General features: G+C 56.9%; 9 protein-coding genes, 1 long non-coding RNA gene and 1 gene segment (V, D, J or C); 4 read left to right on the top strand and 7 right to left on the bottom strand.

The window, feature by feature from the left end:
* The first annotated feature begins 913 nt into the window (after nucleotides 1-913).
* SUSD2 (sushi domain containing 2) lies at nucleotides 914-26,001 on the top strand. The gene is made up of 15 exons (XM_029049336.2): nucleotides 914-1,085; nucleotides 9,049-9,253; nucleotides 11,480-11,634; nucleotides 12,684-12,851; nucleotides 12,963-13,137; nucleotides 15,559-15,760; nucleotides 17,221-17,306; nucleotides 17,551-17,819; nucleotides 19,772-19,915; nucleotides 20,440-20,598; nucleotides 22,910-23,176; nucleotides 23,511-23,783; nucleotides 24,308-24,484; nucleotides 25,119-25,215; nucleotides 25,862-26,001. The coding sequence occupies exons 1-15, from the start codon at nucleotides 992-994 to the stop codon at nucleotides 25,917-25,919; spliced, it is 2,529 nt and encodes an 842-aa protein (XP_028905169.1). The 5' UTR covers nucleotides 914-991; the 3' UTR covers nucleotides 25,920-26,001.
* LOC114806118 lies at nucleotides 25,103-31,060 on the bottom strand. The gene is made up of 3 exons (XR_003754220.1): nucleotides 30,898-31,060; nucleotides 25,682-25,826; nucleotides 25,103-25,192 (listed from the first exon to the last, which is right to left on the bottom strand). It is a non-coding gene; the product is annotated as an uncharacterized LOC114806118 (long non-coding RNA).
* Nucleotides 31,061-40,564: 9,504 nt separating this feature from the next.
* Nucleotides 40,565-53,803, bottom strand: CCDC74B (coiled-coil domain containing 74B). 3 transcript variants are annotated; one of them, XM_029048718.2, is made up of 9 exons: nucleotides 53,714-53,803; nucleotides 51,103-51,241; nucleotides 50,207-50,251; nucleotides 49,184-49,243; nucleotides 43,665-43,863; nucleotides 41,868-42,057; nucleotides 41,667-41,749; nucleotides 41,461-41,517; nucleotides 40,565-40,809 (listed from the first exon to the last, which is right to left on the bottom strand). In XM_029048718.2, the coding sequence occupies exons 1-9, from the start codon at nucleotides 53,786-53,788 to the stop codon at nucleotides 40,671-40,673; spliced, it is 987 nt and encodes a 328-aa protein (XP_028904551.1). In that variant the 5' UTR covers nucleotides 53,789-53,803; the 3' UTR covers nucleotides 40,565-40,670. The 3 variants fall into 3 exon arrangements, with proteins under 3 accessions (XP_028904551.1, XP_028904550.1, XP_028904552.1); XM_029048717.1 differs by having other exon boundaries at nucleotides 51,103-51,354; nucleotides 53,714-53,774; XM_029048719.1 differs by lacking the exon at nucleotides 49,184-49,243 and having other exon boundaries at nucleotides 51,103-51,354; nucleotides 53,714-53,774.
* A 1,843-nt stretch (nucleotides 53,804-55,646) lies between these two features.
* SMPD4 (sphingomyelin phosphodiesterase 4) lies at nucleotides 55,647-86,769 on the bottom strand. 3 transcript variants are annotated; one of them, XM_029048999.2, is made up of 21 exons: nucleotides 86,617-86,769; nucleotides 84,682-84,803; nucleotides 83,713-83,787; nucleotides 82,673-82,759; nucleotides 81,597-81,739; nucleotides 80,947-81,022; nucleotides 80,072-80,180; nucleotides 79,863-79,915; nucleotides 79,254-79,405; nucleotides 77,253-77,385; nucleotides 75,452-75,523; nucleotides 71,919-72,008; nucleotides 66,737-66,882; nucleotides 65,989-66,079; nucleotides 64,051-64,151; nucleotides 63,011-63,174; nucleotides 61,982-62,187; nucleotides 61,185-61,418; nucleotides 60,093-60,224; nucleotides 58,559-58,687; nucleotides 55,647-57,337 (listed from the first exon to the last, which is right to left on the bottom strand). In XM_029048999.2, exons 3-21 carry the CDS (start codon nucleotides 83,749-83,751, stop codon nucleotides 57,011-57,013), a joined length of 2,484 nt encoding a protein of 827 aa, XP_028904832.1. In that variant the 5' UTR covers nucleotides 83,752-83,787; nucleotides 84,682-84,803; nucleotides 86,617-86,769; the 3' UTR covers nucleotides 55,647-57,010. The 3 variants fall into 3 exon arrangements, with proteins under 3 accessions (XP_028904832.1, XP_028904834.1, XP_028904835.1); XM_029049001.2 differs by lacking the exon at nucleotides 84,682-84,803; XM_029049002.2 differs by lacking the exon at nucleotides 71,919-72,008 and having other exon boundaries at nucleotides 86,617-86,768.
* Nucleotides 86,770-89,322: 2,553 nt separating this feature from the next.
* Nucleotides 89,323-95,741, top strand: LOC100092217 (zinc finger protein 92 homolog). 3 transcript variants are annotated; one of them, XM_029048995.2, is made up of 5 exons: nucleotides 89,323-89,389; nucleotides 89,914-90,045; nucleotides 91,629-91,755; nucleotides 93,547-93,660; nucleotides 94,376-95,741. In XM_029048995.2, exons 2-5 carry the CDS (start codon nucleotides 89,992-89,994, stop codon nucleotides 95,731-95,733), a joined length of 1,653 nt encoding a protein of 550 aa, XP_028904828.1. In that variant the 5' UTR covers nucleotides 89,323-89,389; nucleotides 89,914-89,991; the 3' UTR covers nucleotides 95,734-95,741. The 3 variants fall into 3 exon arrangements, with proteins under 3 accessions (XP_028904828.1, XP_028904830.1, XP_028904831.1); XM_029048997.2 differs by lacking the exon at nucleotides 89,323-89,389 and having other exon boundaries at nucleotides 89,771-90,045; nucleotides 94,379-95,741; XM_029048998.2 differs by lacking the exons at nucleotides 89,323-89,389; nucleotides 89,914-90,045 and having other exon boundaries at nucleotides 91,672-91,755; nucleotides 93,582-93,660.
* Nucleotides 95,742-100,312: 4,571 nt separating this feature from the next.
* On the bottom strand, nucleotides 100,313-104,655 carry LOC103169167 (immunoglobulin lambda-like polypeptide 1). The gene is made up of 3 exons (XM_007664254.3): nucleotides 103,899-104,655; nucleotides 102,128-102,255; nucleotides 100,313-100,801 (listed from the first exon to the last, which is right to left on the bottom strand). The coding sequence occupies exons 1-3, from the start codon at nucleotides 104,120-104,122 to the stop codon at nucleotides 100,470-100,472; spliced, it is 684 nt and encodes a 227-aa protein (XP_007662444.2). The 5' UTR covers nucleotides 104,123-104,655; the 3' UTR covers nucleotides 100,313-100,469.
* Nucleotides 104,656-113,299: 8,644 nt separating this feature from the next.
* Nucleotides 113,300-122,623, bottom strand: LOC100682077. The segment is given in 3 exon segments: nucleotides 113,300-113,817; nucleotides 119,635-119,690; nucleotides 122,499-122,623. Coding segments are annotated over 3 exon segments (522 nt in total).
* A 14,041-nt stretch (nucleotides 122,624-136,664) lies between these two features.
* On the top strand, nucleotides 136,665-175,774 carry PKD1 (polycystin 1, transient receptor potential channel interacting). The gene is made up of 47 exons (XM_039910078.1): nucleotides 136,665-136,923; nucleotides 139,104-139,279; nucleotides 141,283-141,371; nucleotides 142,123-142,194; nucleotides 142,811-142,980; nucleotides 145,156-145,836; nucleotides 146,029-146,212; nucleotides 148,205-148,419; nucleotides 149,050-149,168; nucleotides 149,258-149,420; nucleotides 149,884-150,116; nucleotides 150,356-151,084; nucleotides 151,196-151,327; nucleotides 152,165-152,340; nucleotides 152,594-152,727; nucleotides 152,948-156,591; nucleotides 156,704-156,853; nucleotides 157,992-158,135; nucleotides 159,420-159,699; nucleotides 161,272-161,485; nucleotides 162,627-162,786; nucleotides 163,678-163,854; nucleotides 164,344-164,488; nucleotides 165,048-165,668; nucleotides 165,871-166,027; nucleotides 166,219-166,471; nucleotides 166,575-166,770; nucleotides 166,889-167,059; nucleotides 167,255-167,398; nucleotides 167,706-167,916; nucleotides 168,614-168,740; nucleotides 168,883-168,999; nucleotides 169,562-169,614; nucleotides 170,063-170,274; nucleotides 170,492-170,597; nucleotides 170,725-170,840; nucleotides 171,534-171,736; nucleotides 172,044-172,238; nucleotides 172,346-172,485; nucleotides 172,714-172,826; nucleotides 172,929-173,088; nucleotides 173,189-173,314; nucleotides 173,413-173,587; nucleotides 173,781-174,068; nucleotides 174,193-174,327; nucleotides 174,548-174,829; nucleotides 175,280-175,774. Exons 1-47 carry the CDS (start codon nucleotides 136,665-136,667, stop codon nucleotides 175,772-175,774), a joined length of 13,242 nt encoding a protein of 4,413 aa, XP_039766012.1.
* Nucleotides 175,775-177,239: 1,465 nt separating this feature from the next.
* On the bottom strand, nucleotides 177,240-213,178 carry TSC2 (TSC complex subunit 2). 4 transcript variants are annotated; one of them, XM_029048895.2, is made up of 42 exons: nucleotides 213,093-213,178; nucleotides 212,205-212,370; nucleotides 211,432-211,518; nucleotides 209,911-210,021; nucleotides 209,533-209,677; nucleotides 208,105-208,222; nucleotides 207,367-207,415; nucleotides 206,953-207,078; nucleotides 206,175-206,248; nucleotides 205,957-206,083; nucleotides 205,220-205,363; nucleotides 204,227-204,364; nucleotides 203,878-203,981; nucleotides 203,519-203,600; nucleotides 202,299-202,454; nucleotides 202,069-202,185; nucleotides 201,301-201,423; nucleotides 201,086-201,192; nucleotides 200,181-200,331; nucleotides 199,271-199,393; nucleotides 198,455-198,589; nucleotides 197,407-197,596; nucleotides 196,375-196,468; nucleotides 194,135-194,237; nucleotides 193,748-193,842; nucleotides 191,877-192,008; nucleotides 188,819-188,980; nucleotides 188,488-188,637; nucleotides 188,214-188,329; nucleotides 187,498-187,680; nucleotides 186,784-186,999; nucleotides 183,231-183,299; nucleotides 182,006-182,169; nucleotides 180,845-181,371; nucleotides 180,203-180,278; nucleotides 179,757-179,843; nucleotides 179,280-179,466; nucleotides 178,947-179,086; nucleotides 178,697-178,775; nucleotides 178,492-178,583; nucleotides 177,975-178,073; nucleotides 177,240-177,674 (listed from the first exon to the last, which is right to left on the bottom strand). In XM_029048895.2, the coding sequence occupies exons 2-42, from the start codon at nucleotides 212,340-212,342 to the stop codon at nucleotides 177,504-177,506; spliced, it is 5,487 nt and encodes a 1,828-aa protein (XP_028904728.1). In that variant the 5' UTR covers nucleotides 212,343-212,370; nucleotides 213,093-213,178; the 3' UTR covers nucleotides 177,240-177,503. The 4 variants fall into 4 exon arrangements, with proteins under 4 accessions (XP_028904728.1, XP_028904729.1, XP_028904731.1 ...); XM_029048896.2 differs by having other exon boundaries at nucleotides 191,877-192,005; XM_029048898.2 differs by lacking the exon at nucleotides 183,231-183,299.
* Nucleotides 213,179-215,846: 2,668 nt separating this feature from the next.
* Nucleotides 215,847-225,905, top strand: NTHL1 (nth like DNA glycosylase 1). 2 transcript variants are annotated; one of them, XM_029049092.2, is made up of 6 exons: nucleotides 215,847-215,972; nucleotides 218,039-218,301; nucleotides 218,602-218,772; nucleotides 219,855-220,014; nucleotides 224,450-224,555; nucleotides 225,011-225,905. In XM_029049092.2, exons 1-6 carry the CDS (start codon nucleotides 215,885-215,887, stop codon nucleotides 225,132-225,134), a joined length of 912 nt encoding a protein of 303 aa, XP_028904925.1. In that variant the 5' UTR covers nucleotides 215,847-215,884; the 3' UTR covers nucleotides 225,135-225,905. The 2 variants fall into 2 exon arrangements, with proteins under 2 accessions (XP_028904925.1, XP_028904924.1); XM_029049091.2 differs by having other exon boundaries at nucleotides 217,958-218,301.
* A 358-nt stretch (nucleotides 225,906-226,263) lies between these two features.
* Nucleotides 226,264-267,973, bottom strand: SLC9A3R2 (SLC9A3 regulator 2). The gene is made up of 7 exons (XM_029049090.2): nucleotides 267,483-267,973; nucleotides 260,034-260,294; nucleotides 237,819-237,998; nucleotides 235,395-235,548; nucleotides 234,180-234,223; nucleotides 233,865-233,927; nucleotides 226,264-228,457 (listed from the first exon to the last, which is right to left on the bottom strand). The coding sequence occupies exons 1-7, from the start codon at nucleotides 267,690-267,692 to the stop codon at nucleotides 228,299-228,301; spliced, it is 1,071 nt and encodes a 356-aa protein (XP_028904923.1). The 5' UTR covers nucleotides 267,693-267,973; the 3' UTR covers nucleotides 226,264-228,298.
* Nucleotides 267,974-268,998: the final 1,025 nt, after the last annotated feature.

The raw sequence follows: 268,998 nt of genomic DNA, 5'->3' as shown, positions 1-268,998 counted from the left end.
CGTGACCCTACTCCTCAAGTACAGGGATCTAGACTCTAAGCTGGTTGGGGGCAGGGAATGTTTCTACCAACTCTGTTTCACTGTGCTCTTCCAAGTGCTTAGTAGAGTGCTCTGCAGAGAGGAAATGCTCAATAAATAACATTGAATGAAAGGAGTTTGCCTCTAGCAATGCGCTGCTTTAAGCATTTGGCAAGTGTTCTGCACACAGTAAGTGCTCAGTAAGTACCACTGATTGAAAACACATCAGAAGTCACAAGACACATTCCCACCCACAAGGGGCTAATGGGAGAGACAGATATGAAAGTATTTACAAGCCGTGGAATTGAGATATACATTGAATAATGATAATGTTGGTATTTTTTAGGCACTTACTATGTGCAGAGCACTGTTCTAAGCGCTGGGCTAGATAAAGGGTAATCAGGTTGTCCCACTTGAGGCTCTCAAGTCTTAATCCCCATTTTACAGATGAGGTAACTGAGGCACACAGAAGTTAAGTGATTTGCCCACAGTCACACAGCCAAGTGGCAGAGCCGGAATTCGATCCCTTGGGCAGGGATCGTCTCCATCCGTTGCCGAATTGTTCATTCCGAGCGCTTAGTCCAGTGCTCTGCACATAGTAAGCGCTCAGTAAATATGAGTGAATCTACCCCCAGCGGTTAGAACAGTGCTTGGCACAGAGTAAGCGCCTAACAAATACGACCATTCATTATTTTTATCTGTGGACCGTCAAAGGGCAGGGCCGGAGTCCCGAGAGCAGCCCGTGGCCCGTTCCCGGTGGCCGATGGCCAGAGCGATAAGGGGAAGGGCTGGGGCGGGCGTGGGGAGATGCCCGGGGGCAGGAGGTGGGAGCGGACGGGAGGAGGAGGAGGAGGAGGAGGAGGAGGAAGAGGAGGATTGGGGCGGGACCTCGGACAGCCGGTCCTTCCAGTCTCGTGCCTGTCCCGTCCAGAGGAGCCCGCAGAGTCCGCAGCCCCGGGACCCCCGGCCCATCATGGACCACCACTGGACGCTCCTCTGGACCCTCCCCTGGACCCTCCTCCTCCTCCTCCTCCCGCCCTGCCCCGGCAGGACTCCCCGGGCTGCAGGTAAAGCCGGACTCCTGGGGCTCCTGGAGGAGGAGGAGGCTCCAGGAGGACTGGGAAGAAGAAGAGGGCTGGGAGGGAGAGGGGAAAGGGGCAGGAGGGGAAAGGGGGAGACGGGAGAGGAGCTGTGGGCTGGGGATGTGTCTGTTTCTTATTGGATCGTCCTCTCCCAAGCGCTCGGTTAAGTGTTCTGCACAGTAAGTGCTCAGTAAGTACAATTGAATGAATGAAGAGGGGAGAGGAGGGAGGGAGGGGGGAAGGAACAGGAGGGCGAGGAAAGGGGAGGAGAGAAGGGGGAGAAGGGGGAAGAGTAAAGGAGGAGGGGGGAGGAGAAAAGAGGGAAGGGGAGGAGAAGAGGGGAGACGAGGAGAAAAAAAGGGGGAGGAGAAAAGGGAGAGGGGGAGAAGAAAAGGGGAGAAGAGGGGAGACGGGAAGAAAGGTGAGAAAAAGGGGAGGGGGAGAAAAAAGAGGGGTGGAGAAAAGGGGGAGGGGGGAGAAAAAAGAGGGGAGGGAAAAGGGGGAAGGGGAGAAAAAAGAGGGGGAGGAGAAAAGGAGGGGAGCGGGAGGAGAGTGTCTGGGACCAGAGCACTAGGAGCCACTGGGGTGTGCAGAAGACAGATTGGTAGGAGAGGAAAAACGGGGGGTCAGGGGGAGATCTCGTACCAGACAATAGTAACCATGATAACCTTAGCGTGGCTCAGTGGAAAAGAGCCTGGGCTTCGGAGTCAGAGGTCATGAATTCGATTCCCGACTCCGCCACTTGTCAGCTGTGTGACTGTGGGCAAGTCACTTAACTTCTCTGTGCTTCAGTTCCCTCATCTGTAAAATGGGGATTAAGACTGTGAGCCTCATGTGGGACAACCTGATGACCCTGTATCTCCCCCAGCGCTTAGAACAGTGCTCTGCACATAATAAGCGCTTAACAAATACCAACATTATTATTATCTGTTAAGTACCTACCAGGTGCCAAGTACTGTAGTAAGCACTGGGGTAGATACAGTACAACAGATGAGATACAGGTCCTGATCCGCAGGGAATTCTCAGTCTAAGGCCGGGAGAGAGACCGGGTAGAAAATCCCCATTTTATGGAGGAAACTGAGGCCCAGGGAAGCGAAGAGACTTGCCCGAGGTCACACAGCAGGCAAGTGGCAGAGCCAGCGTTCAAACCCGGGTCCTCCGACTTCAGTCCTGCTGGTGCCTGAGAGATACATTTGGAAAACCATTCAGGGAATTGGGGTTTGGGGGAAAGCAAAGCTGGCTGGCTTTCTAGAAACCTTAGGCTGTTCGGTGACTCCTTTGCCAAAGAAAGAAACTGCAATCAATCAATCTATCAATGGTATTTGTTGATCGCTTACTGTGTGCGGAGCACTGTACTAAGTGCTTGGGAGAAACACCTCACCACTGGCTTTAAAGCAGTCGATCCCCTTCCCTCCTGCTACTTCACCTCGCTACTGTCCTACTACAACCCAGCCCACACACCTAGATCCTCTGATGCCAACCTTCTTACTGTACTTGATGTCGTCTATCTTGCCGCCGACCTCTCGCCCACGTCCTGCCACTGGCCTGGAATGCCCTCCCTCCTCATGTGACAGACAATTCCTCTCCCCATCTTCAAAGCCTTATTGAAGGCACTTCTCCTCCAAGAGGCCTTCCCTGACTAAGCCCTCTTTTCCTTTTCTTCATTTCCCATCTGCATCACTCTGACTTGCTCCCTTTATTCATCCTCCCCACCCCCAGCCTCACAGTCCTTATGTTCATATCTGTAATTTATTTATTTCTATTAATGTCTTTCTCACCCTCTGGACTGTAAACTCGCTGTGGGCAGGGAAGGTGTCTGTTATATTGTTCTATTGTACTCTCCCAGGCTCTTAGTACAGTGCTCCACACACAGTAAGTGCTCAATAAATACGATTGACTGGCTGATTACAATAAAACAGAGTTAACAGACATGTTCCCTGCCCACAGCGAGCTTATAATCTAGAGAGGGAGACAGACCTTAATAGGAATAAGTGATTTATAATACTTAATTTAAAGATATGTATATCAGTGCTCCTCGCTGCTTAGAGGACCTGGGTTCTAATCCCAACTCTGCCACGTGTCTGCTGAGTGACCTTGGGCAAGTCACTTCACTTCTCTGGGCCTCAATTACCACAATTGTAAAATGGGAATTTTAAATCCTACTCCCTCCTACTGTGTTCCTCATATGGCACCCGGACTTTGTCCAACCTGATTAACTTTCATCTACCCTAGCACTTAGAACAGTTCTCGGTACAGAGTAAGCTCATACCAGCTACCATAAATATTATAAAAGCACTGCAATGGTCACGCGGACTAACCAGCAGGTTCGATATTCATTCATTCAATCGCATTTATTGAGCGCTTAGTATGTGCAAAGCACTGTACTAAGGGCTTGGAAGAGTGCAAAATAACAATAAACAGACACATTCCCTGCCCACCAGGACTTTGCCTCCAAGAGTAGAGTAGAAGAGGAGACTCTGGGGGTCCGAGGCTGCTGCTGAGCCAGAAGCCAGGGCTGGGGTCAGGGCTGGGGCCGGAGGCAGAGGTAGGGGTCGAGGGCGGGGGCGGGTTGAGCCGGCTTTGCGGCTGTGGAATGTGTGGCTCGTCTACCCTCTGGGCCCCCAGACTTTCATCCCAACGTGGGAAAAAGGCATGGGAACTGGCTGCTGGACAGCAAGCCTCCTGGGGCTTGGGAAGCTGGGTCCGCCCCAGGGAAACAGGACAGCGGGGAGGCCCTCCTTTCTCCCCCTCTCCCACCCTCTTCTTACACCTTCGCCTTCCTCTTTCACTCATTCATTCATTCAGTAGTATTTATCGAGCACTTATTGTGGGCAGAACACTGTATTGAGCACTTAAGAGTATGATACACAATAAACAGACACATTCCCTGCCCACAATGGGCTTACAATCTAGAGGGGGAGACAGTCATTAATAGAAATAAGTAAATGACAGATATGGATGTAAGTGCTGTGGAGGTGGGACGGGGGATGAACAAAGGGCGCGAGTCAAGGCATCGCAGAAGGGAGTGGGAGAAGAGAGAATGAGGGCTTAGTCAGGGAAGGCCTTTTGGAGGAGATGTATCTTCGGGAAGGCTTTGAAGATGGGGAGAATATTTGTCTCCCCCTTGGCTCCACTCTTTCTTCTCTTCTCTGTCCCCTTCCCTGCTCCTTCTCTCTTTCCTCCGTCTTTTTCCCTCTGTCCTCCTTCTTTCTTTTCTTCCCCAACTTGTCCCTCTCCTCAAACTTCCCCCCTCCATTTTCTTCCCTCTTCACCCTCCTTGGGAGATAATCTGACTGGAGCCTGGTCTGGTAGTTAATACCTTGATTTTACATAGCATTCATTTTCATTTTCACCCATTACTCAACACAATTCATGTCGTCTCCTCATCTATGAGTAGGGAGAGACAGACATTCTCCTCCCCATTTTACAGGTGAGAAAACTGAGGCAGTGAGATGTTAAGTGAGGTGGCCAAGCTTGTGCTAGACCCCAGACCTGTACCACTAGACCACATACCCTCTCTGGCTTGTGGCTGTGATAGATATTTCAGGACAGAGGCTGTTCTGGTCAGCAAAGCGTTAAATGTTTTGTCATCTGAGACTGGGCGAGAGAGCTTTGTGAACAAGGAATGTGCCTGTTGAATTGCTTTCTCCCAAGAACGTAGTACAGTGCACTGCACACAGTAACTGCTTAATAAATATAATGGATAGATTGGAGTCAGTCGTATTTATTGAGCACTTGGGAGAGTACAATTGAACATAACAGACACCTTCCCTGCCCACAAAGAGCTCTAAAGTCTAGAAGACGAGCAGGAGTCTTCCCCGTCCACTCCAATGAAACTACCTCCTCTAAGGTCACTTATGTCCTCCTTCTGAATAAATCCAGTGGCCTTTACTCCAACCTAATCCTCCTCGATCTCTCAGCTGCCTTCGACACCATGGACCACCCCCTCCTCCTAGAAACATTATCTAACCTTGCTTTCACCGACACCTGTCCTCTCCTGTTTCTCCTTCTATCTTCCTAACTACTCCCTCTCAGTCTCTTTCCCTAACTGTGGGAGTCTTTCAAGTCTCAGTTCTGGATCCCCTTCTATTTTCCATCTACACCCACTCCCTTGGAGAACTCACTCACTCCCATGGTTTCAACTAACATCTTTATGTGGGTGATTCCCTATTCCTAATTCCCTGATCCATTTCTGCAGCCCAGATCTTTCCTCCGAATTTTGCATTTCCTCCTGCCTTCGAGACATCTCTCGTGGTCAGAGAAACCATACCTTTCTCTCTGTCTCACCAGCCACCAACAACTTTATTCTGAACTCATCTCTCATTCAATCCACACATTCAGTCTTTCACCAAATTCTGTCATTTCTATCTTCACATCTCCAGAACGTGCCCCTTCCTCTCCAGCCAAACTGCTACCACGCTGGTCTGAGAACTAGCCGTGCTCTGCCTCGACTACTGCATCAGGCTTTTTATGACCTCCTTACTTCCAACTTCTCCCCCTCCAGTCCATACTGCACCCTGTTCTGCGTACCTCTTCCCACTCCTCAAGAACCTCCAGTGGTTGCCCATCTATCACCACATTGAACACAACCTCCTTTCCATTGGCTTCAATGCATTCAATCAGTTCTTCCTCGCCTATCTAACCTCTCTCCTCGTCAACGACAACCCAGCCCACCAACTCGGCTCTTCTAATACCGATCTTCATACTGTACTCTGCCAACTCTCATCCTCCTGGGTAGCCCTGGGCAAGGGAGGCCTCTCTGAATCTCTCAGATGTAACTGACACTCTCTGTCTCTTCTCGCCTGGTGGGAGCTGGGAGGGAGTGGGCTGGGAGGTGCTAGGTGCAGCAGTTAATCAACCGCTCGGGAAGAGTACAATATATAGTCTGTCAGCATCCAGTTTTCCCAGCTGGGCGGAGCCCTGAGCACTACCGGAATACGGGGGAAATGATTGAGGATACTGAGAAGCAGCATGGCCTAGTACAAACTGAGTCACAGAGAAGTTAAACGACTTGCCCGAGGTCACAACGCGGGGACGTGGAAGAGTCAGGATTTGAATCCAGGTGTCCTGATTCCCAGGCCTGTGCTGTAACCACTCTGCCACAGGCAAACACATCTCCCAGAAACCAGTGAACAGACAGACAACCCTGTGCCCCAACCCACCAAGTCCCAGGGGATGAGGCAAGTGAGGGGAAGAATGGCAGCAGCTAAGTGGAGCAGAAGCAGGGCTGGGAAGGAGGAATTTAGTTTGCTCTCCTATTTCTCCTCCCCCTAATCTACTTTAATTTCTGTCTCCCCCTGTAAAACTGTCAACTCCTTGTGGGCAGGGATCACCTCTACCAACTCTGTTGGGTTCTTTTGTTTTGTTTTGTTTTTATGGTATTTGTGAAGTGCTTACTGTGTGCCAGGCACCGTTCTAAGTGCTGGGGTAGATACAAAGTAATCGAGTTGGACACAGTCCCTGTCACACCTGGAGCTCGCAGACTTAATCCCCATTTTACAGATGAGGTAACCAAGGCCCAGAGAAGGTAAGTGTCTTGCCCAAGGTCACACAGCAGACGAACAGCAGAGCCGGGAATAGAATCCAGGTTCTTCTGACTCCCAAGCCGGTGTTCTATCCTCTAGGCCACGCTCTTTCTGTTGCACTGAACTTTCCCAAGCGCTTAGTACAGTGTTCTGCACACAGTAAATGCCATCGATGGTTTGATTGGAAATCTGCTGGCTGTGGGAAGTCTTTTCTCTAGGTTTCCACAGAGCTTCTTGGTGCGAAGCCCAGCTCCCCGGCCCCGGCTCAGGCCCATCTCCCTGGACTTGTGGTCCCCTCTGACTCCCATCACCCAAAAGTGTCAGATGCTTAGTGAGTCCGGGACCCATTTCCAGCTCCTCAACTCACCAGTCTGTCCTCCGTTTGCAGGAGTGGGGCCCCAGAGAGGTTCAGGTGACCAGACTAGTAGTAATAGCAATAGTATTCACTGAGCACCCACTGGATCCTTTGCACTGTACTAAGCACCTAGGAAGTGACAAGTGACATGTTCCCTACCCTTGAAGAGCTTCCACTCTCACAGGGGAGACTAACATAAAACAGTTACAAATCTTGCAGGCAGGGAACATACGTCCCAACTCTAGTATATTGGATTCTCTAGACTGAGCCCATTGTGGGGTAAGGATCGTCTCTATTTGTTGCTGAATTGTACTTTCCAAGTGCTTAGTACAGTGGCTCTGCACACAGTAAGCGCTCAATAAATACGATTGAATGAATGAATTCTCTGGAATACTGTACCCAGCCCATGCACTTCGCTCCTCTAATGTTAACTTTCTCACTATACCTCGATCTTGTCTATCTTTCCGTCCACCTCTCGCCCATATCCCGCCCCTACCCTGGAACACCCTCCCTCCTCAAATCTGACAATTACTCTCTCCTACTTCAAAGCCCTATTGCCCATCTCCTCCAAGAGGCCTTCCCAGACTAAACCTTTCTTTGCCCTTCTCCTTCCTCCTCTCCCTCTCCCTTCAGGTTCGCCCTGACTTGTACCCTTTATTCATCCCCCTTCCCAGCCCGACAGAACTTGTGTACGTATCTGTATTTTTTTTAATATTAATGTCTGTCTCCCCCTCTAGACTGTAATTTTACTGTGGGCAGCAAATGTGTCTGTTTACTGTTGTAGTGTATTCATTCATTCAGTCGTATTTATTGAGTGCTTATTGTGTGCAGAGCACTATACTAAGTGCTTGGAAAATACAGTACAGCAATAAAAAGAGACAATCCCTCCCCATAATGGGCTTACAATCTATGGGGAGTTACTCTCCCAAGTGCTTAGTACAGTGCTCTGCACACAGTAAGTACTCAATAAAATGATTGAATGAATGAGCTCCAATGGTGAAGATCCTTGAAGCTGATGGTGAGGAGTTTATGTTTGATGAGGAGAGACTCAGGCAGCCAGGGTGAGGAGGGAAGGTTTTAAGGAGAGGAGAAATGTGGGCGAAAGACACTTCAGGAAAGTGATCCAGGGAATCGAGAATGGAGGTGGGGGAGAGGCTGGAGACAGGGACCCTGGTGAGGAGGCTGATCCAGTAGTCTAGCTGTGCTGTGACCAGAGGTTTAGACCAGAGTGGTGGCACTTTGGGTGTCGAGGTGGGATGATATTATGCAGGAAGAACCCCCGGGATTAGATCAAACGTGAGAGCTGAGGGTCAGTGGGAAGTTGAGGATGAAGCTGAGGTCGGGGAGTGCCTGGGACAGAGAAGATGGCAGTGTAAGCTCACTGTGGGCAGGGAATGTGTCTGTGCAGCGTGGCTTAGTGGAAAGAGCACGGGTTTGGGAGTCAGAGGACGTTGGTTCTAACCCTGGCTGTGACCTTGGGCAAGCTACTTCACTTCTCTGTGCCTCAGTTACCTCACCTGTAAAATGGGGATTAAGACTGTGAGTCCCACGTGGGACAACTTGATTATGTTGTAACTACCCCAGTGCTTAGAACAGTGCTTGGCACATAGTAAGTGCTTAACAAATACCATTATTATTATTATATTGTACTCTTCCAAGTGTTTATTACAGTGCTCTGCACACAGTATGCACTCAGTAAATACAGTTGAATTGAATGAATTCAATGGGAACATCAGAGGAGGAGAGAGTCTCGAGGAAAAGATGTGTAGGGATGTGGCCTGGGGACGAGGAGCTGCCAGGCTGAGTAGGAGGTGGGTCAGCTGAGCAGTAAACAAGGTCGCAGGACGCGGACATCAGGCACAAGCATGGGAGAAATGTGAGCAAGGGCCAGTTGGGAAGTGGGGAAGAGATTGTCGGAAGTCCCCACTATTGCTTTGCCTTCAGGAGCCTGGCTGCAGGGGTCACAGAGGGTGGAAGGGTGGTGGGGTTAGCACCGGATTCAGGAAATTGTATCCAGAAGGCAGTGCTGTGGGTACAGCTGTGGACTGACTGGGTCTCCCTCCTCCAGATGCCCAAGGTTCCTGTGCCTCTCGCTGCGGGAACCTCGTGGGAAACTGCTCCTGCCATACCACCTGCTCGGGCCTGGGCACCTGCTGCGCTGACTTCCAGGAATTCTGCCTGCAAATCTCGCCTTACTCGGGCTCGGTGATGGGTGGCAAGGACTTCCAGGTCCTCCATGTGGCCGCCAACAGCTCGGCAGAAATCCGGTGCAGGTGAGCTTGGGGGTCCCAGGGTAGCCTCTCTTCCCCACCCACCCAGGATTCCACGGGCTCAGCCGCTGGCCTGCATCACCCTGGACAAGTCACTCACCTTTTCCAGGCCTCAGTTTCCAGGCCTGAGTGTGCTGCACTTTACTAATCCCTTGGGAGAGTACTGCAGGAGCAAGACACCCTGCCTTCAAGTAGCTTAGACCTGGCATCCACATTTCCGATGTGTTTCTTGGGCGGAGGAGTGGTTCTCTCATCCAGGATTGCTTTCTCCCTCACCCTGGTCGATACTCTGCCTTGTTCTCTACCCAGGTTATATGCTGCTGACCCCATGCCGACACGGTCTTCTCCTGGTTCTCCTCCTATCTCTCTGGCCGCTCCTTCTCGGTCTCATTTGCAAGCTCCTCCTCAGTCTCCCGCTCCCTAACTGTGGGAGTCCCTTAAGGCTCAGTTCCGGGTCCCCTTTTATTCTCCATCTACACCCACACCCTTGGAGAACTCATTTGCTCCCATGGCTTCAACTTCTACCTCTATGCGGATGATTCCCAAATCTACATTCCCAGCCCTGATCTCTTTCCTTCTCCGCAGTCTCGCATTTCCTCCTTCCTTCAGGACACCTCTACCTGGATTCCCACTCACACCTCAAACTTATCATGTCCAAATCCCCACAATCTTGGCATCATCCTTGACTCATCTCTTTTATTCAGCCCACATATTCAACTTGTCACCAAATCCTGTCGGTTCAACCTCCACAACGTTGCCAAAACCCACCCTTTCCTCTCCATCCACACTACTACCACATTAATGCAATCACTCATCCTATCCCACCTGGATTAATGCCTCAGCCTCCTTGCTGACCTCCCTGCCTCCTGTCTCTCCCCATTCTGGTCCACATCTCACTCTTCTGCTGAATTGTACTTTCCAAGGGCTTAGTACAGTGCTCTACACACAGTAAGTGCTCAATAAATACTACTGAATGAATGCCCAGATCATTTTTCTACAAAAACATTAAATCCACATTTCCCCACTCCTTTAAGACTCTCCAGTAGTTGCCCATCCACCTCTGCATCAAACAGGAACTCTTCACCACTGGCTTTAAGGCACTCAATCAGTTTAACCCATACTATCTTATCTCCCTGATTTTCTACTACAACCCAGCCCACACACTTTGCTCCTCTGACACCAACCTTCTCACTGGACGTCAAGCTCACCACCAAACCCTTGTCCCCATCTTTTTTCCGGGCTGGAACTCCCTCCCCCTTCTATTCAACGATCCACTACTCTCCCCACCTTCAAGACTTCAAAATCACATCTCCTCCAAGAAGCTTTCCCGGACTAAAGCCTTTATTTCCCCTACCTCCACCCCCCTATGGTCAACTGAGCATTTGACTGTGAATCCCTTAAGCAATTTGATTCTCCCCTCAGCCCCACAATACTTATGTAAACATTCTTATACTCTATCATTTCCCCTATCCCAAACCTATTTTAATGTCTTTCTCACCCTATACACTGTAAGCTCCTTGTGGGCGTGGATCACTTCTACCTATTCTATTGCACTGAATTCTTCCAAGCACTTAGTAAAGTGTTCTGCATGTAATAAGTGCTCAGTAAATACCATTGATTGATTGGTGGCTAAGGAGAAAAGAGTGGGACTGGTTCTGACACACTGGGAAACTTTCAGCTCCAGAGAAGTCAGGGCTATGAACGGCCAGCTCTAGAAGTGCCAGGGTTATGAACGACCAGCACCAGAGGGACCAGGGCTTTGAAAAGCCAACTCTAGAGGGGCACAGCTGTGGACAACCGGCTCCAGAGGTGACCTGGAATCGGACGGAAGGCTCCAGAGGAACCCAGACCTCTGTTGGCCGGCTCCACAGGGGCCCAGACCTCGGACAGGTGGCTCCAGGGGTTCCCAGGCCTTGGACTGCCGGCTCCGGAAGTGCCCGGGCCTCAGACAACTGGCTCTAGAGTGTCCCAGGCCTTGGTCAGCTGGCTCCAGAGGATCTCGGGCCTCAGATGGCGGCTCCAAGGTGCCGGGGCTGAGCCATGTTCAATAAATATGATGGATTTATTGAGAACGATCCAGGGAGAAAGTTTCAATCAGGGACATTTCTTTCTCTTGTCTGCACTCCTCTTGGCTGGGTGGTGGGACCCCCCCCCCCCGACCCAGCCTCCCATGTCTACCCAGGCCGTGGCCTTGGAGTGCATCTCCCACAGCCAGCTCTCTGCCCACAGGTTCAACCACGGGGAGGTGGAAACCCGGGGCTCCGTGGACAACGGCGGGAACATTCACTGCATCTCCCCACTGCTGTACGAGAGTGGCCGTATCCCATTCGATTTGTCGGTGGATGGGGGACAGACGTTCCCACGCTCGGGGACCTGGCTGGCAGGTGATCGGAACGTTGCGGGGACCCTTCCCCTTTTCTGTCGCCCTCGGGCTGGCCAGGGATGAGGATTTCAGTCTCCCTCCCCACTAGTCCTCACACTGGGGGCCGGACCTGATGGTTGCGCTTTGGAAAACAGCCAACCATTGCTTCTCAGTGAGGCCTAGCGGATGGCGCCTAGGGTTGGCAGTTGGGAGACCTGGGTTCTAATCCCAGCACTGCACCAGGCCTGCTGAGTGTCTTGTGGCCCCATCTCCTCCCAAAATGCCTCTCTCTGCCTCACCGGGATATTGTAAGGATAAAGTGTTCGGAGAGGCAGCATAGCCTAGTGGAAAGAGCCTGGGCCTGGGAGTCAGAGGACCTGGTTTCTAATCTCAGATCCACCATTTGTCTGCTGCTGTGAGACCTTGAGCAAGTCACCTCATTTCTCTGGGCTTCAGTTACCTCATCTGTCAAATGGGGATGAAAAGCTGTGAGCCCCATGTGGGATATGGTCTGTGTCCAAACTGCAGAGCTTGTATCTACCCCAGCAGTTAGTACAATGTTTGGCACCTAGTAAATGCCTAACAAATACGATTTTAAAAAAAGTGAGCTCACTGACAAGAAAGCTGAGAAGACACGCATGTTTGTCTGTCATGAAGGCCAATGGCTCCCTTGCCCATCTCTGCTCCAGCTCCTTGGCCAGGAAGTTATGGGGAAGGGGCAGGATTGGAGATCTGGGCCAGCTGCCCTTGTTTAGGCCCTGGGGGGGTTAGGGGAGGGTCCTTGATATGGCCAGACCCTTATCAATCAGTCAATCAATTGTACTTATTGGGTACTTACTAGGTGGAGAGCACTATACTAAGCACTTGGGAGAGTCCACTACAACAGAATCAGCAGATACATTCCCTGCCCACAATGAGCTTACGGTCTGTCCTCAGAACATGCCCATTGTAGACCCCAACCAGGCGTGAGAGAGAGGCGGAGGAGCGAGGTTTGGGTGGGAGGACTAGGAGGGACGGGTCTGGCTTTGTCTTTGAGTTCACCCACTGCTCTCCCTCCCCTGGGTCCTGCAGTTCACCCCAGCAAGGTGGCAGCGGAAGAAAAGAGTGAGCTGGTGAACGAGACCAAGTGGCAGTACTATGGCACTCCCGGGACGGGAGGCAAACTGACCCTGAATTGGGCACCTCAGGTCCTCCAAGCCCCCAAGGTCAATATTGAGCTCTGGGGCTACCAGGAGACAGGTGAGTTGGTCTGGCGGGCCGGGTGTAGTGGGCCTGGGGTCCCGGGGTTCCCCCGGCATGGGGCAGGGGCACTCTCTGGCACAGGAGACCAAGGCCCGCGTCTCCCCTCAGGGGCACCGTACTCCGAGGCCTGGGAGGCCCACTGGACCTACCTGTACGACGTGGCCCGGGAGCTACCCAACAGCGGCTCCTTCACCTTCACCCCGGTACCCGCCGCCACGCAGTACCAGAGTTGGGAGGTGGGAGCCCTGCGACTCTCAGCCAATGGACACTCTGCAGGACAGAAGTAAGGGGGCTAGGGGCCCACCCACCAGCCCGCGGGGATGTCGGCCCGAGTCGACACCGGTCCTCCAGGCCGTGCCGAATGGGGACCTGGGCCGCTGCAGAGGGATGTCCATCTCCCGGGTTGGGGGTCGGGTGTCTCCCAGTGGTCTGCTAGTCCGGAAAAACTACCTCCCCCAGGGAGGGCCCGAGTGCCGTGGTCCCGGTTAGACGGGGGAAGCAGCTCAGGCCAGTGGACAGAGCCCAGTGTTGGGAGTCAGGACAGCAGGGGCCAAATCCCGGCTCTGCACTTGGCTTCCCGTGGGTAAGCCACTTCACCTCTCTTGGCCTCAGGTTCCTCCACTGTAAAATGAGGGATAAGGCCCCCTGTCTATTAGACAGTCAACCTGATGGGGGACAGGGACTGAGTCTGATCAGGTTACCTAAAAGCACAGTGCTTGGTACACAGTAAGTGCTAGAGGAATACCACTTAGAAGGAAGAGAAGGATAGAGAAGCAGCAAGGCTTAGTGGAAAGAGCCCGGGCTTGGGAGTCAGAGGTCATGGGTTCGAAGTCACTTCCCTTCTCTGTGCCTCAGTTCCCTCATCTGTAAAACGGTGATTAACTGTGAGCCTCACGTGGGACAACCTGATTACCCTGTATCTCCCCCAGTGCTTAGAACAGTACTCTGCACATAGTAAGCACTTAACAAATACCAACATTAAGGAAGGCGATAGAGAGCCCCCTGGTCGGGGGAGGGCAGGTTGTTACCCCTTTCTGGAATGGCGAGACTCCCCATTCCCATCCAGAATGAAGCAGTGAGCATCTCCACCGGCCCCCTAACCTACCCTTCGACCTGTTTCCAGGTGCCCAGATGCCCTCTCATCTCCTCTAGACCGACTTTCATCCAGGCTGGCCTGGACACCTGACTGGCTGGGCTTTCTGGCTGCACCCGGCCTGAGCTAATCAAGGCCAGCGGGCAGAGACAGCCATCAGCGGCTTCCTCTCGGCCTGGCCAGGCCTACCTTGAGCTTCCTAGGGAAGAAGTGTGGCCTCGTGGATAGAGCAAGGGCCTGCGAGTCAGAAGGACCTGGGTTCTAATCTCAGCTCTGCCACTTGTCTGCTGTGTGACCTCGGGCAAATCACTTCTCTGGGCCTCGGTTACCTCATCTACAAAATGGGAGTTAAGACCGTGAGCCCCATGTGTATAAAATCTGATTGCATTGTATCTACCCCCGTGCTTAGAACAGTGCTTGACACATAGTAATTGTTTAACAAATACTATTATTATTACTATTAATAATAATTTCCCTTCTGGGATTCAACCCCTGGCAAGTCCAGCTCAACACAGAAGTGTTTATTGAGTGCTCGTTGTGTCCTGTACTGGACACCTCCTGAGTATACAACCCTGTACTGGGCGCCTCCTGCATGCAGAGCCCTGTACTAGGGACCTCCTGCTCCTTACAGTGCTTGGCACACAGTATGTGCTTAATTAATATCACAATTGTAATCATTGTTGAGCATCTCCTGTGGGCAGAAAGCTATCACTGGCACCCAGTGGGTACAGAGCGCTATCCTGGATGTTTGAAAGGGAATTGTGGAAACGGAGGCCCCAATTCCTGCTCTCTGGGGGCTCAGAGTCCACTGTGGGGAGGCAAGCCAACCCAAACCATACACCCGGAGGGCAATTGGAGAGGATGTGACACCCCATGGGGCAGTAAGGGTTTGGAAGAAGTCAGTCAGTCAATCTCATTTATTGAGTGTTTACTGAGTGTAAAGCACTGTACTAAGCGCTTGGGAGAGCACAGTAGACCAATAAAGTAGACACATTCCCTGCCCGCAATAAACTTACATTCTAGAGTGGGAGACAGACATTAATAGAAATAAATAAATGACAGATATGTACATAGTACTGTGGGGCCGGGAGGGGAGATGAATAAAGAGAGCAGTCAGGGTGACACAGAAGGGAGATGAAGAGAAGGAAAAGAGGGCTTAGTCAGGGAAGGCCCCTTGGAGGAGATGTGTCTTCAATAGGGCTTTGAGGAGGGGAGAGTAATTGTTTGCTAGATATGAGGAGGGAGGGCGTTCCAGGCCAGAGGCAGGATGAAGGCGAGGGGTCGGCGGCAAGAGACGAGATGGAGGTACAGTGACTAGATTGGCATTAAAGGAGTGAAGTGCATGGGCTGGGTTGTAGTAGGAAAATAGTGAGGTGAGTTAAGAAGGAGCTATTTTTAACCTTCCCGGCTCTAGATGTAAGATTGGGGCAGCCTGAGAGGTGGGATAGAGAGGGGGCCCCCATGGTCCCGGCTAACGCCTTCTTCGGGGCCCCCAGTGACCAGACTTGGTTGCCTCAGGTCCTAGGGAAGCCCGAGGAGGGAGGGACAGGACAGGGGGCTGGAGGCTGCACATGGCCCTCGCTGCCTGGGCTCTCCTTGTTCTCTCCCCAGGGACATCCACGCTGTGTGGAGCAATGAGCACGCACTGGCCTGGCACCTGGGGGAAGGCTTCCGGAGGGACTCCGCCGCCTGGGCCACTGACAAGTGCCTGGCATGGGACAAGGAAGAGGACCAGCTGCCCGACTTCCTGAAGGAAATCCCCGACTGCCCCTGCACCCTGGCTCAGGCCCGGGCCGACACCGGCCGCTTCCACGTGAGTGACCCTGCCCCCTTCCCCTCCCCGTGACAACAGATCAAGATGTGAGTCCAGGAATACAGAGGTCCCAGATGGGCCAGGGTGGCGAGCTGGGAGTGAGCTCCGGCCACAGGCTGCCGGGGGGAGGAGGGGAGAGGAAACAAGGAGAGGCAGAGGAATGGTGGACACTGCCCCAGACAGACTCCGAGGGGGTGAAGCAGGGGATGGAATCTTCCGGCAGGAATATCAGCCAAGCCTTCATCCTGAGCCCTTGGGATGGAGACCCTCTGTGAGGAATCGATCACGGCCCGGTGTTCCCGTGGGGACCTGCAGTGCAACAACGAACGAGGGCACAAGGTGCCGCCCCTGCATGTGGGAGTTTTATCATTCGTTCACTAATTCAGTAGTACTTATTGAGCACTTACTATGTGCAGAGCACTGTACTAAGTGCTTGAAGAGTACAATACAACAATAAACAGACATATTTCCTGCCCACAACGAGCTTACAGTCTAGAGGGGGTTTACATAGGCAGAACCCACTGTAGGCCAAAGGGACCCCAGCCTAGTGCTGAAGCCATACTTTCCTCAGCCGCCAAGATGGCCACCCATTTTCAAGATCGCCTCTGAGCCCGTCCACCCTGTGGCACCTCCCAGAGGCTTCTTCCCTCAGAAGCATCCCGTGGTGGTGGCCCAAGCCCAGTGGCAGAGGCAGGGCTGGAACCCCGTTCCCCTGACTCCCAGACCTGCCCTCTTCCCCCCATGCCAGCTACTGAATTGGCTCATCCCTGAGGCCCCAGAACAAGCCCAGTCCCCCAGCCCACAACTTGACCCCTGCCAACTGGCACTGGCTTGTGGCCTTGCCCACCTCTTCCTCAATCTGGGCAGACCCAGACAGCGGCCCTGATCTGGGAGAGAAACCTCTGAGGCCAGAGACCTTAAGGGCCCGAGATGCCCCTGCCAGGCCTGTAGGAAGGCCCTCGGGCCTGCCCCGGGGAAGCTGGCACCAGGAGAAGAGGGGTGGGGAGGAAGCCCCGGGACCTAGTGAGCAGCAGCATGGAATAATGGATAGAACATGGATTTGGGAGTCAGAAGATCATGGCTTCTAAACCCAGCTCTGCCATTTGTCCCTGTGTGACCTTGGGCAAGTCACTTCACTTCTCTGGGCCTCAACTACCTCATCTGTAAAATGGGGATTGAGACCCTGAGCCCCACCTGGGACAGGGACTGTGTCCAGCCCAATTTGCTTATACCCACCCCAGTGCTTAGAACAGTGCCTGACACATAGTAAGCGCTTAATACATGCCGCGATTATTACTGTTATTATTTTTAGTGCCGTTTGGGGGCCACCAGGGCAGCCACAGGGAGAGAGGGGAGCCGGGGGGCTGGGAGGCTGAGGGGGCAGGGCACCGGGAGACACGTCTGGCTGATCTCCCCTTATCCGGCGGAAACTCCCATCGCTGTATGATGGTCCTTTCCAGACGGACTATGGCTGTGACATCGAGAAGGGCAGCGTGTGCACCTACCATCCCGGGGCCGTGCACTGTGTGAGGGCTGTGCAAGCCAGGTGAGGGGGTGCGAGCCGGGGGCCAGAGTGTATGAGCTGGACCTGAAGCAGGCCCCCTCGGGGTGAGGGGTGCATAAGCCCGGGGTGGGGGTCCCCGCCTGCTCTCTGTTCTCTTCAGCCTCCCCAGAACGTCGACTCTTAGTCGATGGCCGATGGGATACGGCTGAAAGCGGGGATGTGGAGGGCTGGTCTGGGGTGGCCCCTCCGAGCGCTCGGGCCCCTCTCCCCTCCGCCGCCTCCCCAGCACCCGCTACGCCGCCGGCCAGCAGTGCTGCTACGACGCCTCGGGGACGCAGGTGCTGACGGGGGACTCGATCGGAGGAAGCACCCCCGACCGTGGCCACGACTGGGGCTCCCCACCTTTCCGGAAGCCCCCGCGGGTCCCCGGCCTGTCCCACTGGCTCTACGACGTCATCAGCTTCTACTACTGCTGCCTGTGGTCTCCCAACTGCGGCTATTACTTCAAGCACCGGCCTTCCAGCGACTGCCGGACCTACCGCCCCCCCCGAGCCGGTGAGAGCCAGCACCTCGACCTCCGCCTACCCCTTCGGAACCGGGGGTGTTCATCGCCGCATTGGCAGCTACATGCTCCTCACAGAATGGCCTGGAAGAAAGACCCCCAGGCCGGGGAGTCTGAGTCACTAGGTTCCAATCCTGACTCTGCCACCCTTTTTTTTTTTTAGTGGTATTTGTTAAGCACTTATTTTGTGTCAAGCACTGTTCTAAGCATTGAGGTAGATGCAATATAATCAGATTGGACACAATCCTTGTCCCACATGGGGCTCACGGTCTGAGTTGGGGGGAGGAGCATTTAATTCCCATTTTACAGATGAGGTAACGGAGGCAAGGAGAAGTGTAGTGACTTGCCCAAGGTCATGCAGTGAGCAGTTGGCAGAGCTGGGATTCAAACCCAGGTCCTTTGACTCCTAGGCCCATGCTGTCTTCCCTAGGCCAAACTGCTTCAGCTGGGTGACCTTGAGCGAGTCACTTAACTGTTCTGGGCCTCAATTTCTTTACCTGTGTATTGGGGATCCCATACCCATTCTCCCTCCTTCTTAGATTGTGAGCCCTGCGGGGGACAGGGACTGTGTCCAAACTGGTTACCTTGCATCTATCCCAGCACTTAGCACAGCGCTTGCTACATAGATACCACTTAACCCACTGCCCAGTGATCATTATTCTCATTTCTCTCAATCGATCAATCCATCGATAGTATTTCCTCTTTGGGGGCCAAAGTCCCATGTTCTGCAATGGGGTAAACAAAAGACAATCAGATGGGATAGAGTCGAATTTATTGAGTATCCACTGCCCTTGATACATGAAAACTGTCTACCCCATTTTGGGAAACTCCCCTTGTTGTGGCCTCCACTATTCTGGGAGAGGGCAAGGCTGACCAGCCTCAGATACAGAGGGCAGTTCTGGAGGTCGCCAAGTGCCAGGCAGCAGTTGCAGTGTAGCCTAATGGATAGAGCACGGGCCTGGGAATCAGAAGGACCTATGTTCTAATCCCAGTTCCACCACTCATCTGCAATGTGACCTTGGGCAAATCACTTGACTTCTCTGTACCTCAGTGATCTCATTTGTGAAATGGGGATTGAGACTGGGAGCCTTATGTGGGACAGGGAGTGTGTCCAACCTGATTAACTGTATCTACCCCAGTGCTTAGTACAGTTCCTGGCACATAGTTTGTCTTATTAGTGCTTAACAAATTCCTTTAAAGACAAAAAAAGGGCCGCCAGGATCTGGGACCTTATCTCCAGGCACGGGCTGGAGGGTAGCATGGTCACAGTCAGGGAGGGAGGTTAGAGGTCACTTTTTCTCTGGCATCTGAGAGTGCCATGCTATCCCCTGTTGACGAATGACTCCCTGTCAATCTCTAGTCTGTCTTATGTTCTCTCCAGGGAGAGGATTTTGTCATCTCCCTCCTCTCCCTCTTCATCCTCTCCTTTCATCTCTCTCTCTCTCTCTCTCTCCTTTCCCTCTCTGTTCCTGTCGATCCTCTCTCTCTCCTCTCTCATCTCTCTCATGCTCTCTCTCTCTCCCAGTACACCGTGCACCTTGACCTGTTCTCCAGACGTCGGGTCATGGTGATTGAGTCAGGGCACCCGGGAAGGACTGGAGCCTTTTCAGGGTAGCTCCTCCCGGGCTTCCCGGCCAGGTGAGGGGGGATGTTGTCCCCACTAACAGCCCCACTCCTAGCCCCTTAACACTAGGGGTCTCAGGGCTGAGGTCCATCCCTCCCTCCCAGCTGGGGTCTCTGCGCCTGGCCCCAATGCTATATCCCCAGCCTCCCTGCCCTCAGGTATAAAGATGCACAGCCATGCTCTGTATCTACTCCCCCCTACAAAGGCCATCAGGCCTGGGATTTTCTGGGTGGGTTTCCCCAACACTCCACACCCCTGCACCTGCTCTCTGCCTCTCCCCCTGCCACTGTGGAGTTGATATCTCGGATGCCTGTGTCTCAGCCTCGGGCTTTGGAGACCCGCACTTCCTGACCTTTGACGGGGCCAACTTCACTTTTAACGGACTGGGGGAGTACGTGCTGCTGGAGTCCAACCTGACCGGCCTAAGCGTGCAGGGCAGGACCTGGCCAGCCCAGATGCCTAATGGTCAGTGTGGGCCCATGGGTGGCTGGGTGGGGGAGGAGGGGGAAGAGGAAGAGAAGGAGAAAAAAGAGGGGGCAGAGGAATGAACTCACCACTGGCTTTGGGCTTGTTATGTCTCTGGGTTGTCTTTTGGGGGTTTGGGGTGATGCCTCTGGCTGGAAGGTTGCCCACCCATATCCTTACACAAGGTCAGGAACTTTGGGATCCAGGGGTCCAGAGTCTTGGGTCTGGGGCTGCGTGGAAGCCCACTCTGTGTCCGGGGAGACACAATCAGGCTCTCAGCTCTGGTCTCCCCCTTATACCTTGCCTGCCCCTACCCCCAACCCAAGGGCTGGTGAAGGGCCCAGAGACTCATTCCCAGGTCCACCCACCCTCAAAAGGTGTGGAGCTCAGGACAGACAGATGGGCAGGAAGAGACACAGGAAGAGAGAAAGGTGGGCAAGTGGAAAGACAGGAGGTTGGGCAGCAGACAGAAGAGAGGATAGATGGGCAGGTGGGCAGCCCCAGGTCCCGGTTTCTCCCTCCAGGATCCGAGGCGCAAGCAACAGGCCTCTCGTCGGTGGCCATGCAGGAGGGCAGCTCTGACGTGATTGAGGTCCGCCGTCTGGAGGGGACGGCGGGGCTGGAAGTGCTGCTGAACCAGGAGGTGCTGGACTTGTCGGAGCAGAGCTGGTTGGACCTGAAAGGTGAGCTGAGCCGGCCCGGTCCTCCTTTCTTCCCTCCCTGATTCCCTGAGCCCCATCCCTCGCCCTGCCTCAGGTCACCACTTTGCCAGGGAAGGCCAGATCTCCCCACCATCCGTGACTCACCTAGGGAGTGGGATTACTCCGGTTTGTAGAAACATTCCCCGCCGACTGTCCAAGTGGCAGCAGGAACAGTGGCGACGGTATTTACTGAGTGCCCACGGGGTGAAATGCACTGGACTGAGAACTTGGGCATGCAGGGACAGAGAGGTTCCCTACCGCCAGGGGCTGGAGGAAGCTGGAAACCATGGACCAGTCCCGCACAGCCCCGGTGCCCACCGTGGGGAACTCTGTCTAGAGGCGGGATGTCCCAATGTGGGGGTTTGGGATCAGAAATCAATCAGTGGTGTTTTCTGAGAGCTTACTGCATGTAGAGCACTGTATTGAGCTCATGGTAGAGAGCTGGCAGATACGTACCCTGCCCACAGCCGAATGGATCTGGGCTCTTCTCACCCCCGTCCATCTTTGGAGAGCACTAGTTGATCCAGCCAGGGTCACTGACTGGCTCTGAGCAGGGCTAGAGGATGGCTGGTAGGGCCTGTTTCAGTGGCCTACGCTTGGATTCAGGGCACCTGGGTTCTGGGCCTGCTCCACCATTTGCCTGTTGGGTGACTTTGGGCAAGTCATTTAAACTTCTCTGGGTCGGGGCCTCTCTTCCTCATATGTAAATTGGGGATTCAGTTAGAGAAGCAGCGTGGCCTAATGGGTGGAGCATGGACCTGGGAGTCAGGACCTAGGTTCTAATCCCGGTTCCACCATCTGTCTTCTGTATGAACTTGGGCAAGTCACTTCACTTCTCTGGGCCTCAGTTTATCTTATCTGTAATATGCGGATTAAGACTGTGAATTGTACATTCCAAGCGCTTAGTACAGTGCTCTGCACACCGTAAGTGCTCAATAAATGTGATCGAATGAATGAATGACCCCTACATGGGACAGGGACTGTGGCCAACCCATTTATCTCGTATCTACCCCAGTGCTTAGTGCAATGTCTGGCACATAGTAAGCACTTAACAAATACCATCATCATTATTATTATTAGTATTATACACTTCTTTGTGCCTAAGTTCCCTCAACCGCAAAACAAGGATTCAATACCTATTCTCTCTCTTACTTAGACTGTGAGCCTCATGTTGGCCCTGATTATCTCGTATCTTCCCCAGTGCTTAGTACAGTGCTTGGCACATAGCAAGCACTTAACAAATGCCACAACAATTATTAAAGCAATTCAAGCCAAGGGAATAATAATAATAATAATGTTGGTATTTGTTAAGCACTTACTATGTGCAGAGCACTGTTCTAAGTGCTGGGGGAGACACAGGGGAATCAGGTTGTCCCACTTGGGGCTCACAGTCTTAATCTCCATTTTACAGATGAGGTAACTGAGGCACAGAGAAGTTAAGTGACTTGCCCACAGTCACACAGCTGTGTGGGAACAACTGGGGGCTTAGAATAGTGCTTTTCTCGCTTACCCACCCACCCACCTTGCAGGGCAAAAATATCTATGCGAGCTTCACAATGGGTTGTACCCCTGACCACCTACTTGGAGATGTGGTTGACAGGCACCAGAGAGTGTGAATAAGACCATGCAGACCTTTAGCACAATAACCAATGCCTCCAATCAGGGTCACCATATCTGGAGGGCCTGGCGGGAGACTCAGTCGTAGAAAAACGACCCTATGTTTTGTAACCTAAAGTGACTCTGCATTCATCCTGGGCAAATTTGGCCTGCCTCTCTGAAACACAGAAGCAGCATGGCCCGGTGGATAGAACCCCGGCCTGGGAGTCAGAAGGACCTGGGTTTAAATCCTGGCTCCACCACTTGTCTGCAGTGTGACCTCGGCCAAGTCACTTAACTTCTTTGTGCCTCACTTACCTCATCTGTAAAATGGAGATTAAGACTGAGCCGTTTGTGGGACATGAACTTTGTTCAACCTGATTACTTTGTATCTACCCCAGCACTTAGCACAGTGCCTGACACATAGTAATGCTTAAGAAATACCATAAAAAACCCTCAGCCCAGAGGCTCAGCCCAGTAGGTCCCAGAAGCCTCTGGTTCACTAACCAGTGAGCACGGGTAGTGACTCCACCTAAGCTCACATCACCCCAGCTCATGGGAGACGTGGTTACCTCCCATTCCTGTCCCCACATTTTAGGGGAAAAAAAGGTCCAAATTATTTTTCTCTCTAAATTTTCCCGAGAAGGCAGAAGTGGGGTCTGGAGGGGCAGGTGCCAAGGGCTGGTCTGTGTCCCAGGTCTCTTCCTGTCGTCGTCGGCGGTCGGCAAGAGCATCAGGAACGTGTCGATGATGTTCTCCTCGGGAGCCGGGGTGGAGGTGCGGGGGCCGGGAAGCCCCTGGGGGCTCAACGTAGCTGTGCTGCTGCCGGAGAGCTTCTGGGATCACACCCGGGGGCTCTTCGGGAGGCTCAACGGGGCCCCGGGGGACGACGTCGCCTTCCGCAACGGAACAGCCCTGCCCTCTGACGCCGACCCTTGGCATCTGCTGGGCTTTGGTGCCGACTGTGAGTCTGCCCGGGGAGACTCGGGGCAGGAGGTGGGGGGGAGAGAAGGAGGAGGAAGAAAGGAAGAAGAGGAGAGGAGGAGAAGGATCAGGAGGAGAAGGATCAGGAAGAGTCAGTCAATTGATTGTATTTATTGAGTGCTTAATATTCATTCATTCAATCGTATTTATCGAGCACTTACTGTGTGCAAAGCACTGTACAAAGTGCTTGGGAGAGTGAAGTAGAGCAATATAACAGACACATTCTCTGTCCATAATGACCTTAGTCTAGAAGAGGAGGAGGAGCTGCCCCAGCTCCTTCCCACTACCTCCCGGTCGGTCTACCCCATGCCCAGGGGCTGTCCGCAACGAGACCTCCCTCTTTACATATGACTCCCGGCGCCTGGTGGACACTTTCCTCCTGGGCCCGAAGCACAACTCGTCCTTTCTGCCGGTGCTCGTCCCCCGCCCCGACCCCAATGACCCCCTGACCACCGAGGCGGCGGCCCTCTGCAGGGAAGATCCTTTCTGCACCTTCGACGCCCTGGCCACCCGCAGCCTCACCCTGGCCAATGCCACCAGGACGGCCCATCTGTGGCACCGGCAGCTGGTGGACAGCCTGCGGCCAGGTTAGCCCGGCGGGCTGCTGGCGTGGGCTGGGGGGTGGGAAGAGGGTCTGTTCTGGGGGCCCTATCTCTCAATAGGGCAGATGAGAGCCTGGGTAGGGCTGGGTGGATATGTGCTTACTCGAATAGCACTGTGCGTGTGCATGAATGTGTGTAGGCAGATGTGTTGAAGAGAAATATTGATGCAAATGTGTGCATTTGTGTAAGGTCTCCCATATGTTTCATGTGTGCGCAGGTGTGTAAACAAACATGTCTGAGAGTAGGCGCGTACCCACTTGAGAGTGCATGTACTCGGGGGTGCAAGTGTGTATCTAAAGGAGGAAAATGGGGCTAATGGCTGCCAGCTGGGCAGCATTCACAAAGAGCCAATGTCCCGAGGGAGTCCAGCGGGTGCGGGGGAAAGGGGAGGGACCGAAGTGGTCCCAAGCAACTGACCCCTCAACTTCCTCCACCCCAATCCCTCTGGCACCGTAGTCACACTGGACCGTCCGGCCCTAACCTCTGTCTCTTTTCTCCCTCCCCTTCAGTGGTCTCCTGTGGCCGGCCCCTGCCACCAAGCAATGGAGACAAGTCTGGGACCAACTACCTGGCCGGCTCCACTGTGCGCTTTAGCTGCCACCAGGGTTATGTCCTGGCGGGGTCCGGGGAGCGGACCTGCCAACCCGACGGGACCTGGTCAGGGACCCCGGCCCAGTGTGGGGCAGGTAGGTGTACAGGGCCACGGGATGGCGGTGGGGTGAGGGGGAGATGATACCAGCCTCTTCTCTACCCAAGGCCCACTCCCTTGCCCATTTCTACTGTGGGAGAGGCCTTGGGCCCTGTTCCTTTCTACCCATCTCCTCTGGGCCTCCCCACCTTAGAGAGCTGCCCCCAAGATGGTGCCCATAAGCCAACCCCCTTGCTCCCTGTTGTATCACTTCCCCAGGGAAAGGGCTACAAGGCCCCCACCTCACCCTCCAATCCTTACAGACCCTCTGAGCAGGGAACCTACCCTCCTCCCGTGCGTGCCCCTCCCCCCGGCCCCCGACAGGTCGGGGGCACAGCCCCGGGCCTTGGACCCCGGCACAAACAGCTCCCGAATTTGCCAGAATCCAGGCCAGCTGGGCCAGGTCACAAGACTCCCGCTCTGCCCTTTACCCTCCTTTGGCTGATGGGAGGAGGGGCAACACTGCTCTGCCCTTTATACTCCTGTGGCTGATGCAGTGGGAGGGATGATGGCGGTGGAATCCCGGGGGGGGCAGAGGGCAGGGACTAGGGGTGGAAAGCAGAGGACCCCCAGTCCCACCCCTGGAGTCTCCTCACCCCTCCAACCTCTGTCCTCACGGGTTGTCATTGCAGGCCAGAACCAGGCCGTGCTGCTGGGGGTCATCTTTGGTCTTCTGGGTGCTGGGGCTGTGGTTGCCCTGAGCTTCCTGTTGTTTAAGAAAAGATGCAGGTGAGACGCTCACCCTGCAGCCCACAGGGGGAAATGAGGGGTGGTGGGTGAGTTTTGGGAGGGGAGGACAAAGGAATCATGTAGGGCAGCAAGCGGACAAGTGACTGACCATGAACCTGGCTCCTGGACCAGTATGGGGGCCGCTGGGCCTGGCCGACTCGGGCCCTGACACCATCCATCCGCCACCTTCTGCGGGGCCGCCGGCCACCTCCGGGGTACCCCAACCCCAGCCAGGCCTCGTCCAGAGGGCCAGCCCCTCCCAGGACCCTCAGCGCCTAGTATACCGGCACTGGCCACTCCCCGGAGGTCAGCGCCAAGCCAGACTCTCCACCACCTCAGGGTTCACTGGCCTGTTCATTCAATCTTATTTATTGAGCACTTACTGTGTACAAAGCACTGTACTAAGCGCTTGGGAGAATAAAATATAACAATAAACAGACACATTCCCTGCCCACAACAAACTTACAGTCAAGAGTTCCAGGTGGTTGACGGCTCCGTTGAGCAGGCATCTGAGGTCCAGCGTCTTGCCCTGGGTGTTGGCTGGCACGGTTCTATAGGGCTGGGTTGGGTGGGTTCATCAGCACTCCCTGCTGCATCCCTAGGGGAGGGGCCTGAGGGAGACCCCCCCCCCGCCAAATCTCTTCAGGCCTGGAGCACTTGGAGGCATCCTCTGGGGTGCCCCTGGCAACCTGTCCTCAGCCTGAGCCCCCGAGCAGGCCTCCGTTCCCTCACCCACTTACGGCTTGAAGCAGTGCAGCCTAGTGGAAAAAACCTGGGCCTGGAAGTCGGAGGACCTGCGCTCTAATCCCACCTCTGCCACTTGCCTGCACGTGTGAACTTGGGTGAGTCACTTCACGTCTCTGGGCCTCTGTTTTCTCCTCTGTATAATGGGGATTTAATTTCTGTTCTCCCTCCTATTTAGACTTTGAGCCCCATGGGGGACAGGGACTGTATCCGACCTGCTTAACTTGTATCTACCCCAACACTTAGCACAGTGCTCGGCACAGAACAAGCATTTAACAGATCCCATTATGATTATTATTGCTATTATTACCGTTATCATTACTATTATTGACCTGCAGTGGTCTAGAGGGCTGAGCGCGTCCCAGCTGCTGCCATGGGGATGGGCTAAGCTTTCATCCACTCTTTCTCTTTCCCCCTTGACCAGGCCGGCCTTTCCCAGGGCTACAGCGACAACTTTGGAGGATCCCAGGTTTCGGGCCTAGGCCCTGCCATGGTGTTCACGGTGACAACAGGACAAGAAACTGTGAAAATCCAGAGGAAAGAAAGCCCCTGGGGGGGGATGAGGAGGAGCAGAGGAACTCTGGCAGGGCTGTCCCTTCTCCATCTTCGGCTCCTGGCCCCCGACCCGGGACCTCTTCTGCTCAGACTCGGCCATGATTCACGGACTAAGAAGCCAGGGTGGGGTGCTCCTCGAGCCCATCCGTTGCTGACTGGTTCTGGACTGGGCTCTTGGTGATTCTTAGGCAGCTGCTGAGATAGGAATCTGGGGCCCGCTGGTCCCTCATTTCTCCCCCTACCTCTGCAGGACCCAGCAGGGGTGGGGATTGCGGAGGGGAGGTGACAGGGCAAGGGAGCTGGCTGGGGATGGGCCATCGGCAGCCAGTTTCTACTGGACCCTGAGTTGCCACCCCCAGGCAGGCCACGTGTCCGGTTCTCAGCCCTTCGGCGTGGGCCTGGGGGCTGTCAGAGTCCCTCGGAGAGCCTCTCCCTCCATATTCGCCCTCCTGGAAAGGGGGGCAACTCCAACTGCCCCTCCTACCCCATCCCCAGGCCCCTCAACCCATCTGGCCAACCCCTTCCTGTTGCCCCCCACCTCCCTTTCTCTGGTTCCAACCCAGAAAACAGTGCGTCCTTCCGGTGGCTGGGGGAGGGGGGTGGGGGAGGGAATGGGGTTGACCAGGACATAATGCCTCCTATCCACCTCCCCATCCCCGCAAGACCATCAGGACTCAGTCCAGGATGGTACTCGGGTCCCTGCTCCCTCAGTAAAGCCATCTGGCCCTGTCCGGCCAGACCTGGTCTCTACGCCTTGATGGGCAGCTGGGCCCTTTCTCAGCACGTGATTTTCTGTGGCTCCTGCAAGCTGTGTAGCTAAGGGCATCCACCCCTGGCCTCGGCTGCCCTAAAGCTGCCATGGACAACCAGGGTGATGGGCAGGATATGTCTGGGGGTCCCCCATTTGGGAATTTCACTAAGCACAGTGGGGACGAGAGCAAAGGTAAAGTAGGGGTCTCCCAGAATTCTGGAAGGAAACTGGTCCCTGAGGAGAGGGCCTTGGAGAGCCTCCCCTCACCCCAGCAGAGTCAGTGGGCAGAGATCTGGGCAAACAGATTAATGTGTGTGAACGCCAAGGGTGGCAGTCTTCCCAGGAGCCTTGGATCCAGCCCAGCTGATCCTCAGGGGACTCTTCTCCTCAGGGGACAATTTCCTTCCAGCTTTCGGGGAGGCCCGCCCCGCACCTCACTTTTGCTCTCGGCCCCATTGTGGTTGGTGAAATGCCCAAATGGGACACCCACATGTCCCATCCCCCTACCCCTGCCACAGAGTCCAGTCAATTCAAGTCTCTGTAGCAGGAGTCCTGGGAATCATGGTATGTCCTGAGCAACCCTAAGGTCCAAGGCACCATATGAGGGCGGTTAGGAAAGGGCCACAAGACTCAGTCTGTGATCGCATGGAGCTTCCTGTTTAACAGGGGAGAAAGTCTAAGCAGAAGAACTGTCAGGAAAAAAATCATCCTCTCTTACAGTCCTTTTCTCCATCCCCAGCCCCAGTCCCCCGACGTGGCCTAAGGGTGATTGAACCTGGAGGAGAGCAGACAGAGAGTAAACAGAGAAGCGATATTTATGGGTAATAGAGTAGAGGAAAATTTCCCAAGGCAGGCCAGAGAAATGAGCTCATTCCATCAATGGAATTTACTGAGCACTTACTGTGTGCAGAGCACTGTACAAAGCATTTGGGAGAGGTCAAAAAATAGAATTCAAAGGAAGGATCCCTACCCTCAAGGAGCTTACAATTTAGCCCAAGTCCATCCCTCTCATTAATAGTAATAATAATAGTAATAATAGTATTTGTTAAGCACTTACTGTGTGCCAGGCACTGTACTAAGTGCTGGGGTGAATACAAACAAATCAGGTTTGACATAGTCTCTGTCCCACATAGGGCTCACAGTCTCAATCCCCATTTTACAGATGAGGTAACAGAGGCACAGAAAAGTAAAGTAATTTACCCAAGGTCACACAGCAGACAAGTGGTGGAGTCAGGATTAGAACCCAGGACCTTCCGACAACCAGGTCCATGATCTATCCACTACACCGTGCTGCTCATTAGGAACCATTCCCACTCCCTACCCTTCCCCTTGACCCCTCCCTCTTCCCCTCTTTTCCTCAACGCTTCACCTTTTCAATGCTCTGCTCTACCAGACCCATTTCCTACCCCAAATTCTCTCTACCTTAGCAACCAATAGAGAAGAGCCCAGGCAGGCCAGGAGGACAGGGAGAGCTCATGGGGCCTAACACCACTGCCCTGCCCTGGGCAAGGGAAAGCTCAGAGACTCAGGCTCGCTCACTTTTACTGAGCCCCACAAGTAGCCCAAACCGGGGAGAAGGTGTCTTCATTCCAACCCCCAGGTGCAGTTGGGAGAACAGCTGGAGAGGAGAAGCCCCCCACACAAATGACCCAGGGCAGCAGGGTGATCCCAGGCTGTGGGGGCTCTTTCTCTATTCCCAGACGATTCCACGTACCCCCTCTACCCCACTAGTCCCCTTCCCCCACCCAACTTTTCCTTCAACTCTTCCATTTGTGAGCTGCCAATCAATCCATCAACTGTAGCTTTTGAGCACTTACTGTGTGCAGAGCACTGTACTAAGTGCTTGGGACAGTCCAACACAACAGTATAACAGTTGCATTCCCAGCCCACAGTGAGCTTACAGTCCAGGGGATGAGTTTATAGTCTAGAGGGAAGATTCCATTCCAGGACCGAAGGAGGAGGACTGCAAGCTCAGTGTGGGTAGGGAATGTGTCTGTTTATTGTTATAATGTACTCTCCCAAGAGCTTAGTACAGTGCTCTGCACACAGTAAGCCCTCAATAAATGCAACTGAATGAATGAAGTGGTGGAAGAGGATTGTGTATCAGGGGATGGGGCCACTGTCCCTGCTAGAGTGGTCCCAGCTGCCCCTTTCCCTGGAGGGACTCTGCCCCTGTCCGATCCTGGATGAGGCCTTGCCAGGGCTGGGTTTCTGAGCCACACCCTCACGGCAACGCCCCCCCCCCCCTTTTCTTAACGCCCCTCTCCATCTAGGTCTCCAACTTCCTTGAGCCTGTCTCCCACCCCCCCAGGGCAGAGGGCTTAAAACCTCAGACAGGTGAAACCAATGTCCAGGGCAAACGCTCCTCTTTCCTTCCTTCCACCAACCACCTTCTCCCCACCCCTCCCCCTGTGCTCTGCCCAAGGCTGTGCCCCTAACCAGTGGCTCCTGCCTCCTTCTTCCTTGCCAGGACCACCCCCTCACCTGTCAAGGCTGGAGAATCGACCAATTGGCAGGGACAAGATGTGCCTGCATCCTTGCTCCCAGAACAATTTGCTCTCTTCCTCTTGGCACTGTTCTCGATAACCATTCTAATCAATAGCACTGCTAAAACTCAGAGACCACAAAGACCTCTCATCTTTTGACGCCATCCAATTTTCTCAACTCATCAAGCTCCATAAAGCCTCCATACCCACACTACCTTCCCTTGATGACTAAACTGACGCTCTCAACACCACCTTCTCTACTGACCTCGACTCACTTTCTCCCCTATCCCTTCGTTGATCTTGTACCAGTAACACAGCCCTGGATCACCTCTCTAGCCTTCCTCCTTTGCTCTTGTGCACGAGTTGCAGAGTGCTGCTGGCGGAAATCTAGATATCAGGCTTATTTCTTCCACTTGAACTTTATCCTTGCTTGTTTTAATTTTGCCCTCTCTTCTGCCTTGCAAAATTATTTCTCCATCCTTATTGACGCCCATGCCCAATGCCCTCTCCAGTTGTTCCAGACATTTAGCTCCCTCCTCAAACCCCCTGTACCCCCTTCTCCCTCATCCCTCGCCCCTAATGACCTGGCCACCTACTTTATTGAGACAATTGATGCTATCAAGTGTAATTTCCCTAAAATCTCCCTGGTTCTCCCAAATCCCTCCCCGCTTCTGCCCCTTCTTCATCTCTCCCATCTTTCCCAGAAATATCTCTAGAGGAGGTCCCTTGCCTTCTCTCAACATCCAAACATCACCTGTCGCATGGGGACGGATTCGAGGATCGGCGCAGCGAGAGGAAGAGACCAAGGTAAAAAAGGATGATCCTTGCAAGATTTATTCTGCATGGCGAATTGAATTTACCTCTTGGGAGGAATACACTCATGTTAGTTATTCACATAGGGCAAACTGAACTTTCCTCTCAGGAGGAATACAGTCATGTATTAGTCATCTGTGGTGAAGCACCTAACTCCTGACCATGAACGCTTCCCACCGGGGAGGAATTCGATTATGTGTTACTCACACGTGGCGAAGCATCTACCGTCCACTCACGAACACTTCCCACTTGGGAAGAATACATTTGTGCTCTACACGCACGAGGTCAAGCACCCCAATTTCCAACCCCACGAGCATTCAGCAGGACACTCACCTTTCCTAGGGCTCTGCAGCAGACATCCCAGACATCCTACACCCTGGGCAGGTGTGACACCTAGTCGGCTGCTGCAAGTCTAGATCTGCTGCCCGGATCGTTGGAGACGATAGGTATTAACAACTGTACTTCCCAGCCATTCGGACTTCTACTTTCTGTTTGTCCAATTTCCATTCCCCACCCTTCCGCCCCTCCCCACCCCCATAATTTATTTTGTTGGCACTGGAGCAAAGGACACATTCTGTATTCCTGGGCTGGGATGTCTAGAGGTTACGGGTCCAGGGGCGGTGTTTCACCCAGGCTTCAGAGTTCCATTTTGTTAGCTCTAGTAGTCATAAGATAGCACTTGGCCCTGAAATGGTGGGTGCCCCAGTTAACCTTGGAGCACCACCCCCTCCACCTGTACATACAGCCCCATTCCTACTCACTTAATCAAAACACTTGTCCCTCTGTTTTTCCCACCCTAACTGCCACCTTCAACTGTTCATTCTCCAAAGGCTGTTCATTCTCAATGGCTTCTACCCCATTGCTCTCGAAGACACCCATGTCTCCCCTCTCCTAAAAATAATTATCTCTTGACCCCAGGACTCCATACAATTATGGTCCCATCTCCTTCCTATCATTTTTCTCCTAACTCCTTAAACGAGTTTCTCAAGTTCCTCTCTTCCACTTCTCTCCTTGCCCCCCTCTATTCTATTCTGGCTTTCATCCCTTTCACACCACAGAACGCCCTCTCAAAGGTCACAAATCATCCTCTTGCCAAATCCAAAGGCCTCTACCCCATCTTAATCCTCCTAGACTTCTCAGTTGCCTTTTGACACTGTAGACCATCTTCCTCTCCTGAAAACAATCTCCCAACTCGACTTCACTGACATTGTCCTCTCCTGTTTCTCCTCCTATCTCTCTGGCCGTTCTTCCTCAGTCTCTTTGACAGGCTCCCCTTCTTACTCCCACCTCCTCACTGAGGGAGTCCCTCAGGGTTCAGTGCTGGATCCACTTCTATTCTCCATCTACATCCACTCCCTTGGAGAACACATTCGCTCACACGGCTTCAACCACCACCTCTATGCAGATAATAGCCAAATTCCCATATCCCATACACAAAGCTTTATTGAAGGCACATCTCCAAGAGACCTTCCCAGACTGAATCAAGGAGAATTTTGTGGGGAGATGAGCTGTATGGAATCACCAGATTATCAACTCCTCGAGGGCAGGACCCAAGTGTGCTGCTCCGTCACATGCGAGTAATGCATCAGTGCATTCCTCCCAAAAAAGGAAAGCTTAATTTTCTGTGCCCAAATTAATTACACAATTATTTTCCGCTCAAAAAAGAAGTTCAATTCTCCACATGGAATAAATTTTGTATGGCTCAGCTTTTGACTCCTGTCTCTTTGACTCTCACAGCCTTGTTTCTCAAACACGTCCCTGGGCGACAGGTGACAGGAGAGTAACTGTCTTTAGGATTAGAAGAGAGAGGTGGTTCCAGGCCAGTGGCAGGATGTGGGCAAGAGTTCGGCAGTGAGATAGATGAGCTCGAGGGAAAGTGTGTAGGTTGGCATTAGAGAAGCTCAGGGTGAGGTCTGGATTGCAGAAGGAGAGTAGAGAGGTAAGTTGGAAGGGGAAAAGTAATTGAGGGCTTTAAAGCAAATGGTAAGGAGTTTCTACTTGATGGTTAACCACTGGAGGTTCTTGAGGAGTGGAGAAATATGGACTGAACGCTTTTACAGAAAATGGATCCGGGCAGCAGAGTCAAGTAATGACTGGAGTGCGGAGAGACAGAGAGTCGTGAGGTCAGCAAGGAGGCTGATGCAGTAATCAAGGAGAGATAGGATAAGCGTGAGGGTTGACAAGGAGCAGTTTGGATGGAGAGGAATAGGTGGATTTTAGCGATGTTTTGTGAAGGCTCAAACAACAACATTCAATAATAGACTGAATGTGTGTTGAATGAGAGAGAGGAGTCAAGGATAATGCCAAGTTTACAGGCTTGTGAGATGGGAAGAATGGTGGTGCTGTCTACAGTGAAAGGAGAATCAGGGGAAGGACAAGGTTTGGGTGGGAAGAAAAGGATTTCTGTTTTATATGTGTTAAGTTTGAAGTGACGGTGTGACATCCAAGTGGCAGTGTTGCTTAGTGGGAAAAGCAAGGGTTTGGGAGTCAGAGGACGTGGGTTCTAATCCCGACTCTGCCTCTTGTCTGCTACTGTAACCTAGAGCAAGTCACTTAACTTCTCTGTGCCTCAGTTACTTCATCTGTAAAATGGGGATTAAAGGTGTGACCCCCACTTGGGACTACCTGATTACCTTGTATCTACCGCAGAGCTTAGAACAGTGCTTGGAACATAGTAAGCACTTAAATGCCATACTTATCATTATTATTATTACTACTAGATGAAGATTAGAACCCACATCCTCTGACTCCCAGGTCCGGGCTCTTTCTACTAGACCATGATAGTAATTAATAATAACTATGGTATTTGTTAAGGGCTTACTGAGTGCCAAGCACTCTTCTAAGCGCTGCCATCATGTGCAACCTTGGGTCAGCTCTACAAATCCTTCTGCAGGGATTCTGATGGCTTCAACTTGGCTCCTGTATGCCCCTTCTATTCCATCAGCTCTGTTAGGGGTTTTTTTGTTTGTTTAGAAAAGGCATTCATTAAGCACTTATTATGTGTCAAGCAGTGTTCAAAGCACTGGGCTAGGCACAAATCAGTCAGGTCAGACCCAGTCCCCTGTCCCTGTCATAGTCTAAGTAGGAGGCAGAACAGGTATTGAATCCCAATTTTACAGTTGAGGAAACTGAGGCCCTGAGAAATGAAGTGACTTGCCCGGGGATACCCAGATGACAAGTGGCAGAATCAGGATTAGAACCCAGGGATGCTGTCTCCCAGGCCGAGACGGTGTTGCAGGGAAGGCGATTAGGCTGGAGAACTGAGTGGTTAGTCAGGGAAGGCTTCTTGGAGAAAATATTTTAGAAGGGTTTGAAGATGGGGAGACTGGTGGTCTCTATTTATATATATTAATGTCCCTCTCCCCCTCTAGGCCGTAAACTTCTTGTGGGCAGGAAATTTGTCTAGCAACTCTGTGATATTATATTCTCCCAAGTACACCGTAAGTGCTCAACAAATGTCACTGATTGATTGAGGGGTCTATCAGATGTGAATGGGGAGGGAGTTCCAGGCTGGAAAGAGGAGAAAAGCAAGGAGGGCTATTTCATTGTGGCTGCCAACGAGGTATAAAGCTTCATATTGAGGAGGAAGATTGAGAAACAGAAGCCGTGCGGTCTAGTTGGGAAGACCTTGCGTTAACAACTTGTTAAACTTAATGCCCTTCGGACTAGTGCTTCCTGCAATCCCAACCTGACAGAAATTAAGGACCGTGCAGAGACACACCCTAAGGGCCCCAGGTGAGACACTTTCTAAGAACGGAATACAATGGACCTCTAACTGATAGATTAGGATAATTAGGGGGAAGAAGCTCGATGTAACGGTCGATGTAACCCATGATCTCCGACTCCCAAACCCAGACTCCAGCAAACTACGCTGCTTCCCATCCATTGCGCTCGATGTTTTTTCTATATGTTAATATGTGTTTTCTTTCTGTGACGCTGAATGTTGTGGTTTGTTCCGTCTGTAAAGCTGAGTCAAGAACCCCCTTGTCCCTATTATTATTATTGTTATTGTAGTATTTGATGAGCACTTATGTGCTTGGCACTGTACTTAGCGCTGGGGAGGACACAAGCAAATTGGACTGGACGTAGTCTGCTGTCCCGCATAGGGCATAATCCCCATTTTACAGATGAGGTAATTGAGGCCCAGAGAAGTGAAGTGACTTGTCCAAGGCCACACAGCAGACAAGTGGAGGAGTAGGGATTAGAACCCATGACATTCTGACTCCCATGCCCGGGCTCCAGCCACTAGGCCATGTTGGGATGTAACGTAAGCGGTGTCAGAAGTGGGATTCTGTGCCTCGGACTTTGCGAATTAATAGACTCGCGATCTTTCTCTCTCTTTGGAGGATTCCTCTCGCACTTTGGATTTTATCCTCCAGTTTCGTCCTACTCTCATTTGTCATCGTACTGTGTGCTTTTACTGAATGTCTTGGGTTATTTGATGGAAATGGAGACCCTCTCGGGAGAGTGCTCATAAAGAAAAATGGGTAAATGGGCAAGGAGTATGGGGAGACCAGAAATGCAGAGCTGGAAGCGTGACAGAGGGTGGACAAGAATAAGTCTGGAAAGGGAAAGGAGGCCGCCAACAGCCTCCTTTTGTTCTCCTTATCCACGGAAACCTTAAGGGAGTCCGTGGTCAGAGCCATGACTGAGGTTCATCCAGAAGACCAGAGGTCCCCATATAGTGTCTGGTTTACTTGGAGGACTTAATAGGAACTAGTCATTCATTCATTCGATCGAATTTATTGAGCACTTACTGTGTGCAGAGCACTGTTGAAAGTACAATTCAGCAATAGAGAGAGACAATCCCTGCCCACAACGGGTTCACAGTCTTGAAGGAGGAAGACAGACATTCAAACATGTAAACAGGCATCAATAGTATCAATATAAATAAATAGAATTGTAGATGTATACACAGTAAAACAGGCATTAATATGAATACATAGAATTATAAATACATATATTCAAGTGCTGTGGGTCAAGTAAAACAGGCAATAATATAAGTAAATAGAATTATATATACATACATATATAAGTACTATGGGTCAAGGAAAACATTAATATAAATAGAATTATATATACATATATATACAAGTACTGTGGGTCAAGTAAAGCAGACATTAATATAAATACATAGAATTATATATACATATATACAAGTGCTGTGGGTAGGGGAGTAGAGCAAAAGGAGAGAGTCGGGGCGAGGAGAGGGGAGGGGAAACTGAGAAAAGGGGGCTTATTCTGGGAATGCCTCTTGGAGGAGGCCTTCAGTAGGGTTTTGAAGGGGGGAAGTGGGATTGTTTGACTCTCAAACTGTGGGCTTTACATAATAAACTCAAGACCGGAAAAGGGACTTGGGAGAAGTAGCGACCGAGGCCAATAATAATAATAATAATAATAATAATAACGGTATTTATTAAGCTCTTACTATGTGCCAAGCACTGTTCTAAGTGCTAGGGTAGATACACGGTAATCAGGTTGTCCCATGTGGGGCTCACAGTCTTAATCCCTGTTTTACAGATGTGGTAACAGACACAGAGAAGGTAAGTGACTGGCCCAAAGTCACACAGCTAAGTGGCAGAGGTGGGATTAGAACTCAGAACCTCTGACTCCCAAGCCCGGGCTCTTTCCCCTAAACCATGTTGCTTCTCATTTGGTGAACATGCCAGTGTTTAGGTGATGAGGAAGTTAGGGGTCAGGTGATGTGTGCGGGGAAAGCAGAATAGCTTAGTGCATAGAGGCAGAAGGATCTGGATTCTAATCCCAGCTCCACCATTTTTCTGCTGTGTGTCCTTGGGCAAGCCACTTAACATCTCTGTGCCTCAGTTATCATCTGTAAAATAGGGGTTAGCAGGTACATGATTACAAGGGACATGGACTGTGCCCAGCCTGATTAGCGGGTATCTCCCCCAGTGCTTAGTACAGTGGTTGGCACATTCATTCATTCATTCAATCGTATTTATTGAGCGCTTACTATGTGCAGAGCACTGTACTAAGCACTTGGAATGTACAATTTGGCAACAGATAGAGACAATCCCTACCCAATACCGGGCTCGCAGTCTAAATGGGGAAGACAGACAGCAAAGCAAAAGAGAACAAAACAAAACCAGTAGTCTGGCGTAGATATCATCAAGATAAATAGAATCATAGGTAAACATACATCATTAACAAAATAAATGGAGTAATAAATACATACAAATATGCACAGTGCTGTGGGGAGGGGAAGAGCAGAGTGCAGGAGAAGGGGGAATGGGGAGGGAAGGAGGAGCAGAGGGAAAGGGGGCTCAGTCTGGGAAGGCCTCCTGGAGGAGGTGAGCTTTCAGTAGGACTTGAAGAGGAGAAGAAAATTGGTTTGGCGACTAACTTGCCAGTTAATTGCAAAACTTGTTCGTTTGGCACATAGTAAGCGCTTAACAGATACCATAAAAAAAGTTGGTGGGTCTCATTCACTCATTCATTAATTTAATCTTATTTATTGAGCGCTTGTTATGTACAAAGCACTGTACTAAGCGCTTGGGAGAGTACAAAATAACAAGAACAGACACATTCCTACCCACGACGAGCTCACAGTCTAGAGCGGGAGATAGACAATATAAGTAAATAGCTAAATAAAATAAAATAAAAATAAATGGTGGCGATGGGGTTTCAGAAGGGCCTTGAGGATGGGGAGAGTAGTGGGCTGACTGATGTGAAGGGAGAGGGAATTTCAGGCGAGAGGGAGGGAGTAGGAGGCCGGCTGCATGAGAAAAAAGGAAACGAGGCTCAGCGAGGAAGCTGTTTTGGGAGGATGGAGATGGAGACTAGGAAGCCTTCTTCCCACCCTAACCACCATCTTCAAGTATTCGTTCTCCACTGGCTTTTTCCCCTCTGCTTTCGAATATGCTCATGTCTAACCTAGCTTTACCTCATCTGTAAAATGGAGATTAACTGTGAGCCCCACGTCACTGCTGTAGGTGAGGAATGTGTCCGTTTGTTGTTACACTGTACTCTCTCGAGCGCTTAGTACAGTGCTCTGCACGGAGAAAGCGCTCAATAAACACGATCGATTGACTGATTGACTGAATGACCTCAGCTGTGCCCATCCTCATTAGTTTTTAATCAACCCCAGCTCAGTACAGTGCCTGGCACATAGTAAGTGCCAAACGGGTCCTGTAAAATAAAAAAGTTGGAGGGGCTTTTGGGGGAGATGGGGTTTCAGAAGAGCTTTGAGGATGGGGAGAGCAGTGGATTGACTGATGTGAAAGGGGAGGGAGTTCTAGGCATGAGGGAAGGAGGAAGGAGGAGGCCGGCTGCATGAGAGAAAAGGAAAAGATCATCAGGGAGGAGGCTGGCTTGGGAGCAGTGAAGGGTGTGAGCTGGGGCAGAGAGAGAGAAGAGCAAAGATATTTAGAGGAGAGGACCTGATTGAGCGTCTCCTAGTCGATGGGCAGTAGCTGGCACCGCGCTCAGAACAGTGCTTGGCACATAGTAAGAGCTCAACAAGCACCATCATTATTATTATTGAGGGACGGGGAAGCCGGGCTCTCCTGGGCTCCTGACCCTTAGAAGCAGCACGACCTGCCACCTAAATCACGGTCCGAGGTGGGACCGGGACGGAGCGGGTGGCGTTATCTTTGACTCATCTCTCTCATTCAGCCCACTTGTTCAATCTCTCACTGAATCCTATCAGTTCAGTCTTCCCAATTTGGCTAAAATCCAGCCTTTCCTCTCCATCCAAATTGCAACCACGTTAATCCCCGTATTTATGCTATTCTGACTTGACTACTACCCTGTGGGAAAATACATCCCAAGTAATGAGTCAGGTTAGGCCAGCCCTTTATTCATTCTGTTGCAACAAAAGGTCAGTGGCCATTTGTGGCCAAAGACGAAGAAGGGAGGATGAGCCCATCTTTATATTTCCCGCTGGTCCCTCTTCCCTGGGGGACACAGCACCAAGCCCCTCCCTCTAGTTCGACCCCTCCCCTCAAATCCTATTTGTTCGTGTCCTAGATTGGTTTGTCACATGCCGCTCCGCCCCTGTTTGTTATTGTCTTCATTATCCCCTCATTATGCGCCAACCTCTTCGTTATCGGCTGTGGGTCAGCCAGAGGATACTCTGTGGCCGAAGAAGTTTTCAGCAAGAGTAAGTGTTGCGTTTCAAGGCTAAGGGTGGTGGTCAGTGATGGTGTGCTGCTAGGGTTGCTGATAATTTAGGTCTCAAGGCTACGGGCGCCGGTCGGTGATTGGTAGCTGCTAAGGTTGCTGATAAGGTGGATCCTGGCCTTGCCGGTCGCCGTTTTCCTGGGCAGGAACTCAATACAAACTAATCAGTATACATATTCAGTGGCAGTCAGAGGTCATGGGTTCGAATCCCGACTCTCCCACTTGTCAGCTGACTGTGGGCAGGACACTTCACTTCTCTAGATTTTTATTACCCTATTTATTTTGTTAATGAGGTGTACCACCCTTTGATTCTATTTATGGTGATTAAGTTGTCTTGTTTTTTAATAATGTTGGTATTTGTTAAACGCTTACTATGTGCAGAGCACTGTTCTAAGCGCTGTGGTAGACACAGGGGAATCAGGTTATGCCACATGGGGCTCACAGTCTTAATCCCCATTTTACAGATGAGGTAACTGAGGCACAGAGAAGTTAAATGACTTGGCCCACAGTCACACAGCTGACAAGTGGTTTTTGTCCGGCTGTCTCCCCCGATTAGACTGTAAACCCGTCAATGGGCAGAAATTGTCTCTATCTGTTGCCGAATTGTCCATTCCAAGCGCTTAGTACAGTGCTCTGCACATAGTAAGTGCTCAATAAATACTATTGAATTGAATATACAGGATTAAGGCTTTACCACAGCGTCAAGCTCTTCGCTGACCTCCCTGCCTCCTGACTCTACCCACTCCAGTCCATACTTAACTCTGGTGCTCAGATAAAGTTTTCCACAAAACCGTTCAGTCCATGTTTTCCCTCTCCTCAAGAACCTCCTGTGGTTGCCCACCCACCTGTGCATCTAACAGAAACTCCTTACCAATGGCTTTAAAGCACTCAATCAATCCCCTTTCTCCCCCTCTACTCTCCCCAGGCACACATTTATCTCCCTGATCTCCTAATGTAATCAAGCCCAGACACTTCATGGCTCAGTGGAAAGAGCCCTGGCTGGGGAGTCAGAGGTCATGGGTTTGAATCCCGGCTCTGCCACTTAGCTGTGTGACTGTGGGCAAGTCACTTCACTTCTCTGGGCCTCAGTTACCTCATGTGTAAAATGGGGATTAACTGTGAGTCTCACATGTATCTACCCCAGCACTTAGATAGTGCTCTGCACATAGTAAGCGCTTAACAAATACCAACATTATTATTATTATTATTGTTCATCGATTTAGAAGAAGAAAATAAACTTGGGTCGACTCAGATCTCTTGGATTCCCTGGAACATAGTGCAGGGCTCTGTACAGAGTAAGCAATCAGTACTGCTGGTTGGTTAAATCGAGATAAAACTAGAGACGAGGGGTGATGTTTATTTTCACAATCTCTTCAGATGGTCGGGATGTACTACTTTTATAATTGGCTTTCATCTGTGAAGGGACAAGACCGACAAAAGCTCTTCCCGTTGACTGACAGAATTGCTTGAAGTGAAGCAAAAAAATCAAAATACTGATGGGCTAAAGGAAAATCTCCTTCAGGTTTGGGACACTGGGCAGAATCCTATTAAGCTCAATAATGCAGTAGGGGTGGAATAACCTTAAGGTAAAACAGGGAGAAGTTTTGCTCTCCTACAAGTAGTCTCACGATTCTTTTAAGCACTTGATAGTCACCCCACCATCAGCTCCACAAGCACTTATGTCCATATCCGTAATTTAGTGTCTGTCCCCACCTCTAGACTCGAAGCTCCTTGTGGGCAGGGAAAGTGTCTACCAACTCTGCTGTACTGGACTCTCCCAGGAAGTTGGTACTGTGCTCTGCCCACAGAAAGCGCTCCGTTAATCCCAGTGATTGATTGATTTCCTCAGCAACAGGGATGAACTGACTCTACCTTGAAGGTATTTAATGTGTTGGGGTGGTGGGAAGGGTGGAGGATGGTTGAGGGAAAATAATTTGGAATGCGCCTGGCCCTAAGCAGCAACGTTAAAGCACTGTCCGGTGGAGGCGACTTCTTTGGATCGCTTGCGTTCGCTTCTGTCTTTCGGCAAATCCGTTTCTCAGGGTCTGCTTGAGGGCCGGCAACACTGCTCTCTCAGCCATGGGGAGCGGAGTCAGGATCAGGCTAGGTGGCAAGGAAAACAGGACTGAGGCTCTGGTAGTTCCTGGGGGCATGTCTGGGGGAGCGCCACAACCCCGGGACTAGAAGAAGAGGACGGGTGGATGAGGATGTCTGACTCCTATGGCCCCTAAGCTCGTTGTGGGCAGGGAAAATGTCTGTTCATTGCTATAGTGTACTCTCCCAAGCGTTTAGTACAGTGCTTTGCACACAGCAAGAGCTCAATAAATGTGATTGAATGAATGAACTTCCGGCTGCCCTCTCCGTGGCAGGGGTGATGGTTAGTGGAACCATGAAAATGGAGTGGCTCCATGGAGCTGGGGGTCTGGTACCATGGAGCAGGGAGAGAGGTACGGCTCCATAGAGCAGGGGGACTGATGCCATGGAAACGGGATGGCCTCACGGAGCAGGGAGACCAGTACCATGAGAATGAGTAGCTCTGTGGGAGCAAAGCACTTCAGGGAAGATCTCCACAACTGCGTTTACCATGCTGCATCGAGCCCACTGCACTCAGGCAGGACTGTGCTTTGGAGGGGAGGGGCTATTATGTGCTGTCCCCCCAATTCAGCCTATTTCTTGGGCTTGGTCTCAGGCCTGGCCTAGTTACCATTTGCTCAGTAGGCACTGGCCTCTCCCGTGGGGAATGAGGTCACTTACCACTTCTTATGGGTGTTCTTCACCGGCACTTTGGGAAACTGGGTACCTTCTGGATCCCTGAACGAAGAGAACACCCACCAACACGACATCAGTTAATGTTCAAAAAGGAAAAACACTTTCCTTAGATTGACTGACTGACTGAGGGGCTGGGGGCTGCGGGGGGAGGCTCCTCGCATCCCCCACTTGATGGGACTGGAACCACTTACTTGGTACGACTGGATAACAGAAGGGGGTTGGCTATCCGCTTGTCACCACAGACCTCGTCCAGGAGGGATTTCAAGTGCTGCAGCTGGAGGATAAGGGGGAACGTTAAATTCAGGTTAAATCAACCCTAGAGAAGGTCAGACCTCTGGTCTCAGGACCCCAACCGAGCTCCGGCCCAGGGGAGGGGGCAGCCAGACACCCACCTCTTGGGCCTGCAGGTGGTTGGCGTTCCACAGCTGGTGGATGGCCACCTCGCACTGCTGCATGGTGGACAGCCTCTGCAGGTGGGAGGGGAGGCCCAGGGAGGGAGAAGCCCCTGCAGAAGGCTTGAATTTGGGTTGACTTAGCAGGATGGACGAGATTGTCAGATTCGGGCTTTTCATTTCTTCCTCCCTGAAAGAGCAATCATCATTATTTTATTTTGTTAATGAATTGTACATCGCCTTGATTCTATTTAGTTGCCATTGTTTTTACGAGATGTTCTTCCCCTTGACGCTGTTTAGTGCCATTGTTCTTGTCTGTCCGTCTCCCCCGATTAGACTGTAAGCCCGTCAAACGGCAGGGACTGTCTCTATCTGTTGCCGACTTGTTCATCCCAAGTGCTTAGTACAGTGCTCTGCACATAGTAAGTGCTCAATAAATATTATTGAATTCTATTATTATTGTATTGTAATAATATTGTATTCTTATTACAATAATACTGTATTATTACAATAATAGAAATAATAATAATAATAGGTTCATGCCCATTTTATAGATGAGGAAACTGAGGCACAGAGAAGTTAAGTGACTTGCCTCAGGTCACACGGTAGGCAAAGTGGTGGAGAACCCAGGTCCCCCATCTCCCAAACCCAGGCTCTTTCCACCAGGCACCCCTGCTCCTCTAAGGCCTGTCCCCTCGTAGTTCCCATCTGAGACCTGGCTCTGATGATGACAGCATTTGTTAAGCGCTTACTATGTGCCAAGCACTGTTCTAAACGCTGGGGAAGATACAAGGTAATGAGGTTGTTCCACGTGGGGCTCACAGTCTTAATCCCCATTTTACAGATGAGGTCACTGAGGCACAGAGAAGTGAAGTGACTTGCCCAAAGTCACACAGCTGACCAGCGGCGGAGCCGGGATTTGAACCCACGACCTCTGACTCCAAAGCTTGTGCTCTTTCCACTATGCCATGCTGCTCCTCTGGTAATCACATGAGTGATTCAGTGGAAAGAATCAGGGGAGCCAGATCCTCCACCCAGCTCAGCCACCAGCCTGCAGTGTGGCCTTGCATAAGCCACCTAACTTCTCTGGGCCTCAGTTTCCCCCTTGTAAAATAGGGGTGAAACACCTGCTCTCACTCCCCTTTAGTCTGTGAGCCCCATGTGGAACAAGGACTGTGGGCAACCTCATGATCTTGAAACTAAGTGCTTAGTATAGGGCTTGACCAGTAATAAGTGGGTAACAAATGTCACAACTGCTATTAAGATGATGATTATTCTTATTATCATTCTTCTTATTGTTACCCCAGCCCTTGACACATAGTAAGCAAATAAAATACCACAATAAAAAAAATTAAAATTACGACTTTTCTCATCGTTCCCCCTTCAGAAGGGGGTGCTTGTAAGGAGGGAAGGAGAGAGAAAGAAACAATACATTGACTAGGTGAAATAAAAAGCCAGACTGATCCCCATCCCAGCTGGGGAGCGTATGCATGAATGGCAGCAGGGGTTCCCTGAGGATGTGTGTTTTTGGCTGGCAATGTCGTTTTGGAAGCAGGGAACGCTCATCCGATAACACGTGCCTCTCTGGAATCGGCAAACCGCGTGCTGGGAGAATGAGCTCACCTGGAGTCAAAATGGGCGAGCGCTTCGGCAGAATGCTTTGAGGAATGTAGAGCCCCCCCCACCCCCGCCCTCCCCTACCACCCGAGTCGGGGGTGTCCCGAGGATTTAGCGTTCCCCGTCCCGTCCGGCCTCGAGGAGCCCTCGGCCCGGAACCTGGGCCCCTCTGGCTCCTACCGGACCGGCCTGGCCTCCGTCGCTTTTTCCGCCTTGACGTGCCGGAGCGGTCTTGGACCCTGAGCCTCTTCCTCCTCCTCCTCCTCCTCCTCCTCCTCCTCCGCCACCACCCCTGGATTCGGCTTCACGCTGTCTTTGCTCTTCGGGTCTGTCTTCTTGGGGCCGTTGGCCTGTTTGGTTTTCGGCAGAAGTGTGGGACCTGCGAGCCCGGACAGTCGGTGTTCTTTCAGATAGAATGCTAGAGGAAAGAGGCTCCGGACTGGACCTCGCAGAAACCACTCCCCAGCAAACGAGAGGGAACAGAAGGAAAGGGAAGAAACAAATCTACTAGTTGAGCACGGGGCGTTACACTCGGAGTGGTGGAGAAGCAGTGAGGCCCAGTGGAAAGAGCCCAGGTCTGGGAGATAGAGGACTGGATTCTCATCTCTGCTGACCTCAGGAGCCTCATCTATAAAATGGGGATTAAGACCGTGAGCCCCATGTGGAACAGGGATTGAGTCCAACTTGATTAGCTTGTATCTATCCCAGTGCTTAGCATGGTGCCTGGCACACTGCAAGCACTTAATCAGTACCATTTTTTAAAAAAGGGTGTTACTCTCATTAGGTGCTCATTTGATCAATCCTCCTTCTCCTCCTCCTCCTCCCCCTTCTGCCCCCCAAATTCCATGAGGCCTAGTGGGAAGAACCAAGGGCTGGGAGTTGGAGGACCTGGGTCCTAATCCCAGCTCCGTCACTTGTCTGCTGCAGGACCTTGGTTGAGTCACTTCACTTCTCTGGGCCTCAGTTCCCTCTTCTGCAAAATGGGGATTAAGACTGTGAGTCCAGTGTGGGACAGGGACTGAGCCCAATCTGATTAGTTTGTACCTAACCCAATCCTTAGTACAGTGCCTCGCATATAGTAAGAATTTAACAAATTCCATAAAAAACCCCCAGCTCCTCTGCTTACTTGCTGTGACACCTGGGCAAGTTAGTCAACCTCTCTGAGCCCCAGTTTTCTCCTACCCAGAATGGAGATAGAATACCTCCCTCCTCAACTGTGAGCTCTAGGTGAGACAGGTTCTATGTCCGACTAGATGACCCCAAACCTACCCTAATGCTTAGCACAGTGCTTGGTGTATAAGGAGGGCTTCGGGCTCAACAAATATAATCACCATTATTGCAGCAGAGAAGGCTGAGCAACTGAGCTGCACTTCTCTTACTAGAGGAAACTCTCCCCGAGGATGAAGGTTCTTCAGTCACTCGATCAATTGATGGTATTTATTGAGCGTTTACTATCTGCAGAACCCTGGTCTAAGCACTTGGGAGAGGACGACATAACAGAGATGGTAGACGCATTCCCTGCCCACAGCAAACTCACAGTCCAGAGAGGGAGACAGACAATAGAAATAAATAAATTACGGGTATGTGCGTAAGTGGCGTGGGGCTAGTGGCGGGGAGTGCGGTCGGGGAGAATAAACAGTGCCAAACCGAAGGCAATGCAGAAGGGAGTAGGAGAAGAGAGAAAGAGGGCTTAGTCAGGGAAGGCTTTTTGGAGGAGACATGCCTTCAAAAAGGCTTTGAAGGTCGGGGAGAGTGACTGTCTGATATGAAGAGGGAGGGCATTCCAGGCCAGGGGCAGGAAACGGGCGAGAGATCGGTGATGAGATGGATGAGATCGAGGTACAGTGAGATGGTTGGCATTAGAGGAGCAAAGTGTGTGGGCTGGGTTGCGGTAGGAGAGCAGCGAGGTAAGGTAGGAGGGAGCAAAGTGATTGACTGATTTAAAGCCGACGGTAAGGAGTTTCTGTCCGATGTGGAGGTGGAGTTTCTTGAGGACGGGGAAAATATGGCCTGAATGTTTCTGTAGAAAAACGATCCGGGCAGCAGAGTGAAACCTGGACTGGAGTGGGGAGAGACAGGAGGCTGGGAGTTTGTGACAGGCCCAAGGCCTGAATCCTATTTTTGGCTTGGCCAACTCATTGTTAGCTCGAAGCAGGGCCTCAAATCTCCTCCAAGGTTGGCAGATAATAATGATAATAATACCTAAGATATTTAAGGGCTTCCTATGTGCCAGGCACTGTATTAAGTGCTGGGGTAGATACAGTAAATGCGATTGAATGAATGAATGAATATAAGATAATCAGGTTGGACACAGTCCCCGTCCCACATGGGACTCATGGTCTCGATTCCACTTTTACTGATGAAGTAACTGAGGCACAGAGAAGTGAAGTGACTTGCCCAAGGTCACAGAGCAGACTAGTGGTGGAGCTGGGATTAGAACCCATGATCTCTGACTCCTTTGCTCTCTCCACTAGGCCAAACTGCTTCTGCAGATGTGGCTGGTAATCTCTGGGTGCAGCTGCAGACTAGTGCAGCTGGGATTCGAACCCCTGACCTCTGACTCCCAAGCCTGGGCTCTTTCCACTGAGCCACGCTGCTTCTCTTCCCACCCCAGCGCTTAGTACAGTGCCTGGTGCATAGTAAACCTTTAACAAATATCACAGTTATTATTGTTATTAGCTAGACGAGTCCTCTGTCAACTGGTCTAACACTCTCCTCTACCCAGAGTGTGGGATGCCCACTCTGTGTTGGCACCTCTGGGAAGATGGCACGCCCTGTCGGATGTTATATGTACATATGTAGACCCGAGCTGGAAGACTTTAAGTAGCTCTGGGAGAATAGCCACGACCCATATTCACGCACAATACTCCATAAGATGAGTTCAGTCTGTTTTTTCCTCTTCATGATATTCACTGGGCTTGTGTGTGAGTGGGACCAAATAAAGAAATCAAGATTCCGATTTTTAAAACGTATCTCGGTTCATTCTACCTAGCCCCTGGCTCGCACCCCCAGGGGTAAAAGGGATTCCGAAACTCAGGTCTTATCGACCGGCGACAGAAGTCAGAGAGGAGGCCGATGCAGTAATCAAGACGGGAGGAGATGAGCCCTTGGATTGAATGTGGTAGCAGTTTGGATGGAAAGAGAGGATTTGAATGATGCGGTAATGGTTGAACGGGCAGGATCTGGTGACAGATTGAATATGTGGGTTGAGTGAGAGAGATGAGTCAAGGATAACACCCAGGCCTTGTGAGACAGGGAGGATAGCGATGCTGACTACAGGGATGGGAAAGTCAGGGGGAGGACAGGGTTTGGGTGGGAAGATAAGAAGTTCTGTTTTGAAGATGTTAAGTTTGAGGTATCGGCAGGACATCCGAGTAGAGATGTCCCGAAGGCAGGAGGGAAGGCGAGATTGCAGAGGAGATTTGGGAATCCTCCGCATACAGGTGGGAGTTGAAGCCATGAGTGACTAAATTCTCCAAGGGAGTGGGTGGAGATGGAGAAGAGAAGGGGACCCGGAACTGAGCCTTGAGGTCCTCCCACAGTTAGGAGATGGGAGGCAGAAGGGGAGCCCACAAAAGAGATTTGAGAAGAAGCAACCAGAGACATAGGAGGACAGTCGGGAGAGGACAGTATCAGTGAAGTTAAGGTTGGATAATGTGTGATCTTGGGCAAATCACCTCACCTCTCTGCTCTGCACATAGTAAGAACTCAATAAATACGATTGCTTGATAGACTGATTCATTCATTCATTCTCTGGGCCTCAGTTACCTCACCTGCAAAATGAGGATAAAGACTATGAACTCCATAGACTGTGTCCAACCTGATTAGTTTGCATCTACCCCAGGGCTTAGTACAGTGTCTGCTACATAGTAAGTGCTTAACAAACATCATTAAAAAAGACAGAGAGGTGAGGTGATGAGATGAAGCAGAGGGAAAGGGGCCACTGAGCTGGGAATCCCATCCCCTGGACACCCCACCAGCTGTCCTGGATGGGCAGGGACCTGTCCCCATCAGTAGGTGGTCCCCCAGGAGATTCTGCACTGACAGGAAAGTTAACCTTTGTCCTTTTTTTATGGTATTTGTTAAGCACTTACCATGTATCAAGCACTGTTCTAAGCACTGGGGTAGGTATATATTTATCAGGTTGGGCACCGTCCCTTATCCCACATGTGGCTCACAGTCTAAGTAGGATTTAATCCCCATTTAGCAGTTGAGGGAGCTGAGGGCCCAGAGAAGTCAATGCAATTCTGTTGCCAAATTAATAATAATAATAATAATAATGTTGGTATTTGTTAAGCGCTTACTATGTGCAGAGCACTGTTCTAAGCGCTGGGGTAGACACAGGGAAATCAGCTTGTCCCACGTGGGGCTCACAGTCTTCATCCCCATTTTACAGCTGAGGGAACTGAGGCACAGAGAAGTTAAGTGACTTGCCCACAGTTACACAGCTGACAAGTGGAAGAACTGGGATTTGAACTCATGACCTCTGACCGCTTAGTACAGTGCTCTGCACATAGTAAGCGCTCAATAAATACCATTGAATGAATGAATACTACTACTACTACCACTAATAATAATAACAATAAAAATAGTACTTGTTAAGTGCTATGTGCCAAGCACTGTTCTAAGCACTAGGATAGATAGAAGATAATCAGGTTGGACACAGTCCCTGTCCCACATGGGGCTCACAGTCTTAATCCGCATTTTACAAATGAAGTAACTGAGTCCCAGAGAAGAAAAATAGGCTTGCCCAAGGCCACTCAGCAGACAGGTGGTAGAGCCGGGATGAGAACCCAGGCCCTCCGACTCCCAGGCCCGGGCCCTAACTGCTTCCCGCTGTCAGGCGGGAGAGCTGTTGCCCACCGGCTCACCTTCTGCTGAGCCACTTAGGCGGCCTTACCAGGGATCACGGAGCCAGGAAAGGTGCCAGGCGCGGGTCTGACCGATGGGAGGCTTCCGCTTCCCCAACTGGTGGATCAGTGTGATCCACTTCCCCATCAGCTGGGTGGCAGTGGGGGGGAGAGAGCAGAGGATGCCAACCCAGTCTCACCTCCACCCAAGCCCCGGTATGGGTGTGGGGGAGAATACAGGATGTTCTTTTGCTCCCTGTAGCACCAAACTGAAAATATTTTACTACCCATGCTCAAAAAAATCATCACTACATTCCTTCAGTGGTAATAATGGCATTTAAGTGCTTCCTATGTGCCAAACACTATCAGTCAATCAGTGTGTGCAGAGCACTATAATAAGCACTTAGAGTATACTATAAAAGCATTGGTAGACAGGTTCCCTGTCCTCCATGAGTTTATTAATAATAATAGTTATAATTATTATGGCATTTAAGAGCTTACTATGTACCAGGAACTATACTAAGCGCTGAGGTTGAAACAGGTAAAATGGGGGTTGGACACAGTCCCTGTCCCACGTGGGGCTCACAGTCACAATCCCCATTTTACAGATAAGGTCCAGAGAAGTGAAGTAACTTGCCCTAGATCATACCACAGACAAGTGTTGGAGCCAGGAATAGAAGCCATGACCGTGTGACTCCCAGACCCAAGGCTCTTTCCACTAGGCAACACTGCTCTCAAGCTCCTTTAGTCTACTCAGAACAAAGTTTATTTTCTCCCTTCTTGTCCCTCACTGGGGTCCCCTCTCTGGAAAGGAATTAACTCCCCCCACCCCCCGATCCGGGCACTCACCCGCCGAACTCGGCTTGCAGTTGACCCTGGCCGAAGGCATGCTGGACCCAGAAATGCTCCGATGAGAGAAAATCAGGAGTAATAGCCCAGCTGGGCTCCTGGGGCTCCCAGGACTTCCAGGAGTGGAAGCGCTGTACACACTGTCCACCCCCGGGAACCCCAAAACACCACGCTATTTCCTTCCTCTGACCGTTTCACCAAGCGTTCAGGACAGTGCCTTAGATGGTATAGCTGCCCAGGAAGGACTCTGCCCATCTCAGGACCCCGTTCAGTGGTATTTATTGAGCGCTTCCTCTGTGCAGAGCACTGTACTAAGCCCTTGGGGGAGTACAATCTAACAGAATTGGCAGATATGCCCACAATAAATTTATGGTCTAGAAGGGAGTTTACAGTCGACCACTGATTGACTGACAGATTGGAAGATGGTAGAGAGGCGCATTCATTCATTCAATCCTTCATTCACTCGTAGTTATTGAACGCTTACTGTGTGCAGAGCACTGTACTAAGCACTTGGGAGAGTACAATAAAGACAGACAATCCCAGTCCACAGAGAGCTGAGGGCAGGGATAGATAGGCATCAATACAAGAGACATCAATATAAATAAATAAAATGACAGACATATATATAAGTGCTATGAGGCGGGGAGGGGGCGAAGAGCAAAGGGAGCGAGTCAGGATGACATGGAAGGGAGTGGGAGATGACGAATATTAGGGCTTATTTTGGGAAGGCCTCTTGGAGTAGATGTGCCCTAGAGACATATCACTTGACTCTATGGCGAGGCAGGGTGAGGATGGGGTGAAAAGGCTGCCTTTAATTCCAGACTGGAGTGAATCTCCTGTGAAAACTCCCCCTCTAGACTGTAAGCTCGTTGTGGTCAGGGAATGTGCCTCCCAAGTGCTCAGGATAGTGCTCTGTACACAGTAATTGCTCAATAAATATGATTGATTGATGGGTGAAAATGAGCATCATTCAGATGGCTAATAGCCACCCAGTTGCTCTGCCAACAGAAAATCACATCTTACCCTTTTTCTGCAGCTTCTGATTCATTATGAGCCTGTAATGAAGATCTGAAATCAAACAAAAATATTATTACTTTATCAGTCACTCAATTGTATTTATTGAGTGCTTGCTGTGTACAGAGCACCGTACTAGGCACTTAGGAGAGCACAATATAGCAATATAACATCACATTCCCTGCCACAACGAGCTTAATAATTATTAATAATTATGGTACTTGTTAAGATCTATGTGCCACACAATGTTCTAAGCACTGGTAGATACAAGTCAATCAGGTTGGGCACAGTCCCTGTCCCATCTGGGGTTCACATTCTTAATCCGTTTTACAGATTAGGGAACTGAGGTACAGAGAAGTGAAGTGACTTGCCCTTCGTCCCACAGCAGACATCAGTTGTGTATAGAGCACAGATTTGGGAGTCAGAAGGCCGTGGGTTCTAATCCTGGCTTCACCACTTGTCTGCTGGGTGACTCTGGGCAAGTCACTTCACTTCTCCAAGCCTCAGTTCCCTCACCTGTAAAATGGGGATCAAGACAGTGAGCCCCACATGGGACAGGGACTGTGTCCAACCCGCTTTGCTTGTATCCACCCCAGCGCTTAGTACAGTTCCTGGCCCACAGTAAGGTTTAAGAAATACCACAGTTATGACAATTATTGTTAGGTGGTGAAGCTGGGATTAGAACGCTTGGAAGAACCAAGTGAATTGTTGCTCTTTTAGTTAGCCGTCCTCCCTTTAGACAAGGCGATCAACTTAAAATGGGGTCAAGGGCGGGGTATCCTCCAAACACCCCAACCCTCAGAAGCGACGGCCTGAGCTTCCTTCCTGAAAACCCTGGGGTATTTCTGGTCCGGGGGGAAGCCCCCATAATAGGCCAGAGACAGCCGCTGGGAAGGACACCTTACCTTTGTTTTCCCTTTTGAGATATTCAATTTCTTCGTGGAGTTTGACCAGGGTTTCAGAGTGCTGCTGCTGCAGAAACTGAAGGCTCTTCTCCAGATTCATGATCCTTTTTTGAGGTTCTCGGATCTGGAATTGAGGACACTGGAGGGGAGAGAGAAACGTAGTCTGGTCCTGAGGCTCTGAGGTATCGGGTGGCTTTCGCGATGAGCTGTCGGCTAAGTCCCGCCAAGATCCTTGATCAGAACTGTTCACATCTGACGATCCGAGGCACCCGAGGGAGAATGGAGAGGAAATTAGACAGAAATCCTCTGGTTTATTCACCTTGAGCTCATTCAACCTCATCTTTTCTGCCCCCCAAACTTTCTCTTGAAAGAAACCCTAGTAATAATACTTGTTAAGCGCTTACTATGTGCCAACCACTGTTCTAAGCGCTGGTGTAGATGACCCAGGCTAATCAGGTTGGTCGCATCCCTGTCTCACATGGGGCTCACACTCTAAATCCCCAATTTACAGATGAGGTAACTGAGGCTCAGAGAAGTTAGGTGACTTGCCCAAGGTCACACAGCAGGAAGGGGCAGAGTCTGGAGATGTGGTGATGGGTGGTAGTTGAAGCCATGAGGGCAGATGAGCTCAAAGAGGAAGTTGGAGGTGAGGAAATGGGGGAAGCACGTTTGCCCTTGGAATAATAAAAATAATAACTAAGGCATTCTGTGATTGTCTACAGTATACTAAACCCTGGGGTTAGTCTAAGATAAGCAGGTCGGGCAAGATCCCTGCCCAAACAGGGCTCAGCAGTAAGGGGGAGAATCAACACTTAATCCCCCATTTTCCTGATGAGGAAACCGAGGGCCTGAGAAGCAAAGAGACTCACTCAGGGTTACCCTGCAGGCAAGTGGCATTGCTGGGATGAGAACCCAGGTCTTCCGATTCCCAGGCATGGGCTATTTCCTCTGGACCAGGCAGCCCCCCACCAGCCCCTGCTTCAAAGACTCTGGGCAGGAAGGGAATGAAGAGATGGCTGGATGGGGCGACGGGGCCTAGAAAGGGAAGTTCTTTTAGGACAAGAGACTGGGGAGGAGTCCTGGTGACAGCGATTGGTTCTCTCTGGTCCGTGCTGGGTGCCTATCACTGGTATTTACTGAGCATTTACTGTGTGCTGAGCACTGTATTAAGTGCTTGGGAGAGTACGTCGCAAAGATGTAACTGACACATTCCCTGCCCATAATGAGATTACAGTCTAGGGGAGGGAGACAGACATTGATATACACAAATAAATGATGGATATGGACATAAGCACTGTGGGGCTGGGGGAGGAGGCGTGACTAAAGGGAGCAAGTCAGGATGATGCAGAAGGGAGTGGGAGAAGAGGAAATGAGGAGTTAGTCAGGGAAGGCCTCTTGGAGGGAGACAATGGGAGGGTTCGGGGTTGGGAAGATAAAGCAGATTAGGGATAGGGGAAAGAGTAAACCAGAAGCAGCATGGTCTTGTGGAAAGAGCACGGGCCTGGAAGGCAGAGGATGTGGGTTCTAATCGCTCTCCCACATCTCTGCTATGTAACTTTGGGCAAGTCGCTTCACCTCTCTGTGCCTCGGTTACCTTATCTGTAAAATGGGGGTGAAGACTGTGAGCCCCACGTGGGACAGGGACTGTGTCCAAATTGATGACCTTGTAGCTACTCCAGCGCTTAGAACAGTGCTTGGCAGATAGTAAGCGCTTAACGAATACTATAATTATTATTATTCAAGTTTTAGTAGAGGAGTGGGGAGATGTCTGTAATATGCCAAATTGTACATTCCAAGAGCTTAGTACAGTGCTCTGTACATAGTAAGCACTCAATAAATACTATTGAATGAATGAATGATGTTGGGGAGGAATGATGGCCGTAGCAGAGCGAAGTATGGACTGAAGAAGGGAAGGGTATGGGGCTTTCTGTGTGCCGAGTACTGTATTAAGCGCTTGGGAGAGTACATCACAAAGATATAACTGTCACATTCCCTGCCCATAACGAGATTACAGTCGGGGAGGGGGGAGGGACTAGTGGATACAGCCCGGGCCTGCGTGTCAGAAGGTCATGGGTTCTAATTCCGACTTCGCCATTGTCTGCTGTGTGACCTTGGGCAAGTCACCTCACTTCTCTGGGGCTCAGTTCGCTCATCTGCAAAATGGGGATGGAGACAGTGAGCCCCAGGTGGGAGAGGGACTGGGTCCAATACCGTTTGCAGAGAAGACTGGGTCCAATCCCAGAGAAGCAGTGTGGCTTAGTGGAAAGGGCACGGGGTAGGGAGTCAGAGGTCATGGGTTCAAATCCCGGCTCTGCCGCTTGTCAGCTGTGTGACTTTGGGCAAGTCACTTCACTTCTCTGGGCCTTAGTTCCCTCATCTGCAAAATGGGGATGAAGACTGTGAGTCCCATGTGGGACAAACTGATCACCTTGTATCTACGTAGCCCAGCGCTTAGGACAGTGCTTGGCACGTAGTAAGCGCTTAACAAATGCCAACATTATTATTATTATTTGCTTGTATTCCACCCCAGCGTTAAGTCTAGTGCCTGGCACAGAGTGAGGGCTTAACAAAAACCATAATCGCTCTTATTCAGGGAGCGGGCGGCGCTCACCTCCGTCCGCCATCCCCGCGGTCTCTGGTTCCGCGGGCCCGGCTCGGCGGGCGGCCTCGGCGGCCCCGTTTCCATGGAAACGGGGATGCGTCGGCGTCCCCATGGAAACACATCTGCGTCCCCATGGGAACGGCGGCCAGGACGTCACTTCCGGGATGGAGGCGAGCGAGGAGGAGCTCATTCGGCACGGGGAGGGAAGGGGCAAAGGATGGCGACGGGGGCGCGGTCCTGTGGGGAAAAGTGCAGGGTTTTCGACCTACTCTTTCTTAAAATATATGAGGAAGAGAGGGGCCTAGCTGGAGGCAAGCTTCGAGTCGAAATCTTTCTTTCGCAGGGATCGAAAGGTTGAAATCCCCCCCGCGTCGCTCCGCAGGTGGAATGACCCGGAGCGGTCCAAGTGCCGGCGGCCGCCGGGGGGGCAGCCGGGCCCAACTCTGCTTCTCAGGGCGCATCCATGTTGGCTGCGGTGGTGCTCAGTCTGTGCAGAGCACAGGGCTCCCAGGCTTAATAATGTTGGTATTTGTTAAGCGCTTACTATGTGCCGAGCACTGTTCTAAGCGCTGGGGTAGACACAGGGGAATCAGGTTGTCCCATGTGGGGTTCACAGTCTTAATCCCCATTTTACAGATGAGGGAACTGAGGCACCGAGAAGTTAAGTGACTTGCCCAAAGTCACACAGCTGACACGTGGCCGAGCTGGGATTCGAACCCATGACCTCTGACTCCAAAGCCCAGGCTCTTTCCACTGAGCCACGCTGCTTCTCTTCATCCCCATTTTACAGATGATGGAACTGAGGCCCAGAGAAATTAAGTGACTTGCCCACAAGACACAGCTGACAAGTGACAGAGCTGGGATTGGAACCCATGACTTCTGACTCCCAAGCCCGGGCTCTTTCCACTGAGCTATGCTGCTTCTCATTTATTATTGTTTTGTACTCTCCCAAGCACTTAGTACAGTAGTCTGCATACAGTAAGTGTTCAGTAAATACAACTGAATGAACATCTCCCCCTCTAGAATGTGAACTCATTGTGGGCAGAGAATGTGTCTGTTGTTATATTGTACTCTCCCAAGCGTTTAGTACAGTGCTTTGGACATAGTACAATAAATATGACTGACTGGCTAAGCTTGTTGTGGACAGGGAACTTGTCCAATAATTCATTGTACTCTCCCAAGTGCTTAGTAAAGTGCTCTGCTCATAGTAAACGCTCAACAGATACCATTGATTGAATACAGTTGGTAGACCGGCCTCTGCCCTGAGAAGCATCTTGGCTTCCTGGAAAGAGCCTGGACCTGAGAGTCCGAGGATCTGGGTTCTAATCCTGACTCCACCATTAACTAGCCGTGACCTTGGGCAAGTCACAACTCTGTGCCTCAGTTACTTAATCTGTAAAAATGAGAATTAAGACTGTGAGCCCCACTTGGGACAGGGACTGTGTCCAACCTAACTTGTATCTACTCCAGTGCTTGGAACAGTGCTTGGCATAGGGTAAGTGCTTAATAAGTGCCATTTTTTTTTATTGCTGTTGTCACCTTGTGCTCAAAAAAAACAACCTACCAATTGACAGTCGACAGACACGGCAGGCACAGATCAATTAGTCTAGACTGTAAGACCTTTGTGGGCAGGGAATGTGATTCTTTATTGCTGTATTGTACTCTCCCAGGCACTAAGCGGCATGGCTTAGTGGAAAGGGCACAAGTTTGGGAGTCAGAGGTCCTGGATTCTCATCCCGGTCCCGCCACTTATCAGCTGTGTGCCCTTAGGCAAGTCACACTTCACCTCTCTGTGCCTCGGTTACCTCATCCGGAAAATGGGGATTAAGACTGTGAGCCCCACGTGGGCCAACCTTCTACCTGTTCTTAGAACAGTGCTTGGCACAGAGTAACTGCCTAGCAAATGCCATCATCACCATCAAGTCACAGCCCAGAACGCCTGTACTTTTACAAGAGTCAAACATTTTAATGTACACCAGTTTCTAGAAAAACCTGTAACAAAAAAAAAAAGTCTGGGTGACAGCTGATTCACGGTCAGATCTGTTTGATTGATATTTTAAAAAATAATTCAAGTACGTGGTATTATCCACAAAAATACAAAACGGGCATCTTAACCTTGAGATTCTGTTGACAAAGTTAGGTGGCTGGATCAGAAGCTAGTTGTGTTTTCCTGAATTTCAGCAACAAAAGCAGAGCCTACCATTCATCCCTCTTGTGTAATCATTGATTTTTGGGGGGTGGAATACACTCCCTCCTCCACTCCTTCCCCACAAAAACAGCACAGAAATCAATTAGTAGGTTTGCACTGGAAAAATGACTTTCTGGGCGGAGCGACTGCTAGAGTGAAGGTAGGAAAGGAAAAGACGGCAGGGAAAACCTGCATTCTTAATCCGGCAGGAGAGTTACGGAATTCTCCAAATACGGCAGTTTAGCTTTCCAAGTGATTCACTTTGGTGCCTGGAGCCAGTGGGACCCAACGATCGCTCGTTCTTAGAAGGAGGAGTAGGGCACGGCCCAACGCCCAGCCAGGAGCCATTCGTTCAGCCTTTGGTGGGTCGGACCCGAGACCCATTTCTCCACCAGGACTCGGGCTCCCTGGCTGGGGATGGGTTCGAGTTGAGGGAACCGGGAGTGAAGGAGAAGACGGGGAGAAGGGGACACTTCTCCCCACCGGAGTCAAACAGGGAGAAGCTGGCGGGTGGACTGAGGAGGAAGGTCAGCAGCCCGGTCGCTCTTTGAGTCCAAAATGCGGCCATCCCCTTTGCCAGACTCCAGTTTGTTCTTGGTAAATGTTGTTCTTGGCCTGGTCTTTCCTGTTGCTGCTTCTTCAACTCAGCCCAACTTTCAACTTTGGCACTGCTCTGGGACTCCGTTATCACGCGCCTCCATGGCAGAAATAAAACTGCCGATCTTTCTTCCCCCATCAAGGACTCATTCAAGCTTAGCTCGCTTGAGCCTGCTCTGACTTCTCCTGTCCGGTCTTGCTTGTCTGGACAACCTCTTTGTATTAAAGGCCTTAGTGGGTCTGGATTTCTCCTCTCATGGGCTCCACTCGATTCCTAGGATTCCACTCGTGTTGAAAAAAAATAATCACTTAAATAACACTGATGGTATCTGGTCAGTTTTCATGGTAGCCTCTGCAGCCGCCCCCCAAGCCCTTACTTATAAAATATCTCGTGGAAAAAAATAAAATACTTTGGAAATTTAGTACTGGCCCAGTTGCAGTACTCTTTCCAAAGGGGGCATAGTGGTGGAATTTGGGGTGCTGTGTGTCTCTGAAGCGCCGGGTCGGAAGGTGGGACCGCTTCAGTCTTGATGAGTTCTCCATCTCTCTGTGAAGAAAGCCATTATGACGGCATAAAGGAGGTACCCCAAGGTCAGGAGAAAGGTGCAGGCCAGAGGGCCGATGCAGAACAGCGACATCCCAAAGGCGACGAGGAACAGGGAGAGCAGAGTCCGGTAGCTAGCCAGGAACCTCAAGCTGACCCTCGGGCCCGCCGCCACCCTCGTCCGATGCCGTCCCGCTGGGCTGATCCTCGTTCGCTCCTCCCCGAACGGGTCGGTGAGGTGATAGCGGCACAGGCTGCCGAGGAAATCTTCCCGGGAGCAGAGGCTTTCCATCAGGCCGGCAAACTTAACGGAGAAAGCATTTCGATTAGTTTTTTCCATGTTAACAGCCCCCGGCCCCCGCGCATCATCCTCGCCGAGGATGCGGCAGGAAGCCAGGCCACGACTAAATGTTGTACGTTTTATAAATGTCTAAAAATATTCAATGCGACAGATCGTTTTCTCAAGTGCTTCAAGATCCGTCCCTCACCCTCACACTATCCATTTTTATTAATCCATTTTATTATTTTGTTAATGAATTGTACATCGCCTTGATTCTATTTAGTTGCCATTGTTTTTACGAGATGTTTTTCCCCTTGGCTCTATTTATTGCCATTGTTCTTGTCTGTCTCTCCGGATGAGACTGTAAGACCGTCAAATGGCAGGGACTGTCTCTATCTGTTGCCGACTTGTTCATTCCAAGCGCTTAGTACAGTGCTCTGCACATAGTAAGCGCTCAATAAATACTATTGAATTGAATTAATCGACGCCATCTACTCTAGCAATACAAATCAGCTTGCTCTCTCCACTGATTCCTCCAAGACTTACTTGTCTGTCCCCACTCTTCTCCTTCCTGTTCATTTACTCAAAATTCATCACCTGGAATCCTCATTCTCCCAAATCTGGCTGCTCCTTCTTAGTCTCTATCACAGGCTTCTCCTCTGCCTCCCACCCTCTAACTGCGGGAGTCCCTCAAGGATCAGTTCTGGGTGCCCTTCTATTTTCCATCTCCACCCACTCTCCTGGAGAACTCATTCGCCCGATTAGACTGTGAGCCCGTCAATGGGCAGGGATTGTCTCTGTTGTCGAATTTTACATTCCAAGTGCTTAGTACAATGCTCTGCACATAGTAAGCGCTCAGTAAATACTATTGAATGAATGAATTCGCTCTCAAGGCTTCATTTTAAACCAGTTCCCGTCGGGACCGCTATCTACCGGGCACAGAAATTCGTGGGGCTCAGAAGACCAAAGAGAGCCTATGTAAACGGAAAAAAAAAATCTCCCTGAGCCTGAGGAGAGCAGAACCAGTAATAGTGATAACTGTTTTTTTTTTTTACACACTCCGTACCGGATAAATGCTGCTTAGCTGTGGGTCTTTAAGAAAGAAGCACCCCCCATCAACAGCCAACCCACCCTGGGCTGGTGGAAAAACGCTAATGCTATTATTCTTAAGCCTCCCAAAAAAGCTAGGGCTCCAGACGGTGGGGGATCGACTGTCCACTCCGTGCTCCCCTCCCGGGTACTCACCCTGCGATTGATTGCCGATGACACCTGGAAGAGCAGCCGCACCAGCGTGGCGTTCTCGTAACTCCTGATGGGCTGCAGCTCGGTGTCTCCTTGGTACTCGATCTCAAACCTGCGGAGGCCGTTGATGATCTAGGAGTGGGGAGATGACACATCCCGGACTCTGAGGCCAGTCGGCGGGTTCGGCCCTGTCGCTCACCAACTCCCTTTCCCCCTGTTTAGGGCACACCCCCCCACCAACCCCCCCCCCGAGGGGTTCATTCATTCACTCAATCGTATTTATTGAGCATTTACTGTGTGCAGATCACTGTACTAAGCGCTTAGGAGAGTACAATGTAACAGTAAACAGAAATATTTCCTGCCCTCAAGGAGTCTAGAGGGAGAGAGAGACATTAATAAATTAGAGATATGGACATGAGTGTGGCTCATTGGAAAGAGCCTGGGCTTCGGAGTCAGAGGTCATGGGTTCGACTCCTGGCCCTGCCACTTAACTTCTCTGTGCCTCAGTTCCCTCATCTGTAAAATGGGGATTAACTGTGAGCCTCATGTGGGACAACCTGATTACCCTGTATCTACCTCAGCGCTTAGAACAGTGCTCAGCACAGAGTAAGCGCTTAACAAATACCAACATTATTATTATTATTATGAGTGCTGTGGGGCTGGGCAGGGGTAAGACAGAGGGAGCAAGGCAATGCAGAAGGGAGTGGGAGAAGAGGAACGGAGAGCTTAGTCAGGGAAGGCCTCTTGGAAGAGATGCGCCTTCAATAAGGCCTTGAAGGTAAGGAGAGTGAGGGATCATCTGAGAGCCTGGTCCCCGTTGGCTCTCCTCTCTGCCTCAACTGGGATGCTGTGGTCAGGCCATAACCCTGCTCATGTATATAAGCACTTAAATACCATCATTATTATTATTTTTACTGTCACTGAATATGTATTCTGATTATTTGGGTTGAGTTCCACCCAGGAAAACAGCAACTGACAAGGCCAGGATCAACCTTATCAGCAACCTTAGCAACAACCAGTAGCCTTGAGACCAAAATTATCAGCAACCCTAGCAGCAATAAATTACTGACCGCCGCCAGTAACCTTGAAATCCAACACTATGCTTGCTGAAGACTTCTTGGGCCACAGAGTGTCTTCTGTATGACCCAGAGCCCATTATGAAGAAGCTTGGCATATAATGAGGGGATAATGAAGACAACAACAAACGGGGGCAGAGTGGCATGACTTGAGGGGAGGGGTCAGACTAGAGGGAGGGAGTTGGTGCTGGTCACCCAGGGAAGCGGGACCAGCAGGAAATATAAGGATGGGCTCATCCTCACTTTGTCTTTGGCTACCAAATGACCACTGACCTTTAGTTGCTACAAAATGAATGAAAAAGCTGGCCTAACCTGACTCATTGGGATATTTTCCATCAGTGCCTTCTACCCAGTAGCCCGCCGGGGACCCGTCCGCCTGCCTGCCTCCGCCCGGGGCCGCCGAGCCCGTAGGACGGAGCCGCTCCAACTGGCAGTGCCCGCGGGGCCCCTCGCCTGCTTACCTGGTACCTGCCCAGAGGAGTGAGAAGTAACCCGTTGTCGCTCATCACGCAGTCAGGGAGCTGCTTCTTTCCGTTTTCGGTCTGGGGCGTCCCCGTGCTCATCATCAGCTGGGTCAACTGAGCTTCGTTCAACTATTCAAAGACACCGAGACATCCTCATCTCCCCTTGCCCAGGCAGGGCGCGTGAGAAGCCGAGGGCCCCCTGGCCATGCCCATCCTCAACCTCCGCTGTTTCCTCTGCTTGTAAATTCATTTTAGCAGCCGGCTCCCCGCTACCCTGGAAGCCCCTCCAAGGCCAGAATCGTGTCTGTTAAATCTAGGATGCTCTCCCAACCGCTTAGTAAGTCCATTCTCGATAAATATTCCTGATGGCTAGAATGAGCCCAGATGCATCCTCCCTGCAGTGGGGAAAACTCCCACTGGATCCAACTACCCGCCCTCCCCCCATCCTTTTCCAGTGGAGTGAAGGCCAGGGCAAGGGGACAGTGGATTCCCCTCTGGCCTCCTGGAAAAAGCCTCCAGTGCCTGGCCCATAGTAAACGCTTAACAAATACCATAATTATTATTACTATTCAACCCCTTTCCCCTCAAGATCCCAGCTGCTCTGGCTCCTGCCCTCCCGCAGCCTACAGACCCAGCCTACAGACCCAGGGCTCTCCCCTCAGGACGGAAGGGTATTATTGCTTATGGTATCTGTTAAGCTCTTACTATGTGCAGGGAACTGTTTGAAGCGCTGGGGTAGATACAAGTTAATCAGGTTGGACAGTGCATCTCTCTGCAGACTCCTCGCTCTTCCTGGGCCCAACTCGGGGACCCAAGCAGGAAGAAAAGGGCCTTATTTCACTTCACTCTTCCGAGAAGACCGGCCTTCCCTCATCAGCAAAGGGTCTTCAACAGGACCAGAACTGGGGTGCATGGGAGAAGGCTGGGAGTGGAGCAACAAGTGCCCGCCAGGCTGGAGAGCCAGCTTTCATCCTGTGCTGCCCCTACGTTCTGGTTTCCTGCAGCCCACTACAGAGCGATGGAAGGGGAAGTCGGGGAGAAGGACAAGGAGGGCCGTCTCAGACGCGATCCAACGCGGAACCCCCGTACCCGAAATATCTGACACAGATACTCCAGTGCCTTCTCCAAGTACTCGTCGATCTTCTTGATGCTGTCTTGCCCCATCTCGTCGAGGTCGTTGGTCGTGAAGGAGCCGTTCACCTCCACCGAACCAAAGCGCAGCCACGAGAAGAAGGACTGGCTGGCCGCGTTCTCAGCCGAGTGGTCAGATATGGACCTGGCCGTCTGCTTGGCTTGGGCGATCATGTGGGCGAGCCGGAACACCTGGAGACCAAACAAGAACAGGGAGGCCGTGAGAGACCCGAAAGCGGGGCCGTTGAGAGGGAGCGTGACTGAAGCCGCCAGACGTGGGCCAACCCGAGCCGGGAAGCGTGCTCGGCATAAAAGCAGGCCCGGAGTGTCAATCGTGAGGAGGAGATGATGAGACCCCGATGCGCCAGAGAGCAGAAGCAACTTCTGGACTCTAAAGTTGAGGTAAAGATTCCCCCCTAGGGGCAGGGGTGGAATCGCTCCCAGCAAGCCCGACAGGATTTGTGGGTTGCCAGCTCCGGCTCCCAATCAGTTTCTAAAGCAGGCAAACCAGAGGCAACTTGGCACGGGCTCGATGCCTGCTGAGAGTAAGAGCTGAGGCATGCAGGTAGGATGGGGTAAAGAATTTGAGGGGGTCCTTGTCTCACCCCTCCCCGGAAGCATTTAGAGGTCCAGGGTGTCCCGAGCCTCCCCGAGGGACCTGATTGGACCTTCCTGCTCCCAGTAACTACATCCCACAAGATGACTCCGGGAGACGGGGGGAAAATCAGTTCCCGGGGAGAGTGTCTCCGACTGACCAGGTCCCTGACTTCCAGGCCGAACATCTGCTTGTACTGGCAATCCTGGCCCTCCAAGCTGGAAACCTGGCTCTTGACCTTGAACGAGGCGTCGGTGATTGCCGGCGGCCACGACGACAGGTAACTGCCGCCAAAACTGGGGGTCAAGAAGATTCGGTGTTGGCGGTGAGGGATGACCAGCTCAGGCTCCAGAAATAGCTGCTCTCCTAGGGCATGAGATTTCAGGATTCATTTCCTTTCTGGTTACTGGGCAGGAGGACACCATTTCACACGATCCCCATGTGGGACAGGGACTGAGGCCAACCTGATGATCTCACACAGTAAACGTTTAAATACCACAAACTGTAAGCTCGATATGGGTGGGGAGCATGCCCACTAATTCTGTTGTATTGTACTCTCCCAAGGGCTTTGTACAGCACTCTACACACAGTAAGCACTCAATAAATGCCATTGATTGATATATTTTAAAAAAATCAATAATGAGCTCCTAAAAGAAACCTAAGCCCTGGAGACTCACTTTTGCCAGGAGAGTCAGGTGCTCTGCACAGAGTCGGCGCTCAATAAATACCACTGATAGACTGATCGACTACCTGAGGGTTGAAAGGGTATTCCTCCCAATAAATTCCAAGCCATTCTCAGCTTAGATGGCACGTTCCAAGCTGTCAGGCAGCAGGCAAGTGGTGGAGCAGCATTAAAACCCAGGTCCTCCGATTCCCAGGCCCCACGTCTTCCCATTAGGCCACGCTGTTTCCTAAGTCTCGTTCAGGCCTTCCCGACACCGCCAGGCCACAGAAGAGGAGACGCGACTCGCTCTTGAGGGTGGGAGCTCCAAAGCAAACCACCACCTCATAAGCCCACTTCTGCCAACCACGGACCAAGGGCCACCCTGACTCTTTCTTTCCCTCTCCCGCCAGCCCAAACGAAAAGAAACTTCTCCCCGCAAAATCAAGGGAGTTTGCACCCTCCCCCCACCTCCTCCCCCCTGGCCATCCTTCCATCCCATTCCAGGAGGCAGAGCAGCCCAATTACCCTTCTGGATCATCTCTGCCAGGTTTGGCTGGGAGAACACCTTGGCGACGCGGAATACCATGAGGGCGTTCTTGGGGCTGACCAGGTCCGTCCGGAGGGCCCGGGTGAGGAAGCCGACGAACAGTTTGGTGTACATCAGCAGGTTCTCCTGCACGAAGGGAGCCCTGGGAAGGCAAGGAGGATGAAGACTTAAATGTGGCCATCGTTTTCGGATTTGGGGAAGGATTTGATTTGAGAATGAATTCAGCATCTGGGGAGGATGTTGCGGGCAGAAAATGGAAGATGTGGGGCTACGGTAGGCCTACACCTCGACCCTCTCCATTTTTGAAGCCCTACTAAAATCATACCTCCTTCAGGAAGCCCTCCCTCCCTAACCCCTCCATCCTCCCATCCTATTGGTCCTACCTTTGCATCATCTATGCGCTTGGAGCTGTACCCCTTAAGCGCTGATACCCCACCCCCAGTCCACTACTTTTGTCCATATCCTTACACTCTGCCTCCTCTTCTAACTAGATATATTCTAATGTCCGTGTCCCCTCTAGATTGTCTGCTCTGTCAGCGGGAAATGTGTCGACCATCTCTATTGTGAATGAACTCTCCCAAGCACCTAGTGCACAATAAGTGCTCAATAAAGACCATTTATTGATTGGAATTACCAGGGTACTGGGCAGGGGGATAAAGAGAACCAGAGTGAAGCTCTGACTGCCCCTCTAGACAACTGGGCTGGATTGGGAGGGAGGAGGTAGCGCAGAGGGAAATGGCCGGGGGGGGGGGATGTTCAACATAACCAGAAACGCAGCTGGACTCGGGCCCCTCTTTTCTACCCGTCCCCTTCAGATGCCACAGAACCAGGAAGCATCCAGCTCCCAGAGTGTCAGGCATCTGGCCTGGTCACGGAAGAATTTTCTGCCCTCTGCCACATTGCCCTCCAGCAATGACTGATACCACTGACGCCACAGATTGATGGATTGATCTGAAGCAGAGGGAAATCCATCCCCGCACAAGTCACGGGATCTCACGGAGCTTCCGGGAATGCTTACCATCTTTCTGAGACGCTGCGGGGCTGGGTTTCGGCCATCTGAAACTGCTTCTCGGGTGCGTACCTCCACGGCTGTAAGTAACTCAACCACATCTCCAGGACCTGGTGGGGAGGGAGACACTGTGGGAGAACCCACCGAATCCCGAAGCGCAAGGGACTCATCTGAGGGGGGTCTTTGGGACTACCGAGCGACCACTCCCCCGCCAAGGGGACACCGGGGGGGGGGGGGCAAGAACTCTGTTCCAGCTTGACTTTGTGACCCCAAGAAAGGCACTGAACTCCATGTACGCTGATCTGAAAGACTACCATCTTCCCTGGTAGGAGAAAGCTCTTTGTGGGTAGGGAATGGGTTTCCTTGCTTGTTTGCTTCTTCCCAAACACCTACTATGCGATGTGTCCAGAGGATGCTCAAAAGATACCATTTCTACTAATAATAATAATAACTGCAGTATTTGCTAAGTGCTGTGTTGTGTTAAGTGGTAGGTTACGTGCCAGGCACTGTACTAAGCACTGGGGTAGACACAAGATCATCAGGTCCAACATGGGGCTCATAGTCTAAGCAGAAGGGAGAGGGGGTACTGAATCCCCATTTTACAGATGAGGGCACTCGAGGTCCAGAAAAGTGAAATGACCTGCTCAAGGTCACACAGCAGGCAAGTGTCAGAGCCAGGATTAGGACGTAGGTCCTGACTCCCAGGGCCGGGCTCTTTCCACTAGGCCCCGTGGCTTCTGATGCTATGCCACTCTACTACTTCTATACTTCCTCAAGCGTCTAGTACAGTGCATTCGGCCCAACAAATTCCATTCTTGCTACTACTGTCGCTCTTCCCAAGCACCTAGCACAGTGTACTGCATTGAGTGAGAGCTCAATAAGTGCCATTATAACCTAGCAGGGCTGGGTTAAGCAAAGAGTCGCACTCCAATCCTCTTTGGGGTTATTTTCTTGCATTATTGCTCCTCCACGGCAGGGTGGTGGCAGGGGAGGTGAATTAGGGGTGAATCTGGCTCCAGCTCATACATCCTGAGGGCAGAAAGGGCCCAGAGGAAGGAAGAAGTAGACCAGGAAGTGGGGGAAGGGGAGTGTTCCAGCACCAAAATGGGATCAGTCTCCAGCTAAAGACCCTCCCCAGCCCCAGGCAATTATTCCACCTTTCGGTGCATCCTGACTGCAGAGAGAAAACCCATCTACCAAGGTATGGTTTCCTGGGCACCAGAAATTGGCACCCTTTTTTTTGGTATCTGTTAAGCATTTACTACATGCCAGGCACTGTACTAAGCGCTGGGGTAGACACAAGTTAATCAGGATGGACACAGTCCATGTACCACGTGGGGCTCACAATTTTAATCTCTATTTTACAGATGAGGGAACTGAGGCAAAGAAGTGAAGCGACTTGCTCAAGGACACCCAGCAGATAAATGGCAGAGCGGGGATTAGAACCCAGATCCTTCTGAGTCCTAGACCCGGCCCCTATCCGCTAGACCACACTGCTTCTCATTTAAGCATGTAAGGACTAACATTTAAGCTTGAGGCCCAATCTATTAGATGGGCCAACTTGGGCTACTTGTTACCTATTATTGCTTGATTTAATAATAAATCAAAATAATTGTGGTATTTAAGTGCTTACTATGTGCCAGACACTGTTCTAAGCGCTGGGGTAGATCATCAGGTCAGACATGGCCCCGACCCACATGGGGCTCCCGTCTAATGAGGAGGGAGACGAGGTATTGAATCCCCATTCTCCCGAAGAGAAAAAGGAGATCCAGAAACAACCCACCCATGGTCGCCCGGCAGTCGCTTGATCACCCAGGTCCTCTAACTCCCAGGCTCCTGCTCTACCCATTGGGCCACTCGCTGCTCTTCCCACTAGGCCCAGGCGGGGTCCCGGGGCTGGCTCTGGTGCCGGTTTAAGCGCGGCGGCGACGGTGGGGTGATACGTACGGCTCTGAAGGAGGCGTCTAGGGGCCAGTGTCCAAAGCAGTGCTGTAGGAAGATGTAGAGCTTCTGCTGGACAAATCGGGGAATTACCACTCTGCAACAAGATGGCAACAAACTCAAATCTCCATGAGCCACCCAGAGAGCAGGGGACCCGACCAACTCCCCGGCAGAAATGGGAGGCCCTTATCATATAAGAGCTATGAAAGCACATATGAAAACATATAAAATCCCATCTCCTCCAAAAGGCCTTCCCCTACTAAGCCCTCACTTCCTCTTCTCCCACTCCCTTCTGCGTCACCTTCAAACTTGGATTTCCTCCCTTTATTCACCCCATCCTCAGCGAGGATGGCTGGGGAAACTTTTCGGGCCTGGAAGGTTCCTCCAGCCATCCCTCCGAGGACACGGGGATGTCAGGGAGAGCAGTTCACCCTTCCTACCCTCCCAAGATCTTCTGCACCTGAGCCAGTCCCTCGAGCTGGCCCTGGCACCTCCGGGGAACCACCCGCCCCTCCGCCCCACTCCAGGCCTCACCCGGCCTCTATCCTCTTTTTGGGCGGGGGGGGCCCTCTAATGGCATTAGAATATGATGCTATGAATCGTGCTCTGTGGAGACAGCTCACGGTACTTGGTGAACACCCTGACAAAGCTCCAAACCATTTGTGTGTGTGGGAAAAATCTGACTCTCCTAAGAGTTCCCGCCCCTGTGATCCCCAGACGTTGGAGTTCCTGGCCTGGCAGGGAGTGGACTAACCGTTTGAATTCCTCCAAGGGGCTGGCTGTGTGGGAATGGGCAGTTGGAGGCGTCTGTTCAGCCTTCAGGCTGTTGGAGAAGGCGTGCAGGTGCTTCACAAACAGTCTCACCACCAGTACGTGCTCCTCCGTGGGTTTAAACGATTCCTAAGGTCAAAACAAGGGGGGGAAGGTGATGTTAACCTCTGTCGGAGAAGGGTGGGAGGAGGGTGGGATAAGTAAGTGCCGAGGGCCCAGGATGGGGGCTTGCTACCGTTTGGATCGCTTCACCCTCGGGGCCTCCCGTGGGCCACCCACTGCCCCCCTCCTGCTCGGCCCCACTCTGGGCATCTTTCTTCGCTGATTAACGTGGGCGACGGTGGGGCGGACGGTCTCCGTGCCAGGGTTCTTCAACAGATAATTGGCACTTGGCCGGTCTCCACCCGAACGTATTTACGTGCAAATTCACCAACATGTCTGCTGAGGGGACTTTAGTGTGACAGCCTCATGCCCAGAAGCCCTAAAAACACCCTCTGGGGAAATGGGAAAAGGATCTCACTGTGCCCACTCCCATCTCGTACCCAATGGTGGGACAGGCACGGAGCTGTCCCCAGGGTGGGATAACTACCCAGCCTCACCTCACACAGGGAGGGCGGGAAGGGGGCACAAATGATTGTATGATGGAGACGGGCAACACTGCCCCCGGCCCCCCTCCACACACATACACACTGCTCCCCTTAACCTTCCTTCTCTGGAAGGGGGCAAATCTGAAGTCCTCCAGCCACCTAGGGGTCAGGCCTTGGGCCTGGCCGGAGTCCTGCTGCTGCACTCGTGGAATGGGAGGGGAGAGGAAGATATTTAGAGCAGAACTTCCATTCTCCTCCTCCCCGCTTCCCGATCAGCTTGCTTGCCCTGGATCCCACAGCCCTCTGGGGCAGCCTGAATTAGCCCATCTCTAGACAAGGTCTTGAAGCTGGCGGAGAGGTTTCCTTCTTGGGCCAGCTAAGTCACATTCCTATTCCAATTTAAGCCTTTTTTTTTAAAAAAAAGTATCTGTAATAATAATAATGATAGTGGTATTTGTCAAGTGCTTACCATGTGCCAGGCACTGGACTAAGCACTGGGGTGGATACAAGCAAATCAAGTTGGACACAGTTCCCATCCCACATGGGGCTCACAGTCTTAATCCCCACTTTCCAGATGAGGGAACTGAGCCACAGAGGAGTGAAGTGACTTGCCCAAGGTCCCACAGTAGACAAGTGGTGGAGCCGGGATTAGAATCCAGGTCCTTCTGAGACCCCTAGGCCTGTTCTCCATCCTCTAGGCCACGCTGCTTCTCACATCCCAGGTCAGAATAAAACAATGCCTTGGGCCTTGGCCTGCGATAAGAGAATCTACCCCATCTTACAGAGAGCTGGGGGGGGCGGGGGGCCGACACGACATTATAAAACGTACGTTAATGTCATTTTCCTGACTTCTAATTTCCACCTCCTGTGGAGGTGAGAGTCCTGGGCAGAAGGACCCAAAAGGCATCTCTCCTGAGGCTTAGGTAGAAGGTAGAGCATCCTGGCCCTCACTCTCCGCCAAATGGGAATCATTCACCCCTCAGGGGAGGGTGGAAAGGGGGTTTGGAAAGGGGGCTTGAGGAGTCTCCCAAGTGCTTAGTACAGTAAGTGCTCAATAAATACGTTTGAATGAATGAATGAATGAATGAATGAGTCTCTGGAGGCTAAAGGTACTTGTTCGGAGACACAGGTGGAGAGGGGCAGCAAGGACTTTCCCTCCACTGTGAACCCCTGAGGCGGAGTTGGGGGCTCCCTTGGGAATCAGGAGGGGAGGACGGAGCCCACCAGACTAGCTGTGGGATGGGGAAACTGAGACCGGGAGGCTCATAGGAGTGAGGGCCGGGCCTGGGGCCCAGGTATTCTGCCTGGCCGAATCCGTCGGTGGACTGCCGACCGGCTGAGCAGCTGGGTGGGCCTTGGGACCCCCGGCCACCTCTCTGCTCACTCCAGCCCGCCCCCAGCCAGGAACACCCAGCCAATGGCCACTCCAAGGCTCCGCTCCTCTGCTTCACCCGGACCGGATCGCCCCACACTCCTGACCCGATGCCAAACCCAAGGCAGGCGGGAGGGAAAGGCCGAAAGAAGGCTCCTGTCAGATTCCGATGCCCCCGTATCTTAGAGGCGAATCTCGGCCTCGCGGGTTAAGCTCCAAGATGACCCCGACGCCATCCCCGCCCCCTTCCTGTCCAAGACCCGATGGGATGAAATTGATGCAATCGACCTTTTCCACTATGCTCCCCGCCTCCAGCTGGGTATGTACGAGAAGCAGGGCTCCATGTTCAGTCTTGGGGGCCCAGAACAAAGAGCCAGAGCTGAGCTCCGCAACTCCCAACCACTCCGTCCTGTCTTTGCCCAGGCAGTGGCCTAGACTCTCTGCCACATCAAGCTGCGGAGAAGCAGCGTACCCTCGTGGTCAGAGCACGGGGCCTGGCAGTGAGGACCTGGGTTCTAGTCCCGGCTCCACCGGATGTCTGCTGTCACAAGACACTTCTCTGGGACTCAGTTCCCTCATCTGTAAAATGGGGATTAAGACCGTGAGCCGCACGTGGATCACAGACTGTGTCCGACCTGATTACCTTGCATCTCCCCCATCACTTAGAACAGTGCTGATACACAGAAAGTGCTTATCAGATACCATTTAAAAAAATAAATAAAAGCCTCAAGGAAAGGAGCAAGAATGGGCGAGGAGCCCCACTTACATAAGCTTGTAATAGGCAGGGAACTAATTCTGTTGTAGTATACTCTCCCAAGAGCTTACTACAGTGTTCTGCACACAGTAGGCATCAAAATACGATCGTTAGATTGGCCACCATGTCCAGGTAGCTTTCCTGGATAACCTTCACCCATTCTGCGGCCCAGAGGTACACTCCACGACCCGGACCGCCAGACTCAATCGTAAAATCACCTCAACAAAGGCAAGTGGCGGTTGATCCTCTTTGCCTGATATGTCTAGGCACTTCATCCTGCCACCTTTGGGTCATTTGATATTTGTTCCACACACAACCCCACAGTACTTACACACATATCTTTAAATTATACATTATAAATTACTTATTTGTTCATATTAATGTCCATCTCCCCCTCTAAACCGTCAGCTTGCTATGGGCAGGGAAGGGGTCTGCTAATTCTGTCCAATTGTCCTCTCCCAAGCACTTAGCACAGTGCTCTGCACATAGTATGTGCTCAATAAACTGATCAAAGTGCCTCCCCTTCTAGTCCATAAACCCGAGGGCAGGGATGGTGCCTGTCCTCTGACCTGCACCCCAAGCCCTGAATTCTTGTTGATCTACAAACGTCTCCGTTGTAAAACACTCGGCAGAGTTTTCGATGCAAGGTTCTTAGTCGTCACTTCCAAAACACCTCATTTTATTTTTCCCCTTCCATTGTCATTGTCATTTCTGGGGTAAAAGTCTTTTCTGATCAAACTGGCCAGACCAATTTCTTGAGAATGTGCTTACATGGGAGTCCTTTACCTCAGAGACGCTAACCTGCTTCAGAACCTTCGATGGCTACCTGTCTCTAAGGCCCTCCCAACCACTCTCTCCCCCTCACTTTCCCCTCTCTTCGTTACCCACAAACTTTGTTCCTCTGAAGCCAACCTACTTACTGTTCCCCGTTCTTTCCTGTCTCTGACCCCTGGCTCGTGCCCTTTTTTTTTAAAACGGCATCTGTTAAGCACTTGCAATTTACTATGTGCCAAGCACTGAACTAAGCGCTGGGATAGACACAAGCTAATCAAGTTGGACCCAGTTCAAGTCCTATATGGGGCTACCAGTCTTCATCCCCATCTTACAGATGAGGTAACTGAGGCCCAGAGAAGTTACGTGACTTTCCAAGGTCTTGCAGCAGACCTGTTTTTAAGCGCCGGGTTAGATATAAGATAATCAAATTGTACACAATCCCTGTCCCATATGGTGTTCACAGTAAATTGGAGGGAGGAGGATTTAATCCCAACTTTACAGATAACTGAGGTACAGAAAAACGAAGTGACTTGCCCAGGGTCACAGAGGAAGCAATCAGCAGAGAGAGCAGGATTAGAACCCAGCTCCTCTGACTCAGGATCATGTTCTTTCTGCTAGACCACGCTGTTTTTCAAATCACCCACACACCCATCCATCTTTGCATTCTCTTCTTCATCCTATCAGTAAACTACATGACATCTGCCTCTCCCTGTGCCAGTCAGCTCCTTGAGGGCATGGAATGTCTCAGCTCATTCGATTGTACTCTCCCAAGTGCTCGGTACAGTGCTCTGCACCCAGTATATTGTAAGCTCCTTACGGACTGAGATCGTGTCTACCAACCCTATCGTAATTGCTCCGTAGATAATACCCTTGTATTTCAGGTACCCACGAGAGACTACCAATCACCTAGAGTCTCAGGGCTACCCTAAACTGCCCAGTAAGTAATGGATAAGCAGTAAAGCCCTCCACTCCGTGGATGCTTTCGTCACAGAAAAAAGTGTTGTGAGGTGCAGGCTTTATTGCCTGACAAAGTTCTCTCTCTCAGGGCAGGATGAGCTTTGGATTGATGGATTGATGAAGGAGATTCCAGTTATGCCCCAGGTCCCAATGCTACAATTCAGGACGTGCCAGGGGGACAGGAGCATTGGGGTCTGGAACAGCTCGGTCTCCGGCCAACCTCGACTCAGGATCAGGAAGCCTGGTTCCGGGTCTGAAAAGAGGCTCTGGGCATTGCATTGGGCAAAGAGTCGGGGGCTGTGAGTGACTGACTGGATGTTCTTTCTGACCCTCTTGCCATCCAACTCCAGTGTTGACAGCGAACCCCAGGCACCCCACCACTTGGTGTCCGGCCCCTTTATTCTACAGACGGAAGGCCACTTGGGGGGCACCTTCAATAAAGAGTACTTATTGAGCACTAACTCGGTGCCGAGCACTGTACCCAGCACTTCGGAGAGCGAGCCAGAGCGAGTAGGCACGATCCGACCTGCATTCTACCTGGAGTTCAACAGGTTTCCGGGTTTTTGTTCTGATTGGAATTGGTCTCCCGAATCATCTTGCACACCACACGTCGGCTCTCCGACCGCCCCTTTGCCGGGAGCACTGGTCAGCCCAGGCACTGGGCAGATCGAGTGGCATGGGGAGGACAAAAAAGGAAACAGAAACCAAACGGTGATAATACTTGATATGCTTGGAGGGCCTGGTAACTGGATTGGGCAGGAAGACTGTGGAAGGTGTTGGAGAGACTTAGTCGGTAGTGGAGAGCCTCCAGCTGAGAGACAACAAAAATAAAGAGGAGGGGAAAGAAATGGGGGAGAAAGACAGAGAGACAGAAAGAGATAAATGAGAGAGAGCAAGACAGAGCAGGAGAGAACATGCAAGCAAAAGAGGGAAGGGAGGGGAAGAAGAGAAAGAGACAGGGCACAGGTAGAGAGAGGGTGGAGAGGGGAAGAGAGGAAGGATGGAAAAAGTGAGCATAATCCAGGGAAAGAGAAAACAAAAACAAAAACCAAATCACAATCAGTGACAACGCATTCCAACGACAACCACAAACCCTCAGTAGCCTCATTCCCGAAAAAGAGAGTGCTCCCCCTGAAACTCTTCTAATCCCTGGTTTCCCTAAAAAATCAGCTTTAGATCCAATCAACCCAGTGGGATGTGGGAAAAGATGGCAGGTCATAGACTCTATTGCCAGAAGCGATAATGTTTTTGAACCCATTCCCTAAAGCCATTTGTTAAAGCCACGTTTGGAGAAGGACCCGGTCCCTGTTGACGGACGGAGGGAGAACATCTCGTGAGAGATTCCGCCCACGACCACAGAATTGAAAGTGCTAAGGCGGAATGACCGGTGAAAATTCAGGAAAGGTGAGCAGCCTCCTTTTTGGAAGGAAATCTGCCTTTTGAGATTAGAAACTGCTGAACAGGGACCAAAATGGTCCAGCAACCCAGCCTGGGAACTCCTGGAAAAAAGGAGGCCTGTAAATTCCCAAATTCTAGAACCTGGGAGTGGGAATCCTCTTCACGTATGGAACTAGAATGAAAATCGTGCCCGAGGCATGAAATCTTCCAAGTCCAAACTGTCCTGCCCAGAAACCGTGGCTTGGGAATTGACCAATAGAGAGATATCTTTCAGGGTTGCAGGAAACCGGAAAGTTTGGCTCAAGAGGCTGCTGCAACCCCCCCCCCCCCCCCCCACCCCCCCCCCCCGGAGGCAAAGGCAGGTGACATAAATCGTATGAATTACAATGGGCGTGTTCTACCGATCCCCCCACATGCCTCCCACGAGGCCAGTGGCACAAACACGCTGTCCTCTCCCACCTGGATTCTTCTCGCATTCGATTCATGGCTCTGCCCTCTCCAGGGAAGGCAAGGGTGGGGGGTTTGGGGGAGGGAGGAGTCACGGAGGGACAACTTCTGGCCTGGAGAGTTCGTGGGACACGGCCCCACTTAGCCAAGCGGGAACCGAAAAATCCCACCATCGTTCCCCACTCGATCCCAACGGCATCGCCCGCGGCAGCCCATGCTGAATGAACGTCAGAGCCCGGACGTGTCAGAGGGTTAAAGGAATGGAAAGCCAGGAGGGCGGCTGGGGTGGCTGCCCTGCTCGGGGTGGGGGAGACGAGGAGGGGCCGCAGGTAAAGCCGGTGAGAAGCAAGCGCAAATCGAAGCGCACGGGACGCGTGGTGCGGAGGGGCGCGGCCGGCTTACCACACTCCTACAGGCAAGGGAGGCAGGAGGGAAAGTATTTTCTTGGGAAAATACAACTTCCCCCGGCTAATTCCCCGAGGCCCAGGGGCATCACCTGGAAGGAGGGTGATGGTCCCAGCTGGAAAACACTGACCACGGCCTCCCGGCAGGCGCCCTTACCACCCGGAGGCCGGTGCGGCTAAATGCCCAGGAGACTTCTCGCTACCCCTTTGATCTCCTAAATCCCATTTCTTTTCCTTTTCATGCCGAGTCCATCCGAATGATCGTTCGTTAATTGTTGAATCTGTTAAGCGGTTCCTCTGCCCCGGCCACTGTACTGATCGCCGGGGTAGACTCTAAGGTCATCAGGTCGGACACAGTCTCTGGACCCACGCGGGGCTCACAGTCCAAGGAGGAGGGAGAATAGGTGGTGAATCCCCATTTTACAGATGAGGAAACTGAGGCCCCGGGAAGAGACTAGCCCAAGATCGTACAACAGGCAAGGGGACAAATCTGGGACTTGAACCCAAGTCCTCTGGCTCCCGGGCCTGGGATCTTCCCACTAGGCCACACTGCTGCTCGCCCTAAGCAGCGGTCTAGCCCCTTTCTACTTAAAACCAGTCTCCTGAACACTGGTGGCTCACATGACCCAAACCTTCTGAGAGATCCCCCTGGCTGGGGCAGAGGCCTCGAGGCCTTTCCTGCCATGTAGCATCGTCCCTCGGGGGCAGCACGTGCCCGTTCTATTTCCAGCGGTCCCTATGACCTAACTGGCCCCTGGGACGAAGTTGGGGTGGCAGTATGGAGGGACCAGAAAAGGGGAACCCCCTCTCATCCTCCGCCAACTTTGCCCAGTGGAGTCCGGTGCTCCCCTCACTGAGCGAGCAAGAGTTCCAGAGAGAAAACAATGGCCCTTGCCGGTCCCCGCGAGTAGAAGGAGGAGGAGCAGAAGCCGAGGGCAAAGCTGGAGCGAAACGCACATTCAGGCTGCAGAATGCAGCATGCGGCACATAGCATGCAGCACGCAGGCAAACTCCCCGAAGCAAGCTTCTCATCTGGCTGGGGGTCCGCCCAGCTGCTGGGAACTCCAGGGACCTCTGGCTGGCTCGATCACCACGAGTGGTGCGCTGCTTCGAGAATGTACTTCAGAACTCTACCCCCGACTCGAAACCCACCCGCCCGCCCTCCTCCGGATGCACGGGGAGAGGTATCTATCAGCAAAAAGCAGTCCGGGGGCTTTTCTACCCCAGTGCCTCTTCAGCAGGGATTTATTTTACACTCAATTTCACCCTCCTTCTCCCTGCCAGGCGTCTGAGGAGAGCTTCAGGGCCTTCCGCCAGCTCTCTTGGAGGCAACAGCTAGCAGTGAATGGCCAAAAGGGGAGCTGCAGAGGAACAGGGGGTAGAAGGTGGATATCCCAATGCCCCTAAACTCTGTGCCTGGATATTCGACAGCCGCCTGGATACTCATTTCACACCCCTCTGCCACAGACTCAGAACAGGCCACTTCACAGCCTGTTTCCAAAGGGGTCAACCGCTACCTTGGCAGAAAACGCCACTGCCCAAGCAGGAAGGAGCCTGGGGTAAAAAGAGTGATCTTTAATGATCCCTCACGCTCAAACCCTGGGTCTCCCCTGGCCCCCCGTGACCAGACAATGCACGGGCAGCTGGAGCACATAGGGGCACAAAACAACTTTTACCTGTACCCATGGATTTTATTCGCCAGACTCCAGGACAGGAAGCTGACTACAAGAGGGATGAAACCCACGGGGGTTTCTCCTAGTGGAATCATTGGAGCCGTTTGAAAGGTTCTGAGGCAGCCAGCCAGGGGATCGCGCAAGGGCTCCCAGCAGCTGGGCGAGTGAACAGGACCCCCGAGAAATAAGAACTAATTCTGTCTCCCTGCCACGGCTCAGGGGTGTGGAGGGGACCTTCGGCCCCTCCGTTTACAAGAACGGCCCCCACCCTTTGGCACAGACGGGGCCCATCTAGGCCGGGAGCCCCCGGATGCCCAAACGCAGAACGTTACCTTGGCGTGAGGAGACTGCATTTTCTGATACATCTCCAGAGAGTAGTGGTGCAGCCACATTTCCACGAAGACCTGCAAAAACACCGCCCCCGCTTTCTCAGTCCAAGAAACGGAGAAGCCGGCAACTGGTACCCTCACGCCCCCCCGGATAGTTCCTCGGTGGACAAGCAGGAGAAAGAACCCTGTCTGGTTCATCCAGGGGACCTGGGAAAATGGGATCTTCAAGATCCACAGGTGGGTTCCTTAATTCCACTCCATGGGGACCCGTTAAAGCTTCCAACTGAACTTGGATCTGTGACCTTTGGGCATTTGATATTCACCCCACTCTCAGCCCCACAGAACTTACAAAAATAGCTAGAAAGTATATATTATAAATTATATATTTATATTGTCTGCTTCCCCCTCTAGATTGTAAGCTCCTATTACTCTCCCGTTTCAAAGCCTTATTGAAGGTACATCTCCCCCAAGAAGCCTTCCCTGACTAAGCCCTCCTTTCCCTTTCTCCCTCTCCCTTCTACATTGCCCTGACTTGCTCCCTTCATTCATCCACCATTCCAGCCCCCAAAACACTTCTGTACATATCTATAACTTATTTATTAATATCTGCTGTGACCTTGGGCAAGTCAACACTTCTCTGAGACTCAGTTACCTCATCTGAAAATGGGGATTGAAAATGGGGACAGACTGTGAGTCCCACGTGGAAAGGGGATTGGGTCCAAACCGACTTGCTTCCCCAGAGCTTAGGAGAGTGCATGACAAATACTAAGTGCTTAATAAATATTATTATTATCATCTGTCTCCCCCTCTAGGTTGTAAACTTGTGGGCAGGGAATGCGTCTGTTATATTATACTGTCCCAAGCGCTTAATACAGTGCTCTGCACACAAAGCGCTCAATAAATACGATTGATGACTGCAACGTGATTTCCAACTCTGTTGCACTAAACTTCCCAACCACTTAGTTCAGTGCTCTGCACACAGGAAGCACCCAATAAATACCACTGACAATGGTGTACATTGGCTCCACTTCACCCTTGGGCTTGAAACAAGTGGGTTTAGGCGGGCTCAGCTGCCAAAGCCGTAGCATTTTGGAGCGTCCATCGGGAGTGAGGCACTGGACATGTCACAAGCGGGACTCTCTGTCCTGGAACACCACCGGTGCCAAGGGGTTTTACGCTCTTGCTTCACCTCAGGGTCCCAGATGGGATCTTTTTCTTAAGGGCTTGCTTCCCCTCCTTCCGCTGTCCCCCTGCCTTCTTCGGCCTGTGGATAGCAGGTCTGGCCGGGTCCAGAGGGAGGAGGAAAAGCCAGGGGAGTAACAAGAGGGTACTGCTGGCTGCCAGCCACCCGGTGGAGAGTCTCTTAAGGTGGAATGGATTTTGGTTTTGTGAGGGGTGGGGGATTTGCGGTATTTGTTAGGTGCTTACTGTCAAGCGCTGTTCTAAGCGCAGGGGGAGGCACAAGTCAATCAGGTCGGACACAGTCCCTGTCCCACACAGGGCTCGCAGTCTAAGGGGGAGGGAGAACCGGTGTCGAAACCCCATTTTACAGTTGGAAAAGACATTGAGGCGCAGGGAAGCGAAGTGACTTGCCTAAGGTCACCCAGCAGGCAAGCGGCAGAGCCGAGATGAGAACCCAGGTCCTCCGACTCGCGGGCCTGGGCTCTTTCCCCGAGGCCCCGCTGCTGCTCAAACTCCTGGGGTCCGGCAGGAACGGAGAGGGCAGAGAGGAGAGGCCCACCTCCCACGCATTCCCCTGGCCACCACCAAGGTAAGGCAGAAGGAAAGGAGACTCTCATCTCACCTGGAGCAGGGTCTCAGACCTCCAGATCTCCTGGGAGGCGGGATCAGCGTTTACCGACGGCTGGTGAGAAATATGGCGCTTCAGGAGGCTGGTGTGGTGCAGGCCGTAGGAACTGAATGGAATCGCCGGGGATCTGGCAAAGACCGAAGTCCACGCTGATGTGCGGCATCCCGTAAATCCCCCTGCTCCTAGCCGACGGTGCTGCAACTTCCCCCCCATCACCCTCCCTCTCTCTTTCCCATCCCCTCAAACGACAACCCTGGGGAACCCAGGGGTCGAGCTGAGGTCTGCTGGATCGGTTTGGCTCTCAAGACCCCCTAATAATAAAATTATGGTGCTTGCTAAGCGCTTACTCCATGCCAAGCACTGTTCTAAACTGTTAGTTTGGACACGGTCTCTATCCCACATGGGGCTCACACTCTTATCCCCGTTTTCCAGATGGGGAAACCGAGGCACACACAGCAGACACGTGGCGGAGGCAGGATTAGAACCCACGTTCTTCCGACTCCCAGGCCCATGTTCTAGCCACCAAGCAACAGTGCTTCTCTAACGGAAGTTTCCCTCAGCTTCTTGTTTCTAGACTTAAAGTCGGCGCCCTAAGAAGGACCAGGATTGCTTATGATCTGATCTTATATCCGGCCCAGTGCTTAGTACAGTGCTTGGCATGGAACAAGGGCTTAACAAACACCACAACCATTAGCACTGTTAAGGTCACATCTCCTCCAAGAGGCCTTCTCCGATTAAGCCTTCTTTTCCTCAGCTCGCTCTGCCTTCCGTGTCATCTGTGCATTAAGATCTGTGACTTTTGGGCATTTGATATTCGCCCCACCTGCAACCCCACAGCGCTTACGTATAAATCTTTAAATTATATATTATAAATTATTTATTCATATTATTTTGTGTCTTCCCCTCTAGACTGTAAGCTCGCTACAGGCAGGGAACGTGACTGCTAATTCTGTTGTACAGGACTCTCCCGAGTGCTTATTACAGTGCTCTACACATAGTAAGCGTTCAATAGATTCCACTGATTTTCGGCATTTATATCAAATAAATTTCTATTTTTATTATTTGCTGCCCAATAGAACAGTCCAGCAGAGCCAAAACCCAGCCTCCTCAACTAGCTCGCTGGACCCTTGAAATACCCCTCTTAGGGACAGACACGAATCAGCACCCCCATTTTACAGAGGAGGAAACTGACGCCCCAAGAAGTCAAATGACTCATCCAAGATCACCCAGCACGTTGGGGCCGGGGTTAGAACCCGGTTCTTCTAATAATTACAGTGGTATCCATCAGGGGCTTCTGTGAGGGGGAGGGGGCACTTGGACCATTTGCTAGATAGACGATCAGATGAGAGGCAGCCCCTGACCCCCCACGGGGTTTACGATCTAGTCAAGCGCTTAGTACAGTGCTCTGTACACAGTAAGCGCTCAATAAATACCATCGAGTGATTCCGATTGACACAGGGAGAGCGCTAGAGAGACCCGGTGTCTTTGGGTCTGGGAAGTTTACCCAGTGGGCCGCTTCCTTCCCAGCGCAATTCCCCAAGGCCGAGAGGTTTGGGTATGATGAGGCAGGGCCGACGCTAGAATGGACGGTGAATCTCGCCCTTTACCAGATGGCTCACATTTCCGGGGGTTCTAGGTAAATGCAGGCCAGTCAAGGAAGTTAATGACACCAAACAAAATATCTCTGAGGAAAAAAATCAGTCCTGCTGCGGGGAGTTGGGGTAGACCAAAGAAAAAAGGAAAAAAAACCCCAAAAACCACATACACCAAATGTTTCTGACTAAATTCCCAAACGACTGAGATCACAGCCCCCCGCCCCCACCACATCCTGCATCGCAAATTCCAAAGCGGGTGACTGGCATTTTGCTGGGGGTGGGTACCCGAAGTGACCCGAAGACAACCTCCGCTGTCTGTCCCTCGGGGTCACAAGTCCTGAATGCCAACGCCGACCTTGTCTCCAGCCTGCCCCAACCCAAGGGGCCTCGGAGGCCTTACCTGGGGGCCGGCGGGGGGATGGCACCCCCGGGGTTGGAGGAAGGCGGCGGGGGGACGTTGCCCTCCGTGGGCAGGAACCAGGTCAGGTAGCGGTCCACCAGGACGAAATAGGCGCAGTCGGAGGTGCGGACGTGATGGGACAAGGGAGCGCTCTGGAAGACAAAGCCAATCTGCAGCGGGCAGCGGCCCCAGGGGCGCGTGGTACCCGCCGTCCACGATCGCTGCGGTCAATCTCTTCCCGGGGGGCCGCCTCGTATGCCCCACGTATGCCCCACAGCGTGGGGCCAATGTCACTTTCGTTGTATTGTACTTTCCTAAGCAATCAGGACAGTGCTCTGTTCGCTGTAAGCACTTACTAAATATGACTGATGAGTGAATGAATGGCCAGTGGGTCCCGGGGGGCAGCCCTGGGGCTTCCATTTTTTTTTTAATGGAATTTATTAAGTGTTTACTATGTGCCAGGCACTGTTTTAAGTGCTGGGGTAGAGCTCCACACGCAAAATCCCAGTCCCCCCGAACCCCCCTGCCAACCCTCTCCCGACCAGATCACCCTTCTAGTCTCGGGCTTTGCCCAGATGAAGGGAGCAGGGAAATCTCAACCAGACATACCCTCTGGGTGATGAGGCTCAGTGCGAAGCAGAACATATAGTACTCGAACGGATATGAAATGAGTGTCAAGGACACAAAAGGGAAAAGACCGTGCTGAAACCCGAGTGGAAAAGAGGACCTTCAGTCACGACGCCCAAAGTGGAGACGACCCGAGCCTCGCCGCCCGCTTCTACCCTCTGCTTCTCAATTCCGCCTCTGGAAAAGGATACTCAGGGCCAAGTTCAGGCCCAGGCCGCCCGCCTGCGGGAACTGGATTTTGTTGTGGTACAGGGGACACTCTGGGAGGACACGCTCCTGAATCGAGACTCTCACAGGGCCCTGGAAATCAGGCCATCGGTTAGTGCTATTTACTGAGCGCTTACCGCGGGCAGAGCACTGAACTAAGCACTTGGGAAAGTTAAATACAGAATAAAATCAATAAATAAAAACAGAGCAGGAAATGAGGGAACAACTAACCCCATCGGTTCAGCTGCCAACAGCTGGCCACTGGCACAACTGCCTTGGCAAGGTGTAGGGCAGGAATCGGAAGAGGGCCGTCTCTCCCCAGCCCAGGGTTGCGGGCCGACGGGTGGAAAGGGCCACCTGCTCTCCCCCCTTCAAAGCCTTATCGAAGACCCATCTCCTCCAAGAAGGCTTCCCTGACCAAGCCCTCCTTTCCTCTTCTCCCACTCCCTTCTGCCTCTCTGTGACTTGCTCCATTCATTCATCCCCACTCCCAGACCTACGGCCCTTAGGTATATTAATGTGTCTCCCCCTCTAGACTTTGAGCTCATCGTGGACAAGGAATGCATCCATTTATTGTTCTACTGTATTCTCCCAAGCGCTTAGTACAGTGTTCTGCCCACAGTAAGTGCTCAATAAATGCGACTGAATTGAAAATGGAGGATGGTAGTTTGGAAAACACCCAACCAGGCTGCACTTCGCTTGGAGACTACGGCATCAACAGTGGGGATCTCAGCCCGAAAAGGCTCTGGGGAGGTGGCCCGTCCGGCCACCATGGTGCTCCATCCAGCCACCACCACCCCCCCAGCCTGGTCTGGCACCCGCCAGCAGCGGGAGAGACGCTCCCGAGGTGGTTACTCACGGGGAGGCAGGAGACGGGGAAGTCGTATCGATATTCCTCAGCTTGCAGTTTGTAGACCAGCTTCATCATGGGGCCGCTGAAAAACAGGCTCGGTGACTATCCCACGGGGCACCTGCCCCAAACCCAATGCGTTCATTTGCCCCTCGGGGCGGGGAATGGAAATCTTAACTCTGAGGAGAGACTGTTGGTTTTCTTTTGTTTACAGTATTTGTTCAGTGCTTACTATGTGCCGGCCCCGCTCGAAGGCCTGGGGTAGGTACAGTCCCAGTCTCACGTGGGGCTCAGTCTTAAATCCGTATTTGACAGATGAGGTAACTGAGGCACGGAGGAGTGCCTCAGGTCACCCAGCAGATGAGTGGCAGAGCTGGGATTAGATCCCAGGTCCTTCTGATTCCCAAGTCTGTGCTCTATCCACTAGGCCACGCTGCTTATAGTATAAGCGCGCGCATACACTCTCTCTCGCTGTCAGTCAGTTGTACTTAGAGTGCTTACTGTGTGCAGAGCACTGTACAACAGTATTGTTCAATAGAACAACGAACACGTTCCCTGCCCACAACGAGCTTACAGTCTAGAGTCTCCGAGAGACTCTCCATCCCTCCGCCAACTCCCCTCCCCCCGCGGTGGGCCCCACCGGCCACCGCCAAGCTGACCTCGGATCGAGGAACTCCACGGCGACGTTGAACTCGGCGGGGTTCACCCGTCCTTGCAGACAGCGGAGATTCCAGCCGAGGAGGACACCGTCCAGGCTGCCGAAGATGGTCTCCACCAGCCACGGGAAAATCGCGTGCAGCTCCTGCGGGTGGGAAGGGGGGGTGGCGGAGAGGAGTCACCCGGCGGGGGGTGCGGGTCAACGCTCCGGCCACGAGGCCGGGTCCAAGCGCGTGGGCGGCCCGGCCGGCGCTGAAGACCCCTGGGGCCTCCGTCCCACGGGGCGCCCCGAAGACAAGAGGTCTTCCCCTGCCCCCAACTTCACCCTGATCAAATGAACGTCCGACTCACCAAGAGGCCCCAGGGTTTCACCGCCAACCCGGGGGCCCCGCTCGGCCAATGGGGGCCCCGAAACTACCACCTTCAGTATTTCCAATGCCCAAAAGGGACTGGACTAAAGAGTAGGCAGGGGGTGGGGGTGTTTGGAATACCCCAGTCCAAAAAGACAGGGGGTTCCAGCATGCGGCAGGTATTGAGCTTCTTTCGAATGACAGGCACTTATCTCTCAAGGAAAATGGGCACAATTTGGTGAGAGTTTGGACAAGGGCAGGAGAGGCGAGGAGGCCAAAAAGACAAAATCGATCACAGCTTGCAAGGGGGAGGGGCAGAGAGGAGAGAGGCAGGACTGCCCAAAGAGCCAAGCGGGAGGAGGGGAGCTCAGAGAAGTCAGCAAAAGCACCAGGCAAGAACCGTGACGTAGATCAGGATGGCTCAATTAAACTAATAATAATAGTGATGATGGCATTTAAGCCCTTACTATGTGCCAGGTTTACTAAGCGCTGGGGTGGATAGGAGCAAATCGAGTTGGACACAGTCCCTGTCCCACGTGGGGCTCCCTGTCTCAATCCCCATTTTCGGGATGAGGTAACTGAGGCACAGAAAAGTGAAATGACTTGCCCAAGGTGACAGAGCAGACAAGCGACGGAGTCCCTGTTTTGATTTTCACCAACTCAACTTCATCCGGGGGCAGCCAGAGGACCCAAGGGATTGAGCGGAGCGAGACCAGTTGGACTGTTACCTTGGCTGGAAAATCATCAATGATTTTCACCAGATCGTGGCATCTCTGGCTGAAGGGCTTGTTCATGTGATCTGCCTTCAGGCTGGCCTGGAATAAGAAGAGATGACAATCCAAAACATCCTTTCTCTACACTGGAAGCTCTCTGTGGACAAGGATCGGGTCTACCGTCTCCGGGACTAGACTCTCTCCAGCAGCATGGCATAGTGGATAGAGGCTGTGACTGGAGTCAGAAGGATGCGGGTTTTAATCCACCGTGGTTTTAATCCACGCCACGATGATACCCAACCAGGCCTCCCCCCGCCATTTCAACGAGGCAGAAGGGTCAACGAGGTCGCAGAATTCTTCCCTCCGTCGGGAAAAGCTACTTTGGGAGGGCTCCGATCTGGGAAATATCCCTCCTCGCCCCCTCCTACCTCACCTCCCTTCTCTCTTTCTACTGCCCACCCCGCACGCTCCGCTCCTCTGCCGCTCACCTCCTCACCGTGCCCCGTTCTCACCTGTCCCGCCGTCGACCTCTGGCCCACGTCCTCCCGCTGTCCTGGAATGCCCTCCCTCCTCACCTCTGCATAACTCATTCTCTTCCCTTCTTCAAAGCCCCGAGAGCTCACCTCCTCCAAGAGGCCTTCCCAGACTGAGATTCCCCTTTCCTCTGTTCCCTCTCCGCCCTCCGCTCCCTCTCCCTTCTCCCCTTCACCTCCCCTCAGCTAAGCCCCCTTTCCCTCTGCTCCTCCCCTCACCCCCAGCACTGTGCTCATTTGTATAAATTTTTATTACCCTATTTATTTTAATGAGGTGTACATCCCCTCGATTCTATTTATCGTGACTATGTTGTCTTATTTTTGTCTGTCTGTCTCCCCCGATTAGACTGTGAGCCCGTCACTGGGCAGGGATTGTCTCTATCCTGTTGCCGAATTGTCCATTCCAAGCGCTTAGTACAGTGCTCTGCACATAGTAAGCGCTCAATAAATACTATTGAATGAATGAATAACCACTGACACGTCGCGCTCGCTCTAGAATCCACCCATGAGGTCGATACTTACCAGCAAAAAGCTAGGCTGCTGCAAGGGAGGAAAAGCCATGACTGTCTCAGGATAGATCACAGACTGGGCCAGTTTCTGGAAAAGGTTAGAGAGAAACAACAATACAAAAATCTCTAAACAAACGCTTCTGATATCATTAATAATAAGTGTTTCTTAAGCCCTTACTATGTGCCAAGCATTGTTCTAAGAGCTGGGGTAAAGACAAGATCTTCAGGTCCCACATGGGGCTCAGTGCCTAAGTAGGAGGGAGAACAGATTTTAAATCCCCATTTTGCAGATGAGGGAACTGAGGCAAAGAGAAATTAAGTGACTTGACCAGGGTCACGTGGCAGTTAAGTGGTGGAGAAGGGACTACAACCCACGTTCTCTGACTCCCAGGCCCGTGCTCTTTCCACTAGGCCATGCTGCTTCCCTATCAGTGCTAGAAGGTATTATTATTAATAATAATAATAATAAAGCCTTGAGGGACCAGCCCAAGGGGAGGGACCGTGGCTGTGGGTCCTGAGTCCTGGGTTCCAATCCCAGCCCACCGTGCGACTTGAGGGATTCGGCTCTACTACTTGTCTGCGTGTGGCCTTGGGCAAGTCACTTCACTTCTCTGCGCCTCAGTTGCCTCATCTGTACAGTGGGGACAAAGTGTGTGAGCCCCACGCGGGACAAGAACTGCGTCCAACCTGACTAGCTTGTATCCATCCCAGCGCTTAGTACAGTGCCTGGCATATGGTAAGCGCTTAACAGATATCAACTATTATGATGACTATTATTAATGATAATAATAAGCACTTATATCTGCCAAGCCCTGTTCTAAGCACCAGGACAGATACATGTTAATCAGGTTGGAGACCATCCCTGTCCCACATGGGGCTCGCGATCTAAGTAGGAGGGAAAAAGGATTTAATCTCCGTTGTTACAGATGAGGAAAACAAGGCACGGTGAACGGACTCGCCCAAGGTCACCGATAATACTCACTGGGTATCTACTGGGGGCACAGGATTAAGACCTCAGAAAACCGGCTCACGAGTCTTGGGTTCAACCCAGCCACCAGCTCTGGAGCAGGACTGTCTCTTCACAACTGCAAACTGCCCTGGGGCCTGAAAGAAGTTATAGTCATTTGGGAGACGCCCCCACAATCAGGGCTGCACCCCTCAACACCAACTCACCCCTCAAAAGTAGCGAGGGAGCCAAACTCAACCGCCACCCCCTCCCAAAAAGCAGTGAGGGACAAAGGAGAAGCAGCATGGCACGGGGTTAGAGCACGGGGTTGGGAGTCAGGAGGTCATGGGTTCTAATCCCAGCTCCGCCACTTTGCTGGGTGACCTTAGGCAAGCCACTTCACTTCTCTGGGCCTCAGTTGCCTCATCTGTAAAAGGGATATGAAGGCTGTGAGCCCCACGGGGGAGAACCTGATTACCTTGTATCTACCTCTGTGCTTAGAACAGTGTTTGGCACATAGTAAGCGCTTTACAAATACCATCCTTATTATGTGCCAGGTACTGTATTAAGCACAGGGGTGGAAACAAGCAAATCAGGATGGACAGAGCCCCTATCCCACGTGGGGCTCACTGTCTCCATCCCCATTTTAGAACAGTGCTTGGCACATAGTAAGCGCTTAATAAATACCGTGATTATTATTATTATTACAAGCAAATCAGGTTGGACACAGTTCCTGTCCCACGTCTGCATCCCTATTTTGGGGCAGTGCTTGGCACATAGTAAGGGCTTAATACCAACATCCTCATTTTCCAGATGAGGTCCCTGAGGCCCAGGGAAGTGAAGTGACTTGCCCAGGGCCCCAAAGCGGTCGAGTGGAGGAAACAGGATTAGAACCCAGGACCTTCTGGCTCCCAGGTGGAAATTTAGTGGGCGGCTGGCTTGGCCTCCTTCCCCTTCCCCAGCATGGCTTAGTAGCAAGAGCCCGGGCTGGGGGAGTCGGAAATCGTGAGTTCTAATCCTATCCTGGCCACTGATCAGCTGTGTGACCTTGGGCAAGTCACTTCACTCCTCAGGGCCTCAATGACCTCCTCTGTAAAATGGGGATGGAGACTGAGAGCCCCACGTGGGACAACCTCATTGCCTGTATCTCTCCCAGCGCTTAGAACAGTGCTTGGCACAGAGCAAGCGCTTAACAAATACCAACATTATTATTCTTCTTACTGCCTTGTATCTCCCCCAGCACTTAGAACAGTGCATGGCACAGAGCAAACGCATTTAACAAATACCAAAATTATTGCCTTGTATCTCCCCCAGCGCTTGGAACAGTGTATGGCACAGAGCAAACGCATTTAACAAATATCAAAATTATTATTATTGCCCTGTATCTCCCCCAGTGCTTAGAACCGTGCAGGGCACAGAGCAAACGCATTTAACAAATATCAAAATTATTATTATTGCCCTGTATCTCCCCCAGTGCTTAGAACCGTGCAGGGCACAGAGCAAACGCATTTAACAAATACCAAAATTATTATTATTGCCCTGTATCTCCCCCAGCGCTTACACCAGTGCATAGCACAGAGCAAAGGCGCTTATCAAATACCAAAATTACTATTATTATTGCCTTGTATCTCCCCTAGCGCTTAGAACAGTGCTTGGCACACAGTAAACGCTGAATAAATACTGTCATAATTAAATACCGTCCTAATTATTATTATTACTAGGCCCCGCTGCCTCGCGCGGCCTCACCTCTCACCTGCCGAGCGCGCGCACCCCCCTGCCCCCCGGGCGGTGACGTCATCACCTCGCGCCCCCCCCCTCCGACCAATCAGCGGTCGCGCCCCCTCACGGCGGGAAGAGAACCAGCGCTTTCTTCCCCCCCACCGCTGACGTCATCGCTCCGCGACCCCCACCGGCCAATCAGCGGCCGCCCCCCCTTCGCGGCGGGAGAAGAGAAGCAGCGCCTTCTCTTACCCCGGTCCAGTCGGGCGGGCCCCGCTCCCTCTCTCCCGAGGTGAAGCCGAAGGCTTTGCAGAAGGGAGGAAGAAGAAGAAGAAGCCACCGCCGCCGCTCCCGGGAGCAACCTGCGGCGGAGGAGCGGGAGGAAATCCCCGGCGCCGGGAAGGGGCGGGATGTGACAGCGGCGACGCCCCGCCCCTATGACGTCACCAAGGGGCGGGGCGCGGGTTAGGGCGCGCGCGCACCCTCCTTTGAGGCCCCGCCCCTACTGTGTCACGTGAGGGGGGCGGGATTTGAAGTGATGGACGGGACACGCAGCCTATAAGCGCCCGCTTAACGACGTCATAGGCGGGAAAAGCCGCTCTTCTCATCTGGCCACGCCCCCTTGTGACGTCATGTGAGGGGCGGGGGTTCGTGAGCGGGAGGCCCCGCCCCCACCCTCCTCAGGGCAGCCTGGCCTAGTCGTGCGATCGTACTTATTGAGCGCCTAATGGGTGCGAAGCACTGTCCTAAACGCTTGGATTGGTCAATTAGGCAACAGCAAGAGACCATCCCTGCCTAACACCGTCTATAAAGCCTCGTGGCAAGAGCAGGGGCAGCGTGGCTCAGGGGAAAGAGGCTGGGCTGGGGAGTCAGGGGTCATGGGTTCGAATCCCACCACTGTCAGATGTGTGACTTTGGGCCAGTCACTTCACTTCCCTGGGCCTCAGTTCCTTCATCGGTAAAAGGGGGATGAAGACTGGGAGCCCCACGGGGGACCACCTCATAATAATAATAATGTGGGTATTTGTTAAGCGCTTACTATGTGCAGAGCACTGCTCTAAGCGCTGGGGGAGAGACAGGGTCATCAGGTTGTCCCTCGTGGGGCTCCCAGTCTTCATCCCCAGTTTACAGATGGGGTAACTGAGGCCCAGAGAAGTGAAGTGACTCGCCCACAGTCACCCAGCTGACAAGTGGCAGAGCCGGAATTCGAACCCATGACCCCTGACTCCCAGGCTCTTTCCACTGAGCCACACTGCTTCGATGACCCTGTATCTACCCCAGTGCTTAGAACAGTGCTCGGCACATAGTAAACACTTAATAAATACCAACATTATTATTATAAAATGGGGATCAAGACTGTGAGTCACGTTGCTTCGATGACCCTGGATCTACCCCAGCGCTTAGAACAGTGCTCAGCACATAGTAAATGCTTAATAAATACCAACATTATTATTATAAAATGGGGATCAAGACTGTGAGTCACACTGCTTCGATGACCCTGTATCTACCCCAGTGCTTAGAACAGTGGTCGGCACATAGTAAACGCTTAATAAATACCAACATTATTATAAAGTGGGGATCAAGACTGTGAGCCCCGCACAGCCTGATCACCTTTTATCCACCCCCAGCGCTTAGAACAGTGCTTTATTGAGCACTTTACCATGTGCACATAGTAAGCACTCAACAAATGCCATTATTATTATTATTATTATGGGCTGGGGGGGTCAGAGGTTGTGGGTTCTAATTCTTCTACTCCGCTTCTCTGCTAACCTCCTCCCTGGGCCTCCTTCTCACCTGTCCCGTCGTCCACCCCCGGCCCACGTCCTACCGCTGTCCTGGAAGGCCCTCCCTCCTCACTTCACTTCTCTGTGCCTCAGTTCCCTCATCTGTCAAATGGGGATGAAGCCTGTGAGCTCCACCTGGGACAACCTGATCACCTTGTATCCCCCCAGTGCTTAGAACAGTGCTTGGCACATAGTAAGCGCTTAACAAATGCCATCATTATTATTACATCCGCCAAACTAACTCTCTTCCCCTCTTCAAAGCCCTACTGAGAGCTCACCTCCTCCAGGAGGCCTTCCCAGATTGAGCCCCCTTTTCCCTCTGCTCCTCCTCTCCTCCCCATTTCCCCTACTCGCCCCTCTGCTCTTCCCCCTTCCCCTCCCCACAGCACTGTGCATATTTCTATATATTATTCATTCCTCTATTTTATTAATTCATTCAATAGTATTTATTGAGCGCTTACTCTGTGCAGAGCACTGTACTAAGCGCTTGGAATGGACAATTCGGCAACAGATAGAGACCATCCCTGCCCATTGACGGGCTCACAGTCTAAACGGGGGAGACAGACAAAAACAAGACAACTTAATCGCAATAAATAGAATTAATGATGTGTAGGTAGCTATGATTCTATTTATCTTGATGGTATTGACGCCTGACCACTTGTTCTGTTGCCCGTCTCCCCCGTTTAATAATAATGTTGGTATTTGTTAAGCGCTTCCTATGTGTCCAGCACTGTTCTAAGCGCTGGGGGAGATCCAGGGTCACCAGGTTGTCCCCCGTAGGGCTCAGTCTTCATCCCCATTTTCCAGATGAGGTCACCGAGGCCCAGAGAAGTGAAGTGACTTGCCCAAGGTCACCCAGCTGACAGGTGGCTTTGGCGGGATTAGAACCCATGACCTCTGACTCCCCAGCCCGGGCTCTTGCCACTGAGCCACGCTGCGATTAGCCTGTGATCCCGTCGTTGGGCAGGGACGGGCTCTCTGTGGCCCAAATGTCCAGTCCAAGTCCAGCGCTCTGCACAGAGTAGGCGCTCAATAAGTAGGAGGGAGTGCAGGACTAGCTGGACGTCTGGGTGGTCCGCGCGTGCGCGTGTGGGGAGGGAGGGGGCGGGTCTGAATCCCCAGGGCCCCGGATGAGGGGCCGCCCCCGGCCCGGCCCCCGGCCCCAGGCCCCACCCCCCGCCGGGCCTAGTCTGTCCTGCTGGGGCCGGCGGGACGGCCAACCTCTCTCCGGACCGGGCCAGGTCCGCCTTCGGGAAGTGCCCACTGCCTCCTTCCTCCTCCTCCTTCTCCTCCTTCTCCTTCCAGGCCCCAGCCCGGCGGCCGGGGGATGGAGCCTGAGCTGGGATGCTCAGGGGGCCGGGGCATGGGACGGGGAGGGGCCAGGGGATGGGGCCTGGGGGGGCCAAGGGACGGGCCAGGGGATGGGGCCTGAGGGGGCCAGGAGTTAGGGCCTGGAGGATCCAGGGAATGGGACCCGATGGGGCCTGGGGGGGCCCGGGGATGGGGTCTGGGGGGCGCCAGGGGATGGAGCCAGAGGGGGCCAGGGGATGGGGCCTGGGGGGTCTGTAGGATGGAGCCTGGAGGGGCCAGGGGATGAGGCCTGAGAGGGCCGGGGGATGGGGCCTGGAGGGGCCAGGGGATGGAGCCTGGGGGTGGAAGGGCCGGACCGTCCCCAGAGGTGTGTGATCCACAGAGTAGAGACTATGGTTGGCGGGTGCCCCCTACTCAGGTCCACTGCTGCTGACCCGGTCCGTGTCTCCTACAGGAACGGACTCTGCAGACGAGGCGGCCTAATCCGGCCAACCCGTCCTAAGGGAGAGGACAGAGTCCCAGAGCGCAGACGATGGCTGAAGCCTCGTGGGGTCCCCACACCTCGGAGAAGAGAGGACTCTGGCAGGTGGGTCTCCCCAGCAGCATCACTCCTCTCCACTGGGTCAGGTCGATCCATCAGCAGTGTTTATTGAGCGCTTTACCGTGTGCAGAGCACTTTAGTAAGCACTTGGGAAAGCCCGGTACAATAGGGTTAGATGACCCGTTCTCCACCAAAAAGGAGCTTGGCTCTGTGACCTTTGGGCATTCGATATTCGCCTCACCCTCAGCCCCACAACACTCATGTACCTATCTGGACTGTAACCTCTTGGTGGTGGGGAACGTGTCTGTTTATTGTTGTGCTGTACTCTCTCAAGCGCTTAGTACAGTCCTCTGCGTACAGTAAGTGCTCAGTAAGTACAATTGAATGAATAAATGATATCTATAAATTATAGTAAATTCCTCATTTCTACTAATATCCGTCTCCCCCTCTGCACCATAATCTCAATGCGGACGGGGTGGCGTGTCTACCAACTCTGTTGTACTCTCCCAAGCGCTTAGTACAGTGCTCTGCACACATTGAGTGCTCAGTAAATACCACTGATGATGAGGAAGGAGCTTCCGGGAGAGGTCACTCCGGCACCTAGATGGTGGGAGTAAAAAGGCCGGGAGAAAGTCCCAAAGACCGGATCCTCTGAGCCGTTCTCTCCCCTGGCCCATGACCGTTTCCAAACTTTCCCTAATGCTTTAGTGACTTCTCTTCCTGGAGTCAGCCCCCAAGATAGTATAACAATATCTGTGGGATTGGTTAAACGCTTACTATGTACCAACCACTGAGTGCTGAGGTGGATACAAGATAATGAAATCGGCTCCAGTCCCCATCCTGCGTGGGGCTCCCAGTCTGAGACTGGAAGAAAGCGCTGGCGTTGTCTAAATACGATTGAATGAATCCCCATTTTACAGGCAAGAGAAGCAAGGTGGGTGATCCGTGGGAGGGAATGTGTCTGTTTATTGTTCTACTGTACTCTCCCCAGCGTTTAGTATAATGCTTTGCACTCAATGGAATGTCCTAATCCCAATCGTAATCCTAACTTTAAGGACGAGATTGTCTCTACCAACCCTGTTGGATTGTACTTTTCTAAGAGCTTAATCACCTCTCAGGGCGGCACCCGGAGAGTTTCCAGTCCTCTACCAGTCTCGACTGTGGGAAAGAGAATCAAGCAGAGGCCTGTCCATTCCATTCCTAGCTTGGGCAGTGGCTAGCGAGCGGCAGGCCATCTGCTGCAAATCAAAACTCCCCCATGCCGGGCAGCGGCGGCACAGGAGAGGGTCGAAGGCGGAGACCGAGGTTTTCTGCGCAGGAGGAGGCGGTGGTAAACCGCTTCCCTATTTTTCCCAAGAAAACTCTACGGATCCATTACCAGAACGATGGCAGACGGAGGTGGGGCGTTCTGGGAGAGGTGTGTCCGTGGCGTCGCTACGGATCGGACGCGACTCAGCCTGAGACGACAGTGAGACCTTAATACAGTACTCTGCGTACAGTATCACGCTCAATAAACACTATTAGTTGAAGGCACTTCGTCGTCATCTTCACCGATGATATCTGTTGAGCGCTTATCCTCTTCAGCGCTGTACTGAGCGCTTGTGTTCCCTGACCACGTGTCATTCCAGGTCCCCGTGACGTTCGAGGATGTGGCCGTCTTCTTGACTCGGGAAGAGTGGTGTCACCTTGACCTTCCCCAGAGGAGCCTCTACAAGGATGTCATGCTGGAGAACTATGACCATGTGGCCTCCCTGGGTAAATAATAATCATTATCATTAATATTATTATGGTATCTGATAAGAGCTTACTACCTGCCCGCCGCTATACTTACCCCTGGGGTGGATTCAAGCAAATCGAGTTGGACACTGTCCCCGTTCCTCATAGTGCTCATAGTCTTAATCCCCGTTATTCAGATGAGGGAACTGAGGCACAGAGCAGTTAAGGGGCTCACCCAGGGTCACACAGCAGACGAGTGGTGGAGCCGGGATTAGAACCCAGAACACGCGGAGCACATTTTTCTTTCGCCCAAGAATGAAGCGCTTAACGAATAACATGATTATTATTATTGATAACAGTTGAGGTATTTGTTGAGCACTTACTATAATAATAACAATTGGGATATTTATTGAGTGCTTTTATTATAATCACAACAACTGCGGGTCCTTGTTAAGGGCTTACGATAATGATAATTGGAATATATGTAAAGTGCTTAATATAATCGTAACAGTTGGGCTATTTGAATGCTTACTATAATAGTACTTGGGCTATTTGTTGAGGGCTTACTATAATAATTGTAGTGTTGAGAGCTTATTGTAATCATAACAATTGGAATATCTGTTGAGTGCTTATTATAATTATTATATTCATTTATCTAATAGTCTTTATAGAGCACACTTAACGGTGTGCAGAGCACTGGTCTAGTAATTAGAATAATGGTTTGTTTGTCCGGTGCTTACTATAATAATGATAACTGAGATACCGTAGTGCTTACTGTAAAATAGTAATGGTAGAATTAAATGCTTAATATAATAATCGTGATGTCAGTTTAGCTTTTGGTAGCAATATTATTTATTAATCGATGAGTTGTATTGATTTGAGAAGCAGCTCCGCCTAGTGAAAAGAGCTTGGCCCTGGGAGTCGGAGGACCCGGGTCCTAATCGCGGCTCCAGCTGGGTGACCTTGGGCAAGTCACTTTGCTTCTCTGGGCCTCTTGTTTCCTCCACTGCAAAATGGGAATTCGATTCCTGTGCTCCTTCCTACTTTGACTGTGAGCCCCATGTGGGATGTAGACGGAATCTGTCCCAGTGCTTAGAATGGTGTTTTTAAACATAAACAACCGTTGAACAAGTACCATAAAAAAAAATCCATCAATGGTATTTATTGAGCGTTTACTGTAGGCGGAGCACTGGGCTAAGTAGTTGGGAGAGTCTGTCAGCACAGAGTTGGCAGTCCCATTCCCTACAGTCTAGAGGGAATCAATGCTGTCGAGTACTTACCGTGTGCAGAGCATTGTACTGAGCACTTGGGAGAGGAAATCACAACAGAGATGGTAGACAAGTTCCCTGCCCGTATCTATAATTTATTTGTTTATATTAATATCTGCCTCCCCCTCTAGACTGGAAGCTCGTTGTGCTCAGGGAATGTCTGTTTATTGTTATATTCGACTCTTCTAAACACTTAGTACAGTGCTCCGCACACACGGCCTAGTGGATAGAGCACAGACCTGGGAGTCAGAAGATCAAGAGTTCTAATCTCGACTCCGCCACTTGTCTTCTGAGTGGCCTCAGGCGAGTCACTTCACTTCTCCGAGCCTCACTTACCTCATCTGTAAAATGGGGATTGAGACGGTGAGCCCCACGTGGGACGGGGACTGTGTCCAACCCGATTGGCTTGTATCACCCCAGCGCTTAGAACGGTGCCTGCCACATAGTAAGCGCTTAACAAATATCACAATTATCACAATAAGCGTTCGATAAATACGATCGACCGACTGACTGCCCACCCCGAGCTTCCAGTGTGCTGTAGCTTTTCCTTCTCCGTGAGCAGGCTTTCCCGTCTCCAAACCCACCGTGATTTTGCAGTTGGAGCGAGGGGTGGAACCGTGGGTGCTAAATACACGGGAAGCAGAGAAGAGGAGGAGCCCGACAGGCGCCAGACGAAGTGAGTTACAAACAAGAACTCTGAGCGAGGGCAGGAGCAGGGACTTTTCATGTGGGCGTTCGGTCCCGTCCAGGGGTTCTCCTCACGCCTCACATGCACACGCTCCGGCAAAACTGACCCTCTCCTCGTCCACTTTGGTCCAATTGCTTGCTTCTCTCCTTGTCCCCTCCTTTGGGCCCGCGGTCGGGGAGCCGAGGGGCGTGGCATAGTGGATAGAGCCCAGGCCTGGGAGTCAGGTCGTGGGTTCTGATCCCGGCTCTGCCACTTGTCTGCTGGGTGCCCTTGGGAGAGTCGCTTCACCTCACTGGGCCTCAGTGACCTCAACTGGAAAATGGGGATTGAGACTGTCACGTGGGACGGGGACTGCATCCAACCCGATATGCTTGTAACCGTCCCAGCTTAGTATGGTGCATAGTAAGCGCTTAAAAAGGAGCCCGATTATCAATCTCCACTATGGGCATAGGGGCATTGTTCTAAACTGGCAATTCTTGCTAAACCCAGCCTGCCTCGTTTCCGACATCTCACTGAGCTCCCGATCCAACTCCTCACTCTGCCCGGTCCCCTCAACCTGCCGCCATTTTGATTTCCAGGGGGGTCCCCTCAAACCGCTTCCTTGCCATCCTCTTGCAGCACCATCAGGCTCCCTCTTTCAGGCCTGTCCGAGCCCCCTAATTAGCCATTCGGTTCATTCTGATCCTTCCATCCTCCCATCCAGCAGGTTCCTCTGTCCCACCGCAAGCAGCCGGTGAAATCGAACCTCCTGCTTCTCTGTCGGCTCGAGAGACCGAGACCGGGATCGGCAGTCTGCCTCCACGGCGGGAAATGTCGCCGAGAGAGGCCCACGAGGTGATGTCAGGGAGACCCCAGTGGGACCCCGAGTGCCGAGGAGCCCGTGAGCGAGAGAGGAGGCCGGAGTGGTGGTGGAGAAGCCAGGAGAGAGCGGGGAGGTTTCGGATACAAGCGGCCGCCACCTCCGGGGAGCCCCGCCTGGCCGGGAACGGACCGGGGCCCCGCTCCGGAGAGAGTTCGGACCCGGCTTCCCGGTGGAGGCCGCCCCCGGCCGGGAACGCCATCGGCAGGCGCCCGGAGGGCGGCCCCGGGAAGCCCCACCTGTGCCGCGAGTGCGGGAAGGGGTTCAAATGGGCATCCAAACTGGTGGAGCACCGGCGACGACACACCGGCGAGAAGCCCTACTCCTGCCCGGCCTGCGGGAAGGCCTTCGGCAACAGCTCCAACCTCATCCGCCACCGGAGGATCCACACCGGCGAGAAGCCCTACGCCTGCCTGGCCTGCGGGAAGGCCTTCCGGAACAGCTCCAACCTGATCGAGCACCAGAGGGTCCACACCGGCGAGAAGTCCTTCGTGTGCCCCGACTGCGGGAAGACCTTCCGCTGGCGCTCCCACTTCGTCCACCACCAGAGGAGCCACCGCGGAGAGAAGCCCTACTCCTGCCCGGACTGCGGGAAGACCTTCAAGTGGACCTCCAAGCTCGTCGAGCATCAGAGGGTCCACACCGGCGAGAAGCCTTACGTCTGCCCCGGCTGCGGGCGAGCCTTCAACCACAGCTCCAACCTGATCCGCCACCAACGGATCCACGCCAAGGAGGGGACGTGGGAGGGGCCCGGGAGCTGGGGCGGCTGCGAGGACCTCGGCACCGAGGACGAGCCCCTCGCGGAGAACGGAGGGGGCCGGGTTTTCGGACAGCAGGGGCCGCGGCCCGGAGGGGAGGAGCCGCACGCGGGCCCTCGGTACGGGGAAGGCTTCGCCCTCGGCTCCGACCTCGTTTGCCACCAGAGGCTTCCCGTCAGGGGGAGGGAATGGCGCCGGGCGGAGGGCGGGAGAACTGCCGACGGGCACGCGGAACCCTCGAGTCCCAAGAGGTTCCCCGCCGGGGATCGGCTCCTCGGGTGGGACGCCCGTGGGAGAACCTGGAGGTGGAGCGTGGAATATCCGCAGGGCCACCCCGGAGGGGAGCCCTCCAGACGGAATGCAAAGAGCGGCCTGGCCTACGAGAAGCAGCGGGGCCCGGTCGATAGAGCCCGGGCCCAGGAGGCAGAAGGAGCCGGGTTCTAGTCCCACACCGCGGGACCTCGGGCGAGTCGCTGGACTTCTCCGGGCCTCGGTTCCCTCATCTCTAATACGGCGGTGGAGACCGTGAGCCCCCACGTGGGCCGGGGACCGCGTCCAACCCGATCTGCTTGTCTCCACCTCAGGGCTTGCCCCGACCCCTGGCACACAGCAAGCGTTTAACGTGTGCCACGGTTATTAAATGGAACGAAGCTGGGAGAGTCTTATCCGCGCTGTCGTCGGCCACGTTGTCGAATCCCCACACCAGAGTAAGATGCCGTGGTGGTGGAGAAAGGGAGAGGGTGGTATTGAGAGTGTCAATTTGGTCATCGAGGGAAAGTATTTGGGGTGTGGAGGCTAAGTAGGGCGTGATGAGTTGAGAAAATCGGATGGGGTCTAAAAATCAGCGGTCTCTGTAGGGGAACAGTACAGGTTTACGAGGAGAGGTGTGGAGGAGAGAAGGCAAGGAGCAGGTTGTGGTCACAGAGAGGGATATCAGAGTTGGTGAGTGGTTAGCGCTTAGTACAGTGTTGTTGCATACAGTAAGCAGCGTGGCTCATTGGCAAGAGCCCGGGCTTGGGCGTCAGAGGTCATGGATTTGAATCCCGGCTTTGCCACTTGTCAGTTGTGTGACTGTGGGCAAGTCACTTTACTTCTCCAGGCCTCAGTTCCCTCATCTGTAAAATGGGGATGAAGACGGTGAGCCTCATGTGGGACAATTTGACTACCCTGTATCTCCCCCAACCCTTAGCACAGTGCTCTGCACGTAGTAAGCGCTTAAATACCAACATTATTATTATTATTACTGTTAAGCGCTTAATAAATACGATTGAGCCAAGTGTTGGTCCAAGTTGGTGAGTGGGCAAGGTGGGGTGCAGCGGGAGGTCCAGTGGGGTAGAGGAGTGACAGAAGGTGGGCAGCGGGAGGGTCATCAGGGACATCTGTGTGGCTGTAGAAGGCCCCAAGGATGAATGTGGGCATGGAGAAAGGGAGAAGGAATGTGAGAAAGAGCTCACCTCCTCCGAGAGGCCTTCCCAGACTGAGCTTCCCCTTTTCCCTCTGCTCCCTCTCTGCCCCCTGCTTCACTTCCCCTCAACTAAGCCCCCTTTCCCCCCTTTCCCTCTGCTCCTCCCCATCTCCCTTCCCCTCCCCCAGCACTGTGCTCATTAATATATATTTTTATTACCCTATTTATTTTGTTAATGAGATGTCCACCCCCTTGATTCGATTTACTGAGATTAAGTTGTCTTGTTTTTGTCCGACTGTCTCCCCCGATTAATCATAATAATGTTGGTATTTGTTAAGTGCTTACTATGTGCAGAGCACTGTTCTAAGCGCTGGGGGAGATACAGGGTAATCAGGTCGTCCCACGTGAGGCTCATAGTTAATCTCCATTTTACAGATGAGGTAACTGAGGCACAGAGAAGTTAAGTGACTTGCCCACGGTCACACAGCTGACAAGTGGCAGAGCGGGGAGTCGAACTCATGACCCCTGACGCCGAAGCCCAGGTTCTTTACACTGAGCCACGCTGCTTCCCTAAGACTGTAAGCCCGTCAATGGGCAGGGATGGTCTCCATCTGTTGCCGAATTGTCCATTCCAAGCGCTTAGTCCAGTGCTCTGCACGTAGTAAGCGCTCAATAAATACGATTGAATGAATGAGAAAGGGTGAAAGAAATTGGAGGTGGCTGGACCCCTCGCCGCAGCCACCGGGGGGCGCGGTACGGCCGGTCCCGCGGCCTCATTCATTCAATCGTATTTATTGAGCGCTTACTACGTGCAGAGCACTGGACTAAGCGCTTGGAAAGGACCCCTCGGCAACAGATGGGACAAAACCCGCCCAACAACGGGTTCACAGTCAGCCTCGCCACCAGGGGGCGCTGTTCTCGTGGGCTCAGTTCCTCCCCGCAGCCACAAGGGGTCGCTGCGCGGCCGGTCCCGCGGGCTCCGTTCATCGCTGCAGCCACCAGGGGTCGCTGTGCGGGCCTCCGGCGCCACCACGTGGCGGCCTTTTCGGGGCAATAAAAAATAAATGTTGGTATTTGTTAAGCGCTTATTGGGTGCCGAGCACTGTTCTAAGCGCTGGGGGAGATACAGGGTCATCAGGTTGTCCCAGGTGGGGCTCACACACTTTTAATCCCCATTTTACAGATGAGGGAACTGAGGCACAGAGAAGTGAAGTGACTTGCCCATAGCCACACAGCTGCCAAGTGGCAGAGCTGGGAGTCGGACTCATGACCTCTGACTCCGAAGCCCAGGCTCTTTCCACTGAGCCACGCTGCTTCTCCACATGGCTCTGGAAATAGGGCAGCGGCAGGGAAATAAGGTGGAGGGGCGGCGATAGTAATAATAATGATAGTCTTTAAGCGCTTACTATGTGCCTAGCACTGGAGTAGCAGCGTGGCTTAGTGGAAAGAGCCTGGGCATGGGAGTCAGAGGTCGTGGGTTCTAATCCCAGCTCCACCACTTGTCTGCTGTGTGACCTTGGGCAAGTCACTTCTCTGGGCCTCAGTTACCTCATCTGGAAAAATGGGGATTAAAAAATGTGAGCCCCACGTGGGACAATCTGATTGCCCTGTGTCAACCCCAGCGCTTAGAACAGTGCTCTGCACATAGTAAGCGCTTAACAAATACCATCGTTAATATTATTATTACAAGATAATCAGGTTGTCCCCCATGGGGCTTCCAGTCTTCATCCCCATTTTCCAGATGAGGTCACTGACACCCAGAGAAGTGAAGTGACTCACCCAAAGTCACACAGCTAAGTGGCGGAGCCAGGATTAGAACCCTTGACCTCCAACTTCCGAGCTCTTTCCACTAAGCCACACTGCTTCTCCAGGGATAGTGTGGGACAGGAAAGACACTGGGGACCCCCAACTCCCAGGGGCAGTATTTTAATTTTTGGGGGGGGGGGGTATATGTTAAGCCCAAAAAACAAATGGAATTTGGAGCAAATTAAGCCAAAGCAAATTTGAAAGGCCAAATGACTCGATTTAGATTAGCCCATTTGGGGCACATAATGAGGAGGACTAATTCTCTGGAGAAGATACTAATGGTAGGAAAAGTCCAGGGAAAAGGTGGTGAGGGCAGACCGGCAGCTAGATGGACAGAGACCCTAACAACCGTAACGGAAGAACCGTTAGAAAGGTTGCGGGTTATGGCAGAGGATGGGACGTTCTGGAAAAAGTATATCCATGGAGTCACTTTGAATCGGAAATGACGAGATGGCACTTTATAGTAATAATACTAAGCACCCCAGCACTTACAACGGTGCCCGAATCAGAAGACACGGGTTCTAGTCCCAGGTCCACAATTAGCTACTGTGTGACCTCGGACGAGCCACCTCACCTTTCTGGACCTTGAGATCCTTGCTTTCCCTGCTGCTTGGACAGTGAATCCCCGGTGGGACGGAGACTGTCCAAACTGTTTATCTTCGATCTTCTCCAGCTCTTAGCCCAGTGCTTGGTGCATAATAAGTTCTTAACGAAGACCAAGATTATCATGCCATGATAGGAAAAGTGAGGGAATAATTAGGGAAGACGTTAATTTTTAGGAAGGCTTTTCCGCCCTCCATTCCATCCCCTTACCCTCCCCATCCCCCCCATTCCCTCTGCCAACAGCGGGGGTGAGGAAACAGGTGAGAGAAGCCCAGGAGCCCCTGCATGCCCTCCCGTCACCCCCAGCCCACCCTACACCTGCTCTTCCTTCTTGTCCCCCTCTCCAGAGGCCAGCCAGCTGGCTGGCTATTAATAGCCACTCAGCTTTCTGGTTTGGGTCGGGTGGGTGTGTGGGGTGGGAAACGAACAGTTTGGCAGGTGCATCTTAGATGGAAATTCCCTTTGAATTTTGGGTACTAGGGGTTCCAGCTCTCTCCTGGACAGTGGTCCTGACGGAGAGCCTAAACTGGGGCAGGGTGAGGGAGGGGAGGGGCCCAAAAGCCCCCAGATTGGGACTCGGGGCCCAGGATGCCGGGGTCCTAGAGGGCTGATTTAATCTGCCCTTGATTAACAGATGAGCCTCCCACTCCTTTTTTTTTTATCCCCAAATGGTGTTTGTTCAGCTCTCACTATGGGTCAAGCACTGTATTAAGCACTGGGGTGGGTGTAAGATAATCAACTCAGACATCGTCTCTTTCCCACATGGGATCCCCATGTGACAGATGAGGAAATTGAGGCCTACAGGCAAGCGGCGGATTTGGGATGAGAATCCAGGTCCTCTAGCTCCCAGGCCCCGGCTCTTTCCAATAGGATGTGCTGCTTCTTGCAGCTCGGGGCTCATCGCGTCTTCCTGCCTCCCAGCCTCCCCGCGCTAGGGCCAAATTCAGTCGCCGGCCCCCTAAGTCGGCCCACCGCTGGCCAGAGGGGCCGGCTTCCCGCTCTGTTCCCGTGGCCCGATCCGGGCCCTTCCATGCAGGGGCATAGCGAACGTTGGTCCTGACTGGTGACGCTGGGCAGAGACCGGACATGGTCACGGCCCGGGTGGTAGGGGTGGGGTATCCGGGGAGCTGGGGGTGAGGCCAGCCTGAGTTGGGGGCCGACTGGGTCATGGAATCGAGAGACCCTACAGAGATCATGGTGAGAACACGGTGGCTGAGAAATATATTTATTGTTGGGGAATCTGGGGGGGTCCGAAGGGGGAGGCCGGAGCGAGGGGGTGGCAGCTCCCCTAAGAGTGGAGGTGGATGGAAAAGGGAAGAATCTGGGGAGACCGGAGGGGGCCGGGGTTGGGGGGGTGGGGGCCGTGTCAGTGGGGTCGCTCAGCGCACTCGGAAGGGGACACGGATTTCTCGAAAACTTTCCCGTCGTGGGTGACCTGGCAGGTATAGCTGCCCCGCTCCCTCCACTGGGCCGGGCTCAGGGCCAGGAAGCTGCTGGCCGCGTAGCTGCCATCCCTCTGCCGGGAAGGGGCCGAGGTCTCCACACCCTCGGCCACGGCCACGCCGTCCGCCCTCCAGGCCACCGACAGGGAGCCCGGGTAAAAGCCGCCCATCAGACACACCAGGGTGGCCCCGTCGGTGTCCAGCTCCGCGGCAGACGGGGCGAAGACGGTCACGGTGGGAGACGTCTTGGGCTGCCCTGTGGGAGAGCGGGGTTGTGGGGGAGGAGGGTTCGAACGTCCGGGCTTCGACCGGAGTTGGAGGTGGGACAGAAAACTCAACGTCTTGAACCCGGTGGATGGCCCGCTTGAGGTAACGGTTCTGACCTTTCACCTCTGAGGGTCAGAAATTCTCACACTTGATCTGTTTCCTTCTGAGGGGTGGGTGGAATTTTCCCAACCTCTCAGTCCCAGGTGTATCTGCCATATTCAGCCGCGTTCCCAAAGTGCGTGCATCAAACTAGCACATCTCCCTGCCCACCCCCGACTTTCCGACCTGGGCCGCTCCGTCCTCAGTGGCAAACCTGGCTCCTGCTCCCGTCCCCAACTCACCCAAGCTGACCCCGCCATCCTTTGCCCCAAGCCGATCCACCAGGCGGTGACCCCGAGGACAGAGAGCCGAGGGGCCGGATGGGGTGATACTGAGGTAATAGAAGAGCTGTCCGGTCACCCCGCTCCTCCGGAGCGGCCCACTGCTCTGAGCTTTGTTGGGGGGCTTTCTCTGACCCCTTCTCCCGAACTGGACTTGGTCAGATTGGCTTCCTACACACCCCAGTTCCCGCTCCCAACTCCCGGCCCCTTCCATCTTCCGCCCCACTACTCGGCTTTGGTTCCGCAAGGCCTTGGTCTCTTCCTGACTTTCCAAAGGGTCCCCTCGAGACGGCAGGGTCTCCTGCCCCTTTCATCCTTGTCCGCAGCCAGACAAACCCCACCGAGAGCCCGTGGCCTAGTCGGGGCTCCGACATGAGCCCCTCGCCTCCGTCGTGGCCCCGTCATCTTCAAGACCGGGGTCAAACCGCTTCTCTGTGAGGTGACCCCGCTCCTGAATCTGGTCTGGAGTTGAGCCTTGAACTCCCAGCTCCTGAGGCAGGTGGGAAGCCTCAGGACCTTCCCCTTCCCCCCACCCTGGTCTGAGAGACCAGGCCGGGCCTGGCTTTTTCTCTCCTTCCCCAACCCCTTGGGGAGTGACCGGCATGGAGGGAGTAGCCGGGAGGTGTCCAAGAGGGTCAAAGATTCTTCCAGGGAGCTAATTTCTCGCCAGGGAAAGAAGTCCACTGGGAATAATTGGGCTGGGGTGGATGACAAGGGGCTGGTCTGATAGCACCCACAAAAGAACCCTTCTGTGCCCTCCCCCCAGTCTTCCCAGCTCCCTCCGCCCAGCATCTGAGTGATCCAGCGAGTGAGGTGCCCAGGGGGCCTTACCAGGGGATGGCAAAGGATGGAACTGAAAGAGGTGAAACCCCTAGTGAATGGAGGGACCAAGGTCCTGGGGGATAGGCCGGCGGGCCGGCGCCGAGTCTACTTACTGAGGACGGTGAGGTGGGTGCCGCTGCCGAAGATATACCACGACGATCCTTTCTCAGAGAAGAATATCCTTGGCCCGCACCTGCTTCCTCCCATGGCAGGGTCCAGCTGGCCCCGCTGGCCCATCAACCTGGACAGTCAAGGGGGACACAGGGGATTGCCGGTCCACCTGTGTGCCGCATTCACTTCTCGGGAGATGCGTTGGGGCAGCCCAGTGGCTGGGGGCTGGCTGGGAGTGGGGAAGTCGGGGATGTCAGGGGGGTGTAGGGGAAGTAGGCTGGCATAGTGGCTAGAGCCCAGGCCTTGGAGTCAGAAGGTCATGGGTTCTAATCCCGGCTCTGCCACTTGTCTGCTGTGTGGCCCTGGGCAAATCACTTCTCTTCTCTGGGCCTAGTACCCTCATCTGTAAAATGGGGATTGAGGCGGTGAGCCCCACGAGGGACAGGGACTGTGTCCAAGATGATTTGCTTGTGTCCACACCGGCGCTTAGTACAGTGCCTGACACATAATAAGCACTTAAGCACCACAATATAATTATTACTGTCAGCAGGGCCAGATTCTCCCTGCTCCGTGGACCCAGGGCTATTGGATACTGTGGGACCCTGTAGACAAGCCTTTTTCGTAATATAAAAGAGAAGCAGCCTGGCTTAGTGGAGAGAGCCTGGGCCTGGGTGTCAGGAGTACTTGGGTTCTAATCCCAGCTCTGCCGCTTGTCTACTGTGTGGCCTTGGGCAAGTCACTTCACTTCTCTGAGCCCCAGGTACCTCGTCTGTAAAATGGGGATGAAGATCGTGAGCCCCATATGGGACATGGACTGTGTCCAACCTGTCAGCTAGGATTTATCCCAGTGCTTAGTACAGCGCCTGGTACGTTGTCTTGTCCTATGCTGTTGAGTCATCTCCGACCCGTAGTGTCTGCATGGACACATCTTTCCCAGAACCCTCCCACCTCCGACTGCCACCGTTCTGATAGTGGATCCGTAAAGTTTTCTTGGTAAAAATATGGAAGCGGTTTACCACTGCCTCCTTCCACGCAGTAAACTCGAATCTCCGCCCTCGACTCTCTCCCGTGCCGCTGCCGTCCGGCACGGGGGAGTTTTTAGTTGTAGCAGATGGCCTGCCACTCGCCAGCCACTGGCCAAGCTATGAATGGAACGGACAAGCCTCTGCCCGACTCTCCCTCCCGTAGCCGAGACTGGTAGAGTACCGGAAACTCTCCAGCTGCCATCCTGAGAGGGTACATAGTAAAGGCTTAACAAACATCCTAAAAAAATGAATAAATGAGAAAAAGATCATAAACCAGGCCATCCAGTGTCAGAGACACTTTCCATCCAGCTCAGAACTCTGCCTCCAGCAGAGGCACCAGGATGCGTAGAGCATTCATGTAGCTGTGACCCTCCTGGTCATCTGTCCTCATGGACAGATTAGACTGTGAGCCCGTCAGTGGGCAGGGATTGTCTCTATCTGTTGCCGAATTGTCCATTCCAAGCGCTTAGTACAGTGCTCTGCACATAGTAAGCGTTCAATAAATACTATTGAATGAATGAATGACAGGCTGGCTGGATCTTTGACCCCCACAGTGACCCAGCATGGACCACCCGCCACCCCTGACTCTCCCCTCTTCGACCCTGACTCTGCCCCAGTGATGAGCACCGTGACCCCGCCTATGGATGTAGCCGAACTCCGCTGGAACCTCCTGATATTTCCTGCAGAAGGAAATGGCTGCCAGAATTCCCAGAATCCCAGAGCCTTGCCAGACCCCAGTCGCCCTCACCTGAGCCACAGCTTCCAGAGCACGGACGGGACCGATTCCTCCGGGTTTCCCAGCTGGGACTCCAAGACGTTGACCTCTTGGGTCTCCCTGTCTCCAGGGTTCCCGTCCGGTTGCGCGGCTGTGGTCACCGGTCCGGGCGGTGTGGATGATAGGCAGAGCCCAGCCCCGGTCAGCCCCAGAAAAAGGAGCAGCACGCCAAGCAGGGGCCCCGGAGTTGACCCCATGGGGCCCTGTGCCCGGGAGAAGGAGAATCCAGAGATGGGGCCCTAACGGAGTTTACCCCTGGAGCCGGGGCCGCTCGTCTGCCGTTGGGCCGCGACCTGTCCCCGGCCGTCTCCGGCCGCCTTCCCGAGGCCACCTCGGGCTGCCCCCGGCTTCCCAGGATCCTCTGCACAGGATCCAGCTGATCCCCATCCTTCCCCAGGGGCCGAGAAGGGCCGCCCGGCCCGTTCCCGGCCGTCAGGGCCTGTGGTGGGATGCTCCACCCCGAGGGCTCCTCTAGCCAACGTCTCCTCTGTGGTCTGCTTCCTGGGGTCAGCCGACCGCTCTGCCCACTTCCACCCCGGCCCCTCGGGACCACTCACACCTGCACCCCCAGAGGAGCCCAGTTGGAGCCTGGCAGAGCAGAGGCCGCCATCTCTCCAACTGTCACTCTCCCCGGGCCGTTGGAAGCGGGAGCCCAGAAAGGGGGTGAGCGGGCGCGGGGTGGGAGAGGAAGAGACACCTCAATAAACCCCACTAATAACTCCCGAGGGCCTGCCCTTCTCCCCCCAACAGTCTCCCCCAGGACAATCTCTCAGAACCACATCCTACCCTCCGTTCTGCTTTCTATCCTCTATCGGAACACCGCCTTCCAACAGCTAATCAGTCACCCGATGACATTTACTGAGTGCTTAGCCTGTGCGGGGCACTGTATGGAGCACTTGGCAACCCAACAAAGTTGGTGATTTCATTAAATGCGCATTGGAGTAAAGACAGGTGTCACCCTCTGAGAAGAGGGAAGGGGGTTTGCCCTGGCCCTGCCTCCTCGCACCCCTCAACAGAGAGCTGAGGGCTTGGTTCAGGGTGGGAGGAAGGGAGGGAAGAGGAGAGGGGTGGTCCCTGTCCAACTCCCACAGCTCTCCTCTCAGGGAGCTCTCGGCTCTGTCCTGCCTCGTTCCCGTTCATCCACAGAGAGAGACAGTCATTAATATAAACTTATTATTAATGACAATTAATCAGTGATATTTACTATGTGCCGAGCACCGTACTAAACGCTTGGGAGAGTACAGTACAACAGAATCACTGGGCATGTCCCTGTCCATAATGATTTTTCGATTGAGTGATTACTATGTGGAAAGCACTGTACTAAGCGCTCGGGAGAGTACAGTGCAACAGAATCAGTGGACGTGTCCCCATCCATAATGATTTTTATATTGAGTGTTCACCATGTGGAGAGCACTCTACTAAGCACTCGGGAGAGTACAGTAAAACAGAATTAGTCGACATGTCCCAGTCCATAATGGTATTTATAGAGTGTTTACTATGTGGAGAGCACTGTACTAAGCGCTCGGGAGAGTGCAGAACAGAAAATCATTTAGACTGTGAGCCCGTTGTTGGGCAGGGATTGTCTCTATCTGTTGCCAGACTGTACAGTCCAAGAGCTTAGTGGAGTGCTCTGCACACAGTAAGCGCTCAATAAATACAATTGAGTGAATGAATGAATTCGCGAACATGTTCCCTTTCCAAAATGAGTTTACAGTCTGCTGGCAGAAATCTAGATAGCAGGTCAACTTCGTCCACTTCAAATCGAAAATGCGGGCTTTAACTCTCCTGGCAAAATTCTCTCTCCATTCTTATTGACACCTGTGCCCATTGCCCTCGCCAGTTGTTCCGAACTTTCAACTCCCTCCTCAAACCCCCTGACCTCCCCCCTCCTCCATCCCTTGCCCCCAGTGACCTGGCCACCTACTTCATTAAGAAAATTGACACTATTAGGCAAAATCTCCCCTGCCCCAGTGGAGGTATCCCTATAGGATACCTAAGGAAGCGGTCATCGAGGCCCCCAGGAAGATCCCAATCCATTCTGCCAGTGGGGATCATTGTCACGATGACTGTAGAGGCCGGACCACCCGAGAGACGGAAGGCCGGCTGGGGCCCCGGTGGCCGAGGGGAAGGACGAGGCTTTAGTTTGGGTTGGTTCTGGTCCTTCGGCCCCCCTACAGAAGGGGCAACGTGGCCCTTAGAACAGTAAGCGCTAAACAAACACCACCATTAATATTATTATTATTCATTCATTCCATCAATCATATTAACAGAGAGCTTACTGTGTGCAGAGCACTGTACCAAGGGCTCGGGAGAGTACAGTACAATAAACAGATACATTCCCTGCCCACAACAAGCTTACAGTCTGGGGGCCGGGGGTGGGGGAAGACAGACATCGATACAAATCAATAAATGACAGATTTGGAGGTAAGCGGTGTGGGGCTGGGAGGGGGGAAGAATGAAGGGAGCGAGTCAGAGTGAGGCAGAAGGGAGTGGGAGAAGGGGGGCCTCAATCTGAGAAGACCTCTTGGAGGAGGTGTGCCTTCAGTGAGGTTTTGAAAAGGGGGAGAGGCATTGTCTGGGGAAGGGAGGGGAGGGACACATACTGAGCTCAGCTCTGCTCCTCACTGTACTTCATCCTGCTTTTCCCAGGCTTTTTCCTTGGGGACAGTGAGGCAGGAAAGGAGACCCTGAATACCAGCATCAGGCCCGGGAGTAAGTCAGCGGCTTCTCCTGATGGCTACCAGCGGCACCACCCCACTAGGGCTGGGCTTCCCCGCAGGCCTTTTCTCAGAAGCCCCCTTTATTTTTCGCCTTTATTTGGTAAGTGAACGGCATTGAATGGAGCACTGGGGTAGATATAAGCTAACCAGATTGGACACGGTCACAGTCTTAATCCCCATTTTACGGATGAGGCAACTGAGGCACGGAAGAGTGACTTGCCCAAGGTCACACAGCCGACACATGGTGGAGCTGGGATTAGAACCCAGGCCCTCTGGCTTCCAGGCCCGAGCTTTATCCACTAGGCCACGCTGCTTCCCTGCAAATCAGTCCATTATTCAATTATTCTGTTCTGGCAGCAGTAACTATCGATAGACATTACAGTGTCTTGGAGCCTGGGGCGACTCTGGGTCCCTCTTCTGCTTGGGGCAGGACTACAGCAACCGGCTCTGTGGCTACTCAGAGCTGTTGCACTTAAAAGTGTCACCGTCCCCAACTTTTAGGGGGACCTCTCTCCCAGCCCTTAGGATGGTGCTTGACACAGAATAAGCGTTTAACAGATACAATTCTTCTTATTAACCCTGAAATAAATTGCGGGTAGGGGAAAGTAGTCTCCCTTGAGCTAATTCCCGCTCTGCCGCTTGTCTGCTGGAGCGGAGGTGGAATTAGAACTCAGGCCCCCTCATTCCCAGTCCCGGGCTCTCCCCGCTAGGCCTCGCCGCTGGTGTCACCGATTCGGGTGGGGTGGGCGGCTGGCCGGACAGGGGAACGGGGCGGACAGCGGGGGTGAGGGGGGCTGAGTTCGACTGGACTGGGCAGGAGCATAAAGAGAGCTTTGTGTTTGTGTCTGGGCTTCTGCTTTTATTGGAAAAGCTCAGCTGTACAACTATTCAGGCTTCCATCAGAGGCAGAACTGTGGTAAAAAAGAGACTCAGCGAGAAGGAAGCTTATTCTTTAACCCTCTCCTGGGAACTTTGTTTTCCAAAAGTACCACCTCCGAATGTCGTTCTCCCGCTTTAAGCTGTAAACCTGATTTGGGCAGGGAATGTGTCTACTAATGGTAATAATGGGGGTGTTTGTTAAGCCCTCACTCTGTGCCAGGCACTGTACTAAGCATCGGGGTGGATACAAGCAAATCGGGTTGGACGTAGTCCCTGTCCCGCATGGGGCTCACGGCCCAAGTGATCAAATCGGAGTCTATTCTTCACTCCACTGCCCGGCTCATCTTCCTGCAGAAACGCTCTGGGCATGTCACTCCCCTTTTTAAACACCTCCAGTGGTTGCCTATCAACCACCGCTCCAAACAAAAACTCCTCACTCTAGGCTTCGAGGCTCTCCATGACCTTGCCCCTTCCTACCTCTCCTCCCTTCTCTCTTTCTACTGACCACCCCACACGCTCCGCTCCTCCGCCGCCCACCTCCTCACCGTCCCTCCGTCTCGCCTATCCCGCTGTCGACCCCCAGGCCACATCCTCCTGCGGTCCTGGAACGCCCTACCTCCTCACCTCAGACAATCTAATTCTCTTCCCCTCTTCAAATCCCTACTTAAAACTCACCTCCTCCAAGAGGCCTTCCCAGACTGAGCTCCCCCCTTTTTCCCTCTGCTCCCACTACCCCCCCTTCACCTCTCCGCAGCTAAACCCTCTTCTCCCCCCTTTCCCCCTCCTCCTCCCCTCTCCCATCCCACCCCCTCAGCACTGTACTCATCTGATCAACTGTATATATTTTCATTACCCTATTTATTTTGTTAATGAAATGTACATAGCCTTGATTCTATTTAGTTGCTATTGTTTTTACGAGATGTTCTTCCCCTTGTCTCTATTTATTGCCATTGTTCTCGTCTGTCCGTCTCCCCCGATTAGACTGTAAGCCCGTCAAACGGCAGGGACCGTCTCTATCTGTTGCCGACTTGTTCATTCCAAGCGCTTAGTCCAGTGCTCTGCACATAGTAAGCGCTCAATAAATACTATTGAATGAATGAATGAAATCGGAGTGGATTCGCTCAAATCCAAGGAAGCTTGTGGGTATATGGAAATTTGTTTGGGGTTAACTGAAGCTGACGTATTTATTAAAATAAGCGTCAAGTGTTGAGTTATAGGCTATCAACGTTACACCAAAGTTCCCGGGCCAACCATTTTTTGATGTTTTGAGATTTTCTGGTGTTTTTTGGCTGGGAGTCAGAAGGACCCAGGATCAAATCCCAGCTCCACCACTTGTCTGCTGCATCACCTTGAGCTAGTCACTTTGCTTTCCTGGGCCTCAGTTCCCTCGTCAGTAAAATGGAGATTAAGACCGTGAGCCCCATTTAGGGCCGGGACTGTGTCCAACCCGATTATCTTGTATCTACCCCAGGGCTTAGTTCAGCGCCTGGCACATAGTAAGCACTTAACAAAAGCCATAAAAAAAGGAACAGTGAATTACCCCCTGCTCCTCCAACTTTAACCTCGGTGGACTGGCTCTCTCAGATGCACGAGGGTTATACTTGCAATCCTGTGGTCTGAAACCCGAGTCCAAGAATTTTTGCAGAACTTGGAATCTCACGGTCTGTATCCACGGCTGTGTCTGCGCCCAGGATTCACTGACATACGTTTGCCATATGTGTGAGGACACAGATGGAGAATGAGTTTGGGGGTTTCCTCTGTGGACGCCTGTGGGATGGGAAACAGGGCACCAAATACCAGCCTGGAGCCTCTCGACTTCCAGCCCGGAGAGTGGTAGAGGAGGAGGAGGGGATGCCAAATGGCCTTGGTGGAAAGCAGGAGCAAGAATTACACACACCCACACAGTTTCTTCATAACTCGCTCACACAAAACTTCTCCATGACAGCCATTCCTGTCTCTGGAAGTTGCACTCACATAGACAGACTCACAACTTCTCCATGACATCCCCTCACAGTCTCTGGTATATTTACACACACGCACAGAGGCACTAACAACTCGCCATGACACTCGCGCCCAGGCTATGGGTCGAAGGACCCCGCCTAGATCTGCCCATCGGCGGGAACGGGCAGACGGCGGGGAGCCAAATAGAGGCAATGGAGCATTTCCTTTTCTGGTTTCTGCAATCAAGCAGGCCCGGCCTTGTTCTGCCAGAGCGGCAGGTGGCAACAGGAAGACCCTATTTGCCTAACGTCTTCCCATCCCTAGGGATTCTTGGAAGGAAACCCGACAGAACCCCAGTGGGCCACTGAGTGGAGGCCAACCACGCGTGACCCGTCACCCACCTGGAGGTTGAAGGAGATGCATGGAGAAAGAATTCCCCCGGCAAATGGTACAGGGGTTAGTACAGTGCTTGGCACATAAAATAAGACTGAATGCTCACCCTCTGGACCGTAAGCTCAATGCGGACAAGCGCGGCGCGGACAAGGGGAGAAGCGGCATGGCCCAGTGGCAAGAGCCCGGGCTTGGAAGTCAGAGGACGTGGGTTATAATCCCGGCTCAGCCACCTGTCTGCTGTGTGACCTTGGGCAAGTCATTTAACTCCTCTGTGCCTCACCTACTTCGTCTGTAAAATGGGGATTAGGACTGTGAGACTGGGAAGCTCTCTGTCCCAGCCCCCTAGAATTTATTAATGTTCATATCCGTCATTTATTTATATTGTCTGTCTCATTCATTCAATCGTATTTATTGAGCGCTTACTGTATGCAGAGCACTGTAGTAAGCATTTGGAAAGTCTCCTCCTCTAGACTGTAAATTTATTGAGGGCAAGGGAATGTGTCTGTTTATTGTTTTTGTACTTTCCCAAGTTCTTAGAATAGTGTTCTGCACACTGTGAGCCCATCATGGGGCAGGGATTTTCTCTATCTATTGCCAAATTGTCCATTCCGAGTGCTTAGTCCAGTGCTCTGCACAGGGTAAGAGCTCAATAAATACTATTGAAAGAATTGAATGAATGAATAAATATGATTGAATGAATGAATGGATGAAAGTGTCTGCCAATTCTGTTGTACTGGATTTTACCAAGCCCTTGGTACAGTGCTCAGTAAACGCCATTGATTGATTGACAGTGTGAGCTTCATAAATATTATTATCTGTATGCTTCTTCCCAGCACTTAGTTGTGCGATTACTTAGTACTTAGTAAATGCAATTACTCCTGGGGGGCTCACCGCGTTCCACACCAGAGACCCCCTCCAAAGTTCTTCAGGCAGCAGCAGCCCAGGGCTCCAGTCCAGGGTCACGCAGGCCGGGGGACCCCAAAGTAGTTGGGGACGCGGGGGGCTGCTTGGGTTTCCTCAAAACTTGTCCCACACCCCAAGACTCACCTAATTTAGGGCTGAACCTGTCCAAGTCAGGACTTCCACCAACTCGAACCGGTCAGACTTGTGGCCTCCTAATTTCCTCAGCTGCTTCTCAGGCTGCTTTGGGGTTTGTTTCCCAAAGGGGTGTCTCAGAAGCAACTTAGTAAGAGCTGTGGCCTCCCAATATTATTATTATTATTATATTTGTCAAGCATTTACTATGTGTCCAGCTTTAATTAAGTGCTGGCATAGGTACAAGCTAATCAGGTCTGACACAATCCCTGTCCCGCATACTCTAAGTAGGAAGGAGAACAGAAGCAGCATAGCCCCGGCCCTGCAGTCAGAAGGTCCTGGGTTCTAATCCTGGCTTCACCACTTGTCTGCTGTGTGACCTCAGGCAAGTCACTTCACTTCTCTGGGCCTCAGGGACCTCATCTGTAAAAGGGGGATGAAGACTGGGAGCCCCACGTGGGACAGGGACTGCGTCCAACCTGATTAGCCTGTATCTACCCCAGCACTCAGAACAGCGCTTGACACAAAGTGAGCGCTTAAATACCACTGTTATTATTATTTTAAAACCATATTTTACAGATGAGGTAACTGAGAGCCAAAGAAGTTAAGTGACTTGCCAATCAGGCAATCTGGCAAAGCCTGGATTAGAGCCCAGATCCTCCGAATCCTAGGCCCGTGCTGTTTCATTCACTCAGTCGTATTTATTGAGCACTTACTATGTGCAGAGCACTGTACTAAGTGCTTGGAATGTACAATTCGGCCACAGATAGAGACGATCCCTGCCCAACAACGGGCTCACGATCTAAAAGAGGCCACACTGCTTCTCTTCGCCCTTCCCCTTGAGCCAACCCAGAAGAGACATGATTCACTATTTCATCAATTATCAATCAATAAATCAATCAATCATGTTTATTGAGTGCTCACTATCGAGCCCCATGTGGGAACCTGGTTATCTTCTATCTCCCCCAGCACTTAGTAAAGTGCTTGGTATAGAGTAAGTGCTAAGGGACACTACAATTACTATTTATTAGGCACTCCCTCTGTGCTAAGCCCAGGGGTGCTATTGTTATGAGATCGGACACCGTCCTATACGGGGCTCACATCTCTCTTCCCCCCCATTTAGCAGATAAGGAAACTGAGGCTCAGAGAGATGAAATGACTTGCCTAAGGTGCCCCAGGGTGTTTCCTGACTCTCCAGTAGGCCACTGTGAAGTCAACAGGGGTCTTGAGACCCCCTGGCTATTTCAAAGCTTCCTCTGCCCTTCCCCTGAGGTGAAACGCACCTTAGGGGGCAAGCAGCCATTGTTTATTTATTTTAATGATATTTGTTAAGCGTATTTATTTATTTTAATGGTATTTGTTAAGCAACTACTATAGACCAGGCACCGGGGAATCAGAGGAGGTAGGTTCAAATTCCAACTCTGCCCCTTGCCTGTCGTGTGACCCTGGGCAAGTCACTTCACTTCTTTGGGCCTCAGTCTCCTCATCGGTAAATAGGGAATCAATACCTGTTCTCCCTCCTCCTTAGCCTGTGAGCCCCCCAAGAGAGAGGGGCTGTGCTCAACCTGATTAACTTGCATCTACCCCGGCACTACCAAGAAAACTCCCCGGATCCCCTACCAGAACGACGGCCGGTGGAGGTGGGTCGAGATGCGTCCACGGAGTCGCGATGGGTCGGAAACGACTCGATGGCATAAGGCAGGATTACAGTGCTTGGAGCGTGGTAGACACTTAACGGATGCCAGTTTTTTCTCTTGTTTTTTAAATCATATCTGTTAAGCCCTTTCTGTATTCCAGGCACTGGGCTAAGTGCTAGGGTAGATGCAAGATAATCAGGTCAGACAGTCCCTGCCCCACAAGGGGCTCACGGTCTTGGTGCCCATTTTACAGATGAGGCTACTGAGGCACAGAGGAGTGAAGTGACTCGCCCGAGGTGGTAGAGCGGGCACGTGGCGGAGCCGAGATGAGTCCTTCTGACTCCCAGGCCAAGGCTCCATCCACTAGGCCGGGCGGTTTTCAGAGAACCTCCTACTGGTGCCTCCTCTTCGATCATTCAATCAATCGAACGGGGGTATTTAGTGAGTGCTTCCTGTACGCAGAGCACTGGGCTAAGCACCTGAGAGAGCACAATACAGTGGAGCTGGTAGACCCAGCCCCCCTCCCCTTTCTAGACTGTGAACCCGTCGTGGGCAGAGATTGTCTCTATTTGCCGCTGAATTGAACTTCCCAAGCACTTAGTACAGCACTCTGCACTCAGCGCTCAAGAAATATGATTGAAGGAACGAATGAAGGAGCTGAGCGTCTAGGTGACTGTCCCAGGGAGACGCGGGCGTTCGGTGCCAGGAGACCCCCTCATGCAGAAAAGAAATAGAAATCTTCCCCCCCAATAAAGGTCCGGCCCTGGAGTCCGTGGGAGCCCCCCGAGGTGAGTGGCCAGAGTCTGGGGGAAACCGTCAGTCAGTCAGTGGTATTTATTGAGCGTACGGAGCTCGGGAGCGTACAGTAGGACAACATAAGAGACGCACTCCCTGCCCACGACGAGCTTCCAGTCTAGAGGGGGAGGAAGGGACGCTCTCTGGCCGGTCACCGCTTCCCCTCGGGTCCGTCGGACTCCACCCCGCCGTGCGCCATCCCGCAGTAGTAGTCGGCCTCGTCCTCCGGCTGGACGTCTCTGATGGTCAGGTAGCGGTGGTAGCCGGAGCTGGAGCCTCCGAAGCGGTCGGGGATGCCGTACCCCCGGGACCCGCGGCCCCCGTGGCCCGGGACGTGCAGCACGAACTGCGGGGCCTTCCCCGCCCGCTGCTGGAACCACTGGACGGAGAGGCCGCCGGGCACGCCGCTCAGGGTGCAGACCAGCTGGACGGTGGATCCCCTGGCCGCCGCCACCGAGGGTGCCTGAATCAGCGTGGGCTGACAGCCCGAACCTGGCGGGGGAGACCATCGGGACGATGAGAATAATAATGATAAGAATAATAATAATGATGATGATGACATTTGTTAAGCGCTTACTACGTGTAACACGCAGTTCTAAGCGCTGGGGAGGATACAAGGTGATCGGGTTGTCCCACGTGGGGCTCACAGTCTTAGTCCCCATTTTACAGATGGGGTAACTGAGGCCCAGAGAAGTGAAGTGACTTGCCCAAAGTCACCCAGCTGACAAGTGGCGGAGCCGGGATTTGAACCCGTGAGCTCTGACTCCCAAGCCCGGGCTCTTGCCACTGAACCACGCTGCTTCTCTTATGGCATGGCTTCTCTATTATGGTATTTGTTAAGCGCCTACTCCGAGCCAGGCTCTGTACTAAGCGCTGGGGCGGTTACAAGCAACGGACACAATCCCTTGTCCCACGTGGGGCTTGCAGCCTCAATCTCCATTTTACAGATGAGGGACCGGAGGCCCAGAGAAGTTAATTAATCAATCAATTAATTAATTAATTCATCCAGTCACATTTACTAAGTGCTTTCTGTGGGCAAGGTTCTGTACTAAGCACTTGGGAGAGTACAATACACCAACAAACAGACACTTTCCCTGTCCACAATGAGCTCACAGTGGAAATAGCCCGGGGTTGGGAGTCAGAGGTCGTGGGTTCGAATCCCGCCTCTGCCACTTATCAGCTGTGTGACCGTGGGCAAGTCACTTCACTTCTCTGTGCCTCAGTTCCCTCATCTGTCAAATGGGGATTAACTATGAGCCTCCCGTGGGACAACCTGATGACCCCGTATCTTCCCCAGCGCTTAGAACAGTGCTCTACACATAGTAAGCGCTTAACAAATACCAACATTATTATCAGAGGGGGAGACAGGTGTTAATTTACATAAATCAATCAATCAATTATAGCTATATATATATATATATATATATATATATATATATATATGTGTGTGTGTGTGTGCGTGTGCTGTGCAGATGGGAGAGATGACTCACCCAAAGTCCCATACCAGACAAGTGGCGGAGTGGGGATTAGAACCCAAGTCCTCCTGATTCCCAGGCCCGGGCTCTACCCACTGGGCCACACCGCCTCTAGAGAGGCGTTAATCTGGGATCCTGCCCACGGGACGTGCTCCATCACTAACGGGGGATGTGGGGAGAGGCCGGGGGAGCGGGGAAGGATGGTGGGGTGAGGCTCGGAGGCCTGCTCTGACCTGGTAGGAGCGTGAAGAGGAGGAGGAGGAGGAGGACCAGGAGAAGAGGATTCCGAGCCATGGTGGGGATGGACGCGAGAGCTCCGCTTGCCTCGTCTTCCTGCTCTGAGGCTGGGCTCCCTCCTGTCCCTCTTAACCCCTACCCACCCTCCCCGACTCCCCTTCATGCAAATCTGCACCCTTCTCCCTGTGGACCCTCAGCACTCTGCTTATTTGCTCATTTGTCTATATTTTTATTAACCTATTTATTTTGTTAATGAGGTGTACATCCCCTCGATTCTATTTATCGTGACTATGTTGTCTTGTTTTTGTCCGTCTGTCTCCCCCGATTAGACTGTGAGCCCGTCAGTGGGCAGAGATCGTCTCTATATGTTGCCAAATTGTACATTCCAAGTGCTGGATTGTACACTCCAAGCGCTTAGTACAGTGCTCTGCGATTAGACGGTAAACCCATCAACGATTAGACTGTGCGCCCGTCAAAGGGCAGGGACTGTCTCTATCTGTTATCGATTTGTACATTCCAAGCGCTTAGTACAATGCTCTGCACATAGTAAGCGCTCAGTAAATACTATTGAATGAATAGTAAGCGCTCAATAAATATTATTGAATGAATAGTAAGTGCTCAATAAATACTATTGAATGAATAGTAAGCACTCAATAAATACTATTGAATGAATAATAAGCACTCAATAAATACTATTGAATGAATAATAAGCGCTCAATAAATACCACTGAAGGAATAGTAAGAGCTCAATAAATACACTGAAGGAAAAGTAAGCGCTCAATAAATACCATTGAAGGAATAGTAAGTGCTCAATAAATACCATTGATTGAATAGTAAGGGCTCAATAAATACCATTGAATGAATAGTGAGAGCTCAATGAATACGAGTGAATGAATAGTGAGAGCTCAATAAATACGAGTGAATGAATTGTGAGCGCTCAATAAATACTAGGGAATAAATAGTAAGCGTTTAATCAATACTAGTGAATGAATAGTATATGCTCCATAAATACTATTGAAGGATTAGTAAGCGCTCCGTAAATACTATTGAATGAATAGTAAGCGCTCAATAAATACCATTGAAGGAATAGTAAGCGCTCAGTAAATACTATTGAATGAATAGTAAGCGCTCAATAAATACCACTGAAGGAATAGTAAGCGCTCCATAAATACTATTGAAGGAATAGTAAACGCTCCATAAATACTATTGAAGGATTAGTAAGGGCTCAATAAATACTATTGAAGGACTAGTAAGGGCTCAATAAATACTAGTGAAGGAATAGTGAGGGCTCAGTAAATACCACTGAATGACTAGTAAGCGCTCAATACATAGTATTGAAGGAATGAATGAATACCCATTCTCCCTCCTACTTGACTGCGAGGCCCGCGTGGATCAGACATTATACCTGGCATGATTATTCTTTTATCTACCCTGGGGCTCAGAACACACGGTAAGTGCTTCGCAAATAGCATTAAAAAGGCATTTTATAGAGTATAGTCCACATCACAATAAAAATGAGCGATCAATCAATCGATCGTTTAACGATATCTTCTCCCAGCGGGAAGGACAACAATATAGAGAATAATAAAATTAGGTGTAGTATTTTATGAAGTGCTAATGTGTTCGATTCTGTGTGGGATACAGAGAATCCACGTAGCCTGGTGGATCATTCACAACCACAGCCTCCCCTCTTTGAATGGGCTAAGATAATAATAACGTTGGTATTTGTTAAGCGCTTACTACGTGCAGAGCACTGTTCTAAGCGCTGGGGGAGATCCAGGGGCATCAGGTTGTCCCACGTGAGGCTCCCAGGCTTCATCCCCATTTGACAGATGAGGGAACTGAGGTCCAGAGAAGCGAAGGGACTCGCCCACAGTCACACAGCTAAGTGGCGGAGGCGGGATTCGAACCCATGACCTGTGACTCCCAAGCCCGGGCTCTTTCCAGTGAGCCACGGGGCTTCTCGCTACCAAAATGATGGGCAGGGGTGGGGGGCGGGGCCGAGGCAAGAGGAGGAGCCAATGGGAGGGCGGAGTCGGGAAAGGGGCGGAGCCGAGGGAGGGGCGGGAGCCAATAGGGAGGGCGGGGTCCGGAGAGGGGCGGGGCCAGGGGAGGGGCGGGAGCCAATGGGGAGGGCGGAGTCAGGAGGGGGCGGGGCCAGGGGAGGGAGCCAATGGGGAGGGCGGATTCAGGAGAGGGGCGGGGCCAGTTGGGAGGGCGGAGTCGGGTAGGGGCGGGGCCTGAGAAGGGGCGGGGTCAGGGCGGAGCCAATAGAGAGGGCGGATTCCGGCAGGGGCGGGGCCTGGAAAGGGGCGGGGCGAAGGGAGGAGGAGCCAAGGGGGAGGGCGGATACCGAAGGGGGCGGGGCCCGGGGAAGGGGCGGGGTCCCGCAGGAAGGGCGGAGTCGGACGGGGGGCGGGGCCGAGGGAGGAGGCGCCAACGGGGAGGGCGGAGTGAAGGCAGGGGCGGGGCTAAAGGGGGCGGGGTCATGAGGGGGCGGAGTCCGGCTGGGGAAGGGATCCAATGAGGGAGCGGAGCCCGAGCAGGGGGCGGAGTCGGGCCGGGGCAGGGGCCGCGGAGGGGGCGGGGTCGAGGCGGGAGCCTATGGAGGGTGGGGGGGCGGGGGCGGAGCCTCGTCGTCCCCCGCTCCCCGTCGGGCGCAGGGCGGAGGCGGAGCGGGCGGGCGGAGCAGGCGGGCGGACGGACGGACGGACGGACACCCCCGAGGTCCCGCCCGATCCCCCGGAGCCCCCGGGCCGATGCCGATGCCGTTGCCGGTGTCGGGCTGAGCCATGAGCCCCCGGAGCCCGGGGCCTCCCGCCGGCCCCGCCGCCCCCGCGCCCCGCGCCCGCCGCCTCGCCCTGTGCCTCGGCCTGTGCCTGGGCCTCGCCGCCGCCGCCGCCGCCTCCTCCTCCTCCGGGGAGGCCTCCGGGCCCCGCCCCGCCTCTCGGTGCCTGCCCTGCGGGCTCGGCTGCCGCTGCAGCCCCGGCGCCGGCGCCTCCTGCCGCGTCAACTGCTCGGGCCGCGGGCTCCGGGGGCTCCGGGGGCCGCGGGGCTCCGGGGAGGGGACCGCCGCCGCCGCCGCCGCCGCCACGACGCCCTCCGCCCTGCCCGCCCTGCCCGCCCACGTCACCGACCTGTGAGTAGCCGCCCCCGGGAGCCCCCGACGCGCCCCCCACCGGCGTCCCACGTCGCCGTGGCGACCACGCGCCGGCCCGCCGGCCCGAGACCCCCCCCTCCGCCCCCTCCGCCCCCTCCGCCCCCTCCGCCCCCTCCGCCCCCTCCGCCCCCTCCGCCCCCTGCCCCTCCAGCCTTCCTTTCATTGGAGACGATTTATTGGGCGCTTACGGTGTGCAGAGCACCGGACCGAGCGCTTGGGGTGTCCGATTCGGCAACAGAGGGACCATCCCCGCCCAACGACGGGCTCACGGTCTAATCGGGGGAGACAGACGGACGACAACGAGAAATAAAAGCAAGGGGATGGACACCGCAATAACAAAATACATAGGGGAATAAAGATATATACAAATGAGCAGGGTGCTGAGGGGAGGGGAAGGAGCAGAGGGAAAGGGGGGAAAGAGGGCTTAGCAGAGGGGAGGTGAAGGGGAGGCAGAGAGGCCGCTTCCCCTGCCCCTCCGTCCTCTGCCCCTCCGTCCCCTGCCCCTCCGTCCCCTGCCCCTCCGTCCCCTTGCCCCTCCATCCTCTGCCCCTCCATCCTCTGCCCCTCCACCCCCTGCCCCTCCATCCCCTGCCCCTACTTCCCCGTCCCTCCATCTCCTGCCCCTCCGTCCTCTGCCCCTCCATCCCCTGGCCCTCCATCCTCTGCCCCTCCATCCCCTGCCCCTACTTTTTCTGCCTCTCAGTCCCCTGTCCCTCTGTCCCTTGCCCCTTCACCCCCTGCCCCAACTTTCTCTGCCCCTCCATCCCCTGCCCCCTCCTTCTGTCCTTACTTCCCCTGTCCTTCCATCCTCTGCCCCTTCATCCTCTGCCCCTTTATCCCCTGCCCCTTTATCCCCTGCCTCTTCATCCTCTGCCCCTCCATCTTCCATCCCTCCATCTTCCATCCCTCCATCCTCCACCTCTCCGTCCCCTGCCCCTCCATCCTCCGCCCTCCCCCGTCTCCTGCCCCTCCATCCTCCGTCCCTCCGACCCCTGCCTCCACTTTCTCTGCCCCTCCGTCATCTGCCTCTCCATCCCTTGCCCTCCCAACTCTTTCCCCTCCACTCTCTGCCCCTCCACTTTCAGACCCGGGCACAGGGAGTGAGGTTGGGCCTGGCATTTTGAGATGGAAGATGCCCAAGCTGCTGACGCCCTTCGGGAGAGGGTTGGGGAGGGGGGCTGTGGTCTCCCTGTCACCCACACCCTGGGCGAGGGGGAATGTCCAGTGCCTGCCCCGACCCCATAGCTGGCAGACAGCTGGAACGGGGCACTGTGACAGCTGGGTGGTAAAGGGCCCAGCGGAGCCATCGCCTCTTGGGAAATAATAATAATAATGGTGTTTGTTAAGCGCTTACTATACGCGAGGCACCGTACTAAGCATTGGTCACCGTAGTAAAGGAGTCGTGTCCGAGTCCATCGCGGGGAACCGAGCCCTCACTCTCCCAGTTGGCGTTAGAAGTCGTCATTAAGTCGTAACTCAGAGACTCCCGTTTCCTGTGGCATGAGAAGGAAGGGCCCCGGATCAGATCGAGCGGCCGTGGACGTGAAGGGTTGTGGGTTGGAATTCTGATCCTGGGTGGAATCGGTCCTCCCCGATGGATCATTCCCTAAGTCTCCGGCCTCCCCCCGCCACCTCTCCCTCTTTTTTATTTCCCATGGTACTTGTTAAGTGCTTTCTGTGTGTCAAGCATGGTTCTAAGCGCTGGGGTAGACGCCACCTGAATCAGGCCAAAAACGGTCTCTTGTCCCACCTAAGGCTCACAGTCTAAGTAGGAGGGAGAACAGGTATTGAAACCCCGTTTTGCAAAAGTCAAGCCCCGGGTCACATGGCGGGCAAGTGGCGGGGCCGGGATCGGAACTCAGGTCCTCTGGCTCCCTGGCCCATGCTTTACCCACTGAGCCACACTGCCTCTACCTGTTTCCCGGTTCAGGTAAGCCCGAGGCAGGTTTTTTTTATTCAGGGAAGCTAATAATAATAAAAAATGCTGATCGTGTTTATCAAGTGCGTACTCTGGGCCAAGCACTGGGCAAGACAGGTGGGTTGGACACAGTCCCAAAGGGGCCGCCACCTAAGTGGAAAGGAGACTAGATATTTTGTCCCTTATTTACAGAGGAGGAAACTGAGGCCCAGAGAAGTTAAGCGACTTGCCCGAGGTCGAGAGGGCGAAAGCTTCCATTACCACGGACCCACTTGGGCGGTCGAGGGGGAAATTATCCACCGTCGGACAGGCCGGGGAGAGGGGCCGAGGCGGGCCACGTCTGTGGAAAGATCTTGGCCAGCGAGTGCCCTGGTGCGGGAGCTCGGCTGGCTCCAGCCAGGATCCTGACCTGTGGGGCCCCGGGCCGCGTCAGCCCCGTCTTAATAATAATACTTATTGCTATTTTTGTGGTATTTAGTTAGTTCTTGCTCCTCGCCGAACCGCCGGGCTAGAGAGTCCAACAAAGAAGACAAATGGGAATTCTTTCCGCCTCGCGGCCCCTCGGAGGAGGAGAAAGGCGCTTCTGGTGTTGAGCCGGATGGTGAAGTAGTGGGGATGGAGAGAGCGTGTGGCAGAGGGATTGAGAGAGGGGGAGAGACGGAGCCGGTGAGACGGAGGGAGAGAGAGGGAGCCCTCTTCCAGCTGGCACGCTGAGACCCTGGGTCCCCTCTCTCTCTCTGTACCAGGAAAACTTTTGGGACCCCCCGCCGCCCTGGATGGGCCCGCAGGGAGAGGAGCACCAGCCTTTAGAGTTGAACCCAAGGCAGGGAGCTTTTCCGCTGCCGTTGCAGAAAACGGGAGCGGGGAGGGGTCGCCTCCGACTCTGGGGACCCTCGGGCTCCGGGTTGGACCGCGGCGGTGCCCGAGGGAGACGGGGCGACGGGCAGAGGCAGGCCTGTTTGAGGGCCCGAGCGGCCGGCAACGTGGATGGTCAGGAGGGTCTCCCCCCGGCTCGGGTCCGGAGGGCGGAAATGCAAGCTAGGCCTCCCGCCCGAGATCTGGGGCAGTTGGAGCTTTTCTCTGATTAATACCAGTAACCGTGGCATTTGTCCAGAAAGGAGCGGCTGTTTTCTGGTTTTGAACAGAAGCTTCACAGGGAAATCTTAGTGAAGGCCCGTCTCCTCCGAGAGGCCTTCCCTGACTAAGCCCTCTCCTCTTCTCCTACTCCCTTGTGCGTCGCCCTGACTCGCTCCCTTTATTCAGCCCTCTCCCAGCCCCACACCACTTATGTCCATGTCTGTCATTTATTTATTTGTATTAATATCTGTCTCCCCTTCTAGACTGAGCTCACTGTGGGCAGGGAATGTGTCTGTTTTATCGTTCTATTGTACTCTCCCCAGTGCTTAGACGATGCTTCGCGTACAGTTAGGCGCTCAATAAATACGACTGAACGACCTAATACGAGCTAATCGGCTTGGACACGGTCCATGTCCCACTCGGGGCTCCCAGTCTTAATCCCCGTTTTACAGATGAGGAGGTGACTGAGGCACAGAGATGTGGAAGTGACTTGCCCACGGTCACACAGCAGACAAGTGGCGCAGCAGCTTTGGAACCCAGGTCCTTCTGACTCTCAGGCCCGAGCTCTATCCACTAGGCCACCCTGCTGCTTCTGTTAGATGTGAACATACGTGCTACAGGTGATAGTGGGTAGGCAAGCGTGTCGAGGGTGCAGAAGGGCTCAAGTGACTGTTCCGGGGGAGGTTACCTGGGAAAAGAGAAGTTAATCCGGGAAGACCCCCCGGAGGAGATGTGATTTTAGAAAAGGCTTGGAAGATGGGGAGAGCGGTGCTGTGCCGGCTGTAAAGGGAGAGGGAGTTAGTTCCCCTCCGGGAGAGTGGGGAGAGACAAGTACTAGTCGGTTAGCTTGAGAGGAATGGAGAGCCGGAGCTGGGGTGTAGTGGGAGAAGAGAGTAGATAAACTGAGCAGAGATTTGCTGATTGAGGGCCATTAAGGCTCTGGTTGTCGCTTGTTAATCAGTGGTATTTATCGAGTGCTTACTATGGGGCAGAACTCTGTATTAAGTGCTTGGGAAGGTGGTTTAGTGGAAAGAGCACGGGCTTGGGAGTCAGAAATCATGGGTTCTAATTCCGCCTCTGCTACTTGTCAGCTGTGTGACTTTGGGCAAGTCACTTAACTCCTCTGTGCCTCAGTTCATCCGGAAGATGGGGATGAAGACTGTGAGCCCCACGTGGGACAACCTGATTACCCTCTATCTACCCCAGGGCTTAGAACAGTGCTTGGCCCATAGTCAGCGCTTAACAAATACTATCGTTATTATTATTCTTACAAAGCCCAGGCTTGGTAGACGTGATCCTTGCTCACGAGGAGCTGTCGGTCTGCAGGGATCGATCCTTCGGTTCGGAGGCGGCAGCGATGACCGGGAGGTCGTTTCCGTGGCTGTGAGGGTCGCCCCGAGAGTTTCTCGCACACTCGCACACCGAGTCCATGGAAACACCGCAGGACACTGTGGCCAACGTCTCGCCTTTGGGGTGGCCGCGGCTCAGACACCGAAGGTTGAGAGGGACTGGTGTGTCCCACCCCCAGCCGGACTTGCGCTTGAATTGTGTATGATTTGAATTAATTGTGTTTGCAGTAGCGGTGATGGTTTGCGCTGAGCCATCCACGGTCTCTCACCCAGGCCCCTCTCTACCCACCGGACACGTACCGTGAGCCTCCTGGGAGGGAGAAGGGATGTGGGTGTGTGGTCCGAGACCGGCCCCGACAGCAATGGACTGCCGTCAGATCGCCCGCGGGGCTCAGTCGGAGGGAGAGGGGAGAGCGGGTATCGTACAAAGGAGGAAACTGAGGCCCAGAGCGGTTACGTGACTGGCCCAAGGTCTTCCAGCAGGACTGGGGTAGAGCTCGAACCCAGACCCGCCCCTGAGGTGGCCACGCTGCCTCCCAGAATTCTGTCCGGAGAGCCGCACGTGTGAAGGACTGACTGTGGCTTGGTGGGGTGGACTGGCTGGGGGCCGGGAGCACCTGGCTCTCCCGGGGGTCTCCCCTATAATAATCATGGCTTTCGATAAGCGCTTATTCAGTAGTTTTTACTGAGCACTTACTATGTGCAGAGCACTGTACTAAGCACTTAAGGTGTACAAGTCGGCAACAGAGACAATCCCCGCCCAATGAGGGGCTCACAGTCTACACGGGAGAGACAGACAGCAAAGCGAAACAGAACAAAACAAGCAGTCTAGCGCAGCCATCATCGAGATAAATAGATTCGTAGAGATGTACACATCATTAACAAAATAAATAGGGTAATAGATAATATATTCAAATATGCATAGTGCTGAGAGGAGGGGAAGGGAGAAGAGCGGAGGGAAAGGGGGGCTCAGTCTGGGAAGGCCTCCTGGAGGAGGTGAGTTCTCATAGCTCGCTGTGGGCAGCAAGTATATTTGCACAATATAGCAAAGTGTCTGCTATATTGTTGCGTGGTACTCTCCCAAGGGCTTAGTACAGTGCTCTGAGCACAGGAACCGCTCCATAAATGCGATTGATTGTCCTCTCTCTCAAGTGCTTAGTAAAGTGCTCTGCCCACAGTAAATTCCTTGAGGGCAGGGACTGTGTCTGCTAACTGTAAGGACACAATCATACGATTATACGCCAAGCACTGTACTAAGCGCTGAGGTAGGATATGATATGTAGCATGAGTATGTGTGTGAGGGGAAATTGGGGCCCAGCACCAGGCCTCTGCCTCCCCCGGCCCCACCGGATCCCGGGCCGATCCTGGGCCGGGGGCATGGAGACAGGGCCCCCTCCCCATCCGGGCCCCGCCAGGGCGGCCTTCTCCGAGGGCCTTCCTAAGAAGGAGCCATTTCCGGTCACTGATCCAAGGAGGGGCCGTATTTCAAGACAGTCTGGGGCCTGCTGGGAGCGTGGAGAGATGGACGCCCAGTGAGCGGGGGAGAGAGCTCTTTCTCTCCCAATTCTGCCTTTCTGTCTCTGCCTGTCTCCCCACCTTCCCCAGACTGGAGGCCAGATCTTCTCCCAAGTGCGGCACTGTGCTCTGCACACAATAAGCACTCAATAAATACAGGATTGATCTTAGGGGCAGTGCCGGGGCATCGAGACAACCCCCCACCCCAACCTCTGAAAGTGGCTGCTTCCCCTTTTGGGATGCCTTCTCAGACCCCTGCTGCTTTTTGCCCCCAAATGCCAAGGAAATGGATTTTACCAGGCCTCCCTGGCAAGGGGGGAGCCTCTAACTAGGACCTCCTCCTCCCAACACAACTCAAGCAGCATGGCCTAATGGAAAGAGCCCGGGCCTGGGAGTCAGAGGACCTGGTTTCTCATCCCGGCTCTGCCACTTGTCTGCTGCGTGACCCTGGCCAAGTCGCATCACTTCCCCGTGCCTCAGTTTCCTCAACTGTAAAATGGGGAGTCAATCCCAGTTCTCCCTCCCACTTAAGAACGCGTGGGACAGGAACCGTGTCCGACCCAATTGACTTGTACCCCAACGCTAGAATGGCGTTTGACTTATAGTCAGTGCTTAACAAGTACCGTAAAACAAACTCTGCTTCTTTTCCTTCCGCCCGCCTAAAGAAAAAAATACCAACCCATGGAGCACAGACTCCGACCTGAGGCCTCCCTGCTGCCCTGTGTGTCCGTGGGGGCATGTTGATGTTGCCGGGATGATGGTTTATTGTTATGTTGTACTCTCCCCAGTGCTCTGCACACAGTAAGCACTCAATAAATACAACTGGAGGAATGAGTGAATGAATATACTGTAAGCTCATTCATTTATTCAGTCCTATTTATTAAGCGCTTACTGTGTGCAGAGCACTGTACTAAGTGCTTGAGAAAGTACAGTACAGCAATAAATAGTGACATTCCCCACCCACAGCCAGCTCACAGTCTAGAGCAGACACCAATGCATATAAATAAAATGACAGATATGGACATAAGTGCTGTGGGGCTGGGAGGGGGGACGAGCAAAAGGAGCAAATTGGGGGAACAGAGTGGGAGATTAGAAGTGGGGCTTAGTCTGGGAAGGCCTCTTGGAGGAGATGGACCTTCAATAAGGCTTTGAAGTGGGGGAGAGTCATTGCTTTTGGATTTGAGGAGGGAGCAGGACGTGGGCCAGGGGTTGGAGGTGAGACAGATGAGATGGAGGCACAGGGAGGAGGTTAGCATCAGAGGAGCGAAGCGTGCGGGCTGGGTGGCTGGGCCGGTGGCCGAGGCGATGGCACCTTATGTGGGGGACTGCCCAAAGACTTCATGGGAACGGCAGAGTTGGCCGGGGGTCGCGGTCCGGCTGTCCGGCTCGTTACGGTGGTGACGGTCCAGCTTCTGGTACCTGGTGCAGACCCGGCCCCTGGACCCTTTTCCATCAGATATCTGGAATTCTGGCGTCTGGACTTCCTCCGCTCCTTCCTCCCAGTCATTTGAACTCTTACTGCGTGCAGAGCACCGGACTAAGCACTGGGAATAGTATGAGCTTACAGTATATCCATTCATTCATTCCTCCGGTTGTATTTATTGAGCGCTTATTGTGTGCAAAGCACTGGGGAGAGTATAACAGAATAAACAGACGTGTTCCCTGCCCACAAGGAGCTTTCAGACTAGCGAGGGAGATAGACATTGAATAAATAAATGACAGATTTGTCCGTAAGTGCTGTGGGGCTGAGAGGAGGGAAGATCAAGGGATAGAGTCAGGGAGGCGCAGAAGGGAGTGGGAAAAGAGGAAAGGTTTTAGAAAACGTTGCTGGCGTTCCCGGGGACCCAGGTTTGAGGGGGAAGGGAGTCAGGAGTCCCCCAGCATCCTAATAATAATAATAATTGTGGTATTTGTTTAGCGCTTACTGGGTGTCAGACACTATATTAAGTGCAGGGGTGGATACAAGCAAACTGCGTTGCACACAGTCTGTGTCTCACGTGGGGCTCACAATCTTAATCCCCATTTTACAGATAAGGAAACCGAGGCCCGGAGAAGTGAAGTGACTTGCCCAAGGCACCCCCAGGGTGGGCATGGCCCCAGACCTTGGACCGGGCAGCCCTAGCTCACCGCTGGTCAGTATCCACACCCTCTCTCCCGTTGTGCTTCGTTAGCATTCTTCACAGCAGGAAATATTCATCACCCCAGGGAATGTTTACTTCTACCCCTTTAGAGAGGAGGCTGGAAACCGGTCTTAAATAATAAAGATAATGGTATGTGTTAAGCACTTCTCTTAAGCACGGCCAGGTACTTTTCTTCTAAGCGCTGGGATAGATCCACCGCTCTTCAGGTTGGACCCAGTCCTAGTCCCCCAAGGGGCTCACAGTCTTCATCCCCATTTTACAAATGAGGGACCCGAGGCCCAGAGGGTTGAAGTGACTCGCCCAAGATTAGAACCCAGCTCCTTCTGATCATTAGGTCCCACACAGGGCTCAAAGAGGGAGAACTTAGGCTGTGAGCCCCACGTGGGACAGGGACTGTGTCCAATCTGGTAAACTTGCATCTATCCTACCGCTTAGAATGGTACTTGACCCCTAGTAAGCATGAAACAAATACTTTTATTTTTCCTTAAAAAAGGCACACAGGCATAATAATAATAAAGTTGGTATTTGTTAAGCGCTTACTATGTGCAGAGCACTGTTCTAAGCGCTGGGGTAGATACAGGGTAATCAGGTTGTCCCACGTGAGGCTCACAGGTATTGAATCCCCATTTCACAGATGACAGATCTGAGGCCCAGGAAAGTTAAGTGACTTGCCCAAGATCACATAACAGACAAGCGGCAGAACCGGGTTTAGAACCCAGGTCCCCTGACTCCTAGGCCTGGGCTCTTTCCACTAGGCAACACTGCTTTCCACAGGTGGGTACCATCCTGCCTTTCATTTTACCCACTCAGAGATCAAACAGTGCTATTTATTGAGCACCTCCTGGTTGTTAAGGACTCCATTCAGTCATATTTATTGAATGCTTACTGTGTGCGGATCACTGTACTAAGTGCTTAGGAAAGTACAATTCAACATTACACAGTGACATTTCCTGCCCACGACGACATTACACTTGGGAGATTACAGTGTGGCCTAGTGGATAGAGGCCCGGCCCGGGGATCAGAAGGACTTGGGTTCTAATCCCGGCTCTGCCACTTGTCTACTATGTGACCTCGGTCAAGGCATGTTATCTGGGCCTCAGTTTCCTCATTTGTAAAATGGGGTTTAAGAAGTTGATCCCCATGTGGGACAGGAACTGTCTAACCTGATGATGTATCTACCCCAGCATTTAGAACAGTGCTTGGCACTTAAATAACCACAGTTATTATTATTATTATTACCGCAGGAGCAAGACATACATTGCCTTTCTGCGAAGAGTTTACAGCCTCATGGCAGTGGAGGTGAAGATTTTCAGCCAAGAGCTCGGGCTTGTTTTAAAACAGGACTTTGCCCCCCCGACCACTGCTTCTTCTCTCCCATTTTCTCCAGGCCTCACGAGAGCTAAGGTTCCCCACTTTATCGTATTCGTTCATTCATTCAAACGTACTTATTGAGCACAGACTGTGTGCAAAGCACTGTACTAAGCACTTGAGAGAGTACGGTATAACAGCAAAAGAGACGCATTCCCTGGCCACCACGAGTAATGATATTTATCGAGTGCCTGTTGAAGGCACTTTGCTAAATCAGTCATTCATTCAGTCGTATTTATTGAGCGATTACTAGGTGCGGAGCACTGTACTAAGCGCTTGGAAGAGTACAGTACAATAAACAGTGACATTCCCCGCCCACAACGAGCTTACAGTCCAGAAAGGAGGAGATATTGAGTGCCTACAGAATTCATTGCACTGTGCTAAGCTGAGAAAGTGCGAGAGTAGCAGTAATAATGGACGTTACTAGAGAAGCAGGCCGGGCGGATAGAGCCCAGGCCTGGGAGTCAAAAGGACCTGGGTTCTAATCCCAGCTCCACCATTTGGGCAAACCGCTTCTCCGTGCCTCAGTTACCTCACCTGTAGAATGGGAAGACTATGAGCCCTATGTGGGACAGGGACTGTCCCCAACCTATCTTGTACATGCCCCAGTGCTTAGGACAGTGCCTGGCACATAGGAAGTCCTTAACAAATACCATTTTTAAAAAAGTTGACTGAGCACCCCTTAGCTAATTTATTGATACTAATGTCCGTCTCCTCCCCGGCCCCCCAGACCATAAGCTCACTGTGGGCAGGGAATGTGCCTGTTGTTGTATCATACTCTCCCAAGCGCTTAGTACAGTGCTCTGAACCCAGGAAGTGCTCATTAAATACGATCGAATGAATGAATCAATCTTATCCCGGCTCTGCCACTTGTCTGCTGTGTGACCTCGGGCAAGTCACTTCACTTTCTCTGGGCCTCAGTTCCCTCATCCGTAAAATGGGGATTGAGACTGTGAGCCCCACGTGGGACAACCCGCTTTCCTTATGTCTCCCCCAGCGCTTAGAACAGTGCTGGGCACATAGTAAGCGCTTAACAAATACCGTCATTATTATTATTATTATTCCAGTGCTCCGGACTGAGGGCTTGGGAAAGCCTGCCGGAAGCTCTGCTGGGGGAGGCAGACAGAGAAATATTCACAAGTGGTTTTCTCCGGGCGGCTCCCACGCCCTGGCCTCCCCCGTTCTCCTCCCTCAGGACCACACTCTTTCTGCCACCTGCGGAGGAGGTCGACTTTGGGGCCACTGGTCAGGGCCTCCGCTCGGCCCCCACCCCAAATCCCGCAGGTGGCCACAGCTCGTCTCTGGGAACCAAGGGCTAGGAAGTCAGTGAGCCGAGATTATGTCTGTATATTATTAAATCGTGCCTTCCCCAGCGCTTAGCACAGTGCTGTGCACACAGTAAGCGCTCAACAGAAACGACTGACCGACTGATGGGTATTTATTGAGAGCCTCCTGGGTGCAGAGCAGTGTCTTGAGTGCTTGAGAGAGGACAATAGGGTTAATAGAAACGATTCGTGCTCATAGGAGGAGCTTACCATCTACTGGGCTCAGAGCACTGTACTAAACTCGGGTGGGAGAATCCAATAGAGTTAGTAGACGTGGTCCCCGCCCTCAGGGAGCTGACAATCTGGGGGGGGAGACGGACCCTCAAAATGAGTTACAAAAAGGAAGAAGCGGTCAAATAGAGTGAGAAAAACAAAATACGCCAAGTGCAGTGAGATGTAATTGAGAGCACAAGGGCTGAGGTGAGCGTGGCCTACTGGAAAGAGCACAGGCCTGGGAGTCAGAGAATCTGAGTTCTAATCCTGGCTCCACCAAGGGTCTGCTGTGTGTGGCCTTGGGCAAGTCGCTTCACTTCTCCGTGCCTCCTCTGTAAAATGAGGATGAAGACTGTGAGCTCCACGTGGGACACGGACTGTGTCCGGGGGGGATGAAGACCGGCAGCCCCATGTGGGACCTGGACTGCGTCCAACCTCATTAGCTTGTATCTACCCCAGGGCTTAGTACAGTGCCTGGCACGTAGTAAGCGCCTACCAAATACCATTATAAGAAAAGGCCGTGGATCTGTAACCAGCAAGCCCCCCAACTCTTTCCCTTCAACTCCCGCCCTCTACCTTCACTGGCCCAGCTGTAAAATGGGGATGGTTTGGACGTGCCCCTTACCCCCTCCCGGGGTGGGAAGGGCCGGTGCTGTCAGAAGAAGACCCGTCTGGAAATAATGTGGGATCCGGGGAGGAAAGGGGGACGGGATCTGCAGACGGGAGGGTGGTCCTGGCTGGGCTCAGGGCCCTGGCTCGTAATTGCTGGAACCGGCTAGGATTGCAACAAATGTTTTTCTTGATGGAGGGGCCTGTCTGGAGCTGGCTGACAGCAGAACGCAGTCAGAGAAAGCCAGCGACTCGCTCTCTTTCCCTCTCGCTCTCTTCCTCGTCCACTCCCTTCTCCCTGTGCTCCAGAGCAGAAATCAATCGATCATGTTTATTGAGCGCTTACTGTGTGCAGAGCAGTGTCTTGAGCGTTTGGGAGAGGACGGTATAATGGAAGAGTTGAGAAGAAGTGTGGCCTAGTGGATAGAGCCCGGGCCTGGGCATCAGAAAGACCTGGGTCTTTCTGTCCCTTCAAGTCACTTAACTTGCCTGGGCCTCGAATGCCATCATTATTATTACTATTAATAATAATAAGTATTACTATGTGACAGGCACCATACAGTCCAATACTGATTTAGGGGGATTTTAGAAATGGTATTTTTTAAGTGAAGCAGGCTAGTCTAGTGGAAAAAGCATGGGGCTGGGAGTCAGAGGATGTGGGTTCTAATCCCAGCTCTCCCACTTCTGCTTTGTGACCTTGGGCAAGTCACTTCACTTCTCTGTGCCTCATTACCTCATCTCTAAACTGGGGATGAAGACTGTGAGCCCCATGTGGGACAGGGACTGTGTCCAACCCAATTACCTAATAGCTACGTTATTGCGTACAGCAGTGCTTGGCACATAGCGCTTAACAGATACCACAAATATCATTATTATTATTAGTTAATAATATTTACTATGTGTCCAGGCACTGTACTAAGCACTGGGGTAGATTCAAGTTAGTCATATTGGATGCAGTCCCTGTCCCACATGGGGCTCATAGTCTTAATCCCCATTTTACAGGTGAGGTAACTGAGAAGTGAGGTGCCCAAGGCTACCTAGCAGACAAGCGGCAGAGTCAGAATTAGAACCCAGGTCCTCCTGACTCCCAGGCCCGGGCTCTATCCACTAAGTCATGCTGTGACCCCATGCAGAGGGATCTAACAGTCTAAGGGGAGGCAGACATTCAAACAATCTTCAGCCCCCCTTTCCCTTTCTCCCACTCCCTTCTGCATCACCCTGACTTGCTCCCTTTATTCATCCCCCCCGCCCAGCCCCACACCACTTATGTCCGTATCTCTCTTTTATTTATTTCTCTTCATGTCTGTCTCCCCTTCTAGACTGTAAATTCGTCGTGGGCAGGGAATGAGTCTGTTTGTGGTTCTGTTTTACACTCCCGAGCGCTTAGTACAGTGCTCCATACACAGTAAGCGTTCAGTAAATACGATCGAAAAGAAGTACCTAGCAGGGGGTTGTGCCCATTCTCACCACGCTTCCACCCTCACAATAATTTATGTCCATAACTCTATACTCCATTACTTGTACTGACTGTAATTTATTTTAATGTCGGTCTCCCCCGCAAAATATTAAGTTCCGTGAGGGTAGAGATTGTGTCTTCCAACTCAACTGGATTCTAGTGGATAGAGCCCGGGCCCGGGAGTCAGAAGGACATGGGTTCTAATTCGGGCTTCACCACTTGTCTGCTGTGTGACCTTGCGCATGTCTTTTCACTTCTCTGTGCCTCAGTACCTCATCTGTAAAATGGGGAATGTGACGGTGAGCCCCACATGGGACAGGGACTGTGTCCACCTCGATTTGCTTGTATCTATCTCAGCGCTCAGTATAGTGCCTGGCACATAGTAAGTGCTTAACAAATATCATCAATTACAATGTCCACCTCGATTTGCTTTTATCTATCCCAACACATAATGAGCACTTAACAAATACCATAATTACAATCAGGCAATCATATTTATTGAGCACTTACTTTGTACTCTCCCAAGCTTATATCATACTCTCCCAAGGGCTTAGTACGGTGCTCTGCCACAGTAAGCGCTCAGTAAATACGATTGACTTTCTGTGCACACTGTACTAAGCCCTTGGGGGAGTACAATATTACAGAATTGGGAGCCCACAATAAACTCATTCATGCATTCAGTCGTATTTATTGAGTGCTTACTGCTTGTCTGCTATGTGACCTTGGGCAAGCCATTTTACTCCTCCGTGTCTCAGTTCCCTCATCTGTTAAATGGGGATTAAGACTGTGAGACCCCCCATGCGGGACAACCTGATTACTTTGTATCCACCCCAGTGCTTAGAACGGTGCTTGGCACGTAGTAAGTGCTTAACAAATACCCTTATTATTATTATTATTACTGAGTGCAAGGCACTGTACTAAGCACTCGAGGGAGTCCAATACCACACCAAACAGACACCTTCCCTGCTCACACCGAGCTCGCAGTCTAGAGACAAGCCATTGACTGCTCGAGTGGAGGATCCGATTCTGTGCAGCAGCAGATAATAATAATAATGATGGTATCTGTTAAGCGCTTACTATGTGTCAAGCACTGTTCTAAGCATTGGGGAAGATGCCAGCGAAGCAGCGGGACTCAGTGGAGCCCGGGCTTGGGAGTCAGAGGTCATGGGTTCGGCTCCCGGCTCCGCCGCTTAGCAGCTGTGGGACTTGGGGCAAGTCACTTCACTTCTCAGGGCCTCAGTAACCTCATCTATAAAATGAGGATTAAAAACCGTGAGCCCCACGGGGGACAACTAGTTCACCTTGTATCCCCCCAGCGCTTAGAACAGTACTTTGCACATAGTAACCACTTAAAAATACCACCATTATTATTATTATACCACATAGTCAGGTCGCCCCACCTGGGGCTCACGGTCTAAATCCTCACTTCACAGATGAGGTAATAATAATAATATTGGTATTTGTTAAGCACTTACTATGAGCAGAGCACTGTTCTAAGCGCTGGGGTAGACACAGGGTCATCAGGATGTCCCACATGAGGCGCACAGTCTTCATTCCCATTTTCCAGATGAGGGAACTGAGGCACAGAGCAGTGAAGTGACTTGCCCACAGTCACCCAGCTGACAAGTGGTCAGTGAGGCACAAAGAATAATAATAATGTTGGTATTTTGTTAAGTGTTTACTGTGTGCCGAGCACTGTTCTAAGCGCTGGAGTAGACACGGGAATCAGGTTGTCCCACGTGGGGCTCACAGTCTTAATCCTCATTTTCCAGAGGAGGTCACCGAGGCCCAGAGAAGTGAAGCGACTCGCCCACCGCCCCACAGCTGACAAGTGGCAGAGCCGGGGTTCGAACCCATGACCTCTGACTCCCAAGCCCGGGCTCTTGCCACTGAGCCACGCCGCTTCTCCATTTATTGAGCGCTTCGGGTGCGCAGAAGTGAAGTGGCTTGCCAGGGTGGGCCGCAGGGTGGGGAGGGCAAGGAGCAGTGCTATTTATTGAGCGCCTGGCCATCAGGAGAGGGAGGGAGCGGGGGGGACTGGGCTGGGGAGAGGGTTGAGGGGTTGGGAGGCGCTCATTTCCTGCCCAGCTCCCTCTCCATTGAGCAATGGTCTGGCCATGGCCCAGGCCCAGCTCCCCGGGCCTCTCCGCGCATGCGCGCCGCCCCTCCCTCCCGCGCGTGCACGCTCCCCCTCCCGCGCGTGCACGCTCTCCCCTCCCGCGCATGCGCGCCGGCCCCGAGCTGTCAATCTCCGAGGCCCGGCCCCGCCCCCGGCCCCAGCGGATTGGCCCGGAGGGCGGGGAAAGCCGTCACGTGGGACGGGGCCCCGCGCCTCGGCAGCGCCGCCCAGTGGTTAGAGCCCGGGCGGGGCAGGCGGAAGGACCCGCCTTCTTACCCCGTGGCCTGCTGGCGAGAGCCAGGGCTTGGGAGAAGGAGGACGTGGGTTCGAATCTCGCCTCCGCCACTCGGGGATGATAATAATAATAAAGGCATTTGTTAAGCGCTTACTCTGTGTGCAAAGCGCTGGGGGGCCACAAGGTCATCAGGTGGGCCCACGTGGGGCTCACAGGCTTCATCCCCACTTGACAGATGAGGGAACTGAGGCACAGAGAAGTGAAGTGATTTTCCCACAGTCACCCAGCTGACAAGTGGCGGAACCGGGATTCGAACCCATGTCCTCGGACTCCCAAGCCCCGGCTCTTTCCACTGAGCCCCGCTGCTTCTCTGCCAAATCCACCAGACCGCCGCTCTCCTCATGTTCCCGGCAGCATGCCTCCTCCAGGAAGCCTTCCCCGATCCATTCCCTTCACCCCAATTCGTACCGACGCAAAAGCCTCCCTTGGCCCCGTTGATTCCTCTCCCTCCTCGACACTCGCCTATTTAGGGATACCGAACTGTACGTCCGGTTTAGCCCGACTGCTCGATTGCTATTCTTATGTCCGTCCGCGGCGTCAGAGAGTAAGCTCCTTTTGGGCAGGGAGCGGATCTCGTGCCGCTCTTGTCCTTTCCGGAGCGCTCATCACTATGTGCCGTACATCCAGCGGGCCCTCGGCGCGGTGCAGGACACTCGGCGGACGCTCGGTCAATTCCGTTACCCCGCGCCTGGCCCTCGGGGCATCAGAGGAAGGGAGAGCGGGTATCTAGAGTTTCCGTTTTATAGATGGGGAAACGGAGCCAGGGACCGAACCGGGCCCAGAACACAGGACTCCCAGCTCCCCTCCCCACGCTCTTCCCACCTCGCTGCCGTGTCACCCCTCTAGTCCCTTCAGACAGAGTGAACTGAGCGCCTCAACCATTTGCCTGGGGTGCTGCGCGGGAGGCTCAGTTGGGAGGGGTCTTGTCCAGGCCCAGATCACATCTGTGCCGAGTTTGGGGGCGAGGCACGGAGGATCCAGAGAGGGGAGCAGGGCCTCGTGCCCAGAGCCAACCACGACCCCAAAGTCACAGGCGGACTGGCCTCCAGATTGGCATACATTGCCGAATTGTACATTCCAAGCGCTTAGTACAGTGCTCTGCACATAGTAAGCTCTCAATAAATACTATCGAATCAATGAATCCGGGAAGGGATGGAGCTGGGGAGGAGCGGGAGCGCGGGAGCGCGAGACCTCTTGGGATGTGAGGCTTGAATTTGAGGGCAAAAGTGGGCAACAGGGTCCTGAGCCATTCGTCGTTAGTAGCCGAGTCTCAGTAGCCGAGTCTCTTCTGCCCCCTTGCTCCCTGCCCTCTCCTTCCTCCCCTCTTCTCCCTCCACTCTATCCTCTTCCCAACCTCTCCTCTCTCCTGCCTCCTAATCCCTCCTTTCCTCCCTTCTCCCTCCTCCGGCTGCCGCCCCCGGAGGGAGGCCGGACCGGACCGTTACATAACGGGCCGGCGGCCTCGGCGAGGGCCTCGGGAGCGGTCTGTGTGAGGGGCTGGCAGCCGCCTCCCTCCCCCGGAATAATATTTTCGAAGACGTGACTTTTCCACTGCCGCCCGCCCGTCCACCCGCCTGCGCGGGGCGGGGGCTGGGAGCGGGCGCTGGGGACTCGCTCTCTCGCTCTCTCCGTTACCACATGTGTCTGGAATGTGCAGATGTTTCCTGGGGGGATCCCGTCGCCAATCGGCCCCGGCCCCGCGCCGCCCCGCCCCGCACGCTGGCTCCCGCCACTCTCAGTCCGAGTCACAACACACACACACATGCATACACACAGACACGTGCACCCTGATTCACAGAAACGGCCATGAGCACACCCCCCGATCCACCCCAACGCCAACATTCATGCTCGTTTGCACCCTGATCCAAGGAAGCGTTGCACCCTGATTCACAGAACCATATGTGCACACACCCCGATTCGCCGGAACATAAGTGTCCACGGGTACTCTGGTTCACGGAAACATACGTGCACACATCCCACTTCACCAGAGTACCCTCACACGTGCACGCTTGCACCCCAATTCACGGAAACATACATGCAAGCACCTCGATTCACCAGCACACCAACACACGCACCCCAATTCACAAATTCGCCTGCACGTGCAACCTTCCCGATTCCCAAAAGTCCCAAACGCCGTTCATCCCCGATGCCCGAGAACCCTAAGCGGAAATACACAACGCTCAATGATCCACACACAATCTCACAAATGGACGTTTGGGGCCCGGGCCCAGGGAGGACCGCATTCATTCCAATCTCCGCTGGTCCTGGCTGGGAGGCCGAAGCCCGGAGCTCTGATTTGGGGGCGGAGGGGAGAGCAGGAGAGACCCCGGGGATTCCCCAAGCAGCGGGGGAAACCACTGGGGATATTGTCTGGGCCACCTGTCACACAGTTCTAGATTGGGAGGGGGAAGGAGGGCCGGACGCAGGGCCGGTTCCCCCAACCCCTCTCCATTCCCTTTCCCGGAGCACCCGAGATGATGATGATAATGACTGTGGTATTTGTTAGGTGCTTATTATGTGTCCGGCGCCGATCTAAGCGCTGGGGTAGGTACAAGTTAATCAGGCCGGACACAGTCCCCGCCCCACATGGGGCTCACGGTCTAAGTAAGAGGGAGAAGAGGGGTTGAATCCCCACTTAAGAGAGGAGGAAACTGAGGCTCAGGGAAGTGACTTGCCAAAGGTCACACAGCAGGTATGTGGCGGAGGCCGGATTAGAACGCAGGTCCTTTGACTCCCAGAACCATGCTCTTTCCACGAGGTCACACCGCTCCTCAAGATTCCCCCGAGGACTGCACCGAGATTTCCAGGAGGGCCGTCTTCCCCTCTAGACTGTAAGGTTATGATGGGCAGAGAACGGGTCTGCTAATTTGGTTGTATTGTAATTTTCCAAGTGCTCAGTACAGTGCCGTGCACCCAGTAAAGCGCTCAATAAATACCACTGATTGCTGCGATCCCTTCCGAGCACCGTGCTGATTCCCTAGCACTGTGCTGAGATTTCTCCCGAGGACCGTGCCGAGAGGCCGCGGAGCACTCAGCCGAGAGTCCCCCCGAGGACCGTGCTGAGCGCCGAGGAAGATAGAGGATGGTGGGATGGGACGGTCTCCGTTCCCCCACCGGGCTCCCGGCCCACGAGGTAACCCCAGGTCGCCAGCCGCTCCCTGCCCACCCGCCGGCCCGCGGCGTCTCCAGCCGCTGGCGAGCTACCGCCGGCGTCCGCCAGGCTCCGGTCTCCCCAGTGGGAGGCGGAGGGGAAGCGTGCCCAGAAACCACGGGAAGTGCCCGGAGCCCGCTGGCCCCGGAAACCCCGCCGGGGGAGGCCACCGGGGTCCCGGCCCCGGGCGGTGCGGCCTGGTAGCCGGGGCCGGGACCTGGGCCCGTTCGGATCTCACTCCCCGCTGGCCGGGGGACGGGCTGGAGAGCTGCCGGCCTGCCGCTCCGACCCGAGTCCCGTTGCCTTCCGGTGGGCGGGTGGAAAGGGTGAGACCCTCTGACCCTCTGCCCTCTGCCAGGCGGGTGGACCCAGAGCCTCTGCCCTCCGCTGGGCCTGTCGGGGGCGAGACCCTTTGGCCCTCTGCCAGGCAGGTGGGGTGAGACCCTCTGCCCCCTGCCAGGTGGGGGACATTCCGCTATTTCTCCCAGTTCCTCTAGCCGTAACCGTTTTCGCGAGCGGAAGCCCCTCGTGAGCGGGGGGCGGCTTCTTTTCTTTCCGTCGTGCTTTCCCAGAGGCCTTGCTCAGTCCCGGCTCTCGGAAATGACCGTCCTCAGGCCCTGACCCCCCTCCTCAGCTCTGTCCTCCCCTAGCAGAGGGAGAGAGGGCCTCAACTCCTCCCTGTACCCGAGAGGAAAAGGAGGCCCCCAGAGACCGACGTCTTGCCCGAGGTCACACAGCAGGCCGGAGGTAGAACCGGGCCTAGAACTCAGGTCGCCCGACTCGCGGCCGCCGGCCCATCCACTGGGCCACCCCGTCGCCTTTGGCCGAAGCCCGCAGCCGGCGATGCCCCGTTTGTTTTCCTGCAGCGGAGGGACCGGCCGGCCTCCTCCCCTCCCGTCCCTTCCCGTTCCTTCCCGGGAACAGAAAATGTGAAACAGGCCAGCGGAGGCAGCGGTCTTGCCAGACCTGTGATGTCACCCTTCCGCCCCGTCCTGCCAGGCTCGGGGCTCGGGGGCTTTGGGGGCCGAGGGGCTCTGCTCCGCTTCCTGGGGAGGGCACCGGGGGGAGGGGAGCAGGGGGGCCGGGACCCAGGGAAAGTGAGACGGTAAGTGCTCAGTGAGGGCAGTTGAGGGGTGGGTGGTTGGGGCGAGGATGGGGAGGGAGGGAGGAAGAGAGGAGGGCGGACCCCCTCCCCTTCCCAGACCTTGGCTAATCCCCCAGAACAGTAATAGGGAAAGCAGCCCGAGGAGTCAAAAGTCATGTGTACACACACACACACACACACACACACACATACAGAGGCGGGCGTGGGAGGGGCTGGCACCAAGTGACCGGGCACCAGGCCTGGTGGGGGCTTGGGACCCCCAGCCCCAGCTGCACCCCGCAACCCCTCGTGGAGTGACAGAGACACAGCCTAGAAAATCGGGCTCCCGAGACCCGTTCCTGCCAGTTTGCTCTCCCCCGCCGTCGTCCCCTCCCTCCAGTCGATCGGTGGTATATACTGAGCGCTTTACTATGTGTGGAACACTGTACTAAGCTGTGACTCGGGGACCCCACAGGCCGGGGGCTCCCTCGGGGGTTTGGAGACACTCCCACCGCCGTGACAGAAGCCGCCCGGGGGCCAGGGAGAAAGCAGGCGGGGAGAAGCTCCTGTCTCTCAGCCCAGGCCTGCTAAATCATTCATTCAGTTGTATTTATTGAGCGCTTAATGTGTGCAGAGCACTGTACTAAGCGCTTGGGAGAGGATATTAATAAACAGAAATACTCCCTACCCACAAGGAGATTACCGAGCCCATCCTCCGACTCATCCACCAGCAGAGAGGTTCACCGTGCCAATTGTCCCGTGGAGACCCCTGCCTCAGGCCAGAATTTCCCCAGCAAGATGCGGGGAGGGTGAGGAGGGCCTTCCAGCTCTGGCCCCCTCCGCTCTGTGTCCCAGGGCAAGTTACTCACCCTCTCTGGGCTCCCATCTGCCCACCCTGTCCGCCCACAAGAGAAACAGGGACCCCAGCCAATCCCTCAAGTCAATCCATCAGTCAGGCAGTGGGCACTACTGCTTGAACGCCTCCCCTTGTGAAATTCTTCGGAGAGAACATCAAGAGCCCAAGACATGGTGTTTTCATGCATTCAACCGTAGTGACTGAGCACTCACCGTGCGCGGAGCACTGAGCGCTCGGGAGAGGGCAACGGAACAGTAGAACGGACACATTCCCTGCCCACGATGAGCTGACAGTCTAGGCTCACTCCCTCTAGAGTGCGTGTGGGGTCGGCCGCATCTGGGTGAGGGGCACGGGGCGGGGGAGCTGGCGGCAGGCCGGGGTCGCGGGGGTGGACCCCCTCAGAGTAGAGCTTTTCTAATCGTCTTTCCAGAATCCGTGGCCCTTTCTAAAAACGAAAGAGAAAAAGCGGTGTCTCTGGACCGGCTACAGGAAAATGCCTCTTCTCCCAACACAGCACATTTCTCCGGCACCGGGCGGCCCAAGGTGGACCCCGCTGGATGCCCTGAGATGCCGGGGAACGACCCCCCGACCCGGTACCTGCCGCTGGTCTGGGCACCCACGGGTCCCCTCCCCGAATCCCCCGCTCTACCAACCGGTCGATAGAATTGGCTGAGGGCCTACTGTGTGCCGAGTGCACTTTGGACAAGCGCGGCATGGCCCGGTGGGTAGAGCCACGGGCCCGGCAGTCAGACGAACCCGGGTTCTAATCCCGGCCCCGCCGTGGATCCGCTGTGGGACTTCGGGCAAGTCACGTCACTTCCCAGTGCCTCAGGTCCCTCGTCTGTAAAGCGGGGATGAAAACTCGGAGCCCTGTGTGGGACGTGGACTGTGTCCGAACTGATTAGCGTGTATCTACCCCAACGCTTAGTATGGTGCCTGGAACATAGTAAGCGCTTATCAAGCACCATAAAAAAATAGGAGGCACAGAGGGTGTGTGTGTGTGTGCATATGTGCCCTGTGGGCAAGAAGAACTGTCTCCTCAGTAATTGTGTATATAGGGGTATTCGATTGAGCATTCAAGATTATCGATTTAGGCTTTTGAATGTTTTTCTGTCCATCTCCCCCATTACAGTTGAAGCTCCTTGTACTGCGGAGGGACTTTCCGAGCATTTAGGACAATACTTTGTCCTCCGGTGGTGCTCAATAATCAATCGTTTATCGAGCACTTACTATGTGCAGAGCACTGTACCGAGCACTTGGGAGAACACAATATAACGAAGTCGACACCTTCCCTGCCCACATGGAGCTCACGGTCCAGAGGGGGAGACAGACATTAATAAAGATGAGCAAATTACGGATCTGAACATAAGTGTCGAGGGGTGAATAAAAGGTGCGAATCCAAGCGGAACGGTGACGCGGAAAAGAGGGGGAGAAGAGGAAACGAGGGCTTAGTCAAGGAAGGCTTCTTGGAGGAGAGGTGCTTTGAAGGCGGGGAGAGCGATCGACTGTCGGACACAGAGGGGGAGGCCGTTCCAGGCCAGAGGGACGACAAGGGCGAGAGACGGGAGGCGTGATAGACCAGACGGAAGCAGCCCATCGGTGCTGCTTCTGCTCTGATGACTCCCAGCAACCCCTGGCGCCAACCACCCTGGTGCAGCTGTGCCCTCCGCGAATCCCGTTGGATCCGGGGTCGAGGGCCGGAACGTGGGGCGGAGACGTGCCCGCTCACAGTGTACGCTGCGCCCCCCGCCAACTGCACCCACACCCGTCTGCACGAGTGGCAGGGCCCCGGCCTCGCCTAGCTGAAGCCGAGGAGGGAGAGTAAATATTTGGGAGTCAAGTTGCCACGGGAACGGTTCATCCTAGCCGGGGCGGGCTCGGGGGGAAGAGTCCGGACTGGGGCCCGACCGACTGACCGCTCCTCTCCCCAACCCGGGGTCCGGCTGACCTCTCGGGGCTCGACTAGGGGCAGGGGCCCTGGCCGCCCACCGGGTCCCCGGCGCCCGGTCTCCGGGACAGGAGGGTTAAGGGGCAGGCCTCTGTGGTCTGCTCTGTGCAGTGCTCTGCCCACAGCGGGCACTCAGTACAGACCAGGAGAATTGACGGGTGAATAGAAGGGTCTTTACCCGGAGCAGGCCGTCCCACCCTCTCAGGGGTGGGGGCAGACAGGCTCGGGAGGGCCGGGGAAGCAGTGTGGCATAGTGGAAAGAGCCCGGGCTTGGGAGTCAGAGGTCGTGGGTTCTAATCCCGGCTCCGCTGCTTGTCAGCTGTGTGACTTTGGGCAAGTCGCTTCACTTCTCCGTGCCTCAGTGACCTCATCTGTCAAACGGGGATTAAGACTGTGAGCCCCATGTGGGACAACCTGATTACCTTGTATCTACCCCGGCACTTGGAAGAGTGCTTGGCACATAGTAAGCGTTTAACAAATACTTTTATTATTACTATTATCACTGAACATCTGGCAGTTGCCCAGCCGGTTGGGATTCTGTGCCCCAGTTGCTTCTCCCGCCCCGCGCCATCCAATCTCCTCTGCAGCCCTGTGGGGCCGGGTTGGGCCGATGGCTGGTGCTAAGAGGACCCCCCACCCCCGAACCCCCAGGTGACTCCCCCCGGCCTCTTCCCACAGGGACCTCTCGGATAACCAGATCAGAGTTTTGGACCCTGGAATCTTTGAGAACCTCTCCTCCCTGACGTTCTTGTAAGTAGCTGGCGGTCGCTCCCTCCCCGCACCTCTGCCCTGGGGGCTCACCTCCTCCTGGACCCCCTCCTGAGGGGAGCTGAAATGTCTGGTTACCCCCAGGTTACCCCTTGTCCCATTTCAGGACAGGGATGGGGGCATGAGAGACCTGCCTCTCTACCCTAAGGGTGGGTCTGTACCCCCAACTTGTTCTCCGGGTTCCCCAATTGTCCCCCAGCCCTCCCAGAGGCTGGGGGTCCGGACTGCTGGACCCCCTTCCTCCTCCCCTGGGCATCGAGGGGAGGGTCCCAGGAAGAAGACCCTTCATGAGTTAACCTCAGAGAAGGTTGGGGGCGAATAATAGTAATTGTGGTATTTATTAAGTGCTTACTATGTGCCAGGCACTGTACTAAGCACTGGGGTAGATAACAGTCAAATTGGATTGGACACGGTCCCTGTCCTATATGGGGCTCCCAGCCTTAATCCCTGTTTTCCAGATGAGGGAACTGAGGCCCAGAGAAGTGAAGTGACTTGCCCAGGGTCACACAACAGAGAAGGGACAGAGTCGGGTTTAGAACCCCAGGTCCTTCTGACTCCCAGGCCCGGGCTCTAGCCCCCAGCCGCCCTCCCCGGCCTGCGGGGTAGACCAGAGTCCAGTCGCATCCGTAGGCCGGGCAGTTGGGACCGGCTCCCGATGGGGCATTCGGGGTCGGGAGCGTTGGGGGCACGGAACGGAAACTCTCACCCTTCTCCCGCACTTCCTGTCTCTCAGGGATCTGAGCAACAATGCCATTTCTACGTTGGAAGAAGGGATATTTGCTAATTTATTTAATTTAAGTGAAATGTAAGTTGGGACCGAAAAGGGGGTGGGGGGTAGGGGACCGGGAGGGTCTTGGGGGCCGGTGGGGACGGGAGAGCTGGGACTAGAAACGGGGTCTCCTGATTCCCAGGCCTGCCCTCTTGCCACTAGACTCCAGTGCCTATTACCTCCATCTTACAGATGGGGAGACTGAGGCCAAAAGAGGTTAATAACTTGCCCGACCCATCGGTCAGTCAGTGGTATTTATTGAGCACTTATTCGGTTCTTTCAGTTGTATTTACTGAGCACTTATTATGTGCAGGGCACTGTACTAAGCGTTTGGGAGAGTACGATATAACAGGAAATAGAGTCCCTGTTAGTGTGCAGAGCACTGTACTAAGCGCTTGGGAAAGTACAGTCCAACAGAGTTGCCCACGGAAGCCTCAGGTCTTCGGGGGAGGTGGAAGACTAGGTGAGAGAGCCACCTCCTCCGCCCCACTAGGCCACACTACCCTCCCAGCGCCCCCCGACTCCACCGTGATCTTCCCGCAAGCCCTCGTGTCGGGCTGGGACGGGAGCCGGCGGAGGCGGGAGAGCTCGGTGCCCTCGGACCCTGCCCTCGCCGGTGCCCTCGCCACCCACCCTCTGCCCTCCCCTGCAGCAACCTCGGCCGTAACCCCCTGCGGTGCGACTGTGCCCTCTCCTGGCTGCCCGGCTGGGTGGAGGAGCAGGGCGTCCGCCTGCTGCTGCCCGGGGAGACCCTGTGCGCCCAGCCGCCCAGCCTTGCCAACCTCCCGCTGCTCAACTTCAGCTTCTCCGGCGGCACCTGTGGTAGGTACAGCCGGGGGAAGGGCGCGGCCCTTGGTCGTTGCCGCCGGGAGGTGGGGGGAGGGCAAGGTTGCCACCCCCTCGGTGCCCCCTCCCAGTCCCTCCAGGCCGGGGTCCGGGACCAACGGGGTCCGGCTTCTGGCCCGGGCTCCGAAGCGATCGTGCCTTGCCAGCGGGCGACGCGGAGTCCACGCGGGGACCACTGCCCACTCCCCCCGCACCCACGTGCACACGCTTGCCCACACACCCGCGGTGGGAGGTGGGGATAGAGCAGGTCCGATGGGGAGGGAGTGAGGGGGGATGGAGGAAGAAGAGAGTGAGGAAAACCAGGAGGGTGTTGCAGAAAGAGGTGAGCGCCAGGGCCGGGGTTTCTGGGGACCGGACCGGGAAACGGACCGGAAAAACCGTCTTCGAGTCTCCGTGCGACTGGCCCGTCTGACCCTGTGCCGGGTCCGCGTGCGGGTTCGTGACCGCGTGTGTCGTTACGGGTCCATTTGGGAGGCGTGAGCTGCTCAGGACGGGGGAGTGGCGAGTTGCCGGCAAAACCTGGAGAGCGTTTCACGTGAGCTAGGTCAGGCCGGGGTTGGGGAGGGGGTCAATCAATCAATCAATCGGTCATATTTATCGAGCACTTACTGTGTGCAGAGCATGGTATTAAGCGCTTAGTAGAGTCCAACACAACAGCAGACACATTCCATTTCTTGTCTGTTACCAGCTTCTGGTGAATGTGGGTATGTGCTCACGTTTGTGCTTGTGTGCATGGGCATGTGTGTTCAAAAGTAGATGAGGGCATGTGGGTGTATTTATTTGTTCATTCAGCCTCCTCGCTGACCTCCCAGCCTCCTGTCTCTCCCCATGCCAGTCCACACTCCACTCTGCTGCCCGAATCATTTTCCTTCAAAAACGTTCAGTCCACGTTCTCCCGCTCCTCGAGAACCTCCGGTGGTTGCCCATCCACCTCCGCATCAAACAAAAACCCCTCACCATCGGCTTTAAAGCAGTCAATCCCCTCGCCCCCTTCTACTTCCCCTCGCTACTCCCCTTCTATAACTCAGGCTGCACACTTCACTCCTCTAATGCCAACCTTCTCACTGTACCTCCATCTCGTCTATCTGACTGCCGACCCCTCGCCCCCGTCCTGCCTCTGGCCTGGAACGCCCTCCCTCCTCATATCTGACAGATAATTTCTCTCCCCCACTTCAGAGCCTTATTGAAGCCCCATCTCCTCCCAGAAGCAGTCCCTGACTAAGCCCCCCTTTCCTCTTCTCCCTCTCCCTTCTGCGTGGCCCTGACTTGCTCCCTTCCATCCCCACAGTATATATCTGTCACATTTATTTATTTCTATGAATGTCTGTCTCCCCTCGTTGTGAGCTCGTTGTGGGCAGGGATTGTGTCTCTTTGTTGTCGTACTGAAGCCTCCCAAGGGCTTAGTACAGTGCTTTGCACACAGTGAGCACTCAGTAAATTCAATTGAATGAATGAAAGTGCTCTGCCCACAGCACTCAATAATCGATTGGAGTGGGTTGAAATGTATGCACAAGCGTGTATTTGTGTGTTTGTATGTATAAATATGTGCACAGCTGTGTATGTGTGTCTGCAATCGTATGTGTGCATACGGGACCTGTAGGTGTGTATATATATATATATATATTTAAATATTAGAGCATGATAATGTAAGGGTCTGGATGTGTGAATGAGTGCCTCTGGGTGAGAGGGTGGATGAGTTCTAAGGGTGTGTGTATTTAAGGGTCCGGAGTTGGTGTGTGTGGATGGGTGTGTGTTTTTGTGTCCCCCAAGGAGTGTGCTTTGCTGGCATGTGTTGATCCCCCGGGTGCCAGGCCCCTCCTGTCCTCGGGGGCAGTGACTTCAGCGAGTCTCACCTCGGTAGACTCTGGAAAGGGGACTGCCAATAGCCAGGGTGGAGTGTATCACCCCGTGCCCCAGCCCTAGCCCTGTGCCATCCCGTGCCCCGGCCCCGTCACCCGTGCTAACCCATATTGAATGGATCGGGGGCGGGCAAGCGGACCGGGCACCGGGCGGGCACAAGGAGAGAGCCCCCAGCTACGCTGGCCCTGCTCGAGGCCCTGGGTCCTGGAGAAACAGCGGAACGTGGCCATCTCTCATCTCGTCTTCTCGTCTCGTCTCATCTCTTCTCTCTCTCTCGCTCCACCGCTGCAGAGGAGGACTTCATCGCCTGCCTCCCCAGCAACCAGAGCGAGCAAGACACCGCCGCCAATGTGTCCGTGGTCGCCTTCTCAGCCGCCCACGAGGGCCCCCTGGCCCGGGAGGCCTGCGCCACCTTCTGCTGCTCCGTCGGCCAGGACTACGGGGCCCTGGCCAAGGACGGGCGCTGCCTGTGCGGCGCCCGACGACCCCCCGGTGCCTCGGCCGGCTGCCTGCCCTTCTGCGCCAGGGCCCCGGGACCGCCTGCCTGCGGGGGCCCCAGGTTGATGGCGGACGTCTTCCCCGCCCGGCTGGAGGCCCGGCTCCTGGGCCCCCGCGGCCCCCAGCCCACCCGGAGGGCCCTGGCCTTCAACGTCAGCTGCCCGTTCCCCGCCCAGTCCGTGCGCTGGGACTTCGGGGACGGGTCGGCGCCCCGGGTCGCCTCTGGCCCCGCGGCCTCCCACCGCTACGCCCTGCCCGGCCGCTACAACGTGACGGCCGCCGCGTCGGTCGGGGTGGGGGCGGCGGTGGTCTGGCTGGAGGTGGTCCTGGAGGCCCCGCCCCAAAATCTCTCCCTCAGCTGTCCGGCCCGGGTGCGGACCAACGAGAGCCTGGACCTGACGGTCTGGAACCTGGGGGGCACGGGCCTCACCGCCACTTACAACATCGTGACCGAGCTGGAAGGACGGAGCGTGGGTAAGAGGCCCTGCCCCCTGCCCCCTTCTCTTCCTCCTCCGTCCCTTTCCCCGGAAGCCTCAGTTATCCTGCCCCTCCTCCGCGCCTCCTTCAGCCCCTCCGGGCAGTGCCGGCCAGGCGAGGGCTGACCTCCTTCCCACCCCCAACAGTCTGGGTCTTGGGGTGCAGACGCCCTACTCTTCTCATCCCCAGCGGTCCACCCACTGTGCCCGGAGGACACGGAGATCTTCGCGGGGAACGGTCACTGCTACCGGCTGGTGGTGGACAAGGCCTCCTGGCCGGAGGCTGACCGGCACTGCAGGCGCTGGGGTGGCGGAGCCCTGGCCAGCGTGGGCAGCCCCGAGGTGCAGAGCTTCCTGGTGTCCCAGGTCATCAGGTGAGGGCGCCCGGTTCACCGCGTCCATCCCCCTCCGTCCCATCTCTGGGACCCCTGACACCGCCACGCCCCAGAAGGAGCGGAGAAGTCGGCGGGCAGTGGCGGCCTTGGGGGACGAGAATAGGGGGCGGGGGTGCGGACATGTATTACCCAGTCTCGGCGCTGGCCCGGGGTCCGGTCGGAGGAGATTTCCGGCCAGGCCGCGGCTCCGGCCAGCCCACAGCCCCCCACCGGCCTGCGCCGCTGTCCACGTGACACCGAGAGAGCGCCCGTGGAGCTGGGCCAGGTGTGGGGCCGTGCTGAGACCCGCTCGGTCCAGTCCTGCCCCCCATCTCGGGATGGAGACGGCCGGTCCCAACCTCATTTCCCCAAACCCCCGGGCTATGACTTTTGGCCGGAGCGGTGAGGAAATGGCCGGCAGGGGCAGGGGGGGCTCGCAGGAACTGGTTCTGGGCAGGTGTTCTCTGTTCCAGCTATTTCCCTCATCCAGTCAACCGATGGGATTTTTTGAACACTTACTGTGTACGGAGTCCCGTACAGTACTCATTTATTCAATCCATTCATGCAATCGTATTTATTGAGCCCTTACTGTATGCAGAGCCCTGTACTGAGCACTTGGAGAGTAGACCCTGACAACAGACAGACACATTCCCTGCCCACAACGAGCTTGCAGTCTAACCTCCCCGTCTCACAAGCCCGTAACTTCTTTGGCATTATCCCGACTCCCGTCGCATTCAGCCCACATCTTCGGATCCCCTCGGTTCCACCTTTGCATCGTGGCTAAAATTCCTCCTTCCGTCTCCATCCAAACTGCACCGAACCAAACGCTCGTCCTCTCCCGCCTTGATTACTGCATCAACCTCCACGCGGACCTCCCCGCCTCCCGTCTTTCCCCACTCCAGTCCGTACTTCACTCCGCCGCCCGAATCGTTCCCCTTCAAAAATGTACAGATCGTGTTTCCCCACTCCTCAAGAAACTCCAGTGGTCGCCCAGTCCACCTGCATCAAACTCCAATGGCTTTAAAGCACTCAATAACTCAATAACCCTGCCCCCTCCCGTCTTACCTGGCCGATTTCATTCATTAATTCAATAGTATTTATTGAGCGCTTACTATGTGCAGAGCACTATACTAAGCACTTGGAATGGACAATTTGGCAACAGAAAGAGACAATCCCTGCCCAATAACGGGATTTCCTACTACAACCCAGCTCGCACTCTTAAGTCCTCCACCACCAGCCTGCTCACTGGGCCTCCATCTCGCCTGTCTTGCCGCTGACCGCTTGCCCAAATCCTCCCTCTGATCTAAAGCGCTCCACCTTCAAAGCCCTCCTAAAATCCCATCTCCAAGAGGTCTTCCCCCAACAAAACCTTCATCGCCCCTCTCCCTTCTGCACCCTCGGATCTTGCCCCTTCAGGAACTTGATACTCACCCTTCCGTGCATACCCGGAACCGAATGTCTCTCTAGGCTGTAAGCTCGTAACGGGCAGGGAAAACGTCTACGAACTCGGTCGTATGTGACTCTCCCAAGAACCCGGTACAGTGCTACGCCCACAGCGCTCAATCAGTACCATCGGTTGATTGATTGGCCGAGTCCACCGGACCACAACTCTCCCCATCTTCAAAGCCCTCCCAAATCACGGGTTCTAATCGTGTCTGCTGTGTGAACCTTGGGCCAGTTACTTCTTCTCTGGGCCTCAGTTACCTCATCTGGAAAATAGGGATTAAGACTGTAACCCCCATGTGGGACGGGGACTGTGTCCAACCCAATTAATTTGTATCTACCCCAGTGCTTAGTACAGTGCCTGGCACATAGGAAGCACTTAACATGTACCACAGTTATTATCATTATTGACCGACTGCTAGACCATAAGTTACTCGAGGGTGGGGCACGTGTGACCCCCTGCCGTTGCATTCGTCTCCCCCCGAGCGCTCAGTACAGCGCCCAGCAGTCAGCGGGTGCGCGATCAACACCCCTCGTCTGTCGCCAAAGGAGCCTGGACGTCTGGATCGGGTTCAAGGACGTTGCCGAGCCCGGGGCCCAGCCGGCCGGAGAGGGGTTTGACCTGCAGAGCTGCCAGAACTGGCTTCCCGGAGAGCCGCACCCGGCCACCGCCGACCATTGCGTCCGCATGGGTCCCACCGGCCAGTGCAATACGGACCTCTGCATGGCCGCCCACAGCTACGTCTGCGAGTTCCGGCCCCAGGGTGAGGGCCGTCCTCCCGCCCCGTCCTCCCCGGTCTCCTCCTCGGCCACCGTCCCTCCCCTCCCCTCCCCGCCGTTGGGGGTGCGAGGGCTTCTGGGCCAGCGGTGGAATGGGTTTCTCGAACTGCAGCAAGAGAGAGGAGGGTCACGTATAAGGAAGCACTTCCCGGATCCCTGCGGGGCGTTCATTACAAAAACAGGCTGTACAGTGGGGAGGGGACAGGCCCCATCCCTAGCTCGCTCTACCTGTCCGGAGGGGTGGGCTGATGGGCCTGATAACCTCTCGACCCCCTCCGCCCATCCACTGTTGCCTGGGGCGCTGGGCCCCCCAAGCCCGGCAGGTTGTGTTGGAGTCCCCCTCGGCACCCCAGACCCTGCAGGGGGGATCCGGAAGGCAATCCGGAAAGCGTCACTCAGCTCGGGCTCGTGGGCAGAGACCGCCCCCTCGGGGGGGTCGCGACGGACCTGGGGAGGCCCTGACCGGCCGAGGTCAGAGCAGCGGCCCCAGGACCGTCCGGACGCCGGGTCTGCGGTAGGACCTCCTGGCGGGGGTTGGGGGAGGAGGGTCTGGGCCGGTCGGGGGGGTAGACGGGCAGCTGTGACCCGGGCTGCCCCGTTCCTTCCCGTCCTAGTGTCCGTGCTGGATGCACCGAGCTTCCTCTTGGGAGACCCCAGCTGGGACCTGCCCACGGCCGCCGATCCGTTGGTCCAGAGGGAAGCCCTTTCGCCCCCGGCCCGGGGCACCGTGGAGGTAGGACGGCCCCATGCCCGGTGCGCCCACGCTCGCCCTCCCGCCCAGGCTGACCCAAGGATGACCACCCACCCCGTCTCTCCCCGCAGGTGATGGTCTTCCCCGAGCTGGAGGTGGCCAGCCAAGGCTTCCTCAGCGCTTTCGAGTTGGGGACCCAGGACCTCTCCCGCCCCGTCCAGCTGTGGCTCCAGGTGTTCCGCCCCAGGAACAGGGTTGGGGAGATGCCCGCCACCCTCTCGGAGCCAGCCCAGGGTACAGGGAATGCCCGGCGAGGGGGGTAGGGAGCATCTGGCCACCGCCACCTGGGGTCGCCCAGTGGGAAGGGGCAGCCTCGGGGCCGGACCCGAGGGTTGGTGGTGCTCTTGGGGCCGGGCACTTGACCATCTCATATTTCTCTCACCCCAGGGAGCGGGGCAGAGGGAGGGTGCCCTGGTCTGAATTCTGGGAGGGAGGGTGGACCGGGGGCTGGGGACGAGGAACTGGGGGGTTGGGGGAGCTAAGTAGATGTCCAGGGACGGGACAAGGGCCTGCGGGGCTGAGGAAGCGTCTGGAGGCTGGGGAGGTTGAGGGGATTACGGAGAGTCCGCAGGGGGGTTGCGGGGCCAAGGTTCACTGTGGATGTTCCCAGAAGGTGAAGATTGCCAGGAAGAAATGTGCGGAGCCACCAGGGCAAGGGTTAGTCTGGGACATCGCTACGCTCTCTCTTCTTCCTCAGGGAATACCAGTCAACCTGGGGACCCATTGCTGGGCAACCAGACCTGGGCGCCCCTCGAGTGCCTGGCCGGCTGGGAGTGGTGCCAGCCCAAGAACGCCTGCCAGCCGCTGGGCAGCCCCTGCAGCCCGGGGCTGGAAGCCAACGCCTCCTCCGACCCCGAGGTTCCGCCCGGCCTGGTGCTGTGGAAGGGGGCCCGCTTCTCCGTCCCGGCCGGCCCCTCTGCCTGGCACACGGTAAGTGCCCCTGGTCCGCGCCAGGGGCCGGGTAGCCCCCGCGTTCTCTCCGGGCATCGGGGGCGAAGGAAGGGGGGTGGGACCCACAGCCAGTGTCTGCGCCCCACTCCTGGAGGCCATCCAGTCCATCCACCGACCCCGGGCCTGTTCTGTGGGCCTCCGGCGGCCCCCCCGGATCACCGCTCTGGGGGTCGGGAGGTGCTGATGGGGCTGCGTGTCCGTCCCCGCCCTCGCCCCAGGTGACCTTCTGGGACAGCCCGTCGGTGAACCCCGGCGACCTCCTCGGCCTCCAGCACGATGCCGGCCCCGGCTCCTTCCTCCTCTGCCCGCCCCCTGGGGTCCCGGTGACCGCCCACGCCCCGGACTGGCTGCCCGGCCCGCCCCCCGACCTGCCCCTGGGCCCGCCGCCCACCCCCGCCGCCTGCGCCATCCGGGCGCTGATCGCCACAGAGCGGCCCACAGCCCTCCTGGGCCCCAACCCCGGGCTGCCGCGTCCCGGCTCGTACGCGGTCACAGCCGCCGTGGCCGGCGGGGTCGGCCGCCGGGACCTGGCCTGCAGCTTCCGCGTGGTGGCCCCCGTGTCCGGGCTGCGCGTCCTGCACCCCGCGCCCCAGCAGGGCTGGTTCTACGTGCCGGCCGACCGGCCCTCCCTGCTGCTGGGCCTCGACTCCGGCGACGACGCCACCGCCCACCAGCCGGGCACCAACGGGACCGAGCCCTTCCGGGCCTCCTGCCCGCCGGCCGGGGCCGCGCTGGCCCCGGTCGAGTGCGGCCGGGAGGCGGCGGAGGGGCGGTTCGCGGTGCTGCCGCTGACCGGCCTGGACGAGGCCGGGGGCGCGGTGGACATCGTCGCCGAGAACGCCGTCAGCCGGGAGAACGTCACCGTCTGGGTCAAGGCCGAGGAGCCCGTCCGGGGGCTGAGGGCCACGCCGGACCCCCAGTCCAGGGTCCTGCAGGGCATCCTGGTGGTGAGCCGGGGGCCGGGGGAGGAAGGGGCGGGCGGGGAGGGCTGCGGAGGGTCCCGTGACCCGTCCCCCCCGGCCCCAGCGTCCCACGCCCGCCTTCCCCCCGCCCCCCAGAGGTACAGCCCCGTGCTGGAAGCCGGCTCGGACGTCACTTTCAAGTGGACCATCGACGACAAGCAGTCCCTGACCTTCTACAACGTCGTCTTCAACGTCATCTACCAGAGCGCCGCCGTGTTCAAGCTGTCGGTGAGTCCGGGGTCCCCTCCCCCCACCTCCCCCGGTGCCGGGTGGGCGGACGGGGGCCGGGGGGGACCGAGTCCCGAGCCGGACTGCCTAGCTGCGGGCCGCCGGCACCGGCTCCGGCCCCCTGCTTCCAGATTTGGCCAGGGTGGGCGAGCAGTAGGGGCAACCCCCCGTTCGCCCTCTGCTCTGCCACTTCCCCCCGGGCATCTGCGCTCTCTGGCCCCGCGTGGGTGAGGGACCCGAGCTTGGGTTCTGTGCCCCTCCTCCTTCTGTCAGACGAATCTATTGTGTGCAGAGCACTATGCTAAGCGTTTAAAAGAGTACGATATAACAATGAGCAGACATATTTTCCGCCCACCACGAGCTCACAGTCTAGAGGGGGGAGACAGACACGAACAGAAATAAATAAATTATAGGAATGGACAAAAGTGCTGTGGGGTGGGAAGGGGAATGAATAAAGGGAGCGAGTCAGAGCCCACTCACCGACGCAGCTTGGCTTAGTGGAAAGAGCCCGGGCTTGGGAGTCTGAGGACGTGGGTTCTAATCCCGGCTCCGCCACTTCTCTGCTGTGCGACCTTGGGCAAGCCACTTCACTTCTCTGTGCTTCAGTTCCCTCAGCTGTAAAATGGGGATTAAGACTGCGAGCCCCACGTGGGACAACCCGATTACCTTATATCTAGCCCAGCTCTCAGAACAGTGCTTGGCACATAGTAACCGCTTGACAATACCATCGTCGTCATTATGATTATTATTATTACTCCTCCCCCGGGCCCCCGGTCAGCGCCCCTCTGCCGTTGTCCACGCTGAGCTCTCGCTCCCGACCTCCCTCTTGCCCCGCAGCTGACGGCCTCCAACCACGTGAGCAACGTCACCGTGAACTACAACGTGACGGTGGAGAAGATGAACCGCATGAAGGACCTGTCCCTGTCCGACCCGCCGCCCGCCGTCCCCCAGAACGCCACGCTGGACCTCTCGGCCAGCGTCCGGGTGGACTCGGCCGTGGAGGCGGCCTTCCTGTGAGTGCCCCCGGTCCTCCCCGCCTGCCGGCCCCCTCCCTCGAGGGCGCCCGGGCCCGGCCGGCCTCCGGCCCGAGCCCCTCCGTTCCCCGGGTCCGGTGGGGGCGGGCCGAGGCGGGCTCGTCCGTCACTTAGAGCTCGGCGGCTGGCGACGGTCAGGGAGGGATTCTGGGGCCGGCGGAGAGACCGACCCCCGGGAAGGGGGCGGGACCCGCCTTGGCCGACCGTGGCTCCCTCCCCGGCCCGACGGCAGATGGACCTTTGGGGACGGCGATGAGGAGAGCCGGCAGTTCAGACCCCCGTACGACGAGTCCTTCCCGGAGCCCGACCCCAGCGTCCGTCAGGTGGTGATCGAGCACAACGTGACCCACACCTACCGGACCCCAGGTGAGCACCTCCCCGGGCTGGGAGAGCAGGAGGAGGAGCGGCCCCGGGGTCAGTCAGTCGGGGGTATTTATTGAGAGCTCACCATGTGCGGAACACCGTACTCAGCACCGGGGAGAGTCCGACAGGACGGCGTAATAGATACGAACCCTGCCCACGGTGAGCTTCCGGCCTACGGGGGGAGCAGAACTCTGCCCCTCGAGAGCCCGGCTTCTCCTTCCAGGGGAGTACAACGTGACGGTGTTCGTGTCCAACCCGTTCGAGAACCTGACCCGGCAGGCGACCGTGAGCGTCCGGGCCCCCCTGACCCACGTGGTGCTGGAGCCGGCCGGCGAGGCCCTGGTGGCGGGACGGCGGGTCACCTTCGCCGCCCGCCCGCTGCCCTCCCCCGTCGGCGCCCTCTACTCCTGGGACTTCGGGGACGGGTCCCCGCCCCTGACGGGGGATAGTCCGACGGCCGACCACACCTTCGCCCGCAAGGGGCCGTACCGCGTGACCGTCAGGGTGGACAACGGGGTGAGCGACGGGGAGGCGGCCGGCCTCTACAGGGCCTTCGAGGAGATCCGGGGGCTGCGGGTGTCGGCGCCCGCGGCGGTGGAGCAGGGCACCCCGGTCACGGTCAACGCCTCGCTGGACTCGGGCGGCGACGAGGACGTCACGTGGACCTTCGACCTAGGGGACGGGACGGTCCGGACTGGGCCCGAGCCGTGGGCCCGGCACGTCTACGCGCAGGAAGCCAACTGCACCGTCGTCGTGACGGCGGCCAACCCGGCGGGCTCGGCCTCCCGGACCCTGGCGCTGCGCATCTTCGTGCTGGAGGTGCTGAGGATCGAGCCGGCCGCCTGCGTCCCCCAACGGCCGGACGTCCGGCTGCTGGCCCGCGTCACGGGGGACCCGGCCGGCTACGTCTTCGACTGGACCGTCGGAGACGGCTCCCCCAACGTCACGGTGCGCGGGAGCCCCGAGCTGGTCCGCAACTTCAGCCGCGCGGGGGTCTTCCCCCTGGTCCTGGTCCTGTCCAGCCACGTCAACAAAGCCCACTACTTCACCAGCGTCTGCGTGGAGCCCGAGCTGGCCAACGTGACCCTGCGGCCCGAGCGCCAGGTGCTCCGGCTGGGGGAGGAGGGCCGCTTTCGGGTCAGCGCCGTCCCGCCCTACCCCTACCGCTACATCTGGGACTTCGGCGAGGCGGAGGCCGCCCGCCCGGGGGGCACCGAGGCCGGCCACGCCTACCGGGCGCCCGGGGTCTACCCGGTGACGGTCACCGTGTCCAACAACGTGTCCTCCGACAACGACACGGCTTTCGTGGAGGTCCAGGAGCCGGTGGAGCTGGCCCGGGTCGAAACCAACGGGTCGCGGGCGCTGGAGCTGGCCCGGGCCTACGCCTTCTGGGCCGTGGGCAACGGCAGCCGGGCCAGCTACCTCTGGGACCTGGGCGACGGGCAGCAGGGCGAGGGCCGGGCCGTGGTCCACGCCTACAACCGCACCGGCCGCTTCGGCGTCTCCGTGCTGGGCTGGAACGAGGTCAGCCGGAGCCGGGCCGGGCTGAACGTGACGGTGCAGGCCCCGGTGCGGGGCCTGGCCCTGAACGCCAGCCGCACGGTCGTGCCCCTGAATGGCTCGGTGGGCTTTGGGGCCGCGCTGCGGGCGGGCAGCGACGTCCGCTACTCCTGGGTCCTGTGCGACCGCTGCACGGCCATCCCGGGGGCCGCCACCATCTCCTACACCTTCCGCTCGGTGGGCACCTTCAACGTCACCGTCACGGCCGAGAACGAGGTCAGCGGCCTGCAGGACAGCATCCTCGTGCACGTCCTGGAGCAGATCGAGGGGCTGCGGATCCTGGGGGCCGGCGGGGGCGGCGAGGAGGCCGGCGGCCCGGCCTGCTTCCCCACCAACAGGACGCTGCAGCTGCAGGCGGCCGTGCGGGAGGGGACCAACGTCTCCTACGGCTGGACGGTGCTGCGGGGCGACGTGCCGGTCCAGGCCGGGCCCGGCCGGGTCTTCCCGCTGGCCGTCTCGGAGGCCGGGACCTACCGGGTCCGGCTCCGGGCCAGCAACCTGCTGGGTGCGGCCGAGGCCGAGGCCGCGCTGGACTTCGTGGAGGGCGTGCGGGGCCCCCGGCTCTCGGCCCGGCCCAACCCCGCCGCCGTCAACGCCACGGTCAACGTGAGCGTGGCCGCCGAAGCCGGCTCGGGCCTGACCTACACCTGGCACCTGGGCGGCGGCCGGACGCTGACCACGCGGGAGCCCTCTGTGGCCTGCTCCTTCGCCAGCCCCGGCCTGCACCGGGTGGCCGTCTCGGCCGGGAACCGGCTGGGCGCCGCCAACGCCACCGTGGCGGTCTCCGTGCAGGAGCCGGTCCGGGGCCTGCGCATCGAGGGGCCCGGCGGGGACGGCTACGTGGCCTCCGGGGCCGCGGCTCGCCTGGAGGGGAGGCTGGAGCAGGGGACGGACGTCGCCTGGCGCTGGGAGCTCCCGGGGGGCGGGGCCGCGGCGGGCCGGAGCGTGACCGCCGTCTTCCCCGCCGCCGGCCCCGCCGCCGTCCGCCTCAACGCCTCCAACGCCGTCAGCTGGGCCACGCGCGAGCGCGTGCTGACCGTGCAGGACGCCGTCCGCGGGCTGGAGCTGGAGGCCGAGCGGACGCTGGCGGAGCCCGGGGAGGCGGTCCGCTTCCACGTGCGCCTGGCCGCCGGCTCGGCCGTGGACCTGCGCCTGCGGGTGGACGAGGGCCCGGCCTCCCCGCTGGCCGGGCCCGACTTCTCCTGGACGGCCCCTGGCGTGGGCGAGCATCGGGTGGCCGTGGAGGCGGAGAACCGGGTCAGCCGGGCCCGGGCGCAGGTGTCCGTCTCGGTCCTGGAGGCGGTGGGCGGGCTGGAGATCCTGGACTGCTGCGAGGCCGCCGTGGCCACCGGCAGCGAGCGGAACTACAGCGCCCGCGTGCGGGCCGGCTCCCGCCCCTCCTTCGCCTGGGACTTCTCCCTGCAGAAGGTGCAGGGCGACGCGCTGGTCATCCTGACCGGCCAGAACATCTCCTACACCCCGGTGGCGGCCGGCACGCTGACCATCCACCTGCGGGCCTTCAACGAGCTGGGCGGGGCCAACCTGACGCGCCGCCTCCTGGTGCAGGACCGGCTCGAGGGGCTGGGCCTGCAGGCCGAGCCGGCCTTCGCCCGCCGGGCGGCCCTCTTCGAGGCGGCCCCGCGGCCCAGCGCCCGGCAGGTGACCTTCGCCTGGGACTTCGGGGACGGGTCCCCGGCCCGGCTCGGCCCGGGGCCGCACGCCAGCCACGCCTACCCGGCCCCCGGGGACTTCCTGGTGGCGGTCAACGCCTCCAACCTGGTCAGCTTCGTGGTGGCCCAGCTGACGGTCACGGTGCGGGCCCTGGAGTGCGAGGAGCCGCAGGTGGAGGTGGCCCTGCCCCAGCACGTGGCCCTGCGCCGGGCCCAGCGCAACTACCTGGAGGCCCAGGTGGACCTGCGCGGCTGCGTGCGCTACCGGACCGAGTACCGCTGGCAGGTCTTCCGGGCCGCCAGCTGCCCGCGCCGGGGCGCCGACCCCCCGGTGCCCCTGCCCGGCGTGGACGTCCGCCGGCCCCAGCTGGTCCTGCCCCGCCTGGCCTTGGCCGTGGGCGACTACTGCTTCGTGCTGGCCGTGTCCTTCGGCGACACCCCGCTCTCCCGGACCACGCGGGCCAACGTGACGGTGCTGCCCGGCCGGTTGGTGCCCCTCGTCGACGGCGGCTCCTACCGCGTCTGGTCCAGCGCCCGGGACCTGGTGCTGGACGGCGGCCGGTCCTACGACCCCGACCTGGAGGACGGCGACCAGACGCCGCTGACCTTCGAGTGGTCCTGCGTCGCCTCCTCCAAGGTCGGCCCCGGGGCGGCTAGGGAAGGAAGGGACGGGGCTCGGGGGGCGGTGGGCCGGGGGGGCCGGGGGCGGCCAGCGCGGGTCCGACTCGCTCCCCCTCACCCCTGCGCAGAGTCGGACCGGCGGGTGCTCCTTGAACACGCCCCTCCCGCAGAAGAGCGTGGTCACCGTGCCCGCGCGGGTGCTGGACGCCGGCGAGAAGTACACGTTCGCCCTCACCATCCACAAGCCCGGCAGGAACCCGGAAAGGACCAATCAGACGGTAAGCTCCGCCCACCCCCCATCCCGCCGCCGACCCCCTCGCCCCTCCTTGACCCGGCCGCCGCCCGGGGCGGGGTCGAGGAGAAGAAGCGTTACTGAGCGGGAAGGAGGGTGGGTGTGATACCTGTCCATCCTCTGGTGTTTCCGGTGACAATGTAAGGATCCCAAAGCCGGACGGGATGGAAAGAGCATCGATTCTTTGGAAATGTGGTGTTGGAGAAGGTTTTTGCCAATACCACAGGCTGCCCGAAAAACAAACACATAGATTTTGGAGCAAATTAAGCCGGTGTGGTCTTTGGAAGGCCAAAGGACTCGACTTAGGGCTTCCTGGAGGGAGGTGGGTTTTCAGAAAGGCCTTGAAGCCAGTGGTGGGGACTTGCAATGTGACGCGGAGGGAGGTGGGCGTCCAGTGGAGAGGGAGGGGAGGCCAGCGAGGAGCCTGGTAGAGAGCATCTGATAGATAGCGTAGCCGAAATGGGAGGAGCACCTTGACCGGGGAAGGGGAAGGGACCTACCCGGGAGAAGCCAGGGATGAAGCCCGAGCCGCACTGGGACAGGGAGAAGCAGCAAGGCTTAGTGAATAGAGCCCGGGTCTGGGAGTCAGAAGGTCGTGGCTTCTAATCGCAGCTCCGCCACTTGTCTGCTGTGAGATCTTGGGCAAGTCACTTCACTTCTCTGGGCCTCAGTTCCCTCCTCTGCAAAATGGGGATTGAGACTGTGAGCCCCACCTGAGACGGGGACTTTGCCCAACTCGATTTTCTTGTCTTCACCCCAGCAATTAGTACGGTGCCTCGCACGTAGTAAGCGCTTAACAGATACCACAGTGAATCCATCAATTCCCAGCCCCAGCACGGGGCGGCCCCCCTCAGCCACGCCCCTGGGAGTGTGGGAGTTAGGGGCCGGGCCTCTCCCCGTCTGCCTCCAGCGACGGTTTGTGGCCCGCGCTATGAGGAGCCAAAGAAGGGTGAGAGGCCTCATACTGCCAGCGTGAGGGGTCTGGGGTCCCTAAGTTGTCTGTGAGGGGGCCGTGAGGGACCCGGGGTCCTGCGGCCGGCCGCGAGGCTCCTCGGTCAGCTGTGAGGGCCGTGAAGCCACCGGGGACTGACCGCACTGATCGCCCCGCCCCCTCACCCCACCAGGTGCTGATCCGCCGCGGGCCGGTGCCCATCCTGTCACTGCAGTGTGTGTCCTGCAAGGCCCAGTCGGTGTACGAAGTCAGCAAGAGCAGCTATGTCTACCTGGAGGGCACCTGCCTCAACTGCCCCCCTGGCACCGTGCGTGGGGTGAGTAGACCTAAGCAGGAGGGCCGGGGGGATGGGGCGGGGAAGGGAGGAAGCCGCCCAGCGCCCTGGGGGCCATGGCCCCGGCATTGACCGCACGGTCCAGGAGGCTACAATCTGCTCTCCAAATTGGACGGCCTGGTGGTGCCGGTTGGGGGGTCCGGGGCAGCCAGCTTGACCCCCGCCTCCCCGCCAATGGAACGGGGAAAACCCTGAAAGAAGGGCAGGCGTACGCTTGGTCACCCCCTCCAGATGGCCCTCTCCTTCACGGCCTTGGCCAAGCCCCATAATTACCCCCTGAGGGCCTCAGCTTCCTCCTCTGTAAGACAGGGACGCGGTGGTCCCTGCTCCCCCAAACCCTTTGGGCTGAGAGCCCCTTGGGGGCCGTTTCTGAGCCGCGTGTCACAGAGCGCGACCTCGGCCTTTAATCCCCTCACCCCCTTCCTACCTCACCTCACCGTTCTCCTACTCCAACCCGGCCCTCACGCTTCACCCCTCTAATTGCCAACTGTACCTTGATCTCATCTATCTGCCCACCGACCGACCTGGCCGGGTACGCCCTCCCTCTTCACACCTGACCAACAGTTACTCTCTCCCACCTTCAAAGCCTCAAAGAAGGCCCGTCGCCTCCAAGAGGTCTTCCCCAACGAAACCCCCTTTTCCTTTTTCTTCCTTTCCGTCTTCTGTGTCACCCTGACTTGCTCCCTTTATTCATCTCCCCTCCCAGCCCCACAGCACTGATGTACCTATCTGTCATTTATTTCTGAATATTAATGTCTGCCTCCTCCCTAGACCGTAAGCTCTACCGTAGGGAAGGGTCTGTTATTTTGTTCCACTGTACCCTCTCAAGCACTTAATACATCATTCAGTCGTATTTATTGAGCAGTTACCGTACGCAGAGCACTTACCCACCAGGGTCCACTTCGAATGCACGGCCGACCGTAACAATAATAATATTCATTCATTCAGTCGTATTTATGAAGCGCTCACTGTGTGCAGAGCACTGTACTGAGGACTTGGGAGAGAACAATGCAATAAACCGACCCCTTTCCTGCCCACAATGAGCTTGCAGTCTAGAAAGGGGAGGCAGATGTTAATATAAATAAATAATGCAGATACGAATATTAGTACAGCTCTCCACACACAATAAGCGCTTACTTACTGTGAGTAACTTACTACAAGTAAGTCAGTACTTACGACTGACTGACCGCACGGCCCGCAGAGTGAGCGCTTCATCCCTTCCATCACCCGCCTCGGCCGGTGGTCTCTTCCCCCCTCTCTCGGCAGAGCTGGTCCGCCCAGACCTTCGGCAACAGGTCTCTGGTCCTGGATGAGTCGACCACGACGACGGGCAGCGCGGGCATGCGGCTGGTGCTGCGGCAGGGGGTGCTGCGCGACGGCGAGGGTTACACCTTCACCCTGAGGCTGCTGGGGCCTTCCGGCCAGGTGGAGGGCCTGGCCTCCATCGACCTCTTCCCCAACCGGCCCCCCTTTGGGGGCTCCTGCCGACTCTCGCCTCAGGGCCCGGTCACCGCCCTGACCACCAGGGTCCACTTCGAATGCACGGGTGAGAGTAACGATAATAATAATCATTCATTCATGCAGTCGGATTTAAGAAGCGCTCATTGTGTGCAGAGCACTGTACTGAGCGCCTGGGAAGGTACAAGGCAACGATAAAGAGTGGCATTCCATACCCACGACGAGCTCACAATCAGGAAGCGGGGAGGCAGACATCAATACAAATAAAATCAGAGTTATATACCTAAGTGCCGCGGGGCTGGGAGGTGGGGGAAGAGCAAAGGGAGCGAGTTAGAAGGGAGTGGGAGATGAGGAAGACCTCTCGGAGGAGACGTGCCTTCGGTAAGGCTTTGAAGAGGGGGATGGTAATTGTCGGGTTGGAGGAGGGAGGGCGTTCCAGGACGGGGGCCAGGGGTCGGCGGCGAGACAGGTGAGATGGACGCAAAGTGAGAAGATTAGCAGTAGAGGAGTGAAGCGTGCGGGCTGGATTAGAGAAGGAGAGGAGCGAGGTGAGGTAGGAGGGGGCAAGGTGGCGGACTGCTTTAAAGCCAACGGCGAGGAGTTTTTGTTTGCTACTGAGGTAGACAGGCAACCGCTGGAGATTTTTGGACGGGGGGAGGTGACGTGTCCCGAACGTTTTTGTAGAAAGACGACCCGGGCAGCGAATATGGTACTTGTTAAGCGCTTACTATCAATAATAAAGGAACTGGTAGTCAAGAAATACGCCGAAGATTAACGTTAGGAAGACTTGCTATTAAGAGCCTGGAAAAAGTGATGAAACGTGCTGACGCAACAATTGCTCCCAAAATACAAACGGTCAGTTCTGTGCCGTTTCCAGTGACAGTGTATGGATCTGAAAGCTGGACAGTGAAAAATCAGGATAGAAGGAACATCGGTTCTTTTGAAAGGCAGAGTTGGAGAAGGCTTTTCGAATCCCGTGGTCTGCCCGGGAAACAAACAAATGGGTTTTAGAGCAAATTAAGCCAAAGTGGCCTTTGGAAGGCCAAATGACTCGACTTAGATTAGCCTATTTGGGGCACTTAATGAGGAGGACTGATTCTCTGGAGGAGACACATGCTAGGAAAAGGTGGAAGAGGCGGACCGGCAGCGAGATCGATAGAGACCATAACGACGATAACGGAACAACCGTTATAAAGGTGGCAGATCACGGCAGAGGAGACGGGACGTTCCGGAGAACGTCTATCCATGGAGTCGCTGTGAATCGGAAACGACTCGACGGCACTTGATAATAAGATAGTAAGCGCTTACTATGTGCCAAGCACCGTTCTAAGGGCTGGGGTAGATACAGGTTAGGTCGGACACCGACCCGCCCCGGGTCCTACACGGGGCTCACGCTCTTAATCCCCATTTTCCAGATGAGGTAACTGAAGCCCAGAGAAGTGAAGATCACACAGCAGACAGGTGGCGGAGCCGAGATTAGAATCCATGACCTTCCGACTCCCAGGCCCGGGCTCTAGCCACTAAGCCACTCTGTTGGGGGCTGAGGAGACCCCCCAGCTGCCACTGGTAGTTCTTTCTGCCCCGGCCCAAACCGTTACCTGCCCCCAGGTCGGCGGGCGGTCAGCGGGTGACCGGTGGTGGCGTGGGGGTGGTCTTGCAGGCTGGCGGGACCTGGAGGACGAGGAAGCCCCCCTGGTGTACAGCCTGCTGTTGCGACGCTGCAAGCCCAGCTCCTGCGAGGAGTTCTGCGCCTACAAGGGCAGCCTGTCCGAATACGGGGCCCTGCTGCCCCCCGGCTTCAAGGACGACTTCGCCGTGCACTTGTCCGTCGTGGTGCAGGACCAGCTGGGCGCGTCCGTGGTGGCCCTCACCAGGTCAGGGCCGGGGGTCCGGACGGGGTGGGAGCTTGCGGTGGGGGCTCGGACGACCCCCTTCCCCCGGCTGGACGCACGCCTGGGGGCGGCTGAGGGCCGGGGTGGGGCGGGGGAGGGAGACGGAGGTCCCCGGGCACCGGGTCAGTCGGGACCCACCCGCCCGGGGCAAGTGGCAGGGGGGTGACCTGCTCTTCGACCATCGGAGAAGCAGCGTGGCCTCGCGGCAAGGGCCCGGGCTTGGGAGTCGGAGGACGTGGGTTCTAATCCCGGCACCGCCACTTGTCTGCTGGGAGACCTTGGGCAAATCGCGTCACCTCTCTGGGCCTCAGTCACCTCTATAAAATGGGGATGAAGATTAAGAGCCAACTCTGGGACAGGGACTGTGTCCAACCTGATTACTTGTATCTACCCCGGCACTTAGTACAGTGCCTGGCACATAGTAAGCGCTTAACAAATACCATAATTATTAACATTATTATTATCTCTGCTCTCCGTCATGGTTCTGAACCTCCTCCACCCCGGCCTCCATCCAGGGTCCTCGGTTGGGTGGGGCAAGGCTGGAGATGTAGACATGGCATAGTGGATAGAGCCTGGGCCTGGAAGTCAGACGGTCATGGGTTCTAATCCTGGCTCTGCCACTTGTCTGTCCTGTGACCTTGGGCAAGTCACTTTACTTCTCCGTGCCTCCGTTACCTCATCTGTAAAATGGGGATTGAGACTGTGAGCCCCCGTGGGACAAGGACTGTGTCCAACCCGATCTGCTTGTATCCACCCCGGCGCTTAGTACAATACCTGGCACATAGTAAGCGCTTACCAAATACCATAATTATGAATTATTAGTAGTAGACCTTCCAGTCCGGGGTGGTCCGGGAGCGGGTCGCCCCCTGCCCTCCCAGGGCAAAGAAGGTGGCAGGGAGATGGCGGTAGTAACGATATTTACCGAGGCCTCCCCGGACACAGGCCGTCATCGTTTGAAGGTCTCTGGAGGGCAGGAAACAGTGTGAGAGGTGACACGCCCAGTCCCTGCCCACAGGGAGCATACCGGCACCACCGGCCTCCCCCCACCCGACTTCCCGGCTCCAGGAGACGAGCCCGAGGGCGTAGGCCCGGCCCACCCCCCGACCCCGCCTTCTCCCCGCAGGTCTCTGAAGATCTGTCTGCCGGACCCCCCAGCCGGCTTCCGCCGCCTCAGCCACTGGTTACACAACCTGACGGAGACGGTGCTCCCCGGGCTGGTCCAGCAGGCCGACCCTCAACACGTCATCGAGTACTCGCTGGCCCTCGTCACCGTCCTCAATGAGGTCAGGGGCCGGGGGGAGGCGGGAGGGAGAATGCCTCAGACTCAGCTCCCAAACCCTTGACCGTAGTAAAACGTGTCTGTTCCGTCAGACTCTCCCAAGCGCTTAGTACAGTGCTCTGCACGCAGTAAGCGCTCAATAAATACCACCGACTGACTGACCGACTAAAAGCCTCGGCGTCTCTCGAGCGGCCGTGAAGTACAGCGCGCTTTTCGGTGCGTTTGGGAAGTAGTGACACGTTCTCTGCCCACGAGGCACCGACACTCTCTACTGGGTGAGGCGGACGGAGAAATCCGGGGCGGAGATCGGGGGTAGAGCGGCCTGACGCACGGACCTGAGTGCCGGGAGCGCCTGGGGGTTTAGACCTCCGGGGGTCCTGGGGACTCATCAGGGAGGGCTTCCCGGAGGTGGGTCCTCAGGAGGGTCCCCTGGGGGGACGAACCGGAGACACCGCTGCATGTAGACCCAGCCCTCCCGACGGTGCCCCCAAGCTTGGGGGTGAGGCCGTGGGCTGGTTGTATGTATGCCCTTGGGTGAGTCACTTCACTGCTCTGGGCCTCGGTGACGTCATCTGTAAAATGGGGAGAAAGACTGGGAGCCCTACGTGGGACAGGGACTGTTGTCCAACCCAATTACCTGCGCCTATCCCAGTGCTTAGTACAGTCCCTGATGCATAGTAAGCGCTTAACAGATACCATTATTATCATTTGAAGGCCGACCCACCTGTTGGTCACGAGGAGCTGACCGTCTTAAGGGGAGGTGGGCAGGCGGGGCTCCTCTATCCGGTCTGCCCCAGTCAATCAAGGCTATTTATTGAGCGCTTGCTACGGGCCGAGCACCGTTCTGCCCCCACCGACTCCCTGACTCATATATCTCTCTTCTCTCTGCCCGTAGTACGAGCAGATGCCGTGTCCGGAGCAGGAGGAGGAAGAGGAGGAGGAGGAGGAGGCCGGCCGCGAGAGGCAGCTCCGAGCGCAGACGCGGAGGATGGTCACCGACACCCTGGTGTCCCTCAACGTCAACACGGTGGATGACATCCAGCAGATCGCGGCAGCCTTAGCCCAGTGCACGGTGCGTGCCCCTCTTCTCCCCCCCGCCACACACACACGCGTGCTATTTCTGGTTGGTTGTGGCCAGCCAGAGAGTGGGGGGCTGGGTGGGATATGCCATGTACACGGGTGGTGTTTGTGTGTGTGTATGTGCGTTCACTCAGGGGACTCATATCGACAAGTGACACAGATGTGTGCGTGTATGCACGTATAGACCTAGATGCGGGTTGACCTGTGTGTGTCCCGCTCATGTAGACCAGTGACACAGGCTTGTGTGTGGGGGCTCCCCCTCACCCTCACCCTTGTGGACCAGGGATGCAGGAGGGCGTGGGGGCGGATGTGCCTGCGTAAGTGAGTGACGTGGGCCCGAGGGTGCGTGTAAGAGCCGGACCCATCCTGTCCCGGACCGTGCCCCGCCTCGTCAAGAGGGTGGACGGGAAGCGGGGTCTCTGAGGGCCCACGTGAGGTCTGTCCGCTCTCACCGCCCACATGCCCCCGTGCCCCCCGGCAGGTGGCCAGTAAGGAGTTCGTGTGCCGCTCGTGTCTGAAGAAAACGCTGCAGAAGCTGGAGAGCATGATGGACATCCTACAGGACGTGACCACGCAGGGCACCGTCACCCCCACCACCATCGCCGATAACATCCTCAACATCACAGGTTCGGGGCCGAGGGGCGATCCCGGGGTAGCAGCTCTTAAACCGGCCTCGCCGAAAGGCCCGGGTTTTGAGGCCCCCCCTCCCGGACTGAACCCAGAGGGTAACGGGGGCGGTCCGGCCCCGACCCCTTCGCCGCTGGTCGGCCCACCACCTGGAAATAGCTGGCCGGCCCGAAATAGCCCCCCGGGGGCTTGTTATTAGAGGGTTTTCCGGTTCGAAGGTGCACAGTGGCCAGAGGCAGGCGGGGGACTCTGTCACGGGAGGGGTGGCTACCGTTTCAAAGTTGTGGCATCAGGCTGGACCTCCCGGGCCATTCCGTGTCGGCTCCCTTGTCCGGGTGCCCCGGTCCCCGGGGTCCGGACCCACTCGGGGACCTCAGCGAGGCTCTGGGGATTTGCGGTCGGGGCCGCCGGGCCCTCCCAGCCGGGGGATGGGTCTCGGATGCCCGGGGACACAGGCGAGGAGGGTGAGGCCGACCGGACCCGGCGGGGGGACCGAGCGGCGGGGCCGGGGTCGGGGGAGACGCGTCGCCACGCCGCCCCTCTCCCTCGCTGCCTCAGGGGACCTCATCCACCTGGTGAACAGCCCCGCCGCCCAGGACCCGGCGCTCCCGGAGGCCTGGCCCGAGTCCCGCCTGCCGCAGGTGGCCTCCAAGGCCTACGGCCTGTCCTCCGAGCTGATGCGCATCGTCATGCGGTCGCGGGTCCTGAACGAGGAGCCGCTGACCCTGGCCAGCGAGGAGATCGTGGCCCGGGGCAAGCGGGCCGACCCCTCCGACCCGTCCAGCCTGCTGTGCTACGAGGACGCGGCCGACTGCCAGTTCTCCATCCCGCCGGCCTTCAACGGGACCCTGGCCGACGTGGCCGACGTGGTCCAGGTGGTCTTCCTGGTCGACTCCAACCCCTTCCCCTTCGGCTTCATCCACAACTTCACCGTGTCCACCCGCGTGGCCTCCATGCGGTTCCAGACGCTGGACGGGACCCGGATCCCCGTCCGGGCGCTGGGCGCCGAGCGGGCCATCACCGTCAAGGTGGACAACCACACGGGGGCCGGCGCCCGCGACATCGCGGCCGGCTCCGCCGTGGTGGAGGCCCGGACCTCGGTCAGCGCCGTCATCGCCACAGCCAACCGCAACCGCGAGGCCGCGCTGCACTTCCAGCTCACCTACACCGTCCTCAACGGTGGGCGTCGCAACCGCCCCCCCGGGCCCCGGAGGGCCACCGGGTCCCGGGGGAGGGGACGGCGGGTCCGGGGCTCGCGGCGGGAGCGCGGGGGGGTCTGGAGCAGGGGCTCAGGGAGGGCGGGCAGCGGGCCCCAACGCGCGCGTCTGCGTGCGGGCGTGTCTATCCGTCTGTCTGCGTGTCTCTCCCCTGCCCCACCCAGAGCGCTACCTGGCAGCCGAGCCGGAGCCCTTCATCAGCGTCTACCTGCACTCGGCCCCCCGGCCCAACGAGCACAACTGCAGCGCCTCCAAGCGCATCGGGCTGGGGGCTCTGGCCGGCTCCGACCACAAGCCCTACACCTTCTTCATCTCCCCGCTGTACGTGCCCGCGGGGTGCCCGGGGGAGCTGCCGGACACGGGGCGGAGCTAGGGCCCCGGCGGGGGGCGGAGGGGCCGGGAGAGCGAGGAAGGAGCAGGAGCCGCCCCGGGGCCGAGGAGCGCCCCTCCGGTGGCCCGTCGGCGGCCCGCGGCTTCGGGCTCATCCCCGCTCTCCCTCGGCCCCGCCGCAGGACGGAGGACACCACCGGAAGCTTCCACTTCAACATCACGAGCCACTTCCGCTGGACGGCGGTGGAGGTGACCGTGGGGCTGCACAGCTCGCTCTGCCAGTATTTCAGCGAGCAGGAGATGCGCTGGAAGACCGAGGGGATCGTGCCCCTGGAAGACACCACCCCGACCCAGGCCGTCTGCCTCACCCAGCACCTCACCGCCTTCGGCGCCAGCCTGTTCGTGCCGCCCAGCTCCGTCCGGTTCATCTTCCCGGTGAGACCACGTGGGCGCCCTGGCCGGGGCGGGCCGGGGGCCGGGCGGAGCCCCAGGTTGGGGGGAGGGAGACTGAGGCCGCGGGGCCTGTCCCCATCGCCAGGATCCCGCCCCGGGTCTCAACTACGTCGTGCTGCTGACCTGCGCCGTCTGCCTGGCTGCCTCCGCCGTGGCGGCCGGGATCGTGCGCAAACTGGACCTGCTGGACATCAGCCGGGTGGGCGTCACCCCCTTCTGCGGACGGAGCGGCCCCCACAAGTACGAGATCTGGGTGAAGACCGGCTGGGGCCGGGGCTCAGGTGAGGCGGGCGGGAGGGACGGCGGGCGGGGCTGCGCCGGGGGCGGGGAGGGGGTCCGGGACCTTGGGGCCTCGCTCCCCGGCGCGGCGGCCCCTCACCCGGCGCCCCGGTCGCCCAGGCACGACGGCCCACGTGGGCATCACCCTGTACGGGGTGGACGGCAAGAGCGGCCACCGCCACCTGGACGGGGAAGGGGCCTTCCGCCGCAACAGCTTGGACGTCTTCCAGATCGCCACGGACCGCAGCCTGGGCGGCCTGTGGAAGATCCGAGTCTGGCACGACAACAAGGGTACCATCCGGAGGGGTGCGGGCTCACGTCCCGGAGGGGCAGGGGCCGGGCGGGGAGCGGGCCAGCCCGGGCGGCTGCGGCCGGCCGACGGGACGGGCGGCGCCGGGGTCCGGCCGGGGCTCTTCCAGTCCGCTGCGCCCCGGCCCCTCGGCCCTGCCCGGCACTGACCGCCCTCCCCCGGCACCGGGCTCGCAGGGCTGAGCCCGGCCTGGTTCCTGCAGCACGTGATCGTCAAAGACCTGCAGAGCGGCCGCTGCCACTTCTTCCTGGTGAACGACTGGCTGTCCGTGGAGGGCGAGGACGGCGGGGGCCTGGTGGAGAAGGAGGTCCTGGCCGCCAGTGAGTCTGCTCCCCTCCGCCCCCGACCCCACGCCCCTTCCGCCGGCGGCGGGGGCTGACCCGCTCTCCGGAACGGGGTGGGACGGGCGAGGGGCCGTGGCGGGCGACTGGTCACGGCCCGGTCTACGCCGCATCGATGGCCGAAGCCATCACTCGTGTGCGCGCCTGCGCGAGCCGGGTGGACCCAGGTGCTCACACGCGCGTGCCACAGACGCACACGCACCTAGAGGCGGATACGGACAGGAAGGCGGTCGGGCCCGCCCCGCCCACTGATCCCGCGCCCGCCCGCTGTCTCCGCCCCGCGCAGGTGAGGCGGCCCTGCGCCGGTTCCCGCGGCTGCTGGTGGCGGAGCTGCAGCGCGGTTTCTTCGAGAAGCACATCTGGCTGTCGCTGTGGGACCGGCCCCCCCGCAGCCGCTTCACCCGCGTCCAGCGTGCCACCTGCTGCACGCTCCTGCTCACCCTCTTCCTCTGCGCCAATGCCGTCTGGTACGGGGTAGTGGGCGACGCCGCTCACGGGTGAGTCCGTGTCCCCGTTTCCCCCCCCCCCCCGGGATCGTCCCCACCCTCCCCCACGTCGGCCGCCCCGGCCTCCAGTCCCACCCACCCCTTCCAGCATGGTCTGGTGGGTAGAGCCCGGGCCTGGGAGTCAGAAGGACCTTGGTTCTCATCCCGGCTCGGCCATTTATCTCCTGCTGGGTCATCTCCGGCAAGTCACTCCACTTCCCTGGGCCTCAATTCCCTCATCTGGAAAATGGGGATTCAGACTGGGAGCCCCATGTGGAACAGGGAGTGAGTCCAGCCCGATTTGCTTGTATTCATTCAACCGTATTTAATCGAGCGCTTACCGTGTGCGGAGCGCTGTAACTACGCCCTTGGAAAGTACAACTGGGCAACAGATAGGGACAATCCCTACCCAAAGACGGGCTCACAGTCTAGAATGGGGAGACAGACAACAAAATAAAACAAGGAGACAGGCATCAATAGCTTCAAAATAGATAAAACGAATTATACTTATAGACACAATTATAGATACTATAGACATATACATATATATATATTCACACATAGATATATAGAGATATATCCACCGCAGTGCTTAGTACGGTGCCTGGCATAAAGCAAGTGCTTAACAAACACTACTATTATTATTATTATCGGGCCTCAACCCTCTGTGCATGACACCACCCTTCCCCGCTCCCCTTTCCCTCTGCAGGGACGTGGCCGTGTCCAGCCTGTTGCCGGTCAGTGCGGACACCATGGCCGTCGGCCTGGTGTCCAGCGTGGTGGTCTACCCCCTCTACCTGGTGGTCCTGTTCCTCTTCCGCATGGCCCGCAGCAAGGTGAGGCGGGCTCGGGATCCCCGCCCCGGCCACCATCCGACCCCGTGCTGGCCCGGGGGTCCAGGAGGATACGGTGGAGGGAGGGGGCAGACCTGACGGCTGCCTCAAACCACCCCCTTCCCCGGCCCTGCTCTCTTTGCAGGTGTCCGTCAACCTGGCCTCCGGCCCCCCCGATCCACAGTCCCTGGAGCCGGACAACTCCCTGGACTCCTCGGTTCTGGAGAGCTCCTTCCTGACCTTCTCCGGGCTCCAGCCTGAGGTGAGAGGAGCGGGCTGGGGCTTGTCGGGCTCGGAGGCTCGAGACCGGAAGCTCCTCAGGCGGGGATGGGTCGTGAGGGGGGCCACACGTTCCCCCGGTCGGAAAGACTGACCAATCTCCCGTCCTTTTTGTGTTGGACAATCCCAAGCGCACAGTAGAGTACCCTGCACGTGGCAAGCACTCGGTAAACACCATCAATCGATCAATTTGGGGCACTCGCCAGGGCGACGGCCGGCAGAGATGCCCAGGGGAGGTAGCGGGCCCCGGGGTCAGGAGACCGTGCCTCGGCCCTGCTGTTTGACCCCGGACAATTCACTTACCCTCTCGGGGGCCTCACTTTCCCCTGCTGTTAAATGGGGATTCTGAGCCTGCTCTCCTTCCGGCTTAGACCGTGAGCCCCCTGGGTGGGTGGGACTGTGTCTGGTCTAATCATCTTGTGCCCATCCTAGCACTCAGCAGCACAGTGCTTGGCACCTAGCACGTGCTGAGTCCGTCCCATCTTCACCGATATCGCCGGATCCCAAACAGTTGTGGTCCCAATCCTAATGGCTGTTCCCCACAGGCGTTTTCAGAACAGACCAAGACCGATTTATTCCCACCGGACGATTCCAGAAGGTGGGTCTTCCCCAAGGGAGGGGACGGGGTGGGCGAGAGGGAGGGGAGGGTGTCCAGGCCACCAACACGGCCCCGGAGCCACAAAGGGCCACATGTTCCCTGGGTCAGACAGGCTGGGCAGTCCATCTCCCCCTCTAGACCGTAAGCTCATAGCGGGTAGGGGATGGGTCTGTTTATCGTCGTATCGTACCCTCCCAAGGGCTTAAGTACAGTGCTCTGCACACAGCAAGCGCTCAGTAAATACGACTGCATGAACGAATCCCCGGATCCCTCCATCCTCCGCCTCCTGCCCTCCCCACTCCACCCCTGCCTCGCCTCCCGCTCGCATCCCACCCCACCCGGCGAACGTCCGGCCCGCGGAGGAAGCTTTGGGAAGAGCAGAGGTCAAGGGTCCGGGGAGGGTGAGCCCCCCGGCCCCCCTGTAAGCGTGGCCCACCCACCTTCGCAGCCTGATCCGGTGGCGGCAGTCCAGCAGCGAGGGGGTGCTCAGCTGGCCAGACCTGCTCAGCGACCCTTCCATAGTGGGCAGCACCGTCCAGAGGCTCAAGCGGGGCCGCAGCGGCCGGCCCCTGGGCGTGGAGAGCTCGGGGTCTCCCGGCGACGACAGCCTCTCCCTGGCAGCCTTCCACCACGCACAGACCAAGTACTTCTCTGCCTCAGGTGGGCGCCGCCGGGGTGGAGGGGCGGGCGGCGGGGGGAGTGACGGTCTCCGACGAGAGCCCGGCGGGGGCGTCATCTGCCGTGGCCTCCGGGGGTGAGGGTTCAGGAGCTGGGAGGTCGGGGGCGTGTTCCCCAGCTCGGTCAGCCTGAGCCTCGCCGGTCCGAGAGGACCCCGCGGCCGGAGCCCCCGACGCCACCCCCGGCCCCCTCCCCGCAGATGAAGATCTGGTCCGACGGATCCTGGCCGAAGGAGCCGGCGGCATCGTCCTCCCCCAGGACGGGAGACAGCGGGCCCGGCCGGAGACCAACCTCCACACGGGCCTGTGAGTGGCGAGGAGCGGGGGTCGGGGGCCGGAGGGCCAGGGTGGGCGAGGGGCCGGGGGACGGTCCAGATGGGAAGACCGGCTCGGGGAGGCAGCCGCCCCCCAGCGCCGGCCCCGCTCTCCGCAGGCCCCGCGCCCTGGGGGATCAGACGGACGCCCTGGCCCTGCAGAAGGTCAGCGACAAGGGGCGGCCGCTCTCTGCCCTGGCCGCGGAGGGCACCGGAGCCGAGGCCGGCCGGACGGGTAGGAGCTTCCTTCTCCCTCTGCCTTCCTCAGGGGCGCGGCCGACCCCGGGCGGGGGGCGGGGGCGGGGGCAGGGGCCGCGGAAACTGACGAGGGAGCCAAGCCCGCGGACGGTACGGAAGCAGGGACCGAGCAGCTTGGCCTAGCGGGAAGCGCCCTGGCCTGCGAGTCGGAAGAGCTTTGCCTGCTGTGGGGCCTCAGGCGAGTCACTTCCCTTCTCTGTGCCTCAGTGTCCTCAATTATTCCGATAAAATGAGAATGCAGTGCCTGTACTCCCTCCTTAGACCGTGCACCTCACGAGGGAGAGGGTCTGTGCCTTTCTTTCATGCATTCAATAGTATTTATTGAGCACTTACTGTGTGCAGAGCACTGTCCTAAGCGTTTGGGAGAGGACAGTAGAACAATAAAGAGACACAATCCCCGCCCGCAGCGAGCTTACGGTCTAGAGGGGGAGATAGATATTAATAGAAATAATTGTATCTGAGGTTAACTGTATCTACCCCAGCGCTTAGGACAGTGCTTAACACGCAGTAAGCGCTTAACAAGTACCATAACCACTGTCCTCTTCCCTTCCCGGACCTGGTGGCGGGGTTGGCGGGGGTCGCTTCTGCCACCCCGCCGCCCGCCCCTCCGTCCCCGGTCCGGCCGTGAGTCCGACCCCCGCCCCCCGGTCCCTCCCCCCGCCCCCTCCAGTGCCGGCCGAGGCCCCGTCCCCTCGCCTGCTTCCGCCGTGGTGCTCCGCCCTGGCCCTGGGCCTCAGCCTGCTGCTCCTCGCCGCGGCCGTCGGCGTCTCTGTCTGGATCGGGGCCGGCTTCTCCTCCTCCGTGGGCGTCATGTGGCTCATCTCCGACGTCTTCAGCTTTCTGGCCTCCTTCCTGCTGTGGGAGCCCATCAAGGTCAGGGGGACCCCCGGCCACTTTCGACCCCACCCAGCTGACCCTCCCCACCCCTACCGGGCACCTCTCTCTCTCTCTGTCTTCCACCGTGATCTCTGCGTCTCTCCCACGCCCCCCGCCACGGTCCCCAGGCGGGTTCCCCGGGTCCGGCCTTTCCAGAGCCCCAAACGCCTGAGTCGGGGTGCACGGGAGGGCGGACGAGGCCGCCCGAGGGTCTCTCGTCCTCACACGCGCCCACCCGGGGTTCGCCCTCTCTGCGCCGGGGGCCGCGGTCCGAGCCGAGCGCCCCCCCTCCCCCGGCCCTTAGGCCCTGCTGGAGGCGCTGTACCTGGCGCTGGTGGCCCGACGACTGCACCCGGAGGAGGGCGACACGCTGGTGGAGTGCCCGGTCGTGCGGCCCGTGTCCGAGCGCATCCCCAAGGTCCGGCCGCCCCAGGGCTTCGCCCTCTTCCAGGCCAGGGAGGAGGCCCGCAAGGTCAAGCAGCTGCACGAGCTCCTCAAGGTGAGCGGCGGGGGCGGGCGGACCCGCTGGCGGGAGGGCCGGGCGGCCGCGGTGGGGCCGGGCCTCTGCGGCCCCCCTGGACCCTCCGGGCCGTGTCCCCTCTCCAGAACTGGCTGCTGTACGCGCTGCTCCTGCTGATCATCCTGCTGGCCAACTACGGCGACGCCGGCCGCCATGGCCGGGCCTACCTCCTGCAGCGCTCCATCAAGCAGGAACTGGGCAGCGCCGGCTTCCTGGGCATCCGCAGGTGCCGCCCTCCTCGGGGGAACACGCCGGGCTGGCGGGCGGGGGCCGCTCCCGGGCCGGACCTCCGAGGGTGGCTGCTGCTGCCGCTCTCCCCCGCCCCCGGGTAGAACTTCCCCGGGCCCCGCCTGGCCAGAGCGGGCCGGCCAGCTGACCGTCGCTCCCTCCCGTCTCTCCCCGCTCCGTCTCCCGCTCCCCCCCACTCCCTCTCCCGCTCCCCCTCTCCGGGCAGGTCGGACGAGTTCTGGGCCTGGATGTCCCGGGTTCTGCTGCCCTACGTCCACGGGAACCCGTCCACCCGCGAACTGGGGGCCCTGCGCCTGCGGCAGGTCCGGCTCCGGGCAGGTGCGTGCCGGGGAAGGAGATCTCCCTCCCCCCTTCCCTCTCTCCTCCTCCCTTTCCCCTTCGCCTCCTCCCTCCTGACCGGCCACCTCCTCGGTGTTTCAGCTCAGTGCCCGGACGTCGCCTGGAGGCCGGTTCCCGCCTCCGGGGGCCAGTGCGCCGTCCCGTCCGGCTCCTTCAACACGGCGGACTACGGCGTGGGCTGGGAGCCCGCGGCTTGGAACGGCACCGCCTCCTGGGGGTACTCGGCCCCGGAACTGGCAGGGTAAGGGCCGGGAAGGGAGGGGCCGGGCCGGCCCCCCTCGCCCCCTCTGGACCGGCCGGCTCCCCCGCCGCGGTCTGACACCGTCTCCCCCCCCCGGCAGGGTCCGGTACTGGGGCTACGTGTCCATCTACGACAGCGGGGGCTACGTCCAGGAGCTGGGGCTCGGCCTGGAGCAGAGCCGGGCCCAGCTGCATTTTCTGCAGCGGCACAACTGGATCGACAACATGTGAGGGGCCGGGAAAGGGGCCGGGGGCTGGGGCGGGGGCGGCCCCCTCCCCAGCGCTCCCCGGTCACCGGCTCTCCCCTCTCCCGTCCCCGGTGCAGGAGCCGGGCGGTGTTCGTCGAGCTGACCCGCTACAGCCCCGGCGTGGATCTGCACGCGGCCGTCACGCTGCGGCTCGAGTTCCCCGTGGCCGGCCGGGCCGTCGCCGCCGTCAGCGTCCTGCCCTTCCCCCTGCAGCAGCTCCGCGGAGGAGTCACCCTGCAGCTGCTCACGATGGTGCGTCCGCCGACCCCGGGCCCCAGACCCGCCCCGTGCACCGGTGCCCCGTCCCCCTTACTGGCTGGGCCCGGCCCCCCCCAGTCAGTGAGCACCCCCGCCCCAGCCCCGCGTCCGCTCGGGACGGCCAGTGCCCCGTCCCCACCCCCGAGCCCGCGGGGCCCCTGCCCACCAACTACCGCTCTCGCCACAGATGTTCCTCATGCTGTTTGTCGTCTACCTGGCGGGGGCCGAGGCCCTGGCCGTGCGCCAGGCCGGCCGGGCCTACTTGCGGCGAGCCGGGGCCTGGGGCCGGTGGCTGCTCATCGTGCTGGCCACGGCCACGGCCCTCGTCCACCTGAGCCAGGTGACCCTGGCCGAGCGGCAGTGGGCCCGCTTCCTGCAGCGGCGCCGGCGCTTCACCAGCTTCTACCAGGTGGCCTGGCTCAGCTCCGTCTCCGGCAGCCTGGCCGCCTGCCTGCTCTTCTTGCTCACCCTGCAGGTGGGGGTCGGGCCGGGCCGGGCGGCGGGGGGCGGGGGCCGGACGGGGCCCGGACCCGGACCCTCGCCGGGCTCGGGCTCCCTCCTCCGCCCCCCTGACGCCGCCGCCCTCGTCCCCGCCCCAGGCGGCCCAGCAGCTACGCTTCGTCCGCCAGTGGGCAGTCTTCGGCAAGGCCCTGGGCCGGTCCCTGAGGGAGCTGCTGGCCGCCGGGGCGGCCTTGGGGGTCCTGGCTGCGGCCTACGCCCAGCTGGGCTTCCTGGTGAGTCTGCTGTCCCTCCCCAAGCACCAAGGGGCCGTTGTGGGCGTGCGGGGGGAGGGAGAGGGGGCGGGTGGCCGTCCCCTCGGGCCCGCCCCCGCCCCCGCCGACAGAGTAGAGCGAGTCGCCCTCTAGGCCTGGGCCGGAACCACGGCCCCCCCTCCCCGGCGGCCTCCTCTGCGGTCGGCCCCGGGGCCCAGCCTGCTCCGCTCTCCGCCCCCAGCTCTTCTCCTCGTGCTCCGAGGCCTTCCGCAGGCTGACCGGCGGGCTCCCGGCGCCGTGGCCGGACACGCGGGGCGGGGACGGGCCCCTCCCGCCACTGCTGGCCTGGGGCTTGCTGGCGCTGGGGCTGCTGCGGCGCCTGGTGGCCGCCGTGCTCCTGCACGGTTACCGCCAGCTGCGCGGCGAGCTCTTCCGCCCGGCCTTCGAGCCCCAGGACTACGAGCTGGTGGAGCTGCTCCTCCGCCGCCTCCGCCTCTGGATGGGCTTCAGCAAGGTCAAGGAGGTGGGTGCCGCGGGGCGGGGGCTGTCATGTGGGGGGAAGGGCCCTCTCGGGGCAACCGAGTCCACCCGCCGCCCCTTCCCGGTCACTCACGGGAGGTCGGGAGCGAGGCCGACCGGGGGCCGGGCGGAAGCTCTCTGAGCTTGAGCGCGGCTCCCAACGGCCCCCGGGCCCGGCAGTCGGGAGGACCTGGCTTCACATCCTCTTGGGCAAGTCGCTTCACATCTCTGGGCCTCGGGTCCCTCATCGGTCAAAGGGGGACGAAGACTGTGAGCCCCATGGGGGACAGAGACGGCGTCCATCCCAATCGGCTCGTCTCTATCCCCGGGTCTCGGGTCGCCGCCCGGCCCCTAGTGAGCTTTTAACAGATGCCGCAGTTACCCTCGTCCCCCGCGGTTCCGCCACAAGGTGCAAGCGATTAACAGATGCCCCCTTTACCCTCCTCTCCCGCAGTTCCGCCACAAGGTGAGGTTTGAGGGGATGGAGCCTCCGCCCTCCCGCTCCTCCAGCCAATCCAAGTCTTCGCAGGGGCCCCCGCCCAGCGTCGGCTCCGACACGTCCCGCCCCTCCACCGCCTCCAGCCAGCTGGACCCCGGCGCCCCCCGCGACCCGCCCGAGCCCGACCCGCCGCGCCTCCTGGCCGTCTCCGAGGCCCTGCTGGCGCAGTTCGACCGGGTCATCTGGGCCACGGAGGACGTGTACCGCCTCGAGAGCCGGCTGGAGGGGCTGCGGGGGCGCCTCCGGGCCGGGCGCCCGGACCCACCCGGCCCCCCGACCCCGCCCGCCGCCACGCTGCCGGGCCGCATCGCCCGGGCCCGCCGGGCTGCCGCCTCGGCCGGCGCCCTGCTGGCCGCCCCTAAGGCCTACACGCCCGCCGACCCTCCCCGCAAGAAGGGTGCTGCCAGGATGCTGCAGGCCAGGAACAGGGTCCACCCAAGTGCCCAGTGAGCATCCCCTCCCGCCGCCCCCACCTCCGCCCCCAGGCACCCTTGGGGCCCCGGGCCTGCCTCTCTGAGGGGGCCCGGAGCCGGCCATCAGTATTAAGCCTTCCCTCTCCACCCCCTCCCGCCCATCCCACGGGGCAACGAATAGCCCCGGGGACGGGAGGGGAGAAAGCTCTGGGTTGGAGGTGCAGTGGGTGAGGGCGGGGAGGGGTGGGACGGTGGGGGGGCTGCTTCCCACACAGCAAGCCCCCTCCCAAGGCCCTTTCTCCCGCCCTCCCACCAACCGACCCTTGGAGCAGCTCAGCACTTTAAACACAGATTTTCCTTAGGTACCGCTCCCCGTTCTCTCCCCGCTCCCGGGCCTGGCGAGCAGAGCCCCGGTTGCTCCCGGGCCCCATCTCGCCTTCCGAGCTCGGGGCAGGGGCGGGGCGGGGCGGGGGGGGTGTCCCCTCCTTTCCTGAGACATTAACTTATTTCCCAGCAGCTCAGGTTCAGCAGGGCTGTACCAGCTGCCTCCGTCTCCCCCGTCCCCGCCACCCACGCACACGGGGAGTGTGGCCATCCTTCGGCCTCACCCCCACCCCCCCCCCCGACCCCGAAACTAAATTATTTCCAGTTGTGCTGGGCCCCACTTCCACGTCACTACCCAGCCCCCTTTCAGCCTATATGTAGTGGATGTAATTTATACGGGGTTGAGACATCTCTATTTTTGTACGTTGGCGCTCGTACACAGCCAGCCCCAGTGCTGGGAGACGCTGCTGTCGAGAGCCAGAGACGAGGGGGCCGGGAAAGGTGGGGGGTCGCCCCCTTCCCCCCACCCCCGACCCCCTTGGCCGCTGCGGGAAAGCTGCCAGGGAGGAGGGGGATGCTGGTCTTCCAGGCTGAGGGGGCAGGGGCTAGTCCCACCTCCGGCGGGCACAACGCTTTTGGGCACCAGCCCCAGGAGGGTGCTGCCCTTGTCCCCCTCACGGGAGCAACACAACCAGCAACCCGCAACACAACCAGCAACCCGCCTTTTCCCCTCTGACTCCGGCCACCCTTGACCGGCCCTGGGGGGCACAGCCTGGCGACGGGGGAGGGCCGCACTTAAACCCTGCCCGTGCCCCGACTCGGCAAAGGCAGCAGGGGACGCTGGCGCCGAGGCGGCATGCTGCTTGCTTTATTTATTGGTGAGTCGTCTCCCGGGTGCACCGCCCCCCCGCCCCCGGCCTCCCGGCCCCTCTCCCCCCAGCCAGCACCGTGCCTTAGCGGTGGGCCGCGGCCTCCGCCTTCAGTGTTACTCTGACCCGCCTCCGTCCCCACGCGACTGTCGGAGACAACGACAAAGCCAATAAACCATTGGACGGCTACTAGACCCCGGCTCGTGGTGCCCCCGGAGGGCGGGGGGCGGCAACCGGGGCACCGGGTCCGCTTCTCAAAGCCCCGCGCCCGTCACCACCCCGGCTTGTAAAAACAGACACGTCACTTCGTTTTTCCACGCTTTCAGTGTTCTATTTCAATACTTTCCCATATTTCATCGATCCGACGCTTCCCTTCACTAGTCCCCATTTCATTTTATGGTAACATCTCACTTCACCCCTTTCCAAAAATCTCGTTCGCCGTCCGCTATTCATTAACCGTGCTACCCATGTAAACGGAGAGCGCAGCGGGATCGGGCCACAGGCCATCGAACGGCCTCCCGCCCGCCCGCTCCCCGTCCCGGTGTCCATCTGCCCTCGCGGGCAGGACAGTGCTCACACAAAGTCAGTGAAGTCGTCCACGGAGGAGATGAGCCGCGTCCTCTGGCCCGTCTGGTAGGGGGCGGCGGGGTCCGGGGCCGGCGGGGGCGGGGACTTGGCGTGAGCCGGCGGGTGGACCGGCAGCAGGGGGAAGCCGGGCCCGGGGTACTGCGTCTCCTCTCGGATCTGCGGGAGGGGGCGGAGAACCACGCAGAGCTCAGTGCCAGGGGGAGGGCGATGACATGCCTCAGTCTCACCCAGGAGACTGGCCGGCCAACCCCCTCCACGTGCACGCACCCCGGGCCCACCTCCCCAACTGGCTTCCATGCTGACCCTTCCCCCTTGGCTGCAGACGACCCCCCCAACTGCATTCACTCTCCCGTGCACCGAGCCCAACACTCCCCCCACCCGACCGTCCGGCTCTGCTGCTTCTGCCCTGGCCCTCCCCCATGGCTACCACACAGTCCGACTCTGACCCCGACCCACCCGGTGCCGGAGTCTCTTGATGTGGCGCAGCCTGGCAATCCACTTGGAGGGGTAGATGTCGGTGGGGTTGGAGCGACTGTGGTGGACCTGGGACGCCATCTGCTTGGGAGAGGGGAGCACTGACTTGGGGGGGGTGGTGGGTGGCGGGGCGCTGGAGGGAGGAAGAGGGAGTGGGAAAGAGGAGGAGAGAAGGAAGGGAGGAGAAGGGAAGGAAAGAAAGGAGGGAAGGGAAGAGAGGAAAAGGAAAAGGGGAAGGAAAGGAAGAGGAGGGAAGGAAGGGAAAAGAAGTGAAGCAAGGGAAGGGAAGTGAAGGGAAGGAAGGGAAGGAAGGGAAGAGAAGTGAAGAAAGGGAAGAGAAGTGAAGAAAGGGAAGAGAAGCGAAGGAAGAGAGAGAAGGAGAAAAGGGGAAGGAGGGAGGAGCAAAAAAGGGAGAGGAAGGAAGGAGGCAAGGACGAAAGCAAGAAGGGAAGAAGGAAGGAAAGGAGGGGAGGGAGGGAGCAGGCAGGCGGGCACTCACATTGGCATGCAATGCCATCTGGCGGGCGACGAAAGGCAGGTTCCGGTCCGAGACGATCTTGGCCACGCTGGTGTCCACGAGTCCTTCCATATCTATGGACACAAGGGCCGGGGCCTCGTTGCAAGGTGTCCTTTCGGAGGGGCCTGCCCAGCCCTGCCCACGGCAGGGCCCAGCCCCACTCCCACCGCAGAGGGGCCCCCCGCACCTTTCCGGCACTGCAGCGTCACCAGGTTGCACTGGTAGTCGAGGGGGGTGATGAGGACGTGGACGAAGTTGAACTGGCCCTGTGGGGGGACAGGATGCAGTCACGCCGCCACCGTGGCGGCGGCACGATCTCCGAGCGGCACCGCCACTGTGAAGCTCGACCCGTGGGTCCGCGGTCCCCTCCGGCGGGGGGCCGGGGAGGCCGCCTCACCCACGTCATGCTGCCCGGGGCCGGGGCCCGGCGCCGCTACCTTGATGGTGCCCAGCTTGAAATCCTCCCCCGAGTCATTGTAGACGATGGTCACAAAGTCGTTGCCCAGGTGCCGCTTCTTATCACAGCGGTTTTTGTCCAGGTCCTTGGTGGGCATCAACGTGGCGATGTGGAAGATGGCTGTGGAGGCAAAGGAGGCGGGCTGCGGGAGGGAGCGGGCCGGACCCCCTCCCCGCTTTTAAGGAGCCCAGGCCGATGGAGGCGGGATGGAGGGGCAAGGGCCGCCCCGGGGATCTCCCGGGTCAGCTCCGCTCGGGGTTCTGGCCCGGTGGCACTTCACGGGCCCCTGGTGGGGGGAGGGTGCGGGCAGTACCCTGCATGATGTCGTCGTGCCAGCAGTAGGTGAACTGTCCGTCCTCTCCGCACACCGCCAGCCCGCCCAAGTAGATCTTGTCCGGTTGGCAGTCCTTGAGCTCGATCAGCTTGCCCAGCCCCGCCAGGAATTCCGTGTAGCGGTAGGAGCCGTGCTCGTTGGACAGGATGGCGATCTCGTTGGTGCTCTGTGGCGTGGGCGAGGCCGCTGTGAGCCTCTCTGGGAGACCGCCACCCCCACACCCTCTGCCGGCACCCCATCGAGGGAGAGGAGGTGGCAGTTTCAATGCGTTGGGTGGGAAGCGTTGGCTGGACCCGGGGTAGGGGTCTGGGTGGTGGGCGAACCGGCGGGGGAGGAGAGAGGAATCACTCCATCCCCACGTGGGGAGAGACCCAGAGCGGCTAACGATCCGCCCAAGGTGAGCTTGGCGCTCCCGCCCGGTAGGCCCCGGCTCTGTCTGCGGGCCCGGCCGCTCACCTGACCCTCTCCCACGTAGAGGACGGCGATCTTGTGGGTGTCGTACGACGGGATCTGATCCAGGAGCTGGACGGACCGTTCGTACGTCTGGGGGACGGGGGGAGGGCACGGTCGACCGGGCGCCCGTCGGCCTCGCCCTCCCGACCCCGGGCGGGTGACCGAGAGCCAGGCCCACGCAGGACGGGGCAGGGCAGCCAGGTGGGGAATTACGGGATGGTGACGGCAGCCCCCGCCCCTCACTGGATAGGTGACCCTTCCCACTTGCCCATCGTGCCAGTGTCGCGGGCCCGGGAGCCCCCCGCCCCAGCTCACCCTGCCCTGGCCGGGACCCAAAGAGGCCCCGGAGTTGAAAGGAGAGATGTCTCCGCCCGAGACTGGGGGGGCGGGAGGGGGACCAAGTCCAGGGGGCTGGGATCTGGGGGCGGGGGGTCCCCTGAGCCGCCCACCTCATTGGGCAGCAGGAGCGGCTTGTTGGCCTCTTCGCCAAAGAATGGGGAGTGATACAGCTGCAGGAACACGAAGCTGTCGAGAGAGCAGACCCTGGCACAGATGCCTACCGGCTCCCCCACCCCAGCACCGACTGGCAAGAGACCAGACCCTGCCCCAGATGCCTCCCTGCCCCTCTCCAGTTGTTGGGGGTGTGGTTCAAGGATCTGGGGAGAGGATGGAGCCACCCCCGCGCCAAAGTGTGTTTCCATCTCCAACCCAGCCTCAGTTTCCCTTGGCACTACTGGAGAGGAGCGGTTCAGCCAGGGGTGCCCACGGCCCTGGTAGCCTCCCTCTGTTCCCAGCATCAAAGCAGGCCTGGCCACCGTGACTGACCCCCACTTCCAGTGGTGCCTCCAACTCGGCTTTCCCTGTAGGGGTCAGGGGATTTCTACCCACGGGGAGGGAAAATGGGCGGGTGGGTATGCTCTCCCAAGTCCTTCGTCCAGGGCTCGGCACAGAGTAGGAGCTCAAACCTTACAACTCCTTGAATTAATAAGTTGGGAAAACCCAAATACGGAGGCAGGGCCAGACTGGGCCCACACCTCCCCTGCACCCGACCCGGCAGGGTCCCTCTATCCGGTCCACGCCAGCCTGCTCACCTCGGGTTGATGCCCGGCACCTTCTCCGCGTTGGCAGCGGCCGCCCGGCCCTTGAAGGCCTCCCTCTCCATCCTCTTGCCCCTCCGTGAGGGGGCCGAGTCCGAGATGGTGTAGCCACGGGGCCGGTGGCCGCCCGGGGAGCTGGGGGAGCCCCCGGGGGCGGCCGCAGGGGCCTCCAGCTGGCTCGGCCCTGCCCCCCGACCGCCCCCATCCTCTTCCTCCTCCTCCGCCCGATGGCCCGCCCAGGGCCCGGCCCCAGCTCCGGCCCCTTCCAGGTGCCCGGAGCGCGACTTGGCCCTGCCTTCCGGGCTGAGCTTCCCGGCCTCGGGGCCAGCTCCGGGACCTTGCAGCGTCTGCAGCTCGGGCGAGGAGCTGGACTTGCTCAGCGGCTGGAAGGCCGCCGCCTCCTCCTCCATCCCTGCCGGCCGGCCCGCCCCCAGCCCGATCCCCTTCTCCACAGGGATGGCGCCGGGTGCCAGCTCCTCCGAGCGGAACGACCTCTCCTCTTGGCTGGATGTCGAGGAGGACTGGGAAGTGAGGGGCAGGGGAGAGGGGGAGGTGTGGGGAAGAGAGAGGGTGTGCTTGCTTACACGGCCCGAGGACACCCCCACCCACCCCGCTCGCTTCTGGCCCGGATAGGAGCCCCTCTAGGGTCAACTCCGGCCAGGTCCCCCGGCCCAGTCAGGCCACCTGGGGGGCGGGCATCTGGCCACAAGGGCAGATATTGTTCAGGCTGGACCTAATCATCATCATAACAACTGGGGTACTTGCTAAGCAGTCACTCTGTGCCAGGCACAGAACTAAGCGCTGGCTGGATGTAAGCAAATGGGGTTGGACACAGTCCCCGTCCCACATGGGGCTCGCAGTCTCAATCCCCACTTTACAGATGAAGTAACTGAGGCCCAGAGAAGTGACGCCACTTGCCCAAGGCCATACAGCAGACAAGTGGTGGAGCCAGGATTAGAACCCATGACCCTCTGACTCCCAGGCCTGGGCTCTAGCCACTACAGAGCTGCTGCTCTGCAACTTCCAGTGGCGAGGTGGACGGGGCCCCCACGGACACCCCACCAGCAGTCCGGATGGGGGAGGGAGACGGTGGAAACCCCGCCCCCCACACCAAGGGTCACCACCCACCTGCCGGGGACCTCCGCGCCCGCTTACCCGGCTGTAGCCTCCCTGTTGCTGGGCGACCTTCTCTTGCGTCAGGGCCTGAGGCGAGCAAGACGCCTCGAAGTCTTCTAACCCCTGGGGGAAGGCGCTGGGCGAGTCCGGCTCCCGCAGGTCCACCTCCCGCTGGCTCCCCTCCTCCAGGACCACCGCAGACTCTGCCGGGACAAGGCCGGGGCCATGGGGGGACGGGGCCGTGGGGGAGCTCGGGGGAGCGAGGCCACAGGGGCAGGTGGCTCAGACCCGGCCCTCGCTCGCCGGGGAGGATCCCGGGCCGGCGCGCACCAGCCAACGCCGGCCGCCACTCCCGGCCGGTCGGGCAGCCGGCGACGTCCCCGCCATCCCCCGGCCCACGCCGACCGAGTGGCCGTGCCCCCCCGCCTCCCATCCGCCCGGCCCCCGCTGCCCACGGAGGCCGTGGACCAGGGGACGGGTCTGCTCCGCGCCCAATGGGATGGCCCGGCCAGGCGGGAGGCAGCAGGCAAGCCTGGTGGGCCCACGGCCCCAGCGGCGAGAACTCTAGTCGGGAGCAGGCCCGTGAGCAGCCCCGCACACTCTCCGAGAAGTCGCGGGGGGTTAGTGTCAGTGCACGCCCGCGCGCTCACACGCACACACGTGCACGGACTCGCACATGCACACGCCATCTCAACGTGCAGATCGGGGAGAGGGCGGTCGGAGCCGTAACCTGTAGGCCCCGCAGCCAGCGGGGGTCGGGGTGGACGGCGCCGAGCCTCCCGGTCCCAGGTCACCGTCCCGGCCCCAGGTCACCGTCCCGGCCCCAGGTCGGTTCCTTCCGGCAAGGGGGGGAGGCCGCCCGATCCCCTCGGCACCGATGGACCCCGCCGGCGGCCCCGGATGTGGATGAAGGAAGACGCGACAGGGATGTGGGTCTGAGGCCCCAACCGGGACCCCGCAGCCCCCCGGCCAGCGTTAAGGGCCTCCCGGCCCCCACTTTGGACCCCTGCTGGGCGTGGGAGCGAGGGGTCCGGGGCGGGGGTCGAGCGGGGCAGCCGGGCTGCTGCAGATACTCTTTCTGGCGCAGACGTCCTCGGCCGGGTCAAGGGCCCCCGGTGGGCCCAGACAAAGAGGGGGATGGGGAGGACGGGGCGGGGAGGGGGGGATGAAGAGATGAGGGAGGCGGCTCTCTATGAGTCGGGGGTGTCGACCCGTGGCAAACACTTTCGCTTCCTTAGAGAGAGGGAGAGAGAGAAAACTATACCTGCCCAGGAAACACTCCTGTGCAACTTGCCTTGACAACTGGACAGCAACATAGAAGAGAAAGAGGCCACTGCAAAGGGAAACGGAGTGAGTAGCTCCGTCACAGAGGAAGGAAAGGTCACAGGAAAGCATCGCAGCGCCCGACTCTGGGTGGGGGAGTGGGCGGGGGGAGCCGGAGGAGCCCGGAGCCCCCCGACGGGGTTCCGACCACTGCCCACACTGACAGATTCTGACTGCTCTCACCCCCATCTCTTGCTTCCATGACCACAGCACCATCTATTTTGTTGGCAAAATTGAAACCGTCATTATTATTATTACTAATAATAGTATTTGCTAAGCGCCTACTTTGTGCAATCTTCCCCTGTGCCTCTCCGATCCCACCCCGTCTTCAACCCTCCCATCTTTCCCAGCAGTTTCTCAAGAGGAGATCTCCCGGCTCTTCGCAAAAATCCACCCACCTCTACCTGCGCCTCCAACCCCTTCCCTGCGTCCAACCCGATTCCCTCATATCTACCCCAGCGCTTAGTACGGTGACTGGCACGTAGTAAGTGCTTAACAAATACCACAATTATTATGGCATCTTATCGAAACACTTGCCCCTTCCTTTCTTCCTCCCCGATCGCCGTCTTCCACTGCTCACTCTACTCCTTTCCCTCTGCTTTCAAACAAGACCACGTATCCTTAATAAAACCCTCGATCCCACAGCCCCTTCTGATTACCACCCCATCTCCCCCCCACCATTGCTTTCCAAACTCTAAACTCCTTGAACGAGTTGTTTTCCCACTACTACCCCGCTCCCCAACCCTCCCCAATAACCCCCCTCGCCCCAAGGAAACTGCCTTAAGTCCATCGACGACAACTCCTGGCCAAATCCAAAGGCCTCTACTCCATCCTAATCCTCCTCGACCATCCCCTTCTCCTGGAAAAGTTATCCGACCTCGGCTTCACTGACACCGTCCTCTCCTGGTCCTCCTCTTAGCTCTCTTGTCGTTCAATCTCAGACTCTTTCATGGGCTCCTCCCCTCCTCCCTTGAGGGTCAGTCCTGGGTCCCCTTCTAGTCTCTACCTACACCCACTCCCTCGGAAAACTCATTCGTTCCCAGAGCTTCGACTACCACCTCTGTGCGGATGATTTCCAAATCTACATTCCCACCCCTGACTCTCTCCCTCTCTGCAGTCTCACATTTCTTCCTGCCTCGCAGGACACCTCTACTTGTTTCTCCCGCTGATATCCCAACTTAACCCATCTGAAACAGAACTCCTTTATCTTCCCACCCAAACCCTGTCCTCCCCCGACTTTTCCATCACCGTAGACAAAACCGCCAGCCTCTGTCTCGCAAGCCCTTAAACTACCCATTGCCCTCAACTCGTCTCGTTGGACCCACCAACTTGATCTGTCACCAAATCCCGTCGGTTCTATCTTCACGACATCTCTAGAATCCGCCTTCCTCTCCACCCAAACTGCCACCACGCTGGTCCAAGCGCTTCTCATACCATCCTTGATTTCTGCCTCAGCCTCCTCACTGACCTCCCCGCCTCCAGCCTCTCCCCTCTCCAGGCCATTCTTCTCTCTGCCTCTGCACAAAATAAGCACTCAAATGCCACTGATTCATTGACTGGGTCATTTTTCTTCAAAGGATGCCTCCCCACTCAGAGACCCCAGTGGTTGCCCATCTGTCGGGATCAAACATCAAACAGAAACCCTTTACCATCAGCTTTTAGGTTCTCAAGTGGTTCCCTTGCTCCTTCCTCACTCCACTGATTCCCTCCTATAACCCAGCCCACACACTTCACTCCACTAACACCCAGCCCACACACTTCACTAACACCAACTTACTCAGTGCAACTCAGTCTTGGCTATCTCGCCGTTGACCCCTCGCCCACATCTTCCCTTCCTGCCTGCAGCTCCCTCGCCATTTGGGTCCACTGTTCTCCCACCCTAAAATCCCATCTCCTCCAAGAGGAGACTAAGCCCCTATTTCCTATTCACCCTATCGCCTTGTCCAAGTACTTAGGTCTGTATCCTTTAATTACTTTGATACTCACCCTTCCCCTAGCCCCAAGGCACTTACGTCCACATTTCCCCCCTCTCTACTATATTTTAATGCCTGTCCCCTCCCGGCTGTGGCCTGGAAGCTCCTTTTAGGCAGGGAATGTGACTCAACTCTGTTGGACTGTCCTCTCCCAAGGGCCTAGTACAGTGTCCTGAAAACAGTAACCGCTCCATAAATACCGTCGATTGATCGAGCCCCAGGGCAGAAGCCGAAATCCCAAGGGGGCAGAGAGGGGACCGGGGGTGGGGAGAGAGGGGGAAGCGGGGGCGGGACGGAGGGGGAGACGCGGACCCGATTGGGGCAAGCCACGGCCAGCGGTCCTGAGCCTGGAAGCCCCAGTGCTCCCAGTCGGTCCCATGAGCACCGGGGAGGCCGGACCCCGAGAGGCCGACGACCCGGAGAGGCTGGAAAAGGGAGCGGCAGTCAGAACGAGGGGTTGGGGGTATGCAAAGAGGTGCCCACGGAGATCTCGCCCCGCCCGGCCGGGGTCCCAGGGCCTCAGACTGGCCTCCGGGTGCTGGGTTTCCCTTTCGGCACCCCTGGCATGGTGGCGGGCAGAACCGGGCAGGAGGCAAGGTGGGTAGGGCAGTGGCCTCCGGCCCCCCAGACAGCCATTGGCCCCTGCTCCCGCCCCCGCCCAGCCTTCTCCGCAACTTAACCAAAGCCCCACATGTCGTTCCCTCTCCTCCCCCTGCAGGGTCCGCCGGCCTCCCGGGGGAGACTGGAAACTCAAGGGTGGGAAATCACTCCTACCACACTGTCCTCTCCCAAGCGCCCAGTACTGGGGTCCCCTGGCCGCTGCAGACTGTCAGCTTCTTGAGGGCAGGGAGCAGGCTCACCAACTTTACTGTACTTTCCCAAGTGCTCGGGACCGCGCCTGGCACAGAGCCAAACGCTCGGGTAGCAATCAGGACCCTCAAGTGCCTCAAAACATACTACAAATTCATCGATTCATTCCCCATCACATCGTAAACCTCAAGGGCGGGACTGTATCGTCTACCTCTACTGAACTCACTCTCCCAAGCGTTCGGTTCGGTGCTGCAAACAGGAGGTACTTAGATACCATCGACTGTTCCATTTGCCATTAGACCATCAACTCCTTGGGGGCAGGAGTCATCGCTAACTCTACCGCATGCTCCCAGAGGCTCCGGACAGTGCTCTGCACACAGTCGGCACTCAATCCGTACAGTGCCCATCAGACCGGAAGCTCACTGTGGGCGGGGAACGCGTCCGCCACCTTTGTTGTATTGTAACCTCCCAGGCGCTCAGTACAGCGCTCGGGACTCAGGAGGCACTCAATAAAGATCACTGATCAACTCTCCATCTGTTGGGACCCTCCCCGGCGCTCCGTCCGGCGATCTGCCCCAGCGAGGCGGCCATTCAACGCCTTGGGTTGACAGAGGTCAGATTCCCGCCCCACCTACCCGCCCCCTTGCCCCCCGGGATCCCGATGGCGGTACCCAGACTCCTCTTGCTGAGGTCCGGGGGGGCGGCCCTCACCGGTGTTGGAGCGCTGCAGTGGCGTGGGCCTGGCGGTGCCGGTGGCCAGGCCGGACGAGGGCACGGACAGGGACTTGTAGAGGGCGGTCTCCCGGTGCTCCTTGAAGCGCTCGGCCGCCATGAGGGCATTGGACAACTCCTGCAGTGGCATGTTGTTGATGTCCGAAGAGAAGGGGCTCAGCGGGTTCTCCAGGCTCATCAACCAGCTGGTGATCCCTGCGGGGGCACGGGAACGCCGCGGGGTGGTGGGAGGGTGAGTTAGGGCTCACAGGGGGCACAGACCCTCGGTGGGCGGCGCCAGGGCCCAGAGTCGCACTCCCAATACACCGGATCTTCCCACCGCACCCGCAATGTGATCCGAGTTGCTCACTGTGGGCAGGAAATGTGTCTGTTGTTCTATTGCAATCTCCCAAGTGCTTAGTACAGTGCTTTGCACAAAGTAAGCGCTCAATAAATACAAATGAAAGGATGATTTCTAGGTGTGGGGTGGGACGGACAGTGGAGCTACAGGACTTTAGGCCCCGATAGTCCGGGGGACCGATCACCGGGATGGCTTCGAGGACCTGGGGCCCAGGCCGGGCCACAGGGAATCACAGCGGCCAGCGGGTGGAGGGGGTTCCCACAGGGCTCAGAACCAGGGATCTGGGGGGTACTGGGGGACGGACGGAGGCCGCGGGAGGAGGTCTCAGGGCCGACCGGGGGTGGGGGCGGTACCTGTCGGGCTGCGGACCAGGATCTCAGCCCAGCCCTGGGTCAGCAGGGGCACACATGCAGCCAGGTGGGCTTTCTCCTTCGGCGGGGGGGTCTTGTCCGGGCAGGTGGGAGTGGGCTGCCCCTGGGGTCCCGGGGCCAAGGACACCGGGCTGTCCTGCGCCCCAGCCCGCAGAGCGTGACCTCCTAGGCACAGCGGGGTGTGTCAGAAGGGGCTGTGGCATCGGGGGGTGGGGGGTGGGGGGCACGGCTCACCTGACTCGCTCTCCTACCACAACCCGACCTGCACACTTGGCTCCTCTAATGCCGATCTTCCCACTGTACCCCCATCTCGTCTATCTCGCCACCGAACCCTCGCCCACTTGCCCGCCTGAGGCCCGGAATGCCCTCCCTCCTCCTGACAGTGACTCTCCCCTGCTTCAAAGCCTTATTGAAGGCCCATCTCCTCCAAGAGGCCTTCCCTGATTGTAAGCCCTCATTTCCTCTTCTCCCACTCCCTGTGTGTCACCTTGACTTACTCCCTATATTCATCCCCTGTCCCGGCCCCACACCACTTATCTCCATACCTGTAGTTGATAATTAACGTCTCGTTTCCCCTCTAGACTGTAAGCTCGTTGTGGGCAAGGACTGCATTATACCGTTATGCTGTACTCTCCTGAGCGCTTAGAAAGGCGCTCTGCACCCAGTAAGCGCTCAATAAATAGGACTGACCGACTGACCTGACATGGAGCGGACTCGGTCCCGGGAGCCCCTGCAGACCTGCTGGCCGGCGGCCTGGGACTCCAGCTTGGCCGGTGCCTCCTTCGTCTGCCTCACTTGCAGGACGGGATCCGGCCTGAGAACATGTGTACGTGTGAGCACACGTGAGCCTCTCCCAGCGTTGGGCTCGGGCTCTGCACTGGCTGCCCACCACCCGCGGGCTCCAGGGTCACCCCGTGCCCCGCGGCCCAGGTCCGTTGCCTGCCCGCCCTCCCACCTCCTCCCGGCCGGCACCTGGGCTCGGGGCTGCCGTGGATCTCGGTGTCCAGGCCCAGCAGAGAGCGGGCTCCGGCCCCCACACTGGTCGTCACCGTCACCAGCTTGTTGCCCACTAGCCAGGTCTTGGTGCGGCCACCGGCCAGCAGAAACTCCCCGACCGGAGACCTGGGGGTGCAAAGAGGGTCGCGGTAGAAGGAGGGGAGAGGGGAAACGGCTCTGGAGGCAGCAGGGGACTGAGCCCGCTAGGGCTGGGAGAGTCTGGGGGCCTCGTCCCTCCCGTCCCCCTCACACCCATGCCAGGCGGGCGCCAGATCTCCCCGAGAGGGCAACCAGCGCGCTCCCTCACCTCTTGGGGACGGCGGTGAAGTTGGAGAAGACGTAGCGGGCCATCATGTCCAGGCAGGCCTCCGTGAGCTCCAGGTGCAGCCTCTTCATGCTGTCGTCCGCCTGACCCATTGAGCTCTCGTCCGCGGACCCCAGGCTCGAGCTGGTCATGGACGTCTGGACCCTGGCGGGGACGGGGAGGGGGACCCGGGGGGAGACGGGGTCAGAGAGCGGGGCCGGCCGGCGCGCCGCTGGGGTTAGCCGGTTAGAACGCATGCAGGCCCTGTGCCGGAAGGCCCGGCCGCTTCCCGGCGCCGTTTGATTTCGGAAGCAGCCCGAGGGACCCTGGCGGGCAGGCGGACCCTTGGAGGGGAGGGGCCGGCCGGGTTAGCTCGCCCCGGTGCGGGAGGGCGTCTGACACATGCACGGGGAGGAGAGACGGACCACAAATCAAGTTGCGCGACCAGCCAAGATTGCATTCTGCAGCCAAAACCAGTGCCGAGCAGCCCATGGCTCCTCGCGGACAGGGGCCTCGGCCGCTTCCGCCGTCTTTCCCGGGCGCTCGGAACAGCGCGGCGCCCGGGGTGGGAGCTCAGTAAATACCATCACAATGGCTGCCGTCGTCCTCTCCCAGCGCTTAGTATGGTATCTAGAACCCATCGAAGGGGAAGCTCCCTGGGGTCCATCTCCAAGGACTCAGTCCGGCACGTGGTAGCCGGACAAACACCACGATCTACTTGATTGGTTGAGGGTACTTACTGAGCGCTCACCAGCTAGCGGGGGCCGCCCTGGGCCCTGAAGGGTGGACTAGGAGGGGGTGCAAGAGGAGAAGAAGGCAGATGAGACCCCTTAGAGCCCCCCAACCCCCCCCAAATAGGGGGGCGGTCAATAAGTCGGTCTGCCATCAGTCTTTGGAGGCTGCAGGACACGGGCAAGGCCGAGACTCCCAGCACCTCCACCCCAGGTCACCTGGGATGCCCGGGGAGGAGAAGGTGGAGGAGACGCCGGAAAGGATAACTGGGCCTTGGAGAAGCCTTATATCAGTTCCCCTGGAGAAAGTGGAGGTGGGGAGGGGCTCTCAATCCCTGCTACTTGAGTGCTTTCCAGGTGCACGTAGCCCAGTGGCTACAACACGGGCCTGGGAGTCAGAAGGCCGGGGTTCTAATTCCAGCTCTGCACAAATCTGTTGGGTGACCCTGGGTAAGTCGCTTCACTTTCTCTGGGCCTCGGTTCCCTCATCTGTAAAATGGGGATTGAGTCTGAGCCCCATGTGGGACAGCGACCGCGTTCAATCTGATCGGCTTGTATTCCCCTGCAGCGCTTACTACAGTGCCGGGCACATAGTAAGTGCTTAACAAATACCACAATAATTCTTTTTACAGCCCTTGGCGGGGAGCCCAACGGAAGCTGTCCCCCGGGAAGCTTCCCCCATCTGTCTGTTCTGTGACCTTGGGCAAGTCACTTTCCTTCTCTGTGCCTCACTTACCTCATCTGTAAAATGGCGATTGAGACTGTGAGCCCCACATGGGACAGGGACTGTGTCCAACCTCATTCGTTTATATCCAGCCCAGTGCTTAGTACAGTGCTCGGCACATAGTAAGCGCTTAACAAATACCACAATCATTATTATTAAGACCACTTCAGACTGCAGTTGGCCACCTGCCCCTCTCCCGGAGTCCTTAGGGTGGAGGACTTGTGGGGCGGGGGAGTGTATGAGACTCCCCGGATGGAACAGGGGCCAAGCCACAGCGGCAGGAGAGCCGTGCCTACCTTTCGGACCGTGCCAATGCCCAGAAAAGCCTTCTGCCCTCCGCCCCCACCTTCCTCTCTGCTTTGCGTCCCGCCCGCTGGGACTCAAGGAGCCTGCCACGGTACAGCTTGCTCTTGCGGTGCTCTCCCCAGCGCTGAGTACAGTGCCTAGCATTCTCCAGGTGCTCGTCAATGCCTCCGGCTGAATGGCTAAGGATGAGGTTGGGATTGCAAGATAGTCCCTGTCTACTGACTGCCAGACTCTCCAACTGCTAGTAATAATAACTACAATAATAATGCTACTTATTAAGTGCTTAACAAGAAGCAGCGTGGCCTAGTGGTTACAGCTCGGGCCCGGGAGTCAGAAGGACCTGGGGTCTAATCCCTTGTCCGCTGAGTGACCTCGGGCAAGTCGCTTGACTTCTCCCGGCCTCGGTTCCTTCAGCTCTAAAGCAGGAATTAAAGTTGTGAGGCCCGGGGAGGACAAGAACTGTGCCCAACCTGATTTGTTTGCATCCCTCCCACCCCCAGCACTTAGTAAAGTGGCTGGCAAATAGTAAACACTTAAATACCACAATTATCTATTACTCTATGCCAAGCACTGATCTAAGCACCAGCTAATCAGTTTGGATGCTGCTCAGTACAAAGAGAAACAGCATGGGGTGGTGGATAAATAGCAGGGGCCTGGGAGTCAGAAGGTCAGGAGGTTCTAGTCCCGGCTCCACCATGTCTCCTACTTAACCACGGTCAAATTGCTTCACTTTTCTGGGCCTCAGTTTCCTCGGCTGTAAAATGGAGATTGAGACAGAGCCTCAGGTGGGACAAGGACTGTGTCCACCCCGATTTGCTTGTATTCATCCCAGCGATTGGTACGGTACCCGATTCGAAGTAAGCGCTTAACAAATACTGTCATTATTACAGGGCTCCACACAGAGAATTGCTCTGAAAATCCCGGCCATCGACTGACGGCTAGCTAAGAGAAAATTGGCTCATCTCCCTCTCCGGTCCGAGGCCAGGGAATGGGGTCTGGGGTGGACCGGGCTCCTGCGGGGGAAACTTGGGCCCCCAGCCCGCGGGGCCTCCCCCACCCCTCTCTGGATTTAGAACAGAATGCAACCTTTCCACCCTTCGTCACCGGGGTCTCCTCTCCACCCCGGAGACCCCGCGGCCCTGAAGCCCCGCCACGAGCCCCTCGCCCTGCCGGGGAGGCCCAGGGCATGCAAAGCGCCCCCCCCGGCCCCCATGCAGCACCCCTCCATGCCCCCCGCAAGGGCTCGCTGGGCTGGAGGGGGAGGGGGACAGCCCCCAGCCCCGGGGGCAGCGCCCGCTACCTGTGCACGGCGTGTTCAGACACGCTGATGCTGCGGCACCTGAAGGCGTTGGCCGCTGGGCTCTCTCGGATTTCCTTCACAGGAGGGGAGTTAGCCAGGCCTGGTCTTACGCTTTTGGCTATCCTCAAACTACTGGGGGGGCGTGGGGGGGATAAGGGAGCGGGGCCACCCCCAGGGAGGTTGAGCGGCAGGCCCGGAGGGGGTTGGGGGGTGGAAGGGGAGGTCCCGTGCGGAGAGCGGTCGCAGGCCATGGGGTCGGGGTGGGGACAGCCCCGAGGGAGAGGCAGATGAGATAGCCACGTGCCGAAAGTAAACGTTCGTGATCAAATAAGAGGAAAAAAAACAAAACAAAACAAAACACAAAAAGAGAACAGAGGCGTCAGATACGTGTGGTAACATGGTCCGGAAGAAGACAACAGATGAAATGCCCGGCCCCCAACCTCAGCTCCAGGCCCGGCCGGGGGCCGCTGGGATACTGCACTGTCGGGCCCTCCCCACCGCCGGCCGCTTCCAGGGACGGACAGCCCCCGGCCCGGGTGGAAGCTCCTTGCGGGTGGGGAACGGGCCACTTCTTTGAGGAGGCGGGGTCCCCAAGTGCCCCAGTCCAGCGTGTCACCCCCGGGGGGTGTCAGGTCCACGCCGCGAGGCCTACCGTATCCGAGGGGCCGCCGGCCCCAGTGACGGCCAGTCGTGCCCCAGCTTTCCGGACGTCCCTCGGACAGCCAACGGGAGGGTGGTCCGCGGACGTCTGCCCGGGCCCAGAGCCCATCCCTGGGGGGACCACCCGCCGCCCCCTCAGGACACGGGTCTCGCTTCCTGGCCGCCAGCAGCACAAGATGCTGGGCACGGAGGCTTCCGGCGCCACATCCAGATGGCAGACAGGACCCACGGCCCTGCCGCCACTGGCCCGCTCGTATTCCCCGAGTGCAGTATTCCAGCCCGATGAAGCCAAAGCACTCGGGGGCCAATGGTCAACTCAAAAGGTGGGTGGGAGCGGAAGGTACAGCCACGGGCCGGATCCAAATGAGACACGGAGCGGGGGAGCAAGGGGCAGAGCCAGGCTGGGGGCTGGGGGCGCGGAGGGAAGGAGGGGGGAAGATACGCGGAGCCAGGCTGGCGGGGGGCAGAGCGGAGGAGCAGAGCCAGGTTTGGGGGAGGGGAGGGGGGCAGGTTCGGGAGGCCGCCCAGCCCATCCCGTTCCGTCACTGGGTGCCGGCCGGGGTCGGGGAGAGGGAACTCGGAGCTTGGCCCGGAAGCTCCGGGAGGTCAGGAAACGTGTGTTCCCGCGCCGCTGAGCACTGGGAACGGTGCCTTCTCTCGGCACCGAGTGATGGCCGGCCACCCGTCATCCCCTCGACACAGGGGGAGCCCCGAGCAGAAAATGCTCAGTACAGTACTCGACACTCAAACACTCTTGTGGGGAGGGAAGAGGAAGAAGTCAGGCCGACCCATATCCTGGCAGGAATCCAACCTGTTCCCTACCTCTGAGACCAGCTTGGACAGCCGACTGGCCCAAATCACAGCCTTCCCAGGGAAACATGCTGGAGATCCCGGGGAGGCAGGTACCCCAGCTCTGCTCGAAGGCACCCCCCCTCCCCACCTGCTCCCCTCCAACAACGGGGACTGGGAGGTTTCTGAAGGCCTGGCCCAAGCCCAGGCTCGGGGGGAAGGGGTGGAGAAGCTCTCTCAGACCAAGGTGGGGGTGGGTACCAAGGCCCCACGGTCCCCTTAGCCTGGGCCCAGGCCAAGGCTTCTGGTTCTTGTCGGCCACCAGCCACCTCCAGTCATCTAACTCACTGGCCCTGGGACGTGGGCCGTGGCCCGCTGGGAAGCCTCCCTGCCCCATCACCCCCCCCAACCCGCCCCTCTACCTCTTGGGTCTCTCGTTGAGGCTGGTGCTCCGGGCTCGGAAGCTGTCCTTCTCTGGGGTGTCGTCAAAGGAGAGCAGCACGTTGGAACGCAGGCCCTGAGGGATGCCCCCGGGGTTGCCAGTCAGGGCGGGAGACTGCATGCCCCCCTCCCCTCCCATATCGCTCCGCCCTGGAGAAGCACAGGTTTAGGCTCAGTCCCAACCCCGCTCCAGGCCTCAGTTTCCTCCTCTGTCAATCAAGGATGAGACACCTGCTCTCCCTCCCTACCGAGTCCCACGGAGAACCAGGATCACATCCAGCCCACCCCTCCCATCTCCCATCTGCCCCAACCCGTAGCCCGCGAGAGGCCCAGCCGGAGCCACTCGGGTAGCTGCGACCCTAAAGCACCTTGGTGATGAAGGGGACAAAGTCTTTGCGGAAGGGGAGGCGGCAGCGAATGAACCACATGGCGATGACGTGGTGGGCCAGGCACACGATGTACTGGTTAAACCTGTGGGATAGGGGAGCAAGGGGACACGGTGACATCATGAGTCAGGCCTGGAGCCCCCGGAGGGAGACTGGCTTACACAGGCCCGACTGTGGCATGGACCACCGGCCCTTCCCCATCCTCCAGGGCCCAGTCACACCTGATCCTCTGGGGACCCCTGGCTCCCCAGCCTCTGGCAGCGGCAGGGACCTTCCGAACCCTTAGCGCATCTCACCGCCTGGCCCCTTCCCAATCTTAGCCCATGAAGCCCCTCGAGGCGCTTGCTCCTTTATGTATTTTTTCCCAATGCTTGACACGTGCGCACACACGTGACCATCTTCAAAGAAGAGACCACTGATGGCGACATTCCCCAATGAGCATGGATGTGTATCTGAAAAGGCCAACGTGGGACCCACTGTCCTGACCCCCAGGAAAGCCTGTTCCTTTCGGTGCATTAAATGGTGGAGGAGTCCGGCAATTGTCCTTCCGGTGCATTAAATGGTGGAGGAGTCCGGCAATTGTTTTCTCCTTCGCCTTCTTGTCTCTTTCTCTGCAAACGTTTCGTTGAGAGAGCTGCCTCCCTTCTCCACAGCGGTGCCCCGTGTCCATCTGTCCTCAGCCGTCGACCTCCAGTTTTCAGCTGGGCCACGGCGTCGTCTGAGGCCCTGTCATCTCATATCCTTAAGAACACTTCCTCAGCCCCCACGGCTTCTGGTTTCCAACGCCGACTCTCCCAAACGGCAGTTGTTTGCATCTCCCACTGTCGCTTATCCTCCTCACATGGCCCGCTCGCCGTGGCCAGGTTGAGGCGGAGGGCAACAGGGCGGTCCCGGCGCGAAGCAGCTGTCACCGTCCCGGAAGTTCACCAGAATCTCTGTTCTCGAGTGAGGCTCCGTAGGCGACGCCAGAACTGGTCGAGGAGCCCGATGTGCCACCGGGTGTCCAAGCCCCAGAGGAGGCTGGATGCCACTCCAGCAACAGAGAATTTTAGTTTGGTCCCAAAGCCTCCGAGCCCACTGCTGCTGCCCCGATGGACCCCCAGGGGCTTGTGCTGGCCTTCTCGTTCCATTTCCTACTTCCGTTATCACCGCGTGACTACGGCTTAGTCCGCGGACATCGGCCCTATAGCACCGGCTTGTTCGCTTTGCCTCCATCTCATCTATCTCGTCGCTGACCCCTTGTCCAAGTCCTCCTTCAGGTCTGGAGCTCCCTCCCCTTCATATACGCCAGACCACCAGTCTCCTCATCTCCAAAGCCTTATTAAGGTCTCCTCTCCTCCAAAAGGCCTCAGCCTTCTTTCCCCCTAACTCTCCCTCCCGGGTCATCTACTCACTTGATCTGTCCCCCCTAAACGCACTTGCTCGGCCCACAGCACTTTTGGACCGATCCTTAGCTTATACTAACATCCGTCTCCTCCGCTGGACTGTAAGCTCCTTGTGGGGAGGGAAAATCGACTAAGTCTGGGGTATTGTACTCTCCCAGGGATTTAGTAGTGCTCTGCACGCAGAAAGCACTCAATACCTTTGTTTGCTTTTTTAAATGGTATTTGTTAAGCACTTAACATATGCCAGGCACTGTACTAAGCGCTAGAGTAGATATCTGGGGGGCGGGGGGAGAAACAGTGCTTGGCACACAGTAAATGCTTAACAAATACCATCATCTATCATTATTATTATACAAGCTAGTCTAGTCGGACACGGTCCATGTCCAACAAAGGACTCACAGTCTTAATCCCCATTTTACAGATCAGGTCGCTGAGGCTCAGAGAAGCGAAGTGGCTGTGCCGAGGTCACACAGCAGATAAGTGGCAGAGCTGGATTAGAACCCAGGTCCTCCTGACTTCCAGGCCAATTGACTGTCTGGTTGGTGAGTAACCTGGGTAGCGGATTTCCATCACAGCTTTTAGCTCCACGTTGCTAGGACGCGTTTTAGTTTGCAGGTCCGGCCTTTCCGACCCGGGCTGATACCTCACCTCGGTTCTAACTCGCCATTGGCCCTTATCGCCCGGCTGATTTGGCGAGATGGTTTAGGGCTTCCTGGGGACTCCCGCTGCCCCCTCCCAAGCGATTAACACAATGCGCCACGCCCGACAGGCGCTCGGTAAGCGGTGTTGCTGCGGCCCGGGGCCCCCACCCGGGGAGCCCGAGGGCAGAGTACTTACTTGGATGGGTTGGTGTAGGGCAGGGAGATGGCAAAGACGCTGGCGTACTGCTCAGCGGCGAAGTTCCTGTAGAGATGCGGCAGCCTGGCCAGAGCTGAGACCCACCCCCGAGACCGGGCCCATGAGTGAGGGCGACCCACCGGCCACCCGTCTGATCCCACCCCACAGAGCGAGGGGCCCTCGGGGCGTCCCCCGCCACCCTCGCCCCAAGCCGCCGGGCCTGCCCATCCAACCCGGGAAGGCTTAGATCGGAGCTCAGCCTCCACCCTGAACCCCCTCGGCCTCTGAAAGGTCGGTCAATTGGCCAGTTGTCTTTATTGAGAGCTTACTGTGTGCAGAGTACTGTACTAATAATGAAATACGGTCTTTGTTAAGCACTTATTATGTGCCAGGCACTGTTCTAAGCACTGGGGTAGATGTGATTAGACTGTGAGCCCAACATTGGGCAGGGATTGTCTCTATCTGTTGCCTAATTGAACATTCCAAGTGCTTAGTACAGTGCTCTGCACATAGTAAGCGCTCAATAAATACTACTGAGTGAATGAATTTGAGTTAATCGGGTTGGACACAGTCCCTGTCCCACATGGGGCTCACAGTCTCAATCCCCATTTTGCGGATGAGGAAACAGAGGCCCAGTGAAGTGAAGTGACTTGCCTAAGGTCACACAGCAGACAAGCGGCAGACCTTCTGATGCCCAGGCCCCGGCTCTATCCGCTACGCCATGCTGCTTCTCTGTCTTCACCCGTCTAGACTTCAAGCGCTGGGTGGGCAGGGACCCTGCCTATCAACTCTGCCGTACTGTCCTCTCCCAAGCGCTCCGCACGCAGTAAGCGATCAGTAAGTAGCTTTGACCGATTGACATCCCTCGAGGTCAGGGATGGCACCTTCTTGCTCCGGCACTCTTCCCAAGCACCCAATACAGCGCTCCACCCAGACTAATCGCCCGACCCTAACTGCCAATTGGTCCCCCATGGCGAGGTGCCTCTGAGGGCCGTGGCCATGGCCCCCTCGTCCCCCCCGCGGGCCGCTTACTGGACAGGAATTCCAGGAGGGGGATGGCCATGGTGGCGGTGGCGGAGATGTGGGTCAGCTTGACGATGAGCACAGGCAGGGCCTTGATGATGACGTCTGGCATCTCGACGCTGCAGACGGACAGGGCCAGCACGCACTGGTTGGCGCAGCGGTAGATGAGGCCGTGCTCCAGGCAGTAAACCAGCTCCCGCTGCAAGGGGGAGGACAACCCACCGCTCGGACCCCTGCCCAGACAGACGGAAGGCCCCCACCCGCCAGGGACCGGCCCCCGGAGCCCTGGCTGGCTTCCGACGGCCGCGACACCCACCGCAGTTCGACTCTAGTCAGCTCAACCAATCGGTGGCATTTATGGAGCCCTGACTATTGGCAGAACGCTGTACTAAGCGCTAGGGAGAGGACGACGCAGGAGAATCAGCGGACAGATTCCCCGTGCACAACAAATTCAGCACTGGCCCTGAGCCATTCCTTCCTCTTTTTCCTCCAGGTGGTGACTTATGACTCCATCAATCTTCCCCGCTAGACTAAACGCCCCCCGAGAGCAGGGATCAGGTCACCAGCTTCCTGAGGGCCAGGATCTTGTCTAAGAAAACCATTACGTTCTTCCCAGCACTCAGCACAGTGCTCCGCTCACAGGACGCTTCAGCTCAAGGGCAGTTTAAACTCTATTGGGCTCCCCCAAGCGCTTAATATGCTCCTCGTGGGCAGGGAACGTGTCTACCAACTCTGTTGCTCTGGACTTTCCCAGGCGCTTACTGTCCACAGCATGTGCTCAATAAATACCACTGAGTAATCAGTACAGCGCTCTGCGCAAAGACGGTCGACCAGCTCTACCGTACTGGACTCTCGCAAGCGCTTACCCTCCACAGTAAGCGCTCGATAAATACCGTTAACTGATAAATACAACGCTCTGCAGACAGTCTGCCAACTCTATTGGACTCTCCCAAGCGCTTACTTTCCACAGTAAGTGCTCAATAAATATATCTGCTTGATTAGTACACTGCTCCGCAGAGACGGCCCGGCGCCCACCCAGCCGGCCCGGCCCCCACACCTGCTTGGCCTTATCGAGGTAGCGGTGGTAGGAGATGAGCGCCGTCAGGACAGGCACCACCGCCAGGTGCAGGTCGGTGCGGGAGAAGCCATCCGGGGTCCCGCGGAGGCGTTCGGGGGTCTTCCGGTCTGACAGCTGGGGACGGGGCGAGGGGTCGATCCTGAGGACTGGGCTACACACGGCTACTGCGGGCACCTTCCTTGGGACCCGTCCCGTGCACCCGCAGCCCCTCTGCCTTGACTTCATGAGGCGGGACCCCCCACGGCCTGCCAGCAGCCCCCACGCCCCCTCGCCCCCAGGCATACTGGGAAGGCGGGAAGCCGGAAGCCGATTCCGGGCAGGATCGTGGGTCTCGCCTCTGGCGAAGTCTCCCCCTGGGCTCAGTCAGTGCTCGGCCCTCAAACAACGTCCCTACGGGAAGCTCTGAGGCCAAGTCACAGGAGCTCAAGTTTGGAAGAGAGGAGCCGTGGATTCTCCTTCTGGTCCCACCCCCGGCCTGCTGGGGGACCCTAGGCAGGTCACCTAATCGCTCTGGGCCTTGGGTTTATTAATAATAATAGTAATAATAATATTTGTTAATTGCTTATGTGCCAAGCACTAGAGTAGACACAAGAGTGGAAAAGGTTGGACACAGTCCCTGTTCCACTTGGAACTCACAGTCTTCCCATCAGTAAAATGGGAAGACAACATCTGCTTTCATTCCCTCCTAGACTGTGAAGCCCGGGTCGGGCAGGGAAGGGAACAGCATTGAAGGAGTGCCCCCATCCCCATGCCTCCCGCACCCCCCGCCCGCGGGGGTCCTGCCGGGGGCTGTACCATGGCACAGAGAGCGGAGGACAGCTGGTCGACGCTGCACGGGGAGGTGAAGATGAGCACTTTGTAGCGCAGAGACTCGGGGAGCTTGCTGAGCACCAGCTTGAGAACCTTCCAGTCCGTCTCCTGGATGGGCAGAAGGGGTGGGCAGGCGAGGTCGTCCCGGGGGAACGGACGCTCGGCCAGCCCAGCACCCACCCAAACGGGTCCCACCGCCTCCGGGAGGCCTTCCCCGACTCATCCCTCTCCTTCCCCAGTGACGCTCCGGCCCTTCTGCCATCCCAACCTCCCTTGAGGCGCCGCAGCCTTCCTGCCTGCTTCCTCCTCTGGGCTGCCCCTTCTTCTGACACCCCGACTCCTCCACACCCGCCCGGTTCCACGCTCCTGCTCTCCTCTCCTGCACCCTCACACAGTAGTTCAAGATTCACACCAACCCTCTGCTCACCCACCTTCCACCCCCTCCTCCCTCCTACTGGGAATTATTTCCTATGCCCATCTCCACCACTACACTGTAAGCTCCCCAGGGGTAGGGATTGTGTCTCAGAATGCCACCGCCATCTCCCGAGCGCTCAGGACAGGACCCGGCCCACAGCAGGTACTCGGTACGTACCACCGACTGGCTGATTTGAGGGGGCGGTCCCAGGCAGTCCGGAGACACACACACGCATCCACACGGCCAACCGCCAAATCCCACCAGCCAGTCTGGACCCCACCGACCCCTCAATCTATGGTACACACTGAGCACTTATTCCGTGGGCAGAGCACTGAGTGCTTGGGAGGATACGGTGAAAAGACACGGCTCCCGCCCATGAGGAGCTTGCAGTCTAGCAGGGAAGGCAGAGGCTGCGGGCAGCCGCGGGCAGCTGCGTAGACCAAAGGGCTGGATGGCAGGGTGGTGGGCTTGTCCACTTACTTGCTTGAGGCACTGCAGCAGGACGCTGAAGAGCAGGGAGTAGGGCAGGTAGCCCACACGGATAGCAGGCGGCGCACCCGAGAGGCCGGGACTACCGGTGGGCGGGGACAGGGTGCCTCCGGCCTTCTTCTCCGAGATACGCTCGGGCTCCCTGCACCGGGGAGAGCCTCCTTTATATTTATATTCATGTCTGTCTCCCCCGCTCTAGATTGGAAGCTCCTTGTGGGCAGGGAGTGTGTCTGTTCACTCATTCAATTGTATTTATTGAGCACCTACTGTGTGCAGAGCACAATACTAAGCGCTCGGGAGAGTTCAATACAACAATAAACGGACACATTCCCTGCCCATAGCGAGCTTAAATAATTACGGTACCTGTTAAGCGCTTACTGAGTGCCAAGCACGGTTCTAAGCGGTGGGGTAGATACAAGTTAATCAGATTGGATACAGGCCCTGTCCCACGTGGGAGTCACACTCAAACCCCGTTTTACAGCTGAGGTAACTGGGGCCGAGGAGAGTTAAATGACTTGTCCAATGTCACACAGCAGGCATGTGGCGGAGGCGGGATTAGAAGCCAGGTCCTTCTGACGCCCAGGCCCCTGCTCTATTCACTAAGCCATGTTCTACTTTACTCTCCCAAGCACTTAATACAGTGCTCTGCACACGGTAAGCGCTCAATCAATATGATGGGCTGACTGACCCCTTTCAGCCCACCGGGGGCGGGCAGGGGAGGGAAGGGGGGAGGCGGGACCCCGCCGGCTGAGATCCAGGACCCCGCGCGCCCAGGCCATCCAAACGGCAGAGGGGCCGGGCCTAGGTCTGGGAGACACCACTCTCCTCCGTCTCCCCCTCACCGGTTTGCTGGGGGCAAGGGGAAGCCCGGAGGCTGGCGGGGGGCGGACACGTACGGGGCGTCACAGAGGCAGTAGGGGCTGAAGCGGACGGCTCCGTCCTTGCTGGGCAGCCCCAGCCGGTGCAACGAGTCGGCCCGCAGCAGCAGCAGGAAGTCAAAGGCCTGCGGTGAAGATGGGGAAGGGGGGTGGGGGGGCGAGGGTCGGTCTGTGCCAGCCCTCCTCCCTCCGGCCGGCCCGGGCCCAGAGCCCCAGCCCCGCCGCGGACACACCTGTAGGCGGATGCTGCTGGCCGTGGGCAGAGAGTAGCCGTGCTGGTAGTGGAGCTGGATGTGCTGCAGCAGCAGCTCATAGACCATGGTGGCGTGGCTGGCCGGCAGCGTGTACAGCTTGGTCTGCGGGAGGCCACGTGCTGCTCAGGTGCCCTGAGGAGCCCCCTTGCCCCCCCGGACCTCGGGGCACCCCCCTCCACGACCCTCCACCCTTCCACCCTACGGGGTCTCCCTGACCCGGACCGCTGCTCCCATCCCATGTAATTCAGGAACGTCCTCCCAGCCACACATGCCTGGCCACGGGGGGAGGCCGGAGCACAGCGGGATCTCCAGCACCGGCGGGGTAACGGGCAGAAGGCAGCCCACGGCTCGCGTGGAGAGGATCCGGGGGGCCCAGCCGTCGGAGCCCGGGGCCGGGGGGGCGGGAGAGCTGGGTTCTAATCTCAGCTCTGCCCCTGCTCTGCCGGGTGACCTCGGGCTAGTCGCTTACCGATCCTGGTCCTCGGTGTCCCCCTCCAGAAGGGGGATAGAAGGACCGCTCTCCCTCCCCCTTAGTTGGGAGTCCCTTGCGGGATGAGCCCCGTCTAATTCTCTTAGATCCACCCAGCGCCTGGCCCAGAGCAAGTGCCAAATCGATCCCACTGGGGCCCGTCCACCCTCCACACCAGGCTGGCCACAGGGAAGGAGGGGCAGGGGAGGCTGGATTTTTTTGAGGCCCCATCCAAGGTGGGAGGGTCCCCGAGCTCCCTCCCCTGACCCAAGACCAACCTCGAGGATGACCAGCAGGCCCAGGACGGCCGTCTTTACGTCCTCCAGGGAAGCCAGGAAGGAGGGGACGTCCCGGGCCTCCAGCTCCAGAGGAGGGGACAACGGGCGGGCGGTGACCTTGGCGGGGAAAGGGGAGGGGAAGAGAGAGGAGGCTTGAGCCCGCAGGCGCGGGGAGATGTGAGCTCGCGGTGGGGGCGGGGGGAGACCCCCGCGGGCGGGTGGGGCCCGACCTTCTCGATGACGTCCAGCAGGCTGTTGAAGTGGTGTGTGTGGCAGCCCTCGGCCACGTCTACCAGCAGCTGGGTGGCCAGCTTCCGGACCTGCGGGTCCCTGTCCTCGGGGATGTGGGCCAGCTGGGGGATGACCACTGAGTTGATCAGCTCCTCCTATGGCCGGCGAGAGGAGAGAGTCGGGGGGTGTCGAGGTTACCGGTCACTTCTGCCCCAGCTCGGTCCCAGCAGGTGGCTACCTGCACCCCTCACCTTACCCGTCCAGTTTTTCAAGGTTTTGCTTGGCTAGAGGTCAACCTTACCCTCCCTGGCCCCCAACAGCACATTTCCACAGGACGGGGGGAGGTGTCGGTGTCCCCCCACCCTACAAGAGGCCACTCCGGACCCAGACCACCCATGACAGGCGCTCAGTGAATAACACCAGATGCAGCGCAGCCTAGCGTAAAGTGGCCTGGGAGTCGGGGGACCTGGGTTCTAATTCCAGCTCTGCTCTTTGCCTGCTAGAGACTTTGGTCGCCTCTGGGCCTCAGTTTCCTCATCTGAAAAGCGAGGGTGAAATACCTGCTCTCCCTCCCTAATAACAATGATCATGATGATTATGCTAACAATGATAACTGTGGTGTTTCTTATGCGCTATGTGTCAAGCACTGTATTTAAGGGCTGGTGCGGAGACTAGATGATCAGGTCCCACGTGGGGCTCACAGTCGAAGTAGGAGGGAGAACAGGCAATAATAATAATAATGTTGGTATTTGTTAAGCGCTTACTATGTGCAGAGCACTGTTCTAAGCGCTGGGGTAGACACAGGGGAATCAGGTTGTCCCACGTGGGGCTCACAGTCTTAATCCCCATTTTACAGATGAGGTAACTGAGGCAAAGAGAAGTTAAGTGACTTGCCCACAGTCACACAGCTGACAAGTGGCCGAGCCGGGATTCGAACCCATGACCTCTGACTCCAAAGCCCATGCTCTTTCCACTGAGCCACGCTGCTTCTCTATTTACTGAGCGCTTCCGGCCCATGCTTTATCCCCCAGGCCCCGCTGCTTCTCCAATAAATATGATTTTCGATCAATACGACTGCCCGACTGTCTCTACCCCACTGGGTGTGCGCTCATGCTGAGCTTCAAGGTGGTCTCCGGAGAGGGAGCTCCCATCCCCAACCCTGCGACCCCCAGACCTCGCACCCCCCGCCCCCAAACCCAGGGTCCACTGAGGCACAAACCTCGTAGAACTGCCTGTTGATGCTGAGCACAAACGACAGTACGTCTAAGACCTTGATGCGCACTGCGCTGCGCGGTTCGTTCCTACAGGAAGGGGAGGAAAGCGGGGGAGGAAGGGAGGGAGGCCACCTTGGCACCCGGGCCGGACCACCAGAAGTCTCTCTCTTCCCACCGTCCCAACGAGAACTTCCGGTCCCGGGCCGGAACCGAGGCAAACGTCGTCCCCCTTTGGAAGCCCAAGCTGCCGACCCGGCCCGCTCCGGGCCCCTCCCTTGTTCGGCGGGGCCACTGAAGGAAGTTGACCTCAGTTGAGGCCCAGCGTGAGGCCTGGGGAGGGACACCGGGGACCCGCCGGACCCACCTGAAGAACCTCTCCATGAGCAGCTGCAGGTTCTGGATCCAGCCGTCCTTGGCGGGGTGGATGGCGCGGGCGCGGTAGGCGATCAGGTTCAGGACGGACGACTCCTTCAGGGAGAGCGGGCCGGGATGGGGGGAAGGGGAGGATGGGGGCTCTGGCATCTGGCATCAGGCCTGGCATCACTGATGGGTGGGACTGCTAGCCCAGGGGACCAAGGGGAGGTCTGTGGTCCCTCGGTAAGGGCCGGGGCGACGGGTCTCGCGTCTGTTGACGTCCGCCCCATCCGGCCTCAGGACCGAGCCCAGCCCGGCCTGACCCACCGGCTGGTGGTGGTGGGGGGAGGTGCTCTTACGGGTCTCTGATGGGCGCATCGCTCGATGAGTTCGAAGTAGCGCTCCTCCGAACCGTGGAAGTCGTTCTGGTCACAGCGCTCCTCCACCGTCGTCAGCAGGTCGTGGACGATCGACTTCAGCTCTTGGCTCTCGATGCTCTGGGAACACAGAGGGACCGGCCAAGGGCAGTCGGTGATCCCGCCGACCGGCTCTACGGGATCCTCCTGAGGGTCTGGTGTGCACACAGCAGGTGCTCGACAGAGGTCAGCGTCAGATCGTCTGCTTGAGGACTCGAGGGGCGGAGGCACCTTTGTTTGTGAATCCCAGTTTCCACCCTGCTGGCCACCTCTGCATTACTAGATCGTAAACCCCCCCGACAGTGGGGAAGAGTGGGAAGGAATGGGAGTTTGGCTTCTGTCCCGCTCGGCAGCACCCAACAGGGCGCTGGGTCCTCGGTACATCCCAGTTCTGCTACTTCCGCCAGCCCAGCCCACCTCCCCAGACAACTTGCCACGGGAGAGGAGAGCCCTCCGCGGGGGCCACAGGGCGAGGAGGAGGTAGCCACCGGTCCACAGCCCAGGTGCCGGCCATGCTGGCCGCGGAATCTTGCCCATACAGGAAGCTGACCTCACCGCCCCGCTGTCCGGGATGCACACCTGGTGTGAGAGCTCCCGGAGCTCCCCCGCCCGCGCCCCAGTGCCCATGGGCAAGGGGAGCACAAGGTGACAGCACGGCAGGACACCCTCCCCCACATGGAACAATGTTTCCCCTGGCCTCGAGAGGCCCACTGTTCCCTCTGCCCAGGTGGTAGGTCGGTTGGTCAATTGTATTATTGAGTGCTTTACTGCGTGCAGAGCACTGTACTGAGTGCTTCTGAGAGTACACTATATCAATCCAACAGACCCACTCCCTGCCCATAATGATCTTATAGTCTCCCCTCTCTGCCCGGGGCCACGCCCTGCCCTCCCTGGGCACCCACGGGGCGAGGGGGGGGGTTCTGTGGTCCCTCTGACCTGCAGCTGCTGCAGCAGACGCTCCAAGATGTCCAACAGGACATCCCAGCTGACCGCCTGGAGCTCCGCGCGGTACTTCTTGATGAGCCTGGTCACCGACAAGACGATCTCGTAGGACACCACCTCGTTGGGGCACGTCATAGCCTGGAACACCGGACCCGCCGGGACCCCACTCTCAGCCAAAGCCTGGCACCGTGGGGGCCGCCAGCCCATGATGCCGGGACGAGCCTCCAGGGGTGACCCGGGCCACCTGGGCCGGCTTCTGCCATACCTCCCGCAACGGTCTGGGCAGGGCTCGGCTCAGAGCAATCACTTATCCAGTCCCCCCAGCCTGGAACGATCCCCATTGCTCCTGCCAAGGGCTCCCTCTTCCAATCAAGCCCTCCCCACCAATCCCAAAGTTGCCCAGAGAGGAGGACATGAGTTCAGGTCTGATGCCCGGAAGAGGAGCTCACCCTCACTGAACAGAGCAGAGGTCAGACTGACTTCAGAGAGCGGGCTATGGGTGGATGGGGAGACCATCCCTACCGCTTGCCAAGCTCATCCGACCCAGCCAGGGGCCCGAGAGTCATAGTTGCCCGTGGGAGAGAGGAGTCTCCCCTCTGACTACTCCCGGCCACACTAGACGGGTCTGCTCCCTCCCCATGGAGAGCTTCCACTCCCAAGGGGAGCGGTCTGAGCCGAGCCCGGGTCACCGGTCCCCTCGCCCACTGCCCGGCCCCCGCCCCAAACCTGACCTTGTAGAAGGAGGGCAGCACGGACATGGGGGAGTTCCTGAGAGAGGGCAGCCGGTGGGCACCCCAGAGCGCCATGCCCACGAAGAACACGGCGCCACGCAGCAGGGGGGCGTCTTCCATGTAGGCCCTGCAGTGAGTCCAAACGGTACAGGCTCACAATGTGCCAGGACCCAGGGTGGGGGGTACGAGTTGGGAGTACAGACAGGGGGTAACCGCACCTGTCCTCCATGATGCGGCACATGTTATAGATGGCGCTGTGCCCCAGGTGGGTGCCCAGTAGGTTGCGCATAAGCTGTGGGGGAGAGGGCAGTGCCATCTGTCACCCCCGTGGCACCCTCATGGCACTTGTCCACATCCCCACTACTCCCTCCCCTTCAACCCCCACTCCCCCTCCAACCTCCACAGATTATCTTGGCTTCCATCTAAGGGGGAGATGAGCCTTGGGCTCCTCGTACTCCAGCCCCCCACAACCCCACCTCCTCCCCGAGGCCCTCCCCGATTTCCTTCTCCCCAGGTCCCTTCCTCCCCTGCAGCCACCTGGACCCCCTTTCCTGCTCTCCTCCTCCGGCACGTATCCGTGCCCGTCTTACCCTTCTCTCTCTCTCCTCCTATCGATAAACTCGGTCTGTCTCCCCCGCTAGACTGCCAGCTCCTCGAGGGCCGGGATCGGGCTTTCTAACTCTCTACCACTCTCCCAAGCGCTCAGTACAGTGCTCTGCACCCCACGGGGGCTCCGCGCTAGACCGGCGAAGAGTCCGACGAGCTCGAGCCACACGCTCCCTGTCCTCAAGGAGCTTTCGCGCCAACGGGAGGGAGGAGGGCAGACCGATCGGCCGATGGGCCAGAAGCCCCAACCCTCCTGCCAGCCCACCTCCAGCCCTGGGAGCAGTGGGGATGTGGGGAAGGGAGGGAGAGAGGTAGGGAAGGACGGACAGCCTCCCAAGCACCCCCGGCCCTCCCCGAGTCCCGTGGCAGCCGTCTGGCCAGCATCCCGACCTTCCAGCAGGGCTCACACAGCTCCTTGACGTTGATGGTGCGGCAGAGGGTGACGATGAAGGCCGGCAGGGTCTCGGAGGGGAGGCAGTTGTAACACACCACGGCATCCAGCACCTGCAGGGACACCTGGCGGGGGGCAGGGAGGGCAAGAAGAGGCCCCGTGGGCTCACGCGGGCTCCTCCCCCAGTGCCAGTGAGAAGCGGGATCCTAGGGGCTTTTGGGGGGCACGTTTCCTCAAGCCTACTGGTCAGAGGAGCTGGACCGCCCTAACAGTGCAGCTGACTCCAGGGCGCGTCGGCCTCCGTCACTGCGCCTGTGCTGTCCCCACCTCTGGCGTCTTCCCGCCCGGCCCATCCCCTGGGGTCCTGCCTCGCCCATGGCGACGAGGGGAGAAAGGGGCCACTGCTCCCTCACCTCTATGTCCACGGAGGACGAGGTCCGGATGCACAGGAGGCAGATGAGGCTGTGGAGGACACACACGATGGGGGGTGGCGAGGGAAGTTGGGGACCCAGAGGACGGGAGCCAACCCCGGCCACGCTGCCGGGCCCAGTCTCCAAGGGAGCCCAGCGAAGAGCCTCTAGTTCCACGGGCCTGGCTCAGGCTTCCAAAGGAAAAAGTTAGGGGAAGGCCCTGCCTTCCTCTTCCTCCTTTTCCAGACTGCACCTCTTTCGGGATGGAGGAGAGAGTGGGGCTGGAGATGTCCTCACTTAGACACTGACCATCCCGAGCAGGCCAGAGAGACAGGGCCACCTCTCCCACCACCTCGGATAAGTCACTTAAGCTCCCTGATTTAATGGGCGATAGGCTGTTGGCCCTTCCCAAGAGGCAATGAGGCAGGAGGGGTTGCCCCTGGACAGCCTTACGAAGCCCCACTGTGCCAGCTGGCCAGATCCAGGGAGCCTCCCGCCACCGCTCTCCTCGCCCGGCCGGGACCGGTCAAGCCTTCTCTGCTCGGGTTTGGCCGATCCGGGCGCATAGAGCCGGGAAGCAACGGTGCTCCTGACCGAGGACCCCAGCCACGTAGAGCTGTGGTGGGAAGCGACGATATTCCCGGCCGATCGCTCTCCCCGGGGCCGGGAAGTCCGGCCAAATGAAGTGAGTCGGCGGCGGTACTCCCGGGCACCCGTTCTCCCCCGGCCCTCGCCCCTTACTGGACCATCGGGGCGATGTGGTCATCCAGGTAGCAGCTGTTGAACTTCACCAGGTTGACGAGCACGAGCAGGAAGTCAGAGGACAGGCCCACCGACATCCACTGCAGGACAAACTCGGCTGGAAGAGGGAAACGGGGAGAGGCCACGTGGCTCGGACCAGACAATCGAGACCCTTTACGGCGCACTTCTTTGGGGCAGAGCACTGGACGGAGGGCTTGGGACGGAATGGAGTTAATCCAGCGTATTTACTGAGCGCTTACTATATGCAAAGGACTGTCCTAAGCGCTTGGGAGAGTACAACAATAAACAGACACATTCTCTGCCCACAAAGGACTTACGCTAGGTAGATATAAATCACTCCCTGCCTTCAGAGAGCTTCCAGTTTACTGTGTGCAAAGCGCTAACCAGAAACTTGGGAGAGTCCAACTGTATTAATGGTCATGATCCCTGCCCTTGAGGGAAACAGACCCCTAAAGTTAGAGAGGAAGAAAGAGGCGTGTGAGTCTGGAAGTGTAGGTTGTTGAGGGTAGGCGTGCTCAGGCAGTTCAGGGGTGCTGTTTGGGCAGTGGGGGTCGGATAGCAAGTGGAGAGATCCAGCAGAGAGGTGATTTCAGGAGATCTTAGAAGAAGGGAGAGCAGCGGTCTGGGAATGGATCAGTGGTGGGAGAAATGAGAACGAATGCAATAGCGTGGCCTTGTAGATAGAGCCCGGGCCCGGGAGTCAGAAAGATCTGAGTTCTAATCCCAGCTCCCCCACTTGTCTGCTTGTGACTGGGCAAGTCGCTTTGTGTCTCATCTGTAAAACGGGGATTAATACTGTGAGCCCCATGTGGGACATGGACCATGTCCAACCTGATTAGCCTGTATCTACTCCAGTGCTTAGCACAGTGGCTGGCTCATAGTAAGCGCTTAACATATCATAAAAAACAGGGAACGAGGCCCGGTGAGTTGGTTAGCTGGAAGTCAGGAATCATATCATCCAAATCCCAAGCAGTCGGTAGAGTACTCTGCCCACAAAACACTGTAATCTCCCCAAGGGCAGGAACTGTGTCTGCGAGAGAGTTCACTCTACTCTTCCTAAATCTAATGCTCTCTGCACACAGAACACTGCGCGCTCCTTGAGGCCAGGGATCCTGTCCCCTAACCACCTCGTTTCCTGAGCGTTCAGTACGCTATACTCACAATATCAATTAACCGAAAGAAGAGCGCAAGCTGGCGTGTAGTGGGAGAGGAGAGAGAGACAGTGCACGCACGCGAGCTGGCATAGGAACTCTGCTGTGAAAACATGGGCCCCAACAGTTAAAGGGGGGAGACAGAGGGTCCCACCGACCTCACCAGCACCACCCACCGGATAAGGCCAAGGACCAGGCCTATTCCAGGGCCCACGGCGGACCGGGGGCAGAGCAGCAGCCCCCCGCGGTCACCCACCTAGATCTTCCTCCAGATAGGCGATGTAGCGGCCGTTGTCCGTGAGCGCCTTGAACACCTCCAGCCTCTCAGGCAGGTCCTCTCCGGAGGGGTATTCCTTGATGACCCGGAAGATGTGGGCCCGGAGGATGCCCAGGTGCTCTCCCTGGGGGCAGGGGCAGGGGAAACCAGCTGCCCACTGGCACCTCCGGGGATGCGTCTGCCCCCAACCCTGGGTCGACCACAGGCGGGGCCCGGGGACCCGGCCGGCGGGTGGGCCAACGCACACCCAGCCCACGCCCACGCCTCTGCCAACCTGAGCCCCAGGAGGGAAGCTGGATTTCTAGGTTCGAGAAGGGCCGCTAGCACCCGCCCCCGGGGTCCCGCAGCTCGCCCTACCTGCCCCTGGACGATGGCCTTGAGCAGGTGCAGGACGGCATGCCGAGCCTCAGCCGGCCCTTCGGGCTGCAGCATGTCAGCCACGGCTTTCCAGATGGCCTCCACCGCGTGCTGCGGGCCAGGAGGGGGGCAGCGTCGGCAACGGCCTCCGGCCGAGGGGAGCGGGGCCACCCGCGGCCCGGGCCAAAGGCTGGTCATCGCAGCAGATCCCTTCCGCGTCGCAGCCTCCCTGGGACGGACGCTCCCGCCGGCTCCAACATCGGCCCACTGCCCCATAACCCACCCGGTGTCCCATGCCACCCTGGGGCCGTGACTGCCAGCGGTCCGCGGGGCCAGCCCGTTACCGAAACGATTCAATCAACACGGACCCCGTACCAAAACCCGTGATGGGCACTGGTGGGCAATACAGGGAGATGGGGGAATCACAGTAGTCACTGGCCCTGTTCCACAGTCTAAGGGACAGAGGGGCGGGGATTTAATCCCCCTTTTACAGAGGAGAAATCTGAGGCCCAGGGAGGTTAAGTGACTTGCCCAAAGTCTCTCAGCAGGCTGGCAGCAGAACTGGAATCAAAACCCTGGGCCTCCCGACCCTGAGCATCAGGGTCTTTCCACCCTGCCTCGCTGAAAGAGCCCAGGACTGGGAGTCAGGAGAGCTGGGTCCTAACCTCGGCTTGGCTGCTTCCCTGATGTGTGACCCGGGGCAATTCCCTTAACTTCTCTAAGCCTCAATCTCCACTTTTGTAAAATGGAGATTCAATATCTGTTAATAATAATAATGGCATTTGTTAAGCGCTCACTACGTGCCAAGCACTGTTCTAAGCGTTGGGGTAGATGCAAGGTAATCAGGGTGTCCTATGTGGGGCTCACAACCTGTTCTCTCTCCCCTTTACACTGGGGGTCCCTTGGGGGGCGGGATTATGTCCAGCCCTATTTTCCTGGATCTATCCCAGGGCGAGAGAGGGAGTCCCACCACAAGCACACAGATCGCACTTAGCAAACGCCACAATTATCTTGATTACTAGAGGCGGGAGAGGCCGAGACCCAAGCCCGGAGGTCACATGCAACCCTCCGCCCTCAGAACATGGGACCGTCATGCTCTTCATGGGCACAGGTAGCTCGCCATCTACAGCAAAGCCACTGCCCCCCCCCTTGTTGGAGACTAAGGGAGCAGGCTGACCATGCTCTGTCACCAGAGGGGAGAGTCATGGGGGAAATAAGTCGGGGGAGGTCTGTCCATGCTCTGTCAGAGGGATGGGGGCTGAAGGGGGGAAGACGGAACCAGTTAAGGGGTGGGCTAGAAGGGAGAACTGTGGAGGAGGAGGGGAGCCCTGGTCGGGGACAGGACGTCCGCTCCCTGTCCCCAAAGACGGGAGTTGGGGGAAAGAGGAGGATCGGTCAAGGCGTGGGTCATTTCTCCAGGACACAGGAGGGGAGAGTTGAGGGCAAAGAGGAGGTCCGGTGACGGGGTGGGCCGCCCACACTGGGTCACGGAGGGTAGAGCCGGGGCCCAGACGGACAGACCTCCTCAAATTTCTTGGTCTTGGCCACGTCGCAGATCTGACTTATGGCCCGTATGCGGTTGTTGAGGCCACATTCCAGACTCAGCTCCTGGGAAACAGACCATTAGATGGGGAGAATGTCCAAGGACCCGCAATCCGGGGGACACCTCTACCAACTGTTATACCGCACTCTCCCAAGCGCTCAATTCAGCACTCTGCACACAGTAAGCACTCGATAAACACCATTGATTGATCACAAGCACTAGAATCGGACGGGACTAAATGGCTCAAGGTGTTGAGAAATTAATCAGGGAAGGCTTCTTGGAAGGGGGACTTTAGGAGGGATTTGAAGGTGGGGAGAGAATTGCAGGGTTCATTCATTCAATTGTGTTTATTGAGCGCTTCCTGTGTGCAGAGCACTGTACTTAAAGCGGTTGGAAAGTACAATTCGGCAACAAATAAAGACAATCCCTACCCAACAACGGGCTCACAGTCTAGAAGGGGGGAGATAGACAACGAAACAAATAGATAGACAACGAAACAAATAGATAGGCATCAATAGCCCCACTATAAATAAGTGGAATTATATATCTACATACATCATTAATAAAATAAATAGAATAATAAATATATGCACATATACACAAGCGCTGTGGGGCGGGGAGGGGGTAGGGCAGAGGGAGTCGGGGAGATGGGGAGGGGTTGACTGTCAGAGGGACATACTGCAAGCCCTGCCCCCCACCACCTGTGCATCTTCAGCTGCCCCCCTTTCCCCCCCCACCCAACGCTTCTTACCCTCAGGATTTCAGCAGTGACGATAAACTCCGTCTGCCTGCCCTCTGACGATCTGCCGCTGGATCGTGGGGTGCCCAGGCCCAACAGGGTCTTGAACTTCTCCTTGAACCCCGAATCCTTGCTGGGTGGCTTGGCCATGGTGGCTGGGGAGGAGCGGGGGCCTCCTCTGGGTGAGAGAGACAGGGAGGAAAGGTGTTAATGCGACTAGAGGGAGGGGTTTCTGAGGGTACGGCCGCAGACTCCCACCCCCCATACTCACCAAGCACCATCTTCTCCCCGCCGGGGAACCTCTGCACCTGCATATTCCCCTCACCCCGATTCCCCCCATAGATGGGGTAGGGGTGCTCTTACTAAGGAAGGGGGTCACAGGGAGCTCCCCAAGTTACGGGGGTCCCAGGACCCTAAGGGACCCCAGCAGCCATCTCTGCCAACCCCCTGCCTCCAAGCAAGGTGGCCCCTACATCATCCCAGGTGGGATGCGGCCCGCTCAGGATGGAGGGTCGCCCGCTGTCACCAGCTGGGCAGCTCTTAAACGCCCGCTGCCCCCAAAGGGTAGAACGGGGGGACGTGAGTTCGGGGTTCGCCCACCCACTCTGCTGGACTGTGCCCTCCCAAGCGCCTAGCACAGGGCCCTGCACACAGCAGGAGCTCAGTAAAGACGACGCCCTGATGGGCTGCAGCCCAGGTGAGTCTTTCTTGGTCAGCTGTCACGTGCCCTGGCGGCTGTCGCTCACCTGCCCTCACCCCCATGCACCTGCCCCAGCTCCTTAACCCTTTGCATGCCACTCGCCCCTCCCCCCCCGCAAGTCTGGGGGCAGAATTTGGGGCTCGCCCCCCACCCCGCACCCCTCGGCCCGCCCCCCCCCGCACCCTGCAGGCCGGACTCACCCCCCGACCCCCAACCTGGGGATGGTCCTGGGAACCCCAGCTTTCCCCCACTGGCCGGAAGTGCCCCCTTTTTCTTTCCGACCGGGGTGTCACGTGAGCGCCGCAGGGCCTGTCGGGAATTGTAGTTTTGGGGGGCGGATCCCAGGACTACAGGGGAGGGGCGGGGGAGGGGACACGGAGGAGAAAACGTCACGTGGAGCCGCGGGGGCTGCCGGGAATTGTAGTCCCCGCCTAATCCTAGCCATTCATTCATCCATCCATTCATTCATCCATCCATCCATTCATTCATCCATCCATCCATCCATTCATTCATTCATTCGTATTTCTTGAGCGCTTCCTGGACGCAGAGCACAATACTGAGCGCCCGGGCGAGGACGATCCAACAATAAACAGACACATCCCCTGCCCACAACGAGCTTAAATAACTTCGGTACCTGTCGAGCACCCACCGTGTGAGGCAGCGTGGCTCCATGGAAAGGGCCCGGGCTTGGGAGTCCGAGGTCATGGGTTCGAAACCCGCCTCCGCCACTTGTCAGCTGGGTGAGGGTGGGCAAGTCACTTCGCTTCTCTGGGCCTCAGTGACCTCATCTGGAAAATGGGGATGAAGCCTGTGAGCCTCACGTCCTAATTACCTTGCATACCCCAGCGCTTAGAACAGTGCTCTGCACATAGTAAGCGCTCAATAAATACTATTGAATCATTGAATGAAGTACTGTTCTAAGCAGTAGAGACAACTTAATCAGATTGGACCCAATCCCTGTCCCACAGGGGACTCACACTCTTAATCTCTATTTTACACATGAGGGAACTGAGGCCCAGAGAATGATAATAATAATAATGTTAAGCACTTAGTATGTGCCAAGCACTGTTCAAAGCTCTGGGGCAAATACAAGGTAATCAGGTGCCCCATGTGAGGCGCAGTCTTAATCCCCATGTAATAGAGAAGTGAATAATAATGTTGGTATGTATTAAGCGCTTACTATGTGCAGAGCACTGTCCTATGCGCTGGGGTATGCAAGGTAATTAGGACGTGAGGCTCACAGGCTTAATCCCCATTTTACATTTGAGGTAAGTGAGGCACAGTGAAGTGACTTGCCCACAGTCCCACAGCTGACAAGTGGCAGAGCCGGGATTCAAACCCATGATCTCTGACTCCCAAGCCCGTGCTCTTTCCACTGAGCTTGCCCAATGTCAAACAGCAGGCACGTGGCGGAGCTGGGATAAGAACCCAGGTCCTCCAGACACCTAAGCCCGTGATCTTAGTACAGCGCTTTGCACGTAGTAAGAACTCAAAATATACAAATTAATAACAGTAATAACAATAATGGTATTTGTTAAATGCTTACTATGTGCCAAGCACTCTTCTAAGCACTGGGGTAGATACAAGGTAGCCAGGTTTACTAAAAAGTCCCCCTTTTAGACTCCCCCCCCCACCTTGCACTTTTAGACAGTGAGCCTGTTGTTGCGCAGGGATTGTCTATCTGTTGTGGAATTGTACATTCCAAGCACTTAGTACAGTGCTCTGCACCCAGTAAGCGCTCAATAAATACGACTGAAAGAATGAATGAAAAGGTTGTCCCACGGGGGGGAAGGGAGGCCCACAGTTTTAATGCCCACTTTACAGATGAGGTTACTGAGCCACGGAGGCATTAAGAAGCTTTCCCAGGGTCACACAGCAGACAAGCGACAAGAGCTTAGTACAGAGCTCTGCACCCCCCGTAAGCGCTCAATAAATACGACTGAATGAATGAAAAGGTTGTCCCACGTGGGGGCTCCCAGTTTTAATCCCCATTTTACAGATGAGATAACTGAGCCACAAAGGCGTGAAGCGGCTTTCCCAGGGTCACACAGCAGACAAGCGCCCAAGCACTTACTACAGAGCTCTGCACCTAGTAAGCGCTCAATAGACTGAATGAATAATAATAATAATGTTGGTATTTATTAAGTGCTTAGTATGTGCAGAGCACTGTTTTAAGCGCTGGGGTAGATACAGGATCATCAGGTTGTCCCACGTGAGGCTCACAATCTTAATCTCCATTTTACAAATGAGGTAACTGAGGTACAGAGAATAATAATAATGTTGGCATTTGTTAAGTGCTTACTATGTGCAGAGCACCGTTCTAAGCGCTGGGGGAGATGCAGGGTCATCAGGTTGCCCCACGTGAGGCTCACAGTCTTCACCCCCATTTTACAGTTGAGGTGACCGAGGCACAGAGAAGTGAAGTGACTTGCCCACAGTCCCACAGCTGCCAAGTGGCAGAGCCAGGATTATCTGTGGCCGATTTGTCCGTTCTCAGCGCTTAGTCCAGTGCTCTGCACAGAGTAAGCGCTCAATAAATACTATGGAATGAATGCATGCTTCGAATCCATGACCTCTGACTCCTCAGCCCGGGCTCTTTCCACTGAGCCACGCTGCTTCTCTAGCAACACGACTGAATACGACTGAATGCATGCCCAAGTGGCGGAGGCGGGATTAGAACCCACGTCCTGGGACTCCCCCGCCTGCGCTCCCTCCATCGAACCAGGCCGCTCCCCGTCGGGCCAGTCATGGCGGCCGCGGGGGCTGCCGGGAGTCGTAGTCCCCGCGCGTCGTGGCGGGGGCTGCCGGGAGTTGTAGTCCCCGTCCCTTCCAGGGGGCCGTGGCCGCGGGGCCTGCCGGGAGTTGTAGTCCCCGCCCGGGGTGGTGGCCGCGGGGGCTGCCGGGAGTCGTAGTCCGCTCCCGGGGCGGTGGGCGCGGAGGCTGCCGGGAGTTGTAGTCCCCGGAGCAGCCGAGGCCCGCACGTGTCTAGGAGATGAGCGGTGCGGGCCGCGGGGCGGTGACCCGCAGCAGGAGCCGCAGGCCCGGCCGGGTGGAGGATGCGGGCTCCCGGCCCGCTGCAGGTAGCTCCCACCCGGGGGTGGCCTGCCTCCGCGCAGCTCCGCCCATCGATTGATCACCCGGCACTGTGCTGAGCGCTAGGGAGACCACCGTGGCGTGGGGGGTGAGCTCCTGCCCTGTGCGGGACGCTGTGCAAGGGGCGAGGAAGGGACAGTGCAGGTGGTAGGCGGCCATCAAGCAGCCGTATTTATGGAGCGCCTACAGAGGGCGGAGCAAGGGGATGATGATGGTATTTGTTAAGCGCTTACTATGTGCCAAGCCCTGTTCTAAGCGCTGGGGGGGGGGGTGCAAGGTCAGCAGGTTGTCCCACGTGGGGCTCACCGTCTTCATCCCCATTTTGCAGATGAGGTAACTGAGGCACAGTGAAGTGAAGCGGCGTGGCTCAGTGGAAAGAGCCCGGGCTTGGGAGTCAGAGGTCATGAGTTCGAATCCTGACTCGGCCACTTGTCAGCTGTGGGACTGTGGGCAAGTCACTTCACTGGGCCTCAAGTTACCTCATCTGTAAAATGGGGAGGAAGACTGTGAGCCTCACGTGGGACAACCTGATTGCCCTGTATCTACCCCAGCGCTTAGAACAGTGCTCGGCACATAGTAAGCGCTTAACAGATACCAACATTATTATTATTAAGTGACTTGCCCACAGTCACCCAGCTGACATCTGGCGGAGCCGGGATTAGAACCTATGTGCTTGGGAGAGTATAATAAAGGTGGTAGACAACGATCAAAACGTTGTGTGCTGAGCACTGTGCCGAGTGCTAGGGAAAATACAGTAAGTTCGTAGTGATCAATCATATTGACTGAGCTCCCGCTGTGTGCAGAGCACACTGCTAAGCGCTAAGGAGAGTACAGTGGAGTGGGTAGACAGTGATCAATCAGTCATATTTATTGAGCTCCTACTGAACCCTGTGCTAAGCGCTAAGAAGAGTACAGTAGAGTTGAGACAGTGATCCATTAGTCATATTTATTGAGCTCCTCCTGTGTGCGGAGCTCTGTGCTAAGTGCTAGGGGAAATACAGTAGAGTTGGTAGATAGTGATCAGTCATATTTATTGAGCTCCTGCTGTGTGCAGAGCACTGTGCTAAGCGTTAAGGAGAGTACAGTAGAGTTAGTAGGCAGTGATCAATCAGTCCTATTTATTGAGCTCCTACTGAGCCCTGTGCTAAGCGCTAAGAAGAGTAGAGTTGGTAGACAGTGATCCATTAGTCATATTTATTGAGCTCCTACTGTGTGCAGAGCTCTGTGCTAAGTGCTAGGGAAAATACAGTAGAGTTGGTAGACAGTGATAAGTCATATTTATTGAGCTCCTACTGTGTGCAGAGCACTGTGCTAAGCGTTAAGGAGAGTGCAGTAGAGTTGGTAGTGATCCATCAGTCATATATATTGAGCTCCTACTGTGTGCAGAGCACTGTGCTAAGCGTTAAGGAGAGCACAGTAGAGTTGGTAGACAGTGATCACTCGGTCCTATTTATTGAGCTCCTACTGTGTGCAGAACACTGCTAGGTGCTAGGGAGCGTACAGTAATGTTGGTAGACAGTCCTCTGCACGTAGTAAGCACTCAATAAATATCATTGATTAATAGGAATCACAATTACATTTATTAAGGTCTTTCTTTGCGTCAAGCACTCTGCTAAATATTTGAAACACAGACAAGCAACTTTGCCTAGTGGATAGGGCCCAGGCCTGGGAACCAGAGGATCTGAGTTATAATCCCGGCTCCGTCACTTGTCTGCTGTGTGACCTCGGGCAAGTCACTTCACTTCCCTGGGCCTCGCTTACCTCGTCTGGAAAATGGGGATTGAGACAGCGAGCCCCACATGGGACAGGGACTGTGTCCAACCCGATTTGCTTGTATCCACCCCAGGGCTTAGTACAGTGCCTGGCACATAGTGAGCGCTTAACAGTACCACAATTATTATGATGTGGGGTGCTGACCCCGTCCTCGGGGTCCGTGCAGCGGCACAGAAAGGTGAATTCTGACTCTGTCCAGGGTCGAGGCTTCAGCCGTCACCGTCGGAGGTCAACCTGGAGAAGGGGCGGCAGACGCCCCCTGACACGAGCCCTTTTGCAGTGGTCCCCGCCGGAGAAGCCCAGGTCCGGCCCCTGAAACGGCAGCGGCGGCGACCTAAGGCGGGGAGCCTCGAGGTCTGCTACGAACCTTTGGCGGGAAGTGGCGGTGAGGCGGCGGGGCTCGGCCCCTCCGGGAGCTCCCCGTGGGAACCCCCGGCCTGGAGGCAGCACCTGGACAACATCCGGGACATGAGGGAGAGCAGAGACGCCCCCGTGGACCAGCTGGGGGTCGAGCAGTGTTTCGACCGGGACGCCCCTCCAGAGGTAAAGCTGCAGCCCCGCGGGCAGAACGCTGCACCGAGCTCTGCAGGGAGTGGGGCAGGAGCCCAGGACCTGGACCCTGCCCTCCAGGGGCTGACAGTCCACTAGTTCCTGTCCAGGGGCTGGCAGCCTAGCAGCATGGTGGGCAGTCAGTGGGTCGGTCAGCATATTTACTGAGCTCAAAGCACTGTATTGAGCACTGGGGGGGAGGGCCCGGGGCGGGGACAACTGTAGGGTCCTCCCTCCTGGGGTCCCGGGCCACCAGCCCGGCCCAACGCTGTCCCCCCGCCCGCCCCATCCCAGGTACAGCGATACCAAGTGCTGCTGTCGCTGATGCTGTCCAGCCAGACCAAGGACCAAGTGACCGCGGGAGCCATGCGGCGACTCCAGGCCCACGGTCTGAGCGTGGACGGCGTCCTGCGGATGGACGACGCCACTCTGGGCCGGCTCATCTACCCCGTGGGCTTCTGGAAGGTGAGTGCCGGCCCCGACCCGGCAGGAGGAGGGGCGGGTGCCACCACGTCACCGGGATGATGTCTGCCGAGCGCTTACCGTCTGCCGAGCGCTGTACTGGACACCGGGATAGATACAAGATAACAATAAGGACATTTGTTAAGTGCTTACCGGGTGCCGAGCACTGTTCTCATGAGGTTCATTCGTTGTCGTATTTATCGAGCGCTTACTGTGTGCAGAGCACGGTACTAGAGCTTGGGAGAGAACAGTACAGCAGTAAACAGATACATTCCCTACCCACAATGAGTTTACAGTCTAGAGGTTAATAATGTTGGTATTTGTTAAGCGCTTACTATGTGCCGAGCACTGTTCTAATCGCTGGGGTAGACATAGGGGAATCAGGTTGTCCTACATGGGGCTCACAGTCTTAATCCCCATTTTACAGATGAGGTAACTGAGGCCCAGAGAAGTTAAGTGACTTGCCCACAGTCACACAGCTGACAAGTGGCAGAGCTGGGATTCAAACTCATGACCTCTGACTCCAAAGCCCGTGCTCTTTCCACTGAGCCACGCTGCTTCTCGTAGCCCAGGTTGACACAGTCCCTGCTCCACATAGGACTCCCAGGGTAGGTCTGATTTCCAGATGGAGGAGGAGGAAGAGACTCTGGGAGAAGAGGAAAAGGGGAACAGAGACACCATTCACCCTGGGGCTGACTTCTCATTCCTGGATCGTGTGAGGGTCTGGTAGGGGAGGATTAAGGGGGCCACGTTCCCCTCCACCCCTGGTTAATGGGAACAAATCCATGAACAGAATCCCTTGTTCTCCATGTTGGGACGCCCGGCCTGGATCAGGGGTGACTACCCCACCCCCCTGTTAGCCCGCCTAGGTTACCCTACATCACATTAAAACATCAGAAGAACACCCAACGGTGTTCTCTGCGGCGATCCGCAGGACCTCTGAACACCAACCCCCTAACCCGCTCCAGAGCCACGGCCCTCCGTCCTCCCCGCCCCTGGGAGGTGGGAGGTGGGAGGTGGGCGTCCGGCGTCCCTGAGGGCATGGCCGGGCCCGGCCAAGCGTTGACTGGGCTGGGTCTCTGCAGAGCAAGGTCCGGTTCATCAAGCAGACGACGGCCATCCTGAAGGACCGGTACCGGGGAGACATCCCAGCCACTGTGGCCGGCCTGCTGCAGCTGCCTGGGGTCGGACCCAAGATGGCCCACCTGGCCATGGCTATCGCCTGGGGCGCCGTGTCTGGCATCGGTAGGTCCTGGGCCTGGGCAGAGGGTGGGGCGTTCTGGGGCCCGGGCAGCGCTGCCCTCCCTGCGCCCTCTGGGCAGAGATGCTCCACCCAAGGTGGAGCCTGGGGAGGGCCCGCTGGGTCTCGGGTTTCCTGGTCCCGCAGACCAGTGGGTCCGAGGGCGAGCAATAGCCCCGGCTCTCAGGAATCCCGGGCATCCCGGTGGGCTCTGGCCACGGACCTGGGCGTCATGACCCAGCGGTGAGAGGGGTGGGCTGGGAGACGGGAGACCCCAGATAAGTGACTTCTCCCCTCTATGGGCCTCAGTTCCCTCACCTGTGCAATGGGGATGCCCTCCGGGGACGATGGGCCCCACATGGGCCGGGGACTAGTTCTGACCGGACTAAGCGCTGGGGTAGATCCAAGTTAGTCACGTCGGACGCAGTCTCCCTCCCACATGGGACTCCCAGCCTAAGTAGAAGGGAGAGCCGGTATTGAATGCCCAGTTTACCGATGAGGAAACTGAGGCCCAGAGACATGAAGGACCCACAGAAGGCAGATGGTGGTCCCCGGACTCCCAGACCCAAGCTCTTTCCACTAGGTAACGCTGACACCTGGGATGTAACTGGGTGAGTGATTGACGGATTGATTGGCTTCTCCAGGAGGACGCTGTCTTGCAGGGGTCAGCCGGGTAGGCTGGCTCGGGCCTCTGGGGCGAGCTTACGGCCTCTCCTCCCCCCCGAGCCCCCCAGCCCTCCCCGGGGCCGGCCCGGCCGGGCGGGCTTGGGCTGGGAGGAAACGGAGTTTCCTGTTTACGAGGGGAGGAACTGGAGAGAGGGGAAAGGACTCTCTCTCTGGCGGAGGCTCGGAGCTGGCTCCCCATGGTGAGCAAAGTGTGATTCAATCGATCCATCGTATTTACCGAGTGCTGACCATGGGCAGAGCACTGTACTAAGCGCTTGGGAGAGTCCAATAAAACAGAATTAGCAGACACGTTCCCTACTACCACTACTAATAATAATAATAAGGAAGCAGCGTGGCTCAGTGGAAAGAGTCCGGGCTTGGGAGGCAGAGGTCATGGGTTAGAATCCCAGTTCTGCCACTTGTCAGCTGTGGGACTGTGGGCAAGTCACCTCACTTCTCTGTGCCTCAGTTGCTTCATCTGTAAAATGGGGATGAAGATTGTGGGACAAGCTGATGACCCTGTATCTCCCCCAGCGCTTAGAACAGCACTCTGCACATAGTAAGCACTTAACAAATTCCAACATTATTATTATTATTCTGTCCACCCCCTGTCTAGTCCAGTGCCTGGCACGTAGTAAGGACTTAACTGATAGCATAGTTATCATCGTTATTATTACGTGCTTTCCCCATGCCAAGCGCCGTACTAAGCACTGAGGTAGATACAAGATTTTCATGTCCCACAAGGGGCTCACAGTCTAAGTAGGAGAGAGAACAGGGCTCGAATCCCATTTGGCAGATGAGGGGACTGAGGTGGGCGGCCAGCCGGCCAGAGCGGGACCAGAGAGGCCACGGCGGCTACCGAAGCCACCGCCGGCCAGCTCACCCCACGGCCCCGCGCCATGGTGCTCTTGGCCGATGACGGGTCCGGCACAGCGGAGGTGGTAGCGGCTCTGCGTGTCACCCCTGCCCGCTGCCTCCTCGGGCGGCCCGGCCCGGGCGGGGATACAACGGGCAGGGGTGAGGGCGTGTGCGGGACGCGGATGTCCGTGGCACGGGGCAGACTGCCAGTGCTTGGGCAGACCTCCAAGGCCGCTCCTTGGGGTCAGAAACCTTCTCGGCCGATGGCAGGGTCCCAGGGCGGGCAGGCGGGCGAGCGAGGTATTGTCCTCTCCCCAGCGCTTAGGACAGCGCTCTGCACACCGGAAGCGCTCAATAAATAGAGAAGCAGTTTGGCTCAGTGGAAAGAGCCCGGGCTTGGGAGTCAGAGGTCATGAGTTCGAATCCCAGCTCTGCCCCTTGTCAGCTGTGTGACTGTGGGCAAGTCACTTTACTTCTCTGTTCCTCAGTTACTTCATCTGTAAAATGGGGGTTAAGACAGTGAGCCTCACGTGGGACAACTTGATGACCCTGTATCTACTCCAGGGCTTAGAACAGTGCTCTGCACATAGTAAGCGCTTAACAAATACCAACATTATATTATTATAAGCACTTAACAGGTTCCATCATCATCATCAGATCTGAGGCCCAGAGACGTTAAGTGACTTGCCCAAGCGCACACAGCAGACAAACGGTGGAGCCGGGCTGAGGATCCAGGTCCTTCCGACTTCCAGGCCCAGGCTGTAATTGCTAGGCCATGTTTCAGACGGGCACGGTGGCTGAGGTGCCACAGACTGGCACCTACGTGTCTGCTGGGACTACAAGCCCCACCTCAGGGACAACTGTGCACCCCTCCCACCCCCCCGCAGCGGCTCCTGGGCTTGGGTCTGTGGCGGCCCACCCCCCGCCAAATGCACTGGGCAGCAGAGGCAGTTAGGCCGGGCCCCCCGGGAGTGAATAATTAATATCTCTCTGAGTAGTTCTGTGGTGGCGGCGGTGAGCTGGGCGGACCAAATGAATAGCAGTTCCAGGCCCCATCGATTCAATTACACTCTCCCGACTGCCGGAGGGTTTGGTTTCATCCAACGATAGCCACGGCGGGCCGGGCTGCGGCCGGGTTTGGAGGCCTTCATCGTGCCCCGAGCCTCGTGCCTGGAGTGCTGGGGGAAGGGGAGGAAGGGGGCTCAAGTGGGGGAATGGGCAGGGATGCCGGCCCACCGTAAAAGCAAGCCAAAATTGGCCCCGGCCTTAAAGCCCCTAAAAGTACATTGACCAAATCTATGAATATGGACAGTTGGGACATTGGGAGAAGCAGCATGGTATAATGGATAGAGCCCGGGCCTGGGAGTCAGAAAGTCGTGGGTTCTAATTCCGACTCTGCCATTTGTCTGCTCTGTGACCTTGGGCGAGTCATTTCAGTTCTCTGGGCCTCAGTTCCCTCATCTGTAAAATGGGGATGGAGACTGTAAAGTCCCACATGGGACAGGGAATGTGTCCAGCCTGATTCGCCTGTATCCAACCCAGCACTTAGTACAGTGCTTGGCACACAGTAAGCACTTCGCAAATAGCATTATTATTATTATATTAGTGGTAATAATAATTATAATCAGTGTGGCCTAGTGGAAAGAGCCCCAGCATGGGAGTCAAAGGACCTGGGTTCTAATTCCGACTTTGCCACTTGCCTGCTGGGTGACCTTGAGTAGGGCATTTCTCTTCTCCAGGCCTCGGTTAATTAATTTGTAAAATGAAGATTTAACCCTACTCTCTTCTACTGCGACTGCGAGCCCTCTCTGGCAAAGACTGTCCATCCTGATTATCATGGGCTTTGAACAGTGCTTGGCACATAGTAAGTACTTGGCAAATGCTATCTTTAAAAATCATAACAATGGTGGTATTTATTAAGCAGTCACCATTCACTAAGCGCTGGGCCACTTGCCAGCATCCTAGAGGGAGGGAAGCACAGGGCAGGGAGTCAGGTGGCTTCAGTCAGTTGTATTATTAAGTTCCTACGTTAGGCCAAACACTGTACTAAGCGCCTGGGAGAGTACAATAGTTAATAGACAAGATGCCCGCCCTCAAGGAGCTACTCATCATGATGGTATTTATTGAGTGCTCACTGTGTGCAGACTACTGTGCTAAGCACTTAGAGTACATTAGAGGCATTGAATCGTATTTATTGAGCACTTACTGTGTGCAGACCATCGTACCCTCTACGAGCATACAGTTTGGTGCAGGGTAAGGTACTGGGCACTTGGGAGGGTCCAGCAGAGTTAGCGGACTCGATCCCTGCCCTCAGGGAATTTCCAGTCTAGCGGAGGATTCATTGAATAAATACAACTGATCGAAGGAATGAATGAACTTTGACGGTACAAGGAGGAGAAAGCGATGAAGTGTATAAAGATACGTACACGAGTGCAATGGGGGTTGTCAGTCCTGAACTGCTCGGCTGGCACAGGAGGGCTGACGTGGGAGGTGGGAATTGTCACATGAGGAGATGAGAAATTAGTCTGGAGGCTCTTGGAGGAGATGGGATTTCAGACTTGACTTCATGCCCCAGCTCTGTCCCTAAGAATAACGGTATTGATTCAGGGCTATCAGTGGTACTCTTCCTTTCTCAGCTCCGGCCTGGCCAAGCCAGGGTCACGAGAGGCGGGGAAGGTGTGAGGGACGCTCTGCCGACTCCTGGCCGGGGTCTCTCTGCTCCCGTCGCGTCCGTCTGGGAGACCCGGGCCCTTCCAGCCCCCGGGCCCCGGCCCAGTTCGAGGAGCTCTGACAGCTGCGGAGAGATTGGGGCCCTTGCCTCGATCTGGCGGCGGAGGGGGGTCCCCGAGAGGGCCGCTATCCCGGTGGGGTGCCCTAGGCCCTCCCCGACCCCGCTCTTGCTTTCTCCCATCGCAGCAGTGGACACCCACGTGCACAGGATAGCCAACAGGCTCCAGTGGACCCAGACGGAGACCAAGAGCCCCGAGCAGACCCGAGCCGCCCTGGAGGACTGGCTGCCGAGGTGACGTGGAGGCGGGGGGAGGGCCCCGATGACCCGGTGGATCCCCTTCTGTCCGAAGCCCTGGGGGTGGGCTTGGGCGGTGGGGCAGGCGGAGGAGGACAGATCAAGGTGGGGTGGGCAAGGGAGGCTGTAGGCAGCACTGGAGAATTCCCAGTGCCCCTTTGCCAACCTGGAGCTACATGACATAATGGCATCATTAAGATGGTCTGCAGAAGTGTGCAGAGTGGAGGACGGGTCCCCGGGCATCCCCAAAGCCCCCCACTTTCGCCCCAGAGTCACCACAGCCCCCCTCACCGGCCCCTAGGTGCCATTTCCAACCCGTCGGACTCGGCAACAGAGGGAGGCTGGGGGGCAGTAATAGAAACGCCAGCTGCCAGGGCAAGCCAGCGAACAGGGGCAGCCGGATCGGAGCGAGAGCGAGCCTTCTGCGACACGTCTCCTCTTCCTCTCCCCAGGGAGCTTTGGAGCGAAATTAACTGGCTGCTGGTGGGCTTCGGTCAGCAAGTGTGCCTGCCCCGCCACCCTCGCTGTGCCAGCTGCCTCAACCGCACCCTCTGCCCTGCCGCCCGGGAATCCTGACGGGAGGGGCCGGGCGGAGGCCCGCGGAAGTGGCAGGGGTGTCTGGCTGCCGCCCCTGGCTCCAGACTGGGCCTGGCCTATTTCCGGGCCAGGGGCTGGGCTCACCTCCTTCCTCCTCGAGTGGCCGGAGCAGCGGGCAGGACTCGGGCCGACCCTGGGCCTGTAGACACCGCAGCAGCCCTGCCTGGGCCGGGGGAGGCTGCCTCCTGCCCAAGGTCTGGGCCTGTTCCCAATTGGTTAATAAAGTCTGGAACTTTGGGCCACAGTGTTGGTAGGGGGGAGGTCAAGGGTCAAGGGCCCCGGGCAGGGGGAGGGACGGCAGTGAGAAGACCCCACCATTTCCCGCATTTGCCCAATCGGATCTGTTTGGGAAATGATTTCTCAGTGGCGCCGGTGGCCGGCCGGCTCAGCCAATACACCTCCCTCTCTCTCCCCTGCCCGCCTTGCCGTCACCCTCTCCTACGATGCCCCCCTCCTCCCTCCCTGGCTCCCGCTGGCACCGGTCTTGTGGTCCCAGGTGGGGCTGGGCCGGTTTCCTTCAAGCCACCTGGCACTTTTTGGGCAGGGGTAAGGCCGGGGTGATCCACCTTCCTGGCGTGAGCAGCCATAGGTGGCGGAGGATTGGGGTAGCATTTGCAGCACCTCAGTTGGGGCCCACCGCCGCAACGCCTTGACCCGAGCCCTCAGACAGTCGGCCCCTGAAGCCTTCAAGCCTCCGATTCACCAATGGTCACTCTGCCCCAGGGGCCCTTCACCCCCAGGGCTCAGTCTCTCCAAGCAAGCGAGCCAGACCTGGCTGCGATGGCCACCAGTAGCCCCAACTGTCCCCACAGTGTGGGATGTCACAACATGATGTCATTCACCACCTGTCACAGAAATCCAGAGGACCCCCGGCCATCCCCCACCCCATCCCCATTCCCTCGAACCCCTTCCAGGTCCCCCGTGACGTGGGGGTCGCTTCTGGACCACAGCACTTGGCTGTGGGAGGCTGAGCACCAGAAAATGAAATACGACGCCAGGGTTTCCGAGGCCGTGTCCGAACCAGGCGGACACCAGACAGCCAGCCGGACAGAAGGCGCCCCTCCCTAACACCATCCATCCCTACCCTCTGTGAAATAACAGCCCGGTGTCAGACCCTGCCACTGCTCATGGCAATCCAAGTTTATGGTCAGCGCTACAGTCATTATACATTGTTTTTACAAGGCAGAGAGCTCTACAGGGGCGGTGGTTTTCGCGTTAAATGTGCGGAAGCAGGAGTTATTCCTGCCGGCTACGCAGGGAGAGGCGGGGACAGGGAGAAGAGCAGGGGTGACCAGGCACGGCCCAGCCATTCTGGCGGATCGGCAACCCCTCTGCGTCAAGAGGGTCCCTCTGCACTCTGTGAGGGTCCCCCCTCTCTTATATGGGCCTTCTCGCTTGCCCCAGCCCAGCCAGTCCCTCGAACCCCACACCTCCATCGCCATTCTTTCCTCCACCTGCCTGAGGCTGGCTCTGACTCTTGTTCCTGCCAGATCTGGCACCGGGGAAGCCTAGGGGCAGGCCCGGCCCCCCCAACCATCCTCTCTCACCCGTCAGAGTGGCACTCGCACTGCCTCTCCCGCCACGGCCCGGCTCCTAGAATCCACTCTGTCCGCAGACAAGCCTGACCCAGAACGGGGCTACTCGAGGGCCAGGAGGAGCGGGGCCCTAGAAACACTCTAGGGAACCCAGACATCTGAAACATCACCAGGATTGGCCGTCCTGGCTGGCGGCCCTGAGGACCAAGTGCCCCTTCCCCACAGCCTGGGAAAAATGACTTTTCTCCATGCCTCGGAGGGGAGGGAGGAGGAGGCTAGCCCAAGCAAGGAAAGGCAAAGTAGAAGAGCAGGGGTTTGCCCCCCTCCTCAGCTGCCCCGGCCCCAACTCTGGATATGGACGGGGGCTGACCAGGAGCAGAGACCAGACTGGGGAGCAGAGCCCTGAATGGGCCAGTGCTGGAGTCGGGGGAGGATGGGAGGGGTTCTCCCCAGGTTCAAGGGGCAGTGGGGGTCTCCTCCAGGCACATGTGAGCCCCCTGGTGAGGCCTACCCAGCCCCCCACCCCCCAGCATGGCCCATGGCAGAAGATTTTGTGCCTTTTCCTACCCATGCTCCCTCACCGGCCTTATGGGACTCAGCCCCCTCTCCCTTCTGCATCCCAACCCCAGGGCTGGGTGGGGGGCTGGTGGCTAACTTTCCCTGCCAGAGGGAGTCTGGGAGTCCCTGGAGGGGGAAGGAGGGAAGACTGACCAGGGGAGGGGGCTTTATTGCATCCTGGTAGCTTAGCAGCATAGCCAGAGTCCCTGCTGGGGGAGGGGAGGGGTCCACGGTAACTGGAAACACGTGGAAACACATGTGGACGGGATCGGATCCTTCCCCAGAAGGGAGATGAAGGGGAGAAAAGTCCTAATCCCCTTCAGTCGGGAAAACAGTGAGGGTCAAAAGAGCAGGCGGGGGCCGGGGGGTGGGGGGAGTCTCTCGGTGGGGGGTTGGGGGCAGGCCCCCCCCTCAGACAGGCTGGGGACCGAGCCGGTGTGTGATGTGACCGTGAGGGACTCTCGATTCCAGCCCGTCCCGCCCCACTGCATGCCTCCCCGGAGCAGAGGGAGTTGGGGCCAAGGGGGGGATGCTGACCTGAGAAGGCCAAACCCCCAAATCGCCCCTGAAAAAAGCTGAGCGTCCCCAGCCCAGACCTCGGTGCGGTGTCCGGAGATAGGGGAGGGCGTGAGGATGCTGCCACTGCGGCGGTCCCAGGGACCCAGGATTTTGGCTTTAGCAGGGCGAGGGGCACAGGAACACTGAGCCTGCTGGGGCTCTGGCCTGCAGCTGCAGTGATCCATGGGATCCCAGAATTAGGGGTTTGGGGTGGCAGGGCGCGTGGACGCAGAGCGCACGGGGGCTCCAGCCTGCCACCATGGTGGTCCGTGAGGGCCCAGAATCATGGGGTGGCAGTGGTGGGGGGTGCAAGGGGGCTCCAGACTGTAGCCATGGAGGTCCCCGAGGGCCCGGAATCATGAATTGGGGGTGGCAAGGGTGGAGGCCGCACGGACATTGAGCGCACGGGGGCTCCGGCCTGCAGCCGTGGTGGTCCTTGGGGGCCCAGGATCACGAGGAGGGGGCGGTGGGGGTGGGGGAGCACAGCGGCACTCAGAAGTTACTGAAGATCTCCCGCTTCTTGTTCCAATCCATCTGAGGGGCTCGTCTGTTCACCCGCTGGGCCCGGGCCTTCTCCTTGGCCTCGGCCGCGGTGGGGCTCAAGTGGAGGCCGCTCTCCCGGAAGGGGTCCCTCTTCCCCGCGTCGCCGTCCTGAGGGTGGGGAGAGACGAGAGGGGCCGCGGTGAGGGCAGCGGGGTCTGCCGTGGACCGGGGGAATACGAGCCCTAGTGGATAGAGCACGGGCCTGGAAGTCAGAAGGACCTAGGTTCTGATCCCGGCTCCTGTCACTCGTCTCCTGTTCGACCCTGGGCAAGTCGCTTCACTTTTCTTGGTCTCAATTCCCTCATCTGTAAAATGGGGATTAAGATTGCGAGCCCCATGTGGGACACAGATTGCGTCCAACCTGATTTATTTGTATCTACCCCAGTGCTTAGTATAGTGCCTGGCACAGAGTAAGCGCTCAACAACTACCATTAATTTTTTTTTTAAATAGCATAGAACCTGACACACACTGCTGCCTCCAGCCTGAATCCTGCAGGCATCCCATCTTCCCTCTTCCTCCTCCTCCTCCACTGTATAATTTATGTTAAACTCTGTCTTCCTCCACTGACCCCCTGCTCCAATGTACCTCACCAAGATGGCCACACACTCCAACTTGTCATCTCTCCTCACTACATAATTTCCCACCTCACCAACTCTGAAATCCCACCAACCGCCCTGCCTTCTTTCCCTCACTCTCGTGAGAAGCAGTGTGGCCTGGTGGAAAGAGCCCAGGCCTGGGAGTCAGAAGGACCTGGTTTCTAATCCCGGCTCCACCACTAGTCTGCTGTATGACCTCGAGCAAGTCACTTTCACTTCTCTGGGTCTCAGTTACCTCATCTGCAAAATGGGGATTTAATACTTCTTCTCCCTCCTTCTTAGACAGGGTGTCTGACCTGACTACCCTGTATTTCCCCCAGCACTTCATACAGCACTTGCCACATAGTAAATGCTTAACAAATACCACAGTATTATATATTATTAGACTCCCCTTCTCCGCAAATCTGTCCTGTGCTCTACCAAGACCTCCGATCTTTTGACCCCATTCGATTTTCTGAAGTCACCATGTCCCATCTGGTCTCCGTACCCTCCCTTCTCTAGACGCTCAAATGGACACCCTCAACACGGCCTTCTCAATTGAACTCAATTCCTTCCCTCCCCTGCCCACGCCCTCATTTCATACCACCGACCCGCACTCTTGGATCACCTCCACAACAGGCTTCCTCCGCTCCTGTGCATAAGCTGTGGAGTGCTGCTGGCGGAAATCCAGACACCAGGCCAACCTCGTCCATCTCAAATTCATCCTTGCGTGCTTTAATTTCATCTGTCACTAAATCCTGTCAGTTTTACCTTCATGGTACCGCTAATATCCACCCTTTCCTCTCCATCCAAACTGCTAGTATTATGATCCAAGCACTTCTCTTGCTATAAGTGCCTCTCTAGACTGTACACTGTTTGGGGACAGGGAACATGTGTACCAACTCTGTTATATTGGACTCTCACAAGTATTTAGTTCAGTGCTCTGCAGAGTAAGTGCTTAAAAAAATACAATTGATTATCATTTCCTGCCTTGACTTCAGCACCAGTCTCCTTGTTGACCTCCCTGCCCCCTGCTTCTCCCCACTCGAGTCCTCATTTCACTGATAATAATAATTATGGCATTTGTTAAGCACTATGCACCAAGCACTGTTCTAAGCACTGAGGTAGATACAAGGTAATCAGGTTGGACACAGTCTCTGTCCCACATGGGGGTCACAGGCTTAAAGCAGCCTAGTCTAGTGGCAAGAGCACAGGCTTGGGAGTCAGAGGTGGTGGGTTCTAATCCCAGCTCTGCCACATCTCTGCTGTGTGACCTTGGGCAAGTCACTTCACTTCTCTGTGCCTCAGTTCCCTCATTTGTAAAATGGGGATTGACACTGTGAGCCATGGGAGCAGAGACTGTTTCCAACCTGATTACCTTCTATCTACCCCAGTGCTTAGAACAGTGCCTGGCACATAGTAAGCACTTAACAAACACGATAATTTTAATTATTATTATTAATCCCCATTTTACAGATGAGGTCACCGAGGCACAGAGAAGTGAAGTGACTTGCCCAAGGTCTCACAGCAGACAAGCAGTGGAGCCAAGATTAGATCCCCTGACCCTCTGTTTCCCAGGCCCTGCTCCATCCGCTACGCCATGCTACTTCCTGACTACACCATGCGGCTTCCCGGATCGCTCTGCTGCCCGGATCATTTTTCTAAAAAAAGTTCAGTCCCATCTTCCCACTCCTCAAGAACCTCCAGAGGTTGCCCAGCCACCACGGCATCAACAGAAATTCCTCGCCGTGGGCTTGAAAGCCCTCAATCGGCTTGCCCCCTCCTACCTCACCTCACTGATCTCTTATTGCAGCCCAGCCCACACTCGCTCCTCTAGAGCCGGCTTGCTCATTGCGCCCTGATCTCGTCCGTCTCACTGCCAACCCCTTTCCCACATCCTCCCTCCAGCCTGGAACTCCCTCCCTCTCCATATACACCAGACCACCACTCTCCCCACTTCCAAACCCTTATTCAAATCCCATCTCCTCCAAGAGGCCTTCCCCAATTAAGCCTTCATTTCCCCTATTTCCCTTCCCTTCTGTGTCGCCTCTGCTCTTGGATCTGAGGGTTTTAAGCACTTGCTCTTCACCCTCCCCACGGCCCCACAGCACTTACATACATATTTACAGTTTATTTTAAGGTTTGTCTCCCTCTCTAGACTGAGAACTCCTGGAGGGCTGGGAATGTGTCTTCCAAATTTGTTGTACTGTACTCTCCCAAGCGCTTAGTACAGTGCTCTGCACACAGCGCTCAATAAATAACAGTGATTGATTATTTCTGACCTCTTGTGCACCCAGCAACAATTGACTCCCATGCCCATTGCCCACCCCAGACGTTTAACTCCCTCCTCAAACCCCTCGTTCCCCCACCACCCCTCCATCTCTTGATTCTAAATGACCCCATCTCGGACTTCATTTAGAAAAGTGAAACCATCAAACGTGATCTCCTTAAAATCTCCTCTGCCCCTCTCCAATCCCTCCCTCCTCCTGCCCCTTCTTTCTCTCCCATCCTTCCCAGCGGTATCTCAGGAGGAGATCTCCCTCCTCCTCTCAAATTTCAGGCCCTCCACCTGTGCCTCGGACCCCTTCCTTTCACACTTTATCCAAAAACCTTGTCCTTTCCCCTCTCCTCTCCCTGACCACCACCTTCAACCGCTCACTTTCCAATGGGTCCTTCCCCACTGCTTTCAAATCTGTCCATGTGTCCCCTATCCTAAAAAAGTCTTCCTGGACCCCTTGGCTCTCTCCAGTTATCGCCCCATCTCCCTCCTAGCATTCCTCTCCAAGCCCTTTGAGCGAGTTGTCTACACCCACTGCCTCAAATTCCTCTCCCTTCCCTTTCAATCTGGCTTCCGCCCTCCTCATTTCATATAAACTGTCCTTTCTCAGTTCACAATGACTCCTTCGTGCCAAATCCAACAGCCTCTCCTCCATCCTAATCTTACTTTGCCCCTCAGCTGCCTTCGAAACTGCCGACCACCCGCTTCTCCTGGAAACATTATCCGACCTCGGCTTCTCTGACATCGTCCTCTCCTGATTCTCTTCCTTTCTCTCGGGCCTCCCTCTCCTTCTCCATCTCTTTCGCGGGCTCCTCCTGCCTCCCATCCACTAACTGTGGGAGTCCCTCAAGGCTCAGTTCTGAATCCTCTTCTCTTCTCCATCTCCACCCATGCCCCCTGAGAACTCCATGGCGTCAACTACTACCACCTCTACCTAGATGATTCCCACATGTACCTCTCTAGCCCTGACCATTCTCCTTCCCTGCAGCCTCACCCTTCCTCCTGCCTTTAGGACATCCCTACTTGGATATCCCGCCGACGCCTCAAATTTAACATGTCCAAAACAGAACTCATCTTCCCACCCAAACCCTGTCCTTCCTCTGACTTTCTTAACACTGCAGCCAGCACCACCATCCTCCCTGTTCACAAGTTCCTAACCTTGGCATTATTCTCGACTCACCTCTCATTCAACCCACATATTCAATCTGTCAGCAAATCCTGTTGGTTCTACCTTCGCAACATCTCTAGAATCCTCCCTTTTCTCTCCATTCAAACTGCTACCACACTGATCTAAGCACTTATAATTTCATTCATTCAATCGTATTTAGTGAGTGTTTACTGTGTGCAAAGCACTGTACTAAGGGCTTGGGAGAGTACAATATAACAACAAGAACATTCCTGCCCACAACAAGCTCATAGTCTGGGGGGCGGGGAGACAGACATTAATATAAAGATATTTTCCACACTGACTTTTCGCTGACCTCCCTACCTCCTGTTTCTCCCCTCTCCAGTCCTTATGTCTCTCTGCTGCCCAGATTATTTTTCTAAAAGCAAAAACATTCAGTCCATGTCTCCCCACTCCTCAAGAACCTCCAGGGGTTGCCCACCAACTTCTGCAACCAACAGGAACTGCTTACCGTTGGCTTTAAGGCATGCAATCAGCTTTCCCCGTCTTATCTTACCTCGCTGATTACCTACTCCAACCCAGCCCACACCCTTCGCTCCTCTAAACACCAACCTACTCTCTGCACCTTGATCTCATCTATCCCGCTGCCGACCCCTCACCCACATACCCCCTCAGTCCTGGAACTCCTTCTCCCTTCACATCCAACAGACACCACTCTCCCAACTTTCAAAACCTTCCTAAAATCACATCTCCTTCAAGAGGCCTGTCCAGGCTGAGCCCTCTCTGTCCTTCCCTCTGCATCACCTGTGAACTTGGCTGTGCACCCCTTAAGCAATCTGATATTCACCCCAGCCCCACAGTATTTATGAAATATTCTTATACTCTATTATCCCCCATCCCTAATCTATTGTAATGTCTGTCTCCCCTTGTAGACTGTAAGCTCTTTTTTACTATTATTATTATTACCCTTGTTAAGCACTTACTCTGTGTCAAGCATTGTTCTAAGCACTGGGGTAGATACAAGATAATCTGGTGGGACACAGTCCCTAACCCACATGGTGCTCCCAGTCTTAATCCCCACTTTGCAGATGAGGGAATTGAGGGACAGAGAAGTTAAGTGACTTGTCCAAGGTCACACAGCAGACAAGTGGTGGAGTCAGGTTTAGAACCCAGGTCCTCCTGACTCTCAGGCCCGGGCTCTATCTACTTGGCCATGCTGACTTGCCCTAGGTCACACAGCAGGCAAGTGTCAAAGCCTGGATTTAGAACCCAAGCCCTTTGACTCCCAGGCCGGGGCTCTTTCCAATAATACAGGCTGCTTCTTTATGGAGGCTTACTGTGTGCACTACATTAAGCATGGCTCTGGCCTGGGGGGCTCAGGCTCCTGGTTTAGGGGGAGGAGGGTTTCTTCTCGGAGAGAAGGTTTGGTGGGGGGCTCTGGACTGAGCCATGGTCGTGCCGGAAGGAGGGCTCACTGCTCACCTCCGGCCACCTTCCCCCCCATTGTAAATGGGGAGGGGGTCCCCAGCAGTTACCTCAGCGTCCTTGTCCGGGCTCTGCAGGTCACTGTGGGAGGAGCAGGTGGAGCCGCCATTGAGCTGGGAAAACACAGATTCGTTGGTCCAGGGTCTTCCCGCCCCCTCGGGAGTCCCTTTACCTGACTGGACAGAGGGTCGAGCGTGGCCCCTCCTTCCAGTCCTGCCATCCCCAGAGGTACTGACCCCCCCACCCCCCCGGGCCGGGCCTCTACCTCCCTTGCCCCTAACCCCAGCCCCCACCCCGGCACCTCGGCCCTGTCCATCCTGCCCGGGCCAGACTCCACTGACCCCGGCCCCGGTTGGTGCTCTCACCTGGCTGTGAGTTGTCCCATTAGTGACGGGGGGTGGCAGCGGGCCTGCAGAGGAAAGAGGGGGGTGTCACCAGTGGGTCTCCAGCCCCCACCCCCATCGTGTGGTGAGAAACCCTCTGCTTCTCCACACCCGGCACCCCCTCCCAGAACGCCCTGGTCCGACAGGCCAGGCAGGTGGTGCCCCCGGCCCCGGCCAGCTGCAGAAGCCCTCCCACCCTTGTTCACCCTATTTTTTGCCTTCCCTTCCCCTTCCAGCCCACAGCGGGACCTTCTGAAAGGAAGGGAGTTGGGAATATTGGAGGCCGGCCCCTCCCCGGGGGCCTGGCCCGAGGACTCTGTGACTCAAAGGATGGGTGGGGACCACCAGGGAAGGGCTTGCCGCACCCCCCCGGGGCCCTGCCCTTCCTGCCCCTCACCCCTACCCCGATGGACAATGCCTTAGGTAGCCTCGGGGAAAGGGGGAGGGGAGCGCAGTTCACAGTCAGGGACCACCCCCAGGGTCGGAAGAGCCTGTGACCGATCAGCCCGGCCAGGCCCCAGGCCCCGAACCTGCCAGCCTGGCTTGGGGTGAGGCCCGAAGTGGGGGTGGATTGGAGTGGACGGCCTCGCCGGGTCGGGGGTCGGGTCTCTGCTGTGGTGGTCCGTCACCATCCGGGTCCTTAGGGTGCCCCCCACGACTATCAAGGCCCCGCGCCCCACCACATCTAATCTGCGGGAGGGATTCTTGGGATCCTGTCAACAGCCACCTATCCGAGTGGAGAGCAGAGGAAATGGAACAGAAAAGGAGCTGGGGACTGATGAGTACAAACTCCACCAGAGCAGGGGACATTGTTTCTGTTTTGCGCTTTCCCCAGCACTCAGTACAGAGCGCTGCCCAAGTGGGTGCTCAATAAAGGCCATTGCTATTAGTACTGTCATACTTCCCCCAGTACTCAGCACAGTGCGCTGCACCCAGTAAACATCACTTGCTACTGCTACCTGCCCAACTTTCTCCCAGTACGGTGCAAACCTAAGAGAGAACCTAAGACTTCTCAATAAATACTGTTGCCACCGCCTCTTACTTTTCCCCAGCACTCAGCACAGTGTGCTGCACCCTGAAAGTGCTCAATAAATACCATCCTTCCCAACAAAAGGGGAGAACCCAAGTCAGATGGGGGGGGGGTCTCCTGTTGGGAGAAGGGGTGGGCAGGGGGAAGGAGGGGTGGCACAGCGTCACCTTTGAGATGCTCTTCGGTGGGGACAATCCCCAGGTCCTTGAAGTACTTGTCCGTCTCCGGATCGACCACTAGCAGCCGGGCCTCACTCTCTTTGGCCTTGATGCTGGACACCACCTCCGAATGCCGCATTCCCTCCACGTTGAAGCCATTGACCTGGGGGATGGCGGAAGGTCACCTGAGGGGGGGCGGGGAGAGGCAGCGGGCAGGGACCACCTCTCCCCACCCTCTCGCCTCTACAACCCTCCTGCGCCTTCCCTTTCCCCCTTCCCTGACTGCCATCTCCAGCGTCTCCCTAATAATAACGGTGGCATTTGTTCGGCGCTGACACTGGGCCAAGCATGGCGCTAAGCACTGGGGTAGAGACGATACGATCAGAGCGGATGCAGTCCCCGTCCAAAGCAGGTCTCACACTCTTCAGGGGTCAGTGGAGTTCAGTAGAGGATTAGCCCAGGCCTCTGCCCTCAGAGCCGACACCCCGACAGTTTTGACTGTAAGCTGGACTCTCAGCTCCTCCTCTGTACTGTAAATCTGTCACCGACGGGGGAGGTGTCTTCCAACTCTGTTGCACCACTTAGTACAGTGCTCTGCACACAGTAGGTACTCAAAAAATATCATTGATTGATTGAATTTTGATAAATCTCTATCTTCTTCAGTTTCCAGTCCACCCTCACCTTCTCTATTTACAGGCTGTGAGCCTCTAGAGGGACAGGTCCATGTCTAATTCCCTCTGAATACTCTTTCTCTGCATTTCATCCAGTGCTCTGTACACAGTGAGTTCTTAAAACTATTCTTACTACTCCCCCTCCAATTGATCAGTGGTATTTATTGAACACCTATTGTGTGCAGAGCACTGGCCTAAGCGCTTGGTAGAGTCCAATACAATAGAGTTTGTAGATTATGTTGTACCTACCTCGGTACTTAGTACAGTACCATTCACAGAGTAAGAGCCTAAGAAATACCATTATAATAAATGCCATTGATTGGTAAATCAATCCAGGCTGAGAGAAGAGGATTGAGAGCAGTTGGGGGTGCGCTCAGCCATGCAGCCAGCCATCAGCCCACAGGCCCGGGCGGGAAGACATCAGGCTGCGGGCTTGTAACCCTGTTGATGAAAGCTGAGGATCTGGGACTGCCTTGTTCAGCTGCAGGGAGCCTCCGGGGAGATGGGGGCGGGGGCAGGGGGCGGGGACACCCAGGGGTGACCCTGACCCGGTGACTCTGGGAGACAGGGGCATGGACGGGGTGGCCGGCCAGGCTTGCCTGAGGGCGAGTGGGGACGGACCCCAAGGGCGGGAGGTGGAAGCCAACTCTGAGGTTGCCTGGCAACCATCCGGCCTCGTGCCCAAGCAGGGGATTGGATGGGGCCCTTTTGGGGTCCCCTGGGCCCAGTCCAGATTGGGGAAAGGCCCATCAATCTCCCCCTCATGACCGTCCCCAGACTTAGACCCCCATGGGGAGACCCTTCTGGGCAATCCCCCAGTCGCCCCATTCTTGCCCACCACCACCACCACCACAGCCGGGGGCTGAGAAAGGTAGCAGTGGTGGGGCTGGAGTGCTGGGCAGGAGGCAGGGGGAATAATAATAATGATTATCATTGCGGCACTGGTTCAGCGCTTACTATGTACTAAGCACTCTCTTAAATGCTGCGGCAGATACAAGGTAATCAGGTTGGGGGAAGGAGGGAGAGAGTAGCAAACCCAGAGGTGTTTCTGGGTGGAAGAGGAGGGCCTTCTCTCCTTCCCCAGCTTCTGTCCCCATGGGCTCCTGGTTTAGCATAATGAAGCACTTTGACATCAAATATTTATTTAAGCTGTCAAGGGCCAGGGGTGGCTCGGGTTTCCCAATTCCCCAGGTTGGACAGTGGTTCCCTGGCCCGACTCCACCCCTACCCACCCTATCCCGCCCCATGCCCGCCTCTGCCCCAGGCCACCTCCACCTGGCTCCCTTGTCCTTGGCCCCCCCTGGCCCTGAGCAGCAGTTAGAACCGGGGGCTCCTCTCCAGACACAGCAGGAAGGAGGAGGGCAGGGAGAGGGCTGGCCCCAAAGCACCTGGAGGGAGACCCCTGAGCCGGTGGGCTGGAGTGTGGAAGGGGAGGGATCCCAGCTGGGATGGCACATCTGGGGCCAACTCCCTCCACTGGGCCAAGAACAAGGGCTGATGAGTTATTGTTGGGGATTGATGAAACTCCCCAACCTGCCACTTTCCACCCTCCTCCTCCCCCTCCTCTTCCTCCAGCCCCAGAGGCCCCAGCCCCTGAACCTGCCCAGCAAGGCCTCTCTCCATGCCCCCGCAGCTTCCCTCCTCCTCCTCCTCCTTCTCCTTCTCCCCCTCCTCTTCCCCCACTTTCCTCCAGCCCCCAGACCTGCCCTCAAAGCGTCTCTGCCCACCCTCGGACGCCCTTGGCAGGGGCCCAGCCAGATACCTCGATGAGCCTGTCCTGCGCGCGGAGGCCGGCGTGAGAGGCGGGGGAGTCGGGGTCCACAGAGCGGATGTACTGTCCGGGCCGGGCCTTCTCACTGTGCAGGTTGAAGCCGTAGCCGCTGGGACCCTTGGTCAGGTGGCATAGACGCGGGCGGAGCTCTCGGGCCTGGCCGTTCATGCCCTGCGAGGGGGGAAGGGGCACGGGGAGCTGTGAGCTGGCGTCCCCAGCTCCCGTCCTTGCTCTCCCCTCCCCAAGATTATCCCCATCTAATAATAATGATGGTATTTGTTAAGCACTTACTATGTGCTACTGTTCTAAGTGCTGGAGTCGATACAAGGCATTCGGGTTGGACACAGTCCCTGTCCCACGTGGGGCTCACAGTCCTAATCCCCATTTGACAGATGAGGTAACTGAGGCCCAGAGAAGTGAAGTGACTTGCTCGAGGTCACACAGCAGATAAGCGGCAGAATCAGGATAAGAACCAATGACCTTCAGACTACCAGGCCTGTACTCTGTCCAGTAGGCCACACTGCTTCTAGTCCTCCTCCCAGAGTTTCCCAATAGTCTACCTTTCCCCCCTGGAGTGCCCCCAACCCCTACCCTTCCACCCCCAACAAGCAGCACCCCCCAGACCCACCCTATTCCATCCCCATCTGCTGGCCGGGACCAGAAGCTAGGATGGGCAGCTGGGTCCTCCTCCACCCTCCTCCATCCCTCCCCCGCTTCCCGGACCCAAATCCGTCCCCCTCGGTGGAGTGTGTCCCATGGGAAACCCTGACCTCCTTCCCATCCCCCTGTGAATCCCAGGGCTGGAAACCAGACCGTCCAGTGGAAAACCGGGTGCACGGGCCTGGCTCAAAACCCACCTCTGCCAGGAAGTTTTCCCCCAACAGCCTCCCCTACCTCTTCGTACCTCTTCTTCCCCAGGTACTGGTTCCCACTCCCAGCTCACCCCGGGTTTCCTGGGAAAATTAGCTGCCGGGCCAAACATTCCCTTAGATCCCACTTTTTGTAAATATTTCTGTCTCTCCTGCTAAAGGGAAACGGGTCTGTTGAACTTTCCCGGCTGCTCAAGGCCTTGCCGAGGACCCTGAGGATGCTAGTTAAATACCATTATTTTTGGACTCTTAATTATATCATTATTATCGAGGGCTGCTAACACCGGGGATGGATGCCCAGCCCTGCCCCCCGGCTGCCACCCCTACCAACGGAGCCACAGACATGCCAAGTGGGCTTGTTTGTGGGTGTGTGTGTGTGAGGGAGAGAGGGAGCAGGGCAGCGGGGGGTCGGGGGAGCGCTGTCATTTCCTGTTTAAACCCTGAAGAGTGGCTCATTAACCTCCCGGCTCCTCGGCCCCTTTCTGTCCCCGTCCAGCTGCTGGCTGGTCTGCCCAGAGATCGACCCCAGATCATCACGCCGGGGACGCGTGGGGAGGGAGTGTATGGCCAGAGAGAGAGCGATTTTTGCTGTTGTTGCTGGGTTGTTTTTTTTTAATGGTATTTGTTAAGCACTTACTGTGTGCCAGGCACCATATTAAGTGCTGGGGGACACAAGCAAATCGGGTTGGACATAATCCCTGTCCTCCATCAGGCTCACAGCCTCAATCGCCGTTTTACAGCTGGGGTAACTGAGGCCCAGAGAAGTGAAGCGACTTGCCCAAGGTCACACAGCAGCTGGGATTAGAACCCACGCCCTTCTGACCCCCAGGCCTGGGCTCCATCCACTAACACCATGCTGAGAGCTTACTATGTGCCAGGCATAACTAAGTGCTGGGGTAGAGATGAACTAATCGGGTTGGCTCCAGTCCATGCCCCATATGGGGCTCAAAATATTAATCCTCATTTGACGGGCGAGGTAAGTGTGGCGAAGAGAAGTGAATGACTTGCCCAGGGTCACACAGCAGACAAGCGGCGGAGCCGGGATGAGAACCCAGGTTCTTCTGACTCCCAGGCCTGGGCTCTAGCTACTAGGGTCTAAGGGAGGAGCCAGACAAGGAGGGAGCATGTAACCAGAGGGGGACGGGGTCATGTGGACAGGTGTGGAGGGGTGAGACGGGGGAGAAGGCCAGCCTGCCTAACCCGGGGGGGGGAAGGAGGGTGCCCCCATTCTTGAAAATGTCCACTGGTTATTGTCATCATGGTCTCTCTGCCACCGACCCGCCTTCCTGCCCATCCCCAGGCTCACGCACACTGATGAGGACACCAAGGTCTAAATGCTCACACGCAAATCTCACACGGATGCACTCTCCCTCTCTCACACCCATACACGCACACAGTTGCATGTTGTCTCACACATTCCCGTCAATGGGCTCCCCATAAACCCCGACTCCACCCCCCAGAGCGAACCTTGGCCTGGGCCCCACAGCCCAGAGATCCCCTGCTTCCTGGGGGGTGGACTCTCCCCCCTCCCCACCCCAACGCTGCCTCCCGGCACCCCCTCCCACCCCCCAGCTGGGCTCCCAGCCTACACAGGCCCCTTCGGGGGATGAAGGAAACAGGAAATGACTCAACGCAGGCAGCAAATTCCTCCAGGATCCACTGAGGCCTGCTTCAGCCCCACCACCCCGCAGCCGGACCCTAACACAGGTCCACCTTCCGCTCCCTCCACCCCATCCCATCCATACCTGTGCTGGACAGTGAGGACTGACCCCCAGCATGTCCCCTGGGCGCTGAGGACCCCCCTCTTTAGCTTCTGGGAGAGTCCCCATCTGGCAGCAAGGAAATCATCCTTTTACCATTCATTCCATAGTATTTATTGAGCGCTTTACTATGTGCAGAGCACCATACTAAGCACTTGCACATTTGGCAACAGATAGAGACAATCCCTGCCCACTAATGGGCACGAGTTCCCTGAGGGCCAGGGCCATGAGCACGGTGTAGCAGAGAGAACATGGGCCTGGGAGTCAGACGGTCACGGGTTCTAATCCCAGCTCTGCCACTTGTCTTCTGTGTGACCGTGGGCAAGTCCCTTCAATTCTCTGGGCTTCATACCTCATCTTCCTATGAGCTAGGCACTTTACTAAGCACTGGAGTGGATACAAGCAAATTAGGTTGGACACAGTCCCTGTGCCACATGGGACTCACAGTCTCAATCCCCATTTTATAGATGAGGTCACTGAGGCACCAAGAAGTGAAGTGACTTGTTCAAGATCACACAGCAGACAGGTGGTGGGGCCGGGATTAGAGAGCCTGGGGTGGGGCATTAGGACACCTAGGTTCTAATCCCAGCTTTTCCCTGGCCTTGGGCATGTCACAACTTCTCTGGGCCTCAGTTTCCTCATCCGTAGAATGGGGATGAAATACCTAATGTGCTAATCCCGGTTCTTCATCAGTGGTAATTATTGAGCACTTACTATGTGCACAACACTTTACTGAGCACTTGGGAGTGTACAACAATAAACAGGCACATTCCCTGCCCACAATGAGCTTACAGTCTAGAGGGGGGAGACAGACAGCAGAACAAATAAATAAATGACAGATGTGGACATAAGCACCGTGGCGCTGGGAGTGGGGAAGAACAAAGGGAGCAAGTCAGAGCGATGCAGAAGGGCATGGGAGAAGAGGAAAGAGGGGATTAGTCAGGGAAGACCTCTTAGAGGAGATGGGCCTTCAGTAAGCCTTTGAAGCCTGGGGAGAGTCATTGTCTGTTGGACCTGTGGAGGGAGGACTGGCCCTCAAAACTCCCTGGGTGGCTGGTGTGGCTGGTCAATTACTCTTACTTCGAAGCCTCATTGAAGGCACAACTCCTCCAAGAAGCCTTCCCAGACTAAACCCCCCTGCTCCTCCTCTCCCACTCCTTCCTCCTTTGCCCTTTTTCCCTTTGCTCTTCTCCCTGCTAGCCCTGCAGCACTTATGTCCATATCTGTCATTTATTTTATGCCATTAATATCTGTCTCCTCCCACCAGACTTTATGCTCTTTGTGTGTAGGGACTGTGTCTGCTGACTGTTGTATTATACTTTCCCAAGCGCTTAGTACCAGGCTCTGCACCCAGGAAGCGCTCAAAAGATATGATTGAATGAATGAATGAATGCATGAATAGACTGTAAGCTCGCTGTTGGCAGGGAACGTGACTGTTTATTGTTGTCTTGTCCTCTCCCAAGCGCTTAGTACAGTGCTCTTCACATTGGAAGAGTTCAAAACATACAATTGAATGAATGGACTATATTCATTGTGGACGGGTAATGTGTCTGTTAATTGTTGTATTTTCCAAGCCCTTAGGACAGTGCTCTGCACACCAGAAGCGCTCAAAATATACGATTGAATGAATAGACTATATGCTCCTTGTGGGTGGGTAATGTGTCTGTTTATTGTTGTACTTTCCCAAGCGCTTAGGACAGTGCTCTGCACACCGGAAGCGCTCAAAACATACAATTGAATGGATAGTAAGCTCGCTGTGGAGAGGGAATGTGTCTGTTTATTGTGTTACTGCCCTCTCCCAAGCGCTTAGGACAGTGCTCTGCACACTGGAAGCGCTCAATAAATAGAGAAGCAGCGTGGCTCAGTGGAAAGAGCCCGGGCTTGGGAGCCAGAGGTCATGGGTTCGAATCCCGGCTCTGCCACTTGTCAGCTGAGGGACTGTGGGCAAGTCACTTGTGGGCCTCAGTTCCCTCATCTGTAAAACGGGGGATTAACTGTGAGCCTCACGTGGGAGAACCTGATGACCCTGCATCTCCCCCAACGCTTAGAACAGTGCTCTGCACATTGTAAGCGCTTAACAAATACCAACATTATTATTATTATTACGAGTGAGTGAATGAATGAATGAATGAATGAATGAATGAATGGTCAGCAGGCCGGGCCAAGGTTCACGGGGGGGGGGGCCCGCACCGCTCAGGGCGGCCGGCAGAGGGCGACAGCTCAGACACCGCCCCTCTGCGCATGCGTGGCCTCCGGCTCCCTCCACCCCCCCCCGCGCCCGACAGTCACCTCCTGCATCCCGGCCGAGGTTGCTAGGCAACAGGCCGCCCCAACGCGGCGGGATGGGCGGGAGGGGGGAGGAGGAGGAGGGGGTGGTCCCCCGGGGGAGGGGCCGGGGGGGATGGGCAGAGCGGGACCCCTCCCTCCCTCTCCCGCCACTGGTATTTGGACAAAGCTGTTGTGTTCCCAAAGCGCCTTCCCATCCATGATCTCACTTGGTGCGGTGGCACGACCTCCCACCCCTCTCCCCCGAGGGACGGAGAGGCAGGTGTTAATGCCGTTTTCCCGAGCGGGGAGGAAACCACTCGGGCCCAGAGAGGTGATGCCACTTGCCCGAGGTCACACAGCGGGCCTGGGACTCGAACCCGGGAATCCGAGCTCCTAGCCCTACGCCCTCTGCAGTGGATGGTGCCAGCCGGGGGCTTGGTGGGGTGGGCATTCCCTGGCAGTGCCTGGGGACGCTGGATGCGTGTGTCTGGGCGGGGCGGGGGGGACGACGACACAGGGATACTGCCCGGAACCTGAACCTTACAGCTGGGTGCTCTGCACTCAGTAAATACTCAATAAATACCATGGATTGATTGATCATTCTTTCATTCAATCGTATTTATCACTACTACTACTACTATGAATAATGGTACTTTGTTAAGCGTTTACTATGTGCCAGGCACTGTACTAAGTGCTGGGGCGGATGCAAGCAAATCGAGTTGGACGCAGACCCTGTTCCACGTGGGGGTCACAGTCTCAATCCCCATTTTCCAGATGAGGTCACTGAGGCCCAGAAAAGAAGTGACTTGCCCAAGGTCACACAGTAGATAAGTGGCAGATCCAGGATTAGAACCCAGGACCTTTGGACTCCCAAGGCCGGCCTTTAGCCACTATTACTGACCACTTACTATATGCAAAGCACTACACTTAGCAGATGGGAGAGTACATGAGGTCATTGTGGGCAGGGAATGTTTAATGATATATGGTACTCTCCCAAGCACTCAGTACAGAGCTTTGCACTTCAATAAATACAATTATGAATTATGTTCTATGTTATAGAACATATATTAATAATAACAACCAACAGATTCATTTCTACCCACAACAAGCTTGCATATCGAACCTCTGGCTCTCCCCCCACCCCCCGAACCTCCCTCTAGACTGTCTCCCCCTGTAGACTGTAAGCTCATTCCGCTCAGGGAATGTACCTGTTTACTGTACCATTGTACTCTCCCCAGCGCTTAGTATAGTGCTCTGTACACAGCAAGTGCTCACTAAATAGGATTGAGTGGCAATGGAACGGAGCCTGGGAGGCGATCCCACCCCCTGGAAGCTGACTTCTGACCTTTAAGAACAAAGCGGCCAGAGTCAGCTAGTTTGTGTCATCTGGTCCTCCTTCTTCCTTTCCTCCATTCCCTCTGCAGTCACCACCCCCATGCCCCAGACGGGCCCAGGACCCCCACCCCGATCCCCGAGCTCAAGGCTCCCTGGGTTCAGGGTTGGAGTGGGAGGTGCCCGGCCTTTCCCTTCCCTATCTGGATGGGACAGCGCACCCCAGGACATCTGGACGGTCAACCGCTCCACACACCCTCATCCCAGTGCCGACCAACCTCAACGGGGCTGGGGTGGCGGGCCGGGGGAGGGGGGCCTACAGCGCAGTGTTTTCCTGAAAGGGCTCCTCACTCCCCCCCCACTCCCCAAGAGTTAACAGCGCGCAGCTGTGGGAAAGGGGTCTGGCGTCCAATTCCATAACAAAGACTCTGCATTTGGTTTTCATCTGAATTCCAGGAGGACCTGCCGCTTGCATTCCTGTTCCTTCTCCATTCCTGTTCCCTCTCCCTCTCTCGTTCTCCTTCCTTCCATCTGTCCCGGTTTCCAGGCCAACACTGCCCCCTCTGAGGCGAGGCCAGCAGCCAGGGGGTTCAGAGGGGTGGAAGCAGGGTGGTGAGGGGGTCGGACCCCCCGGCCCCAGTCCAGCCCTGTGGACCGTAGTAACCAACAGATAATTGTATTTGTAAAGGGCTCACTGGGAGTCAGGATTAGAACCCAGGACCTTCTGACTCCCAGGCCCGTGCTTTAACCGCTATGCTATGCAAAACGAGCTTCCAGTGTAGAGGATTGTAATCCTCCAACAGCCAAACTGAGGATCTCCAAGCACTTAAACCCCACCCACCCCCCATGCCCACGCACTCCACCAGGGCCAGAAACCCCAGGCAGGAGAGGGGTGAAGGTACCCAAAGCCAAGGAAGCCACCGGAAAATCCGAATCCAGGAGACCTGATTCCGACTTGCTTCTTCCCCGGGTCCACAGACCAGTCACCCCCAGCTGACGTCTCAGCTCAGTGCCCAGGTGCCCCTCTGAGCCAGCACACCCGGAGACACGTGCCAGGGGAATAATTATAATAACTGTGGTATTTGTTAAGCGCTGATTATGTGCCAGGTACTGTACTAAGCCCTGGGGTGGATACAAGCAAATCGGGTTGGACACAGACCCTGTCCCACGTAGGGTTCACAATCTCAATTCCCCATTTTACACATGAGGAAACGGAGGCCCAGAAAAGTGAAGTGACTTGCCCAAGGTCACACAGCAAAGTGGCAGAGCTGGGATTAGAACCCCTGTCCTTCTGACTCCCAGGCCTGGGCTCTAGTCACTCTACCATGCTGCTTCTCTGTGCCTCAGTGACCTCATCTGTAAAATGGGGATTAAGTACGTGAGCCCCATGTGGGACAGGGACTGTGCCCAACCTGATTAGCTTATATCTACCCCAGCGTTTAGAACAACGCCTGGCACATAGTAAGCACTTAAACAATGTTATTATTAGTACAGTCCGCGGCACCTAGTACGCGTTCAATAAATACCACTGATTAATTAACTTCCTTCTGACAATTGGTGCTCAGGGGCAAGCAAGTAGAGGGGAGGCAGAAAATGGGGAAACAGATAATGGAGAACCATAGACAGTGGAGAAATGGTGGATAATGAGAAAACGTGGATAATCCACAAAACTCTTTGCAGCCCACACAGGCCCGAGGAAAGGGGAAGAAATGGGGGAGAAAAAAATCAGCCAGTGGAAAACCCAAAGAGGAGAAGGCCTGATCCCTCCATGGTGTAATGCAGCAAGTCCTGAGGCAGGGGGAGGGACACATTGACTTCCCACCCCTCCCGGGTCTGCTCCCTCTCCTAAAATTCCTACTCAGGCAACTCAGGTGGAGGGTGGGGGCGGGCTGGAATCCCTTGCCCAGGACCCCCGCTCTGGCCCACCTTGCCAGACTTGGGTCTTCCAGAATCCAAGGTCACCAGTTCCTTCTCGGCACCTGAGGCTGCTCAGAGGGTAGAGTCTTGGGAGATTCGTCCCAGCAACTCGGAGGGTGCACTTCTTTAAGGGATTTGGAACCACTGACCCCCCGACTCCCCAGCCCTGACGACTTTTCCTGGAAGCAGAGGGAAGAGGGAAGCAGGTTGCAGGCTGGAGGTGGCCGGTAACTGGAAGGCTCAGTCTTCCCAGCTTTCCTGAGTCAGCCCGGCCCCAACCACTCAGCCCCCGACCCCAGACCCCTCAGCACCTAAAGTCACAGACCTTCCCCTCAGTAGGGGCAAGTGGCCGGGCCCCGAAAGGGGGCTTCCCGAGGGCATGAGAGTTGTTGCTGTTTTTCTTCATTTCGTTTTGTATTAATGTTATTTGTTAAGCGCTTACTATGTGCCAGTCACTCTACTAAGCGCTGCGGTAGATACAAGTTAATCGGGTCGAACATAGAGTCCGTGTCCCACGTGGCCCACAGTCTTAATCTCCATTTTAGAGATGAGGCAACTGAGGCACAAAGAAGCGAAGGGCCTTGCCAAGGTCACGTCTCAGGCCAGCGGCAGAACCATGATTAGAATCCATTCATTCAATAGTATTTATTGAGCGCTCATTATGTGCAGAGCACTGTACTAAGCGTTGACTCCCAAGCCCAGGCTCTATCCACTAGACCACGCTTCTTCACTTGACCAAGCTGCTAGGACTTCACCTGTTTCTACTGCCTCCAAGTCATCAGTCCAGGCTAGAATGGGAGTCAGGCAGCCCTGGAGGTGGGGGGTGCTGGGGTGGTCTGGGCGGGATCAGCCCTCCCCGATCCTCCTCACCCAAGACAGAGCCGGGAAGGGAGGCCGGCAAGACGGCAGCGCCAGACGATGAGGCGCCCACTCTGGGAGAGGGAAGGACAATGGGTCCTACACCCCCAGCCAGAGGGAAGGACCAACCCTCGCACCCAGAGACCAAAGAGAAAGGAGACAGCCACCCGGAGAGCCTCCTCCTATCAGTGACCCGCTCTCTCCACCGCTCGCACCACCACAACTCCAAGGATTGTGGGAAGACAGGATCCTGGATGAGGTCAGGAGGGAGTGGGCGAGAGGGGAAGGGAGTTGACGCTGAACTAACCCTTCTCCGCCGGCAGCAGCCAAACAATCAAAGGAGACTCTGAGGACCGGAGAGGGTGCAGGCCTCTCCCTTGGACACACAGCAGAGTTGGGCCCAGGGTCCCGAGCCCAGGTTCACAGGAACCCAGCGCCTTGGAGGCAGAGGGGGTTAGAGACCGAGGACAGCGACAGAGGTGGAAAGTTGGAGGGAGATAAAGAGACAGAGAGAGAGGACTTTTTCAGCAGGAAAACACAATGAATCCCGAAAGGTCCGCTCTGAGTTTCCAGGAAGGAAATGGCCTCCAGGAAGAAGCAGGGCAGAGATCAGAGATCAGAGGCTCCACCCGACAACCCAAGAGCTCTGCAGGGGCAGAAGGAGTGGAAATCAGTCCCTCTCCGCATGGGGGTCTCCCTGGGGTTCTCCCCGCGGGGGTCCCGGACAGATGGGGTGTCCATCCGCTCCTCCCCACCCTCTAGCCTCGTGCCTGACCTTCATGCCGGTCCAGTGGGGTCTCCTCTCGGCAGGGCGTGAGGCGGAGGGCTCGGGGTGATGGTGTCCAGGCGCGGCCGTGGCACTGCCCGGCCCGGACATCCAGCCGGAGGCCGAGTCCCGCGTCCCAAGTCCTCCGGCCGTGGGTCCTTCTGAGCCTGCTGACCACCGGTCCCGTTCACCCAGGCCTGACGCCGGCCCCACCCACCTTATCCGGGCCTGTCAGAGCGCTCCGTGCCCTCCTGGACGTCGGGTCCCTGAGGCGTCCCCCGGCTGCCCCCACTGCCCCCAGGGATGGGGCAGGGTGGGGCCGCTGGGTATTTTTGTCTCGAGAGCAGATGGAAGACTTGGAGGAGAGATAAAGTCCCCCCCCACCCCACGGGGGTGGACAAAGCTGGACTCTATGCCCCACCCCAACTCCCCCTACACTTACACACCCAGGGAAGGGGGAGCGCGAGGGGCTGGGAAGGTGGAAGAGGAACAGAGGAAGGCTTGCTCTGTGACCCTGGAGAATTGCTAAACCTCTCTGTGTCCAAGCCCAGGAGCCATCCACCACGTTCTGGGGGTTAAAGGGTCATAAGCACAGAGTCCTGTGGCTCAAGAGAACTTCAAGGGGTCATCTTGTCCAGCCCCCCGCCCCTCAGAGGGATTGGGCTAGAGAGAAACACAAGGGTCATCTTGCCCATCCCCCTGCTCCTGAGAGAGACGGGATTGGAGAGAACCTCGAGGGGTCATTTCATCCAACCCCCTGCCTCTGGGATGGACTGGGCTGCAGAGAAACACAAGGGGTCATCTCACCTAGACCCCACTCCTGGGAGGAAAGAGACACAGGGGTCATTTTGCCCAGGCTTCTGTCCCTGGAAGCAACTGGGCTGGAGAGAACCTCATGGGGTCATCTCGCCTAACCCCTTGCCTCTGGGAGCACCTGGGCTAGAGAAAACTACGAGGGTCATCTCGCCCAGTCCCCTGCCTCTGGGAGCGACTGGGCTGACCTCATAGGGTCATCTCGCCCAACCCCCTGGCTCTGGAAGGGACTGCTCAGCAAAACGAAAGCAAGGAAAGCAAGGGGGCAGGGATCAGATGGGCAGTGGGCCAGCGAGAAGTAGTCCAGGGGTTCAGCCCCGCCCAGATCTCAAGTAAGTGCTCAGTAAATACCACTGATTGATGGAGAGATTGGGAAGAATCCAGGAGACTTTGTAGACACTATCTCTGCCCTCAAGGAGCTTAATGGTCTACAGAGTGCAGAGCACTGTACTACGAATTTGGGAGAGGAAAATAGCATTAATAGTGACAATCCCTGCCTTTAAGGAGTTTATAGTCCACTATGAGCAGAGCACTATCAGAGCATTTTGGAGAATACAAGAGAGTTAGCAGTTAGAGTTAGGAGTGGAGAAGCAGTGTGGCTCAGTGGAAAGATCACAGGTTTGGTGTCTGTCTTCCCCACTAGATTGCCAGCTCCTTGAGGACAGGGATCTTGCTTACTATCGCTATTGGATTCCGCTACATGAATAGTATAGGGCTCTGCACAGAGTAAATGTTCAACAAATGAAAAACTGTGGGATTTGTTAAACACTTATTACGTGCAAAGTGAGGTACAAAAAGTGTGATGGTGTGCTCTGCATATGACAGGGAATAACATTGCTACCAATAATTATGGGATTTAAGCGCTTACTATGTATCAGGCACTGTACTAAGCACGGGGGTGGATACAAGCAAATGGGGTCGGACCCAATCCCTGTCCCATGTGGGGCTCACAGCCTCGAACCCCATTTTACAGATGAGGGAACCAGAGAAGTGAAGTGACTTGCCCACGGTCATGTAGCAGACAAGTGGCGGAGCCTGTATTAGAACCCATGACATTCTGACTCCCAGGCCCTGGCTCTATCGGCCTCGCCAATTCTACTGCTACTGCCAACTGCCCAGATGGTCAGGGAGTGGCAAGTGCCAACCTGGCTTCTCCCTCAGCAGCAGAGCCATGGAAGACAGAGTCCACCCCCTGACCCCCACCCCTCGCGTGGACAGAAGGCCCGGCCAGCCCCTCACCCGATGCCCGACACCCTCACGCTCCCCCGACATCACCACCACCACCGCTGCCCTACCCGCGACGCTCCCCCAACCCCTCACTCTGGCTGCAGCATGCATAAGACCCCGATAAGCGAACACCATGAGGTGAGGGGCATCCTTCCTGCTGGGCAGCCTCCGCCCTTTCCCCTCCCTGAGGGGCTGGGAAGAACAGGAGATGCAGCCCAGCTGGGCGAACTTGAGGCAGGACAATCTGCTGCGGGGCTGGGAGGGGGCCTCACTGGGGAAGAAGGGAGGTGGGGGGCTTGTGGACTCCTTCTCCACGGTGGTCCACTCTCCAGGGAATACCAGGCCGAAGAGCTGGCGGTCCTGGGTTCGCTTATTAACGCTAGCCGGACTCCCCGCTTCCCTCTCTCTTCCCATTGTCCTGGGCCCTGGACGCCCAAACCTTGCATTCATTTGGTCCATCTTATTTTTTGAGCATTTACTGTGTGCAGAGCACTGTACTAAGTGCTAGGGAGAGGACAATGCAACAATAAACAGATATATTCCCTGCCCACAACGAGCTTAGAAGTTTCTCTCCTGGAAACTTTGGGGCCGAGGGAGGGAGAGCACCCCTCCCGAAATCCTCCCCCTGCCTCCAACCAGAATGATAACAATAATAATAATAATTGTGATATTTGTTAAGCGCTCACTATGTGCCGGACACTGCTCTAAGCGCTGGCACAGATACAAGATAATCGGGTTGGACACAGCTCCTGTCCCACGTGGGGCTCACAGTCTCAGTCCCCATTTTACAAATTGAGGGAACTGAGGCCCAGAGAAGTGAAGTGACTTGCCCAAAGTCACAAAGTAGACAAGTGGCAGAGCCAGGATTAGAAGACACAGTCCCCGCCCTGAAAGAGGGGAGGGAAGGGAGGGAAAGATGAATGGAGGATTGGAGGGAGAGAGGGAGGAAATCGCATACAGAAAGGAATTTTCTGCTGCGTTATTTGCCAGAACACAGACAGCGTGACTTTTCACTGCATTTCCACCAGCCTCCTAGCCTCCTCCCCCACCAGCCCAAACCTCCTACCCTTCTCCATTAAATCCTCTTCCCTCCCTCAATCAGGCTGTCCATCCATCCGTCTCGGCCTCCCGCTCCGTCCCGGCCCTGACCCCACCCCCTCGACTCCCGGCTTCTCTCCCGACCTGCCCCCCCGCCCCCCAGTCCCCCATCTTCTCTCCTGGCCTGCCTTTCTCCAGAGGAAAACCTGAGCACTCACACACTTTCTCCTTCCCACGTCCTGGGCCCGGATAGAGCTACAAGGACGGGGCTGCCACCCCCAGGATCCAGCTGGACAAACGGAGGCCCAGAGAGGTTGGGGGGTGGGGGGGCTTTCCTGAGGTCACACAGCGAAGCAGGGGAACAGCTGGGATTTTCACCCAGGACCCTTGGCTTGCAGCCCTGTGTGGGGGCTATGGTTGTGATCACCCTGGCTCAGGCTCTCCTCCTCCTCCTCTTCCTCCTGCCCCCTCCTCTCCCTACTGAGAAGGATGGGACCCGGCAGCCGGGGATGCTAGCCCCACCTTTCTAGGAAGGAATAGCGCTAGGCCAGACATGGGGGGCGGAGTGGGTCATTCCGGTCCTCCTCGGGAGGTCAGAGGTCATGGGAGCAGTGGGTCCCTGCTGAGCTGAACATCAATCAGTGTCATCCCCCAGTGTTGGGGAGAGGGGAAAAGGGGCCGTCCAGTCTCCACAACCCACTGGGGGAGCGGGCTGGGACGGAGGGAGAAAAGGAGGGAGAGAGGAAGCTGCTCCGAAGCGACGTGGTCTAGGGGGTAGAACCCGGGTCTGGGAGTCAGAAGGACCTGGGTTCTCATCCTCGTTCCGCCACTTCTCTGCTGCGTGAACTTGGGCAAGTCATTTCACTTCTCTGGGCCGCGGTTCCTTCATCTGTCAAATGGGGATTACCACTGTGAGACCCCAGTGCGACAAGGACTGTGTCCAACCCGACCGCCTCGTATCTACCCCAGTGCTTAGACAGTGCTTGGCAAATAGTAAGCACTTAATAAATGCCATTATTATTATTATTAATCAATTAATAATACGCAAATCCAGTGGCAACTGGTGCTAGCCGGGCTAACTGCCACCATGCCCGGTCTGGCTTGGCACACTGCCCCACTGGGGAGAACCGGCCGGTGGAAAAGCTGGGGATGGGGCTGCCCATGTATCCCCTCCCCCCGGGGCTCGGACGGACCCTGACCACCGGCCAGGCCAGGCCAGCGGCCAGCCCGTGAGCTGGGGCCCGGGGACCGTGGTCACTAGCCAGGCCCCGGCCGCAGCCCACCCCCAGCCAAGATTTTGGCCCCACAGGTGCCCTCCCCATCTCTGGGGTCCTCTGCCCGGGGGTCGGAGTCCCAGACTGCGGGCGGTGGGGTCTGGGCTGGGGGCTCTCTCCCCCCCCCCCATATCCGATCAAGTCATCGGTGGTATTTAGGGAGCGCTTCGCTCTGTGCCGGGTACCGTACTAAGCGCTTGGGAGAGTCCAAGGGAATAGAGTTGGTATCCGCCCGCCCGCCCCGGCCAGCTGTTTGGAAATGCAGGGCCTTGTTTGTTGTCTTTCCTTCTCCCTGGAAATTCCTGAGATGCTCCAAGCGGAGGGAAGGCTCTGTGGGCCAGAGGGGGAGAGGGGGAGCCGGGGAGGGGGGCGGCGAAGGGGATGGGGGCCCGGGGGACGCGGCGGGGGGGAGGGGAGGGGGAGGCCTTGGAAAACACAGCTGTGTGCTGGGAAAGGGCCTGCAGCTTCAGCAGGCTGGGGTGGGGGCGGAGCTGGGGCAGAGCGGGGGGTCCGAGGGGGGCTCGGTGAGGAGCTAAGCGCCACCCCCCTCCGATAAGGCGGCTGGAATTAATTAGCCGGCCCCTCTCGGCCTGGGAACCTGGCGCCGTGGGCCCGGCCGGCGTGCTGACCCCTTCCCAGCCCTCCTCGACTCCACTGGGCAGCCCCCCAGCAGGAGGGTCAGCTGACACCGGCCCCCCGCCCCCCTCAGCTCGCATTTCTCCCGCCCCAGTCGGCCAGACCACACAGCTCTCCCCCCATCCTCCAGAGACCCGGCCCCTCCAATACACAGCTCTGGAGAAGCAGCGGGGCTCAGTGGATACAGCATAGGCCTGGTAGTCAGAAGGACCTGGGTTCTAATCCCCGCTCCACCACTTGCCTGCTGTGCAACCTCAGGCAAGTCACTTCACTTCTCTGGGCCTCAGTTCCCTCATCTGTAAAATGGGGATTTAGACTGTGAGCCCCGTGTGGGACAGGAGCCGTGTCCAGCCCGATTATCTTGGATCTACCCCAGCATTTAGAGCAGTGCCTGGCACACAATAAGCACTTCACAAATGCAGTTACTACTATTATTCTCTGGGCCTCAGTTACCTTGAAAGAATGATGGTATTCCCAAAGCGCTTACTATGTGCCGGGCACTATACTAAGCACTGGGGTGGGTGCAAGCAAATCAAGTTGGACACAATCCCTGTCCACGTGGGGCTCACGGTCTCCATCCCCATTTTACAGACGAGGTAACCGAGGCACAGAGAAGCGGAGTGACTTACCCAAGGTCACACAGCAGACAGGTGGCAGAGCCGGGATTAGAACCTACGACCTTCTGATTCCTAGGTCTGTGCTATATCCACTACACCACGCTGTAAAGTGGGGGTTAAGAGTGGGAGCCCCATGTGGGACAGGAACTGTGTCCTACCTGATCGACTTGTCTCTACACAAGAGCTTAGAACAGTCCTTGGCACATAGTAAGTGCTTAACAAATACCACCATAATAATAATTATTAACCGTATAGTCAATCTTGTTGCATCTGGAAAATTCTTATCCCGTCAGGGTCACTCTGTTCTCTGATTCTTGTTCTGCCTCGTTTTCACACAATTTGCCGAACGCCGGGGTCCGACTGCCGGGTTAGATGGGAGGCGGAGGAGCCGAGGAGGGACGGATAGCAGTAACGGCATTTATTGAGCTCCCACTGGGTGTGGTGCACTGTGCTGAGCGCTTGGGACGGTTTGGGCAGAGCAGCAGGTGCTAGTGAGATGCAGCACTGGCCTTGTGGAGAGAGCACAGCCCTGGGAGGGAGAGGATCCGGGTTCTAATTCTGGCTCTGCCACACATCTGCTGCATTACCTTGGGCAAGTCACTTCATTTCTCTGGGACTCAATTGCCTCATCTACCACATGGAGACTCAATACCTGTTCTCCTTCCTACTTAAACTGTGAGCCCCACCTGGGGGCATGATGATCTTGTACCTACCCCAGTGCTTAGTACAGCGATTAGCATATAGAAAGCACTTAACAGATAGCACATTATTTACTGAGCACCCACTGTGCTGAGAACTTGGGAAAGTTCAAAACAAAGGAGCTCTTTGAGGGCAGGGTGCTTTGTTGATGACAATAATTAAGGTACTTGTTAAGTGCTTACTATGGACCAAAGCTGTTCTAAGCACTGGGGTAGGTACAAGTTAATCCATCCCTGCCCCACATGGGGCTCACGGTCTCAATCCCCATTTTACAGATGGGGTCACTGAGGCCCGGAGAAATGATGTCACTTGCCCGAGGTCACCCAGCAGCCAAGAGGCAGAGCTGGGATTAGAACCCAGGTCATTCTGACTCCCAGCCCTGTGAGCTCTCCTAAGCGCTTCACACAGTGCTCAGCCCTCAGGAGGGAGAAACCAATTGACCGAGAAAGTGCCAACGGCATGGAGGTGCAGGGGGTGAGGGTCTCCAGGGGGTGGGCATGCCGGTGGCTCTTTGGGCAGGGCAGCAGCTCAACCCGACCCCCAGAATCAGAGAGGCCGAAGCTCCCTTGCTACACTCTGCCTTCCTTAGTCTCTCCCTGGGCAGCCAGTCCACTCTTGCTTGGGTTCCGTCCACCATTCCAGATCCCGACTGTACCCTCCCCCAGGAGCCCACGGCCTGAGCCCTTTCGGCAGCTGACCTCTGGGCATCGACCCCGATCAAAACGACAGAGACAAAATATCTCTCTAATGAAACCCGGACCCAGAACTCCCTCCGCCCTCCAAATCGGCCAGACCACAGCTCCCCCGGTCCCCTTCAAGCCCTCCTGAAACCCCACCTCCTCCAGGAAGACTTCCCCGCTTACTGTTGCATTGTACTCTCCCAAGCGCTTGGTAGAATGCTCTGAACACAGTAAGCACTCAATAAATAAGATTGAATGAATGAATTTCACTCCAGTCTATAGTCCACCTTGGCATCTTTGTGCCCAGGTCTGTTTACCCGGGTGGTCACCTATTGCCTCTGGACCCACTGGATAGAGCAGGGGCCTGGGAGCCAGAAGGGCCTGGGTTCTAATCTCAGTTCTACCACTTGCCTGCTGTGTGACCTTGGGCAAGTCGCTTAATTTCTCTGTACCTTAGTTCCCTCATCTGTAAAATGGGGATTAAAGCTGTGAACCTCAAGTGGGACAGGGACTGTGTCCAACCTAATAACCTTATATCTAGCCCAGCGAATAGTACAGGGCCTGCACATAGTAAGCGCTTAACAAATGCCATCAGTTGGTGACACCACCTGGCCTCTCTCTACGCTCCCTCCTGCTCCCACTCTTTATCAAGAATTCCTGCCCGCTGCCCACCCCAGGAGACTACAAGCTCCTGGAGGGCAGGCGAGGCGCCTTGCTTCCAGGGTCCTCTCCCAAGAAGTGCTCAGTACAGTGTTCTGGAGGCATGTTGGTTGTGGGGGTGGTAATAATAATAATAATAACAATTAAGCGCTTACTATGTACCAAGCACTGTTGCAAGCACAGGAGTCGATACGAGTTCATCAGGTTGGACACAGTCCCTGTCCCACGTAGGGTTCATACCCTTAATCCCCATTTTACAGATGAAGGAATTGAGGCCCAGAGAAGTGAAGTGACTTTCCCAAGGTCACACAGCAGCAGATATGTGACGGAGCCGGGATTAGAATCCAGGTCCTCCTGAGTCCCGGGCCCGGGCTCTATCCACTGGACCACACTGCGGATTCCCTCAAGCTGACCGCTGCCCCACACAAACATACACACCCCCCCGCCCATCCTGAGGGGCAGGGGAAGGGGCAGGGACTCCAGGCTCCTGCCCGTTGCTCGCCACCCCACCCTTCCCACCCTGCTTTGTACCTCACTAAAAATACCCTGACAGGAAGCCCCTCCTGTGGCCTGGGACGCCACCCCTGGAGACGCTTCCTGAGGTGGGTCAGAAATAGCCTGGTGGCCCCCGGCCGCTCCAGGGGGTTCCCCCCGCCCCTCCTGCCCTAACCGCTGGACTCCGCCACCCCTCTCCCCCTTCCCCCCGGATGGAGTTTTCCGCAGGAAGGGGAGGCCCAGGACACCTGGGTCCCAAGCCACCGGACAACTGGCCGCATGAGGGGCAGCACACCCATCGTTTACCTGGTAGTGGTGGCTGCTGCTAGCCCACTGGAGTGGGGAGAGGGGTGCAGACCCTCCCTTTACCAGGAGCATCAGGACTGCGGGGAGGGGTCTCTGGGCTTGTTACGGGGGGGACGGAGGGGCCGTCCCAGGACCCCCACCCTCGCGGTCAAGAAGCGGGGCCGGGCGTGGCGGCCAGTGTTCCCTGCCGAGGCATGAATGGGCGGAAGCTGAGGCTGGCGCCGCCACTGGGCTTTCTGGGCTGGGGGGAGGGGTGGGGCATTCCCCGGGGCTGGACAATAGCCACCGGGGTCAACGGAGGGTGGAGAGGAGAGGGGTCTCCCCCTCCAATCTCCCCCTCCATCCCTCAGCCTTCCCCTCTTCCCCAGGACACCCGCCAACCCCATCTTCCACATCCTTCTTTGCCTGTCGGTCCCTCGGTCCCAGTTATTGTGAGCACTTAATAATAATAATGATGTTGGAATTCATTCATTCAGTATTATTGAGTGCTTACTATGTGCACAGCACTGTACTAAGCGCTTGGAATGGACAATTTGGCAACAGAGACAATCTCTGCCCAATGACGGGCTCACGGAGCCAGAATTAGAACCCAGGTCCTTCTGACTCCTGGGGCCGGGCTCTGGGGATGCCAGAGCCCACCCCCGGAGTGGGGGTGGAGGGGGCACAATTCTCCGGGGCCCTGCCAGCCTTCGCTGGTCCCCGTCTGACTCACCTGCCCCTGCCATGGCCACGAGGCGAGACCGGACACCTTTGGGATGGAGCTGCAGTCCCCTACCCTATCCCCAGCCAGGCGCTCAGTCAGCTAATCACATTTACAGAGCACTTACTGTGTGCAGAGCACTGTACTGAGCACTTGGGAGAGTCCAACACAATACACAGACTGCCCCCAGCCCAGTGCTTAACACAGAGCTCAGCCCCAGCAGGCACTTGGGAAATACCAGGACTCCTACTATTGCTTCACCCAGCAGACGCTGCAGAGAGCTAGGCCCTGACCTCAAGAACATGAGGGTGGGATTAGAGAGGGGTCTGGGACACCCCCAAGGGCTGCTGGTTTACCTAGGAGATGGGCTAGGTGGGGATAAGGGAGCTGACCCTAAGGAAGAAGAGCTCTGGGTCTGGGAAGGGAAGGAGGAGGAAGGAATTGAAGAGAGAGAGAGAGGAGGGAGACAAGGAGAGAGGGAGAGAGAAATTCGGGTGGGGGAGGAGTGTTAATAATAATGTTGGTATTTGTTAAGTGCTTACTATGTGCCGGGCACTGTTCTAAGCGCTGGGGTAGACATAGGGGAATCAGGTTGTCCCACGTGGGGCTCACAGTCTTAATCCCCATTTTTTACAGATGAGGGAACTGAGGCACAGAGAAGTTAAGTGACTTGCCCACAGTCCCACAGCCAACAAGTGGCAGAGCTGGGATTCGAACTCATGAGCCCTGACTCCAAAGCCCATGCTCTTTCCACTGAGCCATGCTGCTTCTCCAGTGTTCAGGGATGGGCTATCACAGGCCAAAGAAACTGCCCCTTTGAGGGTGGGCATCTGGAGGCAGGGAGAGGATCGTGTCCTTAGTGGGGGCAAAGCAGGGGCTGAGAGTCACAGGCCCCATTGCTCGCTGAAGTGCAACTCTGCTAGGGTCAACTCAAGGGTCACCAGTTTGGGGGTCACCAGCCCCAGGGGTGAGCACTTCCCCACCACTAGACCCCAGGACTCTCAACTGCTTCGTCCTTCCCTCGGCTAAGTCCAGAGTCCCGGGAGAAGGGACGAGGCTGTGGCGGGGGGAGCACGGAAGGGGGACACTGGGGGCGAGAGAGGGCGGAGAGAACTTTCCCCTATAGCCTGTCCACTAGATGGTAGAATCAGGGGCCAGGGGCCGGGCAGGGGTCTGGGCCTGAGGAGGGGTGTGAGGTTGGGCCGGGGGAATGGGGGGTCTGGATCCCTCCCACCCCAACACAGCCAGCTCCTTCCGTCCCCACACTGTCAGCCCCTCCACCCCCAAACCTTCAGCTTCCTCGCACTGTCGACCTCCTCTGGCCCCAGACTTCTAGCCCCCTCCCGCTCAACACTACGGGCCACTCTGCTGATGTGTCCCACGACCCTGGAGAGGCACAGGAAAGTCACCCTTCCGCTGCACCACCCCGCCTCACCCCCTCCACCTACATCCCTTCCGGGACCACTCCCCTGAAAACGTCTCCCTCTCATCAACTGCAGTCATTACCTCCCTCTCCCCCATCACCACCTTGGATCATGCCAAGCCCTTGGAGGGGGAGGGCTCTCCCCTACCTCCTCCCAGTTACCCCTGACTCATCCCCCACCACCCGCCAACAACGAAAGGTGGGCACCCCACCGGGAAGACTTCAGCCACCAAGTGGGCCCGTCCTCGGTCTTTGACGCCTCCCCACCCACCCACATGCCCGCCACCCCCCTGTGGCGGAGCTCACGGCATCAACGGAGGGGAGGGGAAGGGGTCAAAGGAACATTCTGAAAACTCCCCCAGATCCAAGTCCAGCAGGGCTTCCCTGATTTCGTACCCTTCTTCCAGGAAATCTTGGACCACACAAAGGACTCTCATCACGCCCGCTACCGGCCCGACGCTCAGAGCCCCCGTCCTTACCCCATGCCTCCAGCGAGGCGCCAAGCTGGTCAGAGGCAGGGGGATGCACAGATTGACCTCCCAGTCCCTTCCAACCCTTAGGGCCTTGAGGGCTGGGTTCGAGTGCCCAGTTAGATCCCTTCGCCCATGACTGCACAAAGCCAGTGGCAGCAGTCACACAAGGGGAGGGGTTTGGAGGGGTCCCAAGGAATGGGAATGTATGCCCCCCTACCACTTGCTCTCAGGGATGACCCCGCCCCGGAGCACACCCCCACCCTCCCACTCCCCACATATACATATATACACCACACACACACTCACACACACACAGTCCAGTCCATGCAGTCACCTCTCTGGGCGCGGGGATGGACCCCCTGACCTCTCTCCCACCCCATCTTCAGTGCCCCCGTGAAGGGCCCCCCACAATTCCCTCCCCAACTTCCTCCCTCCCCCCGTCCTCCTCAGACACTTTCCCCGCTCTCTCCTGGTTCACAGATGGGAAAAATTCCACTGCAGACTTTGGAAGACGTGAGGAAATTCAGTATTTTCCCCACTGGCTTCTGCAGGGTGAGCCGCATTCTCCACCAGGCCATCTCCCATCCAGGCCAGCCCCCTCGCCCCTGCCTTTCCTGCCCGAGGTCAATCTCAGAGAGCTAGGTTCGGATCCTCCTACCGAAGAATTTAGGTCCTGGGGGCGGGTGGGCTGAAAAAATGGCATCTCCCCTCCCCCGCACCTCTGCTCTTCCATCTGCTGGGCACGTCCACCTGCAGGTCAATATTTGCCTGTCGGGTGTCGCGCTGCTGGCACTGCCCACTCCCGAAGTGGCTGCATGCCAAGTCCGAGGAGGGACAGATCCTCAAACCTGGGGTTTCCAGGAAGCTGGAGTGGGGCTGTGGGTGGGAGGGGGCTCTGGCCAGACAATCCCTTCGGGGGTCTGGAGCAGACGGGCTGGGGCAGACGGGCTGGGGTCGGCCTGCAGGAAAGGAGAACGTGCGACGGGCTGTAGACCACCACTGGGACCGGCCGTCCTTCTCCCCTTCTGCGGCCAGGCCCGGCCTGTGCCCCAGACGGGGGCTCGGGAGAGGGGGCTCCCTCGGCTTCCCCCTCCCCACTTCACCCCGCCGGCTTCTTCCCTCCTGGATCCAGGGCTCTGCCCAGCTGGATCCTCCCACCCCGGGACCCAGGAGGACCCATCCCCGAGTCCTTCTGCAATCTCGAAGGTGGCAAACGTGGGCCGCCCTGGTCAGCTTAGCCAAGGAAGGCGCCGGCCCTGCCCGGCCGGGGCCCGGCCTCGGGGGGACGGACGGACGGCGGCGGGAGGCTGCCGCCCCTCCCCGCAGCAGGACGTGGGGCCTGTTGGTACCCTCTGGCAAGCCCTCTGCTCTCCTCCAGCCCCTCTCCCCACTTACCTTGAGACTGCACTGGGAGCTCCGGCCGGTCGAGTGTCTCCGGAGACCCCCGGGTGGCTCCGGCTGGGGCTTCCAGACCTCGCTGAGGTCACCATCGCCTCCTCCTCGGCCGGGCCCTGGTCCGGTGCCCGGGGGGCCGCCGCCGCGCTGCGCCATGTCGGACGTGCAGGTGAGGCGGAGGCTGTCCAGGTAGGTGTCGGTCTCGGGGTCGACGACCAGCAGGCGGGCCTGGCCCTCCACCGCCTTGATACGCTGCACCACCTGGGCAGGGGGAGCCGAGGGTCAGCCCGGAAGGGTGGTCAACAGCCCGCTCTGCCCCGTGGTGGTAGCCTGCCTTCCCTCCGTCCCTCCCGCGGCAGGCCCGGCCGCTTCACACAACCCGGACGCCCCGGAACGTCGCGTGGATCCCCGGCGCCCCCCGCCCGCCCCCTCCCCGTAACCCCGGCCGCCCCTCCCGCAGTGTTGACAGCGCGGCCTTTGTTCCCCGCCCCCGGCCTGGGCCCGGCCGCCAGCTCCGCGGGGGCCGTGGGGGACACAGCCCGGCGCTGCGGGCCTGGCGAGCGACGGGCCTGGCGAGAGGCCGGGCGGCCTGCCTGGAACCTCGCCCGACAGCCGGGGTTGGGGAGGGACGACAAGGGGAGGCGGGACGGGGGCAGGGATGGACGGGGGGAAGAAAAGTAGAGGGGGCCGGAGGGAGAGGGCCCCGGGCTGGGGGCCAGAAGCTGCCTACCTGTACTCTCACGCACCTCTCTGGAGAGGGAGGAGTGACAGAAGGTCAAAGCAGGAAGGGAGGACGGGGAAGGAGGGCCCAGTCCCCCACCAGCCGGGACTGAACTAGGCCCAAAATGGGGATTAAAATGACTAGCCTCAGGTGGGACAGGGACCATGTCAAACCTGATTGATTTGCTTAGAACGGTGCTTAACAAGTACCATAATTATCATTAATTATTTTTAAGGGATTCACAGTCTCAACCCCCATTTTGCAGATGTGGTAACTGAGGCCCAGAGAAATGAAGTGACTTGCCCAAAGTCACACAGCGGACAAGTGGAGGTTCAGGATTAGAACCCATGACCTTCTGACTCTCAAGCCCGGGCTCTAGCCATTTCGCCACGCTGTTTCACAATCCCTTGCCGCTGCACTTGGGAGAGCTCCCGTGGGCTCAGAGCCTTCCCAAAACTCCCCAGGTCCACCCCCCAACCCCCTGCAGTCCCCTGCCCTCATCCTGCCGGCAGCCTGGCCTTAGCCCGAGGTCGGCAGCCCCTGGGGCTCCCGCCGTATATCCGATGGCTAACCTAGGAGCTGATGGCGTGGAGAGGGAATCCCTTAATAATAATTATGGTATTGTTAAGCACTGTTCTAAGCGCTGGGGAAGATACAAACTCACTGGGTTCGACGCAGTCCCTGTCCCACCTGAGGCTCACACTTTTAATCCCCATTTTACAGATGAGGGAACTGCGGCACAGAGATTAAGCGACTTGCCCAAGGTCACAAAGCAGACAGGTGGCAGAGCTGGGATTAGAACCCAGGTCCTTCTGACTCCCAGGCCCATGTTCTATCCACTCAGCCACTCTGCTTTTAATGCGGCCATGCAGATAAGGCCAAGCATTGGGTGACCGTGGGCAAGTCATTTCACTTCTCTGGGCCTCAGTTACTGCATCTGTAAAATGGGGATTAAGAGTGTGAACCCCACGTGGGACAGGGACTGTGTCCAACCTGATTAACTTGTATCTACTCCAGTGCTTAGAACAGTGCTTGGCACATAGTAAGCACTTAACAAGTACCATTATAGTAGAAGCAACGTGGCTTAGTGGAAAGAGCCTGGGCTTGGGAGTCGGAGGTCACGGGTTCTAATCCTGGCTCCACCACTTGTCAGCTGTTTGACTTTGGCCAAGTCACTTCACTTCTCTGTGCATCCGCTACCACATCTGAAAAGTGGGGATTAAAATTGTGAGCCCCACATGGGACAACCCGATTACCCTATAACTACCCCAGCACGTAAAACAGTGCTTGGCACATAGTAAGCGCTTACCAAATTCCATCATTATTGTTATTATTATTTCCCAGCCCATAGCCCAGCACCCCAGCCTGGGCGAGTGTTGCTTTGCCAGACTGGTTTCTAGCCCAACCTGTGGTGTCTAGCCTCCTCTCCCCCAAACCCCATCCATCTCTTCCTCCTTCCAGCTCTCTCCAAGTCGGTCCCGAACCCACAACCCAACCCCTCTCCTGCCGGTCTCCCCGTCACTGGCCTCCCTCAAACACCATTCTCCTCCCTGCCACCGCCCTCTACTTGGGGCCCTCCTTGGGGTGGGCCATGGGCCCTCATCCTCTCTGGCACCCAGCCCAGCCCCCTCCCCGCCCCCATCACTCTGCCTGCATTGTTCCCCCCGCCCCGCCGCCCCGGCTCCCATGCTGTTCCCTCAAACAGCCTCGCCCTTCCTGACCCAGGCATCCCCCTGCATCCCACCTCTTCCAGGAAGCCCACCCAGCAGGGCGTCTTCCTCTTCCGGCTGGACTTCTGGAGGAGAAACGGAGGTGCCGGCAGATGTGGGCTCCGAGGCAGGGACTGTCCCTTTGGGGTGCTCCGCGTGGCCTCCGACTCCGAGGGTCAACCCAAACTCCGGCAATGGGCCCCTTTCATTACTGGAAGGGCTCCATCTTTCCCACCCCCCACCAGCGGGGGGTAGGAGGGCATCCAGCTCAGACACCTGCAAGACCCTGGGCTTTAACCTTCGAAGCTTGAGCCGCACTCATCGGCACAGTCAGCAGACAGCAGATGGGACGAAAGAGAAATCAGCCAGAGGGCCAGTGAGGGATTTTCATCAGTCCCCATCTCCCCTTGTCCAGCAGCTTCAGCTTGGCTGAGAGAGGAGGCAAGGAGGTACAGGAGGGATCTTATACCCATTTTAGAGAGGAAGAAACTGAGGCCCAGAGAGTTTAAGTGACTTGACCAAGATCACCCTGCAGGCCCAGGCAGAGGCGGGATTAGAACTCGGGTCTCCTGACTCTCAGACTGTTGCTATTTCTGCTAGACCACACTGCCCACAATCCCTTGTTGCCTGATTGCCCCTCTCACCCTAACACTTCCTGAGCCCCTCACCAGCCAACGACAAGCCTCATCCTCATCCCTCAGGGAACAGAGATCTCACCCCCCCACACACACACTCTCTTTCTGTCTCCTTCTCCCCACCCTTTCCTTGGCATTTTTAGACGTTTTTCCCCTTGGTTAAACTTCTCTGCCTCCTTTCCCAGCTCTTCAACACTGCCAGATCAGGCCCCCACTGCCCTGTGCAGGTAGACACCAACTTTTCTCCCTCGAGCAGGTGGGCAGAAAGGTGGTGGGGATTTCAGGGTGGGAGGAGGGATGAGGGTTGGGAGGGGGACAGGCTTCAGCAAAGTGACGGGTCCGAAAGTCGCCATCTGGGGCCTTCCCAGCACCGCTCGGGGGTCGTCAGGTCTCGGGAAAACAGCAAGGCTGGGGGCTGGGCTCAGACTGCCGAGGGAGTGACGGCGAGTGGAGCGGGCAGGCACCGACGCGCCCTGGGCCGCTTCTTCTCCATCAGGCTCCGCGCCCCTCATCTCCAAACCATTCTGTCGCCCACCACCCAGCCCTCCAGCTCCGCCGCCCAGTTCCCTGTCAGAATCTGGTCTGAACACGCTCTCTTCCTCCTCTCCCGCCCCCTTTAACTCCAGCCTAGAGTCGGAGGGGCTGCCGTCACTGTGGGTAAGTTACTCCTGGGCAGGGAATATGTCTGTTCTGTTATACTCTCCCAATAGCTTCGGACAGTGCTTTGCACACAGAAAGCATTGTGAGTGAGAGCCACCGGCTACCTGGAGCCTCACCAGGCTCCTGCGGGGACAGGAGGGGACAGAGGGTCCGAGCAGGGAAGGAGGAGGGGAGGAGGTTGCAGGATTAGGTTGGGTGGGAAGGGGGTGGCACTCCCTGGCCAGCCTGGATTGAACCAGGCCTGAACACCCAGGCTTGACCCACACCAGCCTAGAATAAGCTCACAGGATAAACTCGCTGCTTCCCATGCACTCATTCAGTCGTATTTATTGAGCGCTTACTGTGTGCAGAGCACTGGACTGGGCGCTTGGGAAGTACAATTTAGCAACAGAGACAATCCCTGCCCGCAAGGGGCTCACAGTCTAGAAGACTGTGCCGTGCCTCCAAAACACCTTCACCCATCTGAGGAAGACAGGCGGTCTTGCTGGAGGACTCTGGGGTTCCAGAGAAAGAGGAGAGGGTCTCTGTCCTGCCTCCTCGAATCAGAACCAACACCCGCTGCCTGCTCTGCTGAGGGAGGAGAGAGATTGTGTGTGTGCGTGTGTGTCTGTTCCTTCATTCAACTGTATTTACTGAGTGCTTTGTTTGCAAAGCACTGTACTAAGTGCTTGGGAGAGTACAACACAACAACAAACAGACATATTCCCTGCCCATAATGAGCTCACAGCTGTGTGTGTGTGCTAATAAATTCCACAAATAAATCTATGTTTTCTGTACAACAGCCTCCCCAGCCCTGACCTTCCCTGCCCTCACCTCCTCTTCCTCCTCCGTGCTCCTGCCTTCTGCCGGGGCCCAAGGGTAGAGGGGATCCCCGCGGACTGCCTTCTGATGATAGGCCGCCCACCAGCCTCTCCCAGGGGCTGCCTCTACACCCCACACACTCCCCAGCCCGATCTAGGACTAAGTTCCTTGAGGCCAGGGACCTTGTGTCTTAACCCTGGAAAGCTCTCCCAAGTGCTCGGCACAGTACTCGGCTTGCAGTAGGTGCTCCGTCGATGCCATGGATCGGTGGTCTGATCGATGGATTGGTTGATTGCCTGGGGATTCGGCTCCAGTCTGGGAAGGCACCACTCAGACCCCAGCCCAGGATATGGCCCTCTGACCCCTGCCACTGGCCCCAGATTTACTTCTGCGACCAGAATGGGTCTCCGACTCCTGGCCGACTGTACTCTGCTCAGGCGGGGTTATAACAATAATAATAATAATAATATTTGTTCTATGCCAGACATACTAAGCACTGGGGTAGACACACGGTAATTGGGTTGGACAGAGTCTCTTGTCCCACATGGGGCTCACAGTCTTAATCCTCATTTTACAGTTGAGAGAACTGAGGTCCAGAGAAGTGAAGTGACTTGCCCCAGGTCACACATCAGACAAGTGGCGGAGTCAGGATTAAAACCTTGGCAGGCCCAGGCTCTAGCCACTAAGTCATACATGGGGCTCCGAGTCTAAATAGGAGGGAGAACAGGCATTGAATCCCCATTTTACTAATGAAGAAATAGGGAAGCAAAGTGACTTGCCCCAGGTCACACAGCGCCCAAGTGGCAGAACCCAGGTCCTCTGATTCCCAGGCCTAGGCTCTTTCTGCTAGGACGTGCTGAGGCAGAGGAGGAATGGCCGGAGGAGTCCCCGGGAGTTGGGAAAGAGGGGGTGGCCACAGGGTTGGGAAAATCTTGTTACCTTGGGCAGAGTCGGGACCCCATGTCTGTCCCCAATGGCCTAGTCTGCTCTCCTCACCTGACTAGGAACAGCACAGTGTAAATAAAATTAGCCATCTGATCTACTCTCCGGGGAAACCGAGGGAACAGGCAAGTGCCTCCGCTTGCTGGAGCAATAGTCCCCATGGGGCTGCCCGAAAGGCTCAACCCTCCTTAGCTTTCTGGACATGCAGGTGCTAAGCTCCTGTCTTCACTCAGCCTGCTTCCCTCCTCCACTGCCGGGGACTGCCTCCCCCCACGATAACCAGACCCTCCCGGCCCCGTGGCCGTCACCAACCCGGGCTGCGGCAGGGGACGCTCCCCTCCACTCGCCCAGCGGCACCCTCCGGCATAGGCCACGGGGCGGGAGCGGAGGGGTCAGACTCGGGGGGTGTCGGTCGGACTCGGTCCTGGCCTCAGGGCGGCCAGAGAGGACCAGTGGTCAGTCTTGGGTCCGGCAGGTGGAGGCAGAGAAAATGCCCAGTCAGGCAAACTTAGCCAGTCCCCAACCCCTAGGGTTGACCGGTCAGGATTCGGGGTGGTCACTGAGACAGAGGGTCAAGTGGGCTGGGGTCTGGTCCACCTGGTCTGAGGCCTTGAGGCTGACTCGGTTCCCCTGAGGCCAGAAAAAAGGGGGGTCCCGGAAGATGGGAAAGACACGGGGAAGAACTTTCTGCCCAACCGTGGGGAGCCTTCAGTCCAAGAACACATCTGAGAGTCAGGGTCAGTCGCAGCACGGCCTAGCGGAAAGAGCCCGGGCCTGGGAGTCAGAGGACCCGGGTTTTAATTCTGACTCTGCCGCTTGCCTGCAGAGTGACCTTGGGCAAGTCTCTTCACTCCTCTGGGCCTCGATCTCCTCCTCTGTAAACGGAGATCAAATACCCTTTCTCTCTCCACCTCAGACTGCGAACCCCAGGTGTCCGACCTGATTTTCTTGTGTCTACCCCAGGGTGTAAGCACTGAGCAAATACAACTGTGATTGTTAGTTTCCATTTTTATGAACTAAAGGGCCCTAGAAGGGGCTCTGCCAACCATGGGCCCAGGAGAAGAGGATGGAGGGAGGCTAAAAGCTGCTACCCACATCAGTGTTTAGAACAGAGCTTGGCACATTGTAAGCTCTTAACAAATACTATAATTATTATTATCTCCCTTCCTCTGACAACACATGCCTACCAGGACAGCTTCCGTGAGTCCCCACACTGACTCCTTCAGGTGGCCCCTGGGTTGCACCAAGGAGGCTAAAGCTTGTACGTTCGACCTCCCACCAGGGCCCTCACAGCCCACCCGGACAGAGGTGTCCACCGACTGAAACGCACTTAGTCGACAGGAAGGTGTGGGAGACAGGAGGGATGAAAGCAGGGGAGATGAGAGGTGGGTTGGAGATAGGGGAGATGGTGGGGTTGGAGACAGGGAGGATGGAAACAGGTAGGAATGGAGACGGGGGGATGAGGGGGATGGAGACAGAGGGGATGGGAGTGGGATGGAGATAGGGGGATGGGAGTGTGATGGAGACAGGGGGATCGGGTGGGAATGAGACAGGGGGATCGGGTGGGAATGAGATGGGGAATGGAGACGGGGGGAAGGGGGTATGGAGTCATGGGGATCGGGTGGGATGGAGACAGGAGAAGCAGGTGGGATGGAGATGGGGGGATGGAGACAGGGATGATGGAGACGGGGGGATTGGGTGGGATGGAGACGGGGAATGGGGGTAGAATGGAGACGGGGGATTGGGTGGGATGGAGCCAGGAGGATCAGGTGGGATGGAGACAGGGAGATCAGGTGGGAATGAGATGGGGGGATGGAGACGGGGGGATGGGGGAGAGGAAGACGGGGGTAACGGGGTATGGAGTCAGGAGGATCGGGTGGGAATGAGGTGGTGGGATGGAGACGGTGGAGATGGGGGAGAGGGAGACGGGGGGACGGGAGCAGGACGACCCTCCCCCCAGCCGCCTCGGCCCCTTTCCCACCTGGTGATGGGTCTCCTTCTCCACGTTGACCCCGTTGACCTCGACCACGCGGTCCCCGGGGCGCAAGGCCGCAGCCTCGGCGGGGGATCCGGGCTCCACTCTGCGGATGAACTGGCCACTCTTGCCCTTCTCGCCGTGCAGGTGGAAACCGTAGCCGTTCTCGCCCTTGATCATCTGACAGAGGCGGGGTCGCAGCTGGTCCTTCGCCATGGCCGGACGAGGAGGGGGACACCCCGGGGGTCGCACCGGGACAGAAGTGGGGGAGGGGGGGAGGGGAGGAGGGGGGCGGGGGTCACCCTCCGGACACCGCTCGGACCCGGGGATGGGGGGGATCGCACCTGGGGAGGGAGGTCACCCTCCGGTCACCCCTGTCCGTCGCCCCGCTGGTCAGTCCGGGCCGGGGGGGAGGGCTCTCTGTCCGTCTGCGGCCGGACCGCAGGACGGGGCTTCTCCCTGCTCGGCCTCCGACTGCGGCTCCGCCCCCTCCCCGCCCCGCCGAGGACCCCGGAGTCCCTCCCCTCCCTCGCCCGGGGCGAAGACGACCGGTCCTGTTGAGTGGCGGGGGCCGGACCCGGCCGGGGGCCGGTGGTCCACCCGAGAGGGGCGGAGGGAGGGAGACGAGGGGGTGTCCCCCACTCCCCAAAGGCCCAGCCGGTCCCAAGCCCTCCGGGGAGGGAGGGGTTAACGGATCGGCCCCTCCCCCGGCCTCCCCGAAGGGGGTCTGGAAAGGAGGCCCGGCCCCAGCTGGTTTGATTTCTTTCGCCCCGGGCTCTCCCACCCGCGCGGGGAAGGCTTCCTTAGGTCGAACGTTCCCCCACCCTGCAAGCCAGCCAGCCCGTCGGACTCTGTACTGAGCGCCTCCGGGGGGTGGGGGGTGGGCCGGGGCTGAGGAGAGCAGAGGACTGTCGCCGGACGCGATCGGGGCCCACGGGGAGAATTTGCAGGTCGCAGGCAGGAAAAGAAATCGAAAACCCCCCAGAAAAACCCCTCCAAAACCACGGAAAGGTGGATGAGTGAGGCCTTAAATAGGCCAGCAGAGAAGTCTCTGTGTTCAGAGGGGATTGGTTTGGAGTTGTAATAGAAACCCCCAAACCACGGAAAGATAATAATAATGTTGGTATTTGTTAAGCACTTACTATGTGCAGAGCACTGTTCTAAGCGCTGGGGTAGATACAGGGTCATCAGGTTGTCCCATGTGAGGCTCACAGTTAATCCCCATTTTACAGATGAGGTAATTGAGGCACAGAGAAGTGAAGTGACTTGTCCACAGACACACAGCTGACAAGTGGCAGAGTCAGGATTTGAACCCATGACCCCTGACTCCCAAGCCCGGCCTCTTCCCACTGAGCCACACTAAAGGTGGAGGAGTGAGGCCTTAAAGAGGCGAGCAGAGAAGTCCCTGTGTTCAGAGAGGATTGGTTCGGAGTTGTAATAGCAGTAATAATGACTGTGGCATTTGTTAAGCACTTACTACGCGCCAGGCACTTTACTAAGCACAGGGGCAGACGCAAGTGAA

The sequence above is a fragment of the Ornithorhynchus anatinus genome, chromosome 21 (genome assembly GCF_004115215.2).
Source record: "Ornithorhynchus anatinus isolate Pmale09 chromosome 21, mOrnAna1.pri.v4, whole genome shotgun sequence".
Lineage (NCBI taxonomy): Eukaryota > Metazoa > Chordata > Mammalia > Monotremata > Ornithorhynchidae > Ornithorhynchus > Ornithorhynchus anatinus.
Note: the sequence above shows the minus strand (reverse complement) of the source record. Positions and strands in the feature narration are given on the sequence as shown.

Coding starts and splice junctions, on each gene's coding strand:
- SUSD2 (XM_029049336.2), top strand. CDS start 992: ATGGACCACCACTGGACGCTCCTCTGGACCCTCCCCTGGACCCTCCTC. Junction 9,254..11,479: donor TCGGCAGAAATCCGGTGCAG/GTGAGCTTGGGG, acceptor CTCTGCCCACAG/GTTCAACCACGGGGAGGTGG. Junction 23,177..23,510: donor GCTGGGCTTTGGTGCCGACT/GTGAGTCTGCCC, acceptor CCCCATGCCCAG/GGGCTGTCCGCAACGAGACC.
- CCDC74B (XM_029048717.1), bottom strand. Junction 49,244..50,206: donor TCAGAAGCTGCAGAAAAAGG/GTAAGATGTGAT, acceptor TTTTCTCTCATC/GGAGCATTTCTGGGTCCAGC. Junction 41,750..41,867: donor ACCACCTGCAGGCCCAAGAG/GTGGGTGTCTGG, acceptor CTTATCCTCCAG/CTGCAGCACTTGAAATCCCT.
- SMPD4 (XM_029048999.2), bottom strand. CDS start 83,751: ATGGCTTTTCCTCCCTTGCAGCAGCCTAGCTTTTTGCTG. Junction 82,760..83,712: donor AGCAGCCTAGCTTTTTGCTG/GTAAGTATCGAC, acceptor TTCTTATTCCAG/GCCAGCCTGAAGGCAGATCA. Junction 66,883..71,918: donor AGGCCCTCCAAGCATATCAA/GTATTATCACCG, acceptor TTTTGACCTTAG/GAATCGTTTAAACCCACGGA.
- LOC100092217 (XM_029048995.2), top strand. CDS start 89,992: ATGGCTGAAGCCTCGTGGGGTCCCCACACCTCGGAGAAGAGAGGACTC. Junction 90,046..91,628: donor AGAAGAGAGGACTCTGGCAG/GTGGGTCTCCCC, acceptor GTGTCATTCCAG/GTCCCCGTGACGTTCGAGGA. Junction 91,756..93,546: donor TGACCATGTGGCCTCCCTGG/GTAAATAATAAT, acceptor CTCCGTGAGCAG/GCTTTCCCGTCTCCAAACCC.
- LOC103169167 (XM_007664254.3), bottom strand. CDS start 104,122: ATGGGGTCAACTCCGGGGCCCCTGCTTGGCGTGCTGCTCCTTTTTCTG. Junction 102,256..103,898: donor CTCTGGAAGCTGTGGCTCAG/GTGAGGGCGACT, acceptor TTGACTGTCCAG/GTTGATGGGCCAGCGGGGCC. Junction 100,802..102,127: donor CACCCACCTCACCGTCCTCA/GTAAGTAGACTC, acceptor GCTCTCCCACAG/GGCAGCCCAAGACGTCTCCC.
- PKD1 (XM_039910078.1), top strand. CDS start 136,665: ATGGTGGGATGGGACGGTCTCCGTTCCCCCACCGGGCTCCCGGCCCAC. Junction 141,372..142,122: donor CTCTCCTCCCTGACGTTCTT/GTAAGTAGCTGG, acceptor CCTGTCTCTCAG/GGATCTGAGCAACAATGCCA. Junction 156,592..156,703: donor CCTGCGTCGCCTCCTCCAAG/GTCGGCCCCGGG, acceptor ACCCCTGCGCAG/AGTCGGACCGGCGGGTGCTC.
- TSC2 (XM_029048895.2), bottom strand. CDS start 212,342: ATGGCCAAGCCACCCAGCAAGGATTCGGGGTTCAAGGAGAAGTTCAAG. Junction 203,601..203,877: donor CTCATGGAGAGGTTCTTCAG/GTGGGTCCGGCG, acceptor CCCTTCCTGTAG/GAACGAACCGCGCAGCGCAG. Junction 201,193..201,300: donor CCAGCAGCATCCGCCTACAG/GTGTGTCCGCGG, acceptor TCTTCACCGCAG/GCCTTTGACTTCCTGCTGCT.
- NTHL1 (XM_029049091.2), top strand. CDS start 215,885: ATGAGCGGTGCGGGCCGCGGGGCGGTGACCCGCAGCAGGAGCCGCAGG. Junction 215,973..217,957: donor GGGCTCCCGGCCCGCTGCAG/GTAGCTCCCACC, acceptor GACTCTGTCCAG/GGTCGAGGCTTCAGCCGTCA. Junction 224,556..225,010: donor CTGGAGGACTGGCTGCCGAG/GTGACGTGGAGG, acceptor TCCTCTCCCCAG/GGAGCTTTGGAGCGAAATTA.
- SLC9A3R2 (XM_029049090.2), bottom strand. CDS start 267,692: ATGGCGAAGGACCAGCTGCGACCCCGCCTCTGTCAGATGATCAAGGGC. Junction 237,999..260,033: donor GCTCCCAGTGCAGTCTCAAG/GTAAGTGGGGAG, acceptor CCCCCCTCGCAG/GGCATGAACGGCCAGGCCCG. Junction 228,458..233,864: donor GCCCGGACAAGGACGCTGAG/GTAACTGCTGGG, acceptor CCCCACCCTCAG/GACGGCGACGCGGGGAAGAG.